The sequence below is a fragment of the Labrus mixtus genome, chromosome 2, assembly GCF_963584025.1.
Source record: "Labrus mixtus chromosome 2, fLabMix1.1, whole genome shotgun sequence".
NCBI classification, from domain to species: domain Eukaryota; kingdom Metazoa; phylum Chordata; class Actinopteri; order Labriformes; family Labridae; genus Labrus; species Labrus mixtus.
Genome location: NC_083613.1, coordinates 27267923 through 27556280, shown reverse-complemented (window position 1 = coordinate 27556280; position 288358 = coordinate 27267923). Strand labels below are relative to the sequence as shown.

Sequence of the window (288358 nt, the reverse complement as noted above, 5' to 3'; positions counted from 1 at the left end):
ACATGTCCGATGTGTCCTTGATTCTTAACCCTGCATTGCTTCAGTGGCGATGTATGATTGGATTAATGTTGTACTTACTCTCTGATGTATGTCGCTTTGGATAAAAGCATCTGCTAAGTGAATTGTAACATTCCCAGGCTTTTCTACGACGATGATGATGTTTGTGTGTCATCACATTCATAGAGACTGCATACTTGTCTTTCTTTCGGTACATTGATAACAAGCGGTACAATCTTCTGTGTTCAGTGCTTTTGGAAGCAAAACAAATATTTTTAGCTCAAAGAGCTAAGGTGCTGCACACACTGTGACATCTTGCTCTGCCCCAATACGACAAACTAAATCCCAAAAATACAGCTAGGAGTTTGGGGTTATTTTTATTCAAGAGAACAAGACTTGATTTCGTTTCATATCTACTCTTCTGTCTGGACACACCTCTGCTGAAAAGGAACATGCAGGCCCTTTTCCACTTTTCTTGAAAAATTGGCCACGAGAGGATACTTTACATTATATTTCCTGTTTGTTTGTTTTGTGTGTTTATTTGTTTTGTCAACCTACATCCTAATTACTACAAACAATGGAGCACCTTTAAGGGAACGTGTCTTTTAACATTTACATGAAAATTTTCATCCCCATTTGACTGCCAAAGAAGGCACTCTATCACATGTTTTATCTCTCACTATATTCATTTATTCTGAATGATACCGCCCTTGGAGGGTTTTTTTTAAGTCTTATTTTCAAATATTTGTAAACAACATGGGGCAACCATAGAAACCCTATAATTGGTGTAGGGTACTCTTTGCATAGCTGACCAGCCGAGAGAGCATAATGTTGCTTTCATGTACATTATAGAAGGCCCCTCTGAAGCTTTTTTCCCCTGACCAATGGGGCTTACCTACGCATCTATAAGTGCCTATGGGATGATCTATAGGTGGAATCCTGGGTATATATGGGCTATGACGAGCTAAATAAACTCTGCAGGTAAGCCATCATTATTTAAAGGTCATACTAGGTAAATCAGGTGTCTCAAAACTGGGATGGACCCTGAAGCGTGTCACTCACACACACACAACCCCTAACAAGATAAATCCAGCATCCTTAGAGAGGCGCACACTTGCAATCCCAACTTAATCCCCTCAGCCCTCACTCACATACAGACTGTGGATGTCAGTGTGCAGAAGATTAGAGCACACCCTCTTGTCAAACTATTGGCACATCCATCACTTAGCATCTTGCGCAAAGAGGGAGGACTGTGACTCCACGCAGTGAGTCCACTTAGTCCAACACAAAGTGCTTAATTGCTCCTGATGATTGTCCTTAGAGGTAGAGGTGGAGAGGAGAGGTAGGTAATAGGCACTTACAAGGTCTGAAGAGGGAGGGCCGGCTGAGAATGAATGGACGATGTCATGAATGATGCCCGCTGTGCTTTCTGCCATATCAGATTCCTCATCAGCAGACGCGGGCCCTCCATTTGCTTCCCCCCTTCCTGTCTCAGTTAACAGAGCGGGGCCCGATTTGGCCACCAGCGACAACAAAAGAAAAACAACTTCAGGAACGTGAATTAAACATACCTGCAGATGCTTCGGACTGTGTGTGTGTGTGAGGTCTGCAGGCCCCTGCAGGCGGCGTGAATTATTAACAGGGCCGGTGAGCGAGGCAGGGCACCAGGCCGGGTGTTTTGTTACGCCCGCCTCACTCAGCACGAGTATACAGCATTAGATAACACTATCCATCCACCCGAATTGTGTGCTTGTGTGTGCGTGCAGTTGGCTACTTTAGATGATTCTACCATTTGATACCTACAAGAGCTCTTGCTGCTTGGAAACTATTCCTGACAGAAAGCCTATACATCCCCTATCAAACAGTCTGGCAGCTTTAACTGCTGTAATGTCTCTATATATAACGTTCTGTAACATGCAACAACTCACTTAAAATAAGTTGACCTTAGATTTATTTTGGGGCATTTTGCCTTTATTCGACAGGACAGTGGATACAGTTGGAAATCATAATAGAGCGGGGAGTGACACAGCTTGGACTCAAACCCAGGCCGCCCACTTGGATGACTATAGCCCAACCTAACCACTAGGCCATCCCTCAACTACATCCTTTTTTTTTGGGGGGGGGGGGGGGGGGGGGCTTTTTATGCCTTTATTATAGAGATAGCTCAGTGGAGAAAGTTGGAAATCAGGGAGAAGATTAGTAGGTAATAACATGCGGGAAAGGAGCCACAGGTTGGATTCAAACCCGGGCTGCTCGCTTGGAGGACAATAGCCGCTGTTCATAGGGCACTAACCACTATGCTACCGGCACCCCCCCTAACTACATTCTTTTTAAGTAAATAAAAGTTTTCCTCCTCTTTGAGAGACTCTGTCGTCTGTCCTAAAAATAAAAAATAAAAATCTAAACTAACAAAAGATTTGCAATCCTCTGTGCAAACAAAATATGTCATTTTTATTCAGCATTAGTATTTTGTTTACATAGTTACAACGTGGACACTCATGACAGAAAAACTGAGGACTTAACGTCATTTTAAAATCAAAGTAAAGTGAAGTGTTCTTTAGAAAAGCAAGTTAAAAGGAGATCATATTCAGGGCGTGGACTCGAACAAACAAGACAAGCGTTACAAAGACAGCTGAAAACACCGGGAAGTCAGGAGTGAGACAAAGAGGTGGACAAGTGGAACAAGGGAGTGCGCTGTTATTGACGACAGTATAGAGAACGTCTTCAAGCTGAAGAATAACAAGAAAACGGAGACGTGTCAGACTTCAGATGAAGCACAGAAACATATTAGTGAAATAGAATATGGACATTGAACATTATTATGGGTTTTCGACATTAATACTGAAATAATAATGGAAAAAGTTACATGTTCAAAAAAAAAAAAGTATTCCTCACCAGACTCTGTTCATAGCTTGTTTAGCACCTGCAGGCCCGCCCAGCTCTCATAACAGCTGCAGTTGTTTCATGTGAAAATGATGATGATTCAAGTATAACAGTCGTGTGTGTTTTCAGCGGGGCTGGGTCAGGCTCTGCAGGTGTAATGGTAGCTCATAGAGAAAGGGAGATCACGAAGCTTTTCTTAATTATCAGACAGGATGTGTGAACATACTTGAAGCATGTAGATATGAGGTTAGGTCCTCAACAACTTTGACAAGTTACGTTCCTTTTACATTTACTTCGCTATATTCGCCATGTGAGTACATCGCTGATGATAATTCCAATTGAGGCTGCGACTTGAAACTTTATGAAGTAGATTTTCTGAGTGTGCTGCTGGAACAAAGGAGGGAAAAACAGTATCTGTATGGCCTGTTGGATTGACAAACTGTGCATCTTGAAATGTTTGAAAAGATTTGTGTGTCCCGTGTTCACAAGCACCTAGCATTCTAAGATGTCCACTATTGCGTTACACCAAATCCCTATAAACTCTACAGGAACCATGTCCAGTCCTTTCTGTACTTCAGTGTCACTTGGATACATGGATTACATGGAAGCCGTGTAGTTAACTTCTGTTGCAGAAACAAATTCACTCTTTTTTCCCCTTCATGTGAAATAAGGCGGAAAAACAAACGGAAAATAATGTGGATTGATAAACAAGACGGGAAAAAAAATAACTACAGAAGGCAACTTCAGTGCTCAAGCTGAAGAACCTTCGGACTTCAAAAACGTCTGCATGGGCTCACACTCAGTATGATGACATGACTTCACAGAATAGCCCCAAAAAGCCAGTGCTAGTTTAGCTCTCAGCGGGTGAAAAAAAAAAAAAACAAGGCTCTCATCCACAACACAAACTCAGTCTAAAGCTGTACAGTAAACTCTAACAAGCACACATTATCTGACTGAGCATTCTTCATACACAAATATCTGCGTTGCAAGGAATCATTCGCACACAGTGTTACTGTGATAAAACAGGGTCGACACAGTTTGGACATCAACCCTAAACATCTGAATCCATAAGACTTACAATATGTGAAAAGTGAATTAAATCACAGAGGAATGACGTGAGAAGCCATGTGTAGCACTAAACATGGCAATCAAGTGATGAATCCGTACTTATTAATAAATAAATAGAGGAGGGATGCAGACTTGAGATGTGGGACTAGCGAAGCGAGTTATCATGAATCAATAATGCTCTGACTCATCCCTGATCACCTGACTGGATGAGTCTGAGCACATGTCTGTTCTAGCTGGGGCTTATCCACAGTATCTTTGGTAGTTTAGCATTATTGTATCCTTAGATAATAACACAATCATCCTTTTCACGCTGATATGCCAAACAGCAGTCAATGGGGCTCTTCTCGACAAGAGCTAACTGTCAGGGAGGAGACAATTGGGCTTTTCACACTTAAGTGAAGTCACAGGTTGGCACTACCAGGTGCAAAGGGGGGGAAAAAAAATTGAGGAATATTGTCAGCACTATTGTGGATTTAAAAAAAAAAACAAAAAAAAAAAAACAGAGCCACCGTGAATACTGTGGATAACGCCACAGCAGAAAGCAGCATGCAGGCTCACAATGACTGTTTTTTCACCGACGTAAACAAGACAATGTTAGCCAAGAGCAGGGAGTGTACATTTACCATCATGCTATCACACTGCAGATACATGAAATAAATTAATGATAAGATTACGCGTAACAAGGTCCATCATTAAAACACATTCGTACAGTAATAAATAGATTTGTCTTCTATTTACAGTTTTTACCAGACTTCTTTTTTTTTTTTTTTTTTTGCAGTTTTTGACAGTAAAGTCCTAAATAATTCAACAGTTATCAGTCTCGTTTTGTTCCGGCGGTGAGGGGGGGGTTGGCGCTCAGGATTTCCCGTCTTTGTCATCCTTCCACTGGTGAGGAGGACAGAGAGCATGCAGGAAGGGGAAGACACGCGTGTAGAAACAATGTCCTGCACTGTGTCTGTCCTCTGCTTCTTCCTTAAGGACTTTCCCATTTGGTATAGTATCGCTGTAGCTACTGCTGTTAGGAGTTTGCGTTAAATTCGCCTCAGTGCACACATACACATACATCACACACACACACACACACACACACAGATTCGAGCACCCATTGCCATGCTCTGTGATCCTACAGCCTCTCGACGCAGACAAATGAAAACCTTTCCATCAAAGCTTATATAAAAACCACTAAATCAATCTCAGAGCTGAGTCCTTGGGGCAACTTCTTCTACTTCTTCTTCTAACGTCTTCTTCCCTCTTGGCCGTTCCAAACATTAATTTATCTTCTTCTCGTTTTTCAAGGAGCCATTGCGTTTGTGTTTCCCGTTAGCGACGCTCTCGCTATGACAATGTCCATTAGCCATGTTACTCTCATCCCTGACGACGGCAACTCCTCTGCCCTGGTCCTTGACGTTCCCCCTGAACAGTCCCACCAACCATCGCAAGGCAAAGATGGTCAGAGCCAGGGCGGACCCCACGGCGAGAACCACATCCACCAGGAAGTACTGGTAGGGGGACACCTCGTATACGGCGGAGCGCAGGTGGTTGGCACCGTGGTGACGGAGGATGTAGCATATCCAGTAGACGGCTCTGGTGACAGGGTGGCCCGGCTGGTCTTTGTGGATGTTGGAGAGGACGCGGGCTTGCTGGCGATACCTAGGCAGGGAGAGACAAAGGTATGACACAAGGACACAAGTAGTCAGAACGATCTCTCTCTCCTGTGCCTCCATATATGGTCATCAGGTGGCACTGATAAAAAAAAATACACTAATGGAGCGAATCGCTGTGTGTGATGTTTGTGAATCTAACCTGTTGTCTTTGATGACGCTGGTCAGGGCGGTGTACAGGTCTTCTTCGCTCATGTACTTCCAGTGTAGCATGATACCCATACCTTTGGCTGACACACGAGTCATGGTGTCATAGTGATCACCGAATAAAGGCACACCGACAACCGGCACGCCGTGGTACATGGCCTCGTAGATGCTGTTCAGGCCGCCGTGACTCAGGAAGGCTTTGGTGTTGGCGTGGCCTGTATAACAGGGGGGAGGAGCGATGTCGTTTAGCACCGTCTGTGCTGGTTTTTCTAATTTGGTAATACAGAAACTGACTTTGCTTACTAAACTTACTTTGATTCTAAATGATTTTATTGTCATCGCACTAGATCTCACAAACTAAGGAAGTAATACATGTTGTCTTTAGAGTTTTACTTTACCTTTGTTAACAATGTAAGAAAGAAAACAGTAAAACTATCACTCCCTCAGGGCCCTTCATTGTGCCACTATGATTTCTGAAGTTTGACAGTTTGGTGTCAGTTTTGGCATAGGCATATTGGACAACGACAGCAGATAAAGAAGTTCTATTGTCCCTTCAAAATGCCAGACAGGCATTATATTTCAGTATTTGAATAACTAACAACAAAGGTACCTTTAGCACGGCAGAAGACAATGCAGGAGGTCACATGAATATAGCTGTACGTTCTTCTTTACCGACTTGTGCAAATTTGCTTATGTTGTCTCACTCCACATCACATAATAGGAAGGTAAATAAACCCAACCACGCACAAGCTAGTTTGCAAAGCTAATGTTTATCTTTAAGGTGTAAACATTTTTGTATTATACATTTCACTGAGTATGGTGCAATGCATTTACTCCATATGTCAATATTGCTTTTCATCTTAGAAGTTGAAGTTGACTCTACATAGTGTCTCCTTCATTAACTCACCTAATAAGTCATTCTGAGGCATCCAATCCACAAGCTTGGTGTTGTTGCCAAGGTTACTGGGTGGAACTCCGGAGAATCTAAGAAAGGAAAGAGGAAAATAATGAAGGTAGGGAGCAGCTTAGTTTCTGTGAGTTCTGAAACTTTAGAGCAGATAATGCTGCCCCAGTGTGTGAGAAAACATATTTCATGTTGCTCATCAGAGCAGCTGGTCAGACATGATTATTTACATACTTTTCTAATGTATCAACACAGAGGATCTTGGCAGAACAGCTTATGAGTACTACTTGGCTTTGAAATGGATGGATTCACTTTTTCACATAGTGTGTACAGTGTTTGCTTTCAGGTGCCCTGAGGCGTACAGTTACACATGTGTAAACGTTTTACTGACACTGGAACAACCAGTCATCTGTCAGATCTGTATCAAGCAAAAAAGAAACAGTTTACTTCCTTGACTGGTGACTCTAAATTGTCCGTAGGTGTGAATGTGGCTGGTTGTCTGTCGCCCAATGACATCTCGGTTAGGCTCCCGCCCTCTCACGACTCCAAACGGGAAAAACGGTGAAGATAATGGATGGATGGATATTTGTTTGTAATTTCATGTATCAACAGTTTTTGACTCGAGTTCAAAGAGTGCTTTCAGTGTTTGGCACCCAAACATGCAAAGTGGGCAGAATATGCACTGTACTGTAGTGTGAACAAAGTTTTGTTGAGACTAAGTGAATCATCTTTGCATAATGTTTATATGATGCACAGAGTCGACAAAGGAAAATTCAATGTACATCGATTTACCCTAAACACAAAGCAGTCTAGTCCCAGACATTTAGGCTTCAAACATACGTCCTCTATATGCACGGCTGAATGTGTACAGCATTGTGTGTACGTTTGATTGCGTCTTAAGCTGTGCGTGTGGGGAAGCATTTTCCAACAAATGCTACACACAATGCATATGTATGCTACATTATACAAACCCCATCCGTTCATCTCTGTCTCCTTCCTCCGAAACTCAGAGCCTTTCATCTCTCTTTCTCTCTTCAACAAAGCACCAATTCACTGTGCTGCCAATCAAAGTCCACATTCATGCGGCCAATTATCAATGACACGATTCTTCTGGCCTGGTCCCTGTCCCTCACACGAGCCCTCTCCCTTTTCCATCCTCTTGGAGTGGAGGAGTCACGAAAAGCCAGAATACAATCTAATACTAGAGACAAAGTGTTGGAGCGTATCAGCTGGTCAGAAACCTTTTATATAAAACATCACCGTCTAATATCTCTGGAGATGTGAAAAAGAAGAGTGCTCTACAACAAAAGAATGTGTTTCATTTTCATTTTTACAGCTTTTTATTCAAAAGTATCTCACATTATTCCGCACACAACCTTGCATAAAAAGGTAAATCCAGTCTATCATTGTCATGACAACACATAATATCTTCAGTCCACAAGCTTTTTGACAACCACTTTAGCGTGAGCAGACATGGCGACCAAATTTGGATCATCTCTCATCACTCTTTTTGACTCTGCCCAGCGTCTTGCATGATCTCCATCCCCCCAAACCTTTTATGATAAAGTGTGTCTGTTGTTTAACCTTGCTCCTAGCATGCAGCAGCAGGCTTCTAGACCTCTTCCTCACCTTTCCACTCTATCCTAGAGAGATATGCAGTTACACAGTCAGTGTGACTAAAGGCTAGGAGGCTAAAATATTGGTACATTTAAAAAAAAAAAATGCATCTAAATATCACAGCAACAGTTCAATGGTTTGCCTGTACGATAGGGCTGTGCTCAAAAAATCGATATGGCAATATATCGTCATGGGCTCCTTGCAAAGCTGTCATGGCAGTTTTGAAAGATAATTGACATATGGTGCAGTTCACAATAACACCTTAGCCATAGCTCTGGAATTAAAACATTACAATGTGTTGCTAAGATCTGTGAGGACATGAACTGAAGTGTTTAAAGTTGTAGGATCATTTTGCCTCTGCTGTTATTCTCAACAATGAAGAAAACAGCTGTTGTAGTGAATTCTGTGTAGGACATAGTCATTATCCAAAATGAATGTATATCCAATAGGTATCGTATCGTGGCCTCTGTATCGTGATATATATCGTATCGTTGGGTTGTGGGAGAAATACCCAGCCCTACTGTACGAGGGGTCATATTTGATCCAAGCTTTACTTTTCCCCCTCTTACTCTCTGATGGTAGATTCATGTTCCTGTTTGCGTTACAGACTCCCTTCCTAACTGATTACACCTTTGTAATACGTGTTGTAAGTTAAAAGTCATACTAAGATTACCTCTCTGCTCATGGGTCAATATTCTTACACTTCTTCTCACCCTTATATGGTCCCTCAGCAGTCTTTTCCTCAGGTCAAAGTGGTTTATTATTAACATGTTCCTGTTACACTGTCACTCGCCGTTGGTTGCGTATCATGTGTGGTGTCTAGAGGTTAACCTCAACTCTTTAAAAGGCAACTTTAAGAGGCACATTTGCCAATCTATGGGCAATTAAAGAACAAACACAACCTTTTAACCTTTAAACATGATGCTTAAAATGAAGCTAAAAACTAGACCTAAAACTAACAGATGTGAAAATACTAAAAAAAAACTTCCACAAAAAGCCTGAAAAGTGACAAAAGCACAACTGAGTTTTTTTTTTTAACTGTCATTATGTGGCACAGAGATTACCTGATCAAAGGTTACCTGGCCATACTGTATATACAGGTATATGACATCATGATAAATAGTGTGGTTGTGCGTTTGTCACATTAAACCTTAGAGACCAGCCAGCGACCTATGCACAGACATATCACTGTATCAACCGGTTGCACCATATACGTGTAGGAGGGTCAGCTAACAGCCCTTAGTGTATGTGTGTCACAGTGCAAAGGCTTTGTTCCTGCAGGCTTTATTAATAATGCACTATTTGAACATACCAGAATGGATTTACATATTAAGGAATTCTATTGTGTTAATATAGACATAGGTTGGATAATAATTACAAAACTAGGAGCGTAAATGGGGACAGGTAAATCAAAAACTCTTGACTATATAGTGGTAAGAGTTAAGCATTAACAGGTGCAGGTTTGAATTTCAAAGCGCTGTGAAACTTGAGGTTTCTTTGTTTTCCTTCTATCAAGCCCACGTTCCTCCTCTTGGTTTTTAGCATCCTCTTGCTCAGGTCATGAACAATGGATCGTTGCTAGGTAAATAATTACAAGAGACAAGATTTTTTTTTTGGACACACCTATCTGTCTCTTACTTGGTCAACACAAACTATTTAGATAACTCTGTGGCGGCTGTCTCATTATTTATTCATCCGGAACACGTATAGCTGTGATTATAGTGTATAACATGCAGAGATAACGCTGCTGTTTATGTGTTTGTTTATCTATCACAAGCAGTTTGTCTTTGCCATGGCTTCATTAAATGGCCTACAAAGTCACAGACCACTGTGGGTAACGGCTATGCTACATTCATATACCTATATTTACTTGTTTGTGCCCCACTCCATCAAAATGTAAATAATGTTTCTGTTGAGGCTGTATGGGCTCTGCATTAGTGTTTTGGTGTTCTTTTCTTCTTCACTGATTTTGTTTTGTTTTTATGCCGATCTTGTGGAACACGGGGGTTGTGTGATAGACATGTTCTTGTTTATTGTTTCTACTGTGGAGGCAGCTTCATGTGTGCAGTACTGGAGTCAAATTGTCCTAAAGGAAAAATCAATTATTTTGTATCGTAATGTCTCCTATCTCAATTTTATTTTATTTATTTATTATATTTGTTTATTTGACAGGGATACATGCAGTAAACATTGCTTCATATGTCAAATACAACGTAGATGCTACTTTGCAACCCTTGTCCCTGTCTATAGGCTTTTAGGATTAAAACAGAGACTGAAAGACTGAAAGAAATACAGCAACAGTAATACTAGACATATATAGCCAATGAAACTCAATACAAATAAGAGTGTAAAATAAGACCAAACAGTAAAATGAGGATTGTAAGAGAAAACAGTCAATGCTAACAAACTGCTTCAGTCTCAGTCACTGTTTAACTTCTGTCTGTTTTTAGTTTCAGATGGTTAATGTGTTCCACAGGTGTGTTCCTCTTACTGAGAAGGACCTTATTAAATGTAGTTCTACATTTTGGTGCTCTACGGTTTCCATCTGATGTAGTCCTCGTTCGTTCTGATTTCACTGTCGGGTTAGCTTACTAGCTCACAGATTGTTTCTGAAGCGAGGTAGTTTAAACGTTTAAAAAGCCGCCAAAGCTCAGTATGTTGTGTTTTTTTAGAATGAGGCAATGGTGCCACATGAGTGATTTCTGATCCATTATTTCCAGTGCCTGCTGTTTATACTGTATACCTGACCTGGTGATATCATTGCCCGCGGGCAGCTCAGATGGTACCATATCCACTGCATGACCTTTAAGTCATAATAAGAAACAGCATGGATGCTAACTTAAAACGTTTAGTATTGTTCAGAGTGGACCAAGGTTACTTTATGTGAACAGCAGGGACCTTATACTTGTAATAAAATGTATGTGAGCGGAAGAAAAACATGCACTAAACACATTTTAAAAAAGAAGTCTTTCACTAACGAAAGATCTACTTCTGTCGCAATATTTCTGCATGAATAGGCATTTGAAAATGCATGTTCTGATTACCTCAACACAACATGAATACAGGTTGAAATGCAGCAAGGGCCCTAATAATTGAATCCAACGCATGTGTTAGGTCATTAACATCTCTGACATGACTTTGCTGGTTGTGTGAAGCCATCATTAGTCATTTCTGTCTCAAGTTTTCCAAAGATAAGAAGGACGAAGATCTAAGGTGATAATCTGTTCCTCCATGCTGTTTGATCATCTGGATGACCTCAGATAAAGAAAAAACGTTGTACCGATGGTGTACAGCAGATTATGGGAGTTAATCCTATAGCCAAAATGTGGCTCAAAGAAGAAGAAAGAAACGATTTACTTTATTGATCCCGAAAGGCATAAATAACCTGAAGTTTACACAGTTAGAGTAAAGGAAACAAACTTTACCTCCAGACGACACGCTGGGGCAGCCTGGCGAGGGCTCCGGCCAGCTTGTGAGCGATGTCATGGGAAAGGTACTTGACCCCAGCACCAAACGACACAACCACAAAGCCATGCTCCGCTGTGTCATTCACCCAGGCCTCAAAGTCCTGTGGAAACAGAAGAGAGGGACAATGAGCGCTACAAGCAAGCTTATTTCAAAAAGTGTTGTTTGTGCTGTAGTCTGGATGTTTTTTTCAAATTAGTATTGACATCTAGTCCTTTTATTTTAACCTTACCATTCTGTCCTTTTCACAATCAATTTATTTATGTCTATGAAAACAATCAAATATCCAAAACTTTAGTAATAATGAGATTATTGTAATGTAATAGCCATACTCGATCTTCAAACTCTGTGATTGCTTGTGTTGAAGATATCAGCAACCACCAAACAGAGCCGTCGTAGAAACGTTCAATAATGTTGTTGCTATCTTTATTGCTTTCCAGCCAGATATCTATGGGTCCAGTTTACTAATGATTCACAATGTGTTCTTCTTACTCACTTGTTCTGTGTGATTCAAAGTTTTTGATAATTCCACATGGTTTGAGAATTTTTTGTTATCACATGTTTTATAAAGATGCGACCTCTGTTATCTTATTGGTTGATTGTATCGAAAAGTACCAAACTACATCCATTTCATGTTCTTATAGGTGAGGAATTAATCTGTCAAAAAATTGCAAGCAAATCAATCAAAATTGTCAAAAAATGAAAATTTGATTATAGAAAATCAAGAAATGAGCAAATGTCGGGTGTCTAGGATTCTATTTTGGCTGCCATGGTGTTGAAGCCTCGTGAACATCCCAGTTCAGTTGTTCTTGTTTTACAAAAGTGTCAAATAATGCATGAAGCTGTTAAAAACAAGGTAATGACTCAGAACTGCGAGTAAGGATTATATGAGCCTGCTGTTTGTAACCTTGTAACCACTGTGGCATTTTACAAACAAAACAGTATTACGATACGTTCACTTTTTTTAAACGGATCGGTATCTTTTATCGGGAAGGATGGATATCCATCCTGTGCTGTATCTCAAAGACTACATCCTCGTCATGGCCCAATGGCAATCTCCAAGCTCAAATATTTTAAGGCATGTTGTTGGTAAGTGTGTGAGTGCTTAGAGCTGTGCAGTCAAATTCTCAAGTGTGTGAGGGCCCTGATGCAGACTCTATCTAATGATCATCAATCAGCATATCTGCTGACATTCCTGTGGGACTCACCCAGAGTAAAGTAACGCTCTTACAATGAAGTAGTTTACATTTTCAAACATGACAAGTAAACCACAGATAAGTTGAAGTGAATAACTCTAAGAGAGTCTGTAGGGGCAACATGTAGGCTAATGAATCACTGTTGGTGGCACTTATTCAACCGAGAAATATGTAACTCTGACACGTAGAGTTTAAAGAGTCGATGCACATGCAGGTTGCCATGTCACGGACAGGGAAGCTTCAGTGTTTAACCAGCTCTGCATAAGTCTTGAAACCTTTCTGCGTTCTTCTAACCTCTTCAAATTCTAAAAGTATCTCTAATTCTTATCCTAGTTTTACCACATTTCTGCTCGTGGAGCTTATTAGAAAAATGCTGAGGCTTTTTAAGTCAGGTAGAATTAGTCATATCTGAACCAGTTGGCTTGCCTGCCTCCATCGCTGCAACACCTGTTGGTTTGCCGTCATAACTGCTCTCGTATCTGGCAAACTTAGGGGCATCTAAAAACGGCTCTGTGGGGGTGCCTTAAAACTGCCTACCTTCTCTGGTCAAAACAAAAACAAACCATTATGGACCGGAATGGAAACTTAGAAGGAGGACATACTGGCTGTCGTGTTGTTGTCAGAGAAGCCAGCATTTCAACATAGCATGTTTCCTTGATGTCTGATGATAGAGTTAGGGAATTTTATGATTTAATTTAGTACAAATCTTACATATTGATCCTTTAACTTATTTACATTGTTTTGTTTTATCAGTTAAATTTGACAAAGGACTGACATTAGTGGCTTTTCTGACTTTTAAAGTTTGTTTCTATATATATATTTACATATATACACTGTAATGTAAGACCCACAAGAGTACATGGAGGTTGGCTTTGTTGTTGTTTAATGCCGCACCAGATAACGTGTGTATGTGATGTCATGATAATGTGACCTGTCCTCATTTTTATACCATCCTCAAGCCCTAACTGACTCATGCTCTGCCCACCTGACATCATTCAATCATTAAAGTCTGTGAGGGCTCGGTACTCTGTCTTTAAGGGGATGGGGGGTGTCCTGTCCATAGACTGAAAATATGGAACAAATTGTTCTTGTTTTTTTACTTACTTTATAATTTACTAAATTGGGACACTTTTGAGTGAAAAACACACCACTTAATATAAGGCTGGCAAGTAGTACCTTTTTTTAGTAAGACATCATCCATCATCTTACGCTCTACAAAGCACTGGTATTGTACAAAATGACACCTGTATGGATGATCTTCATTAACAAATAACTTGAAACTTGAAAAACAAACAAAGGCTGCTAAGGGAATGGTGAGGTGATAGATACACTTCATTATATGCGTGGGGACACTTGTCCTGGATTCTCAACCCAACTGATTAAGTATAATTTACAACACACCATAAAATGACATAAACCTCAACAGAGGAACCAACAATCCCACCGTTAACAGCCACGCCTTACTTTTAGTGTGTCACAGGCCTTACAGGCAATGTCTAATTTAAAGAAGAGAATAGTGTTTTGAATAATTGGGTTGTTACGCAGCCACATCACAACACTCGGAGATGAAACGTATGAACTGAACAGTGGCTGAAGAGGGATCAGGAAGCAACCATGTTGGAGGGAAAGAAGTGGAGGATGGGTGGAGGGAGGGAGGCAAACGCTCCAGCTGTGGTCGGCCCTGGCACGGAGCAACCTAAGGGGCACACTGGGCCCTACTGTCCCCACAACGCAGCCTCAGTGACCCCATAAAAGAGTCTCAGTGTCCCCGGAGCACTGCCTGGAACAATGGTCTCGTTCTCCCACCACTTCCATTATGACTCCCTCCACAAAACATGGCACAATGCTCGCTATTGGCTGGGCAGGCATTCCAAAACCCCACGCAGTAGATACCGATGGTCCTTGCTCGCCGCATCCAAACGTTAGCTGGACTAAGCCACCGTCATCACCCGCCTCTGCTCTCCATGACTCCCCTCCCTCTCTGCTTAAAAATCCAACACATCTATGCAACCCAAACCCATCCTCACCCAAGCATCGTCTAGGAAGGAGCACTTTATGGAAGCTAATAAGAGATACAAGTAAAGGGTAAAAGCAAGGGTAGATACAAAAAACACTGAATTGTAAAGAGAGGAGAGGTAAGGTAAGGATTTGAACATCCCGATTGTGATGTGCCAGTGCCAATCCTTGTGTACCAAATATAAAAAAAAGTCTTGTAATTCATGGCAGTTGCACACATGGTAAAGGTAAAGTCAGTAAAAGGTGGCTGTTTGAGACCTGTCGAAACACAAAAGAGTAACACCTAACACACTGGCTCGCCATCCTGCCAACGCAAACCACACAATTTACATGATCTCATAGTCAAACTTTCTCGTAGTTACCTTTATTTAACCACTAAGTAGTGCTGTGCCTTTGTCACCAAGGACACAGAGCCCTCATCTCATGTTCAGCACTCAGAGGGAGCACTTAAGCACCACATATGGACACAATTATGACCTTTTTTTTTTTTACATATATGGACAAAGACACATAGACCGTTTCTTATTGTGTGCGAACTGACCAGACACAAGCATTGAGACTCCATAGCGGTGCTGGATAGCATGATAATATACAGTATAAAAACATACAGTGAGATGACCTAAATTTGTCACACACAGATTTTTCCCATATGATTATACTGTAAACACTTATTTGTGTATAAGGCCATGGGGTGTATATTGAGTATCAATGATATAATAATAATAAGGATAACAGAGAATTCTATATGAAGTATGAATGAATGTGAGGACATGTGCCTTAAAGTGTCTCCATGTACTTCCACTAGGACGCACATATTTTAAAAAGTGAATCAGACAAGATCCCTCCAGTACAAACTCTTCATTTGCTTGTATTTTGTGTTTGTATGTAGTCGTTTGTGTACTGACCTGTGGCAGTGGGTTGGGGGGCTTGGTAAGGATGCCTCCTATGTACACCACATGAGGAAGGGTGGGCCTGGGGAACTCCAGAGCCATGTCAGTGCACAGCATCCAAAGCCTGCTGCCCTGCACGAGGTCCGCCATGGCCACCTGAGGCTTCACGCCATACTTCTTCATAATCCTGTCATACTTGGGTAGAGCTATATAATGGACTCCAAAGCGCTGCACCAGGTAAACTGCCGTGTTGCTGATCCTCTGGAGCAGAGTCATGCGGTCCGTCAGCAATGAGTTGAATTCGGGAACGTATGAAAGTGGGGCCGGGGCACCCGCCTCTGCAGGATACCATAGGCCTGTGCTGAACACTGCATACTTTACACCCAGGATATGAGCAATCACAAAGCCGCACATCTCATTGGGGTCCACCAGCAGCAGGTCAAACTTGGCTTCCTTGAGGCGAGTCATTACCTCGGTGTTACCGACCACAGCATCACAGTTCTGAGAGTAATGGTCAAGAATGTCAAACAGTTCTAGAAATGTCAGGCGGCCTGAGAAGATGTTAGACACTTTAGACTGGAGGAAATTGTCAGCTGTGGTGCTGTTAAAGATCCCAGCGTACCGCTGAAAATGATAGTGAGAAGAGGGGGGCACCTCACGGCCCTCTGATATTAGAAAATGGGTTTCATGACCCTCCTGGTGCAGGGCTGTGGCCAACGTTTTGAAGATGTAGAGGTGGGATTCAAACATGATGGGCGGGACCACAATCACTTTAGCAGCCCATGATGCACTGGGGCTCCAGGTGAGGAGGGCGAGGAGGAGGAGTAGTGATGAGGGTAGTAGCATGGCTGTAATGATAGAAAAAAAAAGAGCCATGTTATTGCCTGACAATACAATCAAAACATGTCATAAATAGTTGTAAATACATTATAAATAAATACAGTTTTCAGATAACGATACCTTTATCGTTATCAGATACCAATTTGATTACCAGCCTATACCTAGTTTGCCTCTGGTACTAGCAAAACACAAAATGTACATATGATTGGTGGAAAAAACTGATTGCTGACATATTTCTATCTTTAACCATCAAATGTAAAAATCATGGACATTGACTCAGTGATGTCACACATCAGTTTTTGAAGACACCGTGAGATGACAGTTTCTATAATGAAAATGCTAATTCCAACTAACTTACAGCTATCTGAGAAGCACACTGAGGGTGAGGTGGTCAAATGACCAGTATCTGGTCGTGTGGCTTGCGCATTCCAAACGATGAAAACAACACACACAAAGCCGACAGTTTCAAGGTCAGTTATCGGACTAAGCTAAAATAAAACCTAGCCTTCTGGCAGACAGATACAGCCATGTCCATTAATATGCCTTATCATGCTCAACTCTAAGCCTTAATGACAACAAACCAAACAAGCCACACATGAAAATGGACCTAAATGAGTTTTTTTTAGCCAGCTTGAAGTGGACACCTGAGGAACTGCAGTCTTTTGTACTTTTGCTTCATTTTTTTTAATGCCAGAGATTTGCTGCTGGCTTTGACCTACTTTGGACTTTCCACTGCACTGACAATGTTTTTCATTGTGGTGTGATCATTTACCTAAAACTGTTGGGAGGGGGGAGGGGGGGGGGGGGGGGGGGGTAGTAATAAATTATGCTGTTGGTTTGGTTCACTGAATGGCAAATCTGGTTTTGAAAATACTGCTATTAGAATCAGAATGACTCATTAAAATTATACCTAAACCTATAACAACAACAAAAAACATAGTTCCTAATAAGATGAGACAACATTTTCAAATATTATATATATATCAGGATGATGATTATAAACTCCACCTCTCCCCAGTTCTGTCAGTCAGACAGAGAATAGTAATAAGAGAACAAAACCTCTCAGTATCTGCATGGTTACATGTTTTAATCCTCCATTATTTACAATTCCCTATAATCAACTTTCTCTCTCCATATTTCGATTCCACACTCACAATGCACAGCCATCACTGACATGGTGTGGGTAGCACCAACGTCATTCTAAACCCCCAGGCGCTCTATTCACAAACACAAAGACAATGAGCCGTTATCATGCCACCAATGTCGTAGCCTGTGCCCTATATGCCTACACTCCCTGTGTCCCTCTCGCTGGGATTAATCATCTACACTGGAAACCTTTTTACGGAGGGCGATCAATTGTCCATCTTTTACATCTGCAATGAGTAACCCATTCTCTCCTTCCACAGGGTGTTACACCTTAAGAAAGGACCTGACCTCTGGAGGAAACTCTATAAATACAGCTCAAGAGTGATTGCAGCCCATTGGGTGTTCCCTGTTTGGACTTTAGATGTTCTTTTTTTTTTGTGCGTGGAATTCATTTCACAATCAAAACACCTTGAGATCAGAGGAGGCTGCAACAATGTGTAGGTGTGGATTTGAACAAGATACGTATCAAAGGGCTTGAAACACATGACAGGATCTTAACGTGGTCGTATACTGTAGTGCATCAGCCACCTGTTAATCCTCAATATGAAGTTTCTTTTGCAGACAGCTGGGGCCTGGTAGGAACTCAAGGTGGTGGCCATTTTGTTGAGCAATGTCCCGAGGATAGCGTTGCAAACGCTTCTCAGGCCAGACTGTTGATGGTAACTATAGAAACCAGCGTCTGTCTACTGGGGACTGTGATACGTCATGACTTAAATTACTGACAATGGAGTTTGGTTACGCAGTGCACAAGGTGAGCTGAGGGAATTATCTAGATTAAGAAAATTAAAGACTTTGAACAAGCGGCTAACTATCTTACTTTTTTTACCTGTTGGATGGATGCCTGGGTACAATGCCCAATCTTTATATATATCTATATATATATATATATATATATATATATATATATATTTTAATGGGCAATTTTGCCTTTATTGGATAGGACAGCTGAACAGAGACAGGAGATGCTGGGAGGAGAGAATGGAGGATGACATGCAGCAAAGGGCCAGGGTTGGATTCGAACCCACAACCGCTGCAATGAGGACTAGTGCCTCAGAACATGGGGAGTGACACATAACCACTAGGCTATCCGGCACCCCCAATGCTCAAGGTTTAACACCATTTTTGATGCAGTCTGAAAACGCTCAAACTATTTATCTGCTACTCACAGAGTAATTGGTACAAATTAAGTCCTGAAAAAAAAATATGGGATTTTTTTTTAGATTCAGGCAGGTCATATTGAAAACGCAGGTGTTGTGTAAATCACAAAGAACAGCAGATAGACATAGAAATTAGAGTTGTAGCTCATATGCACAAGGGCCCTATACCGATATGGGATTTTTGCGTCCGATACCGATATTAGGGAGAAAAAAAACGATACCATATATTGGCTGATATCTTTCTTAGATCTATGTTTCGATATGTAGCAATAGATAAATATAGATGTACACATTTCTTGCATTGATCCCTCAAATGCAGTAATCAAACACGCGTTGAAAGGTTATATGATGAAGAAAAGATGGGCACTCAACTTGAACTGCACGTGTTACATGCATCACTGCTCGACACTGTGGAGAGTGATAACGCTTGTTGTAATCCATATAAAACACTCTGCTAGTTTAATTCAATGAAACTCAAATGAAATGCTATTTACTGGTGGATTAATGTAGTTGTATCAGTGCATATCTGCGACAAAAGTAGCCGATACCAATAGTGACTTGATGCGCTAATATCGGCCTATATTATCGGCTGACCGATATGTTTATTTATCTCACTTTGTACCCTTTTTGCAATAACAAACAATGATATGGCACATTCATACTGTCTCTCATATCACGCAGGCTTAGTTACAAGTCATGTTTAATTAATGTTTCTCATGTACATTTTGTACCAAACTGGACTTTAAATTCATTAGCTTAAATTTCAACAACTGCATCTAAAGTTTCCCAATGCATCAGCTACTATTGTAGACAAACTAAGAATGATTTAGTTAAAGTGTTCTCATAGTAAACTGTGCAAAAAAGCATTTATTGGTTATTTTGTGTAACTGACTACCACTTGAATAAACCACATGTTGTGAATAATACTCATCACTGCCCATGTCTCTTCTCTGATTAATTGGCCTGTACTGCAGCTGTGGATTGTGTGTAAGAGAAAATCTAGCTGATAACAGCCTCCACAGGAAGAATGTTCAACCATTAACAGTAACACAAGCTGGTTATTATATAGTAATTACCCTTTTTAATACCATAATCTAGACTGACATTAGCTACATTTAGCACAGCAGGAGATGCAGCCCTGCTGCACACTCAGTGGGGGTTCATTATCTCAACGCTCCGTGCAGGGAGGGTGAAATTTGACTTCCAAGAGCTGATATTAAGTCAAATACAAGCTAGACCAAAACTGTTTATTCTTCCTCATATCTTTGAGAAGGAGTGTGACTAACTTATCTTGGGTTTGTTTGCTGCAAACGGAAGAAAAATGGGGTCCCTGGAAGGTCAAGAACGGCTGGGCGTCACGTCAGTGCGGCTTTAAGCAGGATGGTATTAATAGTATAACAGATACCGACCAATGGGCTGTGACACTCTGGTCACTTCAGCTTCTGCATCATAATTAAACGCTTGCTGAGAACCGGAAACCTATCAGACCGTTATTATTGCTGCTAAGATGCCAATAGCTTCACTTTAAATGTCTGCAACAAAGTATCTGTTAAGAATATGTTCATTAATTAGACTAATGATGTTATACTGGGGAAACAAAAGTACTCTGTCTTCTTTGATCTAAGTAGACAGGGGGATTATAGGGCATGCCACTTCATGGATAAATTAAGATTACGAGTTTTGAATTTAAGGGAAAACAAACAGAGAGTGGAAAACAGATATTGACTGTCAGATGCTGTTAAAAAAAAAAAAGTAAGAAAAGGATGTGAATGTTGCTGTAGGCCATATTCCACCCAGAGTCATAACTCATAGGAGGACATTTGCTATATTGACAATACTTAACACGTGTACACTTTTTTTTTTTTTTAAACATGCCAGCCAGTCTAAGTCCAGGTGTGGTTTATCCTTTAACCATTATAACAAGGGTAGGTTTTAAAGGCACACCTCAAAGCACACACAGGACTGTTTGAATGCTCAACCAACACCACAAAGAGTCTCTCGAGGACATATTAATCCCAGTCAAGCCATCGCAGTGTGACGTTGGCAAGCGAGGAAGTGCTGGTGCAAGGTTGCCGACAATTCTCCCCTGTAGATTCAAAGCAAAGGTTTGTCTCCCTCTCTTAAACATTGGGAGTTTTGCATAGCTTCAACAGGATTGGCACAGGTGTGTTTAGACAAGTTACTTCAGGCGCTTTTAAGAGTTTGAGATGAAGTTTTCACCTCCCAAAAGCTGCTAACTACAAAGGGATCATAAATTATTATGTGTACAATTAGGCTGCAGGCGTAATAGGCTAAGCCCTGTCTATAGTTTCAATGGTCCGTGTTCCATGGTTCTGCATATCTGTCGCTTTAACAGACAGCCAAACTATCCGAGTGCATGAAATGGGTTTAAAAAAAGAAACTAGTTTTTCAATGGACTAAACTGAGAAAAACTCGAATGAGCTTTTATTACAGGCTCTGAGACACAAAGACTAACTTCACATCAGATTAAAAACTGACAATATAAGTAGGACACATTTGTGTGAGAATCAACCCACTGCTGAGTCGAGGAGCCTTATCATGTTCACGTTTTCTTTGAGGATGATTCTCTAAGGACCTGAACGCAGCACAGCAACCTGCTACAGGTGAAACTCTAGAGGTTTCATATGACACCTGAGCTTTCAGTTAAAAAAAAAACAAAAAAAAAAAACAGCCAAATAGCACAGACCGGTGCCTAACTCTCACCTTCACCGGCAATAGCTGACACTTTGCTCTTATAAACATGTAAAAACAAAGTAAATATGGAGTTGTGTAGACTAAGTTTACTTTGCACCTGTTACTAAACGCGCAGGTATTAACCTGATGATCCGGCCTTACCTTGTCACTTGAATGTTGCCAAGGAGAGGCGGGGATAAAAAAAAAAACTGTTGTAGTCCAAATTTTCTTGAACGGATTTAGAAGTCTCGGGAAGATAAAACACAAAAATAAAAGTGGTGAGGGCTAAAGTAAAATGAGTCCCCTGGTATCGACGGCGTGCAGGGGGAACATTAAACTCGCAGTCCCTCTCCCAGGGGCGGTGACAGGCGGGACTAGCGCTGTTTATTGAGCTGGAGAGCAAAGAGGGCGCCGGAGGGAGGAAAAAAACTGAGAGTGTGGTTGGTTGAGAAAGCAAAACAAGGGTGGAGTATCGACTCATGCAGGTGCCCTGTGACAGGTGACTGTATGTTGATACTTTACATGAGTGTTAGTCCGGATTTAGTGGTGGCCACCTTTTTCAAATGTAGGCCTAACATTTCTGTTAGTAAAATGATAACAATAATGATTAAAATATAGGCCTAGTCCTTTTCCATAAAAGGGTAAAACAACTCTACAATGCACCACATATATTATTCTATCTAGGCTTTTAGTTATTAAGAGTTGATTTATTTAATTTATAAGAATGTCGAAATAAAATGCCCATTCAGTGCAAGGTGAACTTTTTAACCTTGTTTTTTTTCACGAGATATTCAGTGATGAATATGAAAGCAAAACCATACAACTTAGTGCAACTTCATTTATCTTAATGGGTTTTCTTGATAACTACTTTATAAAATGTTTTATTAAAGGGTAAATCATTCATTTACGGTTTGTTGACTGGCCATGTGCTACGAACAAGAACATTTTGACGTATAGAAGTTGTTGTTAGTCCTGCATTATTCTAAGTTTCTTTCTTCAATCGAAAGTCTAGGCAAATCTTGTCATTAAGAAGGCGTATGCAAGTTTTAAGTCCATGACCTGGGGAAATATGCAAATCTGATTCAAATGAACAGAAAAAAAAACAAAGGGGGGGGGGGGGGGGGGGGGAGTGTTTCTAGAACCTGGCAACCCGAATGTTTATCTCATTGTATCAATGAAACAAGCCTTTAGTAACAACTTAAAGACGCCCCCCCCCCCCCCCTTCCAGAAGAGGTGACAGTGTGTGTGTGTGTGTGTGTGTGTGTGTGTGTGTGTGTGTGTGTGTGTGTGTGTGTGTGTGTGTGTGTGTGTGTGTGTGTGTGTGTGTGTGTGAGAGTGAGTCTCCACGTATCAGAAACTGACTGTGTGAAGAAAAAGTTCCTCGTGCTGCTTGATCTCTGTATCAGCGATAAAATAATGCACGGCAAACTGTTTTGCTGAGCCACATTGTGACACTACCTGCAGCACCACACCTTTGTTTTCACATGCGTGTGTGTTTTGTGTTGTCATTTCTACATTGACAGAATACCTACGATAAACGACTCCCAACTGTTAAGATTGTGGTGTCTCGTAGAGCAATAAGACACGCTACTGACCATTTTAGGAAAAGCCGTCATGGTGTTGTAGTTCACCTGCAGGGGAGGGCGAGAAAGATGCTCTTTGTGTTATCTTACCTAATTGCAAACAGTCAAGAGAGAACAGATGTTTATCAGGCAGAAAAGAGGAGGGGGGAAAGGGATTTAGGGGTTGAGTTCATTGTAAATGTGCTGACACAGGGACCTGTCTGTCACACAAAGAGACCGGTCTGTTTACATGGTAAACACACACATGCACACACACACACACACACACACACACACACAAATAAACTGGAGGGAATGCAAAGTCATTTTGGAGGGGGTAAGGGGTTTGAGAGTAGAGCCATGATGTGTGTAGTTAAAAACAATAGGATGTTTATTCTCTAACAGTGAGCCATTTGTGTATGCATCTACAAACCCACACTGTTCAATTCCTTCCAATACATTCACAGCCCTCTGCATCCCATTTCCTCTGCAATGCCTTGACTCATCACAGCAAGGCCGTTTTGCCATTGGCCGCCAGGCCCCGAGCATCGACTCGGCCATCCAATCAAAAGAGCCGGTTTGTTGAACACATACTGATTACTCGCCATTCGTCTGACATGTTTGATTTTTTTCTCACAATTTCTTTCCATTTCACTCTCTCTTTTCTCCCCCTTCCCCCTGCTCTTCTTCTGTTCTATTCACTGTCTCTCTCCACCCCTCCTCAGCCCCCCTCCTTTCCTTTCTTCCTGCCTCCCCTACAGATATCAGGTGTGTCACCTGAGCTCTGTATCAATAGTTAATCACCCTGGGACACCCAATCTTCAGAGCATGACAGAACTCTCCCATGGAGAGTTGTGGTGGACATCGTGTGCGTGTGTGTGTGTCCCGTGTGTGTGCGCGCCGGTGTGCCTGTGCGAGGGGGAGAGTGGGGATGCTAAGACTTGCATATTTTCAGACAGGTCAAAAGCTGCTGAGGGAGCTGGGAGAGTGAATGGGCCAGAAGTCTGCAAACAAAAGGAAGAGAAAGCTGAAAAATGAGCAGAGATGAGGAAGCATATTTTGGATTCTGCAGGGCTATGCAGTAAAAACTAGTACACACAGAACAATGATCTGACGTAGGCCTATAGGGCAGCCTGCGGATTCATCAGAAACTATGTAAATAAACACATTGTAAGTGGTTATACTTGTTTTTTAGGTTGAAACATATAAATAGATCATGATAAACCTGAATTTGAAAAACTTAATTCATCAAGGCTCTTTAATTAAAGTCACTGGACAACCGTTGGAGGGACTCAATATGTAAACTTTTCTTTATTATTATTCATTGAATAGGCACTTATGTTGCAGACCCTGCCATCATAAATGTTCTGTCCTGCTCCCTAGTGGACAAACAGTGTTATTACAAGTAAAGCAACCAATAAGAGATATGTTTGTGAGATAAATCACTTTACCTTAATTACTGAAGAGATGCACAAACAGGTGATGTGATGCAACATTTAAACTCAATAAAGCTTTCACTCCTAGAAATGCTGTCGTGTAGAGATGGTAAGAGATATAACCTTGTGACAGAGAGGATGTGAAACCATAATGAAAATAATTTGGGGGAAATTTGGAGATATTGGGCTTCATAATCATATTAACTTGACTTGTATGCTTCTACTGCTAGATCAATCGTTGATTTGTTGGCCTCTATGAGAAGTAAAAAGGAGGAATTTCCCAAAATTGCTGATATTTTGTGACAAAGTTGTAACCTCTCCTCAAATAGAAACTTCTCCAAACAAACATTCATGATATATGATTTCAGTTTGAAGAGAGGGCCACATCAACCCCTTCCTTCAACCACCTCCACAACCTGGCTCCTCCCCCGTCTACTTATCTGAGCTCCTCCACCGGCAAACTCCCACCCGCACTCTCAGGTCTGCTGACACAAACCTTCTGCCCCCCCCCCCCCCCCCCCCCCCACGTACTTACATGCATGTACTGTAAATGGAGCTGATCTTGATCATGCTCATTATGATAGTAGGCCAGTAGCACGGTGTGTTTTCAGCAAAGTGTATATAGATGTTAAGTTGCACTGAAACTTGATCATCATGTCCACATTAGATAAAACACAGAAACTTTACATTTAGATTACAAGAATTTTAAAATATCCTACCTCTGCAGATTCTAAAAACTACACTATACCTGATTACTAATAACAAATACCAGATATATTGTGTGATTAATACATGCATGATTTTATAATAACCATTAGTTGAAGTTGACAAAGTTGTGTGTATGGTTGTCTTCTGTTTTGCCTGCTGGCTGCGAGGGTCAAAGTGTCCTCTATTGATATTTAGAGTTCAGCCAGGGGCCACAGGGGATGAGCAGATTGTTTCATGCCACACAAACATAGCTTACCTCAAAGAGTTAAAAGAGGACTATTTGGAATAGATGGTTTTGAAGCGGTATGTGGAATGAAAAATAAAGTGCTTCATATACTTTAAAGCTCATGTGAGGATTTTTTTGGCTGGTCACTAAACTGACTTAAATTTGAACAGATGCCTTTATGTGACCAAAATAAAAAAGGAAATAAGATTATCATTGACAATATTATGCGGTCATTTTGAATGCCTGTAGATGAAGCTGCAGCGTAGGATGATAAACAGCACCCTGCAGAAACAGCCTTAGATTACATTTTACATGGCAGATATTCTCAATGACTCACATGTTTGATAGTTAAAACAGGAAGCAGGATACAATTTTGCATCAGAAAAACACTACTTGCACATGTGTAAAGGACAAGATCAGGGAAAGTAAAAGTGCCACTCTCTCCACAGGGGTTGCCAAAATCTCCACAGTAACTGAAGTTCCTCACAGGCTTTAAATCACATTAACTCTATTCTGCATGACCCTGGCTCATTATATACAGTTAGCAGTGTATAATGGTGCAGCAAGGTTAAACTAACACAGATTAATAGAACAGTTCTGCAAGAATCCTTCCCTCTATTAATATTATTCCTGAACAGATAATGTGGAAACTGTATTAGGGAAGAAGTGATGCATACATTCAAGATAAAACCAAAGGCTTCATAATGTTTGACCCTTTATTTGTGAAACAAAAGACTAAAAACATGATAATAAATAATAACAAAGAACGACTCGAAAAATGACGCTGACGGTCAACCGATAATGTTCAAATCCTTCTGTCCTCTTTATCTGCCTTTGCCACACAACTGAGCATGCATGACTGACACCACAACTAGGTGCAAATGACCTGAAGTGATTGAACTCAAACAAGAAGTGCAATGTGACAAAATAATCCACAGGAGGTAAAATACACATGATTGCTCCTGCAGACATTTTGGAGGCTGCTGCATGACACTTGATTTGCTGAAAGTTGGACGATGTGTATTCAAAAGTGACCTGAAATTGTAAAAGCTAAGGACAGAGTGGAGATTTTTAAAGAGGACATTTTTGATGGGAGAGCATAGAGAGCGAATATAGAGGAGCAAACTGTTCGACGCAGTGTGAGTGATAAGATATGGATGATGAGTTTTTTTCTCACAGCAAGTAAGGATTGATTTTTGTTCCAGTTTCTCAGTTGGAAATGCAGGAGTCTGTGACTTTGTGAAGTGATGACCGCTAGCTCGTAGAAAAGGACTGCCAAGCATCTGGTTGTGGCAAAATATGAATTAACTGGCACATGTGAAGTTGCTGGAGAACAGCCTGCAGGCCTCAGGGCCAGATTCTCCTCCAACCTTGCTGTGTGAGCTCAAGGGCAGCATGCTCTGATAACCATTCCTGGACAGCTACAGGAGGACGACATGGGAGATTGTGGGCAGGTTTAGCATGAGGAGTTTGCAGATTTCTCAATAAAAGAGCTGGGTGACTTTTGATATAAGGGATCTAATCCACAAATAATTTGATCACAGTGGGACTAAATCCTCCATAAAGATGTGTCTGATCCCTTGGATGAATTTCATTAACATGCAGGATCAGTTTGGAGCTGCATTGTGGGAAATGGCAGGTAATCAGTTATCTAGACTCACATCAAAGGTTTATTTAAGCTGTGATTTATGTGTCTTGTAAAACAGGGGATAATGAAGCTCTGTCTTTTTACAACCCTTTATCTTTATTCAATGTGTCTTAGATCAGGATTAAATGACTGGAAGATAAGATTCTTATGTCCTAAGATGATTTAAGATAACTGAAACCACCATTAATAATCAGCATGTAATGCAACTAGTGTTAGGTGAATTAAACAAGTAAGTATGCAGGTGTTAAGTTCACATGGTTGTCTTCTGCTCAGGTGTGTGCAGACCTGGGTAATGCATTTTTTTTAAAAACTTGTTATTGAAAGCAGTTTAGCGATCTGAAATAGATTGCAGACATCTTTCATTATAAGATATCTGAGAACAACTTGTGAGGACATTGAAGGTCCAGTTGTTAGCTTGAGAACTGAAAAAAGGTGTTCTTTCACTGAATTTACCAATGGAAATGTTTCAACACGATCTGATGTATTGCACACGCTGTTGTCTTCAAATGTTTTAGTGTGTGAACATGTTGACTTTATTGAACACAGAATGTCATCTGTGCAAACGACTGAATGGTGTGAGCTTTAACAATATTATGGAGACAAGGACTTGGTGCATCCAGCTACCCCGAAACCATGGCGATAACCTTTCTGCTAAACATATTAGGAAAGTTAATTTACTTTTAGTTTATAAGTTAAGAGTTGTCTATACAGCTAATTCACATATGTGGTACCAGAGCAGGTAGAGCTGGAACAAAAAACATACATTACAATATATTACATGTGCCTGGGAAGTGAAAAACAAAATGACAAAGTGTGAAACACTTTTACAAAATGTGAGACAAATTTATATTTTGGAAAACATTTTTACATTTATAAAACAAAAGTACAAAACCAAAACACTTTCACCAATTACAAAAAAATTGTCCTTGGTAAATGTGTTTTGGGTTTTGTAATTTTGTTTTTCAAAATGTAAATTTGTCTCAAGCCTTGTAAAAGTGTTTCACACGTTGTCGTTTTGCTTTGCACTTCTCAGCCACCGTACAATATAAACAATTAAAGACAACACCCAATGAATCATGAATAATACAAAGTTCACAAACATTATATCGTTTAAAAACAAGATATTACAAAAGGTCATCATATATAACATTCCCACACACTGTTTAAGTGTTGATGGTGTTTGATCATCAATTGATTTATACATGAGACACGTGGCTGCAAAACAGAAAAGAAAACTGTCAAAGGTCAATAAATTGTACTTGTGAATGATGTTACTATGGTGATGGCTCCTTGGTTTCATATAGACTGTATGATGGTTTAAGTGTGGTCACTCCTGCACAGAACCAGCTCATGACACAGTCAGAGAAGTGTAAAAAAGAAAAAAACATAGAGTGCATAAAGAGCTTAGCAGTGGCTAAAGGTAATTGATGCCTGATGTGCATGAACTTCATGAGGCATGGCAGCATGTTTAAATGATGGGGAAAGCCAAGCGTATTCATAAAAAATGTCCCTGTCATGATTGCGAAAACTACGTGTGAGTGTGGAGCGAGCCATATGGAAGCTGACAGTGTACTGAGTAGGCAAAGTGTGTTGAAGTTAATTAAACAGAGTGGTACTGCAATCCATTACAACAGGCATGTTATAAATCCAACCTTACTCTGTTTTATTGCACTCTTTTTTTATCTTTGAATTTAACTCAGTGGTAATACTTTATTCACTCGTGTTAGTGGAGGCTAAAAAAAACTTTGGAAGTACACTGAACTTTAAATGACATATTTGTCTGTTCTGAGGTTGTCAAAATACGATTTTTACATATTGAAGTGAGTGATTAAGTTATCAATTCAAATTATTACAATTTATGTTAATTTTTGACAGCAATGTGTCACTATTTTTCCATGTGGGTTCTGGGGCAACTATGCTTTTCTTATAGATACAAGAAGGGGGGAGGTTGGGCACCTCCGATGCAGGCTATAGTTATGTATTTTAAGACAACAACTTTTTAAAACCACACTCTTCTTTCTACCACTGGAGTAAATCTGAGCAAGAAGAAATTTAAATAATGCTCATGATGAACTGAACAGCAGCTTACCTGTCACTGCCCAGAGAGAGGAAGCCAAGGATTTGTGTTTCCCTTTCTATGTTTTATAGTATGTGCATAATACAGATGAAATATAATATGATAAAACACCAATTATTTTGTTACAATGAAATATAATTTACATTCCTTATTTCAAAATGCACATTAAAAAAAAAGAAAATCATGTTTCGTTTGATTTTTTAATGTGCGCTTCATTTTTGCCCCTCTGCTCTTTGAGTGTAATGTATACTGATCACCACAAGAGGGAGAACAAACACCGTTCGCATAGTCTGCAGCATGTTACCCATTGGTTGATTCATGATACTCCAGTGACTCATTAATGCACATCTACTGATCAGCTGTTAGGTTAAGTTTACCTTTCACAACAAATTAAAGTTCTCTTCTCTTGCACAATCATGTAACTCTTAACAGTTCCTGTGAGAAAACAAATATTAGATGCATATTTCAATGCTAACTGACATAAACACCGCTATGCTTTCAGGAAGCATGCATGCAAAGTGTCATTTTTACACTGTAATAAATCTAAAAGTGAAGGATGCAGATTTTGGTGCTTTTTGGGTCACAGAAGGACTTACAGGTCAGACCCTCAATCCATCCTTTTTCCTCCACAGCCTATTCTACTCTGTTCTCCTCTCTCTTTCTCTCTCTCTTTCTTTCTCTCTCTCTCTCGCCCTCTTTCTAGCCTCTTTCCCTCCCTTGTGCTCGCTCCCCGGCTCTGTAATCAGCCCCCTTTCAGCGATGGCCATTTTGTTTCTGTCGGCCTTATCTCCTGTTTGCAGTTTCCCCCTCTGTCATTATTCCGCTATTAGCTTTTCATCCTGGGGCTAAAACACAGGACTCACACTGACCTTATAGTCACAGCTATGCTCAAAACGTCTGCTCTGCAAGATAACATACACACCCTCTCTTTCTCTCTTTCTCTCTTTCTCTCTCTCTCTCTCTCTCTCTCCATCTTGTCCATAAAACACAAACACACACATTCACACATCCAGAGCCGAGTCTGAAACGATTTCGCTCACACACGCCTACACGTGCATGTGTACACACCCACAACTAAAATGCTCTGGACACAAAAACGTGCAAACCGAACAAACAACATTGTTTTCATTCTGGTGAAGTGAAAATGTTAGTGTAGTTAAAGTGAAAGCAACACAACCCAGACAATTCATTTCTCTGAAGACAAGATACAAGAAATCCAATTTAAGATTTACACACACCAAATGTTCCTCTTGTTTGATTTCATTTTCCATTAGCTTTCTTTTGATGGACAGAGAAAGAGAGAGGGAGAAAGTATTTATTAAATGAAATACTCCAATGTGACAAAAACCAACCTCAGGGACCGATGTCAGTATCGGTCGATATTGGCCACGTTTACAGACACCAGCAAATAATGTGGCATGACCCGATGTCAATGGCCAATTTTTACCTGCTGTGCAAAATCAATTTAATGCTGGCGTCTAGTACACTTAACTACTGATTCAGAGAAGACGTTTTTGTTGGGGAAGATGAAGCCACCTGTTGAACATACTCTGGTTTGTTTTCATTGTCAAACACGAGAGGGAATGTCAGCATTGTAGGAGTCTGACACCAAAAGAAGTCATGAAACAAACATCTGTGTCGGAATCGGCCCTAAATGTAGAGATCTGTGCATCTCGAACCATCACATAACGTTAATGTTTATTAAATAGAGTCAGAGATAGGGAGACATATTCTACAAGTGTATAGAAACCTGTCATCAGGGACTTTTTGATTAAAAAGAGAGCCTTTCATTCATTTTAAAAGCCGCTGTAAATGCATGTAAAAATAAAAAGCAAACATTATAGAATAGAATTAATTATGGTTGAATTGCATTTAGTTCTTCTGGAAGTTAAATTTTCACTGCAGAGATTTTGACACACCAAAGCCTTTTCATGTAATGCTGGCTCCCTGAAGACTTCCTGATATACCCTCATGGCACTGATTAATTGTTATTATTTGTAGCGTTCCCTGTTCTTGCTATGTTTAAATGAGTGCTGGGGGGGGGAAATGTCTGTTTTAGTGCCCTTCTGGTATTTTGAATGCTGCATAGATTTCCTTCTGTTACAAGTCAAACTGTCTGCTGTGAAGAACATCTTCGCTTAAAACTCATCATCCGTCATCTGTCAATACTTTTTATGTCACACGTTCACCATAAACTAGTTGTCAATAAGCATGCATGCAAGCAGCATGTTGACTCTTAATTTAAGCATTATCACATGCTAGAGAGTGCTGTTGTTCTGATTTTGACCACAGCTTTAATTCTCTTATAGGCAGCAGGCTGCAGGCTGTGTAGAAAAAAATAATTTTTCCCGAGCACAGCATATCAACATTGTAATGTAAGCACAACAACATCTTTACATACAATCAATGAGCAGTAATAAGAAGGTTATTGAGGTAAACACTTGTATGTGTTACACTGACCTGACTCTGATGCTGTTTATATAACCCGCTGCTATTAATCATACTGTGTGACTTTAAAGCACCACTTGTCACTTTAACTCATCATTTACTGCAGCTTGTCTTCATAGTTCTGTATAGTTCACTTTTCTCCTTTGTATACCAGTTTCTTTTATTCACATTATCTATTCCTGTTTTTATTTACCTTTAGTTTATCTACTTGCTTATTTTTTTTTTTCTGGAGTTAATGCAAAACCTGAATTTCCCCTCTTCAGACCAATAATGGATGATCTATTGTTATCTTATCCATTTATGCTGATTAAGGCATTCATTTGTGCTTTATATTGACTTGTGAAGGGTAACATGTTACTTATATACATGCTTAAAAACAAAGTGTTGTTGCTGGATATGTGTACATTAATACAAATTGCTAAAGTCATCCTAGTTTTGGGGCCTTTAGTGTTCCAACATGACATTGCACCTGTGCACAAAGTTACTTAATAAAGAAGTCAGAGTGATTAACTTCCAGATTCACTTATGAGGCTCGCAGGTGAATGTTCAGCAAATCTCTGCATGCAGGTTCCAAAATCTTCCGAATGCAAAAAAAGCGATAAATCTGTTACATTGAAATAATTACAACCATAATATTGAACAACTGGGAGCCGGTAGCCTAGTGGTTAGTGTGCTAACTACATGTACTGTACAGGGGCCGGGCGGGCAGCCCAGGTTCATATCCAACCTGTGCCTCTGGTCCCACATGTCACACTCTCTCTCTCTCCCCATCTTCTGACTCTACTGATCTGTCTCTAAATAATAATGGCATAAAATGACCCCCCCCCCCCCCACCCCCCCACCAAAAAAAATAATAAAAAATAAAAATATAAATAAAATAAAATAAAATAGAGCAATCACATAAACGCTGCAATGTTTTGGCAATGTTTATCGAAGTTAAATACACAAAATGATTATAACATTTTATTTTCTTTAAATTCCTTTAAATAAATTCCTTTAAATAAATTCCTTTGGTACTCTCATCCCTAACTCCATCTTGATGGGTTTTGTACTCTCTGTTACCTCAAACCCTCTCACCTCTCCTCCTCTCTCCTCTCATTTCCTCCCTCCTACTGTCTCAGAGAGCAGGTGCACAGTGACAGAGTCACTGGGCTGTGAAATCTCAGCTCCTTGAGACGTTTCATGCCTCTATCCAAACACACACACACGCACACACACACACACACACACACACAGAGACACAGACACACACACACACACATGCACAAACACAATGCATTATTTTTCTCCCATTTCTTCATTTCATTCCTTTCTTCACCTCTCCTTTTTCTCATCTCTCTCTCTCTCTCTCTCAGCCTGTGCCGGGATTGAGTCAACAATGTGTGATGCTCATGAATTTTACTCAAAGGAGGAGAAAAAGAGAAAAATCAAACTACAGCAGAATGAAAAATCTATGTCGTTTCATTAGGCAACAACACACGTCTCTGTGCTCGTTTGTGTGGATACGTGTGTGTCTTTGTGTATGTGAGCAACCCGTGTGTCTCTCCTGCATATGTCTCTGACCACATCTACATCTTTAATGTCTGAGACTGAATAATGTATGAACCCCTGGGCTGGACGACCCACTCACACTCACACTCTCACACAAAACACCTCTTTTTACTGCTCTCATCTGCACAAATGTCATAAAGCTAAAGCTAACAGTAACTCGTAAAAGAATGGCAGCGTCATCCGCAGTCCTGCACACCTCCCTTTTCACAACTATCCTGTCATAACCGAGATGAGATCTCGTGTTGTTGATGTGAGAGAACAAAGCATGCTTCAAAGAAGACCAGCTCTTCCTGCTCCTTTAACCACAACCACTCCTTTACTACCAGCTTCCTGTTTACAAGCTGCACACTTCCTTATGGGGTGAGCACAAAACTCACATCAAACAGTCTTTTTACTCGTCTCTCCCTTAGAGTGCTCATGCAGTTGACCATCCATTTAGCATCTCAACAGTGCGCAGCACCAAGATACAACCTCCTGTGTCCCTCTGATGCAGTCATGCATGCTTCATAGTTCTAATTTGACTTTCAAATATCTGCACACTGTCATGTTTTCCACATGCCCACACACACACACGCGCACACACACGCACACACACACACACCCTCATCTCTTCCCTTTTCTTCTTCTGAAGATATGGAGTTGAGGTCAAGGTTGCTTTCTACAGTAGCTCTGCATAATAATGCTGTGACCCTCTTGACCATCAGGCCTCTCTGTGAAGAGAGTGAATTATAATATTAATACTCTCAAGCATGCTCTCCATCTTCCCAGGGATTTCTGGCTCTTTTATTTTCAAAACATTCTCTCGTTGTATATTCATGTCGCTCGGCTTCATACAGATTGGTTAAACAAATGGCATAAAGACACTGAATAAATGAGCAGTCAAACATCTCAATTAGAGCTTCCATCAAGGGCATGAGGAGGTCACTTAATTCACTGATGAGCAATTCGATAATATGATTCATACTCTTTGGCCTTTTGTGTAGTCAAGAGTCATTGGGCAATATTGACCTGATGTGTTTGACAGTGCTCTAGATTTAGAGAAATAAATGTTCATTTGGGGTTGAGATGTTTAGAAATCAAATCCAGGCGTAATTTAAGCGTTTTCCCGACAGCTTGAGTGTTTTCTCTTGAATTTTTCGCCCATCTGTATGTCTACCCGCAACAACTACATTCCCCCCCCCACCTCCAATAACACACACACAACTCGAAGGGAAGAATGTTTGGGGCTTTTACACGTCCCAGAAAGAACAGGGAAGCGGTTCCACCCACCTCTACAAATCATTCTTAGAGGGCCATTTAGGTGCATTTCTTATGGAAACCACCATGTTATTTTGTAGAATCAATTTACAGTCCTGAGCTCACCTCTGCCAGGAATGCTCTTCAAAGTCCCACATGAGTCACTATTGCCTAGACAAGCCTGAACAGCTCCCATGTGATGGACTTAACTAATCAGAAAGTGTGACAAATAAAACACACACACACACACACACACACACACACACACACACACACACACACACACACACACACACACAAACACATTCATTTTGACAAAGAAACTATATCTTTGAATTGGATTTGCAAGGTTGTGTGTTTTTGCCGTCATGTGACTCTATCAACCTTCATGGCAATGTATGTTATTTGTCATAAAAGGTAATCAGTGTGGGACACTTTGGCGGTGGCCTGATAGTCAGCTCACAGTGAGCCATCATGACTCTTTCCTCCGCACTGAGGAGAGAAGAGGAAGGCGCGCGCACGGTGCCATGCGCGTTCCCACTTTCTGCTGCGCATAGACAGCCGGTGCGGAGAGAGAGAGAGAGAGAGAGAGAGAGAGAGAGCGCTGCTATTACTAGTGACAGAAAACGGCAGAGAGCACAAACAGTCTGGAGAGCGGTTGATGCGACAAGGTAGGAGGGAGAGAAAAAAAAAAAACACCCCCGCGTGATAACACTCAGCGCTGTCGATTAGCATTCTTTATTAGCGTGAATTCCGATTAAACTGCCTGTTTTTTTTTTTAACACACATGCAGTGTCCTCCAGCCCGCTCTGATGTCCTCCTCTCTCCGTGCTGTTGTTGTGTGTCCGCAGATGCTGAGCGTCGCCTTGCTGTGTGTGTGCGCCGTCGCCTTTGGACACGTCTCCGCTCGCTCCGACAGCGGCAATTTTTTGGATGATAAGTGGCTCGCCGGAAGATGGGATAAATTCAGAGATGTAAGTCATATTATTAGCTCCCTTTCCCTCCTCATTATCTCATTTACAGCCCCCCCTTCCTTTGCTCTCCCCTATAGCCACCCCTCATTGGCTTGTGATCATGCGCTCCTCGTTTTCTCGCTGTGTCCAAGCGACGCGTCACGGGGCCCGTTGTGTTGTGGTGTTTGTCACAGGTTTGTCTCCAGATCCACAGAGACAGTAAATACACTAACGAGGCTGCGATGATCCTTTCCTGCGAGTGTGTTTTAGCGATAGCATGGAGAGAGCTACAAGGCCTCTGAGAAACACACGAACGCACATCGCCACAGAGGCAACACTGAGTACCCGAAAATGAGGCCTAATTATGGGCAGGTGTGAGGGAGGCAGTCCGCAGCAGGGAAACCTGGAGGATGTAGTTGTTGTTTTTTAAAGGAATAACAACCTTACACGGGGTGATGTTAGGAAACCAGAGGATGGTCATCACGTGGAAGTAATTTTACGCATTCTCTGATCTTGTGTGTGTGTTATAAAAAAGGAAACAGGCCTACAATCGTAATGTAAAAAAAAAAGCATCAGCATGTAACACAGATACAAAGGGCACAAAGTAGAGCACGGGCAGTGTAAACATCCTGTAAGGATATTAAAGGAACATTTTGTAGCATTGATTGTTGGTACTGATCTGCTTCATTAGGCTGCTGCTGAGTGTCTTGGTGCTGTCAGCCACCATTACCCTGACTGACATGTTTATATAAGGTGAGTAATGCTGCCGGCTCCTGGTGTTCATGGCACATAGACTACCGACCGTGCAAGGCCAGCCAGCTCACGAGGCTTAAGCCCTGAGTGGCTGCAGCAAAGCCTTCAATCTTGACTGATGATCACGCGTGGCAGGTTCCTGGAGACCAAAACCCTCGATCCAAGCTGATTGGGTGAGGAACCGAATGTGCTATAAATTGAATGGTTGGAGCCAAGTCCTGATGGACAGCACAGTCCCTCCCTTCCTCCTCCAGAGCACCTGCCACCTGTCCATGGAGCAGGAAAGTAAACATAACAACAGGGACAGTCGGCTCAGTTTGGTCAGGACTAGGTTTACAAAGCTTCAGTCTTAAAGTTCGTAACTTCACCATGGAAGTTTGAGCTGCATGAGTTGTGAATGTGAAACTTGTTGGTTAGATGGATTTGCAGCTTTGTCATTTATGACGGTAAATAAAATCTCTGTTTAAGCCAGTTTGCTAGGACAAAAAAAAAAAAGATTCAATAACAACACTTCAGACTGTGGATAATGACATTGAGCAAACCAATAGGTGCAGGCCTAAAGTTGTCATCTTTTTACAGTCAGCAGTGAGGCCATATGCACGCGCAGACAGATACAGAATAAGGTAGTAATGGATGTGATAATGAAACACTTGCACATTTTTCAAGTCTGATTTGAACCCGCAAAGACCATCTGACTCGACCCCTTTTCCCTGCATAACAAACCGTTCCTCCAGATGTGACACAGCCAAGCAGGTGCGCCCGAATACATTGAATTACTTTGTTTTTTTTTATTCGTTTTAGATTGTTCAGTGAGGCCAGCTGTTTCTTTGACAGTCAACTGTTTGTTTGGCTGTGTGGTCGCTATTGATAGATGCGTGAAATGATATGATATCAGGCTCCCCGCGAGATCTTCATAGAATGTTTTTATGCTCTTTACCTGCACACCCATCATTCGCTAGAAATTATCCATCAAAATATGTCAAGAAAAATGTTTATTTCTTCAGTAGTGTGGCCCTATTAATGACAGATAATAAGCAGCAGATATTGTCTGCAGATTGATTCCTTAAAATTCTACTCAATGTAAAAAGTATTTAAAAAAAAATATGTATCTTAGTTTCAGATGGATCGTGTGTGGTTGGATGATATCTTGCCTCGAAGCATAGTTTGCAGTAAATGGACCCACACAAGCAGAAGTGATTTGTACACACTACTGCTTGCACTCATTCACACGCACACAAGCAGACACACAACAAAAAGAAGCTTTTATGAACATATAAGGGCACACACATTAATTATGAGAAACAGGCTTTTTTTTTGCTTTGACCGCACTGCTAGAAGAACAACAACGCACCAGAGAAAATACACTTGGCTCTCACACACCAGCATTAATGAGCCGTACAACCCTTGTTGTATTTGGTGCCAGAGAGAACAGAAAGCAAGGAGTACCTTTCTCTCGAAGTTTATGGCAAGTGCCTCCTTCTTAATACTTTCTTTTTCATGTTTTTATATACGCAACAGCCTTTTCCTATCTCTTACTCCTCTCTGCCTTCCCCCGTCACATTTAGGCTGCGGGAACCTGCCGGCTCAGGTGGTCACATGTGATACACCTCAGGTTCAACTGTTGAGCAGGATTTGGATTATGCAAATAGAGTGTCAGGACCAAATGCCAGAGAGCAGATGTGATTGGCCATGTGCTGTTCTATTTAGAGAGAAAGAAAGAGGGAAAGGATAGATAGATAGATGAGGCACAGTGGAGTGAGTGGCAGTAAGCTGACGGCCCTGTGTGCGTTCATGTCTGAGTTTTAACCTTGAGGCTCAGGCATTAGAGATAGAGGTGCGTGCATTTCATTTCCTGTTTTGGTGCTGTGTGTCCCAGATTGTCTGTTTGTCTCTGTGAGATCTTATAGAGACTTGAGGGCACAATGTGCAAAGGTATTCTACAAAACAATAAAACAAAGCAGAGACAGAGGACAGTCTTGGTAACTTACTTACCATTCTGTTTTCATATTTTTTTCCCTATTGGACGTTTCCACTGCTATAGAAAGAATAAAAACACACACTTTTTGCCATAAAATATGGTACGTAAATGAAATTGGCATGAGCATTTAAAAAGTAGCTTGACATTATTGCAATTAAATTAGAAATTATTTGGTTGAAATAAGATTGTGTCTGCAGTCTTATCAAAGTAAATCAATATGTGTATCTATAATAAGAGCTCAATATTTATTGTACTGTAGTTAGAAGTGTACGCCAGACTGATTAATATGGTCACACCTAATGGCACACATGCATGCATCTCGATACTGTCACAGAGTCACACTGTGCATATAGAGGTCACAGCTGGAGGGGCCGGTTTGCATTAAATGGTGTCAGCAGTTTGAAACATGCTGCACTGCCTGTAAACATGTACAGTATATATCAGCTGGTCCAATGAGATACATAAAGACGATGGTTACAGGGATGTAGGACTGCAAGGTAACAGGCAGAAGTATACGTGACCCTTGTGAGAAGAAAAAGATCGGTCTGCTCTTTTACACCCTCAAAATGTATGTTTTGAGAAACTGGAGCTGCTTCCACCCCATCCCTCTAGAGTTTAAATGTATCCTACTTTTCAATAGAGGATGTTGCTAGAAGATACTAATATAGGCTACACATCATTTATTTAAACAGATTGTACCAGACAGCAAAGTTCCTGTTTAAAAATAAAAAAACGTTTTTAAAAGTGAAATTGCTTTTGCTCATGCTAACTCCAGGTGCTGCTTAGCTAACAGAATTAAAAGCCAAAGAAAGAAGTGCGATCGAAAGTTAAAGAGGAAGTGGACTACATGAGCATGTTATGACACTTGGGCAATGTTTTTGGACTTTGAAACTGGTTATACATTAAATAGCATTATTTTTTATTTTTTCTTACAGAAAGCAAAATAAAAAAGTTAAATTTACATTTAAACACAAAATGTTATTTGAGTAAGCTAAATCAGACTCCTAACCTTGAATGAAAAACATTTCCTGACGTATGCTTTAAAAAATAGTCCAATATTTTCTCCAGGAATTCATGGCTAAGTTAGCTTTTGAAAACCTGAGAACAGAAATGAACACCAGTGTTGGAGCGCTATAGGCTACTGGCACTTGGATGAGCATTGGTGTGGAGGAAAATAGTTTCATATAGCCATGATACAACACAACGGTTCTTCAAGAAAGTCTTTGTAGAGTGAGTTTAGCATATGGCCAACTAAAAATGTTTTTTTCACTAGTTCTGTTATAGGCTAGCTGATGCTAACTGTTTACATTGCTGGCAGCAGATTACAACAGTCTCCTTATACCATTATCTGTTGCTTCACAGCTTAAAACTAGCTGGTAGCTAACTAAGAAAGGCTTCACCACACACAGATTGTGACGATGGATTGATGAATTGATTGATTGGAATTGAAACTGATGATTAAACTTTGTTTTCATGCTGACGTTTGGGAATTAGACTATAGTATGAGACAAAAGTCTTGTCAAACACTTGAGTTATTTGTACCTCTTTTCATAACCTTTCTAATAAAAAGGGAAACAGCACAGTATGAGAATTTGACATTTTTTTCTTGCACGACTGCAGCAAAACCATCCATTAAACCAACTTTTTAGTCGTTTGTGCCGGGCCCTGCTTCTCTGTGATTTAAATTTTACATTTTAGGCATGTAGGCTACTGTCGCTTTCATCTTTCAGCAAGGCTCATAAGTGGGTCTCCTGTTAAGTGCACTAGATAGGATCTTGGCCACTGATTTACTGTACGTCCTGTAAGGATGGCTGGAGGGGCCTGGAGCGCTCTGAGCTGCGCTGGTGCCACCACCAGTTTTTTTTGGACATTCTGCTCCGTGTACTGGACCTTGGCTTGCTTTCAGCACTGCAAGGGAGTAAAGATGAAAGATGAGGAAGAAGAAGTACGGACAAACACGATGAATGATGCATGATGATGATGAGAGTGATGCGTAAATGCTAGGTATAGGAGAGAATCTTGTTTTGAGCGGCCTCATCAGAACAGATTACACCTTTCATCCTCTCCTCTCACCGCCGCTCTAACTGTGTGTGATTTTCAAACCCTGTATGTCCGTCCTGTGTTGCTTGAGCTGTGGAGGGTGAATGATGCAGGGGAGGTACAGAGCTGGAGGCCTTTTTTTCCACTTCAAAGCACCTCAGTGTGTATTTGTGTGTGTGTGTGTATGCTGGCGACAAGCTTGAGCAAGACAAGCAGAGCCAGTACAATGAAAACATGCACATATTTCTGCTGTAGGAAGTTAGAGAGAAAGGCGTCAAGGAGACGGGAAAGGGAAGGAAAGGTGAGAAAAGTGGTTGTCGGAGGCAGTTATTGACAGGTAAAACAACTCAAAACCAGTATGCACACTGTTGTCTTTGTTTGTGGTTTTAGCAAACGTGCGACAACACTGTAAGGGAAAAATAAAGGTGTAATGAGACAGAGAGATAAAAAACTGGAGAATTCTTATGTTCAGTGTTGACTCAGTAGGCCATTAGACGCACTTTCAATTTATTTTCATTTTGTGTGTGTGTGTGTGTGTGGTTTTTGGAAAGTGGGAAGCTGGTTGCATGCATGTGCAGTTGAGTGCATTCATCCAGTTATTTGATGTTTGGTAGTGCTGACAGATTCTGGCACTCCAGTATGTGTTGTGGTGATAAGTTTGTTTGGTTTTTTAGAGTTCTGCGTGTATGTGGATGTGCATGTGCATATGTGTGTGTGTGTGTGTGTATGTGGATGTGCGTATGTGTGTGTTGCAGAGTTCTTTTGTGTGTGCGTGCATTTTGCGTGCATCCGTTGATTCCATTATGAAATCACACCGCGAGCACTTTTGTTGTCTTGACTGGTCCGGAGGGCTCGGCCCCATAATGCAATGTTCTCATTATTCAGACTGAATGGTCTGCAGAGCTGGAGGGGAACCGTCTTGTACAGAAACAAAAAGTACCTCTCTCTTTGGCTCTATCTCTGCAAAGCTTTCAGCATGTGGATTCCCTTCATGTTACACATGTTTAAGTGAAGTGCAGTACTGTCCTTCAGAGCAGAAAGTAGAGAGGCATGATTCATGGTATAATGAGTTATTGAGAGCATGTAGTGGAAATACAGGAGGTAAGAAAGAGCCGGCAATAATAGAAATAATAAGAGCTGAGGAAAAAGGAAAGAGTGCATCTCATAGAGTGCACAAAGTGAGGCAGTTAAAGCTATATTTTTCGCAAAATAACAAGGACGTTGTAGCAAGAGATGTCTATAAGGACATGTGGCGCATACGTGAATGAATGTGCAATCAAACCATAAAGTGGAACCTATGGATATCTTAACATCATGCTGAAGATGATTAGGATGGAACCATTGACCGTATATAGCCATGGCTGATGAAAAGTGAAGCTCAAATAACCCTCACGATGGTCGCTGACATATTACGCTGGTGACGTCATTTGGAGCTATAGTTGCACATTAGACTCTGCAGTGGTTTTGATGTCCCGCCACTTTCACTAACCAAAAACACAAATCTAACTCAACAATCAAATGCTAAAGATCCCTGAGGTCCGCAGAGTCGGTTCCATTCAAAACAGAGCAGATTGTCATTTCGACGCAGACACCCACTGCGATGGAAAGCTAAATTACGTTTGTATTAGTGTTTGATATGTTATGCTCACAGAACAGCGCACTTCACCACTGTTTATAGCGCTCAAATCTTATTTATTGAAACTGAGTTCATGACTTGTACTGCAGCCAGTCAGCAGGGGGAGCTCTAAACTGTCTAAGTTTCACTTTTAAGAAGCTGTTATTTCACTCATCTATTTATACAGTCTATATACAGAACCAGTTCAGGCTGGTTGAGTTGTGGATATCCCGGCAAAGCAGGTCATATGCATCCTCTCTAATGAAGCATCCAGAGTATTGAAACAGGTGAAACACTCGGTGAGTTGCATTGATGTGTTGAGGATATGGCTGTAAAAATGTCAATACTTCAATACTTATCAATCTGTTGTTTTAATGATGCTGGTATTGAAAAGTACCAAACTTAAAAAAAAAAAAAAAAGATAGATAGATAGATAAATAGACATTGCCAATGTATTCACACAACTCATACAGTGTGCAGGAGTTTGCTTCATTGCTTGCAATTTTTGTTTATGAATAAAACAAGAAATGACCTTATATGGAGTGCCTATAGGGCCAGTATTTCTGTTGCAGCTGCATCAAAACAGGTATCAATATTAGGGATGCACAGATGCATCGATTTAACATCGGTAGCAGCTGATGTCAGCACTGCTGACAGACATCAGCCAATCTGCAAATGATGTGTTACAAGACAAAGTCAGAAGCTGATGTTTATCCGTTGTGTCATATCAGTTTAATGCTGGCACCTAGCTACTGATTCAGAGAATAGTTTTTTTGGCGGGAGGAAGAGGAAGTCACCTGTTGGCACACACAAACTCTGATATGTTTTCATGGTCAAAACTAAATAAATCAGCGTTCGGCTAAATTGTTGTTTTAAACATCGATATCCGCCCTGATTTTGACAATCAGTGAACCTCAATCAATCAATATCACTTGATCTTTACTAGAATCATATCTGTAAGATTCAAACTCTGGTATGAGTTCAGTAACAATTGAGTCAAACATAAACACGCATCAATGTGACGAAATACAGGTCAGCAATCTTGTCATTGTATTTGTTTCCTCTGCGGTTGACGATACAGGAAATGTTATTGAAACTGCAACTTAAAAACAAGAATGTCTGACAAACCAGACGAAGAGAAAATGACACATTTATCAAACTAAGCCAATCAGCTGAGGGGAACACTAAACAGGCAGAAAGGAAACAGCATATTTCATGTATTTATGTGATGTAACTATGTCCAAAATGACCAAAAATAAGATGTAAACATTGTCACTCACTAAATCTGATACATCCTGTACATGAACATTTGAACAGTATTATAGTGAACAATTATAAAAATTAAAGCTCTCACCGGGTGGTTCAGACGTTTTCCTCTGGAGAGATACACCGTGGGATTTTTGCTGATAACATTTTGTTTCTCTCTCTCTTTCCCCCCTCCTTCCTTTTTGTTCTGGCGCGTCACATCAAAAGACAGAGGGACAATATTTCCTGAGCTACATAATGAAGATGCTAAAGCCATGTGTGTGCACTTTGAATTAGTATTTTGACAACAAGGATCATCTTGTAAACTAGTAAATGAATGTTGATGTAACATAAATAAAGCAAGCTACTGCACAGTATCTAAATGAGAGAGTGTTGGGTTTGAAAGAACCAAACCGAGTCAGAACTAGTCAGAACACACGCACACACACACACGCTCGCTGTTTCTTAAGCTCCTTTTACGTTTGCATCACAGGCCAGCACCCTTGGGTGTGTCTCCCTCTTGGCCTTCTAATAAAAGCCAGCAAATCACTCACCTCTGTGCGCTCCTTATTTAGACGGTTGAAGCACATGAAGCTAGGCAACGGAGTCTTCAGTTTGACTGTCAAAACACTTTCTTGTTGTGGAAAAATAATTAACATTTGCATTTCTTTATTTTACGCTTTCTAAGGCGGTCTTTACATAACGCTTTAAAATATTCTCCTTAGCTCCTTGTTTTTTTATTCTACCATGAAGCCTCTCATTTCAGTGGTTGATGATTCAGCCTCTGATTAAGTTAGTTTGTTATCCGTCTGTATGTTTTATGTTTTGTGTGTGTGTGTGTGTGTGTGTGTGTGTGTGTGTGTCTGTAGAATTTTTACACTAAATTTAATCGCAACCTATCTTATATATATATTTTTTTTTTTGTTGAGTACTTAAATTAGCGCAAATATTTCCAACAGTTATCAAATCCAGATAAATCCAGAATTTTATAGTTTATAACAGCCCTGCTCTTTCGTGGATGCCACCATAACAGACATGTTTATTGTTGCCATGGAAACACCAGATATTTCGTCAAAGACCGCTGCCTAAGAAAGTGTGAACGTCTACTGAAAGCTGCCGTACTGTCGCTGTATGTGCTGCTGTGATAAAAAAAACGTCATGTAAATGAAACTTGGATACATCGTCGGTAAACATTTTCTCTTCTCCTCGGGTCGGTTTCGCCCGTTTGTCTTGACTACGGTTAACGCAGACTTCATTTTTATTGGGGCTGGGGGTCTCGACGTCAGATTTTGTTATTGTTTTGATTAAGAGCCCCCTGGTGGTGGATTAAGTCAATCAGATGCAGATTAAAGTTTCCACAAAAGCTTATTTATGTGTTTCTCCTCTGCTATGCACTGCAAAGAGGCTGTTCTCTAAATTCAGCAAAGAAGGGGTATTTTAGAACATAAGGCTGACATTAAACCCATCTTCACCTTCCTAAGAGTCTCCAGCTCACCCTCATTCAGAAAGCCTGATGTCTCTGATTACAGTTCATGTTTTTTTTTTTTTAGAGCGAAAAATAAACGTAAATATTCCTTTGATATCTTCGAGCTGTTCATGCTGATGTGTTTTTTTTCCGCTTACATGTTTCCATTAAGAGCTACAGTATATGGAGGTACAATGAGAAGAACGCAACACAGGGGGCCTTTTTTATGCACGCAGCGTAAATCAGTCATAACATCAACCCTATCTCATTCTTCATCTTCATTACTGCTTACTCCATGTTATTTGGATTTGATGGTGTATTGGTGCATGTTACCTTGATTTCCATCAGTTTATTTAATTCAGCAACGTTTCCAAAAAAGAGAAATGTAACCAAACTGAACTTTTCTCTCCTTACCATGCTTTCTCCTAAAGGAAGTGGAGGTTTGTACGACTGCTTCATCTGTCACGTATTACACTCTGGATGACATATGAATATTATTTTGTAATCTTTTTCATTGGTTTATCTTGTTTTCAGGAGCCTGGAACATGGACTCCATCCAAGCCCTTCGATCAAGGTGGGTGAGTGTGTGTGAGGAAGAAAGCCTCGAGTGTTTGTGCAGTTGGCTTTGTGATCAAATAAACAAAGAAGAAACACAAGACAGGAAACAGAAAAAAAACATACTGCTTCAAAAAAAAACACAACAAACCCGGAATTTGGTATTTTATTTATTGCAGCCATAAAAGGGATAAATGTTTGAACACTACCTCAACGCTACAAGAAAATGTATTAAACTACAAAATTCCATCCAGAGGTCTTCTTCAGGGGATAGTTTCTGAAAATTGTGGGCCACACCCCCAAGAAGAAAACATCTATATAAAGACATCATTCAAACACAAGCACATGGAACTCAAATAGATGTTAAAACCAATGCTCTCTTCTGGAAAAAAAAGTAAAAAGCCTTTATTAAATTGACTATTTCATCATGGAAATTTAAAAAACAAGGCAAGTCATCAAAAAGTTGGGTAACAACCCCACGCATGGCGCCCCAAACGGTCTCAGTCCTCAGCACACCATCAGCTCCTTAAATACAAACCAGATGATTAGTTAATCAGAATAGTAATAAGGGTGGAGACCAATTTTGTAAAAAAAAAAAGTAAAGAAAACAAACAGCAGGAAAAGTTCCCTTCATAACAGACTCCCATCAATCCAACAAACCAAAGATGAATATACATTTGAGGTAAAATAAACATGTTCCATTAGTTTGGTTGTGTTTTAAATGTCCTGCTAAAAACAAATAAACAAACCCCCTAAAAGCACTGTAGATAGTCTCATTCCCTGTGTGACGTGTGTTACATCCATTCACACCTGTACTTAGGGCTGTCTGCTTGTAATGTGATTACCCAAACTTATGCTCGTGCCAACACTGTTCATGTAAACGGGGCGGAACAGACAAACAATCAATCAAGGAGCAATCAAAAACCTCGCTGAGGTAACAGCTCTGTGCATAATTACATTAGATTAACCCTTCTTATACTGCCATGTTTAACTGATCAATTCAGTCTTTTCCACCAACTAAGACCGTTGAAACAATTTGTTGATCTAAACATTGGTAACCAATATACACCTGACTCGCTCATTAGCTAACAGGATTTGCAGCATTAAGGAAAGGCTGGTGGACATGTGAGGACTTTCTTAGGTCTGATTTAGACATTTTCAACACTATAACTGTTGATATGTCAGATGTGCATTTGTATAAATTGGGTTATTTCCAAGCAGTCCTTCAATGTTTTCACCACACAAACCAGTTCAAATCTACTTAAAGAAAAGTCATCAGGTTTTTCCATCGTGTCAGAGACAGTGATAAGCCCTTACACACGTCCAGGCACATAAGGACACGCACACATTCACTCTCACTGTATCCTCAAACACACACACATTACACACACAACTGCCCCCAAACACACACATGTCAATGAAACAATGGCATTAGACAGTGCGTTGGAGGATGGAGGCAGGATAATCTGCCAAAGCTGTTCACAGATTACGGTAAGGTTCTTTAGAGCAGAGGTCATTCGCAAACTGTTCCCAGATCAGCTGACGGCCTCAGACCCGGCGCACAGCTTCAACTCTTGACGGCTGACAAGCGGTCAGAAAGCGTCAGCTTGTCTCAACCGACAAAGATCTGAACCCTCAGATCTAAAGTCAGCACTGGTCTTTAAAGCCTAATACGGTCGTCAGCTGTGATATCTGATCCGGGATCAGTTTGAGGCTCTGGGTGAGAGAACACAGGATGATGTAAGGCCAGAAGTAGCCTTTAAAACCAGTTCCATCTGTTTTTAGCTGTAAGTGTACTTAACGGTATTACAGCTTTGAGTTCAGCGTGAGAGAGACATTGCCAGTTACTGAAGAGAGGGTTGCTGGATTTAACACACACACACACACACACACACACACACACACACACACAAAAATCTATCACAACTTTTATTGATCAAGGATTTCAAAGAACATCAGTGAAATGTAACCTTGGATGATTTCTCTGTGCTAAAGCGATTGTCCTTTCAAGTTAAAAATAGAGAGGCTGTGATGCGGTTGGACAAATACTAATCGCATATTTCTGACTTTTTATCTCTTTTGTGTGTGTGTGTGTGTGTGTGTGTGTGTGTGTGTGTGTGTGTGTGTGTGTGTGTGTGTGTGTGTGTGTGTGTTTTAGCCCTTGATCCGGCAAAAGACCCCTGTCTTAAGATCAAATGCAGCCGCCACAAGGTGTGTGTGGCTGAAGACTCGAGGACTGCCGCCTGTGTCAGCCAGAGGAGAGTTAGGTAACAACACACACACACTTGCTCCTTTAATTGGGCATTAGTTTCAAGGTTGGCCCTCAAACTTGCAATCAGTTGCATGTTTTTCATGACAAAGCCTGAAATCAAACATAAAATAAGAGTGGATTACCAGCAAATCAAAACTCTGTCTTTCCTTTCTAGTCTTGTTTTTTTTCTGCCCCCCCCCCCCCCCCCAGCCAGCTGGTGTACTTACTGGTTGCCCCGGCTCTCTTGTGACTGTTGTGTGACATTACTTTTTAGTCCAATTACCCCAGCATTGGCACTGCCTTACAACGGACACGAAAGTCCTGCCAAATGATATGAATGGGCTTTGTGTGAGTGTGTGTGTGTTTGTGTGTGTGTGTGTGTTGTGTGTGTGTGTGTTGTGTGCGTGTGTCTGTCTGGTAGACTGCAGACTGGACAGAGGACAGTAAAACGCCATACTGACCTCAATTCCCATTCTGACAGGAGCAACACAATTCCAGCAACAAAGAAAGAAAACAGAAAATAATCACACATAAATCCTAATCCTCTCGTTTCATGAAAATGATGTAAAAAAAAAAAAAAGGAGAGAGAGAGAGAAAACAGCGTTGAATCTAAATGCTTAGAAAACAATACTATGCAAAGTGCAGTGTATACCCCACCCCTCAAATTTGACTACAGACCGACAACCATTGCACAAAACCTTCCTTTTTCTTTTTCTTTGTTTTCTATCATTGTGTAGGATTTCGTTTAGGTTTTCATAACAAGGTTTTCATTTGAAATATTTTCCTCTGTTGTTTAAGTGTGTGCAAACTCAGTCTGTTGAATCTCCTCTCTAGTTTTAAAGATGCCAGTTTGTACCAGAGCCCGGGATCAAAGTGCAAACCCTGCCCTGTGGTTCACCCCTCTCCAGTTTGTGGCACAGATGGACACAGCTACTCCACCAAGGTACCAACACACACGCACACACACACACACACACACACACACACACACACACATCTCTCACCCATGATAATAATAATAGACACATCTGAGCACCTTACAGTCACATTTCCTCCTGATAAGACTCACATCCTGGTTTTACTTCCTCGTCTGTCTCTGTCGCTCAGTGTAAGTTGGACTACCAGGCGTGCATCACAGGAAAGAAGATCGCCGTGAAGTGTCCTGGCATGTGTCCTTGCCCCGCTCAGCCTGAACCAAGCTCTGCAGAGAAGAAAGGTACGCGGGGGCTGCACACATGGCTGCACACACTGCAAGCTGGGATACTTTCCAGAAGAAAACAGTAAATTCTGCTTAATTAAAAGGTCTTTCAGGGCGTCAGAGCCCTTGTTAAAGCCCCCCCCCCCTCCTGACAAAACTAAAGCCCCCCTGGTACTGGATTCCTGCAACTTTCAGGGCTGCTGAATCTGACTTTTGGTTTCCACAGGGGATAAGGGGGGGGGGGGGGGGGGGCAATAAAGCATCCTTTCATCATCATTAAGAGTTAATGTTATTGTTCCTCAGTGTGCAGTGAGTCTGACCTGAAGGAGGTGGTGAGTCGTCTGAGGGACTGGTTCAGAGTGCTGCACGAAAACGGCGACCACAAGAGAGTCAAGATCCAGAAGCCGGAGAAGAACAGTGAGTCACAGGGCATTAATAAATCACAAATGCATTTTGTCACGCATTATCTAACTCGTACCTGGCTGCACCTAACTTCTCAAACTTTTCAACAAAAAAAACAAAAAAAAAACGTTCTCCTCCTCGCAGAGTTCGAGGTCGGGGCTTCACCCATCTGTAAGGACCCTCTGGGCTGGATGTTCTCCCGTCTGGACACAAACTTTGACCTCCAGCTGGACCAATCAGAGATCAAGAGCCTCTACCTGGACAGGAACGAGCCATGCTCCGATGCTTTCTTTCAATCCTGCGATACGCACACAGACAAAGTTATCACCGGCTCCGAGTGGTGCACGTGCTTCCAGAGGTTCACAGGTACGCCGTCACCATGGACTCGCATGCAAATAAAAACACTTCACACCAAGTTATACATGCAAATACAGACATTATCAAGCGGTGGGCTCTATATCTTTTGATAAAACCCATACACACTTTATGATTTCAATATGATACTTAATTCATTTTGAATGTGGTGGCATTGCCCTGCTCACAATCAGTATGGCAATGTCTCTCATGCTGATAGTCGTGTGCAATAGTGTCATGGGGTCATACTCATCTCTTATTTATGTTGTGTTTTATGCAGCTCTTATGCAAAATCCCCAAGGGGACAATAAAGTGTATTGTATCGTATCATATCGTAGCGTGTCAAAGCATTGTGTACTGATTCGTATATCGTATTGTATCCTATCATATTAAATTCTTATATTAATGAGAAAGGCAACATTACACAGGAGACTGCCAAACCAAATCCCTAAGGACACCCGATGCATACAAACAAAATCACTTTTCATGACCTACTAGACATGTTTAGTAGTTTTGCCCTGACACAGCTTTTCTGTGTGACGAGAAACGGTAACTTGTGCAACGTTAACAAATCCCGAGTAAGATTTGGTGTGTACAGTTTTATTCAAAACCATCAGAAAAGATGGCTAACACTCAAAAATCAGGACTCTCATTGTAATAAACAAGAACCTTTTCTTGTGTTATGATCCAACTTCTGCAGAAAGAAATAAAAGTCACCTTTTGTTCAGTCGAAACAGCCCGTTTATCATATGCAGAATAGAAGATTATAGTTTTAAACAAACACAATAAAATACAGTATGTAGCAGTCGCAGCAGTTTTTGGTCATAAAGAAGCTGCATTGACAGATGAGACCTTTCTTTTTGTTATAGCATAGACAGCGGGATGACAAACATCACAAAGAAAAAAGAGGCAAAATGCAGAAATGAAGCAAAACGCACACAAACAGAAGCAAACATTCACAAGAAAGCAGACTTCTGCATTTTCTGACCACGGTCCCTTGTCTCTTCTTTTCAGACTCCCCATGTAAAGCAGAGCTCTCCGGTATCAGTAGAAAGCAAGCAGGGAAGAAACTGCTCGGTGAGACACACACACACACACACACGCTCACAACAAACACACACACATAAACACACCGTGTGTTTCCCTCCTTCACTGAATGTTTCTGTGTGTTTTTGTTTGTATCTATAGGTCAGTATCTGCCATCCTGTGATGAGGACGGTTACTACAGGTCCCATCAGTGTCACAGCAGCAGTGGCCAGTGCTGGTGTGTGGATCACTATGGCAACGAGGTGGCCGGCTCACGCACACACGGTCCTGCAAACTGTGGTAAGCAAAACTCTTGAGGAGAACAGGGTGTGTTTCTGTACAAGAGAACACATAGTTGATTTGCATCATAGAGGGTGTTATCCTTAGATATTAGCATCAACTCAGGAGGAAATAGGTGAATTTTCTTGCTTTTCAAGGCACATTCTTGATGCCACTTACCTTTTTTCCCCTCTTAATTTTAAGCTATGACCTGCAGCTAGTTAGCTTACCTTAATACAAGTCCTGGAAAAATAAAAGTTGACTTTCTGCAAAGGTTATATTTTTTTAACTTTAGAAGTCTGATTTACCTCCACCGGCACATTTATTGTTGTTTTAACTCCATCAAAAAATATTCCTAAAGGTACAGTATCATCCTGGATCAATGCCAGGTTGCTTTATGCTAAGCTAGGCTAACCGGCTGCTGGAAGAACGCTCATATGTCCTTTTAAAACATGAAAGCGGTGTCACTTATTATGTTAGCGTGCTGTTTTCTGAAACCTTTAATTTAATTGTTTGTTTTTCTTTCTCATGTTTCCAGGCGTCATTTTGGAATCTTCCGGAGACCTCGGCAGCGGGGACTCGCTGTTCACGGATGACGATGAAGATTCGTTTGTGCTCAACGACCAGGCAGGGATGGACGACGAGGACGACGAAGACGAGGACTACGATGCCGACAACGACGAATATCTGTCGTAATTTTGCAAGAGAAAAGAAAAAAAGAAAAAACTGTTTGTTTGGTCAAACTGCACGTTTCTAGGTGACTCCCCGGGCAGATACTTAATCGTACTAACAGCCTACGGACTACTCTCTGTGTATTGTTTGTTCATTAGTAAAAAAATAACTTTAAAAAAAAAAACGATATTCCAGGCAAATGTTTATGATTTCTCTTCCTCTCTAAGTATAAAATGTGATTGGTTAATGGCACTTGTTCACTTGTGTGTCAGCCAACCAGAGAACTTATAAGGACTTTTCAACAGCCAATCCAGTGCTTTGGATTTGGTCATGTGTGCGAAGACCTCTCCCCTCATTGGACAGTCCATGTTTTGGTGTGTCCTGTCCTTGTGCTGCACTCTGATGCCTGAGCGTGTTGATGCCTGAGGCGCCATGTTTAAAGAGATTTCCTCCTCCTTCTTCATTCCTTTATCCTTCATCCTCTTCCTCCAACACCCCCCCCCCCCCCCCCCGCCCTTCCTTTTTTTGCTCCTTATCAAATGTTCCTGTGTATAGGTGGGATGTTGAAGATGTAGATAAGAGAATATTGCACTCTTTAGGTTTCTTTTCATCTTGATTTGTAACTGTGACTGTAACTGTGTGGAAAAACAAGATAAGAGTTAGACATGCTTCATTAGGAGAATCAAGGCAACAACAACAAACAAAAAAAAAGCAGTGAGTTGGATAACAATCAGAACCGGCATGCTCGCTGTTTTCACTGGGATACAATTCAAGTTAAATTATCTCTAAGGCTTAGCAACAAAGGAAAGACAATTACTGCTTGGCCGGTGGTGTTGGGGGGGGGGGAATATGATCTATTTTTTTCTAATCCATTGTTGGATGAATAGAGAAGATGAAACAGATTTGTCGTAGCATTACTAATGCTACTTGATGTTGCTTCAGTCTGTAGAAACCAGAGGCTAAACCTTTCTGGAACTCAACATATAACAAAGCTGGAGGGTTAAAAAAAAAAAAAAAAGAAGTAACATTTCTTAAGAGGTTTTACAGATGAAACGTCGCTTGCATTGTGTTTTTGCTCTGCGTGAGCCACAAATCTGTGTGATGGAAATGTTTACCGGCCTTTTTTTCTTTTTTTTTTTTTAAGCGTTGTCACAGCTCACGTCGCAAACACCCACTCCAACAAAAGTTAGTTTGGGTGTGTTTTAGAAATGTCTGCATTGAGTCTTAGGCTCGCCATGTAACTGAATAAATCTCTTGCACAGTAATTAAAATCCACAGAGCCATGCAGACCTGTTGAAAATGTCTGACGGGGGGGGGATGATGGGTAAGGTGTGCCTTTTATTGGTAAGGAGAGATGGGCGGTGATAGTAGGAGAAGCATGCTAACTGGACCGACGTAAGCTAACACTGCATAAGAGCGGCTTTGCTGTTAAGCTAACATACCATTCGGGTTTTTGGTATGGCTTGTGTTTTTTCGGTCTTGTGACATAGGCCATGTTTCAGATATTTTGATTTGTGACATAGGATAGCTAGAATGTAGAGAAGCACAGTTATACTTAACAGTTAAGGCATAAACAACACTTATAACATTCTGCTGGATTCGAAAATGGTTTATATATTAGAGCACCGGCTAGAGGAAGCTTTGGTTTAGACAGCTTTATATATTGAAAAAAAAAAAAAAGGATCATCTTACAGTGTTTTGCTTTTTCTTTGTTTTTAAAAGCTTCATTTGTACTTGATCTGCTCTATCTACTTATAGTGTATATCTGTAAGAGTCCCAGATTTGTGTATTCCTGCTGAGCCCTGTGACTGTTTATGCAGACCTGGGATTTGCTGAGCAACTATGTTAATTTTTCAATAATCAATCTGCCGTCGGGCTTCATTTTTTTTTTTTTTTTTTTAAATCAAACATTAGTTGAAATTCCATTTTAAGACTTGCAAAGTGCCATCTAACTGTCCTGTAGGTTATTTTTCTCTTTTTTTGCTCACATCATTCCTTTTAACTTTGAGTTTCTTTTCACTTTTTAGAAACTGGGAAACATTTCAGTCTTTAAAGTGTGCTGTTTTCATGAGCGTGATGACATGCAAATCATTTGAAGACCTCAGACACTGTAGCCACTCTCAACCAATCACACTGTCATCACAGCTCTGATAGTGTTTTAAGGTTACGATACAGATGCATTTTTTTACAGTGTATGTATGATTTGCTGAAATAAAAGCTATATTGACCAAGGTTTTGCTTGACAGCGTATATGTCTCGAGTGTTCTTTAGACCACAGACGTGACTGTAAGGTGCAAACCTCGTGTTTCCTCGTGATGGGAGTTTCTGTTCCATGTTCGGCGTTTTCGCTTCTCGTTTGACGTGCTTATTTAGGTAAAAAGGCAGACGTGGGGCGGCGGTTTTGTGCTGTACATATTGCACATGTTTAATTTAATGTGAACACAGGAACTTAAAAACCCACGTTTCAGTCGGTACTTCATGATCTTTGTCCTATTTTAAAGTGTGCACCTGAGGGGTGTGGTGAGTTTAGGTGAAATGAAACATCTGTCATGAGTGGAAGCTGAAAGTTTTTATGCATCACTTGACGCCAAATTTAAAAGGAGAGAAAAGTTGACAGTGGTCAGAAGTGACGAACTCTGCAACGAGTTCTGTGTGCAGGGACATTGCTGCATTATGTAGGAGAAGAGCAGTTGAATATTTTATGAGCTGCTGTAACACCAGCATAGGTGCATGGATAGACACAGCACATACAAGCACATGTGCAAAAAGTATGTGTAGAGCAAAGCATACACTACATGAGAAAGCTGGAAAATAAAGAATCACTGACCTGGAAAAGTATTTAAACAACATTTTTCCACACAGTTTAGGCTGCAGGAATTCACAATGCACACACTATTATGTGTGTGTTGGCAGCATTTCCACATAAGGAAGTCACTGGGTAAATATGAAAGGTTCATTCTCACACACCTTTCCTCTGCCCCTTTTATGTGCTGACCATGGATATGTGGAAAAGATACAATCTGATTTCCTCACACTGTGTGTGTGAGCCTGTAGCTGGACACCTTCCAACAATAAAAAGTGATCGGCCTGCGTACAGGGAGACAGTATGACTGAGCGCTGATGGGAAATGCCTCAAATTGCAGGAAGCACTTATGATGTTCTGAAATCAGGTTTCTTGGATTAGCGGTGCTTTGTGACGCAGGTTCTTTTATCACTCCCGTAATGTGCTGCAGGATGAGGCGTTTTGTCTTTTTGCTTTATAAGGTGCAGTCACCACCCAGGATTGTGCGATTACATAAATCAGTCTGACAGAGACCAATTTGATCGCAGCTGCAGAAAATCTAACAACAGGAGTTATTAAGTAGCATTTGATCATAGTGTCAATGTCACAGTGTCAAATCTTGCAATTAGTGTTGAGCAACATATATTATTATTATCTTAAAAATATTTAACCCTATCTTACAAACAGCTACTATATGAAAGTATTGGCACATCACTCAAAGATATCTCAAATAACATTTCAACACTGGTTCAGGACCGGTCATACATGTGTGGCCTACACTTCTAATTAGACTTTGGACCAAAAAGTGCACTTAACAAATGGCACATGCTGTCAGCGGCATTATAGACAATGCCGCCTTTTCCTCACCGAGGCCATTTTTGGTTCCCATGTCATATGCCAGTGCAGACTGAATGCCAGCTGTGCCAGCTTGAAGCCAAATCAGGGACAAATGTCTCTGCTACTATTTTATGTTTTGTACGGAAGCCCTAATCTGACTATGCTAGGTTGAATTGTTTTTTTTTTCTCTGATAACAAATTATTTCCAGTTGCTTTCTTGCAATGTTGACTTTTTTATCTTGTTTAACAAGACTTGAAAATGCACAAAACAAACGTAGAAACTTACCTCATTAGTGTGGCGTGGCAGCATGGCATGTTGTGGTCTAGCCTATAACAATGACCAGCACATTGTTTTGTTTTTCGATCAATCAAACAATCAAGCTATGTCACCAAAGATAAGGAGATTAATCAATCTGTTAGAAAGGGGAAATCAGCTTTGTTAACCCAAATAACAAGAAAAAAACAATTCGAGCTCTCCAGAAAACAGCTGAAGTGAAGTCATGATCCAGGAAAAGCAGCATTGTGATCTCAAATTAACATGAAAAAAAAGTCAAAAGCTGAAGAAACCAACCGGACACTACGTGTTGTCGAAGGAGAGTGGGGAAAATACAGAGTATAGATGCATGACTCATTTGGGCTTCCGTAGATTCTGAAATGAATTATACTAAGATTCATTTTTTTAACAACGTCTATGCAAAATGCAATCCAATGTACTTGACAAATCAAGTACAGATACAAACCCTGAATCAACAGTATCACAATAGACTGCTTTATCTTTATAGTGAGACTACATAATTCACTAGGTGTTGACTTTTGTGGCTTGAGAGGATGAAAACTGAATTAAACATGACCTTTGAGTATAGGTGAGTTCTTCCCCTCTTTTTACAATAACTATGTTTACAGTCATTACCTCCTATTGTTTATTTAACAGTTTTTCTCTCCGTTTGCCGTCTGAAGCAGCTCTGTTCTTCACTGAAGTCTTGTTTCATTCTGTGCTAGATGTGCACAGCATTGGAAAAAAAAAACTGTGCCTTTCTGAGCTTCCAGGGCGAGCTGCTGAGGAGGCAGTAAAGCTCACTGTAATGGTTAAGTCACTGTTGGTCAATACACTCTCTAGCACACACACACACTCACACGCACACACACACACACACACACTCATCAGGCTCATGTTACTGCGCCTGAGTCAGCGCAAACAATAGCCATCCATATAGGAGCAGGACAGAAGAGGTTTAATGGTTGTGAGCTGTTTACCCGTAGCTTTAGAGCTTAAATTAAGAGGTAGAGAATAAGTAAATACAGAAAATATACTTCAAACTGTGTCAAAATAAAGGTTTAAAAACATGAAGAAGGACTCAGAATACATATATGTTGAATTCACTTCAAATTTAGAAAATACTGACATTTTGCAATAAGGAATGTGGCATTCAAACAGAGCAAAGAAACTGTTTATTTAGACCAATAAACTCAAACCAGTTACCCAGTTAGCACTTTGAACTGCAATTTAATTTGTCTGAAAGGTGCTATATAAATATAGTTTGATTGATTAATGTCCAGTTCTGCTTTCTTAACCTACTGTATGCAGAGCTGGGAGAGGAGCATTGTCTGTGCTGAATAACAACAAACTGGACTGTTTAACTACAGAGGGAGAAAATGTGCAGCATTCTTTACCTGACACACCGCATTATACTGAATCCAGCAAACAAGACCACAGCAGACCCAAAACACCCTCTTTGGTCCCAGTATGAACTCATGAGCTCAGGTTGCAGGTACAGGATGCACCTGGATGAGGACTAAAAGAGGCATCACATCCTTCGTAGCACGCAGCATTCAGCTGCGTCATACGCTCTGACTATACTGAACTTGGAACACTCTGCACTTTACTGAACTTATTACTTGACAACTCTTACATGTAATCATGAAATGCTTTAATTATGTATTTTTTTAAGGTTTATTTATGGGCTTTTATTTAGATTTTTTGGGGCACTTAATGCCCCTATTGAGAGAAGTGGACAGTGTTAGAGACCAAGGAGAGAGAGAGAGAGTGGGGAACGACATGCGGGAAAACCCGGGCCGCCCGCTTGGAAGTCTATGCCTGTGTACATGGGGTGTGAGGACCAACCACTACTCCACCGTCGCCCTTTAGTGATGTATTTGAATGATTTTTGTTCATGTTATTATGTGTGGTCCACTATGGTTGTTCTTTTGTCTCTTATATATTATCATGATGTTGATGCAAGAAAAAAATCCCTTAGGGGCAATAAAGGTTTCATTCATTCATTCAGTCTTGGTTCATTATAAAAAACAAACTTATCAGAATACTATTATTCCTTCCAGTTAACACATTAGAAATACTCCCCTCTCTGTTCTCAGGTCTTCCTCCTTAAGCAACCTCCGGCACAACATGCTTTCCTGTATTTCTGTCCTGTGACAAAAGGCTTCCAAGAATGGTTGTGTTCTGTAAGTACTACACAGAAATCACTTAGGTGTGACTCACTACAGGCCATCAAGCTTCTTTCCTCTGGTTTCCTGCGCTTTATGGAGGTGGACAGGAGCGTGCAGAGAGAGCTTTCCCATCAATAACCTCTAACTGCTTAGTGGCTTAAATCTTGTCTGGTCAATGCTGGTTTAGAAAGAAACCGGAGGGGATGAAGCAGTGATCTATACATCGGTGGACTGTGGATACTCTCAAGGGGGATCGGATTTATGGCGGTGTGACACTCCCTGGTGATCGGGAACATTTTTGTAGTTGAAATTGACTTGTAAGCTTTTAAAAAATGCAGGAAAACATGACATTGATTTAATTTGCATCAGAAAACACAATTTAAAAGAAATTCATTATCAACAGGGCTATGAAATACAATAAAGATTTAAGGATTTTACATGAATCTAAAATATTTTTGGTGAATTACATGTTCAACAGATCCCTCCAATAAACTAAATTGAACACATACTTTAGTGAATACATAAAGATGGTGAGAGTAGTCGTTTTTTATCGTTAACATTTTTCAGTGTTACATGACTTTCTAGCTTCTTCAATGATGTTTAATTTCAACATATCATAAATGGGTCACACTTTCTAGACTGACCATAACGTGATCAGACGTCAAAATGTCAAGAATTATTTATTTTCCCTGAAGAGGAAATAGAGAACTTGTTAGTCCAGGTGTTAAGTAAAATATGTTTTTGTTCTTATTGGCATAAAATCCCAAGTGAATACACTCTGGAAACCAATGTCATTTATTTTAAAGAATCTACCGCCCTCTGGTGGTTAAAGTTCAACCTTAAATGTAGCTTCACCAGTTACTATCAGAAGACAGTAGGTGGACAAAAATCAGTTTCACATTTTGTGGTAAAGATGAACTTACAGTCCTTCTTTAAAGAATTGAATTGAACAGTATTTATATTTTTTAACCGCGACATCAACTCTTCATGACCCTGAGCTTCAGTTTCATCTTGATTTAAACACAGCGACAGTTTTATCTAATGTTTCAAATGTGTTTCTTAACTTTCAAATGAACCTCTTGACTTTTTGTCTGTCCTCTGCACATTACCTTTCTAGTTTTTGTGCTCATGTATACTCAGAGCATGTAAAATACAGACTTGAAATTGTCACTAATTATTTTGTCTACCAGGTGTTACATGGCTTTCTTTTATTTTATTTTCTTTAATTCTGAAGCATATATGTTTTTTGCGCACTTCATATATGAAACTAAATGTAATTTATGCCCCCTGCTGATGAGAAGTGGGTGTTCTACTGCAGTGGTTCTCAACTCGTCTAGCCTCAGGACCCACCACCAACTCCTCTGTGAAAAATCGCGACACAAATATCTGACATTTTTCGACCAATCAAATTTATTTACTGAAAAACTTTTGGTAACCTCAGTCGGTACAAAACATGTGACAGAAGAAAGAAACTGAACACAGCAAACATGTTTAAAAAGCGCTTCAAGTACTTTTTTTACTCAAATTTTGTTCCAGGCACACATTCACGACCCACTGAAAATGGCTCCGCGACCCACCTCTGGGTCTCGACCCACCAGTTGAGAACCACTGTTCTACAGTATAACTAAATAGTCTTTAGCATGATTTTTATACATGTGGTTTTTTTATTTATTATAACTTGTAGATGATGAAAAAGGCCAAGAAATCAGAACTGTGGTTTCATGTTTTTTAGTATAAAACTTTAAGAAGTAATAAAACATTGTGAATAGACTTTTACAAAAACAGAGTTAGCTTTCTAGTACAAATGTACACCAAACAGTAGCTAACTAGTCCCTGACAAATACAACAGAACATGTTCAACTGTTCTTGTCATTAAAAACTAAATATTAGAGAACATTTGCAAAGGAAAAAAAGACATATCTGGCAGTCCATCTAATTAAAAAAACACAAGTCATTAGTGTTGAACTTCAAATTTGCAGTCCCTACAAATACAAAATTTCAATTTAACGCATCCTTTGTGAAAATATGTACACCGTCAGTACAAAGTTTGCTGTTATCTTACGGTTCTCCCTGGAGTGGCATGATGATAAACTCTGAGATAAGCTTTGGCTGGTTTTTAGTATTTTTGCAGTCTTATTGAAGCTTGATCAAGCTGAAGTGCCACCACGTGCCTGCAACACAAAGAAATCAATAAATAACGTTCTGAACAGAAACCAGATGTGAACTACTGCAGGCTTTCTTTCTACCTACAAGCATCACACTGGAAAGACTACAAAGATTTAACTACTCACCATCGACTTCAGCTCTCGTCCATCTCCATCTTCTGGCTTGTAACGACCCATTTTCTTACTGTTCTCCACATATTCCTAGCAATGAAAAGAGAGTAATTGATGAATTATTTAACTCACCGTATAATTTCAGATAAAAATGTGGTTTTGGTTAGATACCATTTGGTGTAATCTTAAGAGTAAAAGGGTTATGATAAGGTGTCAGAGAACATTGTTGTTGGATTCATAACAAACAATTCGTCCCACAGCCTGAAGCTTTAGGGCTGCAGGCACTTCACAACAGAAGAAAAGAAACTTGAGCACATCATAAATAAATCAATAATCTAACATAAAAAAGACAACTGAACCAATGGGCCTATTGCAGGAACATTTGTGTATAATTACTGTAAACCTCTCTACATGATTTCCTTGCTGTTGGTATAAACCAGTAATCAAAGTCAGAGTCTCCGACCTCTGTTAACTGGAATCCCTTCTCATGATCTCTTGCTCCGGCCTTGTGAATGATGGTGCTTGTTTATGAGGTGCGTGCTTGTCGGATTTTATAACAATTTGTTTAGTAAAGTCAAAATAAAATCGCCTCGCAGTGCTATCAGATCGGCTCTGTTTTGTTTACAAAATGTTACCCAAACAAGGGTTTCACACAGCAGAGGTCCAAGTCTGCTCTCTGTAATTGGCAGAAATATTTAGCAGTCTGAGAGACATAAAAATGAAAGTTTTCACATAAAGGTAGATGCTTAAAAATATATTTCTTCAGCAAAGCAATCCATCCATCCATGACACGTAGGAGTGAATCAGCTTGTGCGTAGTTTTTTTGCATGATGTCCAATACGCCCCTGAAAGCACAAACTGAGGTTCTCTCTATAAGCTCTTTCCTCTCACCATCAAAGCCTTGTCCATGTAGTACTCGCGTCCAGGACTGCCATCATTATACTTTGTGTCCACTGCGAAGCAGAGGAAAAGGACGTCGACCACATTCTCAAAGACGGAGAGGAAGCAGTGAGCCACCAGGAAGGCGAACATGCAGACGATGAGGAGAGGCAGGACCCACACGGTGTATTCCCTCTGGTAGTTCAGAGCCAGGATGCCGGCAAAGGCTGTGCAGGCGACTACGAGCACCTGGGAGTGGAGATATGGGACTAGTAAGAAAACATTGAGAGCAGTTTAGTGTGTGGACAATACAGCCTGATTGAGGTCAATGCGATATACCTTCCCGAGGAAGAGGACAAAGTCGCCCACGGTGTTGATGGCGGCCACTCGGAGGGCGTTCTCCACCAGGATGAGGAAAGCCTCGCGGGCAGAGGTGCAGAAACTGGTGCTGTTGATGGCTGTAGCAGTGTATGCGTTCTGAAATAATGCGACATGGGCACTGTGAATACTCAGGTTCCTCCATATGATGCACAACACAAGCGTTCTTTCCCATCCTGATGTTACTCACTTGATTCAAGTATGCAAGACATTTCTCCAGACACCACAAACAGCAGACACAAGCTTTCAGCATGCAACGAGCACAGGCGTTCTCCTGAGAGAGAGTGAGGAAAAGAAAGAAAGTTAACAAACCTTTAGAAAATATATGTATAAAAAAATGACAGAGTATTTCCAGTTTCTGAGTCAACATGAGGCCACAACAGTTTTTTTAAATTTTATTTGTTGTGTTTTAAGATAAACCTTGCACTATGTCGCTTTTATTTGTGTCCCCGCTTTTATGGTGGGAGCTCGACATCACTGTAAATGAGGGGAAACCTCAGTGTCTTTCGAGTTAAAATAAAGTTTGTGAATTGAATATCACAGCTCACCTTTCCTTTGAGCTGGCTGTGGATGTACGTCAGGATGAGGCGAGGGATCTTAACAAGCGTGATGATGAAGGAGCCTTTAGCCAAAGTCCCCAGATGGTAGCGGAGGGTGCGTGCCATGGAGGACAGGATGGGAGTAATTGGCATCTGAGACTTATTCCTGGAGTTAATCAGATGCCGGTAGAATGAATAATTCAAATGATAAATCCCCCCCCCCCCCCATCTGACTTGGGATTTCACACAGAAAACATAACAAGCTTTCATGTGACTGAAAGATAAATGATTTTCTGTTTCTTGTTTGCACCTTGTGAAGTAGTAGGTGACGACAGCTCCGGAGATGGTCATCTGCTGGAAGGCGAGAATGAACTCGCTGATCCAGATGAGACCCACGGCGTGATACCACACCATGTACTGAAGAGGCCCCTGAATCTGGTATTCAACCACGCCTGTCGAGTTGTTCTTTATTGCTGTTCCTGTCAGGGAAAAATAAGGAGCAGTTTGAGTCTCTTGTTTTACAATATATTCATTTTACATTAGAGCTCAAACGTTGCATCAACTGTACGTCTCTATTTTACCTATGCATTAAAATGTTCACCTTTGACTTCAAGGTGATATAAATACCTTGTAACTAGGGGACCAACAGGGTACCCCATGCACTGCCAACCTACATTTGCAGGTGCCGCTCGGTTGAAGGAACATACAATGAAAAATAAATCAATAATCTGAGCCAACCTGAGGAAGCGGCAGGCAAAATACGTTGTTTGCTCACAATAAAGTGACAGTAGAGTAATTTTCGGTGTGCCACGCATTATTGATTTATTTGACCTTGTAACTAGGGGTTTGTTGCAAACCACAATCTGTTGAGAGCATTATGTTATTATTATTAACTGCTGTATTGATAACTTGCACCAGAAGTTCCATAATTACATCACAGACGTCAGGGCTACCAAAATGTCATGTTGATATTTTGTCCCACCCCTACTTGTAACCTCTAATTCTCTTTCATTGGTTGAAGTTGAACACAATTCCCATTAGCTGGGGCCAAAGTGTCGGAGATGCACGTCATCATATTTTGTAAATGTAACTCTTCTTATCTGTGGCAGGTTTTTATAAAATGGATCGAATCAAGATATCAGTTAATCTTAAATCACTAAAATATTCACAGCATTCAAACGTAAATGTAACTGTAATTGCAGTATTTGTTATCATGGTTGCCTACAATTTTGATTGGTACCAAAATAGAACCAAACATTCGAGGCATACAGACGTAAAATGGGATGTTTGGGATGTATTTGGGTGTGCCTTTAGTCCTCAATCCTACTTAGCTGAAATGTAATCCTGGCTGCATAAAGAGGGAAGTGGGAGATGAAGAGAGAAGTTGTTCTTGCCTCCATCCTCCCACGTCACGAGACTGCACAAGATTCCAAATGTGGGAGGAAAGTCATGCCCCCAAATCGAGACAAAATGTCAAAATGACCTACTTAATATTCTACTTGTCTGTGAATCATGCCATGAGGCAGATGATGCTGGGAAAATAAAGTCTGTGTACTAGACAGTCTATAATCGAACTACTTGGAAATATGTGCGAACCGTCCGAGCTAGCCTTTGTCCTAACCTGCGGTCCCGAGGAAGAGGAGCACAGCGATCCAGTAGACCCAGAAGAGCATGAGGCAGAGGAAGGTCCAGAAAGGCTGCAGGGCCAGGAGGGGAAGGTGGATGAACACTTTACCGGCCACATGGAACAGGGAGATCGTAAGAGCCACCCGCTTCCTCATGATGAACATCACTATCAGGAGAACTACCTGGAGGGTTACACAGAGACCAGTTCTCCAAATCGTACATGCTTCTTAAAATTTAAGTACTCATTTTGAATACTTTGTGTTTTAGTGAAACTGTCAAAACAAGAGAAATGTACTCTGACATACTGTGAAAACTGTAGCACCAATTGCATACACAAGCAGGGCTTTAACATTGTCAGAGGCCACTTCTTTCCCAAACACTGATAAGGTGTTATTATTAGCCGCGGACCTGTGGTCCACATAGAGCCACCAGAGCACGCCGGTCCCACCTGCCAAACATCAGAGCAGAAAAGAGCTGAAAAGAAAACTCATGTGCTTGCATCCGCTCAAATGGGATTGAGAGAAAAATTATAACATGACACATGAATTGACACAATCAATGAGGTGGTTAGCTGTAAGAGTGTTGGAGCATTTACCTATAGAGCCAATGATTACCAGAATGGTTAAGATCCACACCAGGACTTTGGATATGTAACGGATGACGACCATCATGATCAGGGACAGAACTGAGGAGAAAAAAACATGAGGGGTTGCATTCATTTAACAGGCTGTAAATGAGGTTATGGGTTGTCTTTTAGGTGGACTCTGTGCTGCTATGAATCATGTTTCCTTCATACAAAGATAACCCAGAAAAGACTGATCATACAGCTAAAATCAATAAAAAGAAGACTAAAAGTGACATGGGACTAGTTCTGCCTTTCTTCCCCTGTGGGCAAACCTCCAGCGGATAAAATGCCGGAGACCGCACAGTCATTTCCTGTTATTAAATGACAAAAACAGCTTCCCTTTTGAATGTTGCATTCCTGTGGATTTCTCATGAACACTGATGTGCGCCGTGGGAGAAGCCATTAGTAAAGAACAAAGGAGCATTTTTTATTTATCACATTAAAACGATTTTCTATTGAACAATGATATCTGTTTGCATAATATTCAAGCCAGATGTCCACATGTGTTAGTTATACCTAAAGCCAGCACACAAAGGCCCATGATGATCTCCTTGCTGGCCATCACTCCCGCAGCGAGTCGGCGCAGCGTGTTGTTGTCACCGACGAATGCGATGAAGGCCTGGGCGAATTCAGCGTAGCAGCCGACGTCCACCGGGATACAGCGGTGGAATATTGGGACAGATTTGCTATAAAAGTAGAAGAGAGGGGGAAGTGTGAGCGGAGACGATTTACAGCACGCTGGAGAAAGAGGGTTTGTTTATATTTTACACAGCAAAGATTAACAATGAGTGACACATTTGACGGATAAAACACTACTACACATGACAGGACAGGATCGGCAAAGGCAAAGACATACTGCTTCCTCCACAGAAAGCGCCAGAATTGACACAAAAAGGAAGTTCCTCACAGGAGAGTTCAGCCCTGAGATCATTGAAGTTTCCTTTATTTAAAATAATGTTGTCAGAAGACAGAAAAAAAGCCAAATAACTACATACGTGAAAAAAAGACACCAATACTCAGTGAAACATCTGCCCGCTGAGAGGATGTCGGTTGATATCTTCATCTTGTGTTGTCTACAAGATGTGAGAGTATCGATCTAGAGAGTTTGCTGTATAATATTCCACGTCTATTTGATCCTGGAAGGAGTATGAGAAGTTCCAATGCAGGGAACCGCTGTGTAACATTTTGCTAAAGAATACAATTCCAGTCGTTAGTTCTAAAGCCAAATCTCACACAGCTAATCCCTCTCTTAAAAAAATCTAAATTATTCCAAAAATGATTTTAAAAAAAAGGGAAGTACATAAATGTTAGATAGTATCTCTATTGTCAGCATTAGGAAACCCATGACCAGCCCATTATTTGACGAACCATTTCCACAGATGTGCTGTTGAAACATAGTCTTGTCCAGTGACAAACATCTTTGGGTTGTTAAAAATGTCTAACAGTATCCTTAAAAGTATCCCTGATTACCTTGGTGGAACCGGGAGTTTGGGGCATTTCGTGAATCTTTCTGAATGGCCAGTGTATCTTGTAGGAGAAATATCATAAGAGCAGAGATCAGATCCTAGAGAAGAAGAAAAAAATAACATTACATTCCAGTTAAATTCAATTGTATAATCCTGCTTAAAAACCATTAATAAAGTTATTATATGTATATGCTTTTTTGTTGAACATTTGTCATAACAATTAGCTAATGTACACTTGACCATCTTTTCTTTAAGTCGTAGTCACCCGTGCTGTTTTCTCACCGTTATTCAGGGAAAACTGCTTTAGATCACTGTAGGTCTTCAATTCAGCAGAGGGACATTTGGAGACACACAGGGCGAGGGACTTTATCTTCCTGTTGATGAGGTCAAGGTTGCAGGGATCTAAAAAGAAAACGTACCTGCCGGGAACAACAATACATATTAGAAAAATTAAACTCTTTCATTTAAAGTTAGCAGTAAGAAACTCTTTCCCTTTGATGAAAACATCTGGCTTTTTTTGTTCCTGTTTTCCCAGTTTGAACTGTTCAGCCTGGGCACAAAATGAAAGATGTTGACATTTTGCTTCTCTGCCGTACAGATCCTTCTTTGTAGCTCAACGCCTTTTATTCAAAGCCTCCATGGGCAATCAGCCCATCAATAAAGCATGACCCATTGTTTCACTAAAACTGAGCCTGCAAGCGGCAATCTGATGGAACGATACGGCACAAACAGAGGGAGATAATCAAAGACTTTTCACATGTATTTTCACCAAAGGATAACACTAATTTCCATTTATATTAATGAACTCAATCACCTGAACACAGTACAAACACACATCAGTTAAGCTAAGTGTAGATGATATTAATCAACATAAAACCTTCTTTCTGATGACAGCTAACTATTTTCCCTTTGCACTTATGAAGTTCAGAGTTCAGATTGTACTGGACAGAGAATACACGTCTGGGCATTTTTACTCAGGATGTTAAGTCACTTGTCTGATTCATTTTCTGATGGCAACTTTTTTTGTATGAGCCAGTCATTGTATTGTGTTTGGAGTGAGCATTCTTAAATTGACTGTATGTGAGTCAAAGACTTAAATGCTCAAATATGTAAGACACAACAGGAGGCAACATGAAGTGTCTGTAAAGGCAGCAACTTGTTTTTAAGAAAAGATTAGGATTACATGATGAAATCGCTGCATGCACACATGTAATGTTTAATGCCTCTTTCTCTGACCCCAGCAGATCCCTGCATAGTGCATACAAAGTCTCAAAATCTGTGCATGTACCTGAACGTGCTGAGTCTATTAATAGATGATAAGACACAAATAAGATTCAACATGTAATCACAGAGAAAGATAAAACGGATTCCTGTGATTCCCTCTGTGACATGTTAGGTCTTGATTTGTGACAAATATGACTTGCCTGTTTTCTGTCATGTCCCGGCCACTGAGGGCCACGCCATCTATCGGGCTGTTCTTCTTGCCGCAGGTGTTGCCATAACTGTCATATCCTGAGATAAGCCTGGAGGCAGCTCCTGTGGCAACGGAGAAGCCACAGATACACACCTGGAGACCAGAACACCAGATCAAGCAGAGGAAGTTAACTATTTAAAGGATAATGTTACAATGTTACAATTCACTTAGCAGACGCTTTTATCCAAAGCGACGTACATCGGAGAGTAAGTACAACATCAATCCATTCATACACCGCCACCAAAGCAGTGGGAGCAGCTTGGAGTTGAGTGTCTTCCCCAAGGACACATCAGACATATTGCTCAGCTGGGGATTGAACCCTTCCGGTTGAGAGGCAACGACTCTACCAACTGAGCCACAGCCGCCCGATTAATGAATATCATTAAGAAATAAACAACAGATATATAACATCATCTATAAAAAAAAAAATATATAGGAATTTGGTACTTTAATTGGCAAATTCAACAATAGACCAACTTATCTTAAGAAAATTCTTTTGAGATTCTAACAGTAAAGTGGATTGATTTAATAAATATACCTTTAAGTACGACACAATTTCTTTTTAACATAACCACAGACTGCAATCCCCCAAAAAGCTTTAAAGTTTGAGGACACTTTTGTGAATCAGTTATAAAACAAATCTGAATTTAAAATGAGGCTATCATGCTGTTGGCATCATTATAGGACAGCTTTATCTTCAAGTTTTTGCCATGCATTCATTTACAAGTTAGTCCAGCACGTAATAAAAAAACATTTAATGTATGTTTTACTTTTTTTTTTTTTTTTTTTTTACAGGGTTCCACCATCTTCCGATCTGAATTAAATCCGAAAAGACCAAGGAGTTATGTCAACTCCTTATTGCTGACTGCACTTTGTATGAGCTGAAGTGACGTACTATACTAGAAACTGTGAGTGTGTGCATCTTAAATTACGCACATTTGAGTTGTAAACTTACCATCCCAATGCAAAACAAACTGAAAATGATGAGCCATGGGATGTCCGTGCAGCTGCGCTCCTCCAGTGGTTTCCAGTCACGCTTGCCCTGCCAAGGCATAAATAATAGATGGTGAAAAGATGCCACAGATCTCCTTAATTCCGCTTTGTGTGTGGACTGCTGCAGCGGGACAGTAGCCACCCTGCTGCTCCCAAAAACCAGCAGACAAATCACTCGGTTGTTGCTGCAAAACAAGAAGCTGCTGCTGCCGAGGACGTGACGTTGTGGTTACACACTCAAACACACTGTGTTAAACTCATTTGCAAACTGTCTTTTAAGTCTAATAACAGCCAGTATATTCCTATTTTAATATATTTTCTAACTTACCTCCGTGCTGCTACAACAGCCCATTGTAAAACGACGGCGGGGAAACTTCTGTTAACTTAACGACAACAAAAGTTTACGTGACTTTTCTTCGGTTAACGCTGAACTTTGTCCGCCTTTCGGCCAATTTCCCTTTCTGTTTTCTTTCTACAAATGACCCATTGCATGACATGAATATTCCGTTTTGTTTATGCCATGTTCAACCAGGCAGCACACACCCAAAAAAACGTAAAACTCCCCCTGCATTCAGGGCTTCAGGTAAACGCGGAAGAAGTTAAATTTCTTATGTTACCTTCACGGGCTAACGGAAATGTTAAAACTATCCCACGACAAGCAAACGCAATAGCACGGTATCACAGTGGTGGTTGGTGTTTACGAATATATATTTAGTTTATTCTAATGACTAGAAACAGTAGAAAGGGGAAATAGACTAGACGCTGTTCGTGCATTGATATGCTATTTGTTGTCAACTTGTATCATGTTGTAACTCGATTTTTGAACTAGTTTTCTCTTCCAAAACGCCGAAAGATAGCTTTAAGATAACCTTTTCCTATGAGAAGAATATTTGAAATTGTCTTTAGAGAACAATCAGACGACACACCCTGAATTATGGAGATTTAGGTCATTGCCTGTGGGTATTTCCCATAAACTGTATAAAAAAATATTATTGACAGTCTTTGGTATTTCCCCTAAGAGTTCTTTGACGTTTTCTAATTTTCTACATAGCAGTGAAATTACCCTTAGAGAGCTTTAGATCGGACTGAAACACGACAAACTCAGGAAAAACGACTGTTTATTTTATTATATTGAGACGGACTCAAAGTAATGTACACGCATGGTTGGTCTTTAGGAAATCACAAGGTACCGTGAATGCAGCACAGTGGCAGCTTTGCTGATAGACAGCAGACGCACGTGTAGATTTTGGCGCCGTTTGCTGGAGTAAAGAAGTAATGAACTGTAACGTGACTATTGTGGATAAACACAATTTACAGGGTGGAAGAAAACTTTTGTCGCCTTATGGCAGAAAATGATATTGTATAAGGTGAGTATGGACACTTGCCTTTCGTCATGTTATAAGACGTGTTTTTTGTACTTGTAACTTTTACCTCCAGCACTTCCTATGTTTTATGTTGCTGTGAAAATAAGCCAGCCTCGGGTAGTCAATATACTACATCCCTTATGATATTAGTAGCCGGTTGTATTCGTGAACAATAGCTAATTACTACGATAAGTTTGGGGTTTTGTCGCCATCAGCAGTCTGTGTCACGTTACTACAACCAGTTGTTTTTTATTAGATGCAAATGCATTGATTACTCACAGAGCCTGCATGGTACTCCTTCTGCTGGAGGAGGGACCACAGGACCTCATCCTGCTCAGAAACAGCTGACTGAGGATTCCTGGAGAAAAGAGACTGCTGCCGCCCCTCAAGCTGAAGCACAGTGCATCCTGTAACCTAGCAGAGGTGAGTGTTTGTAAATCACAGTTGAATCCGAGACTTAAAACTAAAGGTGACCGGGCCCTTTCAGTCAGGGCCCCTCGACGTTGGAACGACCTCCCTGAGGAGATAAGACTCGCAGATTCCCTCAATTCTTTTAAATCCCTTCTTAAAACATACTTTTACAGACTTGTCGTCTTCTTAATGTCTTTTCTTACTGGTTTTTACTATTTTTATCTTCTTTTACTTCTTACCGTTCTTTTATTTATGCTCTTATCTCGTATTTATGCTCATATCTTAACTCCTCTTATGTTTTAACTTGGTAATTTCTTATCTTACTTACTTTGTTTCATATTTATATTTTTTATTTTTATTAATATTATAGTTTTTTTTTTTTATCCTTTAACCACTTGTTTCTATTTCTTTTACTGCTCTTACCTTCTTATTGCTGTTATCTTTTTATTTTTTTCAGCTCTTTTAGTTTCTTACATCTTTTTAAATCTTTGGTTCCTCTTGGTCTCAGCTCGTGTTGTTGGGTTCTTATAATGGTTCTTGTGACGGTCGGGTTATATATGTCTGTTGGGTATTGTGCACTTTGGGTTCTTTTCTGTTGAATTGTATTTAATTATTTTTAGTGTTTTGTATTTGTTATGTTCTTGCTGTTGTTTATGTTCTTCTGTGGTTGGTTTAGTTTGCTATGTTCTTGTTTGTCAAAGCACTTTATAAACCTGTCTTTTTAAAAGGTGCTATATAAGTTATTATTATTATAATCCTGTTTCTGTTCGCTGTCTTTAAAAATCTATTCAATTCTAGAAAAGCTGCCTCATTAGGCACTATTTTTTTAGTCTCTGGAACGACAGTTTCTGGCCTGGTGCACTCGTTTTCCCCTCTTCTTGCAGTTTGTTGGACATGCTATTAAAATGAGTCAGATGTTCTAGGTAGCATCATTTTTGAGTTGACATTACAGCCTGCTTTTATTCAGGAGGTTTCTTCTCCTCCTGGCAAAGGTTTTCACTGACCTGGGCAGTTCCTGAGTGGGCTGTAATGTCGAAGTTATTACCCTTTTTCTCTTATTGCACCATAAATGTTTTTTTTCTGCTGCACAGCGTGGGAGAATGGAAGTGATGGTAAATATTTAACTCTGGCAGTCTTATCAGTTCCATCCCTGACTAATGCACGTTTCCTGCAGCCTTAGACGTTATACATAATCCCTTTTTAAAACATGATATTCTGGGCCAACACATACAGTATGCATCAACTACTCATGACTGATACTAGCTCCTATTGTATCCGTTTGGATTCAAGTGAAAAATCAGAGTACAGAGTTGGAGATATTGTAGGAAGCCTTTGGGAATGCTTTTTGAATGTATGCAGTGTATAGGGCAGCTGTTACATTTTGAAACAAAACTTCAAACTTCCAAGGGCGGAAACCAAACTATCCGTTTTCTCTCTCTCGTTATTTAATGAAACAGCTCCTTTTCCCCTGATTTCTTTTCTGACTCTCTGTCTCAAGTATTTCCTGCTGATGCTGCTGTGGCAACTGTGTCCAAGGACAACACGTTTTCCTGGATCTCCAGTGGAAGCGTCAATGCCAGCACAGCATATGTTCAGCAGAATCCTGGCTGGGTGGGGGTTGTTGTAGTACGTCACTGTGCTGGATCTCAAGAATCATTCCTCATAAACAGCAAGACAATAAGATAAATATTATGAGACCCTGTCCTTGGTTACTTTTGAGAATTAAGCTGTTATAATGTCAAACGTTGGAGCATGGGAGTAATTCCAAAGTAATAAGTACAATTACTCCAAGTAATTTGGAGTTTCTGAATTGCACCTATTTCTTTTTTTGCAAGAATGGAAAGAAGTAGGTGTGATAAGTTTCCCAATAGACTCTTTGTGATTCATTTGACCTTTGGTATAACAAACATCATCCTCGATAATCAAGTACTGACAGCTGCCCTCTCATTCATGTGGAACTCCTAAAACAATCAAAGTTTAACATCTGCCTGGAAAACAGTCTGTTCAGTGTTGTTTGCATAATGATTCACGATATCAGCGAGTGAAACATTTACCACATGTTATGCCAACGTACATGTGAGTATTCTGTATATTAGTTGGCCAGAGCATACTTGAAGGCTACAGAAGTGTGAGAGTGTGCTCAGCCACAGGTGGTTAAAGGGTTATGGGACATTTGTTTGAGTCAAGAGTAGAAAGATGAAATCCAGCTGCTGTTTCCTCCTAGTCCTGTCTGATCCATATGCAGGTTCTGTTTGATACAGAGAGATATTCTGAGTCGAAACTTCTTCATATAATTGCAAGATCTTTTATGTTTGCCCTTCTCAGCTGAAACAGGATGTTGTGATGTTACATTAACTACAAATCAATAGGATACGGTTTGTTTAGCGGAGATGAAGGATGTTTGTCGTCAGTCAAGTCAATGACAATCCTTAGACTCTGTGCAATGAGATAACTAGAAGGTCCTTGGACGTTAGACATGTTCTTTACCTTATAGAGGACGGAGAACAGGAACAGACTTTTGGACACCATTCATCCGAAGGGGAGGAGATGAGAGATCTATGATATCTGAAATAAGACAAGGTCAGAAAAAGGAGCAAGTAAGAGAAGGGAAGAGAGGCGATCCTTAGATCCTTTCAAGAAACAAAGGCTTTGTTTTTTGGCACCTTTGTTTATGCCTTCTTTCCAATTGGAAATCACATTTAAAGATAACTGGATCATTGAAATCTCATCTTACATTGTCGTCAATGAATGATTCCATCAATCAATCAAACTTTATTTATACGTCATCTTTCAGAATTCAATTGCAGTTCCAAGTGGTTTACAAAGGAGCTGAAAAGTGATGGACAAAAGGTAGAATGTTAAAAATGGGATTTAGGGACTTGGTTTCAGATATTAGTATCCCATTTTCCAATATGGCTGTATATAAAAAAGTGTCTACAAAGCAGCTCTGGCTCAGAGGTACAGTCGGTCTTCTTTCAGTCCAAAGGTCTGTGGTTCGATCTCAGTTCCTGGAGTCAAAGAGTCGTTGGGCACTGAACACCTAATTGTTTCCAGTACCATGAACCTCAGTGTGTGAATGTGTGTGTAGGGATTAGTAGAGACTGATGGATACTTCTCAGAGCATCCTCTGCAATCGGTGTATGAATGGGTGTGGACTGGGTGATTGTGACATAAAAGAAGAGCGAAATCAGTGCAAGTTTATTCACCAAAGCAGATGAAGTCATCATCAGAATCATTTTAATTTGGCATATCATGTTTACAAGCAGGAAAACAAAGTAGGATATTCATCCCAGACAAGTAATTAATGGAATGGATCATCATGCCTCTTGAGAGGGCTGGCAAAATGTGATTCATTACAGAGTGACTTTTATGCAGGATGTTTGTGTAATAAGAGCAGTCACTTCTTAAATGGCAACATCTTTTAATGTGAAACTGATGGTCAACACAACCTTTGAAAAAAGTACGAATAAACGAGGAATAAAAAGTTCAAAGGGAGCAGAATTAGGACTTTCTCTGTTTTTAATGCAGTATTTTCCACAGTTTTCAGAGATAAATTATAAGTCAGAAGACACGAGTCTGTAAAATTTGATTTGACAAACAAACATGTTACAGCACTGAACTTATATACTGAGCAACATTAATACACATATATAAGGTCCTCCGCTTGTCTCATGCACTCTCCCTCTCTCGCTCTCTCTCTCTCTCTCTTATACACACACACACACACACACACACACACACACACACACACACACACACACACACACACAAACCCACACATATCCTCTCATAAGAAGATTAGATAGATTATTTTAGCCTGGAGATTGTTATGGTCTGTATCCTCAATAACTTGTACTTCCTGTTCCCACGGTAACAGTCACACTACACTATAACCCATGTTCAGTGGCCAAGGCCCCCTCAGATTCTCCCACGACGACTTCTTGCATGTAGACCCACGGGAGCAAAGGGAGTTGAAATCCAGGGATGATTTAAGACTGTTTTTTTAATAAAGACAGCAATGTAGCCCTCAGTTGGCTTTGTAAGTTGCATCAGCTACATCAGGATGTTTCATTAAAGAATATTGCGATTGCTTAAGTTCCCAACCAGGCCTCAAACGTTGCTATTTCAACCAACACGACTCTGGTCTTTTCAAAAGAAGTCGTTAACCACAGAGCAAAGCAAGTGACAGGAAAGCATTGCAAGGATCTTGCTGTGGTTTGTTGGTATTATTTTTAGATCTCCAGATGAGATTCTGGCATTTTGTTTAGTTTTCTTTTCAGTGTAAATGGACCCAAAGTCTGTTTTTACAACTTCACATAACTACTGGGCATGTACAGTAGAAAGCGGTTATTTAAGGAAGCCTTAAAAAGGGGTGCAACTTAATCCTCTCAAAGCAGTCTTTGTATACGTAAGAACTCGGGAGTGACTCAGTGTTTTTTTTTCTCTACGAGCGTCACCTACATTTTCCTACATGGGCAAACACCCTGTGTTCTTCAATGCCCATGATTTAGACCGGCTTATTTTTCCAATAATAAACTATATCAGCGAGGAATGTGAGGCCGTTTCCTCTGGGCCCTCGCTGCTCCACTTAAGAAGGCGAGGGATTGAACAGTGGGGGATTATAGGGTGAATCGTGAATGGCTCTTTCTTAACCTTGTATGTGACGGCTGTAGACATATGACCAATGGTGCTGCATGCCTGCGACAACATTCATGCTCGTCTGCTGTGTGGCGGAACTTGGCCACAGTCTGGCCTGAAATGATGACTCTTAAAGGGCAAACAAATACAAACTTTTAAATGAACCCACATACATAATACATGATCATTGACACAGTTTCCAAAATAGATGATAAACACACACACTGAAACACACTCCAATTACCACAAAAATCCTGGGAATTTTTCTGTTCATATGGTTTCTTGAAGATGCTGTCAAAAGATGTGAAGATTTATACAAAAACTGAAAAGTGACTCATCCTTAGCTATGCTAGTGGCATGTCTCTAAACATGGTAATGTTGGTGTCTCTGTCTATCTGTCTGACACATAGACTGTATAAACAATGGACGCAACCACTGGCAACAGCCAATGTGTTGTCCCCTGCCTTTTTGAAGCCTCCATTTAAGTGTACCAGTTGCTGCCATGATGGTTTTCTTTCCATATTTGGCGAGAGTGTGACGCCTGAGAGGAGCGTAGGGTATGGAACCCATCAGTTACCTCCCAATGATGATATAACCTCTTGGACTGACGGTGAACTTATCGGGTATTACGGTATATCAAGCAGTTAATATAGTCATGGATGCTGAATTCAAGGTCTCTGTCCCCGCATTCTATATTTTTCAGTAGAATCTCTGATGGAGATTTGTCAATGTCAAGTTTTCATAAATAAAATGTCAACACCATGCTAATTTATTAGCTTGTGACGTGAGCTACCTAAACCTCATGTTTCCATAAGAAAGAAATTCTATTTGTGGCATTGCCGAGTGTCAGACATTGCAGACTCGATGCTTGCCCACCCTTTTTTCTTGTGGGAGAGCAACTGGTGTATGACTCAAACCAAGTATCGTCCTACCTCTGTCTTTTCAGTAGGGAAAAGTCAACAATAACCCTGACACCTTTGCACCAGCCACTACATAATGTTAGTATGACAAATATTAAATTATCTAACAAGCAAGGAATGGTAAGCATATCATACTTCCCAATTAGTGATAAAATATCAGTTAGTTCATGCAAGTTATACAAATATATCCTGCTTAAAGTTGCCATGAATATTGAAAGTATTAGTATTGGCAAGTATTAGCTATTATTAGTTGTTTTGTTTGTACCAGAAAATAAGCTGTGTTGTGCTGCTATTAAGTAGGTCATTTTAACATGGGGCCTGTGGGTAATATCACTTTTGGTACTTTCACTTGCAAAAATTGTTCACACCGACTTTACCCGAAACAAATTAATGCCAGCAACCTATTAAATTTCTCTCTGAAGTCAGGGTGAGCATATGTGACAAGGCAGCGTTATGTGTGTGTGAACAACCAACTCAGGAAGATTTCAGGGGCAGCCTGGAGTGCACTTTTGAAAACGACTTTTTAGAGCCAACGTCAAGTGGCTCCTGAGGAACTGCAGATTCTGGCGCTGATTTGTTGGCTTTTGTTGTCAGCCCTTAAGGTTGCCCCTTGGTCAACCACTGTGATCTGTACTGAAATAGAACAATAATGATTGCAATTAAATTTTGACTTGAGGACCAGACTTTTATGTAAACACACTTAACTTACGGTGTACGTGGTAAATATTGTTATCTGATAAACATAAGCGTGTTAGCATGCTTGCAGTTGACATCAAAGCGTTTGTGAGCGCAACAGAGCAGCGAGCCTGGACGAAGACGTTTTGTTCAGGATTACATTTTGCTTTAATGCTCCATTTAAATGCTCGGTTCTCTTGCAGCTCACATGCACGGACATTCTTGTTACACATGTTGTTGATTGAACATGTGTTTGCACAGTGTCACTAAAGGATCAGTTGTGACGTAGACCAGTTGTCCTGTGGCCGTGCAGGATGTTAGGACAGAAGGGGAAGGCTTTTCAAATTAGAGACCCGTGTTGGATGTCCACATGAAGTAATGAGTGGATAGCCCGAGTCATGCTCTGTGTCAGCCTCTCTTCTTCAATCACAAGCCATATTCACATGGAAGCTACTGTGACCGAAAAGATCTGCCTTTCGTTACACTGCACTCAGCGTAACCACAGAGCGCATCATGTGACATGCTACAGAGGAGTCTTGTTGAACTTGGATCTTTTCCCTTGAGTACAACCATCTGTGTCCCTGGAGAGCCAACATTGATGGCAGTGTACAGTTTCCCAGCGAGGCCCCTAAGAAAAGACTCATCCAGGGACTCACCTAACATCTGGATGACCCAAAGGTCAGAGACTGGGGTTACAGGGATCGTTGGAAGGGGCTTCATTCCATTTTGTCCCTGCTGCTTTGACACACTAGTCTTTGTACTACTGAGTTAGTTTAGGTGACATAGCTTGCTGTAGCACTTGTCTATGATTTTATACAGTGATTATTTTTTGCTAATTTAAATGTAAATTGTTTCAGTGACATTATATGTAAATACTGCTGCTTTTACTTTGTCTGGCTGCTGAGTGCTTCTGACAAATTACTATATTAGGAAATGAATTACTGGCATTTTGTTCCTTTTGTGGTTTTTTCTCCTTTCTGTCTACTATGTAGACTATATATACTATATAGATATTACGTCAGAAGCACTTCCAACATGTTACCTTTTGTCAGAAAACTTTTGTTGTTGGTTTACAATTGACAGATGTTTAAAAAATGTATTCCTCGTGCTTATCTGTAGAGATATCAAGCTTTGCTATTTTTTCGTCATTACCAGTGTGTTTGGATAAGAATGCTTGACCAGTTACAAGATGACAAATTTTTAGAAGAAAAGCATGCCCCAGGAGTAACTGCCAAAATATTAGAGCAATCTCTCTTGGATCACAGCCAGGAGGTCTTGCGAGGCAGCTTGTCTGTTACTAATCAAAACCAACTGGTGGTAGCCTTGTCCACCCTAAGTGAAACAGCACACTTAGGCAGAACTAGGGAAAACGTCCACTTAGAAAAGGAATGAGACCAGATTTGAAAGAAGACGCGGAGAGGAAGTTTTTGAAACAGCGAGGGGAGAAAGTACATTAGAGGAGGGAGGAGGGAATAAATGCGTATAGTGTGCTTGGTGAGTTGTGAGACGGGGGATGGGGCTCCAAGGATGTGACTCAGACTCCCTGTCAAAACCAGTGGGGAGGGGACCTGATGAGAAAAAGGATAGAACGGAGGAGAGCAGGGGTGGAGTGGGGGAAAGAAAACCCAGCCCCTCTTACACCACCCCGACCCTTCTGCTTTCAGCGTCAGCAAAAACCCTAATGTGATCAAGATGGAAGTTGTCTTTGGACGTCTCACTGTTCCCCGGCTTTCTGCTTGCCTTCCGAGGCTTCACTGCCTTTCGGACAGTTTCACAGCCAGGATATTGACTGGAGTCCAGAAAATGGCTTGAAGAAACCAAGACTATGGACTTCTTACAAAATAAAAACCTATATCAACTCGCATGGAAAAAGATGGATTCATATTTCATGGACGCATTCCTTTCAGTGGATGAATGAAAAGGCAACTTGTGACGTTTCTGGAGAACTGATCTTAAAGAAAATACTGGATCTACAACCTATTTTTTGGATTCTTGCCGGTTGACTTTTTTCTAAATATACAGCTACTGGATTATTATTTAAACCACTGAAGAATTTAAAAGAAGTAAACATTGATCAAACTCCTGCATAAAATATCTGAAATGCTTTGAGGTGTCAGTTATGCTGTTGGTTTAAGGGCGAGAAGACGGAACAACTACTTTGGTACAATATTTACAAACCTCCTTTGGATTTCTTGAAAAAACTGGATTTAGGCTCATGCCAGAGGGTGCAGATGACAGTTGGGACCCACCGGATCTTCTCTTGAGGAAATAAGAGGTGATGAAGTGAAAAGACAAACACCCATCTCAAATCTTGATAACATGTTTTAAAAAGTGTTAGGTCAGAAGCAGCTCAGTGACATAGTGTCCAGAAACTTCTTTTGTGATCCATGTAACATGTGAACAATGAGAGCGATTTTGTCATCATGTTAAAGCCTAATTTTCCATACACATCACGGCTTATCCAGGATGTCCTTTTAACCCTGCGCTTGCTTATATAGTTAAACTTCTGACATTTTTTTCTGTATTATATTATGGCAGATCTACAGCATGAATCAAGTACCTACTGCTGTTTGAATCTATGTGTTCTTTTGCTTCTGTACATTCTGACCTAGAACAACAGGGGGAAAAAAAACCACAGTATAGAGCTTGGTTTTGATTAATGTGATGCTGTTGGCCTGTGCAGACCCAGCTGTTCAGGGACCCTGACTGTCATTGGAAGTTTCAGTTTTTTGAGTGCATGGTGAGATACAGAAAGAAAGTGAACCAACACCCTGATTCTCCAAGACCAGTTTTAAATTTGCATCTGTAAAGTTAGTGTTTAGGGAACGTTTGCGGTGTAAATTTGTTGCAGTTCACTTCACAGATATGTTACAATGTAAACAAGGGACACCTTCATTTATCTTGATTATCTTGATGTTTTAGAAGCTTTGTTTACTCTACTCCTCAGAGCACCATTACACTGTAGGCAAAGACAGCTGTTTCAGAAGAAGGACATTCAATGTAGTTATCAGACTGTAAAGTAACATCTGGCACAGCTCTGCTATTAAGATATCATCTTTCCATGTAAGATTAGCAAATCTTGGATGCTGTCATCTCATACAGATCCAGCAGAGTTTAAACTGTGAACGCAACATAAATACACCCCTCTTGAAATACTCCTCAACTGTTTACTTTAAAAGTAAAACATTATGTATCATGCTGTCATCTGCTCATTTATTTTCTGTTAACTCATAATTTGAAAACACTGGTTTCTCATCCCATTTTTCCTCTCGCTTGCAGCAGATCCGGTTCTCCATTTTTCTCCCTGGCAACAAAACGAGCTCTATGGCATAAAACTGGCTGTCCACCATGCCAGTAGCCATACGGAAAAGAAGTTGGGAGGAGCATGTGACGCATCCTTCAGGATTGCAGTACAGTTATGATGATTTGGATCTGGTCTGCTGTCATGGGGTGGACAACGAGGGTCCCTGGATGGCAGCGGGGGCTTCCAAACAAGGTCGACGTATGAGGTGTGCTTCCATGCCAGAGGGCTGCCATCGACTGCCCCCAGAGGATGCGGCCCAGACTCTTGAGCTCACAAATGACGATAAAGACCCAGAACAGTCGATGGAAAGTCACGAAAAAGTTCCTCTGGATTTGCAGGACGAATCAGTTAATCACTTTCATGAGTTTGTGGAAGATGACATTCCTAAAAGGGCTTCTGAATCAGAGCATCTCAAAACCACAGTTGTTGGAAATTCTAGGGAATTTAAATTTAGCTGTAACAGTGGGATGTCCATAGCAGACCATTCTTTTTCAGTTTGTAGCAGTAGTCACGGCGAGAAAACTACTAATGGTGAAGGTAAAGATGGTACAGAGAGTGTCCAGAATTCTGACATTTGCAATAATGATAGTGTCTTTAAAAATCCACATTTTCTTCGTGAAGAGCAACAATGCATCTCTATCTCTTCTAACAATGGGCTTCCACTGTCTGAATCTGCTGGTGAGAAGCCTGGCAAACTTCCAAATCAACAGGAAACAAAGGAGAGCCATACACAGGGTGACTGCAGACCTCCTGAGATATCTGCTCTAAACCGGTCATCCACAGAACTGGATCCTAACACTGACCTCCCAGATGTAGATGTAGAGGAAGAGACCATTTCCACCTCTGGCCATTCGGATATAAATGTAACCTTACCTGTTGGTCTCCAACACTGTTCCGTTAATATGATGGAGAGTGGCGAAGTGATGTCACAAGCTAACAAAACAGTGGAACCAATTGTGACTTTTGTGGTAGAAGAAGTATCTGACGAAAGAGCAAATGAAAGCTGGAGTGCAGATTCTGCAGAAAAACTGGATGGATTAAACAACCAAGAACATCTGAATGGAAATACAGGACTTGATTATGACTCAAGAGACATTCAAGAAGGAGAGCTGGATCATCATGGCACCACTAGGGCATCGGATGTTGCTAATGATTGTGAAATATCCTCCCAGATATCATTGAAACAGCACAATGTTGAAATAACAGTGATGGACAGGCATCATGGAGAAGAAAGTGTACAAGCTGAAGGCAGTGAGATTGCATCTGAAGTCAAGAATGGACCAGTCACATCAACTGATATTATTGTCGATGGTCAGCATTGCTCTTTGACGGTTAACAACGCTATGTCATCTGCAAAACTAGACACGGAACAATATTCAGATGGAAACCCAGTACTGGCTAACAGTCAGTGTCCAAACATGGATGAACAAACAACGACCTCCATCAGTGAATCAACAGAAAACATCCATGAAATCTCAGTGTCCAAAGAGTCAGCTTGTTCTGAGGATCTAGTCACGGCTATGCAGTTGGAAAATTGCGCCTCAAAACTGGATACAATCCCAGAAGTTAGCCACGTTGAGCCAGATGACACCCCTGCACTGAATCCTGAAAAGATCTCATGTTTCACCCAAAGTCCAGATGTTCAGCACCTCTGTGTGAGCAATAAACATGCAGCCACTGAACAGCACCTAGAGAACCTGCTTCCATGCACTGCAGAGGTCAACGATGAGCTCTCGCCAGAGGAACTCCATGGCAACCTAGAGGACTGTGGGTGTTGCTTTGGTGAGTCACCTGCCTCCAAGGTGGCAGATGGTCAGGGAGAACACCACAGGATGGGAACTACTGGGTCTAGAATGGAGGAGACAGATGATGAGGCACAAGCTGTTATTTACAGTAACACACAACTTTCCAGTCCGGTTTTAGAAGCAACAAATGAACCTGGTGATCAGAGGGATGACAACGTGGTCAAAGTGCGCATGAGAAAGGTAAGGATGCATATAATATAGTTGTGGAAGATCATGATTGACGCAGGCTACAATACTTTCTGTCTTTGTCCTGCCATTTGTGTTTAGAACACACGACTCTTGCACCTCAGAAACTTGAAATTAAGTTATTTTCTTCTGAACTGACTGGGCATATTGGGCCTACAAATCATTTTTGTCCCACACTCTGGCAAGCACGTAGGAAAACAATGACTTCACTCTCACATGCTTGCAGTTGTGTGAGTGGGGGGATCTGTGAAATGTTTTACTCTTTCTCAACTGCTCATTGCAAAACAAGGTCCTATAAGGGCATGGAGACTATGAACACAGAGGGGCTTGGAGGCTCAAGTAATCTCTGGGGTGAAAGACTAGCTCTCCAGCAAATACTGTAGCAGAAGCCCTTCTGGTCTGTGCTGTTTAGGTATAAAGAGCAAAGTGCAATAACTGCATAAAAACAGTTCATATTTTTGACTCAATGAAACAAGAAAAGGCCTGAGAACAGAATTAATTCACTTTTTCAAGTTGCCATTTGCCTGTTTGGAATGAAAACAAGAAATCCATTATTTACACACACAGGCCCTATCAAGAAGGCATGAATGCACAAATCAAGAATGTTGTTTAGACAAGTACAATATTGTGGAAGGTTAAATTCTTGTGAAGCATACGTCTTGAAAAAGACCAGCCCTCCTTAAAAGTAACTCTAATAGTTTAGTAAAGCAGCAGCAGATATAACAACATTATCATGTGCTTATTGTGGTTGAATACGTGTATATGTGGCATTTCTTTAAAGCATTTATTAAACAAAAGAACTATGATTAAAGGAAATTATATCATGATAAAAAGAGCAGTAAACATTTCAGATACGCACTGTTAATATCTATGATTAGTTCTGTAAGCACTCAGCAGAGAATGAACAAGATTATCAACTACTGTTAACTTAGCTTATCATTTCCCACTTTTTTATCAGTTAACTCTACTATCCAACATGTCAGCTCAGCAGTGGCTTGGTGGTCTGAATGTGGGACATAGAGGGTTTGATTTGTATATAATGCTAGGTTTATTATATCATTTGATCTTATTCACTTGTATACTGCTTTTAAACACTTCCCTAAAATACACCAATGCATGCTAATGAAACCTTTCCGCTTTAAGCCCTACCGTCTTTTAGGTTATTATAATGTGTGTTGTTGTGTAATTCTAGAGATTTTAGTTTTCCTCACAGCATTAATAAAACAGTAATCTGTGATTGCAACCTTGAATCTTTTGTGGCCCTGTTTATCATGACCAAAGTTGATGTCACTCTTTCAGCTGCCAAAACTGAGACAACAACACAGACCAGAGTCGGGACATGGAAAACAAGTGCTGCATTTTATTAACACTGGCTCCAGTTTCACTTTAAGGATGACTTTAAACTAATGGATTAAGTATCCGAAAAAAACTGGCTCCTGGAAAAAAAACAAAAAAACAGTTCAGCCATAAAAGTGTAGGCCCCAAGGCAATCCATGCACCATATGGCGTTGGCTCGCCTCCTCTTTGACTGCACCATGTGGTTCTTACCCTGTGGTGTACATACTGTATGAAGGCAGTTTACCAAGAAAATGTGCTTTACAGAAGGTCAGGCAGTGCAACTTTACAATAAAACCCCCAAGGGAGGTAACATGCTGTAGTTAAAGGAAAGAGAAGAAGCTCTCGATTAATGTAAGGAAAATAACTGTTGTTTTTTTCTATACAAATGATGGACACAACAGCGTGGAATTATCTCTGACAAGATACCCTCTGTGAATCAAGCTGTTGTTGCAGGTTGAGTTTGTAAAATGAACCCATCTGGTTTGCATAATTTCTTCAGATTAGCCTGATATTGGGCTTTGTTAGTGTGTTTATTTGTTTTAGAAACAAGGTCGTATCCTGACCAGAGGGCCAAACTGGCTCAACTGTTGTTTATGTGACTGCAGACGACCTGGCAACATCATCTCAGTCTCAGTGCACCATTTCTTTTTGCCTCATGTAAAAATTCAATGCCTGTCTTTTGGTTACACCAATAACATACCCACAGTAAACATTATGTGCAGAGAATTCTGATATGTAATCATCTGCTCACTGTTGTTGCCTCACAGGAAAGGACAAAGTATCACTGACAGGTCTGAGAAATGGGATGCAGGGCACAGGGTGTAAGAGGGGGTTTGAAAAAGAAAGCTAGGAATGGGAAAGGAGGGGTCTCAGAGTTCAAACAGTGTGGGAACTGTCTCCCATCTATAAAAACAGGAAGTGGAGAGGAATGTAACAGAAACCTCAAAAGATGGGAGAGAAAGAAAAAGAAACCTTCTGAGAGCACCCAAACCACCAGAATGCCCCTTTAAAGCACGTTGCCTCGCTTAGGCGCCTGACATCTTGTGCACTTGTTTTTTGACTCTTCTGTTTTGTGGTTGTTGTTGCCATCCCGAGCCAGATGCTTTTGTTCATTCAGCGATGCCTCGTAAAGATGTCATTGTTTTACCACCGTACAATGTTTCATTGTGATACTTTTCCAAGCAGACAGAACGTAGCGATCTGCTCTTCTACCGGCTAGGAATGCCAATGAATGCATCAATGAGAGACACATTTCCATGACACACATGGCCCTCTGTGTCTTATGTGCTCTCTCAGCAAACCCAATAGGAACTGCTTTGGACAGGCTAATTGGGCCCTAACTGGAAAATAAATGTAAGCTCTCCAGTCATAAGATGTTATTAGGAGATGGAGCTACGAGCCAGGGGCCAGGATTGGAGCTGTAGCTTGTTTATCGTGATGTAGATCCTATCTAGGATCCGTAAACCTGTCAAACTGACACACATTAGCATCAGTCATCTTATAAAAAATCACGTTAACGTAGCACGCCCACTGTAAAGTAAACTAATAGAGGGTGTAGCCACATTAGCCACTTCACCAGATATGTTAATGATTTGTCTAAAGCGTCTAATTTATCCCACATCACTTTATGCATCACACCAAAGACAGGACAGAGCACATGTTAAGATGCCTCTAAGCGTTTTCACAAATGTATGATTACTGTTCGTCCCATGATATCACCCCCATAAAGTGTTTAACGGGGCCCGTTAGGGAAATTGTAACAAGGTTTGTTTGGGACTAATGAACGAGCTGTGTGATGTAATTTCTTGGGGTTCGTCTCAGGGGAGCTGCTCAGACAGAGAGCCACGCCCGGAACTTGGACGAAAGAAAGGAAGGAGGAAATGAAAACATGCACCATGTAAAGAACACCAGAAAGGGATTTTACAATAAACTTCAGATGGAGGTTTATGTTGCGTTTAACAACAGGACTGAGGGATGGCAAACAAGGACAGAGTGGTTGGTGGAGTTTTGAGCCGGCTGGATTGTATGTCATTTAGCTTGTCTTACTGGAGACACACCACCTGAGGTCAGTATGAGACTTGTTATCAAAGCGTCACACTGGATAATTGAGCACTGCAGATTAGAGGACTGAGAGGAATATATTGTCTTGAAGTAATATGATTAAAAAAAAAAGGTCCAGTGTCAATGAAAAAAAGACATGAAATGCACAGGGTGTGTGGAAAAAAAAGAGAGGAAACAGTTGTGACTATTTTAACTGTAGAAAGGATACAGAAGAGCAGAGGGTGAAAGTTTCAGGATAAGAGTTATCAGCCTGTGTTTAAAAGGAAGAGGGAAAGGAAGTAAGGAGCAGGGAAAGAAGAATCATTTTACTGTACAAAAGAGAGCCCTTCAATTATTTTTGCATGCAGTACTAAGAGGCAAAATTACCTGGACAAGGAGCAAAGTAACAAATAAGAAGTACAACTTAAATAGACACTAAATGGCACTGTCATTTTAAAACTGATTTGTTTAAGTGTGCAACACAGGACGTAGTCTCAGTGATGTCACACTTTGGTTTCTGAAGAGGCCCTATGAAGCTAAAAGATGGTTGTTGCCTTCTGGAAATGCTGTCTAAAACTAACTATTGCTCAATCTAGAGCCGGTAAAGAAGTAAAGCTGAGGAGGGCCAATAAGGGAATGAGCTGCCAAATTGTTGTTTTTTTTGTTTTTGTTTTTACAAGCCAAACTGAAATCATATTTGTTTTTGGTTTAAAAATGGTGATTTTAATATGGGACCTTATTGGAATTATTTGGCATTGGCTTCCTATAGTAACCAGTAGTTGTATATACTTGTATATATTTATTTGCTTTTTTGTGTCTTCCATTGCAACTCTTGAATTTCCCCTCTGGGGATCAATAAAGAATGATCTCATCCTTTGAACACCAGAAGTTGCCCCTGGCTGTACAATAAAGCCACAACAAGCTCATTATAGTTCTTCCAACTAAACAAGTCTGTATCTTAACCCATAATAGCCAGCTAAGTGGTTCAGTTAGCAAACTGATAGATGTGATAGAAATCATTTAGGCAAGCTGCTGCTCCAGATTTTACTTAACAAAATGTAGAAAGTTATAGTCTGAAGTACCTGTTCATCAAGTTCATCAGTGGATGGATAAGTGCACCATTCAACTGAAAACACAAAGAATGTCAGTATCAAACTTTTATTGTCATATGTTGAAGTGTGATGAACGCAAACATGAACAAAAGTTTAGAGTAAGCTATCCCAATATTACACTTAAGTAGATATGAAACCTGTCTACCTGGATGTCAGGAACATCTCAATACAAATCTTCTTTGGTTCCAGTCTTACATGATATTATCCCAATCGTCAAATATCTATTAGTGAGGCTAATGGAAAACTGGCTGCATGTCTATGGTACTATTCCACCTCTCAACACCTTCAGTGTCTTGCTCGAGGACACTGGGGCTCGAACCTGGATGACCTCCTGTGGCACAGTTGTTTACAAATGTAAATGTAAAAAGTTTTGGTCAGTTCAGTGATAATCCTTTTTTCCTCTGATTTGTCTCTTTATTCAGCGAGAGCATGCTCGCCTCGACTCGATGGTGTTGCTGCTGATGAAGCTGGACCAGTTGGACCAGGAAATAGACAATGCCCTCAGTGCCACCTCCTCTATGGACAGCACCCCGACCCTCCATCGACGACAACGCCAGGTACACTCTTGCATGTTACTGTTGGATTCAGCATTCAAAACAATGAAAACAAAAGTTATTTAACAAATTACATTTATTTTGTTTTTTCTTTCCTTTCCCTCCTCATCTTCATTAATCATATCGTTCCCTCTAGTGGCCATATTAGGCATAACAATGCCTATAGACACTGGACATCATTCCAGTGGTTATGAACTTTGTAGTGTGCTTTCCATTGATTAAAATATGCTCTTTATCATCAATTAATAATGACTTTTACAGCTTTGTGACCTTGCCTTTTACAGGAGTTTGATGAAAGATCTTTACCAGCAGAATCACAAAACCCACCACATCCGCACGCTGGTGCTGCCTCCAGCTCAGGACCCACAACAGCCCTCGGAGCAAAACCTAAGAGTGGGGTAAGTCACGAGCTCTAATCCACACATATATATATATATATGTACATCATAGCACAGTCGGCAAGTCCTCTAAATCTAAATCTTGGAGGTCAAGTTTGTATTTTTGGAAATTGAAATTGGAAGGGCTTTGGGTCTCCAATAGGGAATGTTAACCTTAAAATAATTTTAGTTTATTAAACTATAACAAAGTAAGATTCAGAGAGATTACAGAAACTATCAACTTTCATAACCTCCCAATCAATATTGATGATTCTAAGACCTAGAAACATTATGTGTACGTATAGTTGCTGCAGTTTTTTAAGAGTCTCTGGTTTCCCTTTTTTTGTCATTCAGTTTCAATGTGTTGAGATTTTTTAATTGAACATTTGCTGTTTAAATGGCTCACGTTTCCAATAAAACAAGCTCTTTTTCTCTTGGGACCATGTTGTAGAAAGTGCACACACACACACACACACACACACACACACACACACACACACACACACACACACACACACACACACACACTTGTAGTGAATCTCCCAATTGTAGGAATGTCCTCCAGCACTTAGGGCTTAGTCAAGCAGACGTTAAAACTCTATAATTAGCTGGGTCCAAAGATTCAGACCCCTTCTCCCCAACAAAAGGGGTCAGAAGGGGGGTATAAGGGTGAAAAGCCAGGGCAGGGGTGAGTAAGGGGGGGGGGACACGCTTCAAGTGAGACATGCGTCTTCAGACTCCTTTGCTTGCTCACTTAATGACTTTGTCAGCCTTGCTTAGCTATCGCCGTCAGAATGAGGTCAAAGTGAACGTGGCTTTTGTCCAGCAGACTGAGCTACTCTAACAAGTAACATGTGTTTTAAAAACTATTTGAACGTACTCTTTATCTCTGAAAAATGAAAAATGATTGAAAAGCGTGTTTCTATACCTGAAGATCACTTTACCAAGTTAGAAACACTGCAACCAGAAGAAAAGCCTGAATCCTAGATTTTTAGTCTCACATTCCTGAATTATCTCTCAGAATTCTTTGTAGATATTGCCCTGTCTTGATGCACGTCACAAGTCTTCACCATCTTAAAAGCTACCAATATGTCACTCTTGTGTAATAATTAACGTAGTGGTATACAGAGGCAACGTGCCGAGTATTATGTTTGTGGCCAACTGTTTCCACAACCTCCATTCTTGCAGTAACCCAAGGTAACTCACTAAGCTTGGGTAAACAGAGCTTTCACTGCGCCTAATAGGAGGCTTTTTTACAGTGGAGGCCCCGCAGAGTGATTGATTGAGGCCAGAGAGATGATGACTTCATGAAGGGGATGCTCACTGGGTAATAGTAGTAGGGGACTGATGGGTCCTTTCAGACACACAGAGTCGTGACGCCCCCTTAATCTTTTTAGCTAGACAATACAAATCCTTCAAATGATGTAAACACAGAGCAGATGTGAGGAAGAACAGGGCTGAGCTTAGAGCTTTCATTCAGTCAGAAATCACAGTTGTGTTTACGAGTCATGAATAGCATAATACAGCATTCAAGCACTAAAAAAATGATGAACATTTGGAACTTTGTTAACAATATTACTCACTTCTAAATTACAAATATAGGATGTAGGGTGATTCATTTACCAAATGATTTTCCCAGAGTGAATATCAAACTTGTTTCCCGTCAATATGAGGTTCATCTCATTTTATCATAGGGCGTAATCACAATCCTTTCTTCTAGTATCAACTATAAAGCTGTATCCTTGACAGTCTCTTTAGATTATGGGGTGAATGACTTTTCAAATCTGTTAATAATAAACAACACCACAAACCTCAAGCCTCAAACATTTCGATCAAGTTTAATCTAATACTTTTTTCTGACTTGGTGTTGAATAATCCTGGATGTTACAAGCTTCAGAAATATATACCAATATATTGGTCTTTTGGAATATATTCAGTCAGAACACTCCCTTGTATGTTATTCATCTCATATTAAATAGCCACATCAACACGATCAGGTCATACACTGAAAAAAAAAGAAAGTGTACCGAATACATTATGTTAAAAATTCCACTCTGATTTATTGATGAAAGGGACTCTTCTAAAGTAAGACGCATAACAGACTCTGTGCTTAAATGCTCTTTCATGTGTTGCCATGAACAAATCTTGACATTAAACCAATAAAGAAGGTATTCGCTAGTTTACCCATGACAGCAAACAACATATATCTTTTTTGGAAGGTGAATGGTGAGTGCAAACTGTGTTAAAGAAAACACAACATAGAAATAGCTACTGTACACACTACTGTGATTTACACAAAGGGGAGAAAAGGAGTATACGTACTATGTGGGTGATTTTACATCACAACCTTGGTTGTTTTTGCACATTTACATTTAATCTTTCATATTTAAGACTAGTAATTCTAAGTTAAATCCTGGTTGTGTATATTCCCATTCTTAGTTTTGATATTTTTAGTGCTTATTTACTTTGTATTTAATATTATATTATGTTTAGATTTGCTAACATTGTGTTTTTTACTCATATTGTGTGTTTGGATAACCTGCTGCTGTAACGCCACAATTTCCCAGTTTGGGATCAATAAAGTAATTCTATTATATTCTATTATTCTATTCAAATATAAAGTAAAGATTGATTATTCCATGATGAGGTCAGCAGGAGGATAAAACTTGACAATCTGGAAAGAAGTTAGAGCGCCGGATAGTGTAGCTTTAGGAGTGTGGGATCAGGGCACTTAAGGTCTCTGACTTTATTTAGATTTTACCCCAAAAATCCCTGAAGAATTTTTAAGACAATCTTTTTTTAAGAAAGTAAAACTTTTTGTACATTTAGCAAATTCAGGGGGAAACACATATTCCTGTCTCATCCCATGTCTTGTGGATTGTTGTAGAGCACATATTTGTGTGTGATAGTAAGTGTGTTTATCTCAGAATATTTTGATAGGGGTAAGGTTTGAAGAGGTGCGGATCATGGAGTGTTTACCATCATGCGCTCACATTCCTTCCATCTCATGCTGGATTATGCAAGAGGTACCTGGTGTTTGTGTTGTTCCTGTCCCCACTGACACCTCTCTGCACTCAGTGTATCACTTTGGTGTGATTGTACCTTGTACACACTCATGCTGTTCTGTCCTTTATGTAACAATGATAAATGTGAAGTGCTGGTATGTGTCTGTGTTCGCTGGTGATGAGTTGACATTCACTCAGCATATACAGCATCGCTCAGTCACAGTTGTGGATAAGGCATCGGGTTCAAGTGAATAGCTTAGCTGGTGGCTATTGTTAGCCTTCAGCAGGTGGCTGTTTTTCTTGCATCGATTGTGGGGCTAAAATGCCGCGGATGTTGTGCCACAGCAGGTGTTTTTTTCTCATAGTGTATAAGCTATTCTTTACCCAGTGTGTTTTTGTTGGCAGGTTTATATCCCTTCCTTAGTGGAGCAGGTGTCATGTAATGTTATTCGGTTTGCATTGTTGTGTTGCAACAGGTGGCTTTATTTGTTTTTTTTTTAAGACTGCAGAGCATCACTTATTTGTTGGATAACTATATTTTTAACTTCAACCTATGATCATTATTCCTATCAATTGGCATGTAAAAATGTTTTTATAAAATTTGTTAAATATCTACTTTTGTCCAAATAAGAATCTAACATCCAAACGTTTAGCTTGCATACATGTAGAGAAGAGCATAGGAAGGAAGAGAAACACATTCAGATCTGAGGCCAAAGCTGGCTATTTTACTGAATAGATTCATTCAAACTAAATATATTTTTTAATCGACTTATCCGAGGAATAGCTTCAGCTCTGATTGTATTCTCTCAAAGAAACATTTCCTACTCTGGTGTTTCCTATCTTGAGCATTGGCAGCGTAAGTCATTTTGTTATAATCAGCGCTGTTGTTAAAAGGGAATCTATATGCAGTGACAAACTTAAGTTATGCGTGGAGTGAGAGCCATTTGTTATTCGGTTCTATTTTTATCATCCCTGCGGCTACAGAGGATGTGCCAAGCTGCAGAGGTGGGTGGAGGCTGCTGACCCCTGACCACCTTCCTCTGAATGTTACAGTCGGAAACAACATATCAGTCAGCCTCAGTGCAGAGCATTCCCACAGGCATGACTTACTCTGAACCCCCTAAAGACTTAAGCCCCTGAACACGGCCCAGACCGTTGCTGTCTGTTAAATTTAGCACAGGAGTGATTAACATGTCATGCATATGGCGATAGGTAAGACGCTGCTCCATACCTGCCCTCATCCAGACTTTGGTAAACATTCCATAAGAGGGCAACCTCTAACCCTATGTTTGGATCTGTTTTTTGTCTCCACGGCAACAGCGCTCCAACCAAAACTTGCTTGTTTGAGATTGGCTCCTTTTTTAGGCTGATTCTGAAAGTACCAGATTTCCCCAATCTGGAGTTTTAATGTCCTTATTCAAAGGAGAGGATGGGTTTAGTGATATTTTTACTTTTTAAATCCCGGACAGATTTTACTCACTGCCAGTTTGATTTGTATGTACGTGGCTCTTTATCTGTATGAAGTTTGCTGGACAATAGAAGTGCAGTGGTTTGCGTGCTAAGGTCACCAGCAGATCTCTGCTCTGTCCTTCCTCCGTGTTCCGCTTTGGCAGCCTCACTGTCCCCAAACATCCTCTATCCAAACCACACCTTTTCAATATTACCCTCACATTCAATATTTTACTACTTTACTCACTTTTCTTTTCTATAGCTGCATTATTATCGCACTTCCAGCCCGTTTTGGATAGTCCACTCCAATTCCTGCAGGAATAAGTATGTTTAGCAACATATTTGGCTTAATGACTGTCGTAGGCCTAAATGAGTCAGCGAGCTGTAAAACTAACCGCCATTCAGTTTTGACAAGGGGTGCTCGCAGTGGTTCTGGTCACGGCCTCGGCTAGCTGCTTTGTGTGGTGTCATTGTCCCCAAGGTCAACCCTCTCTGCTGAGCACAGCTGTGACAAGGAGACAAACATGGGCCTGCTGCTGTGGTTTAAAAAAAAAAAAAAAAAAAAGAAAATGGACAAGAAAAAAGAAAAGCCTTGTGTTTGGAACAGGATGAGGAAAATGAACTTCTTCTCAACCCCCCCCCCCCCCCCCCCCCCCACCAGGAAATCTTGTTTTTCCTGCCAATTCAAGGCTAGAGCAGTTGCATAAAGCACTCCAAGAACAGAAGCGAGGACACGCTGAATTAAACATGTCGCTCTTATTTTGTAGTCGGCAGATAAATGTTAGAAACACAAGCAGGAACAATGAAGTGCACAAAGATGAAACATGCCATCATTGTGAAATTGGTTGAAATTTTCCTCATGTACCAGCCTGACTCATTGTGCATACTGTTTCTTTTGTCAATATAGATCTACTATATTTAATTGTTTCACAGAACGAGATTTCTGTTGTCGCTTCTTCTTGGAAATGTCACATAAATCAACATGTTTACACCGCTGTGCTACATGGCAGCTCTGTCTGTGTTTGTTTTGATGACAACACACTGTGGCTCGACGCCTGAAGCACACAAACTTAATCACAGGTATAATTCACTGGCTCCATATGGTTTTTCGTACTCTTTAAAAAAGCTTAAATCGATCCTAGTTTTTAATCCGATGTGAAATCAACCCTCCACTGTGATTGTTGCTAACGAGTAGTTATCAGTGTTTAGAGCACGCATTGAGTCAGTGAAGCGGAGCGTACATCTATTACGTGATGCAGACAGTAAAAAGCACGGGGAATAGTTTCAGGATGATGGTACTTGTTGACAGTAAATCTTGCGGATGACTGGAAAATGCAGGCATCTGGAAACACCCCTGCAGCCGGCTGATAATGAAACGCCATAAATCAGAGAACGAGCAAACAAACTGGATGCACCTTCACACACACACACACAGAAACACACATTCATAAATGCTAAGACATGCAAAGAGGAATTTATTGAAAACCAGGTGCAATTAAGCACAAAGTTATTCAAGGATAGGTGACTTAAATGTTGACGCTCAGTCTGAGCATTTGTGTTTAATCAGTTTCGCCTTAAAGTTGAATTACCTCAGCCAATATGCATCTGAAGTCCTTTTCATGCACGCACTGTTAGCCCTGCATTCCCTCTGCTCTCTTTTCCCTGCTCTCATTTTGAGTTGCTCTTTCACACGTGTCCCTCATAGCGGAAGATTTTCACTTATGGGACGCAGATCGCCTAGCAGTTAGGTCACGCCCCATGTACAGAGGCTATCATCTCCAAAGCGTGCGGCCCGGGTTCAAATCTGATCCGTGGCTCCTTTCCCAGACGTAATTCCCCACTCTCTCCCTGTTTTCCTACCCCACCCACTGTCCTATCACTGTAGGCATACAATAACAAAACTCAAGATGGCAGACAAAGTCACAGATTCTGAAGCTTCAAGGACAGTTTTTGCCTTCATGTCAATGCTAACTGTAAATACAGTTATTTACAGTATCAACGTAGAGTATGAAGCCGCGCCATTACTTGCACGACTATCGCACAGGTCGCACAGCAGTCGCAGGATTTAAACCTCATCAACCCTGCCTGCTTGCTCGTGGTGAGTCTTCCTGAATATTCCTGCTTCATTCACATATTGGCTCAGCCGAACTTCTTGCAAAGGTTTGACTAGGGGGCTTGCCGGAAATTTCGAGGTGAGCCATTCAGCAGTTTGCATTCATACAGGCGACCCACCCTGAACAATTTTCAGGAGTTTTGTGCATGTATGAAAAGGTTATTTCTTTCACCATAGCTCCCAGTTTAGTTACCCAGTAAACCTACTCATTAAAGTTTATTGTTGTCTTTGTAACTAAATATCATATCGTGACATTTCAAACTGTACCTGTACACAACATGTTTGTAATTAATAACCTGCTGCTAAGCCTCATGAGCTGCCCTCTACATTAAACAGTGCATTCTTTACTAAATGTTACGAAACTGTGGCCCAGCAAAGGTCTCGCCCACATGTCCTTCCAGTTAGTCAGTAAGCTGTGTGTCTGCAGCAGGGACTGCTCTGGGGCCACCAAGGTCTTCTACAGAGGACAGTCTAATCCCTCTGTGTTGTTAACCCACTCTCCCAAAAATGTCAGCAGCTAATCCACAGGCTAGCATTGTTGGTGCAGTCGGGATCGAAAGGCTTATCCACATTATCTCTGGTCCATAAGCTACAAAAGTCAACCTGATGGTGAGTGGGAACAGGTGACACATTTTGCCTCTCTATCAGTGTACTGAGACAGGGATAAAATAACGTTAGTTTTCCTTCCATTTCAGATTTATCATACCGCATTTTAAAATAACTTGCAAGGCAACTTCTTAAGAAGACAAAGAAAACCAAGGCTTCATTTTGTCAGAATAACCAACAATGGAAAAAGAATTGAATTGAGTTTTCCTCTGTTATGCTTTTTAGATGTTTTTCTATGATTTTTAAGTCTACTCCGCCTGTTCCAGAGAGCCCAAAAAAAGAGATTAAGGACCCTATTGTGTGTTAGATTTAATATCGGTGCATTTTATGATACATTCAAACTGAATTTGTAATGGGACAGAGGGCTGCGAGACAAAAAGCTTTTGTTTCTGTTTTTTTCCAAGTTCTTCTCTGTGCATGCTCACTCCAATGCGCAGCAGAACACACACTCAGACGCTCTCATGCTACAGAGAGTTGGATTTATAATCATTCTTATGGGTGCTGCTGATAGTCGAGCCCACAGATATTGAAACAGAATGTCCAATGTCCATTACGCGTGTATTAAGAGAATTCAGCTGAGGATTCCAGCAGAGAAAGTAAGTGAAATGTTTACAGCCTAGTATCCTTATTTGATGTTGAAAACACAGAACATTATTCAGCATAGATCCTCTTCGATCATGTGCTGGTGTGTCTGGGGATTTTTTTATTTAATGGTGGTCATGGTTCTGATCGTTTCTGATGTTGTGGGAGAAATTCAGTGAAATATAACTTCAATATGCCATCAACATATATCTCATACAGTGTCCTGTGTATGTTCTGTGTGTTCAGGGGCACAATGACAAGAGAAGTTAAATGAGCCGTTCTATTCAGGAATAAAGCCTGAAATCCGCCATGTTAATAGTTATGTGTTAGCCCGCAGGCGCACCTGATTCTTAAACACCCTCTGCATTTAGATTGTGTGTCGCCTAAATACCAAAATATAGTCGGACACGCGCCAATTTGCAGTACAAACGCGGTCGACAAAATAGGGCCCAAAGAGTGACTTCAATACCATAAATTATTGGGTTGTCAAACCATTTACCTTTGGTGTTTTTCTTTGTTTAGTGAAAACACTTTTATCCTACCTTTCTACTTTTAACAAATCAATCTTGAGAATTGTGCAAAAAAGACATGACAAATTTTGTACCAGCTAAAGTTACACCTCAAGTTACATACAACAGTTTCACATAGTAGCAGGGTGATTTATATGTAAGAATGACCTTAGAAGTGAAGTTTGGTGATGACCACTTCTTTGTCTTTAGGGAAGAAGAGTTTTTCAGTTAGACGGGTCAAGAGTTACGGTTGCATCCGTTGATGGATTCCCAGAACCAGTCAGCAGTTCATGGTTTATGCTGAAGGGGCCCAGCACTTAATCCGAGCAGACACTGTCTGAAACAAGAAGCCTGTTACTTTGGCTTACTCTTACAAAGGTCAATACGTGAATGTCTGCGTCTGTTTGTCCACTTTTCTCACTCTCGCTCAGTCAACATCAGCCCGTACACAACATATCTCATGACTCAAGGTTGAGCGAGAGTGTGGGCCTCAGTTAGCGGCCCATGTGTGTGTGTGTGGAAGAGCACATTGGGTAATGGTCAAATCATTAACTTCCTCACACAACTAAAGACTGAAAGTGGACCCATTCATGCTATAGATTTCACTCATGCTTTAAGCGTCATAAAAAATGTCAATATGCATTACCGAGACCTTTCCAAGAGCCCCAAATCCTCCTGAGGAGTTTTCTTTTCAAAATAGCTGTTAAGTCCAACATCTGGTCCCTAATACACATCTTCTGCAGGAAAACGTTCCAATGCATCATTACACCAAGTCATCGCACTTCCTGTTGACACACTTCAAGTGTGACATATGGAAACTGTTAAAATGTGGAAAGGGGATGTAGGGGGGGGGAAGTATTAGGGTTAGGGTTTTGGGGAGGAGGGGGAATGGGTTGAGAGTTTTCCTCAAGGATAAGGCGAAAATGAAATTGTTTCCCACGTTCCCCTGCACACGTGCACTCAGGGGTCGGCAGAGCGCTGAGAATAAATTCTTGTATAAGTGCAGGGCAGAAAGAGCACATTCATGCCAGTCAAAAAACAGAAATGAGCACCAGATAACATCTCCAAAGGCTCTGGACAAGTATGTGTGTGCACTCAGACTAACACACATACCTGCACCAAAGTCTCTCTGCCCTCCTTCCATCACAGTTACCTTATACGTCTGGTGCTGGAGCCGCCAGCTTACCTGACCATAAGCCATCGGCACCAATTTAGCCATTTGCGTTAAGTGGTGGAGAAAAAGGTTTGGGTTAGCCTGAGCCCCCTAATCCTTGGCCAGCAGAGACCATGGGTGGTCACACACACATACACACACATAGTGCAGCTGCAGTGCAGGAGGGGGGCTGGGGATGAGAGGTGGCGGTGGGGTTGAGAGAGGCATGGTGGACTGCTCAGATTTGTTGTGCAAGAGCCTCATGCCAGTCGCTTGCTTAAAAACTCTAAGTGAAGTTTTGTACATCTGTAAAACAAACAAAAAAAAAAAGCAAACGATCACAATGTTTGTTCTGAGGGCTGGATGTTCTTTGGTTACAAATAAAATGGAAGAGCAGCAGGTTATTTTAAATGTGTCAAACACCAAAAGCTGACAAATATTTGGTCATCTTCTTTGATTAGATCATTCCTGATATAAAACTCCTTGTCATTCTTTGAACATTATTCAGAAGGTTATTAAAAACTGTGGTTGATATCCAAAAACGTCTACAGATGCTCGCAAAATGTGTTTTTAAATGACAAAAACTTAGATTTAAACATTTCTGTTTGATTAACCTGTGGGGCTGTATGCATCATAGTCTTTTTTAGTTTGAGTCACAGAGTTTAAATGTCATATACCATCAGCAAGCTGCTTGATTAGCATAAAAAGGTAGAAGTGAGTGCTGCACTGGGTCAAAAAATAGAGGAATCAGGTATATATTTGAGGAAAGTCAAATATCTAATATAAAAGTTTGACTGTCCTGATGACAAACAAAGTGTGGAGAGGCAGTTTTTAAAGGAGTCTTCGAAGACTCAGTAGAGTCGAAACGCGTATACACATCCCTGTATAATATAAAACTGAAATGCCCTACTTCTTAGTTTCAAATCTAATCATGACATCAAACATTCTATTTCCACCTGGAAAAAACGACTTGTTCGTCCAAGATCTCAGAAACAAGTTAAAACATTTCTCTTGGCAATTCTTTAATCATTTCTCGAACTCTAATTATTTGTTTTAAGACCCTACTTTCCTCGGCTTCTTGCTGCAGTAATGACAATAATGACCCCACTGTGGTTAATCATGCAGGCACACATGCTTGCAACCCACTACACACACACACACACACACACACACACACACACACACACTCACATGTGTGAGTAAAGCAAACACATACCTTACCCCCCATGCCCCACACAACCCTCTTCCAGTAAATTAGTGGCAGTAAATGTGGCAGCTGACGCTTGTGTGCTGTTCAGCCTACAGCTCCCAGTGGACACCTGACACGGCCCGCACAACCCCACACTGAGTCAACCTGCACTGTGGCATGCCACGGGGAACGCAGGAAAACATGGGGAAATATGTGAGCGTGGTGCTATGAAAACACTGGTACTTACTGGCACCCATTCATTCACATTCCTGGTCGACTCTGGACTCACATTTATTCCACTGTAATTGCTATTATGAGGTAAAACAGAGCATTGTGTAAAGGTGAGATTTACACTGTGTCTAAGTGACTTCATGGGTCATTGACAGGAACCCGTGGTGTGCTGTTTACACAATAGGAAGGGCGCACTCTGGTCAACTGAAATGTCTTGTTAGTGTTAAGCAGAGAAGCTACACAGACCTCCCATACTTTTTCCATTAGTCAAGGCCGCTCTTTCTGTGAGATGTGGAGATGTAGCTTATCGCTATGAACGCCGGATGTTATAGAATTTAAAAAAATCATTATAATACCACTGTGCCTTAATATTGGGTAATAAATGATTGGTGCTGATGCACACATCAGTGCATGCTGAATGTAGAATAATATATATATTTCAATGTATACCAACAGAATTAAACATAAAGGCTGTAACTTTTCTTTATTCTGCTGATTGCAATCAATCCTACAAATATACGAAACCAATCTACATGTAGGCAATTCTGAAATGTCTGACACTCCCAGCAGTCAGTCCTAAGCTTAGTCATTACGACCTATCATTTACAGTTTTTTCCATTGTCTTTGTTTAATAAAGGCAGACAAACATTCCATTACCTTTTGCAAATAGTATTTATATCTTATAAAACAGGTATTTTAAAAGCTCCTGTGAGGAGTTTTCAGCTGGTCCACAGGACGTGCAAAAATCCAGTTTCTCACAGGAGCTTCAGGGACTACTTTCAGCTGTGGATTGATATGTGTGTGGAGAATACATGCTCATTTTCACTGCATACGGTATCTGAAAACAGTATAGGTGATTTTTCACTACATATAAACTGTTAAGGCCTTTGTACACTGAGTTCGATAAAAAAAAAAATCCTGTTTTTTGGATCTGTAATCCGAGAAAAAAAAACATAACGCACAGACACCTTGAAGACTGAGTCCGCTGAGTCTATTTCGAACGGGGGGAAAAAACTGACTCGGTGTGTAATGGCCTTTAGTCAGCAGAGATGGTTCATATACAACTGATTTTGTTTTTAAAAAGAGTCTTTGTGTTGTCTTGACTGAACCTCACAATATGTGCAGTGTGCACACAGGGGAATGCAGCATGGACTCTTTGGTGACTGAAAAAAGCAGAGCTAATGTTTCTGGAGTCCAACAGCTGAACCAGCAGTGAATATAAATCTATCTCTGATTTCACCTCTCTGTTGTTGTTCTGTTTGCGCCAGTGATTTAGTGACAGAGGTGTGAGTGGGAGTCTTTGGCCGGGCTTCTCCCTTGTGTCTTTTTAAGGTCATTAATCAGCAGTAAATCATAAAGCTATTTGTCCACAGGGAGAATTAAACCCACTTTTCGTCTGAAACGTGACCCCTGAAGTGATTGAATGCTGTTTTGGCCCACCCTTGATGCATAAGTGCATGTTCACACTATGTACACATATATACTTACACACCTGGACAGACGTACGAAGACGGATGGACTTGTTTGGATTTCAGATAAAGTTTGTATGCACAGACGGCTCACAATCTTCTAAACAATCTGAGAGAGACAGATTGGGACCGAGACAACTTTATCCGGCTTTAATCAGCCAACATGTTCAACAAACAAACTCATATATGAGAGCAGGCATTGTGCTTGCTCCTATCAGACTGTGTTGTGCTCGTGATGCTTCTTCATAAGAACTAAGGACCCCGTAATATGTGAAAGACCAAACACCTGTAGTCTCAAGTTTTCTGTCTTTTCTGTGGTTGCTTCTCCAAAGTCTGAGCGTGTTCAAGAGCTTCTTCATCAGAATTGTAGAGTTTCATGTTTGATCACAGTGAACTGATCTGAGAAGATAAAGAAATTCTACATTAACATATCGTTAGATAGGTAAATTATGTCGCCCAACATATTCTTGATCTCGCTAGATTGGTGTTGGTGTCAGCTGAGGCAGAGACAGAGCTGGCAGGAGAGGACAGCACAGTGAAGGTTTGGATGCATGTTATTTGTGCAAAGTCACCACTAGGGGAGATATAAAGCAGCAAGTAAACTGAACCGCGGCAACTTGAACAACTCTGCCTTTAGCCTTTTTAACATTGCGAGTCTACCTGTAATGGCGTCATAGTATTGATGTCCAAATGTGTGATTTCTCTCGAAGTGTTGCGGAAGCATGGGGCAAAACAAAACAAACAGCGGAGGCTTCTGTTACACACAAACACATTATCAGACATGTACTCACATAGCGCTTTCCTGCCCTGCTGGCCGTGATGTTTCATAAAACTTCCCCATTCCAGATTACTACCTCCAATAGAGACCTTACCCTTACCATTTCGCCTCCATGCATTTTACATCGTAGATGACGCATAACAGGGGCGTAAAAGTCCCGCCTTGAACTCACTATGTTAAAGGTTCTATTGTTTGCTTTACTTTGCCTGCGGTTAAAAAATGTGCTCTCCAAGCATGGGCATCTTAACTCCCACGTCACTTACCTTCATTACTGCTTCATGTGGTGGAATTTCTGTAGTTATTTAGATTATAATGTACAGACTTCATTAGGTTTATTCACTGTTCTCTAATGTCAGTCAGACCTGACAGAGTTCAGCTGTTATTAGAACACCACGGACAGCTTAGAGGGTGTCAACTGTTTTACCTGATATCTGCAAGGATGTTTGGTAGACTTATTGACTGCTCCAGTGTTATAGACGTCACAGATTAGTCTAGGTGGGTCAATGTGACACGACCCTGATGATGATAATGTCTTTTGGGATATATGCGATGCCTTTCGAAAAGTTCTGCAGATGTGATTGTGTAAGACACGAGAACAGAAGTGTGACGTTGAATCATGTCTCCTCGACGAGTATTCACCTGGTGTATAAACTTTCATCAACGTAAGCCATCTGAGTCAACTGAGTCTTATTGTATGGAGTCAAGTCTTAGTAATTTCCACAACACTTCAAGACAACACTGATGCCTATCATAAATATTTCTCCCTCCGATGCCGTCATGCCCTTTATGCCTGTTTTGCCTTAGGAATGCACGTCACCAGGGCAGCATTATATGCCCTCGTAATCAAACATCTTCTCCTCAGCAGCCAGTATAGGATCTCTTTAAAAAGATGGCCATCATGAGGTTGTCATGCTACCCAGAGAGAGTGAAAAAATGCCTCTCTACAAGACGAAAAGAAGTCTTTATACTTTATACTTAATAAACTTTTATGAGAGTTGAATGTGGAGTTTATTAAATGTGGACACTGCCCAGGCCCAGGCTAGCTGTTCACCCTATTTTTGATCTCTGTGCCTAAGCTAAGTGGCTGCTAATGAGTGGCTTCAGTCTGTTGGAAAACAAGTAAAAACAGAGCAATTTCCCCAAACGTCCGTTAAGATGATAATTGGTGTGCTTTTGGCTGTGCCGATTCTGCTGTCTAAGTAGGTGCCAAACAGTAAACAGGCTTATTAAGTATTCACAGCAGGACAGAGCTAAAGCACTTTAATTAGGCCTGAGGGGAGAAAATCACCACCGAAGAGGAGGCATCAAAATTCAATTAAAATATCAGGAGGAAAGGTTTTTACAAGTTCTGCACACTGAAAGCCAATGTGGACAAAGTGGGTGAATTGGCTCGCCCTGTCTGATCTGTTCCAGGGGGAGTGTGGATTAAAATGGGTCAGGGCGTGGAGGTCAACCAAGGAGCCAAAAGGTCAAATGTCAGTCGCAAAAAAAAAAAGATCTCTGCATTCCAACTAACTGCTGCCCACCACACTAACACAAACACAGAAAGCAGAAACACACTTTTCCAATGAAATGACACAATGCTCTTCTTTATCAGAAAGCCCAGCTGTCATATCATTCTCCTAAAAACCCACAACAGAGCCAAAGAAGGAAATATTTAATGCCCCGAAGAGGTTGAATCAGTTATGACTACAAAATGTGATTTTATCAGTGAAGTCTACATGAGGGTTGGATCAACACTGAGTCTGACGAGAATGTGCCGCATGCTCACATTTTGGATTCCTTTGAAGTAGATTAGAAAGAGTGTTTTGACCATCGTTTAAGACTCTTCTCTTCAGAATCAGAAAATCATGCACATGTTTTAGAATCCAAGTTCTTTGTGTGGATGATTGATGTTGGTCTAGTTTATGTGTGTGGCAACGCATGGCTGCGGCTTCTTTAGGCATTTTCATTTGACTGTTAAGTGATGTTTGGAGGAACAGAACAGAGTGTGTTTGTAATGCTGATGATTTATCTTTGTAGTCACACTCATGGCCATCTGCCTTGAACACCACTGTTACGTCCTGTTGTTTGGTCTTGAGTGGATTTTAGATTGTGAAGGTATTTGATTAAACAAAAAGAAGTGAAGACATGTAAAGAGATTAGATATGTTCACCGCATTGCTGAAGAGCTATGAAGGTATTTATTTAGACAGAGGATTTTATATTTGACTCATGTAAATGTATCATACGTGAAACTATTGGAACTATAATCTTTTTTCTCTTCTCTTTCCCAGAGCACCTCCTCCGTTCCTGACAACACAAAAGCTGGTGAGTCCTTGCTGTTTTTTTTATTTTCTTTTAATCTTTTTTTATCAATTCAAACATCTTTATTGGCATGAATGTGACAATACCAATATTTCCAAAGCATCATATAACAACACAGAACAAATATGATAACTATGGTTATACATCAATAGTAGAAAAATAATAATAATAATAATTAACAGTGTTATGATCTTTTTTTGTCTGTATGTGTTCACTTCACTCTTGGCTTGACGATCAAAAGGATAGCGGCGCGTTCTTTCTGTTTTGATCACGTTGTTATGTTTGTGTTTGGAAACAGTATGAGTGCCAGTGCAGTCTGTGTCTTCTGACTGATAGCCTCGTCTGGTGTTCACAACATGGGGCAACAGGGGAGGAAGGGAGGAAGGAGGGGGAGGGTTTGAGTGGAGGAGGACCAGCTCTTGTTCTGTGAGACACTGGATGAAAGTTGAGATAAGATCCCAGACTCATCTACAAAACCATCAAACCTTTGCCGCCTTCCAAGATAAGAGCCAGACTGGGTGTCGTGTTTGATGCCACAACTTTTTAATCAACATTTTGCCTACATTTTCTCCATGGTTGTTTAAGAATATTCTCCTTGCTCACATGAATTTATTTTTTGTTAAGGTTAATTTTATGGCCATTTTGCCTTTATTAGACAGGACAGCTGAAGAGAGAGAGGAAATGTTGGGTTTGAGAGAGTGGGGGATCTGATGACATGCAGCAAAGGGCCGAGGTCAGATTCGAACCCATGACCGCTGCGATGAGGACTATAGCCTCTTTACATGGGATGTGTGACATAACAGCCAGACTATCCGGTGCTCCTACATGAATTTCTTTGACTTGATTCATTTTAGCTCAACTGTAAGTTTACAATAACAGTCCTCATGACTTCCTAACAATGAATAGCCTTCTCAGTATTCAGATGTTATGTCATGCCTTTGCAAAGCTTGCTGTCACCCACTTAATTATCAATCGATCTTCAGAAGAAACCCAATCTCCAGTGACTGCCCCCTTCACTCTGGCTCCGACCTCTTTGTCAGCAGTCTGCTGGTTAATGCACGGGGTCATCAGGAAAACACCGAACGACAGACCCACTTTCAGACAGCCGGCAGGGGAGCAGTGTTCATTAAACACCCCCCTGTGTCGTCAGCCCGCCAGTAAACAATACCAGAGAGGTGGTTGGACGCAGGGACGAGGCTTTCATATTGCCCCCTGCTGTGTCCAAACCCGCTGGGAGTCCTCGCTCCGCTCTTGCTCTGTCTCTCCCTCTAATTACTGCCACTTGCTGAAACGTTTCATGGGAAATGTGGAAAAAAAAAAAAGATGTCCAGATATTTGTGTTGGCCCATGTGAGCACAACCTTTTGGCACACCACAAACATTTTTTTTTACAAGGAGGGTAATACTTGCAAAGGAACCCAACGCAAACTTCAAAGGAGTCACACACTCTGGGTCATTTTTCTTAATTGAATCAGTGCGACTTCCTGTGAGCAAGTTATGTAACCTCCATATCTGGGCCTGTGTGATGGAACACAGGACTCTGCAATAGGGGGAGGGGATATGATTGGGGTTGGCAGAGTTTTGGGGGACTTGATGGAGAACAAAGCCCAGTGTTCCCTGTGACACTTCAAAGCCCCCCTCTATATCTTCACTACTGAAGCCCCTGGGAATGACACATTTGTGACAGTGTTACATCACATCCCATGCCCTAAAGGCTCCTGTTGTGAAAGACGGCTCATTCATGGTTAATTTGACCATCTCTGTGACAACAGAAGCACAGCGCTCACTCTTTAAAGACTGTTGATGACCTCCCCTCAGTGCTGAGTGTACCTTACTGAGTGGCGTAGTGTCATGACTGGAAACCTGTTGTTTAGAAGTGTTCTTTAAGGAACTCCTGTCCCTCCTCAAGCATGAGCTTTATGTGGGCCTGCAATGGGCCACTGCACTGGAAAGGCTCACACCAAACTACCTGCCATCAGCAGATGATAAGAGCAGTCACTCATCATATTTGCATGACCGGCCTTATCTGTTGCTGGGCATGGTGCGGGAAATGATGCATGGGATGTGATGAAAGGCATACGTGAGTTATCTTTTTAAAATCAAAGTCAATAGGCACCAAACGGGATGTAAAGGAAGCCCAAAAGCGTATTATTTAATGTCCCATGCCAGCTTAGTACCATTATTTTAAAGCATAATGCATCACATTTTATATGTTAAGGGGAAAAATGCATTCTACAAGCTCCTTCACTGAAATGAAATTCATGAAACATTTCTTCTTAATAAAGAAGGGCATTGGCCTTTTGTAGAATTTGATGGTATATACTGATGTTCTCCTCAATATCTATCATGGCCATTGGTATTGAGTTGACAGATTTGTTCTGAGAAATCAATAAGACATAACCGTGAACTAAAGGAATCTTAATGTCTCAAAACAAAGAAATAGAACATTTGACTATAACTTTGATTTTGACAAGTATAAGCAATGAGGTTTATCAATACACCTCTGTGGAATATAGGTTGATTTTTCTCTGCTGCAAACTCTGTTTTACAGAAAAGATAAGACTCCTTATTCTTATCTTCAAATTAAGGTTGATTATGACCTATGACCTCACACCTCTTGTGAAAAACACTGGCCTGTTTAGGTTGCATGAGTGATAAAAAAAGGTAAAATAACCGTCATTAAGCAACAGATGAAGAATTCAATAACTGCGATGCAATTATAAATGCTCACAACTCTGTTGAATTAAATACAGTATAGGCTTTATGCTTGAAATGGCATCCAAACATTTCAAATCATTTAGCATTGGCTGAGTTGTCACAATAAACCCATTGGTTCTTCCTTACCCTCCTGATTGAGAAGGTGAAGGAGAGTGTGGTTGATTGTTGGAGTGGTTGAGTGTTTAGTAAAAGGAGCTTTTAGACTGAGTGAATGTGATGAAAGAAGCCACTGTGAAGTGTTCGACTGTCAACCTTGTAACCAAGATACTCGTCTTCTTGTTAAGTCTATGTCAACTGGATGCTACAGGTCATTACTGTTTCTGACTTTAAAATATAATTTACATCGAAATCAAAGTTCTAATGACAGCTGCCCTAAGCATGTCTTATGAACTGAAGGGGAGACTGAACAGATCAGGTGCATGTAGAGTATTTTCTTCACCTTTACATGTCTTGAGATGTCCACCTAACTACAATGCTTCATGACAAGACATTTTATGTCAAAACAGATAGCATTGACATACGGCAAAAAAAAAGCACAGTAGTGCTGGAATCTGATTTCCTGAAATGTTCTGTCTTTTGTCATGTCCTAACTCCTGAGACTTCTGCTCTCTCAGCCACAACAGTGAAAAGTTGCGGCTCTGACGGACATGTGTGAATAAGCAACTCAGTAAGATTTCAGGGGCAGACTGTCCAGAAATGTTCTGAACATATTAAGTAGGGCCCGACCGATATGGGATTTTTGGGGCCAGTATAAGGGAGAGAAAAAAGTTCTGATACCAATCCATGAATCGACATCTTTATTAGATCTATCTTCCATCCAACAAAATCTTTTATTAGCCAGAGTCACAACAGTGAACTGAAACACTAATTTAAAAATGAACAGTTAAGTTAAATAAATACATAATACACCTAAATTGAATAAATCAGTTATATCTGCCCTTATCGGAGATAAAATTAGCTGATTCCGATAGTCCATGTGATATGCTAATACTGGTCGATATTATCAGCCAGTCCATTGATCGGTCGGGCTCAAATTTTTAGGAGTGCATTTGTGAAAACAGCTTGTTTTTGTTTACTTCAAATCCAGTTACAGATTGTTGAACTCATCCAGCTGCACACAACTCTGCTTTTGCACAAGCTACATGCAGTGATTGACATGAACACCTCATCCTTCCTGCTTCTGAATGTTGACAGCTAAATGTGTAACATGTTCACTTCCTATTTGGTTCCCCAATCAGTGTCAGAGCTTGTCAACGCAGTACTACACACCCCACAACGCCACAGAGATTCCTGTGTCTAAGAATGGTCTATTTTCTCCCTGATTGTAGCTGAAGTTAGAGGCAACATGCTGTACCTTCCTGGCCTAAATATAAACCAGTGGGAATATATAAACAGTACACAATGATGGGCATTCAACCAATAACAGGGTTCAAGCCTGACCTTTTACCTGGATTTACAGCCTCGCAGTCGGCAACCTCGGCTGTAGGTGGAGGAAGGGAAAAAAAACTGAGGAAAGAGGAAACGTTTTAGCACCCTCAGTGGAGTCGTGGAAGGGGAGGGGCACCTGGACTTCAGGGACTTGGTAGTTCCTGTGAATGACTTGTCTCATCATTTCTGTCTGTCTGGCGCTCCTGTCGGTTTCCTTCTCTCTGTTATCTCTTGTTTCCCTTATACTCAAGTTCCTCCTTTCTCGGAACGCCAGTGACAAATCCATGTTTCTGGTATTTGGGGCTAATTTTAAAGGCAGCTTTGTTTTTACTGCTCTGTTACATAATAGTTACGCCTGACCTGTGTGTTGTCCTGTGGGGGATCCCAGTATTTCTCATCATTGTATGACACATCTGAACAGTCTTCTTTGTTGTTGCATTTGACAGTTTTATGTATTCTTTATATATTAGTTTCAGCCTGTGCGGCACCTTGTAACTCTGGTTTGAAAGATGCATTGTAAGTTATTATAGCGTCATCTGATTGATCATTTCTTGCCTTTCAAAAAACAGAAACAATATATAACCAAATAATTTTTTTTAATGAATTTACAATCACAGTTTTAAATCAATGATATATTAAGATTAACCCTTTACTCTTTAATGGTTCCTTTTTGGGGTTGCTTACATTTAGACATGCAAGATGCAAAATGCGTAAACACACACACACACACACACACACACACACACACACACACACACACACACACACACACACACACACACAGATTTTTAACGGCCATGATTGTTTGACAACAAACACAATGTTTGTCATGACGTCATACTATTCCTCAGCACTATAAAATCTCCTGATGTTGTTACAAATTTGAAGCCCCTTGAAATAAAAATGACACACTGTAAACCGTCTTCCACTTAACCGTTAAGTAACGATTTATTATTGTTTAGAATACCGTTTATTACCAAGTTATACATCTATAATCCTTTAGGGCAGTAGGAGAAGTTTAAGTAGAGATATAGATAAAAGTAAAAAGCAGTGTATAAGACAGTATTTGCCCACCTGCACTTCTTAGTTTGACTTAAAAATGCAAAACAGAAATGTAAAAGCTGTTATAGTGTAACCAGGCTAGCTTTTCCCCTGGCCTGCAGCTGATTGTCTGCTGACACTAAAACCACATTTAGTAGGACGATCATTTAAATATTCTCATCTAACTTTTACGTTAAGGAACACACATCATTTCTTGAATAACGTCCTCCTCAAACTTTTTTTTAATGTTTTTCTGCTATGTGACTTTATTCGTCTGGTAAACAACAAACAAAGTCCTTTTAGAACAGATGGTGACTGAGAATCCCCGATCATGCTCAGATCTTGTGATCCAGTTTTAAGGTTCGAACAGAGCACATGTCCAATCCTCAAAACAGGCCAATTTCCATGCTCAATTCCACTTATGTCAGAGAACATCAGGATAACAATAATTAGCATTTACATTGAATGATGTGCTCTTGTTATTTATGACCAGCGTTACAGTGTTTACACCCTGCAGACAAATCCCCCATTCAGGACATCTCTCACATCTGAGAAGGTGCTTTGACAAATGTAACCTGGAGCTAAGTTTAAAAAAAAAAAAAAAAAAAAAAAAAAGCTAATGACTGATGGCTCTGTTTCTGCTTCGTGTTCCGGCTCTTTTATTGAGTCTGCCTGATCCCACTTTGTCTGCTCCCCCCCCCCTTTCATACCCAGTACAGGAGCTGCTGTGTGAATGTGTGTGTGTGCAAGGTCACATTCTTGGCCTCCCCCGTCAGTCTACACGGACCTCGACCTCCCCCCAACAAGCAGCCCCTCCTCACCCCTCCCATTTGACACACTCTCTTCTCGGTTTCCTGGGTGGAGTCTGGTATCGTACTGTAACATGCTGGAGTTCATTCCATTTATATTTCACACTTCTTACTCAACTGTGTGTACATTCAAAGGTGCGATCTCTTCCCCTTTAAGGCAACTAATTCTACATTTCTAATAATTGACATAACTCATATTTCAAATGGAATAAGGCAATGTTTGTGAAAGGTAAATGTTGTATGCATTGTTTTGTTGAGGGCTTTCTACAGACTTTATTTTGAATCCTTTGAATAAACTTATTTCTCATCTTATCATAATGTCGTCATTTTACTGTAATCAGAAAGGTTTTGTGATAGTCTTAAGACTTTGTCTATGGAACTCCATCTGTGCTGGAAGTACTCTGAGCAGGAAACCATGGCATGAAGGGGAATTTACAACAGGAAGTCAGCTTGCTAAACTCCCAGAGTTACATCAACAGAAGTCTCCCCTATTCTAAAGAAAGAACATTTTACAGAGGTACAGTCATTTTTCCTATTTTAGCTCCAGTTTTTAGTAGACTGGTACGTGTTGCGTCACCTTTTGTGCATGAAAATATCTGGCATTCCTTTTTTTTTTTTTTTTTTTTTTTTTAAGAAAATAGGCCATTGTGCTTTTTCTATATGGTTTTTTCTATAAAGTGTTATATGTTATATGAATTCAGCTTCAGTGGAATATGGATTAGACAGAAGTTCAGTAGAAACAAACACAGAGGAATATTCTCATTTTCCTTTGAGATCATTTTAATAGCTGTCGGAGTCCTACTACTTCAATGCAGCAATCCAATAAATTCTTCTTTTTTACGAACCATTTTGTAATGCCACATTTTTACAAATTCTCTTTTTCTACTTTGTAAGTGCAGAAATGTAGAATGGTTTCGATCTGGATCAGGAAGACAAAGAAAGCATAACGATAACTTTGAAGGAAAATGCAGCTCAGAAGCTGATTGGGTTTTCACATGTGATGCGTTTGTTCAATTACGTACCAAACATTTTATACTTCTAACTTATACTAAATCATTTTCATACAAAAGAAAAATAAAGACGAAAGGGGACGATACAACTGACTGTCCACTGTCCACAGAAAACATTGGTGCCCTTATCACATAATCAATCAAACAAGTAAACAGTTAAAAATGTGAAAGCACACTCATTTTACCATCATGAGAGAGTTGGTTGTAAACTAAAAAAAAAGATAAGCTGAGGGAAATAATAACAGGCGTAATACATGTTTTAGCTCATGGTTTGGTAGAATCATCATTATGTTAATGTTAGGGAGGGTTCTGGTTAAAAATAAACTTAAACTGCACAACCGCTATAAGCTACATGTACATTCCTCACCCAGACCTCCACACATTGTTTTCTGTCTCTGCCTGTGAGGGACAAAGTTATTCATAGCTGCAGAAGTGAATGTTGGCACAGGAAGTATAATAAGTAAATTATGTTGTGGGGGTTCCCTAACTGTAGAATCCTAACAAGTATTCTGTAGAGTCGTCCTATATAGAAGAACTTGGGATGTTTGGCTGGAGAGCTTTGGAATGAAACATAGTGTTGTCCAAGAAAAATAGTGGAATGGTCCCTCTCGATGTGATTATCATGTAACGGGTTTATTAGTGACATGAAATCGTGCTTCATCTGAAATGATCCTGCAAGAACCTTCATCCTAAACCAGAGGATTGTAAATCTCCCAGTGTGGCTGGGGTGAGATGCCCATGTTGTCCCCAGGCTAATGAATCAGGCCTTGCTCAGCAGGCTCTGTCTCTCTCTGGCTGCTTTATTTCCCTCGTCTGGGTGTCAGGTGAGAGATCGTCTAGAACATGCAGGAGGCTGCGATGCAGACAGTCTGTATAAACTCTATATGGGTGTATATTACGTGTTTTGTTATCTTAAGGTGTCTGGTTTTCTGATATCTTTCTGTAAAGATTAGTTACAGGCCTTGAATGAACCGGTGTACTCACACACACACACACACACACACTCACACACATTGCCAAGTTATCAGATTGTCCAAATGGAGTTTTATAAAAGTAGGGCAGACATACATGGTGAGGGAATGAATGTTTGATATTAGAGTTAGACCCAGAGCAGATGGTCACATCAAAGGGACTCACACACAATTACAGTTGGGCACACCCCGACATACATGCTTTAACATACTGACACATTTTTGGCCATGCTATGAGGAATAGCATAGTGCATTGTTTTACGCAGACTATTTGATGATTGACTCTCACAAACTGTTTACATTCACTGTTTGAAGTCCTCCCAGAAACACCTCCTCCTGTCTCCATTTCTAGGTCAGTGTGTTGGCAGGTGACTCTCTCCCGACGTAGATGAAGGTGCACACCTCTGGCACGCTGCAAATCTGTTTTACAGAACAGGCATTTGGCAAGACTTTCTTTCCTGAAGAATGAGTACTCCATTGTTTCACCCAGTTTACACCATCCCCTCCACCCTTCGGGATATTTTCCATCATATCCAGGTTACAGTCTTCGTCTTGCCCCCTTATCACAGGTATACCAGAGACGGAGAGTACACTGACATGTATTTGTGATAAGAGTACTGACCTAGATGGTCTGCAGTTGTGTGTCTAATGGTACAGATCACAAGCATGCCTGAAAACCGTAATTTGATTCAGATGTCACGAGAGCTTAGCAGGTGTGAGAGGGAGGATAGTAAAAACGTGAAACTTTTATAGGGTGTTTGTTTTCCTGGAGCCCGTCCAAATCCTTGTTTACGACGCCGTTTAAGAGGGCATTTCACAATTGCAGAAGCGCAGACTAAAGGGGCGTGAAGAAAAAAAGCAAAAACGCGGGAATCCAGCCTTATCAGTAAACCACGGGAGACCATAAAGTCAATTGGGCGCGATGAGCACAATGCTATCAGCAGGCTGCAATAAGCAGATGTACACTACCTCCACATGCTGGAGCAATCGGCATGACTGACTGACTTTCTTAAGTGTGAAATGTAATGGAGGCGCTCTGGACAGCACTTACTGCACCCGGCTACAGGAACATACAAATAGCACACTCAGGTAAAGACTAACTTGCAGTTAAAACAAATCTATATAAGTATTAATTGTGTAAAAAGGGTTACAATCATACTGTATTGTACTATTCTAGAGTTTAAAACTGTGACATGGTTAGCCAGCAGTTACAAGTTTACACCAATGCTTACATTTATTTTACAACCAGTGAAACTTAAGTATAATGTTCATTTTTTCGTTTTGCTCTGATTGGGTGTGACAACTCTCCTAAGAAAAATGTAAACCTTCTTATAGCTTCAAAATGATTTACTTTGTTTGCTCGGTAGACACTGAATCTGAATTTGAGCAGGTTGGTGTTGAGAAGGTGGCATACATTGGTTATATGAGTGATGACTTATCTTAGCGCAACAACACTGAATCAAAACAGTAAAGAAGTCGGCCGTCACACCAAAACCATGTGCTTAAGGATTATTTAAAAAACAAAAAGTGTATAGCTGAGGAGAACTAGAGTGTAGTTATCTGTTTGGTTTATCACCTCAGGCTTCCTTTTCACATTACACACAGTAATTAGACCCTTTGCTGACATGAAAACATTGATAATTCAAGCTTGCAGAAAGTAGCACCATTAAGAATATGTATTGCTCAACATCAAGTATTCATGTTTCTTACTGTCTGTTGTTTGGACTTTCAAAAAATAGAAATAGTGGACACATCTATGATATCAAAGTTAAAATATATTAAGCCAAAAAATTGAGTTAAAATAAACCTGAATTACAAGTAGAAAACCCTTGCCTCATTTACTGGTATGGACCATTTCCAAACTGTATGGGTGTGGAAAATCACATTTTCATTGACATTGATCTGGCTTTGCATACTGTATAACAATGGCGCCTGTGACAGTAAGCCCTAAAAAGTATGTTTTAGCCATCTCAGTTAGCCCTGCCACTGGAAAAGATTCATTTAAATTGGTCACTGAATGGTGAGTTAAAAATGCTATGCTAATCATACCATAGCTAGCAGTTAGCATGCAATGTTCGCTATTATGCTTCTGCAATGCAAAATGATGAATCTAATTGATGACTTGTACAGTTATATTAGAGAGCCTGATTTAAATACTTTATAGATGTCTTCAATTATGTATATGAACCTTCATTTATGAGTTAGATGCCGATTGTATTTCTGAGTTCCCAGGGGCTCCAAAAGAAGAAGATAAAGAACACACTCCATTAGTTTTGCACTTTGAATACGACCGATCTGCTTAAACGTATTCCCTGTCGCTGATGACTAAGTTTCTTCACAGACCTCTTAAGAGTTCATGATGAATAAAATGTTAATTAGAGTTTGTTTTTTTAAGCAGCAGTTCAAGTAATGGATTCTTTTGACTTGTGTCTATCTCAGCTGTGTCCGTTTTTTTTTGTTTTTTTTTACACATTTAACAGAACATTCCTATTCCTCAATAGTTAATGGTATTTACTTGTGCTTGTGTGGGGGCATTTGAATGTGTGTACCTAGCATAATGCATTCACACTAAAGTGATGTAATGTGTTGGAGCGTTTCTCATGGCTGAATGGCTGATGAAAAGTTATTATTGGCTGTGGGGAACAACTGCAGGCTTTCTGTGGCGCAGGAGGACGGTAGTGGGAGCAGTTAACGCCTGCAATCGTCTTTTCACTCTCGTCATCTCAATGTCCTTTTGGGTGGCACATACTGCATGAGTCCTTAAGTACTTTCACTAGGAATAATGTCGTTCTCTTCAATCTGTCCCGGGTGACTTCATCATCTCACTTCCTATCGATTGGTTTCACTTCTGCAATGTCTTGTGCTGTGTTGACAAGGACAGGTGGATAGGTTGCTTTGGCATTGGGTTATATAACTGGCGTGTGATGCTCTCTGTGTCTAGACAGGGTGAGGCAGTGGGTAAACAGAGTGGAAGAGTGGAGGAAAGTGACAGAGAAGAGAGGCAAAAAAAGATGGAAGATGAAAAATAATAGCAAGAGAGAGATGGCAACTGATTCTTAACCACTCAGAAATTCACAGAGAGTGCAGGAGCTCGTGTTATAAAGCACTTACTCACACTTCTGCACATAAGTGCACACAGAGACACAAGCACACACATACAGTACATACACACACACACACACACACACACACACACACACACACACTGGCAGAATAGAATATGAGAGCATTGCAGCACTGGCTGGATGTGTCCCAGCAGTTACTGCACTGATGCTCGTTGCAGCAGATGGGAGTGTGCGGTCCAGGCAGGAACAGAGTGGGATAGAGAAGTAGGATGAAATAAATCAAGTACAGAGGATAGAAAAGGGAAACTAGTCACAGAGATATCGTGTATGCGTAACTGTAGAAGCAGTGGAAAGGAGTGGGACTGAAGACGCACGACAATCTATCAGATCAGGAACAGGTGTGGAGAGGACGTAGGAGTAGATTCTTGTCGGTGGATGCTTGTCAGCATGTCTCGCTCTATGAGGCTGCTGCTGCTGCAGAGGTCGTTCAGTGACCACATCAGGACCTCCACCACCAAAGCACGAGACATACTAAGCAAGACAGCACGGGAGAGTCACCTAGCAGGTGAGTGACGAAGGTTAAGACTGATACACTATAGTTGTGTGTGTGTGTGTGTGTGTACAGTTAGGGTACCTGTTTGTATGCCTGTGTGTGGTGTATGTTGTTTTGGAATAATTTCTTTTGCCTCTAGACTGAAATTTTAGATTTTTTAACAAGATATACGACATGATCCGAAACTGCGTATTCCTTTTCTCAGAGAGAATAAAGGATTCTCTGCAAGCTTCTGCCATGTGTCTGACAAACTGATGAATAGGCAGCATTTAATGGATGTGTGATGATGCTGCAGAAAAACTAGAGAAAAACAGGCACTGACTACTTCATGTTTGTAGCATGGTTTTTGATCTGGTTTTTGCATGGGTAGTGTTATATTTACAATTGTGTCTTTACTTGTTTTGGTGGATGTTAATGTATATTGATTAATTTCTCTGGACAGAAATCTGAGTGACACTATGTGTAGCGTTTTCCCCTCTAAGCTGCCACCCAAAGTTGCTTGAAAAATCGGGTTTGGCCCGCATGTATAACTAATGAGCTGGTTTTGCACACTCCTTGGACTGAGTGCGTTAGAATCCAACGCCCTGGCTAGCTTGCTTTTAAATAATACAGACTGTCCTCCATCATGTAAGAGCAGCTGCAAAGAGAATGGATTGAACGTGGCGGCTCGTGTAAATGTTAGCTGCAGATGGCTGATATCATCTACTGGCCCCTTCAAAGTGCTTTCAAAAGAGGTGCGCCATTGACACGATGTTTGGGGCGCATCATGTTTGAAAATCTCGACATATCCCAAGTCAGTGCAGGTGCTGGTGTGCTGCTTTTCAAAGGAGGTTACCACATTTTCCCACTGAACCCAGAGGTCAGTGCCCTGTGGCCTCACCTCTCTATTGAAGTAGAGAGCACCAGGTGATAAATATCAACCTACAAACAGTGTCCAGGATGTTTCAGGCTGTTGCCAAATAGCTCACTGTCCCAGATGAAAGAGTTGGAAAAAGTGGGTCAAGGAATTATGACAGGATCTAATTACAGCTTTGACATGGCACTAATTCCCCTTCCTTTCATTTGCTCTTCACTAGTCTTCAAGATGTATGCAGATTGTGCTAGCTCTGACAGGAAACGCATGTGTGATTGAACCATTATGACTGAGTGAATTTACGCATTTGTGTTTTTGACCTTACAGTGCAGAAGCGCATTACTTTGTTTAAGGAGAGGCAAATAAATCTTAAAAAGCTTTTAATATAGATGTTTCCTTGGAGTGTGAATCCAAATCAAATTGGCCTGATTCCATATTCTTTAACCTGTGATTATGATTATAACTTGCATTTTTTACACGATTTGAGATTCCTACATTACAAATAATTCCCATGGCAGACATCTTCTTCTGATGTCACGTTTGTGTTTAAAAGCTAAAGAGCTTGTTTCTACAGATGGCACTATTTGTGCTGCGCCCATTTTCAATGCAAAGTCAATGTAGTTCAGCGTTTTCAGCACTGAGCGTCCAGAGCAAAAAGACAACCTTAGAGTCAGCGTTTCTTTTTGTCGCTACGCTTACAGAGCTCTCAGTTGAAAGCTGTTCATGCTTTTGAACAATTTTGCGTTCATCAATGTCACTTCTCCCTCACCAGCCAATCAATATCAGGAAGGGGCGGAACTTCTGACATCGGTTTTGTCAACAACAATGGCGGAGGAAAAGCTATTCTGACTCGTCTTTCCAAGTGTACAATTTCAGGTCTAGAGCTGCTGCTCATGCCAGGACACGATTCCTTTACATTGTTTTCATGTTTTCTTGGCAATATTTCATTGGATGAAGGACAATATTAAACACATTGAGCTGTTAAAACCGACCTTAAAGTCATGACCGAGGGAAGCAGAAGTTACGTAGCTGATACTAGCTAGGAAATGGCTGAATGCTAATCTAAGCTGTTCTCTGTTGGTAGCTAATGGTGTGTCAAATATTGTTATAACTTCAAATATTGTCTGATGTACCTTTATATTTTTACCAACAACGGTCTTATAGTTCAATCAGTAAAATGATTATGATTGGTAGGTATGTTACATATTCATGACCTATAACATGGAACACAGCAGTTCAACATTTGAACAGCCTTTTCAATTGTCAGAGAAAAATGGCAGTCATGTGAATATGGTCAATCATTATCTGGCCCTCAGATATTCCAGACTGACTTTTCTGGTGCATAACTACCACGGAAAGATAAACCAGGACTTGATATTTATTGATTATAACATATGGAGATAATATTATTGCTGTATCTGACCCTCTATGACTCGAGTGCATTCACTAATATTACTAAGGGCATGCTCTCACGGACTGCGTGTCAGTTCTGTGCAGCATCACGCATCCTGAAACCCAATCACCTTGTTGACATTTCCCACCCTTGTCATGCCTATGATCACATCGCATTTTTAAGCATGTTTACAGCTGAAGGGGAAAGCATGTCCCCCGAGAACACTGAGTGTATCCACTGACAAAAACCAGCTGTCAAACACAATCTTTGTGCACTTTGGCAATGGGAGACATAATCAAAAAGATCCCTGCTGTGTCAGGCTTTTGTCCTTGTAGGCCCTTAAATCAACGCCCAGTTCAAAGCTCCTTTTGGTGTTTAAGGTGTATGAATGAAAACTTTAAGGGGCCAAGGCTTTAAGCATGTTTTTTTCTTAACACTTCCTTTAGGCTATAGATATGAAATTCCAACAAAACAGAAACAGATACTGTATGTTTGAGACCGCATTCAGGTACAGTTTGGACTTCCAGCCTATTCATCAGCATATGAATAATGATTTAGAGGAATTCAGATTACCCTACAAAAAAAAGTATCTCTCTTTCTAGCCTTTAGACTTGACTCGTTCTATGGTATTACCACTAAATTCAATAAATCACACGTTGGTTTTTATATGAGCCTGAAGAAAACAAAGTTTGGAATGAGTGGCATGCTTTCTGCCCCTGAAATGGTTTAAAGAGGTCAAAGGGCATCTAAAATCAGGGCTGATAGCAAGAAAGAAAGAGGGCAATGACACAGTCTGTCATCAGACCTGCCTGCAAAATATTTCCTTTAGTCCGTCCACTAAATCTCAGTTAAATTTATCAAGTTTACTGACAAACAGGTTTGAAATAAACCCTTTGACTAGAGTTGTCGATTTTAGGACGAAGATAAAGAGTTGCCTATCCCATAATTTTCTAGTTTTGGGTCAATTAAATACATGTATTATCTCTGCCATAAGTCTAAACTACCAAGACTGAACAGAGATTCAACTGAAAACATTTCTGTTTGTTGAGTGAACAAAATTGAGACAAAATAGTACAGTGCACTTCCGTTTCACTTCATTCTCTTATCCCCTAAACCTTGAGGTTAGAGGAACTTGTAGGTGCATATATGTTTGAAGTGAATTGATTATTATTATTTATTTATTTTTGATTTACCTTTAATAGACAAGACAGTTGATAGAGTAGGAAATGGGGATGAGAGAGTGGGGAATGAAGTGGGATTGGAGCCACAGGTCGGACTTGAACCCAGTTGGAGGATAATCTGTAGAAAGCAAGAGATTTGTGTTGATTACAGGAACAGCACTACGATGTGTTGGGTCACATTTCTAATGGCGTGCCTTTCCAGTAGGATGGTGTCATAATATAATCATGGATTGACAGATGGTGGATATTTCTTACACCACTTTAGAGTATTACCTACTCATTGTGCCTGTCATGACACTACAAGGCTAATAATATTGCATAATCATCACAGGTTGGTCAATAAACCAATGTCACTAAGAAATGTTCCCAGCTTTTGGATTTGTGCTTCACTCTGTTACGCTGTTATGCTCTGGTTTAATTTCAGGAATGTAAAATGGGTGTGAACATGCATTCAGCTGCTGCAATCATGTCATATTTCAACCAACATTCACATGAATTCAGATACTGTATTTTCAGTCGCTTCGCTTCCATAAAGAATTAACACAGCAACCATGACAATGATAAGTACAACTCCTGCTGACGTCAGCTTTTAATCCGATCACAGGTTTATCTAGAAATTCATCTTTTGATAGTTTGGCTGTTTATTTGTTAGTCTGGACTTTAACACAAACTTGAAGCAGTCCCTCCTTTAAAAAGCATTCTTTACCTGCCATGACATCCCAACCCTCCCCCTGACTAAAGTATAATGAGATAACTTAAGTTGTGATTGGGCGCTATATAAATAGTAATGTACTGCTTGATTGATTGAAGTTTGGCATCTACTGGACAAAACCATCAGCCCACTGAATAACCAACTGAAAACATCATCCACTAATTGTCTATTCGCAATCAAAGTGTTTTTGGTTTCTTCCAACATGTGTTTCAAGCTTTGATAGATCTTATAAGCTCTCACACATTATTTCGACACTTTCCACATTGTGATGTCAAAGTGAGCAATTAAGACCATAACTCTCCAGTAAATGTTTGAGGGATTAAAGTAGGCCGTTTGAATGTAACCCACTGGAAAATATCACCATCCCAACAAAGCCTTGTGTAGAGCCCTCTTTAATTCATCTACTGATCCAGTCAAATAAAATAAAAGGCCAGTGGATTGATTAATGGAAATATATTTGTCACCTTGAAGTTCTACTGTTTGAGGATTTTGGTCTTCGTGAACCCTCTTGTGCATGAATGTGTTATTGTTAAGAGGCAAACCAGGCTTTTGTACGGGGCTTAAGAGTGGGCCAGTGGGAGGTCCATGGACATGTTCCGGTCTGCTCAAGCCCTGCTTACTGTTAAACCACACAGATGTCCTGAGTTCTATTGTGGCCCTACAGGACTCTACAGGGTCCCTGCAGGGCCATTTCACGCCTCAAGGATGCCTAAAGAGGAAGTCAGAAAGGGCACACTGCTGTGACATCAGCAGAAGTCTCTTTGAATGGAAACGCGACAGGCAGCCATGTAACAAATTAGCTTCAATGAGATACTTTCGGGCTCAAGAGTGGACCGAGCAATTAAAGTTTCATCAGGGGTTTATTTTGGAAACATGCCAAACACAAATTTAAAATGTGTTTTTCTTCTGCATATCAACAAGATTAGAAACCTTTTAACTGCTGGGATCAAACTACATAATAAGAGACATAACTATCTTTGAACACACATTTGTGCCTTGCTGTTGTGTTGACCACAGCTTTAACACATTGTCTTCAGCTGGTTTTTGGTTTGACGCATATGCATTTGCGGTCTTAGCGACAATCAAAGTGTTTTTGGTTTCTTCTTACATTTGTTTCAAGCTTTGATAGATCTTGTAGGTTCTCACACAACATATCTGCTAATTAAAAACAGCCGTTTTGTATCTACATTGTGATGTCAAAGGGAGCACTTCAGACCACAACCCTCCAGTAATTGTTCAAATCTTTTCTTGGTGTCTCTCATTTCCCCACAACAGATCTGTTTACGATGACTTGTCATGTGGTCTTTCCAGTGGCGTTGTTTAACCGCTCATTCTGTAGAACAGCTTTTGATGTTTCTTCCTGGCAACAATTCCCCGGTTCGCACATCACGTTTCAGTATGCCTTCACATTTAGGTCAAGCTGTTCAATTTGTGCGACTATAAATAGTACCTCCTGATTATTTTATCAAGGCATACGAACCTCTCAACTGTCTTCTTCTGTGCCTTCATCCCATCGCAGTCATGAGGATGTGAAAAAGTAGGTCAAGAACAGTGTTTCCTGTCATCTCTTGTTTGTGCCTGTGATTTTATTCAAACCCATGTGAGTCCCATGAGAGAAGCGTGCCACGCTTGAACCACTGAAAGAGTCCTCAAAACAGTGTGTGAGTGTGAGTGCATACCTAAAAGCATGCACAGACTCTTATACTGTGGGACTCTTTGTACATGTTCACTGTAAGATTACATTCAAGCTCGACCAGACCTGACGATGGGAAACATGCCAAGGACATACTGTATGTACTCTCACTTCCCCAGCATCTGTCCTTTCCTCTCTGTTCTTTTTTCTTTTTTTTCAGCTCTTGACTACAAAAACAAATCAGTCCTACTGGAAGCAAGATTTTCAAATAGCTTGCGGCCAAATATAAGACTATTTACACATGTGAAATGTCAGATTCTCACATTATTACAGCTCATTTTTGACCTTGAGATTTTTTTTTTTACCTGTACCAACTTAAAGTGGACCTACTATCATTTTCCGGAGCTTACCCTTTTTGTTGTCTTTGACATTGAGCTTTGAACATTGAGCTAATACTATTCCACTGATAGTACAAGTGAAAGTGAATTATTGACTTAAGGAAAATAAGTTTGCCAGAAAAACTCCATTTCTAACTCCAGCTTTTCGTTTATATTAAGAATGTTTTACACCATTTATCCCGTATGTGGTATTTGGCCTTCAGTTTGTACTTTCATAAACTTAAAGATGGAGTTCCGAACACAGTCTGTGAATTGATGCTCTTTTAAGTTATGATGGCAGGCATGTTTTGTTCAATGACAAGAAGTCACTTTAACTACAAAAAACTAAATGTTTTATTGTTCCAGATTTTCAACAGTGTCACAGTCATGCAGTGTATATTCCCCTTAAATAACAAACTCTACCTACAGGTACAAATAGAGTTACCTTACCTTACCTTACCTTAAGTTATCACATGAATATGCATTGCCAGATGCAATTCTAAGACTTGTAGGTGTTAGAATTGCATCTGGCACAGAAACCCTTAAAAATCTATGTGGAAGTACAGGTCAGAAGATTCAACACAAATAATGTGATCACAGGTCTTCTGATTTACTAATCCATTAGATTATGTCCGTATGGATTCCCCAATCTGTTCCAAAAAAGATGTAATGTTGTCAAACACTATAAAACAAAAAACGGATAAGTTTTCTATAGTCTTACCAGAGCGAACACTGCCAACATGCAGGCCTGCAACTGTTAATTTAACAGTGAGATTCTGTGCTCAATGGAAAACTGGATTGTGTATCAGTCAGGTTATTGAGGTGTGAAATGTACCGACTGTATATCGCAGTGCATTCTCTTTTCTGTTGGGTTCATAACAGTGCACCACCTGTCTGACTCTCAGTAGATTTTGGATCTGTTTGTGTGTGACTTGAATCTTTTCTAATAGTCACATCAACTTTGATTCACCTGGTATCTGTTCATAAATGAACCAGTGGTAAGTAATATACATTGTTCTCACTGGACATGGTATAACCAAGACCTTCCACAACTTCTACTGTAATTAACTGTAAAGATTATTAAGCAGTCTTTTCATTGTTTGCTGTCTTTCTACCATGTTTTAGCAAAATAATACTATTTTTGGCTCAGTGATATTACATTTTTCTTTCATCTAAACCACTGTTCATGGTGTTGAATTACTTCAAGGCTGTAAATTATCATTATTCTTTCTTCTCTAGTTTTTCTTAATGTAGAAAACATAGTAAGGATATGGACTGTGATAACTTTTGCTCACGTCCGCACGTGTTAGTGAACCATAACATCTTCCTCTTCAATACTTTGTCTATTTAATTCTGACTGGTAGTCCTGCTGCTGCTGTTGTATAGCTGACTGGTAGTCACTTAAATTTGTGTGTAAGGGTGAACACTTTTGAGATATTTATGATTGAATTAGAGTCCTTCAACACTGTTCCTGTTCACTGATTTAAAGCCCCCTTGTTTCTGGCCCTGTGCACTCACAAGGCCGCTTGTTTGGAACACTCTGGAATGTTTTGCTAAACCCGGTGACTCCGACAAGCTCACACCAAACTTGTTTACTTTGCTTGTTCTACCTCGCGCTCCCTCGCCTTCGGTCTTTTCTCACTTTCTGTTTTTAACACTTTAACTCACTCGTAATGTTTGACTCAGAAAGCAGCTCTGTAGCTTGTAGCAATAAAGCGCTGTTGACCATCTTGTAGCTCCTGGTTCTAGCCTGAAACACATACCAATCAGTTATTATTATTTGAAAATATTTTTATCTTATTATAAACCATGAAAGACACCAAGAAGATCTGAGTCTTTATAAGCATCTATTTGCAGCCTTAGTCTGCTGATTCGTAGGCAAAATTCTAAAGAGCCTTTTCTCTGATTCTTGTTTTCTTTCGCTCTAATCATCTCTCGAGTGGGACGTCTGGCCCTTTTCAGTAAGACCACAAGTAGCCCACTTGATGCTCGCTCTTGACTTCGCATTGTCCCATTCGCTGCCCATGCTTTTACTCCTGCAGATGGAAGCCGATGTGATTGTTCAGCACAGAACTTTGGCAAACACTCGTCTACCTCACAGACGGGAACATCCAGATATAACTGACCTGGAACAACCAGCTTGCTGTTTTAAATGGCTGTTGACAATGTACAGAGATCGGGCGATTCTCCTATAGAACTCTTGATTTTGCTGAGCTTGGGAATCCCAAAGTGGTGTGCACAAATATTTGCACAGATTGTGGAATTCACTCCTGCCTCGGCACTCGAGAATGTCTGATTTCACACCGCAGACTTTCAGGCTGTTGCCCTCCTACACCTTCTCTCCCTCCGTCAGCAGAAGGGCTCTGAGTTCTGTTGTAAGCAGTGCGGCTTTGTTGGCAGAGACAGAGCTGTCTTCAATGGCTTGGCTTGTACCTGTGTGTTGTGCCTTCCCAGCTTTAAGTATTTTAGTATTAATACTAATAACAGAGGTTTGATTGGTGATGATGGCTTCAGAGGACAGTAATACATGTCAATTAGAAAACCAAGAAGGGAGAAAGTAGATGTAGCTAAAAATGAAGGAAATATGTACCAGAAGGTTGAATTGACCATACATGATTTAGAATATCAAAAATATAATGACAGCTTTTCTTCACTTGAGAGCATAAAGGTATGTTCAATCCAAAAGGGGCAGGACATTGTCAGTGATGTCAGGGCAGACAGATGGTGATGTGATGGTATCAATTCAAGGTGAGATGAATGGTAGCTGGATGCTGAAATAAATACAACTGCTTTAATATACTTGATCGAGGGTGGCCCCACCTGAAAATGGCACATGGCAGTTTCAAAAAATCAATAAAGAACTGGAATAATAAAGAATACTTGGCTTTCTGATCAACTATGCGCACATGATGGGAATGCATTCATGTGTATCATGTGTTTTTTTTACCAACTAATCACACTTAATTCAATGAAATTCCTCTATGTGAGAATTTTTTACGTTACAATTACGTTATTTTTAATGCTTGTCATTGCTGCCACCGGCTCCAGGACGACAACGTGTTTTACAGCATGTTAACCAGAACATTTCTTGTTTTCAGAATCTTCTGAAAGGATTCACAGTCATTGATACAATAAACGACAGCAGAAGGATTTTTTTTATCTGAGAGAACACACACTTACTTTGGTATTTGTGCACTAAATGAAGCTACCTCATATTGTCTGCTTGCCAGCTTGATCTATCCAATCTTTAGTTTATACTATCAATCCATCCAATTACACGTAGCATGGATATAAAGGCACAGCATCCAACTCCATTGCTTCATCCACCACTTTGGCTTTGTTGTTAACATTACACTGCGACTCCTGCACCCTCCTGTCTATGCCATGTCGCCTTGGCTCCTGAGCCAGAGACAGGCTGAATGGCCAAGCTTTCTATATATTAGAGTTGGTATGAAAGACAGTTTCTTAAAAGCCATGTTTAAGTACCTGCCGTTCCAGTGATGCAGGGTTCACCCAAAGTTATTATGTGAAACGAGAGGAGGAAGATGATGGCGTGACGACTCGGCACTGGTCATTAGTCGTAAAACAGTCACATTCCAGAAGAATCTATTCCAGATGGGCACTAACAACAAGTTTTAGTGCCCCATTAAAATAGTCTCATCACTGGTGCCTTAACTGCCCGTTGGGTTGCCTGATCTCATGGTATGTTGTTTGTTTACTCTCCGCTGGGCCTTCATTTCCTGTGTGCCTGCTGCTTTTTGCAACGCTAGCAGGTCCGAGAGGGTTAGCCATCTTTAATTCACTCAGCCAATCCACGGGAGGATTTGAGATAATCTCTTTGCTCTTGTTGATATTTTTAACCCTTTAAATGCCATCAATTGGGGAATCGGAAAGTAAAGGTTAAAGGGGGATGACACTAACATCTTAGAAAGTATTTCACATTTGTCCAACCTATTACAGAAAAGAAGGGATTTGGTCAAATAGAACATTAAAGAGATCCAAAAAGTAAGCAATAGATACAACTGTTATCCTGGATACCTGTCAGTTTTAAGTAACATGAGCTATTCATGCTTGCAGATGTCCCTCACTGTGTGTATGTATTCGTTAACAAGCTCTTCTTACAACAACCTAACAGATTCCAGGATGTTGTGCCAGTGTATTTTAAATACACAAACACATTGACCCATTTTCTCACGTGTCTCCCTGGTTGCCAAAACATGATACCCTGTGATTATTATCATTAGACTGTTTTTTTCAGCACCCCACTTGCCAGCTACATTTCTATCATTTGATGGGAGGATGTGCACACATACACTTTCTCCATGCACAGAAAAGTCATAAGCCAAACAAATGTCTTTCCTCATGATGGTCATCCATTTAACAGCCAAATCCCAAAAGTTTACAGAGATTTTTATCCTCAGCTCAGAACAGACGTCTTGTTATCCATGCCGGTCACAAGACTGCAAGAATCCAAGGACATTTTAAAAAATATAAAACTTACTTTGGGCTTGGGTAGGTGCTGTCTAATAAAGGGAATACAAAGGCAATACCATTATATGTTAAATCTTAACCCAAATGATAATGACTGATTACAACTTGGATAAAGGAAAGAGAGAATTAATCCTTTTCAAATGGGCAATCCATCATTCTGGGAAGGCTGGCACTATGTCTGCATCATTTAACCATCACACGTTTCACATCAATAAAATACCCCCATGTACTTCAGCAGTCAAAGTCATAGATATGTGTCTAGACCTATGTATATTGTTCTCAGCACTAAACTGGCCTTTTAGTTCAAGTTTTAGTCCAGTGACCAAAAACAGGATTTTTGTTGGAGACTCGTGATCTCCAGTAGTAGCTCTTTGAGGCTGTACTAGTTTCATGCAGATATCTACATAGCTAACCTGATCACAATGACAAGGTTAAAATGTGAAAATCTGATGCTTTGAAGGGATAATGTTAACTACGTCCACCGTATAATAACTGTAACTAACTATAATAACGTTGGCTGAATCCAAATGGATATTGGATAGAGGGTAGACAGTATGTTATGTTTAGTGAGTAAATTTGCCAAGAAATTTGGGAAAAATAGTGATCACAAATGTTCAACATGGCGTTTAATATGGTATTCAGCTTAACATGCCACTTCCAGCTCATGTTGATCTGGTTCTTGACTCCTCGCCTGCTGAAAGGGTCTGGTGCTTTTATTTATGAGGACGTTGACAGCCACCTTGGTACCTCGGGGCAAAGGCATTTCCCTTTTTCCATCTCATCATGCTTTCCAGTCTACATCTGTCATTGTGTTTGGGAGGAATTGAAGATTCCTGACTATTACAATCAAAAGCAACAAGGTTAAGAGGACCATCTCCAAAGTGAGCCCTTTAACCTACACAGTCCAAAGGACATTTGGTAGGTATGACAGAGATTTTTGCAAATCCTTGTTATGAGTAGCTTTTGGGTCATTTTCAGTAGTAGTTCTTGTACAAAACCATTTCTAACAATTAGATGGGATATTAAAAGAAATGTGAGTCTTTCTAAGACGAAATAAAGAGTTTGTTAGAGGTCTGAGGCTGCTGAAACTCAGCATGAGCTTCTGAGAAAGAGTTTATAAATGCCTGCAGGCCACTGTTGAAACATTGAACAGCATTGTCCTACAATCTTGGAAAAGTTTTCAGCAGGACAACAATGTGATACATCACAAGTATTGCACAGGACTACCACCTCTGAGGAGCTAGAAAATAATCTCTCTCTTTAGACTGAACGCTCACTTAATGTCCGTTTGTCTCCTGATGGAGAGGTGTTGCAGGAGACCTTTCACCTTGTAGTCACTCAGGGATCGTAACCTCTCTGCCACCATGAATGGGTGAACACAAGGCCACTGGCTGAGTGTTGTCACCCTCCGTGTCCAGACCGACCTCCACTTTAACTCCTTACAGCTGCTAATAATACAAGCACTGGAGCGCTTAGCATTAGCATGTGGGGTAAGTGACACTTTGACAACTTAATGTCTTTTGTGTGCGTGTGTGGTTGAGGTCAGGGTCAGTGAACACGATGTGTGTCCGGCATGTCTTGGACTAAACGCCCTGACAGATTTGCCATCAGTATTTTTCATTCATTGTTTTGCAGCAAAGCAGCAGGTTTGAGATGTCCTGAAAAAGGAATTTTGGGAATGTTACGAAAATGAGGTTTTGTTCGATTCTGCCTGAGGTGAAGTTGGTTCTATAGTGATGTTTCTAACAAATTCCTTTGTGTGCCTTCTGCCCTTTCCTTTCACTTCATCTGAAACATAATGAACAGTAAACATGTTAGGTTTTTCTTCCCCTTAGCCTATCTTTCAGCACTGTCAATACAACTGTCATGTGAACCACTTAAGTGGCTCTTACCAATATGCACGCACTGAAATGTGAGCTAGAAAAGCCCTGCTGCCCAAAGCCTCATGAGCATGACAGTTCTGAGGATCATGTTTAAAACCTGCAGGTGAATAAAGCCACAACAGAGTAACCCAACAGATTTCTTTGTCCTGTGCTTGTCTAATTGCCTTCAAGCCATTATCACTAAAAGAAAGGAAGTAAAGGGGTTTGTCTTGTTTTTTTGTTTTTTATGGCCTGATTTTTATTTTATTTTTACTTAGACAATGACGTTATTTGATCTCCCTGTGCTTAAACGATGTCTACACAAGTATCACAAGGCCTCTGTTGTTTCACTGAGAAAAGGATTCTTTGTTTGAAAGTAATTTATTTTGCATTGGCATCATGTGATTTGACTTTGCTTGAAAACAAACGCTTGTAACACTTTCCAATTTTCAGCAAGGAATTCATTTTTCCCCTTTTTTCCGTTACAGAGTTGACCACTTGACCTCATTTGTAAAATAATTGGAAATTAAAATAACCTAAACTCCAATCCATAATCTAATGGAGGATTGGGTGTATAACAATATGCAATTGCGAAAACCTTAGTCAGGCTGCTTCACCACAAAATGCTTGAACAACATTTTTACATTTTAATTCAAATTGCTCCAAAATGTTCTTGGTTCACAAAGAAATTCTCCATGTGACCTTGCTGACTCGCTGCTCTTACCTCTAACACCACAAAGGATATAATTTTTTTCATTCCTGTGAACTTTTATCACATTTATTTTTTCTGGATTTGTGTAGAATTTAAAAAAAAAGGAAAATTCAAGTTACTTAGTTTCTCCAGCACGATGTTGACATCCAGGTTTTATGCTTAATGTCTCAACATGATGTGACTACTGGATAAATTGTCATGAACATTGAAACAAACATCCATTTGGTACAGAAATAACAATAGATATGTTGATCTCTTAACATTTCATTCCCTGCCACCATCACATGACACAAATATGCATGGGCACAATTATTTGCAAAGATGTGGAAAAATCCATTTCTTTTGTTTTCAGAAAGATGAGCAGGGAAAACAGAGAAGGGTCAGCATGAGAGCTTGAGTCCAATCTGTCGGGCATATGGAGGTTCTGTCCCTGCTGCCCACCTCCAGCTGGACAGTATTAGTCTCCACTGATACTCGGGACTTGAGCTATCATCCCCCAGGGACAGATGAGGAGCAGAGGGACGAGGGGGGGAATCACATATCCTGTTCATCACCCTCAAACACATCAGTGCTCTCCATTAGCTGCTAAAGTAAATAAACCCAGAGAGTCTGAGTGTAGGGCAGAGAGTGAAAGAGTAGCTGAATGAAGGTTTGGGGCATCAGGGCTATACACATGAACCAGTTAAAGTTTATTTAAGTGATCAAATGACCAGACACTCAAATAAATGTACCATTATAACTATTTGAAAAGGAAACGAAGAATTATCAAAACTGATGATCAAAACTCATAATTACGTCAAATAGCAAGCTTGGGGTTTTATCTGGCCAGTCAAGCATTTTGGCAATATCTAGCTTCCATTTTGGAACGTATTCCTGAGTACATAAGGTTTAGGCAGGTTGGATGAAACATTGGGAGGGATTCAATTTAAGTGTTAAAAAGTTTTGGTTTAACTTTAAATGTAGGTGAGGCCCATATGGTGTATAATTACAGGAAAGCAGTCTCAAAGAGAAATAGGTGCACAGTGTTGCTCTGAATTTGGTCTAAAAGGTTAAAAAGGAGGTTTTTTATTTCCGCTCAACTTTAAATGAATAGAATCAGGTCATCAGCATATCAAAACAAGTCTCTGCCCGCTGAGTACCTACAGGGTTGGTGCCTTCTCCTGACACAGCTAAACATATACACCAACTTCCTCCTGTTTATTTGTATTTGGCTTAATACACAAGATTCCTCAGATTCCGGCTCAGTGGATTTGGGTCAGCAATTCATAAAGACAAACATTTAGATTTCCAGCTGCAGTGAGGCCCTTTATAATCTTATCAAAATACCTTCCTTGTTGGTCAATGCTTACAGAAGCTTACCTTAAAACATGTCAAGCATGTAAATAAATGTATACGTGCCCAAGCACGCATTGAAGTCTATTAAGGCTTGAATGTGTTTGACTCCTGCACGCGCACAGCATTTGTCTTGTTAGCCTCACGTCCGTCCCTGGTTTTAGTGGGTCATGGTTGTCACATGAGAAATGAGTTAATATCCACCGGCTGTCTGTCTTCCGTCTGCAGTTTGTCAGCCCAGAGCCGAAGGGCAGAAAATAACCTGCACACAAAGTATAAAGCAAAATTGCTTTGCCGTGTTTGACCTTGAGGGTGATAAGTCTTTTAATCACTGGAAGCACATCTGCACAAGTTATTTAGGTCAATGTGCAAATTTAAGCGACACTAGCATCTTTTTTTTTCAAAACGTGTTTTTACCATTTTACAAACAGATTTTGAGTGACAGAATTTTTTCATCTCGGCTCATGTAGCAGCAAAACTGGGGGGGGGATACTATGTCAGTGCTAGGAAACTTCAGTGAAAAAAATCTAAAAATGGATTTGAGGCACTTGAAATATCTTCATTTTTTGTCACAGGACCCATCATGGTGTGTCTGTTCTGCATCCCACCACTCTTTGATCTGCAGTAGCTCTCTTATCTGTCTTATCTTCTAAAATATGACACGAGACAACAGAAGCTGTTAGAAGTTGGGATTTGGAAGAAATGACTGAAATTCAAACCTGCTCTGAGCACTTTTTGCAAAGGAGCCTCGGGATCAGTGGTAATCTCCTGCCTGAACCTGGTTTGTGTTTTTCATGACAACCTACATGTCTGCATGATTTGTCACGTGGCGCGCTAAGAGGTCAGGGTTCAAAGGAGGTCACGGGTCAGGGCAGGGAAGACTAAAGCATCAACTTCCTGCGTTACTCACTGACTGATTCTGCACAGAGAGAGAGAGAGAGAGACAGAACAGACGTATGGTACTCTGGAATTTGGTCTTTGCTCCGCTTGTGTAGGACGGCATGACAAAAGTCAAAAACAGGAAAGAAAATCACAAAAGGGGCGAGAGTCCTGCACTTTCTATTGTCAGAAGGGTTATTGGACACCTTGGTGTGGGTGTGCACATGCAGAACACATAGCTATATATTTAAAAGATAATAACATACCAATCACACAAACAGGAATGCATTCACAAACACATGCACACATCCTTTATGCATCAGGTTTTTTCCCCCTATACCGTCCATAACCTCTGCACTTCCAACATCCATTGACTCCCACCCTTCTTTCTTCATACACACCTTACGTTCCACCAATTTCCCTTCAGGGCTCATAATCTCACTGCAGATCTTAAATCTTGCACCCAAGGTCCCATGATTCATTGCTGCTGAAAGGTAGCTGGCGGACCTTTCACACCCATTCCTACCAATGTGTGCCAACTCCATCTGCATCCAGAACAATTCATCACAATGCCCAATGATATCCAACGAGATTACATTCTTAAAGACTGATGCCGCTACATTTTATTCCAGGAATGATTACTTCAAATCCGCCATGACTGCCAAGAGTCAAAATCCACTCTACAGCCGATTGAGATGTAACATGTGGAAGCCATCAGAGCAGGGAAGATCTAGTTGACAAAACAATTTAACCTCAAAGTCTATTTAGTAGCTGTACTGGAACCTTTGATCATATCACCTGAACTTTTATCAACAAATGGAGTTGTAGATGTTCAGATTAGCCTAACCTTTGCAGTCACTCGTAAAGGCCAAGATGTCTTTTAGATTTATATAAGGGATCAAGAAAACCTGTCCTACTTAAATGAGACTCAGTGCTGAAAAAAGTGCCTTTTTCTGTTGGTGGAAATGTATGTAAAGGTTAAAGGCTGAAAGACATTCAGATATCGCCTGAAGTTGGGAGTGACAGAAAATTTCTCAGGCTTCTGGCAGGGGTTGACATTAAGCCCTCCGGGCCACTGGTTTTCAAAGATCACTGACCGACCATTGTAACCACTGGCCCAGGAACGTTACTTTTGATACTCTTGAACCATTCTGATATGATACGTTGATGCTGTAGCAGTTATGAGCACAACATTTAAAAAACAGTATTTTAACTGGCCCGAGTGGGCCAGCTGAACATGCAATCAGCTGGCCCGGACTCTATCAATCATTCATCCGGGCCAGCGGGCCAGTTATAATGTCGAGCCCTGCTTCTGGTGTAGCTAACATTTTAGGATAGGGATTTTTCTATGAAGAGTTTCCTTTCATGAACTCCATGGTTTACTGTCCGTCTAGCAACTTGAGAAGCAGGAATGGAGTTGGCAATGAGAGATGAAGTCCAGTAGAGAACTGTAAGCTGCAGTAGCATCCAGAGATGCCTCTTAAAAGACAGAAATTAAAATAATATTTTGAATACATGAACCCCAGTGGTTTATGGGATTGCATCACATTATTGCGTTTTCCTCCTTTTGCTCCACATACAAACTATTCTACTGCTTACAGCCAGTGTTGCTATGACGCTAGTGGATGATGCGAGGGGTGTAGGGAAAAAGCGACAGACTCACAATCAAGTGTCGATACTTGCTAGTCAGTTGTGCTGTTCACATTATCTAGCTCTTATCATTGATAATGTATGTCTGTGTCCGACGTACTAAAATACTGACTGTCTTTGGAGCATTAAGACATTCAGTACCATCTTCATTCTGTCGCACCTTGGATAAAATCTCCCCGGTAAGAAGAAGCTAGAGCCATTGTTTTCAATATGCGAGGTCTGCAAAATTAAAGTGAAGTACTTCAGGAACTATACAAATACCGGGTTTATATACCATCACCCAAAGCAGAAATAAGACGAACAATGGCTGTAGACTACTGAGCTGTGCACAAGGAATCACTTAATCCATCTGCCAGCCAATTTTCAACGGACAATAAAAAAGCAAGATCCATCGCTTGTTTTATTAGATTAATGATCCCCTAATTCTTTTACTGTCAATTTCTTTGTTATAGGTTTTTTTCCTCTGTGTTGACAGTATGGCAACCAGCCAATATACAATAAAAACATCAAATCTGCATGATTTTAAACACATTTGATTGTGCTTTTAACGGTCAAACACTAATTTGCAGCTTCTTAGCACACAGCAGACTGAAATAAATCCTTAAATAAGAACCCCTTTGTAACATATAGGCCAGGGAATGTATTGTTGATCAGGAAACTGTTTGAATCAGACGATCAGTTTTGAATCGAATTGTGACTCCAAGAATCATGATCGAAATTGGATTTAATCAAATCCAATCGTGAGATATTGAAACATTCACACCCCTAGATGATACTACCTGAACTGCAAACAAAAATCAGAACTTTATAGTCTTGTCTTATTTATAGGTTCTGTATTTTTATGCAGAATCTGTTAAATAAAGATTAGGTGGGTATGAAAACTAAGCCTAACAATCTCGAAAACTAAACTTACCAGCTTGGTTCTACTTTGGTAACCTTTGAACTCATATAAGATATGATTTTGAATGTATTATTTAATAAGTATTTTATGTGTTCAGTTTGGAAAATGAGGCACTGTTAAGCACAAAATTATTAAAAACAGTAATTATCATACCTCAGTAGGTTTGGAGAAAGGGAATTCTTCACATTTCCAGGCCTTGCACTCAGCACAAAATGTGCTTTGTGTCACAACCATATGGTTGGCATCATTAACCACTCCCCAAGTATTCAGCTGGTTTCCCATGAAGACCTCCACCACTTGTAATTCTTAGAAAATGTGGTCACACACACTCACAGCGACTCTTTTCCTTTTGTTCAAGCCTCTAAAAAATGAATTACACAAGCTTGGTTCATTCACTTCAGGCTGCTAACATCTGCATTTTGCCATAAAATGTTGTTTTGAGTTTGAGATTAACGACAATAATCAAGCAGCGTTTGCAGAGACACCGCTGCAGTTTTACATGGAGGTTTTCACTTTCTTAAAATGTGGCCTGAATCATTGAATGAGAAATGTCAGCTCTCATTGTTTGTTGTGTGTGTTTCCAGATCCCACTTCACCAACTCAATGGAAATGTATGACACATAGTACAAGTTTAACTCTTTTTTTTCTTTATGAATTTAAGTTTAATGATCTTTATTTGCAGAAATACCCCTCATGTCTTGTTCCCAAACCTCCAACCTTTGCCCTTTGGTTAGGCTCTTCCTCTGCCAACCGAAAGAAAACCATCACTAATCTGCATGACTAATGAGAAAAATATGAGCTGTAATCTGGAGTTGTTTGCTTATATGAGTTCGTTATCTTGATCAGAGGGCTTCTAATCAGCAGACTTACATGGGATCCAGTTTGCTTAAAAAAAAGTCTTTCATAAAAGTTATGATAATTTTAGTATTTTAAGAGCGCACACAGAAGGTGTGCATGTTATTATAAACTGTTAGCTTTAGCATTTACACATTTAAAAGTTGGCCGATGATTCTCTGGCATTGTGTGTAGGCCAAGGTTGAGCAGAAGTCACATATGGTTGTGTTTTAATGGAAAAATAGTGATTTAACTCCTTAAAGATGTCGGCCATGCTCAAAGATTTACAGTCGACTGAGTGAAAAGAATTTACCTTTTCAGCACAAACCTGCCCCCAATGGTTTAAATCAATCTGAGAATTTAATGTGAACATCCTGTTTCGGATGTGTAACATATTATTGGACGCGAATAACACGATTTTTTAGAACCTGATACCAAACTAGCATATGAAAAACCTTTCGGTTTCAACAGGTCTTTATGACAGTCTAACCTGGTCCAAGTAGAGAAGAAGCTCTTACAATACACAAACAAACCCCAAATTGATACCTAAACAGAAAGAACAACTAAAGGTTATCCAAGTAATCCCAATGACTAATAATCCAAGGAGACCCTCAAAGTGCTGCTGTAGCATGATTTGAAGTGAGTGAGCAGGCAAATATTTCCATAATATGTTTAATTTATCCTACTCATCACAGTTCCCATGCTCTGTTAAAACATTGAATAAAAACATTCCTCCATTTTTAGATGATGACATTTTACATGATCAGTCAAACTCTGTATTTGACATTATGTCTAGTTTTTGGCCACACAGTTTTTGTTGACTCCCTGAGAGGAAATGCTATCATAGAAGTTTGTCATGCATTCCATACTTGTTTGGTTTTTCTTTTTTTTTTGCACTCATAACACATACAGGAAGTAATACAATAACCAGGTGGTGGATGTCTCTGTCAGAGCTGCAGGTTTGTTGTGTGATGTAGGTTTTATAATAGTAACATACTAATAAAGAAGATGGGCGATTATAGTTTAAAGTCGTCAACATTTTGGATACTTAAATATTTTTCTATACCAGATTTTTTAATACAATACAATCTCATGTTTTTCTTTTAATGATGGATAGTAAGCAAGAGAGAGAGAGAGAGAGAGAGATAGAGAGAGAGGAATGCTGGTCCCTTTAAATTTACATGTCAATAATCTCATTACCATGGCATCTCATTAAGATCTGAAAGATACACTAACATCTCTTACAAACAGACAAAGAGAAGAGGGGGTTAGCACATTTTTGTGTTATGTAGACTGTGGAGGAGTTTGTTTCATATTTTGGTTATTGAAAAACAAAAAAAACTAAAATTGGGTGCCAAACACAAATATTGAATACTGTTCGATATTTACATCATATTGTTCTTGTTTCTATTCATTTTACCAAAACTAGATGCATATGTAGCATAATATGCTACATCTGTTTATGGTTTTTGATTCCTCTCATAAAGGATTTGTACTTACTGAGAAGACAAAGATTCTTAAAAAGTCAGTTTGAAAGTGGCGGGGACTCAAACCAATTTCTTAGAACTCTGTAAAAGTTCCTCTGAAAACGCCTGATGACACAAAGATGATAAACAAGGTACTAAGAAGACCTCTGAAAATGAAATATCCTTATAAATCTATATTTCAATGTATTCTCCATGTGCTCTACATGGATCTGCTCATCAGAATCCACATTAAGCAAACACTTTCCAAGAGAAACCTTAAGCCAGGACTTGAACCCCTTTGAATACGTCTCGTGTCGGACCTGATGTGTGTTCAACATTCTGACACTCTAATCGTGTAGTAAAAGGCTAATGAGCCGGTTTGGATTCAAACCACGTGTGTGTGTGTGTGAGTGAGATTATGTGTGTTTGATGTCGATGACATCACTTGTCATACCTTGCAGATTTGTACAAATACCACCTGTAGCATCTGTGCTATGCTCTTAGTCTTTTAGGTGTCTTTGAGAATGACACTTTTTATGATGTTCATTAGTGTTTTAGAAAACAAGTCTGCGGTGTAGAATCATTCATAATCACTCTGTTTTTAAGGGGACGGCCTTCATCCTTCAACCTTAATCCTATGATAGTGTTGTTGAAAACATGAAATCCTGTACAATATGTACAGCACATGTGTACATGAATACCAAACCACACTGAGCACACACGTATAAGCTCATTAACACTCTCTCCTTCAATGGTTTGTTTTCCTGTTTAAGCTGTTTGTGTAATCTAAGTAGTGAACAAGTAAAAAGTGAAATACTCGTATGATCCAGCATAATGATTTTATTTTTTTGCACCTGGTTGACAAAATATGTGGTCGTACAACACTGATCCATTGTTTGTGCAAGTGTGTGTGTCAGCCTCTATTGTGATCGTGGTCAGTCCATCAAAGCCCGGAGAGGGTGTCAGCGAGGCATTTGGCCCACTGTCTGCTTCACACTTCCTTTGTTTGTGTGTGTGTGTGTGTTTGTGTGTGTGTGCTGGACCAAGCCTCTTGTCTCCCCTGCACTTCCTCCCCACCATCTTGTGTGTGTGTGTGTGTGTGTGTGTGTGTGTGTGTGTGTGTGTGTGTGTGTGTGTGTGTGTGTGTCTCTCTCTCTCTCTCTCTCTCTCTCTCGCTCTCTCTCCTTCTCCCTTGCTCTCTTTTTCTATTTCTTCTCTATCTCTAATCAGTGTCTTATTGGGCTGAGCCCCCAGACCATTGATGAGCTATTTCTGGAGATTCCTGTTATGAAAAGATTATTTCCCCTATTCCCTGTCTCTTTCCCTCTCATACACACACACACACACACACACGCACACACACACACACACACACACACAAACACACACACAAAGCAGTAAAACGTATCTCATTCTGCATCAGTGAAAGACAGACGGCAAACAGTTGTCATCGGACTGATTTAGATTCGAGCTTCAAGGACAGCAGCAGAACCTTCCCTCTGAATAAATTCACACAGACACGGTTAGTTCACTTATTGTTTTAGTAAATACACATTTGCCCATTTCTTTCCTATTTTTAATCACTTTTTCACCTTTTCATTTTTATTGAGTCTCTTAAATTCCTTAGAAAAAAAAACACCAGACTGATCAAAGCCTTTTCAATTTAAGAATCTATCATGTTCATCTCAATTTGAGCAAGTCCTCCACGACCTCTGCAGACCCATCATGTGGTTATCTCTTTTGTGGGTCTTTGTTTACACGGCCTTGGGTGTGTGTGTGTGTGTGTGTGTGTTTTGGACTGACACGTCCGTCAGCTGACCCTCACCTGGCCTCGCTGTTTGGGGTTAGAAATGGAAGAAAAGGGGAGCGTAAACCCTCAAGGCGAGCCCGGAGAGATCCTGTAAAACATCCTTCTCCCAATTTTATGTCTTTGTCATTTTTTTCATCTCGTCTTTGTCTCTGAATTGTTTGTTTTACTCTATCTTGGTAAAGTCCTTTACAAAAGTATTTCTTTGGCCATTTTTTTCCCTTCTATTTTCCAGCCCCTCCCGTCCTCTGTGTGTCAGGGTCAGAGGTGACACTGTGAAGTTTACAACCTACAACAACAGTAGCTTCACCCAACAACCCAGCAGCAACAGGTTTACGGGGCATTCAGGGGCAATTTTATTATAATCAAATGTTTGTGGTGCATTTAGTTTTTACACCTGTGCATTTTTGCTGCAAAGTAAATGATAGTTCAGGACAGCCACTGGCATGAGTTACATTAGTGCTGAATTATGTGATAATCCGAGGAAACAGGCCTATATGAATTTCCATAAAGGTAAAAGTGTTTATTTATGTTCCTTTTCCAGGGAGAAGTTGCATTTAATTCACTCTAATCCCCCGTGTCTGCCTGCTGTAGCACTGATGCATCTTCTCGTTTCCTCTCTTTTGTCCAAAGCCCTCATTATTCTCGTGTGCATTTGATCCGTATCTGAATCATAAGCCAAACAAGCGCCTGACTCTGACGAGCTTTGATGAATGAAAATTGCAGACACTCTGAAGAGACACACTCATTTGCCCCCGAGCAAACTGGCAGCAGCGGCAGTCTGCTCGTCTGATCCCTCACACTTTACCACACGCATTCAGCAACAATCTCTGGCATTATTGTGTGTTTATCAACACAAAACAACGTTGAGAGTGTGTCGCCCTTCAGCTGTGTGCTGAGGTTGTTGACCCGTCTCAGCTTGAGGGTAGAGCTGGGTCGGGGTATTGGGCGCAGCGTCTGGGTGGTCGGGTTTTTGTGGCTCAGGGATTTGGCCTTGTTTGGTAATCTTTCTTCATCTGTTCTTCCTCTCTTTGCTTTTCTCTCTATGTATCCTTCTCTGTCTACCTCTCTCTCTCTCTCTCTCTCTCTCTCTCTCTCTTTCTCTCTCTAATTCATTCACACTAATAGACAATGAGTATCTTTTTTACTCCCTTCATTTACAAGCTTGGTGTAAATATTGCAACTTTCCTCACTTTATAAAGACAAGTTTTTCCATTTGCATGTACGGTAATAGAAATGCGCTCTCTAATATGTTGATGTATGCCAAAATGTGTCCTAAGAATCCACTTTTAAAGACTGATTTAAAGGATTTATTATTTGGTTACTATCTTTGAAAATATTCCATGATCTTAAGCTTTGCAGCTTTATTTTTGATTGCTGTATCTTTGTAAATCGGCTTCTGTGTTGTGGAAACTGACGTTACTGTTGGTTGGGTGAAGAAAGCACATGATTCTGATCGTGTAGAAATAATGAAATAATGATTTAGTTAATTATGTTTGGAGACAAATCAGCATATAAAATAAATGTGGTGGCTGATAGTCCTTTAATAAAAAAATACCATTATACTCCTTCAGGATGTGGGAGTTGTAGTTCTCTCAGTTAAAGTATTACTGATACATATTACAAATATAAAGTAAATATACAAAAATGTTGTTTCGCTAGGTTTTACAACATAACTTATGATACCCATAAAGAAGTTGACACATTGACTTCTGAATCATGTCATCAGATTCAAATCAAACGTTTTGTAAGAGTATAAGAACCATAATGAAGCATCTACCTGTATAATGCAATAATAATGATTAAGAGTTTAACGTTTTTATAAAAAGGCCTTAATAAATCAGGAATCTGAATCAGGACATGAAACACTGATTCTTTATTCATTCTTCAGAAAATGTTGTTTTTGTAGAATCATGCACATATCTTTTTAGGGCTTTGTAAAAAAATATATGCATAAATTTCAAAATATCCCCACTCCTCTACCGAGGGCCTGTGCTGTATATAAACTTGGATTTCTCTCCCTTTAACAGTTGGCAGGGTCTCTGTTGGGTGAATCACTTGTGACTCCTCTCTCTGTCAGCTGGGAGCGGTATAGCAGCCAACAACAGACTGCTCACTTAGCCAGCCAGGATTTTCTGCATCATCCTCTCCCCGCTTGGCAGACCGAGCTGTGGATTACATGTATTTCCCCTGCCACATGGCGACCCGTCTGGCTTTCCCTTTTCATGCACCATCTCAGTGCCTGTGTGTTGCCATAGCAATAACACTGAACACTGAACACTGAACCGTGCCAAGGCTGACGTTTTCAGAAAGTTCTTGGAAAACTGTGCTTGAAATGTCCAGGGAGAAAGGGGAGAAAACAGGAAAGCTTGGGCAGACTGTGCTGAAAAGAATGGACCAATTAAAAATGAGTAATGTGTGACCCTGCCTAAACAGGCACACGGATTCATTTACATTTAAAAAATATATATATATTCAGAATAAGGCTTGATTTGAGTTTCCAAAACCCTGATGTTTAATGTTATTGTAACTGGAGGAAAAGATGGATATATGGGTATAAATGATGTGTTTATGTAAACTATGTGTTGGGTTACCAAGAAATCAACCTCTTGATCCATCCTATTATTACAGTAATTACTGATTATAGTCATTACATTGTCTTTCTCTGTGGATGCTTACAAAGTGTAGTGCAATCGCAGTGTTTACATCATCAACACTTCCTAACATCTGCCCTGCATCCAGCACCAAATGTTGATATTGGCGTGAACGTGCGTCACGGGGCAGGAGCACAGGCATTACCATACCTGCAGTCTTCTTTTCAGTGGGCCACTTGCGCTTTCCAGACTAATCTCGTGTCACAAAAGAGCGTCCCCTCGGTTGTCTCTTGTATTTTCTAATGATATGCAAACTGGTTACCCACCTCTGAGTCATTTGTTCCCTATTAGCAAGGGCGAGGAGGGCAGGAGCTGAAATGGATTGCGAGGAATCCCACAGAGCTCATTTAATCACTTTCGTTTTTAATGAGGGTAACATCTGTAAAACATCTTTTTAAAGGACTAGTCTGCCTTAATTACACGACAATAAAAAGGAACAAATATTGGAATAAGTTCGTGAAAGATTAAAAGTTGAAGCTCACAGAAAGAATCCAAAAGCTGCGTTTGGTGCTCAGATATAAAACATATTGATTTAATATTTAAGCTTCTTTCATTTTGAGGTGCCGAGGGTGTCCCGAGTGGGTTTGTGTGTCTGCCTCCAGCTCCTTATCAGGTGGGGAGTAGCGGATTGGGTGGGGGTGGAGCCACGGGCAGAGTTGTCCATTCCTAAAGCTTGAATCACTCTACTCTCCATTCACATTCCTGCTGGGGACCGTTTCATTCAGGGACTCGCAGTGTCGGGAGGATTTGAACATTTTTTATTTTTTTTTTGGAATTGAGTTTATAATCGCAGCCAAATCAGATCTTAACCATGGATTTATTGCCTCGCGAAACGCCCAGAAACCACGTTCAGAAATCTGTGCAGTTCTGAGTTTTCCGTTCCCTCTGGATTTATCATGCGGGCTTCGCCTTAACAGTGGAGTAGACCTGGACTGGACAGTAACCGGGAGGTCGGGTTTTCTGCTGAGGCTGGTCGCGACAGAGACTTTAAATAATGATATTAACACGTAAGTCTGATCTATAATCGTTTCACCAAGTGTTTCAAACAATGATGATTGTTTCATGGTTTTCAATTCTAAGTTAAAATGTACCCAGACAAACGGCTTTCCTGTTCATCAAAAATAAAGAGACGACTTATAGGTGTAATAAGCAGCCTGCAATGGGATGAGTGATTTTTCAAATGTATTTATGTAACGCTGTATTTGGCTTTTTGCTGAAACTTTTTAAAGTCTTGTTTGAGGCGCAGCGCTGCGGGCTGTCAGATAAGAAACCCGCTTTACGCGCAGCCTAACTCCACGGCTCCGTTCTCCTCCTTGTGCAGAACTCGAAAGAAATGAAACTCCTGTTCAGGTGAATGTTATCATAACACACGCACTGCCAAATAACTATGCTTCTCTGACATTGACCAAATCGTCGTTTGACTGTCCCATCTTTACGCGGACTGTTAGCACACACACCCCAACACTTTTAATTGGATCCAACGTTGATCCGTGTTGTGGAAACAAGGTCGTGAACTGGAATGTTCAGGCTTAATCGTATTTAGTCTTTTGAGATTATCAGAGGGAACCAGTCCGCGACGTCTCTGCCATTACAGTGCCTCCAGTTTGTTCAAATGCCTGTGTGCCTTTTGCCTGCCTGCCTGCCGACCTTTTGCTATTGGGGTGGGTGGTGAGGGAGGGGGGGGGGGGGGGGGGGGGGGGTTGTGTTTTAGCTGTATTAAATCGCGTTTTCAGTTTTGTACTGGCAGGCTTCACTTGATTTGTGGGCTTTGGCCCTTTGTCTCAACAGTTTTTAACTGCCTGTTCCAACACATGGCTTCTTATCAGCCACCTCAGCTCTGGAACAGATATGAGTACATTGTGGTTCAGTTGTGCAATGTTACCACCCAGGACATGCTCAGAGACACACACACACACACACACACACACACACACACACACAAACGTCCAGCCATTGTTTTACAAGCTGAGTGATCTTTACCTACATTAACCATGATCACAGACAATGTTCTTTCTCACAAATCTGAATTGAGACTCATAACAATAGTCCACTTATACAGACGTGCTCTGAAAATGTGACTCCCTCCTTTTGCATCTGCACATCTCTTCCCCTCTTTCACTCATGGCTTGGCTGAATTGTTGGTACTTTAAAGTTGAGCCCGGAGACGAGCAAATGAAGGAAACACGCTTCATCTGCAGTCTTTTGTTGAACAGGAAGCGAGCTGGGGCCTTATCTGAAAGATTTACATCCAGTTGGCACTTTGTTCCTCCACGTCCTGTGAGAAGACACATGTGTTGTTTTTCAGTCTTGCCTTCACTGGTTTGAAGGTACCTGAGCTGTCCTGGGATCTGTCTATGAAAGGATAGTTATCAAGTGGGGGCCCACGCTGGCAGGCTGTCATCTGTCTCTGGAAAGCTTATCAGAGGGGTTTGGAGTATGCCAGGTCACCTGAACCACAACTGGGGACCCTCTGTGTGAGCATAAATCTTTCGTCAGAGAGCGACGGGGTTAGCTCTGCGATGATCCATGTGGACCAGCTGTGTGTTTGAATGCTTATATGTATGACCATTCAACGATTGTCCCAACTGGTGCTAGATAACTTAAATGGGCCATGGTAACCACATTATTCTTTCTTGTGTGTGTGTGTGTGTGTGTGTAAATTGGGCATAGCTTAAGGCCGGCCAGATGGTGATATTCCTGTCATCGTCTCACTTTGCTAACAGCCAGACCCTCTCAGGGAACACCAGCTGTCTCAGGCGTGGAATCAGAAAACCATATACCCATCAGAAAGAAAATCTGTTATCGCCCATCTTTGCATTCCAGGAGACTACTGGAGGGGTTATAAATTGGTCACATTAAGAAAAACAGTCCTCTTCAGTTGTTCCAATGACAAATTGGAACAAGCTCAAATTAAACAGAAATGTGTTTTTCAAGTTCATGGACACATGACAACATTGACAGCATCTAGGCTTTAGCTTCCCTTGGTGTAGATCAAGCCACAGAGTCTGGCTTGGTTTATCACATTACCTGTCTAGACCCACTTTGCAGCTCCTTCAGAATGACCCACTCAGACCTGAAGTTGATAAGAACCCCTTGCCTGCCTCTGGGTTGTCTTACAGTCGGTACTTTGAGACCCAGCGACAATCGGCTAATTCCAGATAAGCCACCTCAATTCACAACAGTTGTTAGTCAAGCATTCTTCTATGCCAACTTCAAAGACCTAGCTTTGGTGATAACTGTATTCAGAGTCTTGACCTCCAGTTTGCCATGTATATAGCAGAGCCTTTGAGGTGGGGAGCAGCATCCTTTGTTTGCTAGCTGCTGACGAACTCCCACTGGAGCTGAGCTTTCAGACTTGGCCAAGCCAGACCCCGCTGCCTCCTGCAAGGGAGGGACGTTTTGGTCGGCGATTGTGAGAATTTCCTGCCACAGGAAAGGAGAGAAGAGAGGGGCTGAGTGGAGCTGAAACAGCCACAGAGCAAAAGAGAGAACAGAGGAGAGGCGGGTGAGAGCAGGGAAAAGAAAAGACTATGATGGATAATTTTAGAAGTGGATACCCCAGAGCAGAAGGTGAAGCTTAACACTGACTGCCTGCTTACCAGTTCAGCTTTGGCCAGATTCCAAAAGAAAAGCCCCATGGGATTTATATGAAATCTCTATTAGCATCAGCTCAACTCTCATTAATGTTGTTATCTGCTGTTACTCGCTCTTATCTTTCTTTCCCACTGTGAAGTACTGTATCTCTGTTGTTTTTTTGCTCATTCCCTTTGGCCAGAACAAATGTAACTTATTTTTATTCCAACTGAGAGGATTTGTCTTGACCAAATACATTTAGTCTGTAAAACATGTCCTTATTGGAGGCTTGATTTTCAGTTTTAGCCACGAATACGTCTGTCATTCTGTCCAGCCTGGCGGACATGTTTCAGACATCCTGAGTGGCTCCCTCAGCAGGACCAGAAGTTCTGGTCTGGGCTGAGATTAGTGTATGAATCTGTCCACATTTGTTTTGTTTCCATGCCATCCAGGCCCATAACCAGTGATCCTAATGAGATCATTAAAAGTGAAGAAGATTTGATTCTGCAGAATATTACCTTTTGCAGTCATGGAATTGCATTCTGTCGATATCTTAGGTATGACAAAAGTCTTCCTGTGGAACTTTATATTGCTGCACTTGCCATTGTTCCTAATAGTTATTTCTTACAGTAAGTACGTCTGTACATGAAGAGAATAGAGATTTGTCCTGAAGGTGCTTCTATAAAAATTAAACTTCACATAATGAAATATGTGGTCATTTGTTGGATAATAAGTTTACTATGACAGTATCTTCAGCTCTGTAGTTGGCCTTGAAACTGTGGTGCTGGCCTGACTCCTTTCCCATTTATAATCTGTTGTATGTCTGCCAACTTGGCACATGGAGACCAAACATCAGCGTCATTATCAAGTTAGTGAAACCAAGCTTTCTATTTGAGAAGAATTTAGTGTTTAAATAGTTTTGCTGGCATTTTTAGGTGCTTAGTGCTTTCTATAACACATTTGTTGAGTGGGACTTTGTAGCTTTCTAAACCATGAGGACGTTTGGTTTGTACACACAATCACCGGAGCCAGTGTTTGTCTTGGCTTCCTCCTTGCCTATTATCTGGCCAGCAACAAACGAAGGCAGGGCCTTATAGCGGGGTGGTCAGCAGCCACCGCAGCGCCGCTCAGCTCTCTTCCTGTGTGGGAAGCAGGAAAAGGAAGTGAAGTAGTTCTCTGGCGAGGGCTAAGGAATTGGGTTGGACAGTCAGGGAAGACAAAAATGAAAAAAAGACAAACCATGGACCTGAAGTAAACAGAAATGCAGAAAAGGTTTGGGTGGGGTGTTGTAGGAAGACATTTTCAGTTTCAGTTCATTCCTATGAACCTATTTTATTGCTTGGTTGAGCCAACCTTTTATATCCCAGATACACAAGACGCTATGTGTGTGTGGTTCTATTGTTAGATTGTTTGTGCCAGATGCCCCTGTCCATTTCCTGCGGCCACACAAAAGATGTAAAAAATATTCCTACTCAACAAATGGTCCCAGAATGTGGTGCAGAAGCAAATATTATTCAGTTGTACCCATCTGCGTGTTGAATACTGTCATTATTTTTGTTTCTAAGGCATACCAAGTCTACATTATGTCACTGTAAAGTAGATTTGACACACATTCTAGCCCAATGGGGTGTGTCACTGGATAGCTTCGCTCCAAAGGCACTTAATGGATCCCATAGCCTTCTTTTTGGGGTTTGGGGGTGGAAAGCTAACCACGTGTTTGTATGTCTAATTTGCATTTCAATAGCTTTACTGTCTTTTGAGTGGGTTGTCTTTAAACATGAGGTTGGTCTTTGCAAACGCACACAGAACGGCTTGTGCACACACTGGTACACACAAAAAAAAAACATGAGCAAACACAAGAATCCCTGGCCCTATGCAGTGCTTGCTTTCGAGAATGTTGGTATAATTACCCTTGGTTTTTTTTACGTTCCTCCGGGTTCACTGTGCTCCAAAAATACTCAGCCCAACACACCCAACGAACACACAGCCTCTGACACATGCCATTCAGCATGAGAGTTGATTTGTCAAATAAAACTGGGCTAAAGCATAGATGTTAATGTGTCGTTTCACACTTGGGTGCATGCTAGTGTCGCAGTGGTTGCTTCAGGAGTGCAGGCCCCTGCAGTGGTAGAGGGTAGACCCTGTGTTGGTCGTGTCACACCTTGTTGTTAGTGGGTTTGTCTGCCGTCTAGGCTTGTTGTTGGTATGTAAATGCTCGTATATGGTTGAGAACAGACCCTTTGAAACAGAAGTCTTCTTCTGGCCTCAGTCTGCCTGTGTGACAGGACTTTATGGTTACCTTACTTTTGTGTCAAGTCAGTTCTGAGTTGGTAGAGTGTCATTTGTCTGACATTATTTATTGCAGGTTAACGTCCGCATAATCTCTGTTGTTTGCCAACAAAATGCAGAAAAGTATTTTGTCTCTCTTCACTCACAGTATACTTTCTTTTTATGCTCCTGGCTCTTTGTGTAATCTAGCCTTGAAATAAGGTAGAACTTTTAGATGTTTAAAAGATAATATATACTAATGGTGGTTACTATGTGTAGATCAGGTATGCTAAGCTCAACACATCAACCCTTCTAAAAGTGTAAAGTACATACTATTAAGTCTGTACATTTTTTTTAACTCAAAGGAAAACTTTTGACTATCCTCCCTGAATTTCAGACAAAAACACTTGAAGTATTGCTCACAGAATTAAGAGGTAACATGTTTAGCAGTAATTCCATATGTTGCTGCTTTCATCAATGGTTTCATTTTCTGCCTTTGTTGCTCTGGTCTGGTTTTTCTCAAGGTTGTGTTACATTTGTGCTCACTGTTATTTCACCAAAGCAGACATTGTAAAGTAAGCTCCTTTAGGCCTGGAGACATGTTTCTGTCTGTCCTCTCTATGCAGACTGCTGGCTGTGGGGGTGATTAGGAGAAACTGAGGAGGCCCGGGTGTTTGCAGCCATTTGGCATATGTCAACTAAAGGCTTTCACAGATAACTGGGAGACATTGCAATGGCTTCTGTGTCACAGTGGACGTCAACATTCAGTCGGTACTTAGCACAGCAAGCCCAAATGTTGCATCTTGTGTTTGATGGAGTTTGTCTGGCAGTGTTGGAGATGTGTTGTGCACATGTCCAACAGGAGTTATTGATGGACACAACACATGTACATACTTGTGTGTATGTTTAAAACATTTTTAAAAACATGTAAATGTCACAAATGACAATTCAATTCAAATGGTAAATATGTGTCATACGTTTTGGCTCAACTCAAACGTCTTGGGTTGGAGATCTCTGTGGGAACCCTCACCTTACCTGCATAAGGAGCTTAAGTGGCACACACTTGGGGTGTGATGGGGTTAACATAATTTGCAGAGTGATGCTTTGAGCTCTAGCTTTAAAAGCATGTGAGAGGAGAGTGACCTAGTGTGAGATAGCTAAAAGGGTCAAGGGGTTCACATTGATAAGCTGTTAGCATTAAGGTCTTTGTCTTACCTGAATATATTGACAGGGTTGCGTCTTTTTCAAATTAGGTTTTATTTGAACTTAAATGATAATTAAAGATCTTTGTGTCGAAGAAATACAACTCCTCATACGAGACGCTTGTTTTTAGAGGATATTTGGTGTGTTGCAATAATTGTACTCAGGTAATATTTTCTGCTAAAGCAGGTTAAAATGTCTCCCACAAAACCTTAACATGTCTTGGTTTTCTTCCATTGTTTTTTCTCTACAGAAATTGAAGCCAAAGAGGCCTGTACCTGGCTGCGAGCAGCAGGGTTTCCACAGTATGCCCAGCTTTATGAAGGTAAGGACCAAAAGACCGCCACACCCAAACCTAGGCTTTTCAATTTACTGTAATTAACATAGCAGGGACAAAGAAGGTGCACTCCTAGGCGATGCTATGAGAAAGATATAGTTAGACTTTGATAATCAAGTTTGAACTCACTAGTATTTTTCAAACGACTTTAAATCAGTTTTAGGCCAGCTTCTAATGTAGTGTAGCCAATTAGACAAATATTTTTCATGTACATAAGATACAAGTGGTCATTCTACCAAACTGTGAGTCATTTTAACAACTGATTATGTTTAGCTTCTGTAGAATTATGACCTCTTTGTCCTGTGTCCAACACACAAAACACCAACACACACATCTTCCCCCTTTGCATGGCAACAGGCCACATCCAGCGTAACATTCCTGAGAAGTAAAGGGTACTTTGCTTTGCCGTTAAAACCACACAAACCCTAACATAGTCAACTATATTCCAAACATTAACTATGATGTAACTTGTATAGTAACTCTATGAGGGTCAAAGGTCTTTTTACTTACTGTTCATGTTACGCAACACATGTTTTCTGTACCCTCTAAAATAACTCATTCAAAAGCAAATGTCTGGAAAATATTCTTTGGAGACCCTTCACATACCCTTCACACACCCATAAACACATCAAGCATTCTATACACTCCATATAGCTACTCCAGCTATCCTATGGGATACCATGGGCATACCAGTTGCACTTATGTAACTAGAGGGCGATGACAGATAGACCAAGACACCATTGTCAACAGGTCATTGCTTGTTGCCACTTAACCGTTAAGGCTTCCTATTTGAAGGGAAAGCTCATTGTGTTTGCGCCCAGGTGATGAGGCCGTTTCATACATACATGACGTAATACAAAAGTTCCAACCACAATCAATCACTGTGTAGATTGTTGACATGTCACTCACAGAGAAAAAATAATTTGTGCCGATGCAAGACATGTTTTTCTTTCTCTTGAGACAATCTATATTGTCTGAGCTGTCAAGACTATTGCCCCACTAAAGATAAGACAACTGATAGGCCTGTTTCAGCACATTTGGCTAAATGTGCTGCTCTCCCTGAATAGCCTTTTCTTATCATCATCACCCCCAAGGATTTAGACGCAATATTCCCATTTTGGGTTGGGTCAACGCATTCAAGAAACCTCAGAAAATCTGTCAATCCTTCAGTCATTCGATGTTCCAGACTAGTGCTTGAGATTTGATTTTAGGCACACTCCAGCTATGCTCCATTCTTAATCCTGTTACTGAGTAAGACTTGAGGAGAAAGACAGAGAAGGAGGAGAGGAAGTGGGACCTCTGAGGAGCGTTGGAGTACCTATTGTCATTCTTCAATCAATCCCCTGTTCTCTCCCTCTGTGCTCCGCATCCCCCCTGCCTGCCGGCTCTGAAAGCTGCAGCTGTGTTTGTTTGGTCGGCTAAGACGCTACTTCCTCTTTTAGCTTTTCATCGAGCCTTGTATGGGGGGGAGAAGGTGGGACGGAAGGGCCTTGGTGGGTGTTTGAGTGGGTGGGTGTTTTTTGAGGCCATTGGGGATGTATCTTTAGTTTTAATCTGAACACATTGATCCAATCAGCAGCAGGGAGATGCCCAAACTAATCTGACTCTCTCTCTCTCTCTCTCTCTGTTCAGACGCCCTGTTCCCCATCGACATCTTCTCAGTCACCAGAGACCATGACTTCCTCGATCGGGACGCTATCGAGGCTCTCTGCAGGTGAGATTACGAAACCATTCATACTGCTGTGCTATCTCAACCAAAGCATGAGGGCATGACTTCAAAAGAAGGCATGCTTTGGAGAGTTGCCGGCGAGATGAAAGAATGACACGATAAGCACCTTGGAGCCACGTTTCTACCTTTCCATCTTTCCATTTAGTTTTCTACGTCCATACCTCGCTCTCTCATTATGTTCTTCTTTCTCTAGGGCTGATAGTGTTTACCTCAGTCATCAGAGTCTTTTGTATCATCCTGGCAAGCACATATCTCACTCTGAAATTTCACTTCAAGTTGTCACGCAATGCTCTTTACTTTCAGTGTTTCCTTTCCTAGCTCATTTGCCTCCAAACGTGGGCCATGTATTGCGATAAAGTTTCAAAGATCTTAGTTACTTTCAATGACAAAGGCTAAATGCTAGTATATAGAGATGTTTCAATATAATTCCTCTGGTTCTGACACCAAGACTTGAGTATTGACTGATATAATTTATCCATTGGATACCAGTGCAATATACAAATAAATAAGAACATTGGTGGGAATACACTGATTACTTACATTCACCAGCTAAGGCCAATATTACATGCTCTACTAGCCCCACACTGTTGCAGTTAGTTACAATCTACTAGGCTGCGTCATTGTTGGCAGCACTGGTGGTAGATATCCGCAGAAAATCTCTATGGTATGTTTTGGACATCATATATATATCTTTTTTATATGAAATAAAATGGCAGTAAATAGCCAAAGTGTCACTGGAGAGGACTGTGTTTGCATTCTAGTAGATGCCCTGCCGTATTAATTAGCATCTGAGGAGGAGGTTAATGGCTCTTTAATGGAGTCGACTTCTTAATCAAATTCCGACTCTCAGTAATAAACCCCAGCAGGTGTCCCTCAACACATCTGGAAGCTATCATCTCAATGTCTCCTCTTTTGGCCGCCTTCAAGTCCCCCTCCCCACAACCCCGACTATCCCCAGGTCGCCATCCCTTCATCTCTCCATTGTTACGTGATCTGCTCTAAGAGCTCTCTAGAGAGGGTGGACCCCACCACCACCACCACCCACCCACTCGCTCCCCTTCACCAGGTGGCTGGGGGGATAAGCTTTCTGTCCCCCCCCTCCCCCCTCCCCGAATATGTCGTCGCCACTCCAGCAGATTTCATTCTCTTCGCTCTCTCCTTTTTCTGTCTCCCCTCTCATTCTCTTCCCGCTCAGATGGGGATTATCCTTCAGCAGCTCATTAGCCAGCCTGGGTGCACACAAGCTCCCCCTCCGTCCTTCTTTTCCCTTCTTCTTTTTCCAGACTTCATCCTTTTTTTCCATCATGTATCCTCTTGGTGATGAGCAGCTTGTCTTCTCGGAAAAAAACAAGGGGCTGGAATATTTTAATGCCTCTTTAAATGTAACCAAGTTTGCATGTGTGTGTTTGTGTTTGCAGGAGACTGAACACCCTCAACAAGTGTGCTCTTATGCGACTAGAGATCTCACCGCAAAGAAAAAGAGTAAGTACGCACACACACATATATTAACTCCACTCCTCCCGTTTAAAAAAGCCTGTTTGCTCTGCTCCTCGACCACAATTGGATTTAATCACCTCAGCCATCGGTTCACTCTTGCCCACAGGGCAAAGCTGTGTTTTCTCTCTCGTCTTGTTTAATGAGAAGGCACCTGTTGGGTTTATTTCTGAATCAAGTGGGCTGTAAGGACCCTAGGGGGAGGGAGGGTAGCTTTAATGTCTAAATGAAGGGGTTGCATTCAACAGGACCTCCCCTACTCAAGGCAGGCTCCCGTTCTTCCTCAAATACTTCCTCATACTTCTTCCTCACCTGAATTTTTTTTTTGTACACAACACTTTTACAATAGTGCTTTTTCATAGATTTTAAGAAAAAAAAAAAAAGACTGACACACTTCGGTCTTACTTTCAAGGAAACAAGCCTCTTGGAAATGTTCCTTTGCATGTAAACTAGAAAGTCTAAATCGACCCAGTTTCTCTCATGGCTTTAAGTGCTACATAGTAACATCCTTGTTCTGCGTGTGGTGGTATTCATTAGGATGACCCTCTCTGCGGCACCTTTCATTTAAGGAGTCAACGGAGAAGAGTCAAAGAGGTTATTTGCTATGTTTGTAGGATGACACCCCCCTCCCTCCCTTGCACAGCAAAGGAATGCATTGATCTCCTGATGTCTTCGCATTCCCCCTCTCTTAAATCCCCATCTGTCTGTTTCTCATTCTTTCTGGTTTGTTCTTTCTATCTGTCTAATTGTAATTATAAATAGTTTAAATTGTGCAGAAGCAGCCTTGTCACATTCAAAGCGGCCAACACTGCTCTGACTGCTTTGGTGGCTTGATGGTTTGAGGATAAGCTGTCTGCTAAATGCTGGGGAATGGTACCAGCTCTTTTGGCCAATAGCGTCTCTTTCTACACATTGATAAGCACAACTGTTATCTCACATTCCATAACTTGTGGAAAGAAAAAAAGGCTACAACAGAATGCAAAATTTCACAAACACTTCCTCCACTTCCTTGTCCTCTTGAGATGACTGTCTCCAGTAAAGCACTGTAAGAAACCCCGTTTGGTTGTGCTTTTGTCCACTTTTGTTAGAAATTACTTCATGTTCTGACTGAAAATATTGTATCAACTATGCCTGTATCTGATGCCCATTTGGAAATGAAACACTGACGCTCAAGTAATAGTCAGTAGACTCTTTGAATTGGATCACTTTCATAATGGAATATTATTTTTTTTTAAAAACAGATTTTCTGGCATTAGATCTCTTATTGTGGGGGTTCAGACGAGAGACATTAGAGACTTTAATAGGAGTTGATTCATGTGTAAATTGTCATTATTTTATGGAGTTGAAGTCCCTCTCTTTGATTGGAAAGTATGAAGAAGACTTTGGAAACTCTGATCTTAGCTTCTCTCTTAGTGGGTGGATATCTTTGGGATAGACAGAAGCAGTGTATCAGTGACACTGTCTCACACTCGCTGAGTGCATACGTACAGACGGAGGGGATAAAGACAGTAGGGGGGGGGGGGGGGGGGGTGATCCCAGTCTGGCCAGCTGCATTGGGAGCTTTGGGGGTCAAAATGGAATTTCCTGAGCTCCTCCCAGGGCCCGACACAGATTAGCCAAACTGGAGAGGTGTATGTTGTTAATGCGCTTGTGTTCTATGTGTAACTCAGTCTGGCTTTGTTTGTTTTGTCTTGTATCTATTGTCCAAGCAGTGTGTTGTGCAATAGCATTGTCTTTTTATGTCACTGAAACTAACCTATGTCAAGTCCAAATGGCAACTGGACTGAAGGTGAAATGGGACAACACTTAGAAAAATAATTACACCAGAAAGTTTCCTGGACATAGGTGAGGAATTTTGGAGACAAAAAGGGAACATAGCAGTGTATAATATCCTCTAACTGTTCTTCTCCTTTCCTCTCCTTTTTTTCCATCTCTCCCTTCTATTTCCTTCTCCCCCTCCCTTGTCCCCTCCCTCTCCGGGTTTCCAGAGCGAGGACTCGGATGAGGACGAGCCGTGTGCCATCAGTGGCCGCTGGACCTTCCAGAGAGACAGCAAGCGCTGGTCACGTATGGACGAGCTGGAGGTTTTCTCATCTCTGACGACAGATTCGGCGACGCCAACTTTTCCAAAGGACCAAGTATCCCAAAAGGGAAAGCTGGCTCTGCATGAAGGTAACAGCTCAGAGAGTGTGCTGACCGACCTCAGTGAGCAGCCTGAAGTGGGCTCCATCCACAGCAGTGGGAGTGCAGGAAGAGGAGAGGAGAAGAGCCATGGGCCGTCCCTGACAAGTGAAGCTGTCCTGGTTGGTGCTACTCGTGCTAGCTCTGTAGCTAGCATGTGTTCGTCTTCAGGTACAGGCGGGTCAGGATGCGCCAATGAGGACTCTCTCTCTGATGGGATGCCTCCATCACCCTTGGAGGCACTTGAACATTTTACCTTCGATGTGAAAACAGGGATGGGAGGACTGGGAGGACTGGGAGGTAGTCTGGACAGAGGGGGCGGCAGCGGAAAAAGCACACGCTCCAGAGCGAAAAGCTTCCTCAAGAGGATGGAGAGCCTACGACTGCGCAGTGGCACCACCTCGAAGAGAAAGAAGAAGGGGAGCACAGGTGGAGGGAAGATAGAAATCAGCGGCCCTGTCATCAAAGAGGGTCTGGATGATGACAAGCTGCGAAGTCTCAACTGCGTGGACATCTCCAGTATCAACCTCAACCAGAACCTCAATCACCACCGCAATCCCACTCAAACTATGACACTTAACCGGAATCGTTCTGTTTCCTACTCCACTCAGACCAGCAGCGGCAGCACTGGGAGCACTGGGAGCAGCCAGTCCGAAGCGAGCAGCGGGAGTGCAGTCAGCACGCCGAGCCCAGTGACCCGGGCTCGCAGCCACAGCACGGCCGCGGGGTCCGGAAAGAGAGGAGGGATGTATTTAGAGGGTTTCGACCCTTTCAGCATTCTCCAACAAGCTTCCGATCGACAGCCAACAACCCTGCCCAAATCCGCCCCTCCCATCACCTGCCAAGCCAGCAACGGGATGACAGTGGATGAGCAGAACCGCAGGAACAACTGCAGCGTTCAAGGCAACAGCAGACAAGCAGAAGAGGAAGAGGAGCAAGAGGATGGCGGGGTCTTCTTCTTCTTACCAGAAGGTCACAAACCGGGAACCTTCCCCAAAGCCCTGCAGGACGGGAGTTCACGCAACAACAACGGGAACGATAACGGGAACTCAGTGATCCTCAGGGGCAGGCAAAGCAGACGCCAGCGTCGAGTGTCCTCAGGCTCTGTCGACAGCCGGCTCAGTTTTTACGACAACGTCCCCTGCACTGAGAGAGAGGAGGAGGGGGAGGAGGAAGAGGGGGACGAACGCAAACTGGAGGAAGTGCTGCAACATGTCAGCGGCCTGCAGAGGTTCGTCAACGCCTGGTCGGAGGCTGTGGCAGGGGAAGAGGAGGAAGAGGAGGAGGATGAAGAGGAAGAAGGGGACTCAGATTCGGCCCTAGACTCCGCCTCCCCGTGCCCGTCATCTCCTCTGCAGAACCGGCTGGAGGAGACGGAGAACGGAAGTGACCAGGACAGCACAGGAAACCCTCTGGGCGAGGGAGAGGAGGGGATGAGAGAGAGAAGAGACTCTGGTGTCGGGGCATCTCTGACCAGATCCAGCAGGTCAGTAAAAGAAATCTCAATTGTCCTATTAGAAATGCATCATAAAACCTACACAATTAATTGAAATGGTTTTTGAACCCACTTTTTATCCCAATATGAAGAGGAGGAATTCATTTGGGTTTTTAGAAAGTAGTTCCAATACAAACACGTATCCCTAACTTTTTTTATCCTATCCATATAGTTCCCCCTCCAGCCTACTAACAGGATCATCATTTAGTCTCTTTGTGTGAAACCCCACTCCCAACACTAACTTAGTGCATGAGAAGCTCAACACAATAGAAAGACAAACAGTGGGGTAAAAGAAAGAGTTTTCCATTGAAAGTGACAGCAGAGGATAAACTGGGGGACACGCCGAGACTTTTCTCCTTACGTAATGCTGCTGAAAACGCTGGAATGCTGCTTGGTCTCCATGGCGATTGTTGCTGTTCCTTCAGGAATCCACAGGCAGAGTTACATTCGAGGGGCGTGGGGTTTCATAGTCTCTTGGCTAGTCTCTTGATTGATGTGTACATAAATCCTTCTAATCCCTGACCTGATCATTTAGCACAGAAAACTACAAATACTGAGTTTGTGTTTACACAAAAGTATGACACATAAATGAGGGCTTAGAGAGCTATATTTTTTTATCAACCCATTCTCTTCTTCTCAAAACTCAATCTGTGCTGTCTGTCCGTCTCTTTCCCTCCTTTACTCCAGACCGCAGAAGCTTCGCTGGCCAAGCTTCCAGAACTCCCATCGGCCAAGCTTGGCCTCGGCCCAGCTCCAGATTAGCAGCCAGTCAGTGCTACAGATGAATCTGCTGCAGAAGCTCTCCCTGCTGCAGCTCACTGCTCTGCTGGAGAGACACACCCCGACAAACAAACATGGCTTCAGCTGGTGAGTGGACAGAGATTACGTATTGAGAACAGGGCAGTTTTGTATGTGATCATGTGACATGCCCTCAGTTCTTCCAATTACTCCTCCTTCCATCCCAATCCGTCTCCCAGTGCCATCCATCTGCAGGTTGTTATGTAGCACGGTGACGGCTGTCCACAGAGGTTGGGTTTCACATTCTTTTCCCAGGCCCATAATTGCTGGGAAGGGGTGTACATTGTCTTTTTCTCAACGGGGCAATCATGGCGCTTCACACGCATGGTGTTACAGGAGCTGGAGGCTTGAAAGATCAGTCCCCAGCAATTATCCGTCCACCAATATACCCTCTCTACCACCATGAGGCTATTGATGTGACGTCACTTCATACGCTGTTTGTAGTCATCCAGTGGGATCTAATATCCTCCCTGTTACTGTATCTGTTCAGAGATTTTGAAATGATTCCAAGACTTAGCTTACATGACAGGAAAAAAAAACATACATAAAGATTCTTCCAATTTAAAATAAATAATGCAGACAGAATTAATGTGAACCAAACAAAATCAGCACATGCAAAGCATTGCCTGTGTTTTGGCATCTTTAGATATTTTTCTACTTTACAGTTTCCAATGACTGAAACTATCTGAAAATGGCACATCACATCATCTTCTTGTATTTTTCCACTTTCTCTGTTCATTCCTCCTTGGACAGGAATAGAAAGTGGTTTGACCCAGGCTTGTCTTATGACAGGCTGGCGCTCATTGAAAGACAGAGGTGGGAGACAGAGACCGCTGGAGGCCCACACATATTCAGAATTCCGTGCCGAGATCATAATGTGCTCCTTTTCCATCTTTTTTTCTTCCAAAGTGCGGTTCTGAGAAGCACTCTCTCAGTCTTTGGACTCGCTGTCACAAAGACGAGCTTGTCCCGAGTCACGCATAGCGTCTTTCTGCTAAACACACTCACACCCATGCAGAGAGATGCACGGCCATAAATCTGAGGGTGTATTCTTGGGAAATAGTCAGAGTTGCATGTTTCAACTCTGAGGTTGTGGTTGCACACTTGGTGTTCACTTGCATCCAAATACAGACATACACACACAACAAATAGTGACACAGACACTTTGCACGGATGTATAAAGCGGTGGGATCCTCCCCTTTTAACACCCAAGCATACAACCTCCTCCCCGTCTCCATTCTCCCCTCACCCTGTTTATCCTCCCCCCTCATAAACCTGGAGACAGGCTTCTGGTTTCCTCCTTCCAAACACAGAAAACAAACACATATACACAAATACTTTGGTATCCTGACTAACTGCTGAAATTTGATTTTGTCTTGTAGAGTTTTGCCATCGATTTTAATTTAACTGACAATTGTAAAAAAATAAAAAAATAAAAATAAAAAAACCTGTTTTAGATGGTGGTGAATCTGGATTTCTTGACATTTGAATTGCATGGCTTTTTCTTATTGTTTGTGTATTTTTGTGTGTGTTGCAGGGCTGTGCCAAAGTTTATGAAGCGCATCAAGGTGCGTGACTACAAAGACAGGAATGTGTTCGGTGTGCCACTACAAGTCATCGTCCAGCGGACGGGCCAGCCCCTCCCTCAGGGAATCCAGCAGGCCATGCGCTACTTACGCAGCCAATGCCTCGACCAGGTAACACAAAGCACACCAATAAACTCACATTTGTACATATATGTAAACCTGTGCATGTAATGTATTCGCTTGGACATATAGCACCAAATTCCCTGCCAGTCTGTCAGTTAGCTTGAAGCACTATTTGCAGTTTCCAAAGGTTAAAGGAAAACCTTTTCTTTAAGGTACTGGAGTTAACTAACATTCATTAGGACATCAGTCAGATATTCAGCTATGGATTTTCAAAGGACGTTATATAAGAACTAGCATTGGAAAAATAATCTGATACCCGCATTGTGAGCGTGATCCTGTCCACCTTTTTCTCTTCTCTGTCACACATCTGCTGAAGCGAGGAGGCCTGGAGACAGTCAAAGTGTGCAGCTGTCAGTGTCTGTTTGTTTTATAAGGAAACATTATGAAAGATTTATTTCAGAGAGCGTGTGCACATTCAGGATGGAAAAGAAAAAAGAGGGAAGACGGAGAAAATAGCTGTTAATGGTCGGCACAACAGTAAATGGAGTGATGTTTTTTCATGTCAAAGCGGGACAAGGCGCCTCTGTTTGAGAGTGGTGAAAGCTCATGGAAAATATTCAGGCCGGGCAAGCCAACGGACTTTTGCTCTTTTCCTCCCAAGCTTTGCCCTTTCATACAGCCTTACAAGGCCACTGATGAGGTCCTACACGCGCTGAAGTATTCAGCGAAATGCCTTCTGGGTGTTGCGTAGCCTCTTGTAAATACAGACAACAGGATCTGTAGTGATGTAACCATATTGACTGTAAGCTCTGGATTTGAGTATAAGTCAGGAGTATTTTCAATGAAAACAACCTGCTTCTTTAACAGACTTTTTTTTGGGCACATGAAACAAATTTTCAAACGGCTTAATAATAGGATCAAAACGAGACTAATAAGGGATTTATAGTTCAAAGCTGACTCGTCAGGTTTCTCTGACGGAACTCTTTCTCTGTTTGTCCTTCGCTCTTTTTCCAGGTGGGTCTTTTCAGGAAATCGGGAGTCAAATCTCGCATCCAAGCTCTCCGCCAAATGAACGAGGCCAGCGGCGCAGACGGGGGCGGGGTCAACTACGAGGGCCAGTCGGCGTACGACGTCGCAGACATGCTGAAGCAGTACTTCAGAGATTTGCCAGAACCCCTGCTCACCAGCAAACTGTCCGAGACCTTCCTCCAGATTTATCAGTGTAAGTACACAGGCTTATAAACAAGATCTTTTGGAGACAGACACATGCGGTCACACGTGCCTCGACTTCACAGCCACACATCTGTAAGAGGATTGCATTACGTGTATTGTTTTAGTGCTGCACATGCTTGCCTGCAATTAAGCAAGAACTTGTGAAACTGTGACAAGAACACAAAGAAAGATAAGTGCAGGAAATACCTGCGGAATGAGGGGATATATGTAATACAGTATTACTTAAGGAACTGTTTATATAAGGTGAAACCAAACCACTCATGTATGAAGGAGGAAGCGTACATGTACACACACATACAGGCTTATGTAACACACTTATCATTCCTGGCAGGTGAGGAAAGACGCATAACAAACCCCTTATTTTGTTATCCAGCAATGCAAAAACATCACATAGTGTAGCTGTACATTAGTTATTAGTGGTGGAAGTTTCATATGATATTAAAAGTTCCCTCCCTCTCTCTCTCTATTCAGACATGCCCAAAGAGCTCCGCTTGCAGGCTGTGCGCGCCGCCGTGCTGCTGCTGCCCGACGAGAACCGCGAGGCTCTGCGGACGCTGCTGTGTCTGCTGAGCGACGTGACAGCCAGCGTGGCCGAGAACCAGATGACTCCCACCAACCTGGCCGTTTGTCTGGCCCCCTCCCTGTTTCATCTCAACACTCTGCGCCGCAAGGAGAGCTCCTCCCCGAGGTTGGTCTCCGACACAGTTAATGCAGGAGCAGCTTACGTAATGTGTGATTTTTCTGTACATTCAGAAAACAGGAAACGGTCGCACAAATGAAACAAAAGAGCAGGATACCGTAGATGGAGGACAGAGAACAAAAAGGAAGAGAGCAAAGCTTGGAGGAGGAGGAGGAATGGAGAGAGATAGAGGAAATAGAAAGGTTACATTAACATCTTTAGCCAATTAGGAAAAGTCAATTTTGTTCCATTTTTTAAAGAAGGTTGAACTCGTTATTTCTTCTGACCCACAATCAACCCGTTTTCGTTCTTATGTCGACTGTCTATGGATCAATAATGGCTGCTGTTACTTATGGTGTCCTACTTTTGTCTCACAGGGTGATGAACAGGAAGACGACACTGGGAAAGCCGGACCAGAGGGACCTGAATGAGAACCTGGCTGCCACTCACGGCCTCGCACATATGATCCAGGAGTGCAGGAAGCTCTTCAGGGTCAGTACTGAAACATCAGTGTGTCGTCTCACTACGCTTACTTCACAAAGTTAGGACCCGCAAAGAGACACTCAGATCTATGTGGCAAAGTGCCAACTTAAGGGATGAAGCTGCTGAAACACTGAATGTCACCTCTGGCTGGCTGCAACAGGTCGCTGTCAAACACCTTGTTTCCACTTGTTTGTCCTGTAAACAAACACATCATCCTCGTTACGTAACTCTTTAATTCAATGTCATGTTGTCATCTGCTCACGCGATAACAACATCGAGAAAAGGCTCCACCTGTCCTTCTCTTGTGCTCAATCTGACTTTCCTTCATAAATCCAGTCTGGTTCTGTGTGCCCACATGGAGGGAACTTTACTGCATTACAGGAAATAATCAGCAAACTACACTTTTACTAATCCAATTCCAATCCCATTTATCCTAAAGTTATGCCGTTGTGCAGTACAAGCTAATAGGGTGCATACCGTGGGTCATTACTGTTCAAAGTTTGATTAGATTGTAGGGGAGCTTCCTGACTTCCTGTCGTGATCACATCACACACCACCCAAACTCAATAAGCTCCTGAATTATCTTCTCAAAATTAAATCTGTATTTGCTCGTAGGAGGTCATAAAAATAGGATGAGCTATGAAATATTTGACAATAATATACATGGAGTCCCTCTATGATCGAATGAAAATCCTTTTCTTAGATTGTAATGTAATTAAACCTGAAAGATTGCAGATAAAGAAGAGACGGAGAGAGAAAAAGGGGATATAATTAGCTGGGGAAACAGGAAGATTAGAATATTGTGATCTATGTTCCTGTTTTTAATTGTTGCGCAACCTTACTGATCGAAATCTAAATAGCAAAGTTAATTATCAAGTTCTCACTGAAGCTTTCACTCCCAGTCAGATAAACATTATTTGTCTATTATACATCCTGCCCACAATGAAAGGATTTAAAAAAAAAAAAAACCTCATCCTCTTCCTTCTACTCCTTCCCTTCAGATCCCAGAGGAGATGAATCGCTGCAGGAACTCTTACGTGGAGCAGGCGCTGCTGCCGAGACGCTTGGAGGAGCTGGCGGGTGAAAACGCGGCACAGGGAGGTTACAGGGCCTACCTCCGAGACAGCCTGGACGCCCTCCTTAAAGACGCCAAGGACAAGTTTAAAGGATATGACAGCTGCTCCACGCCCGAGCACGCCGAGCTGTCCTGTAGGAAGGTGAGAAAAGCTCTTTCTGTCTCAGGAGATTTTCTTTTTTTTCGACACATTATCTGCTCAGTCAGTGTTTGGTTGTGGCAGAGGCTGAATACAGTCTTACATCTGCAGCAGAAAGATTCATTAAGAAGGGAAAAAACAGACAGCCAATCCTTCTTTAACATGTAAACAAGCAACTACTCCTGAAGCGCACACTGTCCTTTTTAACTCCATGGGTTTCCTGTCTTCTAAACTCCTCTAAATATCTCATGGAAAACCAGCAGATTGGGTTTCCTGTATAGAAACGCATCCGTGTGAAACTGGCCTGGCCCTTAGCTTCTCCGTTCCCATCCTTGTTACGCTGGACTCTCTCCCAGAATGACATCAGCCTGACATAGACACACAAAAAACATACACAACCTCCAACGTTATCCCAGGCCTACATTTCCGGAGTCTGGTGTGCAAAGGGCCGAGCGTATGAGGTTATCTTTCCTCATGTTTGAGGAGTCACAAGGCGAGGAGTGTGTGTTCTTTATCGTCTGATGGCAGAACGGACGGAGCAGCTGACTTGGCTGAAGGGCACCGGGTGGTTTTCTGAAGTACAGACCGGCTGTTGTGAATTCAATCTGGATTTCTAATTTTCTGTAAATAAGACTAATACGATTAAATATCCTTGTGGAACACTTACACAAGACGCTCGAGGCGCTTGTATTTTTTCACCACTTGCTTCCCACTTGAACAACAAGAGGGAGAAATAATCAAACTAAAATAACGTCCGGGTCACCTTTCCTCACTTCATATTTTTCTCTGGTCCACCCTGAAGGGCTTAACGTATATTTAAATGTCACCTCTAAGTGCTTTCAGCAATCAAATAAAGACTTAAATCTGCCGAATCAAAACATTGATGACGCACCTTTTTGTTTCTTGATGTGTCCAAAAACATTTTTGCAACGTCTTCAGTCACTCAAAACTAAACTCTATGAGGCTTCAAGCGTAATGTTGGATATGCCAATCTATTAAATACAGATGTTTTGTGTTTTTGTTCATGTTTTTTTTAACAATTTTGTTGGAAAACAAAAATATACAATATCTCCCCACCTGTCCTTCTCTATATGCGACACCTGCGGTCAATCAGCACTACTTTAGATGCGTTTCTAAACAAAGGGCCCTCCTGTGATCAACAAAAAAAAACAATTATTTACATATTGAGAGTGAATAGTGTTTAATGTGATGGGCTTTTTTTTCCCATCTGTTTCTCCAGGTTCATGACGGTTTCCCTCTGCGACTATGGAAGGTGACGGTGGAGTTGCCTGCAGGCGCAGAGGAAGTCTTGACCAGGGTGCTGCGGGAGCAAGGCCACTGGGACGAGGACCTGCTCGAGAGCCGGGTGGTGGAGACCCTGGATGAGAGGACGGAGATCTACCAGTACGTCAGGAACACCATGGCTCCACATCCCACCAGAGACCACCTGGTGCTCAGGTAGGCAGCTCTGCTTTGCTTCTCTTCATCTCTATCCATCCTCCTCTTTTTTTTTTTTTTAATATATATCTTTTTCAATATTCTGCTCGGCTGAAACATTGTTTTGTAATCCATACCCTTTACTCTCCTCTTCAGAACATGGATGACAGACCTGCCAAAGGGAGCGTGTGCTCTGGTGTGTACATCCGTTGACCATGAAGGCGCACCTGTCGTAGGCGTCCGCTTAAACGTCCTCACCTCACGCTACTACATCGAGCCCTGTGGGACCAACAAATCCAGACTCACATATATTTCCAGGATCGACTGCAGGTGAGAACAAAGAGCAAAGTTCTGTTTTCAATCGATGCTTATTATCTGATCGTGCCATGAGCTGACACCACAACTCTTTTCTGTTTTTTTTTCCAGGGGTCGTTTCCCAGAGTGGTACAACAAACTGTATGGACACTTGTGTGCTGCAGAGGTGGCGAGGATACGTGACTCGTTCACTGTCTCCATGGACAAATAACATGGACAACAGAAACTGTCTGTCCCAAAACGGACTGTTGGATCCTACAGAGGACCGGAAATGAATCATTCAACCCATCCAGGTTGAACATGTTCCCATTTAGAGGACAAACCCCTGATCCTGGATTGAAGGACTGTTCTTGCAGACTGATTTTACCGTTTAAAAAAAAAAAAAAAAACACTCTGTTGGGGCTCTTAGTGCGCTGCTGCACGTCACACAAACAATTATCTGGGCCAAAGGATGTGACGTCGCCGATAACAGGATGTGAGGTTTCATCGAAAAGGGTGCTATTGCTTCTGAGAAGTAACGGAGGATTCAATAAGTGTGTGTGTGTGTGCGCGCGTGTGTGTGTGTATGCTTGTGTATGTGGTATAAGCAGCAAACAGTCAATACATAAATATTCCTCACGCTGGTTTCCAGTGGCAGCATAATGTGTACATACAGTATTCTGTTCACAGTAAGGCTCTGTGTCCGTATGGTGTTACCTCTTTTGGTTTCTGTTACAGTAAAGCACAGGAGGTTTATTATTATTATAGAAGATAATATTATGATCAGCTGATTGATGAATCCATTGGTGCAGAAAGATGTGAATGTGCTGACTGAATGGAGACAATAGACAGGATGTGGTGAGGTGACAGCTGATGGCACAGAAGGTTAGGGTGTTAGTAGAGAAAGGTAGAAACAGATGAGGACGGGTGGCTGGCTCACCAAAAAGAGAAAAAAAAAACATCCAGAACAGGAACCTAGACAGGAAGTCAAATCCAGTTAGCTTCAATGAGGTCATTAGTTTGATCCATTTTGTTGTTGAAGTTATAATATATAACAAAATATACATTCATTCATTAACATTAAAAACCAGAACAAGCTGTGTTAGAGAAAGAGGCACACCAACACAGCCGAAGTGAAAGACCAACAGATCTAAAGTAAAGGACCAAATGTGGATTTTGATTAAAGGAATCTCCTCCCCATATTGAGCTTTCCCTCACTAGTAGAAAGTTAGAGTTAGAGCACCGTCAGTTCACCTTCTTTTATCGTTTTAAGCTGTTAACACTTGTATACATGTAAAAAAAATAAAAATAAAATACTTATATGGAATTCACAAAGATAGAACAGAAAAAAAAAATGCACAGAAACCTCGGGCTAGTCCTATAGAAGATGAGAAGTAAGCAGAGAAACAATGGTCCTTTTATAAAGGTGGAGATTTTACAGGTTTTACTGTAAAGGAGAGGGCGGATTGAATGTTTGTGTGATTTCAAAAGAAGGAATTAAAAACAACTCTCTTCATGTAAGCTTCTTTCTCCGTGCTGTCGTATCAGTGTTTTTAAAAAAAGAAGTCAAGATGAAGGTCTTCATAACTCTCTGAAAGTCGACCTTTATTTAGTAACGCTCACGCTTTAATCTGAGGACTCGCATACGGCATGTGGAGCTGTATGATTAATACTCTAAGCCATCGTTCATTATTGTAAGCGTCTGTACCCTTTAACTGTGTTTCTGCCAAATAATAACGCATGACAGTGACAGTTAATTTAAACAAATATATTTATACCTCAGATATATGTTTGTTTTGTATCATACGATGTTGTGTTATTTTATTGTAAATGTTCAGCTTTGTGTTACTGAAATGAACAAATGTTTTATCTTTTTTATTAATATTATTTCTGTACAGGTTAATCAAAGTGCACTATTAAATGTATTAAAATAAAAAAACAAACGTGTGTGTGTGTGTTATGTGATAATGGGTCAACCACACCACAGAACAAATCCCTCGTCATCTCCTCAATCATTTCTTTTCTCAACAGTTTGTTGCTTTTAGAGAGAAACCAACTCTACATTTAACCCCGTGGTTGCCTGAACACCACATACACAACCCTTTCTGCCAATATCCCAACTAGTAGGTCCATGATTGAGCTGTAGAGGGAGGGCTGGGGCTGGGGGGGGGGGGGTTTGTGTCGCGTGCAGTGGGGGTGTCAACTGGCCCTGTGGATGGTGATGTCACTCTTTGTTTCTTACATAACAGTTTCATATAGCAGAACACAATGGGCTCTGTTGTACCACAGCTGGCCTGGTCTGGACTTGGCAACGAGAACGTGGGTAGGCACGAAGTAAAAGGGGGTCCAAGGGTCAAAGTGTGTGTGTGGGGTGGTTTGATCACATGAAAAAACAAGAAAATAGCTGCGCAGTACGACGGCTGTCACATGCTTTAAGTATTCTGTCCACACTCTGCTTCAGTTGAAAACACTGTAATTATCTATCAAATGTGTATTTACATAACTCGAGGACGGGTACTTTCCACATGCCTACATTGTGACAGCACAAACAAGTGATAACTTGACTGGGAGATGCCAAAGCACGGCATACATTAAGTTCCACTCTGGTGGAAAGAGAAATGAACCAGAGCATACATTGCCACAGTTGTATGAATGTTCCTGCCTTTGTACATTGCAAAGGCAGGAACAGATTTCTCTTCACCATTTGTTTAGATAATACAAACCCCTACAGAGCATTAATTTCTCTCTTATTCTATGTGTGTGTGTGTGTGTGTGTGTGTGTGTGTGTGTGTGTGTGTGTGTACTCTCTCCAAGCACTGGTATGTTTTGTGCACTGTACATGTGTACATGTTTTTGTTGGGAACCCAAACACCTCTAGGAGATTATGCAAGGCCAGATAAGGGAGCCTGAGAGTCAGCACCAGGGCTGCATTCCTGCACCGCTGTTTGAGAATCAGCCGTGGAAGGTTTCCCACATTGATAAATGAACATAAACGTGCGACTGCATGTTTTCATGTACGTGCAGAAGGATTTACACGAAATGCTCTCCTCATTGTGCAACATTAAAAAGTTAGAGGGTTGTTTCTGGATGCATACCAAGTGTGAATTTTCAGGGTTTTTTAAACATTTTGTGATTATAATTCAGCACCTCCTGCTTTGTTTTCCTCCACCACAAGTGCGCATTGTGAAAACAAATGATGGCCTAGGCTGTAAAGGACACCAAGCTTCAAGTGCATGGTTAAGAGCTAAAGGAGACTATAGGATATTATACCAGCTCATTGGTCTTCACTGCATCATACGTGACATCCCCAGCTCTAACCTGCCTGTTGCACATTGACAGACAGTGAGTGGTCGTGTTTGGTCAAAAGACCTCAGGCGTGAAAAATATCTGAAAGGAACTCAGGGACACATTCGTGGACTGGAATGCTCTGATGATGGATAACTGGTGGTATTGTTGTGGCAACAGGAACGGTATGTCATCACGATAACACGTGTTATCGACTCGGTTCAAGAGTCAACAACATGTCAGAGGAGGACACAGAATCTAGTCACATCATTTCTACATTTGACCTCATATCATCCCTCGTCCATTTTGATGTTCATGCCGATGGCTGGAAGTAGAGTATTGAAGTTTAGAAAATATAAAGATCCATTACTAAAGTGGTGCTGATAAAAAAAAACTGTTTAGTGAGGCATGGAAGGTGGCTTCAAAAAATGCATCCACACGCACTGCTCAGGTGATACAATCACTTGTAATTATGAAACAGGGCAGAGTCAAACACAAGGAGAAAGAGGAGGCATGAGCAATAATGTGGGGAAACACAAATTTGGAAAAGAACTATATCAAAAACATCATCCTGCTACTTCCTATAAAACTTCCTATGAGTTTTTCCATTTCTTCTATTGCACATGTTTTGTCATTTTTTGCTTTATATAATTGATCTTTTTCTGTTTATTGTATCTTATTTAACTTTCCTGACAACAGGAGTACTGCTGTTCACAAGCTTTTTACTTTTATATTCTATTTTCATGTTCTTGGTTTATTTTGTGTGTTTTTATGTGCACCAGAAGGGCAAGACAAACGCTGGGGTTTGTAAACCGACTTGGCAATACACATGATTCTGATACAAATAATATAGCAATAGAGCATTTTAAGAGAACTAGGTAACCAAAGGTAAAAATAAAAGAATTGTTCACATTTTCCTTATTGGGGGCGCCTGTAGCCTCGCAGTTAATGCCCCATGTACTGAGGCTTCAGCACTCGAGAGCGGGAGGCTCCTTTCCCATTGTGTCTGTCCCCAGATTCTGACTCTATCCACTGTATCTAAAATAAAGGCATAAAAAGGCCAAAAATAAATCTTTGATTTTTTGTTATAATAATAACAAAGTTCTTCATTTGACTTATTTATTTTTCAATCTCTGATTCCCCCCCCAAAGAACTACAGTTATTAAGCGTAACACCATCTTCATAATTTTCTGTCTGAGGGAAACTTTTAGCTGATGTCTTGTTGAAATGTCTTGATCACAACACCAGGGGTCGCTAAACTACCCAAGTCACAACTGATGACTGTGCTTTGGGTTTCACAGTACGACACTGCCATCTTGTGGTTGTATAGAATAAAATAAGTAGGCCCACATATTTTGCTTTCAAAGAATAGAATAGAGTAAATAAAGTAATTCTATTCTATTCTATTCTTTGAAAGCAAAATACGTGATCCTACTAAGCATGAAGTGGATATAGTGCTCACAGGCACCACACACGGTCATATTTCATAGTATGCTGAATTACATTATTGTGTCTTGTTGTGTTACCAAAACACTAAAAATTGTCATTAAACTTTATTTAAAATGTGAATTTCTAAATATTTTTTTAATCAGAATTTCTTCCGAACCATGTCTGTGTAGGTTCTCAATCATCCACGTCATGGTAAATTCGAAGTTTGATCCAAATGCAACTGGACTGGTTGAAGTTCTTGAAGACGTTTCAGCTCTCCTCCGAAAGGCTTCTTCAGTTCTAAACTCTCTGGTGGACGGAGCTAGAAGCCTCTGTGGACCATTAGCAAGCGAAGTCTGTGGGTCGTTGGAGTGCCATGTTCCAAGTTGGGACCGGGGCTTCAGTTGTTTTGAAAGACAATTCAAAACAGCATTGTAGGTTGGTGAAAGATGGTGTCTCTTGCGACCCATGTACAGAGGCTGTTGTCCTACAGGCGGTCAGCCCAGGTTCAAAACCTACCTGTGGCTCCTTTCCCGCATGTCGTCCCCCACTTTCTACCTTCGCACCGGAAGAGAGAGAACAGGATAAGAAAACAAAAAAATAACATTTGTTCAACTGAATTAACAAAATAGTACTCTGAGTTGCAGTGATGATTTTAGTTCCTGAAAGTCAGAAGAACTGGTCAGAAGAACCAGTGGGTTTTAAACCACAATGACTAGGATTTCCAAACCTGAGACATACGTTAACCCATAATGACCAGTGGGCGACCCTGAGTCTAACTCTTCAGCTTTTGGCAAAGTAGGCTATGTCACAACGATTTCTAGTTTTATTTTTTTCTATTTTGCTTTTGAATAATTTAAATTAACTAACTATTAATTTCATAAACTATCTTTTTCACAACAAACTCACTTTTTTTATGTCCCAGAGAATTGTCTTGTTGGTATAGTCACTGGCAGGCCATTCTTCTACTCTACTTTAGTGGAAGACTTTAACCACTAGAGGGCAGTATCAGTTAACACCACAAAGAGCTGCATCATCTTCACTTCCTGTGTGACCTTAAACAACCCTCGTGCCTCAAATATGAACTTGAGCCAATCGCATACACACCTCCCTATCCATGAAGCAGACTTCATGTATCTTTATTCAAGAGAATTTTGAACAAACGTAAAAACATATTGACATAAGCATATTGACGTATTGACACACGTTGATAATTCACGGATATAACAACATTTTTTTCACAATTTGGGAAAAATAAAATAAATTTTGTTAAGCACTTTTCAGAACAAGGGATTTTAAAGTGCTTCGTGTAGAAACATACATTAAAACAAAGCATGAGAACACAAACAGCAACGAAAAACACAGACAAAACAAAAATAGCTACAACAGAAACAACCAAACAACATCAATGATACCCCAATAGTAAAAGACCACAAACAAGAACAAACAATAGGATAGGACAGGCCTACATCAGGAAAACAAACACCATAAGTACCCAGGAAACACAGGGAGCTACATATATGAAGTGTATCGATGTGTTTTCAAACAGGCTTCACAAGAACACCCTTTTAAACTGTTCAGGATAATAAATAATCATTTTATATTTGTTGTAGCTTTTTCTGAATGTATGCATCAGTATTTTAACCATGCAGAAAGAACTGTGCAAACATGCAACCATAGTGCTCGGGTAGATTTTGAAATTGGAATAAAAAAAAGCCCATTTTTTGTTAAGGAGAATTTTTTTCCCAATAACCTTTTCAATTTGCTTTAGATATGTTACAAGTGAGTCAAAAGATTATTACGCTGTTTTCACTTCAGGGGCTCTATAGGCTACTGGGTTGGATATTCTAGTTTTGCAATAGCTTATAGGGTGACCTGAGGATTTTATTCAGTTATGAAAAATAACTGAAAAGAAGTTTATGTTCAATGAGAGCTGACATTTGATACATCAAACTATGTTTCTGCATGATCCGAATAAAAGGTTAAGATACATTTTATTCTTTATACTTGCATATATGCATTTAAAAATAAATGAGGCTGGGTGTTTATGTTAGGGTACATGTCTATGTCGTTGTGAGTAACAAAGTAACAAAAAACAAATACCAGACAAAGTTTTTGTGCTCACATACCTAGACTTAGACTTTCTTTATTGTCATTCAAACTTGTACTTTACAGTGCAGATAAGAACGAAATTTCGTTGCATTTGACTCGATGTAGTGCAGGATAAAAACAGCAGCAAGTATTCACATAGAAAAACAAGGTGCAGCTATAAATAGATATAAAAAGAAAAGCTATGTATAAAAATTACTATACAGATAAATATATTGCACGTTTGTGATGTATGTTATATTGTATTTTACAGTCCAGTGAGGTAGTCCTGTGTGGGGGTTTAAGGGGGAATGGGGGGATTATTTTTTGTATTCAAAAGTCTTGTGGCCTGTGGGAAGAAGCTGTTACAGAACCTGTAAGTTCTGGAGGCTGCGGAACCTCTTTCCAGAGTCCAGCAGCGGAAAACAGTCCTTGGTGGGTGGGTGGGTGGAAGGAGTCTCTGCTGATTTTCTGAGCAACATACGGTTACATGTTGCTATACTGCTATCTGAGTTCGTGTTAGTTTAATGCGGGCTGACTTGAATAAACAGCAGCGTTGTGTTACATGACGCTGTCGGTCATTCTCTACGTCGCCTCCGTAGTTATGAAACTTTCTAACGCAGGTTTTGTAACTCACACGTCCCGACCAATCACGGCGCGCCTTTGTTGTTCACGTGACAGTGTTTTTTTTTTTTTTTTTACGTAACGACCGGGTGTGTGTATGAAAAAGTCACTTTGCTATACTGTCAATGACTGTGGTAGCTATAGAAATGCATACACACGGCACCAGAAGACAGACTAAAATCACATGTTAAATTCTTTTTACACTACGGACGCTACAATGTCGCTCCAACAGGAAGCGGGTGACGCGCTGGAGGAGAGGAGCGCCTTCTTCATCGGTGCCGACTCGGACAATGTGTCGTTGGAAGAGGACCATCACCAGCTTATTCTACAGAAAGCTAACGCGCTGGCATCTGAAAACTGCCTAAAAGATGCCATTGACTGGTTTACGTTGGCTATGCGCTATGGCCCCATGGAACCGGAACAACTAAGCACTTTCGTGGACTGTATCGTCCGCAACTTTAAGAGAAAAGCGGCTCGGCCGGACGCACTGTCGGGTCAGAATCAGGACGCAGGGTCCGACTCCAGGGACGAGGTGTTCGACTGTCCCAGCTGTCGTAGCTTTTTAGGTGAACCCATCACCCTAGCCTGTGGACATTCGTATTGTAAAAGGTGTTTACAGCGACGGCTGCTCTCTAAGTGTAAGCTGTGCAGGGAGACTGTGCGGGGAGAGGAGAAGGCGAATGTAATTCTTTGCGGACTTCTAGAAAAATGGTTCCCTGACGAGCTGAGCAGGACGAAAACGATATGTGAAGTGGAAGGGCTTTGTAGAAAAAAGTGCTACAAAGAAGCTGTGTCGTTAGCAACCGATGTCATTCAGCGTGGTAAGTGTCCATGACATAACCTTACATGCATGCATCAAGAACAGGGGGTGTTTTCTGGTGCTGTATCTTCTGCGCATTCTTTCTACTAAATGATTTTATGTTATTTTTATTTTTTTTTTGTGAAAAGATGTATCATTGATGTATAATAAGTAGCTAAGTAGAGTAAAGTCTACTGACCAACATTTTAAAACCAGTACTCATGTGTTGTACTCCTGCCACTCTCCTCCCATTGGCTGTCTGGTACCATGGTACGTGCCGGTTACGAAATTTCACACCCTGCGCATGCGCACTCGGTGCAGCTTGCATAAGACAGGTTATGACATATTGGTGCAGGTTTTGTAACTTATATAGTGGGCGGGTGTATGTATTTTTTTAATTGTTACGGCGATGATGAGAAAGCACGTTTCATAAATGTTTGAAGTAGGGATTCATGCACTGTGTATGGGTACATTTGAAAGATAAAAAGGGCAAGCTGGTGGTCAAATAAGACACGGCCATACTTCAGGGTGGCTCTTGTAACACAGGTTTATGTTATGAAATGATAAAAAAAAATAGGCTGTGTCAAATGCTTTATCGTTCAAAGGCACCTACAAAGATAAGGATTTGGGCCTGGATCTTTCATAACACGTGCAATGGAATAAAATATGATCTTTTCTCTGTGGAACAAAATGGTTTGATGTGCCCATGAGCAAAGCATCGAAGGCCAAGTTTAAATGAAAGAAAAACCCATCTATTTTGGAAATTCGTTTTCTAAAAATACAATTATAGGCTACATACATGATTTTTTTTTTTATTTAGACCCCTAGCTTCAAACAAACTATGGTGTCTTTCTACCATTTGCTTTATTATTCTGCATGCGCCCTGAAAAACACCCCATCATTTATTAATGTTCGAAAGCAGGGATTGGGTGTCTGTGCAGCAGTTAGACACATTTCGATATCCTACACTCAAACGTCTCCACAGGCCTGGATGTGTGTTCTGGACCTCCACCTGATTTATGGGTGCTTATGAAAACGTCTTTGGTATTTGGGTCAAATGATATAACACACATAACCTCACTGTGTCTGTGCTGACTTTTGTATTGCCCGCAGGATATTTAGAGATACTGTTTTCCATGAACCTTGTCGCTAACGGAAGGCCTTTCTTTTCATACAGTTTGAACTTGACTTAATGGCCTTTATATTTTCACGGACAAATATTAAACATAATAACCCCTTGGAAAAAGTAGATGCACATTGTGTAACCTAGGCAGACTCACCATACCATTCAACACAAATTCCCCTGTTACTGAATGGCCAAATACCCTTTCCCCCATTTTAACTTCTGCCCCTTCAAATAAACTTCAAGACAATACATTGAGGTGGTTTAAAAAAGGCTTAATGAGCATACTGTATTTGGCATGGCACATTCTTGAAGATGCAGAACTCAGTGAGTTTGTGCCGCAGTGTGACCGCCTGCTTTGGACAGCACCGACCTTCAGTACTGCAGACAGCCTGAGAGGCAGAACAGACTGCTCTACGTATTCAGGGTCTCTTCCCTGGCTTTGTGATGTCTAGACTGCCCCCCCCCCCTGTTGTCCTGTTTACATTAAGATCTGCCATGCATCAGAAAAATGATTCTCATTTGTCTCAAATTGAGGTAACCCATCACTTGGATTAATGGTATGGCACGCACTGGCAAATCACAGCTCAGGCAATGATGGGGAAAAAACTTGAGGAACCTTTTGATGGAATGTCTGTAAAATTTAGCCCCTAACACAATTCATTAGTCAGTTAGTGCAGTAGCATGCCCGACTGCTTTAAATCTTTAGACTCGCTTTGAACAAGTTGGCATGGATGAGTAACTAAATGAAATCTGACATTTCTGAAGCTAACCACATCCACACCGGATGTAATGAAATGTCCATGTTAGAATCCAAACATGTTGTGCCTCATAAATGAGACATTTCTGAGAGCTTGGAGATTGTCTAATCTTTTCAACAATGGCAGTTTTTAGGTTTTAATTCTTTCTTTCTTTGTGCAAAAGGTAAAGTGTAACAGAAGTATTGACAGGCAATTTATTGTCTTTGGCATAACTTCCAGACGACTACGTTGCTCAGTTAAAACACTCTTTGTGTTTGTAATGGATTTGTGTAACATATGACTTGCAGGAAACAACAGATTGTTAAGTCTGTCTGTTAAGGTTAGCACAGCCCACCCATGCAAGTAGAAAAGAAAAGCATCGTGCTACTTGTGCTAATATTATAATAACTCACAACTGGAAGTTCATTCCAACTCAATTTGCTTTCTCAATTGAATAAAATCCACGTTTTGTTTTTGTGAATAAAGGGCTTAAACCTCTCTTCATTTTCCCTCAGATCCAGAGACGACAGCATTGGCACGGCTATCCCGAGCTGAGGCGTACATGGCTCTGAAACAGTACCGCCTGGCTTTGGAGGACACGGAATTCTGTCTCGAGTCCAGTTGTTCTACTGAAGTAGGTCACTCACTGATACCGCAGTCACTTTTATCCCACCACACAGAAATGCCACGGTCACTTTTAGCTTGGCATTATAATGTCAGGCTGTCTGATCACCGTGCTGTCAATGGAAGGAGGATGGTGGTAATGCCATGTTGCGTACAAGTGCTCACACTGATACCTTAACGCTCAAGAATCTGGCATGGGATCAATCTGGTATACCACTCAGCTGATCGTTTCTCAGAAAAAGAGTATTTTAAGACGGGGCTGCACCCAACGCCACAGATGCACATAAGCACCCAATGTGTCATGTCATTGGATTACGGTAGCAAGTGAATGTAGATCAGTTCACTCACGCCATTGATATGTAAACATGTTTACTCACTAATGCCTATTATAGTTCAGATACACGCAAAAGTGCATCGCTTGGCAGTTAATTCACAGAATCAAAAGAGATTAACTTCTTTCTGAGGAACTTGTTTGTATGTTGTTTACAAATCCTATTAATTAGTGTTCTACAAAAAAAACGTTCTCATATTGGTTAGGCTAAGTTACAAAAGAGTATCATGACTGAAGAAGATCAGATCACATCTGAGATTGGTTTGGGGCAAGGCCATTAAAAACTACAAGATCGGGAACAGAGGACGACATGTCTGGGTTGAAGCCTCCATGGATTTTCTTAATTTGTGAAATAAAATATATGATATTAAAGCACATTCATTGGTCATTTTGAATGACACTCACCATAATAGGTTTGAGAATGGACTGGTGATGTTTAGACAGTATGTTAAATGGATACAAAATTGTAGTGTGTACACATTAACAATTAAACAGAAGTACGATATATAATCCTGTTCTTCCATCTGCCCTTTCAGGCTATGTTTAGGAAAGCTATGGTTCTGCATGAAATGGGCCAAGTGGACGAGTCTCTTCAAGCCTTCCTCCAGTGCCTGGCTGTGGACGAGGACTTCCCCTGTGCGAAGAGACAAGTGGAAAAGGTGAGAGGAAGTAAAGACTCAGTTGTTCTCCAGTCTGGCACTTCACTGAGATGAGGTTCCACAGTGTTCTCACAGTATTTACTATTAGAGGAAGGGATATGGTGTGAAAAAGCATGTTGTGATTTTTCCTTTTTATGAAAGTATAGCTTGTTCTATTCCTTTGAGGAGTCAGGGCACAGTGCATGAACGTGCCAACATCATGACTGGATAGCAGTGGACATGAAGCTTTCCTGTTTGTATCTTTATTGCACTCATATGTATTTTTATGCTCTGATAGAGACAATCGGCTTTTATACTTCATTGACTTTATGGAGCCGTCCTTCTATAATAGCAGGGATATTTAAAATCCCACTAAGACTTAAACTAGAAACAAGAAATGCTGTGTTTTATAGGCATTTTGATGACAACTCCCTTTGAACTGCTGTGTTTCTAACCGCATTTGCATCATGCAATGTTCCCAATGCTTAGAATCACATTATTCTGAGCAACAATATTTGTCTAAGCAGCGGGTAGATCTAATCAGATGGACATTTGTCATTTAGAAAGTAGAAAGACAATTTCTAAGTTGGCCTGTGCTGAAATTAATGTTTCATGCTGAGCTACAGCCGTCTATTTTTGTAACATATTAGAAACGCCAAGTAAATGGAAAAACACAATAACGTTCTCAGCTAGATACAGAGATCTCCAACCATATCTGTTCCGATAATCAGTCATGGAATTGCATAATTGTTGGCAGGTCAGGTCTTGTGACTGCCTATAATGACATTAGTACTACATAACAGAAATAACACAGTTTTGCTGTTGCATAAGTGACACGCAGATGACTCATGTTAGCAGCCCTGCTTCAAATTCCATGAGAACCACAAAGTTTATTGCTGATGATGAAACTTCTTCAACTTACTTTCAGTTGATATTTTCTTGAAAGCTTTGTCTCATCATCACTGAGTCATCATTGTATAAGGAAGAGTACATAATCAGATTATTCAGCTTCCATTTTCACATGGTGTGTGTGTGTGTGTGTACTGTGCCTGTGTGTAAAACATTGATTCGACCTGTTGGTAAGGGTTACTGGTTATAATGGCATCATGTCAGAATCCTTTATCTTTCTGATCCTCAAGAGGGTCACTGCCAGGCTAGACATCAATCTCCAGCAGTGTGGGAGCCAGACAGCGTGCATCAATACACTGTCACATCAAGTTTGTGTATCCTCCAGTCACAACTACAGTCTCTAAGGCCCTCCCAATACACATCGAAGAAAACAGCAAATTATAATGGAATACAAACCGACAACATCCATCCTTGTCGCCCTCACTTAGAAATGGCAAGGCTTCAAACAATGCTTAGCATATGGTTACATATGTAAGAGTGTCTTAAGCCACAGTGTTTTCAGAACATTAGCAATAACTTAAGAGGGTTTCTTTGAGCAGAACTCTGGTATTAATAGTGCAGATCTAGAGGAGAAGGACAACGTTGTGTCAGTATGATAATCTGTAGGTCAGAGAGCAAACTTCATGTCTCTGTAAGATTGGTGGTCTTTGCTTCTAAGACAAGAACACTGAGTTCAAACTGAGGTCATGCCGATATCTACTTTGTAAATAGCACAAGGCAACCGTTTGAACAAAGTCATCTTACTGTTCTTACTTACATTCTCATGGACAGGTTTGTTCTCGCTGGTTATTTAAATGATTACACCATTGTTTAGTTTAATCTTTTTTGTCAATAAAACCTCAGAGAAGACAAACGGTCTCAATTTCTCTTCTCACAGAAAAAAAAAAAAACACATTTTTCACTGTATATTTTAAATGCATTTTTTCCCCCTACAAAATCCAGTGGAATTAAAATATCACACTCGCTTAGATAAAATATTACCACATACCATATGCTGCACAGAGTATGGATGCTTCCTCTTTGCATTAATGGACAATCCCATATCCTCTTTTACTCCTGTGGTGATACGTTGTTTTTAAATATAATTGTGTGAATTGTCTTCGATAAAACTGGCTTCAGCTGACAAACGGTCTCCTTTGTTACAGATCCTGTGTGACCTGCTCTGCCCTGATGACGAGAGCGTCAAAGTCGGCGTACGGGAAACGACTCAAAACACATCGCCTCGCTTGCGCAGTAAAACCCTTGTGTCCGATGCCCAAACTCAACCGCTGAGCCCAGTCAAAAGACGACACCAACAGCAGGCCCGAGCCGCCTCAGCACATCCTCCCCTGGACAACCAGGAGGTACTAGACCATAGAGTGATGGTATCATGATGACAATGAATTAATCAAATGCTTTTGTTGCCACATGTTGATTAGCAAGCCTCTTAATCTTTACTGTCCTGTTGTTATTCAGAAACGCTGGGAAAGTTTTGATCGACACGGCCTGAGCAGAGCTCATTCACTCAGAGTTCACGGCTCTGATTGTGGTGAGGAGGGACTGAAGAGAGTTTGTTCTGCTCCTCAACTGGGCGACCAGGAGAAGGGGAGCCTGCTGAAGAGGAAGTTATCAGCGTCAGACACAGAGCCCTGTTTAGTGGCTAGTGGAAGCAGCAAGCATAAAAAACAAGGTTAGTGACCAATCCTGCTATTGTAGGGCTTTCTCTTCTTCATGTATTTACATTTTGGTCATTTTGGTTCTGTTTTCAAACCAGTTGCATCAACTTGAGTCAAATACTATTAATGGTACTTTATAGGTGGATGTTATGATCCATAATCTTTGCATAAATAAATGGATTTGGTCTAATGGATTGCTTAACATTTATTTCCCAGATGCAAGATAATTTGTCTTAGCTGTTTGGGAAATATTTAGTAAAATGCTTTTTTTTTTTTTTTTTATCTTTTGTTGACTTCAGGTGTGGCACACGGTTCAAAACAACAAACTGCCAAAGCTAAAACCTGTAGAAGTGTTCCTGAGGAGCTGCTGGACCCCATTGACTTAGAGTGCTCGCTCTGCATGAGGTAAGCTCGCAAGCATATATTTCAACAAACGTGCAAACTCTGTACACTTTCGAATAGTTAAACATTTAGAATTCAAACTTAAATGTTGCATCTCTGTGATCTGCACAGGTTGTTTTATGAGCCTGTAACGACACCATGTGGCCACACATTCTGTAAAAACTGTCTGGAACGCTGCTTAGACCACACCCCTCAGTGTCCCCTCTGCAAAGAGAGCCTGAAAGAGGTGAGAGACAAATCTTTGCATGTGTCAATTCATGCATCATGCTAGCCAAATATGTGCTCCTTGTTTGACGTTTTAGTTCTCATCTTCTGTCCTACTCTCTCCAGTATCTCGCATGTAGGAAGTACAATGTGACGTCCATCTTGGACACACTGATCAAACAGTTTTGGAGTCAGCAGAGGGCAGAGAGGACTAAATCGCATCTGGAGGAGACAAAGGAGCTCTCAGAGTAAGCATTACCGTTACTCATCTGGTCGATTCAAATGTTCGATCATCTGAACGCGGAATGTTGAAAGGGTCTAACGTGTTTTCCTCTCCTTTCCTCCCTCTGTGCAGTCTTACGAAAAATGTGCCTATCTTTGTGTGTACCATGGCTTACCCCACCGTGCCTTGCCCCCTGCATGTCTTCGAGCCACGTTACCGCCTCATGATTCGCCGCTGCATGGAAACAGGCACGCGGCAGTTTGGAATGTGCATAAATGATCCCCAGAAAGGGTAAGCACGCAACAATGTGGGTTACTGAACCATCAAGGACATGTGTTGGATTTTCTCTTTCTCATTTTGAACCCATTGTTCTCTTTTATTCCCAAAAAAAAAAAAAATCTCAAAAGGGATTACTGGCAGACACTGCAAAAACTCAGCTAAGATTAGAAAAATAAATTGTCGTTTCCTTCTGTGCAGGTTTGTAGATTATGGCTGCATTCTGACCATCAGGAGCGTTCATTTCCTCCCCGATGGACGCTCGGTCGTAGACACCATCGGAGGAAAACGATTTCGGGTCCTGTCGAGAGGAATGAAGGATGGTTACAGTACCGCTGACATCGAGCATTTAGAGGATACAAGGGTAAGAATTATAATGGATAGTGTTTGAATAAGATTATATACACTGTCTTATGCTTTAAATATCATACTAGAGTCTGTATTTTAAATAGAAACTCAATAGGGGACGATTATGGGTGGGGTATCATTTTATTTGACATTGAGTCAACCTTTATTGCCAGAAATGTTTACACAATACAAAATGACTGACGGGTAAATTCTTCATTTTCTCAAAGGTGGAGGACGGCGATGAGCTCGAGAGTCTTCAAGAGCTGCACGATGAAGTGTATGAACAAGCCCGTGTGTGGTTCCAGAACCTCAAGATCCACTTCCACAACCAGATCCTGCAGCACTTTGGACCAATGCCTGAACGAGAGGCTGACATCCAGGTACATACCCAGCAACATGTAGACGTTTCCCTCTTTGTGCCCACGTCAGATTATGTTGGGATTACATTGTAAATAAATAATATTTTTGGGATCATAAGGCCATTTTATCAATCAGAAAACCTGCTGAAATAGTAAACTGTGAATACGGTCCTTGTTTAATAATCAGAGTGTGAAGTCATGTCGGTTAAATGGATCAGAAAGGGATGCCTTGTCCCATGTTTTGGATATATATATATATAAGACTTATTTGTAAACAAAAATAAATGAAATCATCAAAACCTTTATCAGCTGAGTTCCTCATAAGCATTAATATTCTCCACAACACTCAAGGCTTTGTTGATCTGTTTAACTTCATCTGACACAGACTGCAGATTCTTCTTCTAAAGTTAGATTATCTCAGGACACACTAGACTTTCAGGGGAAGCTACAACACCGTGCATTCACATGACTCTCCCGTTGTCTGTGCTCAGCTCTGGCTCGCAGCCTGCGGCGCTCAGAGGGATTACAGCTCCAATGTAAGGACAACCACGGGGCGGAGTCTATCGACAATATAGGCTAAAGAGCTTTATGGGTGCCTCATACCTAATCCCAGCAGCAGCCCTGTTACGTCACAAGAGTGTCACGAAGGGAATACCTAACTGTACCATGTGCTCACAGACTAGGACAGTAAATCACTGACTGGATTTTTTGGTGGTATCTTGTTTTTTTTTTTAGGAATCAGTGATATTTTCGCCAATGGCTATCGCGCAAAATGTAAATCATACCCAGGGAACATTATTTACTTCAAATCCTCGTGGTGTTAAGCACGTTTTGTAACTGGCTCAGCTTTTCAAGGAAATGTTTTTGATTTTTTTTTTTCCAGCTCTGACGCAGCCATGTACTGCATGAGCAGATTGCATTACATATTTTTTTTTGAACTCATTCCTGGGTTGTGATGTATAGATGTTATGAAAGTGGCTTTATCAACCATCAATACAAAACAAATACTTTACTCATGTGATCGGACTTCCTGGAGTTTGTATATACATAATGGGAATTTCATGTTTCGTGTCAACAAATCTTTTAAAAAACTATCAAAGGAGTCGATAAATGTGATAACAGATTCAAATGTTGATATATAATGAGGGCTGAAGAGGCTTCCAACAGTTAAATTAATTCAACAACAAACCAAAATCTAACAGCTCAAACCTCTGAAAGTCAGTTGAACTGGAGATGTGAGGGTATTGTTTTTTGGTGAGTTATGTTGAAGATTGGCACAAGGTTTAACTGTGAGAAAGCCAAAACCCAGTGCTTGAACACCAGAATATTTCAAAGGTTAAACCTTGATGTAAACCTTTCTAATGTGGAGTTTTTTTGGTGACAACAAAGGTTTTATACTATTTCCTTCCATCTTTTTCCAGGCGACTCCTAATGGTCCAGCCTGCTGCTGGTGGCTGTTGGCCGTCCTACCGATCGACCCGCGATACCAGCTCTCTGTCCTCTCCATGACCAGCCTCAAAGAACGCCTGGTGAAGATCCAGCACATCCTCACATATCTGCAAAGCATCCCAAGCAACTAGAGCTTCCTTCTCCTCATCGAACACAGACACCATATGGACTTAAAAAGAACTCACACTGAATCAGCATCTCAACAACCTTTTTCTTTGTTTTTATTTTTTCTCATCCTTTGACATTTCTTATGACTTACTACAAGACTCCTCGTTTAACAGGCTCCTTGTATTAAGTCACAAGTCCAAGCAAAAACCCCCCTTGAGCTGTGGATCAATCCAGAGATACTCCCTCTGACACACATTGTTTTTGTTTTCTGACTGTTAACAATTATTTAAAAAAAAAAAACAAGACCAATGTGACAGCATCTTTTTTTCAACCACACTCGTTCATAATGCAGTACATTTTCACAAGAACTTCCCTGAACAATCCCGTTCAAGCGAGAGGAGCGGTGGAGGAGGACGACAGAGAGTAGAACATGTAACAATCACCTTTGAGTGTTCCTTATTTATAGAACTTTTCCGAGCTCAACTGAAAAGAAGATAAGTCGTAAGATATCTTCTGATAATGCAGAGGGCAGAGACGAAATCCGAAATGCTGAAAGTCTAAAACGTGATAGCCAGAAGTGGTTCAAAGGTACCATAGGAGAAAAACTCAAGTGCAACTACAGGCTGGTTAAAGTATTAATTTATCTCTTCCAAGCAACCAGTTTTTTTTCTTCTGACTTTTCCATCATGCTTTTCACGCACAACTTCCATCGCTGCCTCAAAGTAGAGGCGAAGAACCTTCCTGCTGAAAGAATGAGACCATGTGTGCTTATCCTCAGCGATTTTTCGCCTGCTGCCATTTCTTTCCCCTCTTAACATCTGACCAGAGGAACTCTCATGTCCATGAAATCACACACAGTTAACCTTAAGTTGGCTTCACAGGCTTCCAGACTTTTAGTTTGTTAAAAACTTTGGGGATTTTGCAAAGAAGTATTACGTGTGTCCTCTTTAAACCAAAAGATTCAGCCTACCCATTTATTTAACTTAAAATTAATTTGTAAGTTAACGTTTTATTTATGCTTTTTAGACCATGTGATGTATGAACAATTCTAAAGGGGTCTTGCAATATTATAACAATTTGAAAGAAGTCAAAAACAGCATGTTTTCCTCCAGTGAGTTGGCATTCTTCTTCACTCAAAGCTGCTCAATCTTCTCGGAGGAGAGGACGGTACCTGCAACTGCCTTATAGCATTTTGTATGGAGATTTGAAAAAAAAAAAACACAATGCGTTGGTGTGGCTACCATTCCTTTTTTGCCATAGTATGAAGTATATATTTTTAATGTGTGTGATTTTTTTTTTTCTCTTAGTTTGAGACACCATGTGTTCATCCATGTGTATATACCATTTCTTTAAGGAAAGTCGAGTCAAAGCTCTTTTGTGTAAATCATCTGTAAAAAGGCTTTTCGGACAGATGTTTTAAGTTATCAATTTATCAATAAATGCACTCTTTTTTTTCAATCTGAGCCTCAGCGTCAAGTATTTTACAAATGAATAAGAAGACATGCAGCTTTTCTGTGATGGCGTGCTGGAGCTTTATTGTGTAAGTGTTAGTTTCAAATTAAATCAAATTAAATATCTCTGTATAACACTGAACAAATTTAAATATAAGCAACACCAATGTAAAAAAAAGCTTGTTTTATTTATAAAAGAGTTTAAGAGATTTACTTTTAAATGTTATTTCCACTTTAAATCAGTCAGAAGAATTTACTAGAAGAAAAAAATAAATTCACCAATCAAAAATGCAAAATAACAACAAATGTTCCGACTATGGCAGAGAGATTTGTGTTCATAAAAACAATGAAAACACATTAAATGAGTTTAGATTATAAACCTCTCTTAAACCTTTGCTGATAAATCTTCAATTTGTAGAGCTAGAGCGTTTATACATATATATTCTTTAGCACTAGGGGGCGACAGTGGTGCATTATTGTTATTCACTATATTCTGTTTTATAACTCACCCTCTGCACTTACACTCAACCCATCTCAACTGTCGTTAGAAAACATGAACAGATCTCTTCATGTTATATTTAGACACCTGCAACACAGAGTGCTGATAGCCAGCAGGAAGAACGCCGTGTTCACGAGCTGCTGTGTTGTGTGCTCCAGTCTTCAGCACCATCAGAGGTCACAGCGCAGACAGCATCATAACAAACTCTGCAGAGGGAGACAGAGACAGCGGCAGATCCTCTGATAACAACTAATGACAGTCTAATATTATAAAAGGACAGCTCTTGGATACAGCCGCGTCATCGGCAGCACACACACACTGGAAACTAACACTGCTCAGGACAAAACAGTTCTATTATTGCCAAGTTAATGAAAAAAACGGAAGCTACTGGGTTGATACATCAAACAAGGAAGGAAACAATTCCTATCGTTTAATCAAAAAAAGAGAGCTGATTGGTTTTCTGGGAAGGTATCAGATCAGGTCCTAGATTCAAAACCTCAAATGTGGCCAAGTTTCCAGACTCATCAGCTTGATTACCACTTGTTTCAGCTGGCTGTATCCATTATAGCAGATTCACTTGTCAATCAAGACAGCTATTGACGTTTGCTGTGTATGAAACCCAGCTCCTTGATCGCTCGTGGCAGCTTTCACAAAATCCATCCAATCAATCATGTGTTCCATTGACTTCCTGAAGCGCTTTGCTTTGAAAGGCGTCTGATTGTAGGTGAGAATCTATTGATTGACTGAGTGAGTACGAAAGCTTAATTCCAGATTAACCCACTAACATTATCTCCCGAGGTACTCTTTTAACCATTTTCTATAAAAAGAAGTAAACCGAGCGGAACAGCGGCTCAGTCTGAGTCTTCCTAACACCTGAGATTGACCTGTCACCTGGATATTCACAACTATATCCTCGCTCTGCTGCGGTTTGCTTCTTTTCTGCCCGTGTGGCTTAACCAGACACATGCACACTAACCTTGCCCTGGGGGCTAATTGGTGATAATGACAAGGACCAGCTTATTGATTCCGCCTGAGACTGACACGCCTGTTCATATATTTCCAATAATTGTAATTGATCAGAACGCTGAGACAAGATAAACAGGATCACAACTCTAAGCCCTCCCTGCTCTGCAGCCTGTAATGACACTAACATGCATGGGGTGTTTATAGGGCCTGCACATTGTCCTGTGTGTGTGTGTGTGTGTGTGTGTGTGTGTGTGTGTGTGTGTGTGTGTGTGTGTGTGTGTGTGTGTGTGTGTGTGTGTGTGTGTGTGTGTGTGTGTGTGTGTGTGTGTGTGTGTGTGTGCGCGCGTGTGTGTGTGAGTTCATGTGTGCCCTATTGTATGGCTTGGGAGGTAACACGTGGTAATGACATTTCTCCAAAAGTCCTTGAGCCGTCCACCAGAGTGTGTGTTCCCTTGTGTGACATGTGACAGCTGTCCAGGCATGTGTATTGATTGTCTTAATGCACTTCTGATTCGATTGGATTGGCCCTTTCAACCAACCCACCTTCACTTAACCATCCCTGCTTTTCTATTTCACCCCTTTCCCCGCCTGATTCCTTACTCGTTTTCTCCCCCAGTCCCCTTCAACCTGCTTGCTTTTACAAAACCCAACAAACTCACTCAGACTCAGGATGGACTGGTTACCTGTACCTGGTTAAACTTTGTAAAGATAATCATCTCATTTGTAATTTACTCGAATTTCTCTTCTAGGGTAATTATTTTAATGAATTATCTCTTTCGGTTTAAACTCTTAAAACGGCAGCAGTCCTTGCCCCCTCTTATTTTTTTGTCTTATTTCTTGTTTGCACACGTTGCCTTGAGTCAGGAATCAACTCCCCCTTTCCTACACTTTCATCCCCCAAAGACCCCAAAATGCTCACCATCAAAGTCGATGTTGCCATCTTTGTTGAGGTCAATGTCGGCGAGGATTTCCTCAAGCTCACCTTTCTTCAGCTTCTCCCCCAGGAGGGTCTTCGTGCCCTCTTTCAGCTCATCCAACGTGATCTTTCCATCGCCGTCGCAGTCAAACTTCAATGTGAGCAGTTAGTGGAGAGCAAGGAGGTGGAGACATGAGCATGTGGTACATCAGAGAAGGAAGGAAAAACGTTACATGTTTCTGGGCTAATGAGGAGGGTAATGAGAAGAGACTGAATACAGAGTGATGTAATGAGCACTGGAGAAATACAGCCAGAAAAATGAGGGAGTGAGGGTCCATGGATATAAACAGGTACAGAGACTGAGATATCATGCCATACAAAATCATTTGAACACAGCTGTTAAAATTTAGTTTATAGCTACAGCATGGCTGCATGAGGCCACTTGAAGTCTGAGAAAACAGATTGAGAGTGCAGATGGGGCCCTGCTGACTCATGAGGTGTTAGAATTGAAGTGAGAATGACTTAAGAAGTGACTATAAGGTTGAGATAACATGCATTATTTGTTCAGAGAGAAGCCCCTTTAGAGTTGCAGAAGACGTGGCGTTAAATTACATCATTCTTCATAAATTAATTCCAACGTAAGAAAATAAAGATTTCTAGCCTATGACATCATCACTCGGGACTTGACAATGACTCATGGACGATTAATAAACTCAACATACAATGGAGGATGACTATACAACCTACAGTCTTTAGCACTTCTTATAAGTGAACACAGAAGCTTTCACTTTAAAGACTTTTTATGCAAAAGAATGATTCATTTTTGTATTTACATAAAAACAATCTAGGAACTAGACGGTTCAGGGGGAGGTTGTTACACAGCTCACTGTAATAGTGCATCTCAAGTAGAGTTAAGGATGGGTAATTTAATTGACACAATTAACTTTATAGCTTCTAACAGTGTTGTATTTTGAGCTGCCCAACTGGGTGCATTTCTATTTAAAAACATTGCATGCTGTAAATGCAAGATTTAAATGTTGCTTAACTGTCATTAAAATGCCGTAAAAAACTCAATTCAATTTCCCCTTTTATTCATCGGACTGCACGTGTTAACTCTAACGTAGAGAACCTAATCCAAGCTGAATATTGTGCACTGAGGTTGTAGTTATATTCATGAAGAGCATGTTATCAGTGTGCCTGTTTTGCAGCAACCTTTAGATATATTGCTGTGACGTGCTTTACAGAGGAACCCAGGTGTGTGAAGCTGTGATTTTCAATAACCTGATCATCTCATTAATTTTGCTTGGTCAGAGAATACATCACACTGAGGCTTTGTTCTGGGGACAGATCAATTCAGAACTTGTGTACCCGCCACTGTGTCGATGTCAGAGAGAGCAGCTCAATACCTGGATACTTCCTCTGGACTGATGAGGCACAACAAACAATTAAATAGACTACTCATTTTGCTCATATTAACAAGCGAGACAAATATAGAATCATTTTGTGATGTCCGCATTGAATCACCATCAAAATAGATATTTCACTCTGCCTTCGAACCCTTTTTTTCTGCACTCTCAACCAGTATTCCCCCTCCCTATTTCCTCAGACTTGTTTACAAGTAAGAGCCATACACTCTTGGTACTCTCCAGGGAGCGGTCCTGGTGCACACTTCAAAGTACTGTCATAGTACTAGGCTCCCTTTTCAATTGCTTGAAGTCACACTTCTTAAGAATTTCTAGCTGGGGACCTCTTACCTGTTTGAAGGCACAGCGGAGCTCCTTCAGGCCGACCATGTTAGCCGTCTCAGCCAGCATCCTCGGCCCCATTAACTGGCAGAAATCGTCGAAGTCTACGTGACCACCCCCTGCACAAACACACACACATAAATACAGACACATAAACATCCACAGGATAGCTAATATGTTCATTACTACTACTTTTTTTTTTTTTTAAAGATTTATTTTTGGGCTTTTGTGCCTTTTAGTGGAGAGATAGGAAGGTGGACAGAGATGGAAATCAGGGAGAGAGAGTGGGGATTGACATGCGGGAAAGGAGCCACAGGTTGGATTCAAACCCGGGCCGCCCGCGTTGAGGACTACAGCCTCCATACATGGGACGCGTGCACTAACCACTGCGCCACCAGCGCCCATTACTACTACCTTTAGTGTAGATTAATCCCTAAATTTAAATAGTTGATAGCAGTAAATCACATTTTTAAATCGCATGTTTAAATCCCATTATTCACATTTAAAAATAAAAATGATTCTGCTTTTATTTTTGAAATTTTGTACTGTCTTTAGCTGAGTGTACTATACAAAAGTGCAGCTTAAAGCATTCCCCACACAGAAGAAGAAGAGATGAGCATGCAGATGTGCATTCATGTCGGCTGTGCATCTCTGACTACAAGACAGAAAGACCCCTGGGTGTCGATGTAATTGATTGATGCCTGACTGGAATAAGAGTTAGAAAGACCTTCGTTGCTGAAGGTGGTGAGCTGTGGACTTGCATGTAGATACGTAGCTGTGAGATCAAATCAAAATTGAGTGGTGACATTTTTGGATGGTGACTTTGATGCACTGCTCAGTAATGTAATTATATTATTGCGACATGAAAATCAGTGTTTATATGTAAGTGGATTTGTGAAACAGATTATGACACAAGCAGGTCTAAAGAAAGCAGTTAAATCAAGAACATCACACGTTTTTTTTTAAGTATTCTGATCTGACACAGAAACATATCAGTAGATTTTATATCAGACATAAGGCAACTTAAGTATTGATTCCCAAATTCCTTGTCGTTGTCCCTCTGTATTGGTCTCCATCACCTCCTAGGAGCAATATCCAGCTCTTCAATGCTCAATTATGCATCAGCTAGTTGTTTCTTTTAGAGTCTCTCATCTGGAAGGTCGGGGTTTGATCCCCGAGCTACCTGCAGCCACATGTCGAGGATTTTTTGGGCAACCCACTGAACCCGGAATTGCTCCTAAGTGGCATAGCCAGTTCTCTTCATACAGTTGGCTTTACACTCTGACCTTGACTGTGATTATTTGAAAAAAGAAAGCAAACACTTTTACCATCTACAAGGTCAGCAGGCAACGTGTTTCAAATATTTGTTCAAATTATTGACAGTGGACTCTGCACAGTGTCATCTCGAAAGGTTTTATTTGGAACCGATGTATTGGCCAATATTTTCAGAGCTTAACTTGATTCAAATGTATACATATATACTTCCAGGTAACAAAGACTGGCAAGTAAATCTATTTCAGTAAGTGTCTTAACTTTCCCTTAGAGAAATAGTTGTTCAAGTACTTTCCATCTCAATGGTACTTAAATGCAGCACTTGAGTGGTAGCATTGCAAAAGGCTTTTCCTGCCTTAATACCAAGCTTGAGAAGTTTTCTGAAAGTCCCCCGGGCATTGAGACTGTAACAATGCCAACAGATAAGCGCTGGTAATGCTTCCTGAAACCCACTCAGAACCAGCTTTTTTAGTTTGATCCCCATGGTAATTATCAAAACAGAGCGCTACAACGGGGCGGCCCGTGTTATTAGTCGAACAAAAGACAGGCTTATTTGATAATGTGGACAAATACGCTCGGCCTGTTTTCATTATCTGGGCCTTGGTGGATGTGAAAGGGGACTATAAAAAACCTATGTGGTCATTTTGTGGTTCAAACAATCGAGTCAGTGCTCAGATACTCTGCAATGTGGAGGATTAAAATCAAACCACAGGAAACTCTGCTTGTATGAAAAGCCCTGTTAGTGGTGCTGGATCATATAACTTATGTTCAAACTGTGACGTTTTAGTTACAACAGCAGCTGCAGGATTCTGACAGAAAAGGCCATTCATTTTAGGAGTTTGACAACTTTCATACTTCCCTGAAGGTACAGTATATTTTTTGGATGACTGGCTGTACCCTTGTGGAGCTGCAGTCTGTGGGGGATTCCTGTCATTGCCTTGAATAATTTCTATGCCTTAACTGGGTCAGTCTATAATCATGGAGTAGAGAAATTCTCCCAAAAGTCTGAGGAGATTATTATTATTTTTTAATTGATAGTGCAATGCCAGTTATATAAAAAGAGACTGAATTTCATGGTATTAATGGCTCTGTAGGGATTATCCTACAGAGATTAAGCTGTAAATGTCTGAAGCCTATTCTACCTTACGGGTCAAATTAAAACATCAATGAACAGATGAAATATTCATAGGACAGAGTATGAAACACAGCATAAAGTATAACATTTAATATTCCCTACAAAATGTCTTATGTTCTGAATAATTCTAACACTTTACACAGGCACAAAATATTTCTGGAAATATTCCTGAAATCTGCAGGGTGGACAGCATGTGTGAACACAAACAGCCAAATTATCCACCTTGATATATTTCAACATTTTCCTGCCAGCTCAGAGGTATAGTTTCGAGAAGAAGTTGAGGTGAGCTGATGCATGAATGCAGCAGGAAATATTCAGGAAAATGAATATTGCCATCTGACCCGCCCTCTCACTTTGAGAGACGTGTGTATGACCAACTCAGGAAGATTTCAGGGGCAGCCTGTCCCGAAAATTAAGAATAGAATAGAATAGATGTTTATTGCCATTTGCACAGGTACAGGACAGTACAGGTTTTGAATTGGAATTCTTGTGCGTTTCTCCCTGATTCAGCTTCTACAAAAAAGTTAAAATTATATATAAAATAGACTAGCATTGTAAAAAGAGAGTACAAAAAAGTAAAAATAAACAAGTTGTATTAACAGCTAAATAAATAAAATAAACTGTACAGAAGTTATACACTGTATAATACAAAAACAGCATTACATAATGTGTATTAGCTTGTCCCAGCTTTTGTTTTAAAAGCTCAATTCATATATGAGAAGCCATTTTTTTTGTTGAAATGTAATTGGATCATTTGTAATGAATTTAGTCATTTTATGACTATTTGGTACTTTTGGAAGATCCGTACAAATGTTATTTTATGTTTGGTGTGAGATCCGAATATTTACAGGATGTTTATGAGGTCAATGCAACAGTGCCTCTCTCTCATTCCTGGTTTTCAAGCTCCATGTTGTTGTCCTTCTCACCATCTCATTAGGAAATTATCCCCATCTGGGACTCCAGGTGAATCTAATTAATGAGCAGGTAGGACAGAAGGCAGATGCACCCTGCTCCCAGAAGAATACTGCTGAGAAACACTTCCTCACTGTATTCAACATGATCTGTACAATATTTTGTTCCACTTTCCTGGGGGCATAATGCTATGTCATTTCTGTGTAAACTGACCCTGATTTGATCCTTTTCTCAGACCACACACATATGGAGGGCTGTAGATAAAAGAAATAGCCCACAATACTAAAACAGAGAAAAATAAATGAATAAAATAAATTACTTTGATCTTTAATCATCATTTCCTGTTACCTAAAGTTTTACAAATATTTTTTTTAAATAAAACATTTTATAGAAATATATGGAGACATATCCAATGCCTTCTTTTTAAAAACATATTTCAGTTTACGTGATGACGTCCCATCGACGTGGGTGATGATGACTGTTGGCTTTTCACCTTTGACTGTAAAGCGCGACAACTGAAACCCGAGTTACTCTCGCAGTTTCTTGTTACAAAGTTACCACAAGTGACGACTTGTGTCGGATGAATACTGTAAAATTCACGATAATTATAATGTTCAGTTTCATATTTTGTTCGACACGGTAAGACAGACACGACGAGTGAGAGTGGAAGATGTTGAATAAGGAAGGCAACGTCGTGGAGACATTCAGATGGATTTTAATGAGGACGACGAGGAGGCCTATGAAAAAGAGGACGTCTGAACGAACTGCATCATTGTAAGTTTACTTTTGTGAGCTGAACGTGTTTCTAGCAAGCAGGAATTATGGTGATATTATGTTGGAAGTATGCTGTTTCCATAAGTAGGTTAGTGCTAAAGACTTTTTGCTCTCGGCTAAAGCATTCTGTAAATCCATATATAGTTTTGTGAGGACTTTGATTTGGAGTTGGGCCAGAGTTAACATTAAAGATCATTTACATATGTGGTCCCTGAGCAGGAAGACCTAAAAAATACAACTACTTAAATTTTACATGGGTGTTAAAAAATGTTTCGGTAACTTTTGAAAATAATTAGTTCATTTGGTGCTCTTGAGTGCAGGGATCAAACTTAGGGAAGGGCAGCCCTCACCTGCCCTGATGAAGGCCTGCTGTATGGCTGAAACATGCTGGCATGTTTTTATTAATCTGTAGCCCTGATGAATTTAAATAGCCTCTAATTTTGTTATTATTTGTTTAAAATATGTTCAGCAGCAATTGATCTCTCTAAAAAAATGTGTCTTAAACAAAAACAGTATCTATGGCTATAGAATCCTTAGAGATGAATAAGAAAATATTTAAGTGGAATATTCCTTTAAAGCACTTATTTGTCAAGCTGAATATATATTTTTCAAGTAGGCCTAGTTGTCTCTTTTGCAGACAGATATCTTTAAGAAAGGGAGAAAATAATGTCATGGGTTGATTATTACAAATGCTTCTTTTGTTCTCGTGTGGCTGGATATGCTTGTCTTTGATTGATTGACAACTGCTGACAACAAGCTTAGCTTCAGGTCTTAACATCAGCAGAGTTGTGCTGTAGGATACATGTCGCATGCATGACAGGTGAAATGGAAACGGAAGGTGCACACGAGCGATACCCTCTAGGGTGATGAAAATGAAGCCAATGCAGAAGTGCAAACAAAACCCCTTCAGTACCTTGACTGTCCACTTGAGGCTTGCCGTAAAAGCCAATCATGAATCAACATTAGGTCACAAGTTAAAATGCCTACTTTGACAGCAGAAAAGATCATGTTTACAGCCTGGTTCAAAAGACAAATATGATATCAAAAGCTAATATCTGTATCCGTTCACACTGTGCAGGTTTAGATTTTGTTAAAGCTGTCTGTTGTGGCTGTATTACGCCTGAGAGTTACTTGTGCATTTGCATCATTAGGGGCCTTGGTGAGTTGAGTGACAGGTGGAGGCACTGTAGCTGTTGCCAGGAGGTTAAGGCCTTTCTTAGCTCTTTCTAGACTGATTGAAGGTTAGGTTGAAATAGCACTTTCAATATGGCAACCACTGATGAGCCGCTGTTTGCTTCTAGCAGTTCTTTTAATAATAATTTTGTCTTTTTAAATATAATGGACATTTACACATCTAAAACATAGTTGTGAGGCAGTGTTGGTGAATTCTGGCATCATTTGTGTGTTGTTGTTTTTATGCAGCTTGATTGATATAAACCTGTTTTTTTTTTTTATTAGGATTTTATAGAAAATAGCATTCTCCAGGTGTACAAATCCTGCTGTGTGGCCATTAAAGGTTAATGTCTTGGCAAACATTTACAAAGGTTTTATCAGATTTTCAGGCCTTGCTCTGACACTCAGTATAGTTCAGCAGGAACTGCTTCTCCAGGCTTAATGGCAGAAGTCCAGAAATCAATGCAAAGATGATACACCTTAAACTTCAAACACTGACCACACACAGATCTATACACGATCATTCAGAGAAGACGGACGCCTCTGCATTAAGCATGGAGGGAGGAAAGTTGGATCTGAGCTAAACACACAGTTCTAGATGCAGACTCACTCCTGCACCTGCAGCATGTGGGCCATTAATCAGTTTGCTAAAATGCCTCCAATGTCCTCAAATTCAAAGACAAACAACAGTTCCTCATGGACCTGTGCACATATAGCACACATTTGTGCAAACCACATTGACCGATTACTCAAACATTCACACCTCACTTCAGAAAGTCCCATCAATCATGCACATGTTTCAACCACAGGGGGAAGAAAAGAAACTATACACACAAACACATAACCAGATGGATAAATACACACATCTCATCTTGATTTGCTGGATGATCTCGATCAGCTCCATCTCTGTAGGCATGTAGCCCATGGTCCTCATGCAGTCTGCGATGTCTTTGTAATGGATGAAACCATCCGCGTCGTAGTCAAATTCCTTAAAGGCCTCCTGCAGCTCTGACAAGACACACAAACAAATTACAGAAATCCCAGCAAACCGTTAAGTAGGGTACAATATTTTCCCCCAAGAGTCAAACACATAAACATACACAGTGTGCACAGATACTGATAGTAACACTTTGAACAAAGTTTGTTTAATCCAGCAGAGAGAACCAAAGCCAGCTCATAGGAGCAGCAAGTGGTGCAGTTTAATTGATTTTATAGCGGTGAGTCATTGGCAAACAACATTTGAATGCAGTCTGAGAAAACATCAATGTCTAACATGAATCATGAAGAGGAGCAAGCTTAATGAGAGCAAATATCAATGCTATTGATGAAGCCGTGCAATCCACTTTTTGTTTATCATATTTTTTTGCAATTTAGTCGAAGAGAAAGATAACGTCTTACCATCCAACTCCCCTGGCATCAAATCTCGCTCCTGTTGAGCAGAGAGAACAACAAAGGGAAAAGTAGAAATAATTACGAGACAGCATCGGAGGACAGAATGTAAAATCAGTGTGGCTTTTTAAAAAAGCAAATTCTCTTGAGAAATACCTCCGTGATTATCTGCTTTTTGACTCCAGAATTAGAATAACATGCATATCATGTCAACACTGCTGCATGCTGACAGTCAACCCTAATGGGATTTTTGCCCCGGCGACATGTCTTTCTAGTTTGCAAAATGACACACTGTAGCAGCACACACTCCTTAGTGCACGCATACGCTCTACATCTGCAGCATCCTGAGGGAGATGCAGCATTTGCTCGGTCTGTGTGCGACGTGCACCCACCCGCCTCCATTTGACAGGGAGTTGCACAACCTTGCACTGTTAGAAACACAGATGCATGTAAACCAAGACACAGATACGCACAGGAGACTGCAAAGACACACAAGCATGATTTGCATATAGCTTTTCTGTGTGAAACACTTGGTATTCTCTGCCTTGTTTTGACATTTGCACAGGGTGATCTCCTCCGTTGTCTCTGTTCCCTGTTCTCTCCCCCTTTTCAAGTATTGTCAAGGAAGTAGAGGCAAAGACAGAAGCTTGGAACAAACTCTCTACACTGACTGACATGAGAAGTAATTGAGCTTATGGAAATTTAGGTTTGCACTTTGCAGGGAGTGAAAGTATCAAAATGTCAACTGAATTGATCTGCTGTAGACAGAAAATGATGATTAAAGGATAAAACTCGGTAATCATTTACAAAACTGATCTAAAGCATATCCTCAGGAAAAATATACACTTCAAACTCAGTTTTTAAAAGATAAAAAACAGAATAAGAACAGGGTGGCAAATCAGTCCTTTAACAATGTTTTAACCATACATCACATACTGTATAGATTGAAAGGTTATGAAATAAAATCAGCGAGTCTGAGGCTAAATGCCGCTTAAAAAAACCTTCTTATGCCAACTGCATCTTGACTCAAGGGCTTGCTGTTAACAATGTGCAACTCGTCCAGAAACATCCTCACATCCTCAAGGGGAACAAGAAACATGCAAACTCAGTCAGCTTCCTATGGAGCAGCTAAGACCCTGACATATGGAGATATCGCTTAGTACAAAGAAGCCCAAAGCCTGAGGAAATCTATAAGTTCAAAGAAGAAACAAGAGTGACACACAGCCCTATGAAAGCTCTCATTATTGCCAACAAGAAGTATGCACATATTTGCTAGAGGCTTGTATTTTTTCTCCTTAATTTCGTGCAGTAATGAAAAATACTGGAAAGGAGGGATAAAAAATAATATCCGTCTGTGTGCAGAAAAAGCGTTTTACTCTGTTATTTATATTGTGTTTGCCTCGCCACATTTGACTGAATTCTGCTTATTTTTTACATCATAATACTTCCGGAATTTATTTATTTTGCACTGTTTGAGTATCTTTTGGAAGATATAGAAAATCTAAAATGTTAAAGGCACAGTATGTAAATAATTAATTTAGATATTTTAATGTAAACCTTGTCATGAATTCTACATGTTGTACGTTTAAAATAGTTTGCAAACACAACTTCCACATTCAAAAAGGGTTTTTCTGTTGATATCTTGAGCCTATGAAATGCAAATTTTCATCTTTCTCTTTTGCTTATACATTTTTTATGTAACGCTTTTCATCAAGTGTCTTTTCTAATCACTTTTTCGATACATTATAGAAAAGTCTTTTTCATCTTCAGCATTTTCTTTTAACTCCAAAAAAGTGGGACACAAGTTGAAAAGCAGATTAGCAGTAGAACTGAAATGCAAGGCAAAGTATACAATTTTCCTCTTAATACATGTTGGCACTCAGGGTGGTTAATACATAAATCATACAAGGTCATCCTGCTCAAGTGCACAATAGCTTGAGGAAACAGGAGAGGCCCTGTGGTTTTTTGGAAGCCGCTCGGCGTGGCAGGCGCTCAAATGATTATTCACTGTATGATATTGCCAACAGAGTCGCAACACAGATTCAATGCCAGAATGCAATTGCATCAAGAGTAATCTCATTTTATGTGTAGTCTGCCCCAACATCTAAAACACTTTTACACTGATTGATATAATGCTCTAAAAAGTTAAAATTTGCTTTTGTTAATGCTTGAGCATAACAAAACTAACTGTGTTGCTAAGAGTCTGGAGCTAGTGTTTACCCTGCACAGGATCCTGCAGCCTACAAGGCCATATTTATGAAACAAGGTCAACACATTAATTGGATTTTTTTTTCATCTAGAAAGGATTAGAAAGCATATATACTCTCATTTCATCAGTTCCAACGAGCCCATTAACAGTTAATTTCATTCTGTCTGCCTTCACATGGCCCATTGAGCAGCCTGCTGCTACGTAAGCATGATGCATGATCATATGTGTGAGGAGGAGTCATCAAGAACATGTCAAAGGAAAGACACCCTAAATATACAGTTACAGTATATGTTTATTTCCCATCGATGAGTTCAGGCTATTTTGCTTCATATCCATCTGTCTTCTACTCCGACATGTAAATGCATCAATTGTTTTTCTCCGGCTATTCGTCTCTCGCGGCTTCTTCTTCAGATGGATCTAATGAGGGCTGACAGTGAACCTTGCTGAGGGGGTTATTAATACTTGTGTCGAGGCAGGGATTAGGACGGCTGCAGGATGGATGGTCTCCCTGCCTCAGTGTCAGGGCAGCAACCAAAACAGCGTGTTGTCTATCCCGTGGTTACTATGCAAACGTGTACACCTAGATAGTGGATACTAGTCAATTTAAAGCAGGGAGTGTGACAGTTAAACAGGGCCGATCGGTCATGACAGGTGTGGCAGTAACTCAGGGACACATGTAGAGGTGGAGTCCATTGAAGCCCAAGGTCACTGAGAAACGCTTTTCAAGTCTCATAAATTACTCTAAAACAATGAAACGGCCCCATTTAGTTATTAAAAATCCATTCATGAAATATCATTAAAACGTTCAGACCCACACATCTCCCCCTCGTGTAGATTTCTCTGTTATCTTTTACAGTGGGCCTCTCTCCTGTAATAAAGGCATTAATGGCAAAGCCTCAGGCTCTGCTTTGTAATTAGGTCTAACAGGGTCCTGTATCGGTTCAGTGATTAAAAGGATCTTTTCATACAATATAATAACAAAAAGATTAGGGCTGCAAGCACCATTCTGAAAGGGCCCAAGCAGGTAGAGAGCATAATAACGTCAATTGTGTGTTATTTATTTAAAAAAACAACTCTAAATTTTCTTGTTATAATCATATATGAGCAGCGATTTTTTTTTTTTGTGCGATTATAGGTCTGATGGTTTTTCAGCAGTGGAAAATATTACTGTACAAATGTTCAATGGCTCACCACAAGGCAATTAGTAACAATAGGCAGGCAATACCCATGAGCGCTTGAAAACACACCACTTTAGTGCAGTGATACAGATGCTGCTGATTAAGATAAGGACGTTTGCAGAGGAAGCTGACAAAGATTGGAGACTATTGGCTCTAACACACTGAGAGGAGTACAAACAATATCATTCTGAGAAAAATCAAGAACAAATAAAATGTCCAAAATGTGACATCGTAGATGAAATGTAAATTGGTTGAGAAATTAAAATTATGGAAGAGCTAAGCCTCTCAGCCAAGTTGTTTGGTTTTAATTTATATTTGAACGTTATTGTTTCAAAGCCAATGAGTGTCATTTTATGTGCCTGAGTAGAAAGTTGAAATTAGGCCTGGGCAAAAAATGGTATCACGATGAAAATGTTGTTACAGTATCAGACGATATCCGTGATTATCACAAATCAATATTTCTTTCAATTGAAAGGCTGATTTTTGTTTCTAAATGCAAGTTGAAGAAATTGTTAATTGAGGTTTAACCGTTCTTTATTGTCAGAACATGATAAACTATACTTGAACAGAGTAACATTTCAGTATCATAGGCGCAGTACACGGTGCTGGAAAACGCTGGTATGACAGTTTGCGGTGCTTGCTGAGGGACCACTAACACTCGTTTGGGATGTTTGGTCATTTCCTGTTTTTGTTGTCTTCTGACGGCTGATATCGTTTGAAATGGTGGAAAAGGTTTGTGGTGTTGCCTGTTTTAGCCTCACACGTCTTCTGATGTAATTATCACGATGTAATCTATCCTACCTTTTTTTATTATATTGAGAACAATTATTTTGCAAGAATTTATTTTATATTTTGATCATTATCATCTTATCGCGCAGGCCTAGCTGAAATTGCAATTAAAGGACGCTTGATATTGTATTCCATTAATATCATGAGAAATTGCAGCAATGATCCTGTTTGGTATTGATGGTCGATTTTGGAAACATTATTCTGGTGCACCAACCAAGTAATAAATGAATGAATGTGACCTCGTACTTTCAGCTTTTAAATTTAAGTGAAACAGAAAATATCCATATTGTTACTGAGCATTTACCACAAATTACTTTAAAAGCATTTTGCCATTCAGGGTTTCTCACAGTTCGTTGGTCTCAGTCATTAACATCTTGGATCTGATCCACAGCCATTTTCTCCAAACAATACATAAAGCCTTCAATTCTCTGTGTCCCACACAAGCCCCTAAAAACCCACTCGTCAGAAACTTTGGTGAAGTACGACACTGGTCTGTGCTTGTGTGGTTCACTACAACAAATCGTTGTACGGCTTGTTAAACAGTTATTGTAAATTGTGCTCCCCATAAAATTCTACTAAAAGGCTGTATAGGTGCTATTTACCTTCTTGGTTGTAAACAGAGCTGAGGCTTTTTAAAACCAGAAAGAGCATTCATAGAGGCAAGCCGTGTGTTTAGGCTTCTTTGGACTGTTGCTTTTCTTTTTAAAATTTTGAGGATAAGGTACAGACTCACGGTCCTGATCAGATGGTTTCATGTTGGAATGAATAGAGCTTGGTAATGATAATCGACTTTCCTTGCTAATTTGTCCAATTGTGTACCAGTAATAGCCAATATGCAAACAGTGCACACATTTTCAGATATTCATCGTTCACTGTAAACGGCTACAACCAGTGTTTTGAGTTTTCAATCGATAGTTACCACTTAGAGTTTACTGAACAAATAGATCAATTTTCCAACTCCATCCAGTGTAACCTTAAAGTCAATGTAATGCATTTCCTTTCAGCTGTGACTCAGTCTATAAACCTGCTCTTTATTGAACTATCTTAGCCAGGACAGTCCCTTCCCATGAGACCCATCCTAAGAATTAGGTCTATAATTAAACATAATTTGGTAAGTTATTCTTTTTTCAAAGCCTTTTACATAACTGGTTTTACTTTGTTTTTATGGATTGAAAGGAAACGAAAAGCATTATTTGACTGGAACAATTCTGGGGATGGATAAAAGTAGGGCTTGGGGGATAAATCTTTTTTTTCCAATTAAGATTGTTGCAGCCAATCGTAGTGAACATGAGATAATCAAGATAAAATCCCAAACACTCCAAAAGCCCAAACACATTCACATAGATTCAGGCAGATGGCAGACAGATGACACATTTTGGATGGCACAGAATAAGCAAACAAACAGCATGACAGCAAAATAATTTGCTTCGTGAAGGACCTACGTATGTAACACAAAATTGTCAGACAGTCACAAAGCAAAGCAAAAAGTTCAACAATACAACAATAACTTTGGACAGCTGTCTAAATCAGTGGCGTTGTTTCTCTACCAACCTTCTTGCTCTCGTCCAAAAAAAAAAAATGATATCCCTGTCTATGATCTGCGTGAAGTGATTTAATTGCATCATCGGTCTCAGCAAGCCCGTGGCATGGTTTGTTCAGCTTCAGCCAAGATAACAGGATAAACTTGTTTACCATGTTTTCTGCCAGAGATGAGCACTTCTATGTACCACTGTTGATTCTAAGTTTGAAATGCAAAATGATTAATGACCCTCAAGTCTAAACAAGACCCTTATTGACCCATCTATCCACCCTGACCTCCTGTGTCTGTGGCCTTCTTCCCCTCTTTAGCTCCTTTCACAAATGCACTGCATTCCTGAAAATGTCCTGAACTCATCTTGATGTGCTGCTTGTGAGAATGTAAATGGCCAAATGTTCATCCTAACTTTATTAAGACTTTTCTTCTGCCACTCTCCTAGTAAAATGCTGAAAGAAAGTTTTGGTGAGCCAATGTGTGAATGCAGAATGCACAATTAACACCAGCTAGTAGGCAGGGTGCATGTGGAAATCATTCATGTTAAGCGAAGTTTTGCAGTTTTATACGCTTTCCCGTTCCCCTTAATTATGGGATTTTTCACTGTTGTGTTTTGTAATATTAACCCAGAAATGGTCTCAGTTCCTAAGACTCCTTCCCCTTCTGCAAGCACTCCCCAGCCGCCTTCCCTCACTTAAACCACAGGAAGTATTTTGAGGTGTAAGAGCGAGTCTGTCAGATAATCTCCAGTTGTGAGGTAGTGTGAAAGGCAAGTTCCTGAAAACGCAGAGGCTGAATGTTGTGGAATTATTGCGAAATGTCAGGAGTGCACGTGTAAAATTGGCTTTTGATAACAACTGATTCCCTCCTTTTCCTCTATATAGAGTCAAACTGCATCTACAACACACTCTCTCAGCACAAAGGCTTCTCATTTAAATGCAAACACGTCAATTTATGGCACCAAAACAGCTGATACTTTTCTTTAGAGGAAAGTCATGGAGCTATTATTGTGGCAAAACTATTTGAATATGTGTACACAGATCCACAAATGTGTAAAAAGATCCACAAATGTGTACACTAATCTGCAAATATGTAGACCAATTTCGAAATATTTACTTATTTATTAATGGCAGTGAACTTTTTCAGCTGTAAATCCTGAAAATAGACACAAATGATCGCTTGCAACTGAGGCGGGCCGCTCCATTGGCTGTCATTTTACACGTGACTTTTGCAACACTCCTGAAGTGCAAGATCCACAAATGCGTACACATACCTTCAAATGTGTGTCTGACGATCTGCAAACACATTAGTGGGGTTTGTTGCCCTGAGCCCAGCCATCTTTTTACACATTTGTGGATCTGTGTGTGCATTTGTGGATCTAGTCACGCATTTGTGGATCTGTGTACGCATATTCAAATATTTTTGCCACAATAATAGCTCTATAGAAAGTCCCTCAGGAATAGACACTTGAGTCAGTCACAATTAACATGATGTTGAGATCATTTGGTGTTTGTGTTGATCTTACAAGCAGTTTAAGCATGTGCCATCATCTGCCTAATAGATGTAATAAGCTTGCACACCTGCTATTCATCAGGTGCCGTTTCTGACACCTGCTTCCTAGAAGAGGAAGCTTAAAGGTCACATATTATGCAAAATACACTTTATCATGGTTTTCAAACACTAATATGTGGCCCTAGCTTGTCTACAAAATCCCCAATTACAAGAAAAGTCCACCCTCTCCTTCTTTTGCCTGCTCCACTTTTCAGAAAATGTTTGCTCAAACAGGCTGTCTTCAGATTTTCCCTTCCCTTTCCCACACCACAAAGGTCAGTATCCCCTGCCCTAGTCGGTGACACCCCCACAGCTAGGTGTTTGTTTTATTCTGCACTTTGAGTCTGCCCTCTCACTGTAAACAATAGGGCATGGTGCAAGCAAGTCCGAGCCTCCCAAGCCCTTCCACAGAGGAGCGTGGTCAAACACAGTTTACCTGAATTTAAAGCTATAGACTCAGAAACAGCCTGTTCTGAGCTGGGCTGAAATAGAGGGGTTTATACAGGCGTGATAAAACACAGGATAGGAGTGGATTTTTAACACAAACTTTACGGAGACTTATTTTAACTGGTAGAAAAGGAGGACCATTTTTTATTTTTTATTTCAAACACTAAACAGGTAACTTTGAGAAATTCCTTAAAAAAGTTGTAATGTCAAGATTTGAATAGTTGATACTAAGATGGCATTTACAGTCATTTCAATATTCGAGTACTCATTACCTTATGAAAGAGTATGCAATTACTTTCAAATTAGATTTATTTTGTCTGTTAATAATAAGGTCCTCTCGATCATCCGCTTTGTTTCTGCCTTGGGCCCTCATCAGTACTATGTCTGTATCACAGCGGTTTTAAAATCCCAGTTCTGAATGAAATGACAAGTGATGGTAAAGGGCTGTGGAGAGAGCTGTCCTCGAGTCTGTAGTGACATAGCACTTTGTTGACACGTTACAAACATCCCTCAATTCTGCTGCTCTTTCCTCATCTTTTCATCTCTGAGGCCCCCGTCTCCTAATGGTTTTATACTGGCATTGAAGCATAAACAAAGAGTAGAGCAACGTAATAAATTACCCTGAATCTCAATGTTACTTCAATGTATCAATGTTCTCTGCTCTTAAAGCTTTAAAAATTGTGTAAATGCTGTTTTGACTGATTTGGTGTCTATTTTGGTAAAGATAGAGAAAGACAATAACAACTGTTGTTTTGCTCTTTTCGTGCATTTCAGCAAAACACAACATTCATCACAGAAAGTCTGTAAATCCATAAGGGATGGTCTAATTTCCAAAAGAAAAACCTGTTGAGGGAGTCGTGAATGATTTTTCACAGCCTGCTTTTTTTATTTTTTTTGAGTAACTTTTGTAACAAGTGTGTCAAGGCCGTGACAACTTCAGCATATGAAAATGTCCAGTTACTGGTTTACTGACCTGTCCAAAGAGTTTATTGAGGTAGGAGATGTAGGCAGCGGCCACCGCTGAGCTGTGGCTGCTCCTCTTGCTGTTCCGGCGAGCCTCGACCTCTTCAGAGCCCTTCGCCTGGGCCGCGGGGGACTTTGACTTAGAGCTGTGAAGTGTGCATTTACGTGCAAATCATTGAGAGCTGTTGTCAGCCAAGCCTTTTACTTAACTGCTACCCCTCACAAAGTACTCAACAAAAAGAACACGTAAGAGCCTTTTGGAGGATTACTCAATGCTGCCTTCCTACAAATAATTGCTAGGCTTGAGTGAAATGATTGAAAAACGTCAGCGGTGCTTTCAGTGGACCTCCAGATTTACATCAGTCATCAGAGTAAAAAAAAGAAAGACGTTCTGGAAGAGTTTCTTACAGGACTATTTTGAAATTCTAGGGGGCTTGTTTTGTAGCAGATGAACCAATCAGTGACACTAATTGGGTGAACAAACGTACACAACCATCTCCCCCTTGTCCTAATCAATGTTGATGAGAAACAGGGAATAATAATAACCAGAATTTCTTGGAGAGGCTGAGCTGAAGGGCCTTGTTTTTGAATCTCCCAGAAGCTGGTGACCTGCCAGCTACCGCACCCCTCCCGCCTCGTGGAGATGAGCTGGAGATGAAAAAAAAAAAAAAGGTTTGATCAATTTAAAATTCACTTGATGCCTTTTGATTGATTTTCATATTTTTCCAATAAACAGCCACACAACTCAAAATTGGTAAACTTTTTTTGGCTTTACTCATTGAGTTAATCTCTCCTGTTGAGGAAGTTTACATGGATTCAGACTGCTGATGGACAGCAGCAGCAATGGAAGAAAATGGTTTGAATTTCTGAAAGTTTTATGGGCAGTAAGGACTAACTTCGGAAAAATGTATTTCAGCTGACTAGAAACTCTTTCTCTTCAGCTGGCTACACACTAGATGATTTTTGAATCTTAACCGTTTTTAAGGTATATAAGGAATGTATATGTAGGGACAGTTTCAACCGATTTTTAATATTACAATCCTCCGAACGCACACAGTGGACAACTCGGCCAGAGTGAGAGACCACACACCTGCAGTTTTTTGGTTAGATTTCACAGACACAAGATCTCACAGAAACTCGTTTGATCAAACAGGACTTCAGAAGAAAAACAAATAGGGAGGATGATCAGTGTCTTGCTGTGTGTTCTGTTTCGCAGTGAAAAACATAGAAAGAGAAAAGCAACATGGCAAAAGTCCTGGCTGAGAAGACGGATTGTTTGCGTTTTCATACAATTTGCAGGGCGAGCTGAGGGTGAGCTGTCAGAGTACGCAGCATCCGGTTTGCGATGCTTTCAAGTCTGTTCGCTCTCATTGGCTGCTGCGGGTATTCCGTTGGAGGCGGTCCGACTGGATATCGATATATTTGATATTTTGTAATGTAGATCAGACAGGCTCCGACTCTACGGCTAAATATTTGTAGTGACACTACACACTGGAGGATTATTTGGAGAAATACGTTGTGACAAGCTGCAAATCGGACCATGCACCCCCCCCCCCCCCCCCCGATCATCATCAGGGGCAAATCAGGCCTAAAATTGTCTACTGTCTAGCCAGCTTTAAAAAAAGTTCTCACTTAATAATGCATAAGACTGAATTTGAGGATGTCATTTTGCCGCCGTTTGAGCCCCACCATAGTGATTCAGACTGGCTCATGTACAGTTTCAAAGCTCATAACCTCACCTCTTGATTGAACGTTTAATTAAATTCTTAATTTGACTATATAAGTGTATTCATTCACAATTAATTTTCTTCAACACTTTAGTTGAATCTCACTGACCTGGTAGCAGAGGACGGTCTACTTTCTGCTCCTCCTTTATTGCTTTTCAGAGACATCCTGGAAGAAAGAGATAAATGTGGACAGGGACTTGAACTTTGGGGAAAAGACAGAAAATCTCCTAATGGAAAAGTAAAAATGGACAAAGAGGAGAGTTAGATTCCCAAGTGCATACACATTTATGACCATAATCCCTGATGTTAAAATTAAAACAGCCACATTAATAATTTAAAACATATAGAGCGATTGTAGTGTTAGCAAACACTTTCTTATTCTGACCTCGAATCCATCAGACAAGGAGCATATGTAGCTCAAACAGTTTGCATTCTTACTTGTTTTGGGCAATTTGATGAATTTGAGCATTCACTCTCCACTTAGCTTAGTATTGCTAACATCTTGCTTTTGAGTTTGCGTAATCCATCCTTATGTTCACAAGCAAGATGCAAATGTAGAAAAAAGGGACTTTATGGAACTATTTTTGCTGAAAGGATAAATACATTTCAGTCAGACCGCTCACATTTGCATTGTTTGAAACGTGTATTGCAGAAGCAGAACGTATTTTCTGTGTTTGGCGTTTAGGCTCAGAGCTCATCACTCCTCGCAGATTTATCTTTCATGCAGAAATTGAGGAGTGATGACATTAAATCTTAAACCCCCTCAGAGCCTGCAGGTCGATGCTGGGGTTGGGGGATTTAAGTACTGTACTTATACAAAACAGCAAAGCAATGACAGAGCAGAGGGACGGACCGTAAATCTTGAAGCCTGTAGACCCTGTGTGATTGGAGATTGTGAGAAAGATGCACGTCAGTGTGAAATCAGTGCAGCTCGAGTTGTCTGCCTGAACTAGCTCGTGCAGGTGTCGCCTCATTTGTAGGCACTCAAACAAAACAAAAAGCTGAAAGACACTACATGCTTTTCAGAGATTTTTATTAGAATTGGCTTAAAACAAAATGATGAATAAGGGATCAATAAAAACTGTGTAGATCTGTTTAAAGCAGCTTTGAACATTTTTTCCTGATTTGTTGTAAAAAGGAAAAAAAAGACCTTGACACAGGATGGTGTTTATATAGTGACTACTTCATCTTGAGGAAGGTGGAGTATGAACCTCTTGAATCCAGTTTAGAGACACATTAGTTTATACAAGAAAATACCCACACAATCACTCACATTAAAATGACACGAAAAGAGTAATATATGAAATGGAACGTTTTTAAATGTATCAAATGTGAGGAATGATGTTGCTTTCCATCATTAACCGGAACGTGACATAGAGAAAGATGGATAGGAGATAGATGGAGATGGATGAAGAAAGAGGGAGTGAATGACACGTGTTTCTGGACCTGCAGAGGAGGAGGAGGTGGAGGAGGAGAGTTATGGCTGACTGTTTGAGAGGCACATTCATGTTCTGTCATGGCCCTCTGTGGTTCTGCTTATCAGCTCCGAGTGATGAACGGCTGTATTTGGCACTAATGCATAATAAACATATCGCCTCACTCCACCATCCAACATTCAACGAAGGCGGCACAAAGGCAGATACCGAAGATCGACAGAGGCAGAGGCTATGCTTTGGGCCGTCTAGACCACGAGGGCCGTAATGAGAAGAGACATGAAGACCAGGCAGTCCTCTAAATTACACTCGACCGTTTAATGTGCCTCCGCCCAACACATGCCGCATTCCCAACCCCCACTGGGCTGAACAATACGTGCCATGACTGAGTAGCAATTGCCTGTCTGTCATGATTTCATGCAATCAGTGTGCATGTGATATGTGCTGATTGCAACACGCCTAACGCATGTTAAGCTTTGCCGCTAGAAAGATTGGGAAGTCCACATATGATTACATCCATGGAATTCCTTAAGAAGAGGAAAGTATTAAACATCTATCTATGCTGACGCGCAACTCTCATAATACACTAGTTGTTTAGATATTTTTGATATAGATGTACAGAACATAGAGCAGATTTTTTTATTCTGCTTTGCTGAATCCGCAGTTTCCAAGAGCTAATGTGGAAGTATCAGCTGCAGTGACCACTTGAATCTTGCTCGAAAAGAAATAGTCAGCATAAGGCCCTATCTTGAAATGTCCAACTTTACAGCAGAATTTAAAATATTAAGCGCCTGGTGCAAAAAGGGGTTTTGTCTTTTATAGTTATTTTCTCTATTTATGACAACTGTACAGGGACTAAATTATATACAACTCAATCGTTTACGTGATATGAGTTTTGTAATCCTTTATTATGGAGCACTTTGTGACATCTGCTCTTGAAAGGTGCTATATAAATAAACTGTACTTACGTACTAAAGTATGGATTAACAGCCTTAGGTCACATGAGTGACCGGTGGATGGTGCTAGCGGTCTGCTAGGAGTTGCATGGCTCTAGATGTTCTGTGTTCCTTTTTAGGTGATTTTTTTTTTCATGTAGTTTCAAAAAATGACTTTTTGTGCGGTTTCACATTTGTTAGCGCTGATTAACATTTATGCTTTGTTTGCTATGCCTAGCTTCACAAGTGTTTATCATGAGATATTAGTTGTGGCCAATCCATGTATGTTAGGACTGTATTTAGCTTTCTCTGAAAAGATGGAGGGCTGTTGTGAACATGTTACCTCGTACTTGTTGTTCACTGTCTGCTCTTGTTGGAGACTTCAAAAGGGAGCAGAGACTTCACTGAGTTGCACAAGATTCTGCAGCTTTTTCTGTCTAATGAATAATCAACTCCTGTCAGCTTCCACTACAAATACAATCTCATTCTGTGTGAAATGTGATGAAAAACAAGCTGGATTAGTATTAGCTGTAGAGTGTTAAGCTTTGATAAGTTGACATTTTACAACCCCTGGCTCCTCTCCAGCACCACCCTCTCCTCCCAATTTGGTCACTTCTGGCTCCAGAAAAGCATCATGGAGATGGCTGGTTTTCCAAACGTGTCCATTATCTTTTTAAGATAAGTTCGTAATGTTTACAAAATATTGCTGATATGCAAGCATAAACACACAAAACCTCCCTCACACACACACACACACACACACACACACATCTGTTTGCCAAACACTCACACACACAGCCATGTGGGTAAAGCGAGATATCTGGACTTTCTATAGTGTTTCGGTCTCGCATTGTTTGCCTGAAGAATTGCTCTCATCTTCAGTGAGCACAACTCCCATCAGGGTAAACAAACACATGCCTCCACCCCACACCACCACCATCCCCTCACACACACACACACACACACACAGACCGTTCACATGGGCCTTTCCCTGCACAAGCCATTGAGCAGCACTGTGCGTGTCTGCAGCTCTCCTCCCTAAGTGGCCAATTGCTGTCAATCACGGTGCCGACACAAGCAATTTTAGATCGTAATCAGGCTAATTGAAGTAATGAAAAGGAGGGCCAGGTAGACCGGGGCTAAAACAAACACGACTAGCACAGCTGGTGATGAAGAGGGGGGCTGCACATGAGAGCTGCAGGAGTAAAGCGGGCCTGGCTGGAGTGTAAAGGGTTAAACACTAAATGGATATTCTAAATATATTTCACAAGAGCCTCTGGAGTGAAGGGCGCGGAGATTCATCGTACATGTCACATAAACAAGAGCCACATATACACACAGGGAAACACAAAGCAGACAGAAAAAGAAAGCACTCAAGGAGCCCATTTACTCCGCCGAGGCTGCACCATCCTTTTCTGCATCTGGATGTTAATCTTTAGCCACAGAATTCATGCTGATTGGCTTAAAGTGGGCAGGACTGGCTGATGATACTTAAATCATATTTGGGTCTATTGGGAATACTAGGGCTTTGTTAAAAGACTTACTTTAAAATTACAAGGGAGGAATTTATAATGAGGAATTTCTGTTACTATTATAACTTGTTTTTCCCTGCAGAAAGTATCTCAGTCACTTCAGGATTTCATGGGCTTTCTTTGTGGAGTCTTTTGCTACCTTTTTTAAGGAAAAGTTGCAAACCGGGTAAATTTCTATTTCAAGATGTGAAATAAAATGGAAAAATAATTGAATGGAACCAAAGTACCAAACTAAACGTATTTGATGAAGTACATGTCTATGCCGATGGGAGGAGAATGGCGATCGGTCAAATAAATGTTTCCTAGTGAGAGCCTTATAATCTGAATGTTTTTAAAGACTCTTTCTACTTAAGGATTGGGAAAGGTTGGAACTTTTGCTGCTGCCAACGTGTGACAGACAAGAGCCATGATCAACATTACCAGTAAACGTACTTAGCTTAAAGTTTAGCAGAAAATGTTGAGGAGCTATGCTTTTTTTTTTCTCACAAGAGAAATGCCCATGATATGGCAACGAGTGGGAAGTTGGACATTTTTTTGAGGAATATCTAAAAAGATTAGAATCCAAATCTGCTGTAAAAACTTGAAGGAAACAAATGCCAGACTATCTGTGTGGAAAAAAAGTCTCACTGATCAACCACTATGACACCATCAGACCCCGCATGGTCAGTAATGAAAAAAAAAGTTCCCTTGAAGGGAATGTACCTGACTTTTTGGAGCTCCCTCTGGAGCCACCACTCAGGGCTTTATACATTTTTCAACTGTTAAGTAGTGGTAGCTGACAGACACATGTAAAACACTTAGGTAAGGTAACATCTCCTATATGTTATTGTTTTTGAAAATAAATGCTTATAGCAAAAATCAGATTACCTAAATTGGCATATTGACTGTATATACACCAATTGTCATTAAAATGTAATGAATGTTTGTGGTCCAATTAACTGTAAACAGGCAGCCAAAAGAAAACAATATTGAACTCCACTGTGATTGGCTGTGAGCTCAGGTGAGGCTTCCCCTGTCTTTGTACTCCCCCTCTATTTTCTCTGTGTTTTAGGTTTTATCTTTTCCATTCGCCTGCTGTCCAGTCAGAAAACAATCAATCCCAGTGGGGCCAAACTGGCCTGTGTCTGATCCATAAACAACCCATAGTAATGCAATCTGGTCTGGCACTCCATCTTATCTTCACCTATCTCAACACTTCTCCACCACTTCCTCCACCCCACCCCACTCCTCTTCATCCAACCCCCTCCCCAGCACTGATTTCATCATGTCACGGCTCTGAAATGAGACTGTCGCCTTCAGTAGGAGGGCAAATAGGAGAGGGCCAGAATGAGATATTTTTTCTTGTTTTCGCACACATCTTTTACAGTCTCTTCATCTTGGACAATTACCGTAATATTGCTTTGTGTAATTGTTGTCTCATTACCGCTTCTTCCTGCTTATATTTCTGGAGACTGACCTAATAATCACACAGAGAGGCTGCATGGTTTTAATAAGTCTGTTGATACGATTGCATTGTGGCAAGTAACAGGGGCACAAATATTGTACAAAAATCGTGGGTTGGCCATCTGTTGGCTTGGGCTGCGAAATATAGTGGAGAACCAGAAAATCAAATACTATGAAGCAGAGAAGCAGATGTCTGTCAGAATGTGAAAACGCTCTGTTCAAGGGGTTTTCACTACAATTGAACCAAAACTGAATCCACTTTGTTTTAAATATCAAACTTTGCAGAGGAGCAACAAACAAGCAAGCACTTCTCTATATATAATGAGTACAACACAATGTACCTGGCTTACCTTCTCTGGACCCAGAAAGAAAATAAATAAAAGATTTGTATCAAATGTTTATCCTCTTTAATCTGTTTGTCCTCCCTGTTTGCCCTGTTTGATAAATGGGAATGAGGTGTATCTCTGTTGTATGAAGCCTTACCTCACAGGAGGATTATATCATGCAAGGTGATTATCCAGCTAAATATGTCGGATTAGAGTTGTAGCAGGCCGACTCTGTCCTCAAGAACAAAAAGGGCAAACATGTTAGAGACACAGATGAGCCATTATATGAATCTAGATTAACTTTTGTTTCAATTCAAGCTTTTGTGGTTTGACTGGGTATGATAACATTTATTTGTATTCCTGATTGACCAACCCTTGGGTCAATCAGGGAGGGAGTACGTGAGGTAAAAAGAATGACCCAGAAGTGGCGGATTAAGCTATAGAACAGAATCAGCTATAATACGCTATAATGAGAAATGTTGCCTTTACATGAATGCTCCCTCTAGTTTGACACATTCACTATGTCAACAAAAGAGCAGAAAAGAACATACTTGCATGACAGTGAAGCAGTTTCATTACGTGCATGAAGATTGCAGCGGTCAAGTGCAATGTACGGTCGTCAGCCGAACGGTAGATATACAGTAAACGTTACCAACACCTCTCACTGGTTGCACTGAATTTTCCTGAGTAGTTTCAGCTGTGTTCACACACCAGATCACCTCGAGTTCACTCACAATATTTACTATGTGTTTGCGTTTACACATGCAGCACCAAAGGAAAACGTAAATACACAAAACTGCGGATAAAGAAACATGTATAACATTTATATGTTGATTCCATTTATTACTTTCATTAAGTCACTATGCAAAGGTTACGAGAAACTATAACTTCCAAGGTCGTCCAGGAATACTTAATGTGCTGAACAAAAATTGAAACTAACCTTGGAACGGATCCCTTTCTCAAAACCTATTGTGCGATCAGATTGGTGCCCATTGAAGACAGAGGTTTACATTTTTCTTAATAATCTGTCAATTGGCTCATCTAAAATGCATAGATTAGGACGATTTTTTTTTTTTTTTCAAAACATAAAATGCCGTTGATAATGCTCAAAATTGCTGGTTCTCCACAGTCTTCAAGGAATAACATTTCCCATAAGCCCTGGACCTTTGCAGATAAAATGTCACGGCTTAACAAAAGAAGCCAGTCCATGAGTGGGACGAGGGGTTGTGGTTAACTCAGACATGCCTGCTTTATATAACAACAGCACAAAGGAAGGAGGACTTTATTTTAAAGTAGAGAATACCTCTCAAAGTTGAAATGTTTTCTTAAAGGAAGCATGTACGACATTTAACACATGAATATAGCAGACATCAAGTAAATCCTATGTAAATGTCTCTCTGAGTCATGACTGTCGACAATGAGTGAGAAGCAGGGCTGTGTTGTTGTCGGAGCTGTGTTTACATGAGGTTTACATGGACGGGACGGCCGACTCCTCTACTTGCTAGAAGTAAGTGCTTTTAGATCACAGGCCCTTTGTGCCAATTTATACGCAATGTGAAGCTACAGCTAAACTAAAGTGGACTAACATTGGCATGCTAACACGACAATGCAAGCCAAAGGCAATTGCAGCCTGAGTCATGGACAATTTTGCCTGACGCCTGCGCATAACTAGATAACATCTACTGGATCAAAAAGTTGCTAATTTTTGTCTTTAAAGTGCATGTTATTGAGTCTTGTAGATGAGGGAGGGAGATGATGCTATTTCTTAAAGCTGACCTGTAGTGCTTGGTTTGCTCACAGAGTAAACACTACTTAACTTGAAATTCTGCTTCTGTCTTTGAATACTTGGAGATAAAAAAAAAACTACAGGAACATGCTGCATTTTTCATATAGACATAAAAGAAAGGCCAAGTAGGGACACAGACAGAAATAAAAGCCGCCAAGACTCCCCTCATAAATAATGTCAATATGATAAAACAATGTGTCACCGAAGGAGGAAGCAAAACTCAACCTCTGGTCATGTACAGAAATGTTTGAGATCATTTCCTTCAGAGTTTGGTGAAAATCTTTTTGGGCTGTACAGTTAATAACAATTTTATTGTAATAAACATCACAACAGCCTGGATTTATCGCGTGACATATGAATGTTTCACTCCACCATGTGTACATTTTACCCATTTAATGCAAGGCTTAGTATAATGGCCATGCTTTCATACCACTGTGATGCAGTCGTTTGAAGTTCAAGCCAGCTATATCAGCTACCATGAGATGAATTGGTGCCAATTCAGAGTTCAAACAAAAACAGCTTTCTGGATTTATTTTTGAATTGGAAAAGCATTTTGCCAACACAGGTTAAACACGAAGAACAGCAGACATAGAAGCTCTGAGTAAAAGACAATATCCATCCATTATCTTAACTGCTTTTGTTTATTTATCACACTTCGTGTTACCTCCTTATTGAACACAGTTATCACACATCCCACCTTTTCTTGTATTTTTCAGGCCTCAAATCTATGTACAATAATGCCTCTGATGGTAAGAAAACTTGTATCTATCAATCAATCAATCAATCAACTTTTATTTGTATAGCGTCAACTCATAACAAGTGTTATCTCGAGACACTTTACAAGAAGCAGGTAAAATACCTTACTCATTGTCTGTTAACATTACAAAAGAGCAGGTAAAAGACCTTACTCATTGTTATGTTACAAAAAGCAGGTAAAGGACCTTACTTATTGCTATGTTACAAAGATCCGGCCTATCCATCATGAGCACTTTAGCAAAGCAGCAAAAGTTACAGTGGTAAGAAAAAACTGCCTTATTAAAAGGCAGAAATCTTCGGCCGGATCCCCGGCTCATGACGAAACAGTCTTCACAGGCCTAGACTGCGCCGGGCTTGGAAAGGGATAGGGGGAGAGATGGGATAAGATGCAGGAAGAGGGATAGAGAGCAAGGGGGTGGGGGGAGGTAGACCGTCCATCAGCAATCCGGTGGGGAGGGGAGGGGGTGTGGGGGGTTGTTCTGGCAGGCCGCCAACCCACGATCCGGTGGGGAGGGGGTAGTGGTGGGGTGGGGGTTGTTCTGGCAAGCCGTCAACCGATGATCTTGAGGAGCCTAGGGGAGCTCAAGAGCTCCCAGGAAAGTAGGTGGTTAGTGACTGAGATTTATAGATAGATACATGCAGTAATATGATGTACTGTATATGCAGAGAGAGAGAGAGAGAGAGAGAGAGAGAGAGAGGAGCTCAAGGTGCCAGTTCCCCCGGTAGTCTAAGCCTATAGCAGCATAACTAAGAGCTGGTCTACACCAGCACCAGCCCTAACTATAAGATTTATCTATCTATCTAATGAACAATAACATTAAAGATATTCAACTGTTGTATGAATATATGCTCATTGGATATTAATTGAGGTTTCAGGACAGGCAGAAGAAGACTGTTTACTGTATAAATGGCTGTAAGTGTAAGATCATGAGAGAGAGGAATTTCAAGTTCAAGAGGTTAATTAACTAATAGCTGAACAAAATGGCATCTATTTAAGCCTGAGGTGACAAGTGTACACACTGACGCATGGTTCGTTAAGTGTTGCCAGTGTAGCCACACTTACTGAAGTTGAAGATAAAGCTTTTTTTTTTGAGTGAATGTGTGTTTTGTGCTAAACAAATACCTTATATAGCTCGGCTGACAATCATCTCCTCTTTGTACAGTCCATCTTTTCACCACAACGAACGATTTCTTCACTCTTCACCGATTGCCTGCCGTTGGTTAGTGAAGTCAGTCAATGCATGCAGAGGGTTTTCATGCCTCGTAGGCCTTTTTCCCTTTTTTCCTATTGAACGCCACACTGCTCATCAACGGCAGACCTGTCCAAAACATGCACGCTATTCTTTCTGGAGGGACACCTCAAGTTTAGCCTGTGAATAAGGTCAGCATTGACTTCTTAGCTCAGTGTGAATATCAGGTCCATTTTTCTTCCCCCGTGAACATAAATGACACATTTTCCGTCCCTGTGGCCATCAAAGAGGTCTAACTGTCCATACAAATTCTGTTGTTTGTCTCCATGGCATTTTGCTCCGCTCTTGCTGTGGTCAGTGTTTGAACTTTGTCTCACTTCGATGGACAAACTAGCAGCGTGACCCATGACTCTTCCAAATGTCACACCTCACTTTGAAATGTAAAAAAAAAAATGCAAAATCATTAAATCGCCTCTGCCTTACCGTTCTATTAAAAAAAAGTATGCTCCAATTTTACAGGTGCATGACTTCTTGTTTTTTTTTTTTACTGACGCAACTCTATTTTAAATAGGTGGATGAAAGTCCGACAAGTAGGAAAAAAAATAACTTTGTTGTGCTCATGAGAAAACAAAAACTGCAGGGAAGGCACAATCTAATTTTTATGCCTTCTCCCCCGCTTCTTTTTTCCTCTCCCTCTCTCTGCCCAGCGAGGCACAGCTGCGGTGGAAAACTGTTGAGGAACCTATTCCCCTGCGCGATCAAACCCTCGCTACGCTCAAATATGCTTAACGCGTCCAACCAAAGCCCTTATTTAGCGCTTTGGCTTTTTGTGAAGAACTGGAAACTTATTTCACTCCTTACCTTGACAAAAAAAGACAAGAGTGCAATAATGTCACAGTCATTGCACCACTCAGCTCCCAATGGAGTGCAGACCTTTGAATCGTTTGCTTAAGTGGAAATCAACTTCTGTATTTTTTTTGCATAGCTCGGATTGGCTGAGAGAGCAATGATGCTGTTTTCAGCAGCATGGAACTGAAATCTGCAGCCATAATCTACACATAAGCTGTGATTCAAGAGGCATTTTGTCACTTCCAACTCCTTGAAATAACATTCTCATACTTCTTTGAATCATATATTGATGGAAGCATACTGGTACGAGGAACTTTGACACTTCCGCATGTTAAGCCCCGGTTCCCTGATTAGTTCATGATTTCCATGTTTTCAAGATGCAGTTATTTCCTGCCCTATTTTGGCATACTTGCTTTTCCTTTTCAGAAATCTTCAGTTCATGCCCTTGTGTGTTTCCTGTCTGTTTGATTGTCTGCGCCACTCTGATCAGTTTCACCTGTCTTATTAGTTTCACGTGTCCCTCATCACCCATTCTCCCCTGTGTATTTAGTCCTTGTGCTCTCCTTGTCCACTGTCAGTTTGTCTTAGCTCTTTGTGGTTAGCCTTCCAGCATTCTTGTCTTTCCACCGATGTACCTTGACCGAGCCTTCGACTAGAAATTGGGTACTGATCCCCATTCGGTACGGAGTATCCATTTATCGAGCCCTGCTTCAAGTAAAGGATATTTGGTCTAAACTAATTTGTCCTCAGTCTGTTATTGAGTCTGCTGTCTGTTGGCCTCGTTCTGATGATTCCCATCCCAAGTCCAGCATGTGGAAAAAGCTACTGTGAGGATTTTTTTTAGTTGGATAAGGAACAGATTGAGATTAATACGAATGCCTATTTTTTTAGCTACAAAAGCAAACCAGAGTTAATTTTGAAGTCTCTCCTGGGGAGGCAGACGGTAGACAAAGTGAGTTCCAGCACATTGCAGACACAGACATTGTTTTCAGTTCCAAGGCAAAGACTCACAGAGAGTGATGAAAGACTCATAAAAGACAGCAGGATGACATTTTAGTCCGTAAACACTTCTTACACATGTGCAGGACAAGATTGGCAAAAAAATCAACTCAAACCAAATGTTCCTTAGGGGAGCTTTAACCTTAAAGCCAATGATATGATTTGATTGACGTTTTTGGTTACATGAAAGTAAACACAAAATACGTCCTTGTGCTTAAGTCACCAAGATGATTATCTTTCCCTATTGCCGCTCAAGTGCTGTACTTGGTACCTTAGTTTGAAGTTCTTGGGAAACTAATTTTCTACAGAAAACAAGTACAATGCATTACTCAGGATGAGCATTTTTTTTCTGAGTATTTCACTGATCCGTTGTGTTCTACTCAATTCCAGACTTAAGTAGTTGTACAGAGAAGGAATCTGCTGCATTGACTTACTAATTATTTCATGACCCTGATCAGAAGACTTTACACATAGGTGAGACTGTTTTATCCGTCACATATACACATGCCCTTCTGTACGCTCTTGGAAGCTAAATGGGATAGAATTAATTTACTAAACTGATTTCTCTTATAGCCCATGTGAGACTCTTTTGAGCTCCTCATTACATTTGACATCAGAGGTTCTTGGCTGCTTCACAGATGATTCAGTCTGCTTCAGCATTCAATGTCCAGACACACTATGGAGAATTTATTGCGCCAGAGCAACACATTGCATGAGTCATCAGCTGCTTCTGCAGTTTGAAGCAAGCTAACACACCACTTCTAGGGTACTCTATATGAGCTTTTATCGTAGTATTGGTTAAATGTTAAAGGCACTTTAGACTATATACACCTGACTTCTCAGTTGCTGCGATAAGACAGCTACACCAGAATGCCCCCTTTTAATATTGAACATAATAAACTTCTTGCAAAATGCCTTAATTGCACAAACTTATTAAAATAATTAAGCTTGAAATAACCCAAAAGCCAGGATTATCTCTGAGCAGATTCATTTGGAAAAAAACAGATGTATTAAGTATTATATAAAGTCTACTTTTTTTTTTAAAGTACATGCATATGTTCTGCTTATATGTGAGCGTAAGGCAGAGGGAAAGAGGCTATGGTTAATGATGCGTTCAGTTATTGGTGACGGATAATGTCATATCAAGAACTAATTGCCTGCACTGTTGCCTCATTAAGCACAGCATGACGTCCTGCCACAGGGCACACCTCGCTGCAATCACTGCTCCTTCACATCCTCTTTTTTTTCCACTCCTTTATCTCCTGGTCTGCTGTTCATCCTCCTGTCATGTTCTGCATTAAAGCTTCTTTCATAGAGCGAAAGTCGAAGGCCATTTTTTCCCCGAACTATAAAAGGATGGAGGAACTAGAGTTTGGTTTGTGCATTTCATTTCATACTGGGGGAATTGTTCTGACATCTTGACACAATCCACCTTTTTATTCATCTGTCCTGTCAATTTATCAGTTTCTTTCATTTTGAGTGTATGTCTCTTCCCTCCCCTAATCTATCCATCCTTATCTTCAAGCTGATTTTATTTTTTAAGCAGTACTTTCCGTGTTCAGAAGTCAATTTCCTGCTCTTTAACATTTGCATTTCTATTTCATCTCTATCTCTCCCTGTCTTACTCTCTGCAGTAACCTTCACACCCCTGATCTGGAGCAGTTGGCTCGTCTCCCCCGTTCTCTCTCCATCTATTCACCCCTCCGTTTCGCACATGCCCACTGCCCTGCCTCTGGGCCACACTTCCCTCCATTTCCCCTCCTCTCCGTTTCCACCTCCACCTCTCCCCCTCTTTTATTTATGGGAATATGCTGATGGGGCAAACCCAGCGAAGGAGAATTTCTCTTGTTACGCAGGTTGTGAAAGAGAAATAAGATGGAAAAATGGAAGCGAGGTGGCCGGAAGAGTGAAAGAGCACACACAATTAATCACAGAGCTGTCATTTGTCCTAAAAAGCAAAGCTATTCATCAAAAAGGGGCAGAAGGAAAAAAAATAAGGAAAGGGTGAACAAGACATGGAGAGCAGAGCAAGCGAAATATGTATCACATGATCTATGTAGGATGTAATTGGGTCAATGGCGAATAATGTGGCTCTGTTAGTGCTGAGCTTTGCTTCAGAGTTGGAACAGCAGGCTAGTTGGAAATCATTGTCAACGGGAGAGTGATTCAATCTCAAACCTTGAAATGCAATTGTAGGTTTTTAACACAAGGCAGAGTCCTGCAAAAGCGCACTAGAAAGTTGCATAGTCATATTTATCTCCATGTGATGAATAGAATTTACAAAGTGCTTATTGGTTGTCGCATTGACATCAAAGGTGCGTTTGTCGCTACACGTTGTCAATTGGTGATCACCACAGGGCGCCAAAGCAACCTCTATTTAAACTGCAACTTTACATTGCTGCTGACTGAGGTTTCTTTTAAATGCATTCATTTCCTTTCTAATGCAGAGCAAATGGGTTTGCATTCAAAACAGCTATTTCAAGGAGAAGTATAGAGTCCCATACTGCGGAGGAAATTGCAAATCCAAGCAAGAGCTTGCAGAAGAGGTCCTGACAGGAAACATGTTCAGAGGTCGTGTTTGGTTTCTCTCTTGTCAATCTTCAAGTTAAATTCATGTGGATTTTTTCAATCCCTTTTTTAAATTGCCTTATCATCTTTGCTATGAATGGGGATTTGACACAAACAAGCATGGGAATAAACGGGTTAACAATTCATTTCATCAACTCATATCTGTTCCATAGTGGACCGGATAGGAACAGGCAAGTTTGAGGAAAACAACTAATTTTACAGAATGACTAATCCCTCAGGCTGCTAGGCAGCTGAGCTACTGCTACGTGACAGCTCTGTTTTAATTTCAGCGGCATGTAAGCAAGTTGGAGCTTTCAGACATCTGTTTTGATTATGTCAAGGCTAAGAGCCGTGCATAATAAGGGGTGTGGTTGATTTCTATGACAGGTGGGTGGTTTTTAGCTGTTTGCCAGGATGCTAGGCTTCAATTGAACTCCTTAGACCTTAAACTGTAGGCTTTGTTTGTGCTGTTTTTAATGTTTGGAATATACTAGCTATAGATGACAAGCTAGAGCTGGGCGTATTTCAGCAACCATTATTTCAATCTGACTGCCATAACTCCAGCTCAATGCATTCTTCTACATTATCCGGAAGTTAATCGGAGTCAGCATTCCAACATGCTTACCACCATTTTTTTTGCCTTCATGATGCCTCTTCAGAAACCAAAATGTGACGTCACTAATGTTGTATTAAACATGGTTTCATCTAATATGTTGTGGGACCCATAGTGTATTTTCTGAAGATCACAAAAAAACATTAAAGGAACAAATATACAAAGAATAAAATAAAGCATTTATTTTTTAGGGAAAATCGTTATGCTTATCTGTCATTTTATTATACAGTGGGTCACCTTTTTGTTCTCATTGCTGGCTGAGTCTGTAACGCGACATTAGATGCATCAGAGTGTGTTCAGTGTCATTCTGTACAAGTATACGTTACAAATAAACTCACACGCGTTTGCTCTTTTTGAAATACCCCTGCATGTAAGAGTTGAGGACAAATCACAGTTAGGGTTAATGGGATATGTCGGTGTTAGAACAGCCCTCAGGCAGAGCGAGGACTGATAAAACATGGGAGAGGTGAAAGTGGAAGGTGATGTTGGTGGTGGGTGATAGCAGCGATGGGAGGAGCTGAGAGAAAAAGGACCGAGGGAGCCGAGGCCAGGAGCCGTGCAGAGCTGAAGTTCGGGACGTGACGCTCGGTGAAAAGAATAATGCACCTTGACAGAACAGCACTCTCTGCCAACACGACCAATGATTCCCCCCCGAAGCACAGTGATGCGGAGAGAAGCAGCACCTGTGACACCAACTGCCACCCTGGGGAAACATCAACAACTAGCCACCTGTTAAAAAATGCACTTGCCAACATAATACTGCCTATTAAATTCATTCAATTTCTTCTGATTGATGTCACATTGAGAAGAAAATGAATATCTTCTGAATTAAAATGTGACTCAGACACTCCAGGAACATTAGCGTCATTCACATATGTCTTGCTCGTGTCAGGAAAGATCCTATAGCTGCTGCTGGTTGAGATGCAAAAACTTATTCGAAAGGAAGTAACTTTTGAAAAGAAATGACACTTTTCTTCCTCTTATAAATGAAAAGCTGAATTCATAATGAATGCATCTTTGCTTATGTAACTACACTCAGGACTCTTGTTGAGTCTTGAGGTGCAAACATTAGCTTATGGCTACCATCGGCAAACTTTTGAAAAATTCAAAATGCCGTTATCATGAAGATTTGTTGCCACAACGGCTTTTCAGTGTGGAAGTTAATGTTGTAATCAAGACCACACTAACCGAGACCAAGTTATACCTGAGACCAGAGTGCTCCATGACAGGTACAAGACCAAGACATTTAGGGATCGGGACCGGGACAAGACCATGACCATGAATATCACTGAAAAATCATCAACTTGTGTGCAACGGGAAGGATGCTGTTGTAACTGGGGGATGAAAATCAAACTACAAATGAATTGAAGTTATTTGTTCTTTTAAAAAGAGGCGTTTTGCCCCCTCGGGAGTCAGCACACTTTACTTTATGCCCTGTCGTTGGGCCTGTCGTCGTCGAGCACTGTGTGCACTTAAGTTGTCTATTTTCTTTTTTGTTGTTGTAATGTTTCAGTTGATAGCTTTTTCTTCATCTTTTATTTTTTCATTCGGAGTCTTTATTTTGTTAGATTGTCCCAATTAATGTTTTGTTGTTCTTTACCTTTATGTACGAGTACTAATATGATTATTTGTCACCAATATGTCTGTATGTACTTGATAATTGGAAAATTCAATTAAATGGTAATCATAAAAAAAGAAAGAGGTGTTTTCCCTCTAATCCGAGTAATGAGGATTTTGAGTACTACAACGCTAATGGAAGTATTCTCAAACAGATGATAGAGACTGTTCGGTGCTAGGGGGCATGTTGATTGTAGGGCATCATGGTGTATTTTCTAACAACATTTTTATACATGAGGTTGTCTTTATTTAGTTTGTGATATCATTTACCTTTTACAGTATTGAACATTTGGGAGTTTTGGTCAATAAATCAGTTAAATCAAGTTCTATAGATGCCAACAAATTCCACCAAGAACGTGGATATGGTGAAGGTTACAACTTGAAAATCATTGTTCCTCACTGAATACATTTGGACAATATAAATCTGTATTTTTTTGCACACAGCTCTAATGCCTAAACTAAGTCTTCCTATATTGGAATCACATGAGAAATAATTAAAAATGTGATTTTCACAAGAAACAGCAGAGAGGCATTAAATCAGTGATGTGTCTGAGGAGAGTTGTCTGTTACATCACAGGGTCGTTGCTTTGGATACGGGGAGTATGTTATTTTTCATTGAGAGGAATTTACTCCCGACTCAATGCAGCGTCAAAGGGTGATGAATATAACAGTTGCATGCATTCCGACCTGGCTGTTAAGATTGAAGTCGCATTGTCAAAGATCCAACCTGTCTGGGATTTATCAAAGTGGCCCAAATCTGATGTGATGAAAACAAATTCAGTGCATCTCCGGCTGTAAAAATGTTCATAAAAAATCTGATCCGAGTTGCATATAAGCAAGATTTGACCTTCCATGTTTAATCAGCTCTTCATCGGTCTTGAAATCTTTCTGCGTTCTAACCTCTCTTCATTTTTCAAAAGCATCTCCAATATTTATCCTAGTTTTACCACATTTCTGCTCGTGGAGCTGATTAGAAAAATGCCACGGCTGTTTAGATCAGGCAGAATCAGTTATAACTGAACCAGTGCCCTTGCCCGCCTTATTGCTGCCCCTCGGTTTGCAGTTTGGCTGGCAAACCGAGGGGCATTACAGCCGTGTCGGGGTGCCGCCTACTTCTCTAGTCAAAACAAAAACAAACCATTCCGCACCGGAATTGAAACTTAGCAGGAGGATTGTGGCTGCTGTGTCGTTAACAGAGAAGTTAGCACTTCAGCATAGCATGTTTCCTTAATGTCTGATGATACAGTAAGGTCATGTTTTGATTTAATTCACCAAGTAACTTACTTTGGACCTTTACAAGGTAAATTCAGCATCTTCAGTTCTGCGTATGTCCCACATTGAAAGGTTCAAAATTGGACCACAACTTGATAAAATCAGCTCTGTATCTTTAATAACTCTAGTTATGTGATTGCTGAAGGTAAGACTGCTGTAACTCACACCAAAGGGAAATCCCCTCATTTTTTCACTGTGTACATTCCTTTTAACATATACAGGCTCTTCCAGCACACACTCTGCTCCACATTATGTTAAAAAGGCAGAGAAGTAACTCAGAAATTCAAGATCTGTCTGCACCCTGTTTCAAGGACGAGTGTAGGAAATGGGTGAGGGGATCCTTTGATCGTTATCAGGAAATGTATGCGGTTCCCCATCTTGTGCGGTGCCAAATGTTGAAAAATTCATCGCGGAGTAGAGCTACAGTATGTAAATGGAGGTTTACTTAATCTCACAGCTAATGGCTGGCTGAGAGACTGGGGAGGCTGTGTTCGGACACTTAATGGAAAACCTGCACTGCTTTGTGCTGTAGTAATGGCAAGAGATTATCGCTGCATGCAGAGGGACTGGATGAATGCTCCTCCACAAATTGGTCGTACCCTGTCCCTCCTGCCAACCAATCTCTCTCTCTCATTCCCGATGTTTATTATTTATATTGAACTCATAAGCCACATGAATGCTTATTCATGCTGACACCGAGGCTGAGAGAGGTATGGCAACTGAGTGAATAATGTTTGTTTATGCATTTTAATATTCTTTAACACTCGCTGTTAATTGAATTGAGATAGGTTTTATGGCTTTATAACCTTGTGGCTAAAACCTTTCCGTTTGAATGTAACGGCTCCCATCTGCATTTCTTCATTAGCACACTTCACTTTTCTGCTCTGATTCTTCCATCATGTTTTTTTTTTTTTAATGTTCCTGACTATTATTTACTTTTGTGAGCTCATGGGCAAAGCCACTGTGTTAAATATCTATCTGACAGACTACCTAATGTTTACCCCTGAGAGAGATCAATACTGCAGCGCCATCGTCCAGACTTCATTTTTCAAGCACAATTGATTGTGTTTCTTCCTCAGAACCTGCCCGGACACGCTAGACCAGACAAATCCATGTGGTTTGGTGTCACAGTGAATCGTGTCAATTAAGCCTGTGCCTGTCCAATGTACTGATTACTTGGCTCACAGCACAGTCAGTCCGTTGTTATGATGTTGCCACCTTCCCATTTAGGTATAAAAGTCATCATTCAGTAATAAGCATATTTCTTTCTTGCCTATGTGCTACCACCTTTCTCGACTAACAGCATTTTTCGAATTTTAGACGTTTTCAATTTGATACTTGTGTTTATGTTTCAGCATATTTAAATAATTATTTTAGAAATTAAACATCTTCATCAAAGTTCATGTGGCTGGGCTGTAGATAATAACTGTCTCAGAACTGCACAGCGGTGTTTTCACACATGCACAAATCTCCTACAATCGGGGTGAGCTGCGTGTGTGAATACAAACGGACAAATTCACCCCATCTTCACCCCTCGAGCCTGCCAGACCAAGAGTAGCATTCCAAGTAAAGTTGGACTGATGAAGCAGAAAATATTCAGGACAATTTTTACGCAAGGCAGCCAGCAGAGTTGATCATGCCATCCATTATACCGTCCGTTAAATTTAACATTGAGACAAAGCCAAAAAACTGACTGCCATAATTTTTTAAGATGTGGCTTGTCAGCCCAACCCCAACCTCCATCCCCCAGTACGACAGGGATATCTTCAAGCTGTCAGGAACGTACTGTATGTATATAAGCAAATCAGATTTAATGGTCCTGAAATTTGCTAGACATTTTAAGTGGTGCATGTGTGAAAACAGCAAAGTTTCTCATTGAGGTCCCAAAATACAGTAGTCTCTCCTCCCGTTTATTTCCAAAGAAAAGGTACACATTCTGTTTATGAATGGTCTTTTGCTGCCAGGAATAAATCTCCAGCAGAGACTAATTTAATTTGTTGGCTCAGTCTAAAAGATATCATCATCAGCCTAAAAATACCAAGCATAGCTTCCCAAGGTTCGCCAAAACCTATACTATCCCAGGAATAATACCGAGGACATGACCTCGGCGTCCTCAATGTTACCTGGCTACAACCTTGGAATGATACAGCTAAAGGTTGACATATGTTTTTCTAAGTGATGGTTAACCAACGCTGCAAATGTACAGATCAGAACTCTTCAGTCTTCTGTAAATCAGCCATGACCTAAACATGTTGAGACTGCAGTATAAGAGCCCTTCTGGTGGAGTACAGCGTGTCCTTTGGGTGCCCACTGGTGTATGGAGAGCGTCTGAGAGTTTTTGGTGGTCAGCATGTCGGCTGTGAGAGCTCTGCAGCTGTCTGATAGCTGCTGCTGTGGGTGGGGAAACCTTTGCACAGTTGCACATGTTTTTTTTTTTTTTTTTTTCCAGTTATCACCCAAAAGATGTGCAGCTCCGTTGAAACCAACAGCATGAAGCCCATTAAAAAGGACTATGTCATCTTCCGAAAAGGACAGGGGTGCACTTTAGCAGCACTTCTGCATCAATTTGAAGCCACTTAAAGCATGTAGCCCTGCATGTCTAAAGCACCTATTTCTAGATGGATAGTTTGGCATTGGTAGACTGAGCATTCATTTATCTCATTTCAACTCATTAAGCACTCATGTTCTCTTTTCAAATTAATGAATATACAGTGTAATGGTCTGTTAACGCAATATTGAAGATGAGATGCTGATAGTTAAGAGACGCCCAAAGTAAATCAAAGCGGCCACAGACGGACGGGCACATGCGTCTACACGTACAAGGTCCCCTTCCTCCTGCGGCTCACGATTAATTTAGTAGACTGGGGTTGTTGTTGTTCATCTGTTACTTTTCAACCGTGGAAAATTATATTGTCACCAATTAGTGCTCTGATGGTTTTCCAGACAGTAATATGTCATTCAAAGGTTTTTAGATCATCCTCTGCCATCACGAGCTGTAAACAAAGGAGCCCTCCTGCTGCTTTTAGCTACAGGAATTTCTTCATAAGCTTCTTTTCTCAATGACATGTTTTTTATATTTCAGGTCCACTTCAAACCCTCTGAGGTTTTTTTTGAAGCTATGTTGAACACATTTTCCTTTTGTTTCCTCTACCCTTATTTTTAGGTTACAAAATATTTTAGATATGGGAAAAAAAGAGAAATACGATATTCTGCAAAATTTAGACGTTAAAAAACTAAATTGGGGCGCCGATGGCCTAGTGGTTAGCTCGCACACCCCATGCACAGAGGCTGATGTCCTGAAATGGGAAGCCTGGTTTCAAATCCCACCTCTGGCTCCTTTCCCTCATGTCATTCCCCACACTCTCTCCCCCAGTTTCCGACTCTATCCAATACTGTCTACTCAGTAATCTGCTTTTTCCATCTACTAATGTTGTTTGGCTCTGAAGTCTGAACACAGACTCTCCTACTACACTTGGTCTTACCTAAACTGAAATGGATTCTGTAACGATCCAAAGAATGTCTCCCTAAGTCTTTAGGCTCAAACTTTGCTCAATTTAAAATTCATTTATGTAACTCATTAAAAAAATAAAAATAAAGTGCAGACCAGAGACAGATAGTTCAAAAGAATCTAATAAATAAATAATAATGAGAATGATTCAAATTGAGTTTAAAGCTAGCGTGGAGTCATTCAAGGGTAGAGTAGGCAGTGTGAAAATGAATGTTTGCAGCTTGGACTTAATGGAGGTCAGAGTGTGGGCTGGTCTTACATCAACTTGAAGATTATTCCAGGTCTGTGCTGCATGATAACAAAACGCAGCTTCCCCTTGTTTTCTTCAAACTCTTGGGAGTGGCCAGTGGGCCAGCCTCAGATGTCCTCAGGGTCCTACATTGTTCACAAGCACGTCAGGGTCAAGGATTTACAGTATTAGGGCTGTGAAGCCCCAAAGAGACTTCTGCACAAGAAGAGACAGAAAAGAGAAAACACTTCTTTGACTAAGCAGTATTTATTCTTTTGAGATTACAGAGACCCAATTTGAAAAAAAAACAACAAAAAAAAAACATTTATTTAGATATTTGTTTTTCTCTGTATGTGACTGTAGGTGTAATCCTTCCTTTGGCTGGAAACATTTGTTGAAGGTGACAAATACAGCATGTATTGTATTGACTATTTATCACTAAAATGAGACATTTACACACTAAGACATCTACATAATCTATCCTTCATAATGGTGCTACTAATGCTTTGGAGTTTGGATAAATTAGACCCCAAGCAGGTAGAAATCCCTCTTAAACCTCTTAGGAGAAATCTAAATGGAGTTATTTGGGATTAGCTTGCTTTGTAAAAAAAAAAAAAAAAGTACAGTAAGCATTAATTATGGATATATATGCATTTCGTCCTTAGTGTGTATATATACCCTTCTTATGTCCTGCGTCCACCTGTAGTTTATTGCAGTGTGACTTTCTCTGTTTTTTTTTTCATTCTATTTCTCATGAAGCCGTTACTATCAAGGCTGCCAAAGTTGGATACATACACACACACACACCAACACACATATGCTTGGCTGATATTGGCCATAGTCATAGCCAACACAAAGTAATCTGGCTATGTGATTGTATGGCTGGCTGTGTATTCTGTTCAGCTCAGTCAACACGTTGAATTTAATTTCCTCTCTCTGCCCTTCAGCTGCTGGATTTTTGTTTTCATCCCAGAGTGATATTTCTTTTTGTGTGTTCGTTCCCCCCCTCTCTGTTTTTCTCTCTCGACTGAATAAATATATATATAATGATGTCCTCCTTTTTTACGTTTGTTTAGCTGCTGTCTTTGTGATTGTGATTGTCTGTCTCTATATGATGTCAGTTTTTTCTCCTCATCTCTCACTTTCTCTTTTTGTGCACCCCCCCCCCCTCTCCTCTCCTCACCCACCACATAAACCATCAGAGCACATACACGCACGTCCCTTTTTCGCGGGTTTCCTTAAATCTCCCCACCGTATGAGAGAAAGTGAGTGACAGGGCTATATGCATAGTCTGCAAAGGACTGACGTGGATTTTTTAACCAGATACGTCACAAGTAAAGGGGAAGGGGAAGAGGGAGGAGAGGAGGAGAGCAAACGAAGAGAGAGAGAGAGGGAGAGAGGGAGAGGGAGAGTGTACGGAGGGATATATTGACTCAAAGCTGGTCTGCATGCTCCTCAGTGTGTGAGTAACAGAGGACGTGAGAGCAGGCAAGATGGAGTGCTGGCACAGATGAAGACTGTCCCTGGGTACGTTTTTGTCCCTGTCTATATTTGTGCATGTGTGCACATGTGGCAGCATGTGTCAGTCTGTGTGTGTGTGTGTGTGTGTGTGTCAGACCGGTGTGAGTGATTTGAGTTTGGGAGCAACATGCTTCAAGTGATGATCATTTTTGGCGCAGGGACAAATGTGTTGATATTTGGGTTTTCTTATGTAAGAGCAGTATCGTGTGAATGAGTGGCGGTATTGTCATTGGAACAAGCTGATTGATCTTCATCTGTGTGGAAAGTCTTCACGCACATGTGTGTGTGTAAAGGAGAGTCTGCATGAGTACTGTAACTCAGTGTAGTGAAGGAGGAATGTGCTCTATAATGCAAGTTTGCAACTGTGTTCAGTCTGGTTCTGTTCGAGTGTGTCAATCAGATTTTTTCACAAGAGCTATGTAGTGATCAACATTTATATAATCCATATTAAAAAAAGCAAACTGTCGATACGGTTTACAATGTAGTCGAGGCTCCAATACTGCTGGAAAAAAGTTGTGCATTCCATCAAATTTAGAGCATTAGGGTGTACATTTGAACACTCATCTATTATGCATATTTAAACAGACATGCCTTTTATTAGGACACACAAAGAAAAATACCTTTTATGTACATTTCTTCAATACAAAAGGATCACACTGGTTTAAAATGCATTAAATGTCTGCTGAATAGGATTCAGGCACAGCTAAAACACTGGAAGTTATTTATTAGTTGAGTTTAAAAAAAAAAATCACCAGCATTTTGACATCATATGACTAAGCATTGATCAGTTAATCCATTTTAGAGCAAATACTTAATGTTCCAAGATGCAAAAATGTGAAGTTGTTTGAAGTCAATGCTTCATGTTTTTGTACATGTCAGACAAAACAAAGCATTTTAAAGCTGCAACTCTTGGAAGTAACAGAAATTCTTCACTATTTTGTGACATTTTGACAAACAAATTAATGATTTAAATGACTGGGAAAAAAAAAACAGCAGATTGACTGATAATGAAAACATCAATCTCATTAGTGCAGCCCGAGAGTTAGGACTTTGATTTATGAGTTTTCAAACAACAAGAAACAAATGAAAGGGGACCAACCAGGCTATTTATTTGTGTCTGCTTAACAGATGCATCAATCAATCACTAAAAGAGCAAATCATTCTCCTATCGGGTAAATAATAGTCCTGAAAGCCTTCTGAACTAAATAAGGCTCCTAGAACAAGTTAGCACTGAATAGTGACATGAACATATGCAATGTTGTAGAATGGGGTGATGACAAGTGACTTGCATCCTCAATTGACCTGCCAGTGTAGCCTGTGTAGCTGTGTTTGCATTGGTGATGTAGCTTTGTCTTATAGTGAAAGGCAGAATGAGTAGGATTTAAGCCCACTCCGTCTGGGTCAACAACAACAGAGACTTTCACTTGAATGTGTCCCCACAGTCTGTCACCTGTTCAAGATGAAAGGTATAATGCACATTTAGCTGGTTGTTATAGCATTGGGTTTTATTCCCCTGTAACAACCCGCTCACTCTACGATATCCTGCTAATCGAACTGACATTAAAAACTATTTTGTTTAAAAAAAGATTTTGTTTCTACTTCTGAAAAATAGTTGGTAGCTTGTACACGCATTTCTTGGAATGACGCTAATAGAAAAAGAAAAGTCTTAAAAATTGACCCACTTTGCCGGTATAACCATATTAAACCAATATTTTCCTGATGAAGTGAGACAAGGTGAACAAGAGTGTATGAATCGGTGCAGCACCTGATTACCCCACAACTGTCAGAATCTCTTACCTTTTCATTTTTCATTAACCTGACTTTGAAGACTGCTAGAGTCCACGTTTCTGTTTAGAGTTCTTTATGCCTGAATGATTTTGTTTGTTTTTCTGTGTGGTCTAGTTCTGTTTGCTTTTCTTTTTTTTGACACAGTGCCAACAGACACATTGACATACTGCAGTACACAGGCTGACATTAAAAGTGCTGGTATTCTTTCTGTGGGTTAATTTATGATGAAATGTGGCTCTGAGAACATGTTTGATCACAGCTGCTTACCTTGCAAAGGTCTGTTCTGCTTTAAAGAAATATCAGACCTTAGAATGCTGTGATTATCCAATCTGAATCAAGTATTCAACAAAGCTGTGCATGAAGTTTTTATAGCATGTGGTCCTCAAAACCTGCATGCTGGTGTTGATTTAGGGGGCAAACGACCAATTCCAAAGCGTCGATGCCCAGAAATGTCCTGAAATGTTTTGGCCTTTTTACCGCTATTGGACAGGACAGATGAAGAGAGACAGGACATGTTGGGAGCAGAGAGTAGTGGAAGGTAGCAGCAAAGCAAGCCGAGGCTTGGATTCGAACCAAGCAGTAACCTCTGGTCACGGAAAATGAAGCGCAAAGGAAGTGCAAAATCCTGCAGTTCACTGAGTGTCCACTCACCCATCCCAGGAAGTCGCATACACACCACAGCCATAGAAACGTGTTTTTTTCAGCTTAAATTGACATGTTTACACCCAGGTACAAAAAGCCAGATAGGTCTGGTTAGTTATTATCATGATTGGCACACACTCTACTGGGGTTGATTTTTTTTTTTTTTTTTTTTTTTAAATGGCTCTGTTTTGATTTAATGAACAAAACATGTTATCCAATTAAGTGCATAGCTGACATGATTGAAAAGTGGGCGCGATGTAACGGTTTGTCAGAAGACATAAAACCCGCCTCAGCTCCAGCTCTCAGCCTGTTGTTAGGTTGACTGAAAGTTAGGCTGAGACAGCATTTCCATCATGGCGGCTGATGCCGATGAGCCTCTGGAACCCCCTGCTGTAACAGATGGCGGACGTGACTCAGGCTTCATCCATTAATATTTACAGTCTATGATTCGAACCCGCGGCCGCTGCAATGAAGACGACAGCCTCTGTATATGGGGCGCATGAAATAACCGCTAGGCTATCAGCGCCCCGCGTCTCTCCTCCTTGTTCTGCCTTTTAAAGTGGAGCTGCGACAGTCTCTTCTTGACTGGCTGAATGTTTTATGTAAAAATCCTTCGGTTTAACAGTTAAATCTGGGACAACACCAGCAGATAAAGGCAAACATTGTCATGTCCTAGTTTGAAGTTTTTGCCTGTGATCACTGAAATCAAAGTAGATCTTATAAAAAAAAAAAAAAGAAAAACAGACACAGTGGCAGTGTGGGAGTGCATACAAGAAAATCTGTTTACCGTCTCTGTTAATCACTGCAGGGAAAACGGGAAATGATAGCATATGGCTTAACGTGGTTAGAGTTTGGTAACAGTTATTACACTTCATTTGACAAATATGGTAAAGGCTGAGGGAGGCTTCGAGTAGTATTATGTAAATATCGCTCAGGGGGCTTGCAGATGCAAGAGGGAAGAGTGAAAGCGAGAGATAAGGGAAGGATTAGAGGGAAGTGCAGATACACAAGTGACATCACTTGTTCATACTTTACTGCACTACATTTGAATATTAATTCAAACCGCAGACTTGGTGTGCTGACACAATGTGTGAGTCACACTTGAAGTGCCAAGGGTTCTGGCAAATGCTATTTTGGCTTTTGAGAAGTCAGGTTTGCATCAGCTGATGGGAGCAGACGCATATTTCAGTTTTCTCCAGGAGGATTTAGATGTGCTGTGAATTTCAACTTATTGCCAACATTTACTCGCCTTCAATACAGTTGACCCCTGCTGCTGCTGCTGCTGCTGCTGCTGTAGAAACTCAAGAGAGAGGAGAACGTTGGACAGTCAGGATGTGACTGTTGTTTTGTTTTGTTTTTCTTTTCTAGTTTTGAGCCTCTTGTTTCTCCCCTTGCTATGATCCCAGCTCTTCTCTTTATCCTCCTCGGTCATTTCTTTCTTTCCGTCTCACCTCTACTTTTTTATCCCACAGCCCTGTTCGACAGTCCACATGAGCGTCTCCAAACCCCCTCCGCCCCCCTCCAACTCCCACCTCGCCATCCCTCCCTCCTCCAACTCCACTCCTTCCTCGTCCGCCACCTCCCCCTCGGCGACGCCCCACTCCACCGCCCTCCCCCCTCCCTCGCCAGTCAAGATCTCTATGCAGGAGCACTTTGCCATCAACGTGTGCCCGGGCCCCATCCTCCCCATCCCGCAGATCTCAGACTTCTTTCCACGTTTCCACGACTACCCCTGCACGCCGCCGCCTCCGAGGGAGAAGAAGATCCTAAAAGAGGAGACATTCAACGGGGAGACAGTTGGAGGGTACAAAGATGGGGAGAGGAGGGAGAGCCACGATGGAGACAGGGAGGAGACTGTCGACTCTGATGACGAAGACAGTGAGTGAAGGAAGGAGAGGGAACAAAGTTGTTAGAAAGTTGTGATCAGTGTTATTTAGTTTGATTTTTGTTCTTCCTTATAGAAATACATGGCAATGCGGCAGAAAAACAACATACCCAATTTAAAAAAAAAAAAAACAACCTTTCCCCTTCATCTTTTTTTCTTTAACTCAAAATGAGATTCTGCAGTTTCCCCAGAAACACGACATATGCTTGCAGAGTAAATGTGGTGTCAAGCATTTTGCCAAAAGTGTTTGTCACTCCCACTTTGTGTGACAGGGCGCTTTCGATGATTTATTAGACATTGTTGCAAAAAGCGGGACTCGGCCAGCGAGTTTCTGCTCATTCCCAAACAGTAATCAAACAAGACAGATCAATTCATATCAGGCACCGGCATGTTTTTAAAAGGCCATCTGCTACAAACATGACTCAGAGCTTTTTGAGCGTGTGTACATGCATATACGAGGATGTTTTGTCCCTTCAATTGCGGTTATTTCTGTGTTTCATTCCAGCCTACCTTGGAACGTTGGAGTTCAATCTGCTCTTTGATCAGGACAACAACTGTCTTCATTGTACCATTCACAAAGCAAAGGTATGCATCAATTCAATATCTTTTTTTATATTAATGGAACTCTGTGTGTGTGTGTGTGTGTGTGTGTGTGTGCGTGCGTGCTTTTGTCTGTATGTATCCAACTTTGGCAGCCTCTATGTGTGTGTGGTTGTGTAATCCCCCTCGAAGGCCCAATCAAGACAGTTCTCTTGTAATGCTTTTAAGTCGGCACAAGACGTCAGACGGCTTTTTCCTGAAGTAACGTGTTCACCACACACCCTCAGCAGCTTGTTAATTCAACACAAAATCATCTCATTGCTCCATGAAATGTTGGAGATGTTACTTCCCGCTGCTGCAGACACATTTGGTATGGCCATTGTACAAGGACACCAGCCTTGCATTACTCGTTGTGTACTGCCACATGATGTTAATTATGTAAAGCTCGCCGAATGGTTCCCCTGAGGACAACACAAAGGAGAAAACAGCAGTATGGAAAGAAACACCCAGAGGAAATGTAACTAGTACCATATAAGAAGTCTGCCATACTCACTGTCTTCTTCAAACCCTGTCAGATGTGTGAAGTGTTTGAGGGCCATGATGACGTCAACTTTGACGCGATGTGTTATTGTGTATCTGTGTGTTTCTGCTTGTGTCCACAGGGACTGAAAGCCATGGACTCCAATGGGCTGGCAGATCCATACGTCAAGCTTCATCTTCTCCCGGGGGCTAGCAAGGTCATTACTCCAACCTTACCTCAGTGGCAATTAATGTAACATGCAACCACACTGGGCTGTCCCACACACTAGCGTTGCCTCAAGAAAGTCCCACAGCACACAGAAACAGCTGGAAACAAAGCAGATTATAGGAAACATTTCATACATTATTTAACGTAAGAAAACATACAAAATATATCACTATTCTTTGTAGAAGTAGGCTCAGATTCTTGTTTTTTTTTTGTCTATTGAACACAAAGAAAGTCACAAAGTATTGCAGAAACCGCATTGATTTAAGCTGTTGAGCAGGATTGCGGTTGCTTACTGCTCAGTGTTGTCCGTCCTTTGCTCTGCTTTATCGAGCACAAACATGTTCTGCTCTGCTGCTCCTCTCTTGTCTTGTTTTCAGCTCAAGCAGCAGGGAAGATAAGTCTCGCCACAATAGCGAACCCTATGTCAGAATGCAACCTGTTGTCGGCCATTTTGGCTCAAGGTTGACAAGAAATGAGGTTATGATCGAGCCAAGACGGGTTGAGTGAGGCAACTGTCTGAGGTCTAAGGTGCTAACAATAAAAACGTCTGGGGTATTTTTTTTTTTTATCCTCCAGCCTTCCTCTGTCTGTCTTCCCTCCTGTTGTTATCGCTCTCCTTTACCCATATCTCTGTCTATATCTCACTATCCGGCTGTGACCCTCGTTGACCTTGAAATACCAACAGTGTGGGGAGAGAGAGAGAGAAGGGAGACAACCGAGAGGGAGGAAAAGGGGGAAAAGGGAGAGAGTGTAGAGAAAGAGAGGGAGGGAGAGACAGATGAGGGGAGGACAGCAGCAGGTGGTTGTCATGGAAACAGGGAGGATTGTTACACGGCTCACGTCAACAGGCAAGTGTTGATGGGGGGGGGGGAAGAGGGGTGGTAGAGGTGGTGGTGGTGGGGGCGCAGAGAAAGCGTCAATGAGTAGGTAAGTGCCCATGAACAGCCGTGTGTTAAATACCCACCAGACGGGGGGGCCACGTCACTTGAAAAGTGGGACCGTACACATGTAGAAGTGAGGATGACAGATGAACACTCGCACACCTTCTCTTGTCCGCATTCAGACTCAGCATGCAAGCATTACAATGAATAATCCAAAGCACAAAAGGTTTCAGTTTCTGCAAGATTGAGTTGTCAAAATACAGAGAGCAAAGGCACACAATGAGGTCCCACTCATTTCCCTTCTCTCTCAGCCTCACATCCTATTGCACACCAGATTCCACCAAGTATACAGTCAGGCATCCTCTCTTGTGATGTCAAACACACACTGTAACACATGCAGCACATGACCTTGCAGACACATGCTAAGGCTTTAGTCACAGTCACACAGAGAGATGCTCTCGTCATCTGTCTCTCCCTCTCGACCCCCCCCCCCCCCCCCCCCTCATTCTCACACACAAACATGCATTGCACACAGTAGTTGCCAGCGCTTTTTTATGTTCATTGTTGTTGTTTTTTTTTAATCCTAATCGAGGTCCATGGCAAATTCACTCACAGCCTGAATCCTCAGCGACATCTCTGGGAAAAAAAGAGATCAAGAGAAAGGGAGTGTGAAATACATAAGATCCATGAAGACAGATGGAGAAAAAGAAGGAGAGCGTGATGGACAGATGGAGGGCTCAAGATAAAACATTTAGAAACAGATGCAAAAGCACAAGTGTGGAGGGAAAATAGAGGCAGGGAGGGACAGAGGGCAATGAAGAGGGAACTGGTGTTTAAAGTGTAGATGTAGCAGTAAGAAAGACTTGTGCTTAGAAAGCCAACCCAATTCAGTCAATGAGGGCTTTTGATTTGTTGTGAAATAGTTGTTTTGTCAAGTTGTGCTGGCACACATGAAGCTGTGAAACCCCTCAAGTCGTGACTGTGCCTGTACACAGCTCCACCTGCACATTAATGAATCAAACAAATGACATGAATCGAAAACATTTGTTCCCTTCACAGAGCAAGCTCTTGAGGGCTGACTCATGAAGATAAGCCAAAAGTTTCGAGCGGAAAATAGAGATTTAAAAGAGGACAGTTAAGGGAGAAAAGGGAGGAAGATGAAAGGCAGCAAAGGCAGAACAATGGGATGTGGGGACAAAAACAGACCAAGTAAAAGAAGATGGAAGGGACGGTTCAGCATCAGGCCCTCAGGCACAAGCAAGAGGCTGACTTCGGCAGAAAAAAAAATAGAGGGAGAGAGAGAGATGAGGTGTTTATCTGCAAAGCTTCAGACACCAGCAGGACTATTTGGAAAGGACAACATATACACTTTCTTTTCAAGCTGGAAATACACAGTCTCTGAATAAGATAATACATACACACTAGTATTAGAAGAACCAAATAAAAGTACCAATACCATTCGGTCAAATGTAAATCTGCCATTACATTTGGTATGCCTACCAAATGTACTTCCTGAAAATATCAAATAAAAATGATTAGTATGCAGGGAGAATGGCTCTGTGTCAGCTTTATAAACTTTGTAACTAATGCATTACATTTTCCTGTTGCTGAAGAGAGAGGGATGTCTGCACTACCTTGCGCCAGCTGCCCAGACAAATGGATGGATGGGTTGATGCATGAAAATGTGTGCAGCATTTCAATGTTACTGGTAGAGCTGGAGAAATTCTTAAACGTTATATATGCTGTTGGATATTTCCATTGGTAAGGCTGCCAAAGCCCTGCATTTTCTCACCGTCAAAGAACCCCATGAAAAGACCAAAATAAACAATATGCTAGTCCTTTTCTCAATCCTTTCGCACTTCTCAGTGCCAATCTGTGGCACACATCCATGAGCCGATTTATTCCTACAAAAGATGTAAATCTTTAAAAATGGGTCAGTCCTTAAAAAGAAGATAGAGAAGTCCCTTAAGAACAAGTGTTAGGATTTAGGGAGATCTATTGGTAGCAACAAAATATTTTTTGGGTAGGAATATCTTTAATAGTGTAAAACCACCTAAAAAAGGAATTGTTAAGGTTTTTTCTTTTACCTTAGAATAAGCCCCTATTAAGACAGTCCAGAGAAATTTCCATGTTGCACCACTAAGTCTCTTCAGTTGCCCGTATCCAAACACTGGCTTTTTTTTTTTCTGGCCACCATTGGTTCTCCTACACACATGGAAGAAAAAGTTTCCAATTGCATCCCTATTGCTTTGTTGCAAACTGCAACCACACCACTGGATGCCCCTAAATCCTACAAGCTAGTCCTGTAAAGATGTAGTTTTTATCCAAGCTCATAATGCATTATCATTTCCTTAAGACATGGATTCTGGGCATATGTTTTCCAGACTTCAGGCGTAGCCAGCAGTTATTTAGATTTCTGTTTGGGATGATTTTTTGTTAGCCAAATGTTAGCCAAATATTTTGGCCCTCTGTGTAGTTTTTGGCACTTACTGGCTATCAGAGAGGTCTGTTGTCAAGCTTTTCCTGTAAGTGAGATCCTTGTATTTCTTTTATATTTTTGCACTTAGTGGATATACTGATTTTATCATACCTGGCTTGTTAGCATGACCATTGTTTTGAGATTGTGGCAGTCCAGAGTGACCTCAAGGTTATCTTAACTTATCTTTGATATGTATTTTACTCGGCAAGTAAGCTGCAAGTCTACTCATTCACAAAGCTGTCTTGGTTTCTTTAGTCTGATATATTATCAACTACAGTCCAACTCTGTGGGAAACACAAGGGTAAACTATGCGATTCACCTGCAAAGGAAATAGCCACGGGTATTGACTGTTAACCTTTAATAACTTGGCGTACGCTAAACTCTTGCTAGTTACTTTTGGCTCCATAAAACTAACATTTTTGCTGATCTTCTTTTCTTTTGGTAGTTGTCTCTGTGGCCTGTTGTTTCTCGGATGTCCCCTGTGATTCCTTTGTCTCTGATTTTTCCAGATATGTTGGGAAGTCCTTGTGTATATCTGGATTTAAACTAGCTCTTTAATTAAGCTAAACCATCCTTTTGCCTCTCTGCCCTGCAACCGAGCGAGCATTAAGGATCTGCGGATCCTAAATGACAGTATCTGTTTGAGGTTTATGCATCTGTGTGTAGGCTTGGGGGCTTGTCTCCCCTCCAGAACCGGACATTTCACTCCTGTGCAACCTTCTCTCACAACTAACCCAACAGAGAAAACTCACCTTAGTGACAATGAACTGATAACTTTTTCATATTGAGGCACTGGTTAGAGATGACAGGGCTGCAGTATATGATATGAATGGACCCATACAATCTGGAATACATGTGCACAGCTTAACATCTAAATCCTGCCATGGGGGATTCAACATCTGAGTTTCCTACCAGCCATAATTTAGGAACAATACACAAGATGCCCTGTCCCGCAAGTTCTGTTCCAAGGACACATTTTATAAGCCAGTGATATTCAGAAACTTCTTGCAACACAAATTAAGCAGTTACTTACTAAAGACGCAGCTTGCAGTGGTGATCCTGTTAATCCCTTTTTTGTCCCAGCTCAGATTGGCAGCACTCAGCGGAGGCAGTCCTCAAAGCCTGTCCTCTCATCCAGGTTGAATCTACACTGGTTGTCCTTTAATGTTTTCCGGTTGGCTTTGATTAAACAAGCCAACTTTGAGTGTATTGCCCAGTCTGCTCTCAGCACAAGAATTCCTGCCAGGCCAGAATTGATGGGGAAAGGGCAGCTGCCCAGCCAGATTTAATGCTTTTTTCATAGCTGTCTTGGGTAATGATCATATACATGAGCTCACCGCATCTGAGGTGATTCTGTATCATTACCCACCAATGTGTACAAGTGAGAATCAATGTTTATATTTATACATCAGCCTAATTACAATTTAGAGATCTGCACTGCAACACAGCATACACTGGCGGGGGACTGGGTTTAGGTATTGCAAGTGTAAATGTTACTGTTTGTTGTACCACTAGTGTTTTATCAGGCACAGGATGGTTTAGGAAAACGGTCTGTGTGGAGAACATGCAAGTACAGCTAATAATCCCCTCTAAGGTGTTGTTTCTCAACACACCAACTGCGTTCTCGCTTCTCATGTTTCTAGTCAGACCGTAAACAAAAGCAACACAGGGAAACGGAAGTCTTGGCAAGAACTTCCTCATTGCTAAACGATGGTTAGACTAGAAGCAACGTAAAGTTGGCAGTCACTCCCATAAGCTTAATCGTCACCTGCTGATAAGTTCCCACATTGATATCTGTCTTAACCATACATTTTAAATTAATTAATATAATATTATTTCTTAGAAATATAATTTCAGGTTCACATCAGTTTTTATTCTTTACAGTCAGTTCAATAATACACCTTTTTTTCTCATACCATGAAGATTCATCAGATGTTTTTTTCTTATAGCACGCTAACTCTGGAAAGTTCAGTTGTGAGCATGATCAAGATAGTTTCGGACTTATAATTGGATTTGGTCTTTAAAAAGGTTTTTTTTTTACATTTAAGGAGATTTATTGACATAGACGTTCTTTGTATATTTTATATATTGATTGTTTGAAGTGAACTCAAGTACAAAGCCCCTCAAAAATGACATTAGTTAAGTTAAAATTATCCACTACTAGTAGCCCCTTCCACAGTACAGAGCAGCCAATTAGCTTTAACTTTGGCTCCAGGGGGCTTTCTTGACTCATATTATTGTAAGAAAATGTACATAACTTCAGCTTTTAAACCAGAAGTTTGGCTTCAAAAGTGTTTAGTGCAGTAATTCAAATTCTACGGAGTCAGTAAAATGCAACTTAATAGGACACGAGCCCTATACCTTTAAGGGTTTTTATCCACATTACAATACAAACACAAGAAACTCCAAATGAAAACCCAAACAAGATGAACACATCCTTAAGGCAACATTTGGAAATGAGACAGCAAGTGGCTGCAATCTTTATTTATGGATGGGGAAGCTTTTAAGGGCTCATGGGCATTTCCTCTCTTAGAAAGCTTTAATTTTTCATGCCCAGTGTGTTGAGCAATTTAATTGGCTGCTGTGTTGTGTTGTGTTTGAGCCACAGTGCTTGTTTTTGAGGTCTGGCTAGTGCTAATGTGCTGTCTTATCAAGTTGAGGAGCAGACAGACGGACAGGTGAGGCGAGGGAAGCCTGGCGTCCTCGCTCTCTCCTCTACAAAGTATGCAGCAGATGTCTGCTATTTCCTGAGGGACAGAGATAAATGATGTTTCTTCACTCCTTCTCTCTCTCCGCTTCTTTTTTGATCTTTTAGTATCACTCGTTTTGCTTCTTTTTTCATGATCTTTCATTCTCTTCCTCTCATTCTGATCTGACGAGTTTGCTCCTTCACCCTTAAGACATTGCTCATTCCTCTTTTCTTCTTTTGATCCATCCCTTACCATAATTTTCATATTTTTCTGTCTTTTTTTTTTTTTTTATCTCCTCAGGCAAACAAGCTACGCACAAAAACCTTGAAGAATACACTGAACCCAGTGTGGAACGAAACACTGGTGTATCATGGAATCACGGCAGCCGATATGACCACCAAAACACTCAGGTAGGTGTTCAGCTTGGAATGTGGCCAGCAATTTTAGCACTAAACAACCAAAATGACCCGGGGTCTTATCTATGAAACTGGTGTATGAAACTGGAGTACGACACTTCCCACACAAAGTTTGCGATACATAAAAACAAACCTGATGTGTCATGTGTGCACTAGTAAGCAAACTCTGAACCATACATACATACATTTTGGAGGCAGAGGAAACTGGCGAGACAGATGATGAGGTGGTGAATTAAAGCCAGAATGACTATTGATGCCTCTTCGATTTCACTAAACTATCATAGTCAGTCAAACCAGCAATTTCATTTATAGACGTGCATGTGGTAAGCTGTTTTCTTAACTTTCAAACATTCCACCACATTTTTCATCAGCATTGTCTTACCTTCATTAAAGCGGAGTGTAGAGGACTGGACTGGACTGTATAACTGTAGAAAGTAGGCTAACACACAATAGTTTTGATTAAAATCTTTGATGTGATTCTTAGTTTTAATAGATACTGCTCTGCTGTAAGACACAGACTTGGAGGTGGCTGTTAAACACGTTTTGACTTCTCGTCACGCAGCACATCCTGCACCAAATTTTTCTGTAAATGAAGTGTGGAAGATATGTCAGGGCATCACTCACACAATCATTTGAGTTTACCACGTTGCAAACAATTAAACGCTTTGATATAACATGAATGTATCAGTGTGGGTCCTGCACACATATTAACACTGTAGTGATTGTGCGTAATGATAAACAGTTGATGTGTTGGCACTGTATGAATGCAGCAGCAACGTGGTGTTCTCTGATTTTTCTGGTGGTGTTCTCTGAAGTTTGTAAATTCTAAATGGACTTGAGCTTGTAAAGCGCTTTTCTAGTCTTCTGACTATTCAAAGTGCTTTTACACCTACCCATTCACACACTGATTGCAGAGGCTGGACTTTCAAAAGTAATAAATCCCATTCATATGCCGACGCCTAAGCAGCAGGAGCAACTAGGTGTTAAGTGCCTTGCCTAAGGACACATCGGACATTTAGCTGCAGGAGCTGGGGATCAAACCCCCAACCTTCATGTTGAGACAATGGACTCCACCAACTGAGCCACAGCTTTTTGGGTCGAGGTCGGATTCAAACCCGTGGCTGCTGTGATAAGGTCTGTCGCCTCTGCTAATGGGATGGGTGACAGAACCGCTAGGCTATCTGATGCCCCACGCACGTTTAAAAAAAAAAAAATCAGAATTCCCTTTTTTGTGCCGCCGATTTTCGGGTATTTTTTTTTTTTTTTTTACCTATAGATGACGATCGCTGCTTCGAGTTCTCCAGTGAACATACCAGCAGCAGTCTTTGCCTCCTAGTGGGCTTCCCAGGTCATTGTTGCAGCCAGACAACTGTTCCACTCGCTATTGCTGCAGTAACTGCTCAGGTGCTGGCTGTGCGGTGAGTCTCCACCCCCCCCCCTCCTGCTGTGTTCTCCATACGGACTGATTGAGGTCAAGCGTAGCCATCTTGGCCCAAAAAACTGTGACACACTCGTGTCGTCCTGCATGTGTGAGTGGAATCAGAGACAGGGCTTACATGTGTTTTGTTTGTGAACGTGTGCGCTGCATACTATCAGTGTCAGTTTGCTCAGCGGATTCATAATAGGGTTGGATGTTATTGTTTATCTTCAGGAAACAAAAGCACATAGACACTCTCATATACACACCCACATACACAAACATACACATGAATCTCATCTTCCCAAAATGCAGCCAGTCAGGTGTGTGCTTATTCTCTTGTGTGTATGTCAAGGACAATAACTGGCAAGAAAGATCATGCATGGCCCCTCCTCTGCATGAAGAGGAAACACCAACATACACATGTGCAAACAACACACGTCCTTGAGCTTTTGAAAACACACTCATTAAGAGGAAAACATTTACTCTCCTTCCCTAAACACACACACACACATACGTTCACAAACAGCAGCTTGAGGAGAGTCCCCTCAAACTAGAGGAAACCCACCTGACCTCTGTTCAAGGACATAGCCAACAGACACACACCAGCACGGGGGCTCTGGGAAGCCGAAAACGAGGAGGAGGAGTGTGACCAGTGTCGAGCTAGAGATGAAGAGAGGGAGAGAAAGAGAGAAGTGACTGCCAAGATCAACAAAGAGAGCAAGAGAGAGAGCGTGAATGATGTCAAGTGACAGATAAGGCAGTGTGGAAGAGGAAAATAGGGAGTGCAAGATTGAGGAAGACGACAGAACGGAGGGATCGAGAGGATCCAAGGGTCAAGTGAAGGAGAGAGAGTGTAGTGAAATGGATAAAATGATGAATGAGGAAATTCACTTAGCTGAGAAAAACAGGGCGAGGGATGGGGAGGAGTTTATCCGAAAGGGGAGCCAAAAAAAAAAAAAAAAAACATATTGAGGGGAGTGGAAAAAAAACGTGTGACAGCAAGTGAATGAAACACTATGTGACAGAAAAGAAAGGGTAGAAAGCATAAACTCAGACAGGGGAAGAAAATCTGCTCTAGCTCTCTCTGGATGTGTCCAGGCAGCAGCGAGATACCTCAGCCAATAGACAGACTTTGTTCTCATTACTCAACAGAAAGCGGTGAACAGTCAGAGAACGGAGGAAACACGGAGGGATCCCTTGAGAGATGTTTACTCACTTGGTTGTGCCCTGCTGCACGCTGCTCTACTGCTCCCAGTGTGGTGCAAAAGAGGAGATGCTGTGTACACTCATAGCACTGGAAGGCAGGAGGACTTAGTCCAGATTTAGCCTCCCTTTCGCCCCGCCTTAAGACATGGACTCTTAGAGCTTATAGTTAAACTGGACAATACTGCTGTCAGAGCAACTCATTCCTGATTGGAGGAATATGTATTAAATGTGAACAATGGTTATTTAGACATATTTCAATCCTGGTGGCTCTTGCAACACTGGATCATTTTAACTGCAAGTGCCATGTAATAATACGATGGCAACAGTAACCCTTGACAGCAGCAGAAGTGCAATTGGTTGATCCGTTTACAGCACAGCCAAAAATCGCCTCTTATTTCATTTTTAAAGAAGTCAATCAAAAATTGCATTCTGGTTTCATGCGGACCCAGTTACTTGAGTTATCTTACAAAAGAAGTCCGAGGTAGGGGAGGGACAAAATATGGATGAAGCTTAATGTCATCATCCTGATGTTCTTTTTTTTTTTTTTTTTTTTTTAAAGCTGGTGCCAAATATCGCTGTCTTAATTCTAAAATGTATGGCTGTAAACAGAATTCAATTTTTCTCACAGCGTCATCACCACTTCATGACTCCCCATGGCGGTGCTTATGACATAATTGAGGGTTACTTGAACAGAAGTTAATGATCCAGAGAAGAAGACAGCAGGATGATGGGGAACAGAGTTGGAATGACGTTAAGAGATGGAGCATGATAGGAGACCAAATATCAGTGAATCAATACACTCACCCTGCACGTTACCTTTTTAGGGGCATTTCATATTCTTTAGTTTATCAATTATTTGGATGAATTGTTATTGAAATGAACAATAATAATAATATTGCAATGCAGCAATATTATTATTATAATTGTTATGTTATTGTATCAGCGCATTTTGACTTCATCTAACAGCTCAGGTGGTCCACTTCTGGAAGAATGCATAAAATTCCCATAGTTGTTTCGTATATAATTTTTTGTTATTGTACTGTAGCTTGGATTTCTATGCTTTCAGTTTGAAGAAGCTCCAGTTTGAGGTGTTTGTACTCCATACAACTCTGAAATAGTGTTGAGAGAGTGAAAACTTAACCATGAGGCTGTAAGCTATGGATCTATTTGAATTCTTTTTTTTGTGATCAACTTTTTAATTTCCTTTTATAACAGACAGAGTTACAACAATCATAAGACAAAAAGTAAGAAGACAAAAAAGTGAAACATAAACCCTGTGGCGTTCCCTCCCTCCCCACCCCATAGGTCTCTATTATAAATAAATACTGTGTGCAGGGAAAACAGATTCCAGAACATAGATAAAAAATAAAATAATAATATCGCGCTTACAGCAGTTTGTTAATTCTTTCTAGCATCGATTGCCATGCTGAGATGGTGACCAAATGATCAGATCTCAAATGATCTATTTGAATTCTTAACAGAGATGTGTCTCCGTCTCCTACCTAGGGACTGAAGATGTAAATTAGCTCAGAGCTAACTCTGGTACAGCTAAGTGGCTGAACACTGTACCTGTCAATATAAACAAACAAATAAATAATAAATAAAACTGTGCTGGCTGACATTACTCCATGATCTCATGTACAGTAATTTCCAAATGCTTCTGTAGGCATGCTAGTGTCGGTATGACGGATTCCACGACAACCATAACAAACTACTACTGTTCATAAAGCTCTATTGCTCTATTGATTAAAAATGGTGCTGGATTTCATGACTGTCTTAAATACTACATCTTTAGGCATTTTATCTAAGTTTGATATTTGAGCCAACATCTTACGAAGGGATAAAAGTGCAGTCAAAACCTTTTAAAAACTGAAAAACAAAAAATTCTAGGGGCAACATATGCCGTAATAGAAGACTCATGCAGTACAGAATGACATGATTGGTGTTGTATAATTATACATTAATTTGTTTGCTATGTAATTGCTCATTTGCAGCTACAATGATTATATAAAGCCATTAAACCGTGACAAAATGCACTTAAAGGGAAAAGGACTGCTAAACAGAAGCTGGTTATGAAACAGCCTGGAGGGCAAAAATATCTCAACATTGTAACCACTTTTACAATTAAAAGTTAAATTATGTTTATAACAAACTGTTATATTAAAAATGGGTCTAATGAAGGTAATAAAGTTGATCTTCATACTACAAGTGTTGCTGGAGCATTTTGACCTTTACAACAAACTATCCGTCAGTTGATTTCATGATAACGTATCCTTCAACTGGTGCAGCGAGGTGTGGAAAAAAAAAAAAAGGTTTCTTTCTGGTCCGATTCAGTGGCTGGTTCAGATGAGTTTTATTTCACTGCGCAGGAGAGAGAGATGGTCACAGGGAGAACCACTGTGGCTCAAGTGAGCTCAGGTCAAAGTATATCCAGGTTTACAGAAACAAAGGCTGATCATCAGGACACTACGTGGAAGAAGACACATTGTCTTTCTCTGAGGGGGGGGGGGGGGGGCAAAGTCACAAGAAGGTTAAAGTTAGGTCTTCTACCCTTTCTTTTCTGTCAGACAGTGTTTTAAGTCTATTCAGTCATTTACAATGGGTATGTAAATCTCATGATTGATTTCATTAGTGAATGAAAGGAAATGGGTTACTTGGGAAATCATCAATACCTTGATTAACACTTCAAATGGGAGAACAAAAGAGTAGGATATACAGCCTGCTGTGGCTACGTAACTCAAAATTTAGGTATTACAGTTAAATCACAAGAGAATTAAACAAAAGTTATTAAACAAATACAGAATTACAGCTTTAATTACTCCATTACTACAGCAAATAAACTCCATCTTCGCAGGTTATTTAGTCTGTTATTGTATCTTATTTTATTTATATTGCTTAAAAAATAACATTTGACCTTCCTCTAGTTTGCTTGTTTAATTAGTGTTGATTCGAGCTGCCTCTGATTTCTATAAAACACAAGAAAAAGCAAGAAAACTGCACTGGGAACCAGTAGATGTTTCGATCTTATTTGAAGACTGAATATGAGACCAGTTGACTTGGCTGAAGATTTTTTGTTTTTTCAAGATTTATTTGGCCATTTTTGCCTTTATTGGATAGTAAAGCTGAAGAGAGACAGAGAAAGCTTTGGAGGAGAGATTGGGGGATGACATGCAGTAAAAAGCCCAGGTCGGATTCAAACCCAAGGATTATAGCCTCTTTTACAGTACATGGGGTGCGCGACATAACCACTCGGCTACCAGTTCCCCCTGAAGAGTGTTTTTTACTGCAGTGAGGTCGACATGGTTTTGATATTAAGCCCACATTCATCAACAGTGTCTAACGTTCTTTCACTGCCTTTTGGCAAATGTATAATTATTTATTCAGTGATAATGTGGTGCCTCAATCCTTCTCTTTATTCAGATGACAGAGCATATTTAAGTGCTTAATAAACCAAAAAAAAAAAAGATGAAGGGAATTGTTTTTCATTAACTTTTGGAAGAAACTCATCTCTAAGACTCCTTGTGGCTTTTATGACCAAAACAAATATTAAGCAGCAATTTAACAGAGGAGGGATGGAGCGTTGCGGAGGTGTTGTGATATGAGGTGGCATCGAGATGTGCTGTGTGTGTGTGTGTGTGTGTGTGTGTGTGTGTGTGTGTGTGTGTGTGTGTGTGTGTGTGTGTGTGTGTGTGTGTGTTAAAGGACTACCAACATGATGTCAGTGCCAGGTCTAGTCACACTCAATTTCTCTCCTCTATCTCTCCGTCCCTCTGTCAGCCTTTGTAATAGACTGTCCTGTGCTGTGGGGAGATGGGGACAAATCTAGAACTTGATTCTGTATTGGATGGATGGGCGAGGATGAGATTGGCTACAGGATGCCTCAGGTGCGATGTATGGTCAGTAACTGATATGGTCAGGTGTGAAAAAATAATCTTTCATTATGAGTTAGATGTCAGGGTGAGATGGATATTTTTGATTGGGTTTGCTTGATTTTTTTTTTTTTTTCCCTGCATGCTAGAAGTATTTTTGTGCGGATGGCGATTGTCGCTCAGATGGTAGTTTCACCAGTTTCCCAGAATAAAGAAAGCTAAAATGTTAATGTATATTGAATGGATTTCTTTTCATTCCAATCCGTACAGACCTTCATGTTCCCCAGAGGAGGAATCCCTCTGACTTCTGTGATCCTCTCACTTTTTTTTCTTATGCCGCCATGAGGTTGACAATCGTGTCTTCAGCCATATTCAGACTGCCGTTTCAAGCCGCGTTTTTAATGTTTCCCCTTCAATCTGAATGCCGTGGAGGTGTAATGGGGGGACGAAGTGATCCCCACTCTGTACCATCTTCGGAGGTAGTAACATTGGCATTACAGAGGCCAGACGGTTTCAGTGTAGAATGCAGCGCTATGAGTGTGACTGTGTGCTCCTGCTGCCGTGCTTCTGCAACACCGTAACACAATATGGATTTATAGACCGGGACACCAATATTACGTTGTTGCGGAATCAATATGAATGTACAAAGAAAGTTTGACGGCTGAGCCTTTTAAAAAAATTTTTTTATCAAAGGCTTGATCATAAAACAAAAACTGTAATCATCAGGTGAAAATTGAAATTTATCCGACGATAAATACCTTGAAATCTAATCAAATTCCCTTCAGTCTCAGCTGTACTTAGCTTTCTAATGATGATAATAAAGATAGTTAGTATGGAATCTGCCTTATGTTACTATTGTTTCACACAGTCTCATAAAGTTGCTAGCATGATCGTAGAGTAATCAGCAATTACTAAGTGTTCAACAAAGTACTTTGTATTGTAAGTTGCCACGCACTCTATATAATATATACACAGTAATATTCAAACCTACATTTATGATCTGGTACTTTATGTGTACTATAGATAGTAACTTTTCATTTTGATTATTACTTTTCATACTTTAATTTAATTCTGGGCAACACAGAGTTTTCCCCAAATCTGAGAAAATGCCTTTTATCATATCAATCCCTTCAGCATTGGAATGAACTGCAACAGGGTTTAAGAGTCAAAGCATGCTGGAGTGAGGATTAATCAAAGGTATAATATCCTTACTGCAATGCAATGTCTCAGAAGGACTTCACCTTTCTGGAGTATTTTGTTGAGCTGGGTACCTTAACCTCCCAAATGTGTCCAACAATACTCAAAAATCTTTAAACCTTATTCAAGCTAATCTTACATTTACTTTAATCATCCGTCTTATGTTTGTACAAAATATTGAACACACAAGAGCAAACATCAGAGGAGACAGAAATAATCGAATAATACATTTTAAAGTGTGGCTGGAAGTGAAAAAATGTAACATGAATAAAACTTTGAATACTTAAGCTTGTAGTGACCAGGATTTATGACTGAGTGATGCCAGATTTTAATCTGCATAGTTTTTCACCAACGGGTCCCATCATCATCACTCTTTTAAAGGAAGAACGTGCGCCTTTTTGACCAGTAGATGTCACCCTTGAGCACCAGCATTAAACCGCTATTCTGAAGCCTCGGCTCTCCTTCAACTCCTCTCCACTCGCATTCGCACGATGTTATCAATTACAATGCACCATAATTAATTAGGCACCATTAAGTGCAAGCGGCGGACAAAATTGTCCTTTGCTCGAGCTGCAATTGCCTGTGGCCTGCATTGTTGTGTTAGCAGGCTAATGTTAGCACACCTTGGTTAGCACTCATAGCTTCACGTTGCACATAAATTGACACAGAACAACCGAGATCTAAACACACTTACATGACATCCAAACAAGCAGTGAGTAGGCTGTGTTCTTCTTTTCTCTTTTCTCTAGTTATTGACTCAAACAGCTTTATACACAAGGCCGTCCCGTCCATGTAAACATGATATAAGCACACTCCGACAACAGTCCAGCTGGCGAAATCACTCTTCTCACTCATTGTCGATAGTTATGACTCAGAGATATTTTCAGAGGACATACTTGATTTCTACTGTATTGATGTGTAAAATTCTTCTTTTAAATTGGGTTAATTGAGGGATGTGTAGAGCTAGTTCTTACATTCCCTGCATTAAGTTTGATACACAATGATCTCTGACTCAATGTAGACGCAATGAGTGCTAAAAAAGACCTGGCAATCTGATGTGACTCACAAGACAGATTCTGTTAATGACTCCACACCTAAATTAGCACCTCAGTTTTAACAGATACCACAAGGCTCTGCTTCTGCTTGCTTTAGAGGGTGAATCTAAAGCAGGAAAACTGTCGGATAGGGTGCAAGGAAACATATGGACCACTTGCACTGAAGAAGAGGAAGAAGCCAAAAGTTTGGGCGGAGCTGGTGTCACATTTCACAGCAACCTACATCCCACCAGAGACACCCCTACATGTATGACAGAGCAAAGGCACATAAATCATCTGACAGCCGTGGTCATGAGTCAGAGTTATTCTGAAGCCTCTGCTACAGATACTCATCCGTTCTGACTAAAAGGCTGCAACCAGCATGTCAAATGTCCAAATGTCAAAGGGACGGAAAGAGAACAGGAAGACAGGGAAGGTGTGTCTGTGTGTGCGCGTGTGTGTGTGTGTGTGTGTGAGTGTGTGTGTGTGTGTGTGTGTGTTGAAAGCCAAAGAGAGAGGTTGAGAGTACAGAGTGAAGAGCGGGGAAGAAATCAAGAGCAGTGACAGCCCATGTGGGAATTTTCGAGCACAGAGGGAATATTGTAGCAGGTGACGGGCTGTGAAGCCTGTACTGCAGCTGATGGAATATTCACTCTCCATCAAGCATCCCCATCAGCTTAAATAAGTGGGCCCCGTGGAGGAAATGATTTTACACAACCGGAGGAACAAAGAAGACAATAGTACTTTTACAGTGCGGGCTTCACGCTCAATAACATTTTATGTATGTAGAGCATTTTGCTTTAGAACTTGGAACATCTTGAACATTTCCGCACATAACACAACCTAAGGAACAGCATCTTTTCAATGCCATTCACCGACACTGTCAAAATGTACATCTATTTTATTTAATCAGGTCTTTGTCATACCCATGCTCTGCTTCGCGACTCAAATGAATCTTTTTGATTCGTCCTCTCGAGCCGACGTGAGGTTGACATTTTTGGGTTTTCCTTAAATGTCAACAACAACTTCCACTATTCAGCCAATGATGTCCAGCTTCAATAAAAAGCGTAACCACTGCAACCTTTTCAACTCTGCACAATGACTCGCTAAAGTTAATTCCGAGGTTGCGATCCAACTTCTTCCTCAGACTAAACTGTGAAAGATTGGACATCATCTTCATCATCAGCCCCACAGTCTGTCGATAACTTCAATCTCCCTCCCCACACATCTGAGTCATTTTTTTTCCACGGCAGATTCTCCTTTGAACATCACATCAATCAATTCACCAGAACTGACTTTTCTTTTTTTAATCTAAAGAACACAGCTTGTCTGTCGTCCATCACTCTTCTTCTCTGCTGCCAAAACTTTGATCCATACCTTCTTCACATCAAGAACCCACAGCTGCGTTACCCGCAACTGATTTAATTCACAGTCCTTCCCCTTCCTCATAAAGTTTTGACATCCACGCTCCCTCTTATCATACTAACATACTTATTAGGGGTGGGGTTCATATCTTCCCCCCCCCCCCCTCTGCCTCATCTGTACTTTTGCTGTACCCTGAAACTGCGTAGTGCACTTTGAAATACAAGTTTAGAGCTTACATTTAAACCCCAAAAGAGAATCTCAGGTTACTATATTAATCCTTGAAGGGAAATTCACTTTGCTTTGTTGAATTTTATTGATTAAATAAAAGCATAATTTGTTTTTAGCAGAGTTTGGTGTGAAAAAGCTAATGAAATGTAATGTTTAGTCCAGCCCTAATACTTATCATACTGGACTTTTCCCAAAAACAGCAGACACAGAACAAACAAGGCCACGTTGAACCTACTAATCATACTCACCTCTTCAGAAACCATTCATAATGTGCTGCTGTTACTCGTCATGTGTACATGGGTCAGTGTGTTGTAATCCATAACTTTGGGAGAATTTTCACTTTGTAATGTGTCTTTGATTAAAGGCGGCTGTGGCTCAGTTGGTAGAGTTAGTTGTCTCTCAACCAGGACGTGGAGGGTTCGATCCCCTGCCCCTGCAGCCACATGTCCAATGTGTCCTTGGGCAAGACACTTAACCCCAAATTGCTCCTGCTGCTTTGTCGTAGGCGAATAAATTATTTTATATACAGATTAGTTAAAACTGATGGACTCTGCCTAGCAGCCTCTGCCATTTACCCTTTAATTACATTTTTATTATAAATACATGATTATAATTTTTTGGTGGTAATAAGCGAACATTTTCATAACATTCACAATTCAGATTTCACTAATAGCGTGTTGCTTAAAGGATAGGGCAAAATATCGATACAGCAATGTATCGTGGCGCTGACTCTTAATAATATTATCAATTATACAACAGCTTTGCGATACATTCCACTTTTGTGTTGGTTTTCAAGCTTTTCTTGTCACTGATGTGATTGATCCTCTTCATGTTGTATAGTAGTAGATAGAGGTGTACTGAAGTGTGTCACAGTGTAAGAGGTGTGTTCTTCACTTCATGTGTGTAAACTTGATGACAGTATTAGTAATACTAACCAACATAATGCAGGCCAGTACAACACCAAAAGAAGAACACAAAAGTCACTTTTTTTTACAGGTACAACCTTAACTGAACAGCTGTTTGCTCTTGAATGCAGAATCCATTGCAGATTTGTTTTAAAGGATCACAGTAGATTGTACAAGTAACCTCATGAAGAGGCTGATTAGCGTATATAGTACATAATGTATGCACATGAATGCAAGTCCTTTTAATTCATTTTATACTTGTAAAACACATAATTAGGATCATTTCAAATCAGCCATATACAGATGGAAACTGATTACCTGCTTTAAGCAATGACTCTGCTTCTGCATGTTTTAATTAGGACAAATGAGTGGCTGATTTAGCAACAGCCAAGAAAGGAAATGATTGAAATCCTTTATGAACTCTTTTCCTCCTTCAGCAGTCACTCAACATGCTCAACATTCACGAGGCTGCTCCTGTGAAGCTGCAGAGAACTCGTCATGTGTTGCAGATGGAGGAGCCGATTGATTGTGCGGATGCACTTTGGATATATTTGGCAGCGTCGACGCCTGCCTTTAAATAATGAGCGGCGACAAAGCAGCAGCAGGGTTCAAGTTATCACTGACTCACCTGCTTCTTTTCTACTCCCCTGCTGCATGCGTGCCTCTGTGTGTTTGTGTGTGTGTGTGTATGTGTGTGTGTTAAGGCTTTGTGTGTGTGACATGGACAGACTCGGACGAAATGAATTCATCGGAGAGGTGAGGGTGGCTCTGAAGAAAGTGAGAGAGGGAGAGAACAAGCGCTACAATATGGGCCTGGAGAGAATTGCACAGGTACATACATTGTGTGTGTGTGTGTGTGTGTGTGTGTGTGTGTGCGTGCGCGCGTGCATGTGTGCGTGCGCATGTGTGCGTAGACTGCTCACATAAATACCAAATTGGTTTCTGTAGACGTATATCAAATAGTGTCCTATTTCCATTGTGCATGTTTGCCTGAGGACTATCACACATCAATTTCAAAAGCTGCGTTATAAAGTGTAATAGATATTCACCTGCAGGCTCTGTAGGCTATAACCATCATCTCTCTCTCTCTCTCTCTCTCTCTCTCTCTCTCTCTCTCATTTCAGAATAAAGAGGCTAACAATCAAATGGTGGAGCAGGGAGCGCCCGTTGCAGAGGAGGAGGTAAAACTATCATCAGTTTTATCATCAACAATCTTATCATCACCATTTTCAACCAAAACACGGCTCTGTAATTTCCTATTACTCTTTTTTTTTATTTGATACATGTTCTTATCTTTTTAGAAATACTTATCTCTCCTCCTTTTTTTTTTTTTTTTTTTTTTTTTCGCAAACCTCCAAAGGCAAAAGAAAGTTTAATTAGATGTTTTTAATCAGTATATGCACTGATCCATAAACTCTTTGGGGACCAGAGTGAAAGGAAACTCCTCACAGGACTCCTTGTAGCAACATGGTGTTAATGTCACCAGAGCTGCAGGTGTTTTTCTCCTCAGGTGCTCTTTATCTAAGGCCTCTTCATGGTTGTAGAGACAGGGGCTAATAGCTTTTGGTCTCTGATTAGACTCAGTTTATGGTTCAAACCTGCAGATTAAAAGACAAAGCGAGCTGTGTAGTTTTGCCAGGCTCAGATAAGGCCTTTAATTACAAGCTTTAATTTGAATATTCCTGCTGCCAAATAAGACACAAAAACATATCTCAGCTCCTACAAATGTTGCAGAAATCCCAACTAATTTATTCCAGAGCATGTTGTCAGTCTCTCCTTCATTTTTAATGGAGTTATGTATTAGAGAGACAACAAACTAAGAGACAAGTTTTTTTTTTTCCGAACTGTATTGACCCTGGCTCAGGATATCCCGTTGTGTACTCACTGAAGGAGGAAATGTCAGGTTGAAAGCAGGTGCTGCCTCCGACAGACTGTTTTTCTCTGTGTCCCCAGCGTGGTCGCATCCTGGTGTCATTGTGTTACAATACAGAGAAAGGCTGCCTACTGGTGGGGATCATACGCTGCGCCCATCTGGCAGCCATGGACTCCAACGGCTACTCTGACCCCTTCGTCAAAATGTAAGTCACGTCAGTTATTCATGAAAAAACCTGCTATACTACAAATTATGCTCATATGCAGGTATTCCACATCTGACATATCAGAGCAAAAACTGAGGTTGAATAGGTTGGCCTGATGGGTCAACCCTAGTTTATAGTAATTGAGAGTTAAAGCTACAGTAAGGATCTTTGAGCTGGTCGTGAAACACATTGGAATTAATACTGATGCTTTAATGCAGATGCCTTCAGTGACGATTATTATATGGTTATTTTAAATGCCTGTAAACGCTGTCAGAGGGTAGGAGTCAAACATTCTCGTTGAGTAATACATTTGAAAGAAGGCAGGATGTGATTTTTTTTTCTTAAAGATCAGCAGAGAAATATGAGGCACTGCTTTGTCCACAGGGGGCGCCAAAATCAACTCAAACTGAGAGTTTCTCACAGGACTGAAGCCATACAGTCGGCACCTGGAATTTCAGTGTTGTATAACTATAAAGGGATCTATGTCATTTGGCAGCGTCCCTCTGTTCCTTAAATCTACTAAAAGACTGCAGAGTTTGAAGTAATCATGACCAAAAGAGCCTCTATGATGAATAGTATGCATGATTAACTTTGTGGCCATGATCTTTTCTGACCTTTACTAATAATCTACATGTTCACAGGGGCCTGCCACTATTGAATATTGAAGGAACATGAAGTTTAAAAACTGTACCTAAAGCAGCTAACACGTTGCGGAAAGCCACAGGTGTCAATCAGATTTTGGAACAGTCATAATTTAAATATTTTAAGTGTATTCAAGGGTATGAGCTGTGCTGGTATCACTTTGCAGATTCTTTTTTCATCCACAAAAAAATGGGAAAAAAGCACTAAGTAGCATCTCACAAATTATTTAAACGATGAACCATAATACGGAATGAAATTAAAGGTTTGATCAAATATGGACAGATGACCTATGACCTTATATTGTTAGCTTGTTTTGTTAGCCATGATGGAGAAGGTTACTTAAATCTCAGAGAAGGGGATTTCCTGTACTCCCCCTTCTCATACTCCCCCCCCACTCTGTATTTGGCCAGTCAGTATTGACCCAACATCCCAATCCAATACAGACTGAATGTTTTTTTATACCCAAAGGTATTGTTAAATCATAGACAGATTAAAACTATAGCCAAGATGTGTTTGTGAAATTTGGATCTGCAACTTGTATTGTCTATGAGTACACATCAAAAGTCATTGGTTTGTACTAACAGGAATCCATCTATCATCTCAAATCGATTACATCAAATGCTAGTTTAATTTCCTTTCTCCCACCCTGATCAGTTCCTACTGTTTTTTTTTATTGGACAAGACATGCACAAACACTTCCAAACCAAGCATCTTTTAGTCTGCATACAGAGTGTATAACATTTGTCAATTCTCAAACTCTGCTTAGAGTAAGTGTTCAGCATGGACCCAAACAAGGTTAGAGGGCTCTGACAGCACTCATAGAACCCGGAGTTACAGAGAGTAACATTTGTTCTGTTTCACACAACACTTCACCCCTCGACCAGCTTGACAGGACTGAGGGGGCGGAGCCACCAGATGCCCTGCTCCGACACAAGCATGACACAACACCCACAGACCCAGGATATACAAGCGCGGGGGCGACCTAAATGTGAAGCCTCTATAAGACTGATGGAGATGGAGATGCACAACCATTAAACTCCCTCAGACACATGAGGATGTCTGATAGAGCAGCCGCCTGTAAATGGCCTGACACTTAAAATGTGAAAATGTAAAATGTCACTGCCATTGAGCAGAAACACAGTCTGACCAGTGAGCATCTCACACCTATCATGTAGCAGGGGGAAAAGGGAAAGTAGTTAAAAGCTGAATGAATTCACCCCTTATCAATTTGAAGGAAGGAAATGTACATTATATATATCTTGTGATCTTTTATCAACTAACCTTAAGTTGTTCCAGCTTCTCCTTTGCTGATGTTCTACGTTTTACATCATTGTAAACTGAATATCCTTGTTTCATTTATTTGTTTTATGAGTGGTTGAACAAATCAAAAGTTTAAAAAGATCTCACTTTTGTCTTGGATTAACTGAGATATGCATTCATCTTGTCCTCTAACCAATTCATCTGAAAGTCAGTAGATTAATAACTGATTCAGACAATTGTTTGTAGCTGCCCTAGACTGTTCTCACCGTCACTTAACTTCTATTCCAAAAGACTGGGCGCTTCTCTCTGTGATGCAGGTTTTTGTCCAACGTGTGAAACATAGAGCCGATGGAAAGCAAAGTGTCTGACACAGTGCACCTGAGCCAACCTGCCCGTAAGGCATGGATGGTGACAGATAAAACCCACACAGCTCCATCTCTGATCTGCCTGCTGCACTTAAATGCAGGGGTGAGAGAGCTCCCACACACACACACACACACACACACACACACACACACACCCACACACACACAAACAGGACAAAAAATCGTGTGTCTAACGTAGCATCCACCAGTGGGAGGATTCAGGGCAGAGAGAGCAGCAGGTTGCTGAAACTGCTTCATAAAGGAAGCTTAAATGGCTTTAAAGTAGCTTTAATGTCTTAAGGTGATTAGACAGTAGAGTTATATAATGTTATAAAGATATATACCGTATGACCTTAAATGACCTTAAAAATGTGAGAAAAGAGATGCTACATGCTTCTGCTCAATGTTTTCAAATGTGCAGAGGTTTCACTCAAAGACGTTAGGAGACTGATTATTTTCAGTTCAGACTGGGGATTGTATCTACTGATTATGTGGTGCACCTTGTTTTAGATCTCTAAGGTGATGACTTTGTTATCTCTGCTCACCTCAGCCTACAGTGAACTATTACACACTTCTCTGTGAAAACTAAAGAAGAAGTGTAAATGCATCTTTACAGAACAAGTCCTGTTTACAAGATGAACTTGCAGACTTAATGCAAAGTGAATCAAGAGAATTTCTGCAAACTTTTCTTGGGATCTGAAAGCACATTATGCCCTCCTGAAAATATCTAGATCATGACTGCTCTGGATATTCTCCTGACCTGGCTGTTCACATACGCACCTCACAGAGGGAGACTATCCCTGTCAGTCAGGAGGGGGGTGGGGGCGGGCGGGGGGCGTCTCCTGAGGTAAGACGTGATGTAAAATAAAGACTCTGAAGTACAGAGTCCGTTATAGGATGCTGTAATGACAATATTTGCCTTTATATCAATGCTATGTGTAGTTAAAGAGAAACACAATAATAACAAAAGAGCACAGAACAACATACTGAAGCAGTGTAATTACATGCCCTTATATCGTAGTGGTCGAGTACATACATTCAATGCACCGTGCAGCAGTCACAGTATAGAAACATCACTCCCCCCTCCCCATCCGCTTGAGGTGAATTCTCCGGAGAATATCCTGCTGTGTCCTCACATCAGCTCACTCGGACTTGCTGTGGAAAAGAATACAAGGGGTCTGGCAGGAGAAACTCCGGGTGAAGTCCGAGCGGAAAAATTCAGCTGTTTGCGTTCACACGTATAACTTCCCTGGCAGATATCAGGAGTTTTTCAAGAAGTGTGAAATCCCTATATGTGTTCTTCTGGGGAGCATGGACCAAAACGTTTATCTAGCAGCTCCTTATCAAGGGCGACATTGAAAAGTCCTGTACTGAAAAAGATTCTTCTCACATGTTTTTTCATGCATCATACTGCATCAGTTTTTTTCTCTTTCTCACAGAAAACAAAAGCCCAGTGGATGTTCTCGTTATGTAAAAAAATAAGCTTTCCTTCTCAGACACAGAGGAGAATATCTTTCTTTTTTCCCTGCTAGGTATTGATTTGTTCCGCTACTTTTAAAGTGTCACATTGTGCTTTATTGGTCTATTTCGCTGCACAGTGTTTTTGAGTACACCAGAAAATAACACATCCACCCCGAGTAAGCGTCCTCCTTTTTTTCCTTTATAGTTTTCTCCTCACTGACTTTGTTGGGTTTTAATCTTCTTTTTTTTTTTATTGTGTCTTGCTCTTTTTGTTCTCGGCTTCAAGTCCTTTTTTTTTCTCGGGAAAACTAGTTGACATGATTTGTTTAAGCCAGCGTCTGAGCTGATTCTTTATTCTGGCGGTTGCGTTGTTAGAAATTATCCTTTGTCTTTCTGCCAGAGTTTTCCCTTTGTTCTCGTTAACCTGCTTCACTTCAGTGTAGTGGTCGGTCTGCAGAGTAAACACTTTTTGTTAAACTCCCCCTTTAGTGATTCCCAACGTAATTAAAACAGTGAGGTTTTTCTGAGAATGACTCTTAACTTGAAAAAAAAAAAAAAACGTTTGAGGGAAAAGAGGATTGGGTGCAATGTTTTGCTGACATAGGTGAATTGCATCCCTAGAGTCTACAACATAGGAGTTAGGAATTAATTTGCTTAGCTAGCTTTCTGACTTACTTCACTGTCAGAGCGGTGATGTCCTGCAGCTGTAACACCGGCAATCCTCTCAAGGATGCTTTAACTAAAGCTGATCTTGATGCCAGTCTTTCTTCATCCATACTGTGTGTGTGTATATGTGTGTATGTATGTGTGCGTGTCCGTGCATTGTGCCAGAGGGCTTTTCCAATCGCTTCCTTCACTCTCTGTGACTCTCAATCCGCTTTCTGAAGCCGTTCAAGTGAGACAAGGTCAGAATTATCACAGAACTAATTTGTCTTCCAATTGAAAGGACAAATTAGCATTTACAGACTAAATGAGTTTACATCCTCCAGAAGGACCCACACTCCTCTCCCTGTCTCTCTGCACATTACCTGGAAGATTGTGAGAATAAATTATTGAGAGAAAAGACACGTGAAGGCAGAAAAAAAGTGCAAAACATGTCAAGTATTTCCTGCTGACTTAGCACACACGCTATGCTTCACAGTTTTGTTCTGTATTTCTCCCTCTCTTTGCCCCTGAATGTGTGTGTGTGTGTGAGGGGTAAATCATGAATCCTCTCTGCAGCAGACATACATTTAGCTCCTCTCACATTGTCATAGATTTTTTTCTCACACAATTTCTGTTTCTTGCATCTCTCTGTGACAACTTTGCAACTTGTTTTTAACACCGCCATCCTTTCCCTCATTTACCCCGCATCACTTGTGTATTTCTGTTCTTTCTTTCTCTCATCCTCGTGCATCTGTCTTTCCCTCTGTAACCTAAACTTGCTGTCAGGATGGTTTGAGGCACCAATTTCTCATGACCCCGGCAGTTAGAGTGTGTTTAAAGCTGCCATGTGACTGAGTCATGAGGGCCCAATGACATAAAGGGCAAAGGCAGACAAGAGAAGCAATAATGTAAATGAATACTCGGCTAACATGATGTATAGTTTGGCTTATATCAGCTTGTGCTTAACCCAGGCCTCATATACAGCAGCATATAGAAGCCAAATTAATCAAACAAGTCAGCAGGATGCAATTCAGAAAGGTTTTTTTTTTTTTTTTGCGATTAAAGAGAGGAACATAAAACGACACAATGCCCTTTACTTTCATTGGATTTTGTAGAGTAACTTTTGCTTTGCCTAAACTAAAACCAAAAAATGATTCATAATACACCCACATTTACAACAATGCATAAATGCATGCACAAGATATAAATAGATAGATGTAAAAGTAGCAACAAAAGCAAGTGCATTTAATAAAGATACATTGCCTCACAGTAATATTGCACACTATTGCCCACCATGACAACTTTGATACAAGAAAAGACTTAAATTTGAAAATGCTTCATGTCTTTTTCAAACTGAGACTGTGAAACCTTCAGATTTGCTTTGCCTTAAAGCTACAGTGAGGAGTTTTTAACTGGTAAAGAAACAGACTGAAATGAATAGTGATAACCAATAATGAGTTCCAAAAGAAACCGAAAGCATCAGGAACAAGATAATCTACTTCTGTAATGTCATTATTATGATACTGCTGCTTCGGGGAAGGTGTAGGATGATGAGAAGCAAAGAAGCCTGGTGTGCGGTTTGCTTCTCTTTACCTATTTGTGTTTTTGGATCCAGCACTTAGGGATGTGCATATCTTTTTTTGATTTTTTTTATAGTGCCAGACGACACTGTTAACTGCATATTGCAAAAAAAAACAACATTTCCAACAGAAACGAGTATCTTATCAGTGCAACATTTGACTGTTAAAATAATGTTTTTCACTACCCACACCAGTGTTTCCCTTAGGTTTACAGGTTTTTTTTTTTTTTTGGTGGGGTGGGGTGGGGTGGGGTGGGGGGTGGGTGGGGGGGGGGGGAGTGCGGTCAGACGGACGCCAACACAAACACTTGAAGGAATCTTGGTGTTCATGCGTTACTTTTAATGACAGCTGTCCTGTTCTTTCGGAAAGGTATCCTTAAATGACTTCTTTCCCTGATTTCCAACTCTATCCACTATCCTATTTTCTAAAATAAAGGCCCAAAAATAAATCTAAAAAAATAATAATGCATACACATAGGCCTACAGAACAGGATCAACAAAGATGCAAGAGATACCGCTTTGTCCACAGGGGCAGCCAAAACCGAATCAGACCCAAGGACTTTAAAGTGTTTCACAAAGAACAGATAATTTGGACTTTTCTCTATGAGTTGTATTTGCACAACTTGAAGACCAAAAGAGAAACAGAAAAATAAATAATTTGTAGTGTGATTGCCTGCTGAAGGAGAATAGCACCAAAGATGAATGAACATACAGCACAAACAAGCATTCAGTCTCTTTCTCATCATGTTCGTGCTCGACTTGCGTGTTTGTGGAGCGTACTGTGAATAAGCAGAGGACAAATAGTATGTCAGATGGACCCTGGTGGCCATGTGAATGTGGCAGTCATGATTTGGGGTTTTGCTCTGAAGTCACACTATGATTACATCTGTGCAGCCACTTTTTGTGATGTATGAACGATAACGGTGACTTAACAGCTCTTTCAAGCTCAATATATCACAGTTATAGTTACATGGAGTGACAAAAAAGTTGTTAACACACACATATATAACACCTAGCCTGCAGTATGCCCTGCCTTTTTAAATCAAGTAAGTGTGAAGTTTTGCTGAGACTCATGTTAAAAGCTGTTAAAAATAATGCTGCATCACCGTCATAATAAAGAAGAACAGCTGCCAGTCCCTGTTAGTCTTATCAGTCAGTGGAGGTTTGTGATACATCGTGGAAGTAGTTAAAGTGTTCAGCACAGAAATCTGTTAGTTCTTTGTATTTAGCAGTGAACAACCTACTTTTTTGCCAAAACAGCTAACAAAAACAGAAGGGATAATCCTTCCTATCTCTCTGGACCAGCCTCCCATGGTATGAATAATTCCTCACATTGAATTTTCCACGGGTAATTCCAGCATAGTTTGGTTTCAGCTGTACAGAATACTTTTAGTTATGCTATCATTATTATGAATGTTGCTGTCAAATGGTGTTTTTGTCACTCTGGAAATTGGAATCCCCCTGTCTTAACTTCCTCCGAGCGGTATGTAAAATGTGATTTTACAAAGCTCACACAGAGATCTCCACCACCCCCCCCTTGGCTTTCACCTCAGCCTCTCACACGGCACCGGTCAAATAGAGGCTTTGTTTGGCTGTCTCTTTCAATCCATTTCTTTCTTCTTCTTCTTTCATGAAGGTAGTCAGACCTTTGTATGTGCAGAATGTAAGAGAAATGCTGAAAGGTCTTCAGAATCAGAAATACCTTCATAATCTCCAAAAGGGGCTGGAGTAAAATGACCCTTTAAACTAAAATGAACACGTATGGAGCCTGTGAAAAGCCTGTGGTTTGGTGACATATCATCACATGATCGGCTTAAACTAGAAAAACCAAATCGGGTGCGGATAGGTATGAAACAAGGTTTTTTAACTTGAGTATTAATAAATGAATACTTGAAGTTTACAAAGTTTAATTCAGAAAAAGGAGGAGAGCAGAGACACCTGTTTCATCCACAAATGTAACTGTTGAACCATTTGTTTATTTGGACCAAAAATCAACTGTACAGATAATAATTGTATAAGCTCGCTAGCAGATAGATTAACCATGATTGTAGCATTTTTTTTCCCACTCAATTTGAAACATATAAATTCCTACAGATGCATCACTGTGTCAATTTGTGACACTTCAGGTGAATTTGTGTTTTTGTTTCATTCCTTTGACTTTACATTTTAGCTAACCGTAAAAATCGCGCTGTGCTCTCTGAGTAAACACTTACACTGTGTAAAGTTTTGCAAATTAAAACTTCAAACCATTCAATTAGAGACAGGATCATCGGCACAAATGTGATTAAGAATAAACCAAACTCATTATTTTATTTTTGCTGAGCTAAGCTAGCTTTTTTTTTTTTTTTGCAAACTGACAGTTAGCACGTTTGTTAGCTTTATTTATTTCTTCGGTAAGTTTCTTTTTTTCTTTTGTTTTAAATGGTGTGCAAAGGGGGCGGTGCAGTGGTCAGTGCTGTTTCCTCACAACAAGAAGGTTCTTGGTTTGAATCTCCCTGTGCAGTTTGCATGTTCTTCCTATACATGTGTGGGTTCGCTCCTGATACTCCGGCTTCTTCAAACAGTCATAGACATGTTCCTCGGGTTAACTGGTAACTCTTAATTGACCATAGGTATAGGTGTGAGTGTGACTGGTTGTTAAGCTAACAGTTAGCTCAGCATCTATAGTAGTTAACTACTACTCCAGCTTCCAAGCACGTCCCCCCTGTATGCCTCGTGGATGTCGCTTTGTGGCAATGGCAAATTTTAACAGCCATGAATTTTTAATTTATTTCCTCAAATGTAATGTGTCCCATCCTCAGAAAGCCTAGAGGAGGCCAAATACCGTTTTCCAACACTATTTTTTAAATGAATTTACCCTTTTCTACGTAACAATAGATATGTGTTTGGAAACTGAAGGAAAAGACATCCCGGTCTGTAAAACTGGACCGTAGTCTCTCTTAAAACTATAATTTTTTTTAGTTTTTTTAGATTGGAGACTAGGAGTAGGTTAGCATTCAGGCTTCACAACCACTGTAGATTGTGAACTCTTGAAATAAAGTGGAGCCTTCGTGAGGAGCTTTTTAATTTCAGAGATTTTCATAATACAATGAAGTTACCATGTGTGTCAGAATTTTTAGTTATTTCAAGTCGAAGGACTAAACTTTCTCTCAAAACTGCTTTTTTTTACATGAATGCCAACAGTGGCTAAAGTTCATGTGCCACCACCTTGCTTTCTATCAATTCCTCCTCCACCTTTCCCTCCTCCATCACTCCATCCTTAACTCGCTCTGATTCCGGGCTCGGCACTGACAACCTCAAGCCCATCTCATGCATCAGCTGTCAGGCCAGGATTCGTCACCAGCGGGGAGGAGGCTGAAAGAGTGAGATATCTCACCGCCTGAACATCTTGACTTGGAATTTATGCTGATGATGACTCCCATTGCCCTCTGGCACTCCTTCTGTCGCCTCTTCGCCGGAGCGTACAGTCCTCCAACGTCGGCGTGATTATGATCTTGCTACGCTCTCTTTCTTTCCCATTCTGTTTCTACTCGCGCTCTCTCACTGTCCCTGCTTTTGTACAAAAGACTTCTGGGTCACAATTATCTCCGAAAGAATTTAGCAAACTTCCTTGTCTTCCTTTGTTTCCGCCATTCAACAAAGTTTTCTGTCACATCAGGGCATGGATAAAAAAGTAATGGAGTCAATATTTGATCTCAGAAATAATTTGTTCTGGCTTTGTTTGAAAGGTGAAATGCATTTGACCATCTTCTTTGTTCAACCGTCTTTTATCCACATATTACAGTTTGAGATTTCACTTTTTTATTCAAATTATAGTTCATACAAGGCTCTAATCTGCAGGTTATAGTCTACAGTCCATTAGTTAAGATAACCAAAATAAGTGGAAAAAGGGTGAAAAGCTAGCTTGTGGCAGTTTTAAAGTTACTTAATAGAACCTATAACTAACACAGTAACATGTACAGTATATCCTGTTTAAGACAAGCTGTTTCACCAGCTTCTCAGTTTGTATGCTTGGCTCACCAGCTTCAGGTTGAAAGTGGTGGCAAAATAACACACAATCATTTTACCTGGAGTTACGGCTGTGTCTGAAAGCAGAGAAACAATTAGGACAACACACAAAATTGCATTTTAATTGCCACACTAGCAACGTCGAGCAGACGCTCTGCTTCTTGCCTGTTACACGCTGAAGAAGAGCGCCTGCTGGAAACGTTGGTGTGGTAATTGAAATAGAATTTTGGAGTGCTTGTCCTAATTGTTTTTCTTGTTTGAACATTTTTCAGGATTCAGCATTGTTTTACGTTGAAAGGGAGTTGAGCATGTTTTCTCTATCATTGTGTCTGAAATCACCCTCTACTGACTTTATAGTGCACCAATTAGGCATTTTGTCTCGCTATGTGAATTTGAGCGAGCATTATTATACCATATCTAATGGACTCATGGTATTCCACATTGTTTTGTGAAAAGTAGAGGACAACCAATTGTCACTAACCAATCAATGTATGCCATCATGCATTGCAGTGCAGAGCTTTGACAGGCGTAAAGTGACCTTTGACTGTTCTCATGAGACGGAAGAGAGGAGCGCAACTAGCATGAGCAAAGAAACAGAAAAATAAATCATATTTGGTGGCATTTAATACCAAAATGGAAATTAGATTTTTCCTTCTGATGATGACACGTATGAGACCGTAGTCTGTATGCACAAATAAAGGTGTGGCACAAAATGATGCATCATTATTGTAATTAAAATATGATGTTTTATTTGTTCTTTGATTTTTCTGATTATTTTGTAAAAAAAAACAAAACAAAAAAAAAAAAAACACTAATTCTTACTAGTTATCACAGAAATACCTACCTCTATCTATGATTAATCCCGGCGTAGCTGAACATGTAATTGTGCGACAGCAGTGATGTCGTTGTCAGCATCCAGCCAGACAGTGAGTAATGTCTGACAGCGTTTATTTCTTATTGTGCCATTGAGCTCACTATATGGTCCACTACAGGCCGCTCCGTATGTATGGAGTAGGAAGAAGTGAATGAATGTGTGATTTGAGACGAGGCTGAAGTCATCCCCTGAGGTTTCACTGTGGAGAGTACAAGGTCTCAAGAATTGATGTCCTCATTAGCTTTCACTTGCTTTTTTTTTTTTCTCCTCTTTCCCAGAATCCTGCAGCCAGATATGGGGAAAAAGTCCAAGAACAAGACTACAGTGAAGAAAAAGACTCTCAACCCTGAATTCAATGAGGTATGACTGGTTTCCTGCTGTAGAAATAACCCTGGTTGTTCAGATGCGCATTAAGCATTTCTCCTTTTAAATACTCCAATTTGGAAATGTTCTTCAGTATGTTTCAAGCATCAATCAGCTTGCAAGAATTAATTTCATTTCGATTGAAATTGCTTTCAACTCTGGTGTCAATGAGTCATTGAATTAAATGTGCTCCTGTGTGCTGCACCTGCACAGGAGTTTTCATATGAAGTAACCTTGGACCAGCTGGCAAAGAAAACCCTGGAGATCTCTGTGTGGGACTACGACCTGGGAATGAGCAACGACTTCATAGGTAGGCTACCAAAAGAAAACGTAGGTACGGGAGGGGAGGAGTAGAGAAGAAAGCAGCAGCAGCAAAGTCGATGACGGGAGCACAAGTGTTTGAATGAAAGTGACGCAATTGCAGGAAGAATAAAAATCAGGCCGAGCGTGGGCGGAAAGAGGAGTACAGAAAAAAAAACTCGGGGAGATGAGGGGTAATTATGAGGATAGAGGAGAACGATTGAACGAGAGAAGGAGAGTTTGAGTGGAAAGGAAATGGAGGGGCTTAAGAAATAAAAAGGAGGACTCTCACTCTGGATCCCCATCCTTTGCAGACTTGGCACATCAGATGGCTGCTGCTTCGTCAGACTGCTAAACAGCTTTTGCATGGCGTGGTGCGTACATCGCGGCAAAGTGCACGTGGGAGCTTAGGGAGTGATGGGGAAGTATGGGGAGGAACGTTGAGAATGGATTACCACCCTGTGAGCTTGAAGGCCCTCAGATCAAAGCGTTTTACTCTAATGTGTGTGTGCACATGTGTGAGGCAGTGGGTGGGAGGCACCCAGTGTTTAGATAAGCCCAGTGAGTTATTAGGCCTGCTGGGAGAAAAGGCCATCAGTCTAACGTACAGCCCCAGATAACAGCCACTCTACAGACCATTATCATTACAGGTTAAGCTATGTCGGCCTGTCAATTATGCTAATTGGTGGTGGAAGAAAAATGACTCAGAGACCAAGAAGAATAGAGAAAACGAGTTGAGAAAGAGGCAGAGCGAACAGAATCCCGCTGCACTGTAGTAAGAGTGAGCGCAATAACAATCGGGCTAATAGGCTTAGCAGGAGATAGAAAGGATGTCACACGGTAAAAGGTGAGATATTGCAGATACGCGGGGGAGAAAGCTGGACCATGAGGGGAAAAATGTGAAGGCCAAAGTAGAGCGAGAAATGACAGGCAATAAATCAAGTGGGTGACTTGTTGCAAAGATCGATACGTTAGGAGTGATGGGAAATTTTGTCTTCATCTAGAACTAAATGTACACAACAGGTTTAAAGATCTTGCTTTAAACATTCGACAGTGTCTGCATTTCTTTACAAGGAAAAGTTTAGAAATGTTATGAAAAAACTTTTTTTATTAACAAATCAAATAGGAGGTGCCTGTTTATCCCAGACATGAATCAGTACCAATATTGACAAACTAAGATATGAGCCAATATTTGACTGACTGGATTTTGATTGTAAAAAGATAATTCAGTGTCAAAATCTCAGTAATTAAATGTATTTATCTTTATTTGGTCATATTTGGCCACCAACAGAGTTTTCAAATTCACAGCAAACCCTGAGCCTTGTGTTACCTTTATTCAGATGTTTCCTTCAGATGAAAAAATTAGTTTTTTAAATGCCATACTGGCCCTCTATGTACCCAATCAGTTAAGTCTGTAACTAAAACAAGCCATTTCAAATCATGTCTCTTTAAATGAACTAAAAATCTCTCTTAATTCTGATTGGCCAGATGTCAGGCAGCCTGCTGAAGGGAATCAGTGATATCCCCCGGCAGTGATTTAAACCCCCGTGAGCACTGCTTGAAATAGTCCTGAGCAACAGATTTTAAAACACCGTAGACAAACTGAGCACTTTGCTGTGTCTGTACGAAGACTCTCACATGTAGCTCGACTAGCTAGTTAGCTAGCTGCAAAAGTATAAATGTTGACAACTGTATCCAGAGCAGCCTGAAGTCTTTTGATGGCCTGATGGAAAAAGTATGAGTTGCCTTGTTTTGTTGAAGTAACGTATACTTTTTGGTTCATTGTTCAGCATAATGGAATGCTTATTGTTACACACTGTCCATGTTACTGCTGCTTGGGATGAATAAGACAGATGAGCATCAGAGGACTATTTTGTAAGGAGTAAAAATAAGCAGGGCCACCCTTAAGAACAGTGGTTGCCTTCTGGCCAGGATGCTTGTAAGGTTTTTTTTCTTACCTGTGTTGTTTCCCTACCTTTCTCTGGATGTCTGGCTGTTTGTCTGTCACCTACAACTCGCAGGCACACGCCATCGATCTCTGTTCAAAGGTGATGAGGTTTTTCATGGGGGCGTGATGGAGGTGACAATGTGCTGTGTGTGATTAGCCTATCGAAACTCTGCCAACAGGTTTTGACCTGCACTTCCGTCTGTGTTGGTCTGTGTGTGTGAAAAGAAAGGGGAAGAAGGATACAGGATAGGAAACGCTCACTGGCAGCTCCTCCCCTCCCTGCAGCAGCAACTCAGGCAGTGTTCAATGCCGCGCGCTGATGAGACGCAGATCAACAATCGTGCCTTGTTTTCCTCGCGGCTGTCATTTTGCAAGGCGCTGTTATAAGGCGGCATTGCCAAAATACCGTGTTTAAAACTTCACGCTCCATTGACTGTGCAATCACAGCCGAGGGAATGGCTCTGTAATAACCTCGGTATGACAACTGCCTGCATCTCTCTATCTTACAGCCTGCCTTCTCCACCGAAGCCTCCGTCACCTCAGCTCACTTTCACCTGAGTCATTTCCTGCTTCTCTGCATATTTATTCCCTCCATGCCCTTTCAATAAATCTTCCCTTATCTTAATCTCTCTTTCTTGTAATTCCCCCGCTGCCTGTCTATTTCTCTTTCTCTCTGCCTGGAGGAATTTGTCTCAAATGTCTGCTGGCTTCCTTCTCTGCTCCCTGTCTATCTGCCAGTCAAAAAATAATCATCTTTAATGGCATGAACGGTGACGTACGTTATCGCTTAAGCTCAATTACATTTTTATTGAATATTAGATTTAGGCAAACAATGTCTGTGCCAGCCTATCTACCTATTTTCATTTATTACACCACTATAAGAGGAAGGTTACTGATTATATTGAATCAAGTACAATTTAGACTCAATTTACAAAATCATTTACATCGTATGACCTTTTGGACATCAGTTAGACTACATATCTGATGGAAATTTAGTATTTCAATACTTATGTCTGACAGCGATAGTAGCTGGTTTAATTTCAGGATAACATTTCATTCATAAGATTGTAAAAATGGAATTAATAGAGGAAACTTTTTTTTTTTAGAAAAAACCCATGTGCACTGCCTGTTCAGCACCAAACAGCAGACAGACACAACAACTGACGACAGCTGAGAAAATTAGTGAAGCATTCAGCTGCTAAAGAGCCGGATATTTCCCAAGAGAGTTTGTAGCAATCAAGAACAGAGCTAAAAGAGAGTGACTAATGGACTTGCATTCATCAGGTGTACAGCTACTTGGCTTCTTTGAGAAACAGTGTTGCTCTTTAAAAGCAGGATATGTAAACAAGCTGCGAACCAGTTTAATAGCGCTTTTTTGATGCCCCAAGTGACCAGAGATAAAATTATTCCTTTTTAGAACCAAAAAGGTACAAGTATCCCTTTAAAATATTAAAATCTATCAGTCACAGAGGCCACTTTTCTTTAATGTTTCCCTGTAATCAAGGGATTTTTGATATAGTAGGATTAGCACTCGTACTAAAGTTAAGGATCAGAGTACTTCCTTCACTATTGCTCCACCTTCTTACTGCTTTCCTTGATTCTCCCAGATCCCTGTCTCCTTTACTTCTCCCTATCACCTCCTCATTGTCCTCTCTTTCTGCCTCTCCCTCTCTGTCTGCAGGCGGAGTGGAGCTGGGCATCAATGCGAGCGGACAGAGACTCAAACACTGGTTCGAATGTCTCAAAAACAAAGGGAAGAAAGTGGAGCACTGGCATACGCTCACACAGCAAGGAGCCCCGAGCAGTGACAAACCGGACTAGATTACACCAGACATTCATGCATAGAAACACACACGCACACACACACACACAATAACACACACACACACATTAGTCTCACTGAAAGATGGTTGACAACAGAGACTAAGTAAAGCCAGAGCAAATGAGAATTAAATGCAATAATAATGATGTTAAAATAAAGATCTGTCATATAACGCAAACAATTACAGCACCAAGTATTAGTATATGATATTCATACTAATATTAGTGATGGTAATAATGTGTTATCCAAATACATTTTTTTTTAAATGTATTTTTTTCTAAGGTGAACCAAATTGTGGCAATGTCCTCATTAAAGTGTTGACGTAACAAAAACAAGTACTCACAAAATTTCGCTCTAGACCTCACTGTATTGTGGAAGTGGCTCATATTCTGTCATTTAAATGAACATCTGATGAAGACATTTGAGATTAATGTACTCAAATTCATTCAGTGAAAGGGGCCAAAGGTGTGTGTGCATACGTACAAGTGACTCATACTGTGGTGTATAGTTACAGGAACAAGGGTGATTCTGTTGTAAGAAGTCTCTAACTTAGTGGTTGTTGATCTGATGCAAAACAACACACAGTCTTATAAAGCACAAAAATGATCCATTTGGTGGATTTGTACCTTTACCGTTTCAGTGGTCTTGTTCTTATGTCTTTTCATTGTCGTTCAGTGACGGTGGCTTTCTATACACCTTCATACCAGACATTGACATGTTAGTGTGTGTGTTTGTGTGTGCATGAGGGCTATGAGAATATGAGTGCCTACATTTTCTGTCTGTGTAGTGCTTAGTGTGAGTCTGCATTCACACCGATGCGCCCCATTCAAAATGTGTCCATCCAACTGTAGAAGAGAGGTGTAAAGAAATGATAAGAAAGGAGAAGAAGGATCCATACGGGAGAGAAATCCTCCTGCCACCTCCACCGCAGAAAACCACCACAGACCTCAGTGGGTGTGAGTGTCCCCGGCTGCAGGACTCTGAGAAGCTCCCAATTGTGTGTCCCAGACCTTTGTCATCTCTTTCCCCCAATGCCAGAAACTTCAAGAATTGAATACATCTCGCTTAATAACCTCTGACCGCTCTTTTTTGACTCTCCTGATGAAAAAGTTTAGTCGGCAGCAGGCAGAACGGATATTACTTTTGGTGGTCCCGCTTGTACCTTTACTTTATACGCAGGCTTTTCTTCTGTGGATCCAATTCTGCTCCTATAGATTTATCAATGATGCAACATTTTCTCCCTGTAGAGCAACACCTGAGCAGTTTTTTTTTTTTTTGTGTGTGAAAATGCAGGCATTTGATCGATCCTGCTATATGATTTCAAAAACCTTGGCATGTTATTCTTCATTAGTGCTCACGTTTACTTGCTCAACACTTTTCAATCCAAAGAAAGGAAGAAAATGTGGACAGACTCTACATGAGTGTGGGTGGGAGCCATTGCTGTGATCACTTTTCCATTCATCCAATTACACTGAACCTATTAAATATCAGGTCTATAGAGCCATGTAGTATAACTTCTGAAAAGGAAATGAGACCACTGCATGACCAGTACCGAGTTTATGTCTGTGGCGTAGCATAAGATGTGTGCAGTTGGTAGAAACATAGACTCAATTGATCATATTCACACAGCAGCCGTGTCTATCTGACTACATATTCAGGGTGAAACGCTCAAATGCTGTAATAATATTTTGACGTGTTATTAAGTTGGTTTGATCATTTACAGGAAGAGTGTGCGACTTTTTTGCGACCAGTAGATGTCGACCTTGAGCACTAGCATGAAACCAAAACTAACTGCTGTTTGGAGACAACTCCGCTATCCTGAAGCCTCCGCTCTCCTCCAGCGACACATCTCCAACCCTCCTCCCCTCGCGTTCACACTAAGTAGTAAAATGGAACGCACCATAATTTAGTGCAATCAGCAGACAAAATTGTCCTTGGCTTGAGCTGCAATTGCCTGTGGCTTGCAATGCTGTGTTAGCGGGCTAATGTCAGCACATTTTAGTTAGCTAGTAGCTTCACGTTGCATGTGAATTTACATGGAATGACTTTGCTCTAAACACACTTAAATGACATCCAAATAAGCAGTGAGAAGGCTATGGTATAATTCTCTTCTCTGGCCCTTGACTAAAACAGCTTTTATATGCACGGAGAGGAGTGGACCATCCCGTCCATGTAAACACTCCTCCGACAACAACACAGCCAGAGGGACTCGCGCTTCTTTTTTATTGTACACAGTCATGACTGAGAGACAATGTACTGGATTTCTGCTATATTTATGTCTAAAATGTTGCACATTCTGACTTTAATAAATGATAAGAAACAGAAAAGACAATTGATAATAAAAAAAAGAGCAATTGGGCCGTACTTTTTAAATTCCCCTAATGACAACTCTGGGACGAGTAATAGAAAAAGAGTAATATTGACCTTCATCTATATCTTAGCTAATGGTAGTATTAGCCTGATATGGGATAACTGCTAACGTTAGCTGTGGTCTGATCATAGCTAAATATTATCAGATATGTTGTTTTGAGTTGAAATATGGCTTATCTAAATTATAGTAATCTGTCAATTACCCGATTTTGTTTAAAAACTTAAAAACTGAGACAGCATCAAGGCATTTGAATAGAAATAAACTTACCATCCTGATTGTGACATCATAGAAAAATGGCTGCTGTGTGAATATGGTGAATTAATCTTTGACCCCCCCCCCCACTTGACTCCAACCTCAGGAGATAAGGAGTGATTCCACCCTGCATGTGAACACATTTGGCAGCAGGGGGACAGTGAATAATCACAAGCCAGGATCCAGGGAACTGGAAAACTCCATTAGTTCGTGAACTTAATCTACATGTGTCATGATGCATTCCTCTCCATGTTGATGGTGTACATGGTCTAGACTTTCGCTGAGTTGTCCAAATGCCTGCCATGGTATCAAATGTACTCCCTCGGGTCATTTCTCACTGTTTCCGAACGTCCACTGGTACACGAGAGCACACCCACAGTCGGTCAGTGGCCTCCGGGAGGTTTCTAACTGTTGAATCGATACGACTGCTCATATTCTTGGTGTCCTTCAACAACCTTGTGTCTCATCGTTGACTGCAAAAAAAAAAAATGCATCCGTCAGTGGTGAATTGGGTTTGGAATAATATGGGTTTGGGTTATACCAGAGTTGGGACTAAACAACGCGTTATGACGTCGACCTGAAACATATTTTCAGTTAGATCTATTAGGAGTGTTGGGCAAGGATGCTGGGTCAATTCTGTACTTTTCTATGCACATAAAAAAAAAAAAAAAAAAAAAACGCCGAGCACGTCAGCAGCCAGATAATCAAACCACAACAAAAACTTTATTGTGTTATCCCAGCAGGAAAGATGCATTTCTGGGAATACTCTGTACTTTGATTAGGGCTGTGCTGGGTGACAGTGATCTAATAGAGTTCACATTCCTGGCTCGATGGTTGCTCATTCCCGTCTCTGGATCTGTTGGTTCTGTTTACAGTCACCACATTTTCTGACTATTGTCTAATGACCCTGCTTTGCTAATGTAATCATTTTGTCTGCAATACAGCTGCATGTTTAGCAATCACTATGAGCTTGTAAAATAGAGCGTGATCTTAGCTGATTGTTCTGAACGTGGATGTGTTTACAGTCAATGCCATCCATTCAGCCTCAGTGTATATTTGTATGTGAATACAAAGATTCAGGGTACTTTTTTGCTTAGTTGCCTGGCTTAACCAAGCATGCTATCGATTACAACAAGCAAAACCTTTACTGTCACAAATTTTGACACTCGTCTTCCTTAAATTGATATGAGTGGTAATAACGCAAGGAGGCAGGGGCGAATGAGATTGGAGTTCACGACTGCAGTTCCTGTGTATTCACTGTCAATGTCAATCACACAGTGTGGCTGCCATCCTGTGGTGGGTTTGTGTAACTACTTCAAAAAATAAATTGAAGTTGTTTCAGAGGTTTTCTGTCTTTCTTTGCATTCCGATACACATTTTTGCTTGATCCCTAAAAAGAAATGACAGGCAGAATATGTGTTGGTTTAATGTGTTTATTCATCATCATCATCATCCTGGAGCTAATCCACATCCAGTCCTGTATATTTGTTTTTGAGAGGCTAACTAAATGCGCTATCTCGCTTTCTTTCCTTGCTCATTTGCCTCCTATACTTTTTTCTCTCCTCTGCGTCTACTGTGGGTCAGTCACTCTCCCGATGAAGAGTGGCACATTGGCCTGGTCGCTCCACAGCAGCATGATGAAAGGCCGCATGGCCGAGAAGGAAGGGAAGGAGCGAGAGAAGGAGATGCTAGTGACAGCTCCGGCCTCTACCCCATGTTCGGTCAGAGCGAGGAAGGCTCTGTGTCTGGCATCGTCAAGGACCAACCTCTCTTCGGGGTTCAGTCCGCAGAGCTTGGCATCCTCAAACAGTGTGGACAGGCCTGTTTGAGGGGAGAGAGGGGGTGATGGTGGAGGAGAGCAGGAAGAAAAGTTAATGTGGATCACTAGCAGAGAGATCAAAGAGTAGATGGGTATACTCAACAATTTGGTGTCTTCTTGTTTTGCTTTAAAGTTACAAACAGTCTAAAAGCGTGTGATGTGTTTTTGTACTATTAAAGTCTGACTGACTCAAAAGAACATGAAGATTAACAAACCTAATTTTTTGATCAGTATAATCAGGTCTGGCTGGACATCAAGCTTGATCTGCGGCAGAGTGACCTCGACATGTTGAGGAGATGCTGTGTTCAATTGTTCCATCATTTGACGCACAGCTGTGTCCGTCATCCTCTCCTCCAACTGCAGCAGGCTCTCCGCTGTGTTGGTGCGAGGCAGCAGGATATAAAGACTGTTTTCACCGGTGAGCGCAAACCTCGCCACCTGTTGGCCACATTTAAAAAAAATAATAAAGTTTCACTGTGAAGGAAGAGGCTTATGTAAAACAATCTTAACGTGATGAGCCTAGTCACAAAAAGGTGACCAAATTGAGACTTCCTAAATGACTCCAAAAAAATCGAGTTGGTAAGATTGCCTTGTTCATATTATGACACATTTAAAAGTATGCTGACTTTAATAGTCGTAGTTTCTGTATGTACAGGTCATTTTTTGCAAATTAATCTTCACACAACTATCACTGGAATCCGAGTCCCAGACTGGCCATACAAAGAAAACATACATTGCAGCCAGTGTCACTACATCCGGTATTGAAAATTGTTGCACACCACTAACAATTCATTCCCCTGTTTTTGGTTATCTGAGGGCACTTGATGTTATAAGTTCCCTTTATATTTTGGTCCAAAAGAAAAAGAGGTGTATACACAGAGCTAACACAAATGCCCAGTCTCTACTCCCAAAGCATGAAAAATGTAGAGTGTTAATAAGAAGTTATCAAGAATGGAAATACTAACCATCATCTGCGTTAAGGTAAATCATTAATAGCAATGCATATAGCAAAATGTATGTTGGTACACATTATTTCCGGTTTGACTGTAGGCTTTAGCTCTCAAAGCAGATTTGGTTCGGCAAAAGAAAAATCTCACTCATCGTCGCCACTAAAGAAACTATATATCCTTTTTTTTTTTTTTTTATCATGCAGAAGAGTGAAAGGCTGGACTATTGTGTGCGCTAATACACTCATCCTTTAGACATTAATGAACCAATTAGGTTGGAGTACACACTGTCCCCTGGTAGAACAAGGTTATCTTGTACCCCTGAATAGCATTTGAAGTCTTTGTAATAAAAAAGGCTTTTTAAAAATGCAATTAGGCACTAAGGATTATAAAAACAAAACAACTAAATGTTGTTTCTCCTCACAAGTATCTTTGCCTTACAACATCTCCCACTTGGCTGTGTATTATGCGAATATATGGGTAAACTATCTGTTTTGTATTTACCTGTGCACCCAGCTCAAGGTTGTATGACACAGCCAACATGTACTTCTGGTGGTAGAGGAGAGGCACCTTGACCAGATCACCATCCAGTTTAGTGAAAAGTCCTTTCTTGGGTTCGGACTCAAACTTGACTTTCCATTGACCTGAGGCAGATACACACACACACACACACACACCTCATTCAGATTCTAACAATTTCCTTTGCACATACACACTTGTGCGCATACACTTTACTGACCACTAAAGGAGACGGCATTGAGCAGCATCAGCTGTGTGTTGGGAGGCACAGAGTCAACCAGATGTGTGATTTTATTGTTGGTCTTATTTGCCACCCAGCTGTTGATCATCTGTGAGTTTTCCTGGCTGGTTTCTAGCAGTCTTGTTGGCTCCGCCTCATAAAACTCAATGGACTGGTTAGTGAAGAACTCACTCAGATTCATCTCTGAGAAAGAGAACAGAGAAACCATCATGAGCTGCAGAGATGGATTCTTTTAGCATGGCTGAGAAGCTCTACATCTATCTCTTTCACTGCATTTCTTCATACAGAAAAACTTTGTGAGAAATACCTGAGTTGTAGTAGATTTGAGATGCCATTTTTAAGGAGTCAACCAACTTCTCTCTCAGCTTTCTCATCTGGAAGTGAACACAGTGGAAGTCATGGGGCACAAAGAGAGCCCTCTCAATGGCTTTGCGGGTGTCACTCCTGGCACCTGAAGGTAACAGGAGAGAAAAAGGGCATAACGCATAAAAAGTGATACTGACAGCCACAGAGAATGTCCAAGATTTAGTATATAAAGAGGAGAACTTTATTATGTAACTTGTAATTTACACTTACAGTCAACAGAGCAATACTTATTGCTTGTTATTATTATTTATAAGCAATTTTCATTATTTGTTAGTTTTCTTATCAACAAATCCCATGAAAATTACTAAATGAAAATTCAAAATTGGGCAAGAATAGACAACGTTTGAAGCGGCTGACATGAAGAAGCATACTGCCTGGTGTGCACCCACGTGGTGTTTAGTTATTGGACTTTTACGGTAATCATGGACTGCCAAAACAAACGCACAAACATGGTGGTTCAATAATGGCAACTGGTTCCAGAGGACCGTAGGCAAAAAAAAAAAAAAAACATCAATTGCAGCAATCTACAGTGGACCAGCTCTATTGCGCAGTTACTGGGGCTACGTGGGATGTTGCTCATCCAGTCAGCATGCATTTTCTGGTCTTCTGGTGGCAAAAGACAGTGTCTCCTAAGGAGTACAGTTTGGTGTACATTTTGGTGTAAGGGCGTATGGGGTACTAAGGCAAGTGCTACAAGCCCCCCTGTCTTGTAAATTAAGAGTTAGTCCATGTCCTCATCACACAGTTAAACCCATTCCCTGTAGGTGTTGGCCTCTGTTGGTTATCCCTTTTCACAGATTTAGCTTGTTTTTTTTCATAGACAGCATCACAAAGCAAAGGGAGAACGTCTGGTTTTTAGGCACCTCAGAACTGCATCTGTGCTCTATGCAGATGATGTTGTACTGTTGGTTTCTATGCATTTGTATGGATGTTGCCAAAAAGTATTTGTTGTCATGAACTAATAATCAATCATAAAATGTATATAAAAAATGAGGAACTTCCATTTTCATACCTAGCAACAGATGGGACAGTGCCCCAGCAATACTAATCGGAGAGAAGAGCAAGTTGCTTGATGGTTGTGACTGTCTGAGGTAAGAGTACAGCGTGAAGGAAAACTCTGCCATGGATTCCTGCAACACGGGCTCCCCTGTGCGACTGTTTACATCCAGGCAAGGCTCCCATGGTGTGTTGAAATCCCTGCATGAGTAAGGAGCATCGGTAGGAGCAACTAAAAGAAAGTTGAATTGCATGTTAGAGATGTACATAAATGCTGTGCCTACATTTTTATATCAATATTTCGACATAGTTTGGAAATGTGCTCTTTATTACCCGTTTGAAGCTTATCGGTCTCTCATTTAATTAAATTAATCAATGGTCATCGTTTAAACAGACAGCAGTTAAAAAAGGTTTACAAACCTACCTTCAATATAAGTGTGTACAGTGCTCAGTGTCTCCCCCTCAGCAGATACACAATAGTAAGTACCAGTATCCCCCATGATAGTGTTCCTGAGTATGATGGTCTGATCATGATCAAGTGGATAGAGCTGTTCTATTCTCTTTTCATCGTCTGTTGAATTGTCCTCAAGATCCAGCTGGGTCCTCTGGCCCTCTCCCGTCTTTTTGAACCACAGTGCATTAGCCGTGACCTGGCTTGAAGTCGGCAAATGGCACGGGAGGTGACCACTCTGGCCTCCCATTATCTTAATGGTATAGACATTTGCAACTGTGCAAAGAGACACAAACACACTTTTGATTCAAGTGTTTTGGATCTTCCATAAACACACATTTTAAATGAACCCAGACTGAAAATGCTTGTCTATGCTTGTAAACAACACAAACACTACATGTACTCATCATAAAAGAGAAACGCGTAACTATGTTTCTTACCGACGACTACAATGTTGTACGTCAAACTTATCTCCATGTTGTTCTCCTTCACTGAACACTGGTATGTGCCACTGTGGGCAGCAGTTACAGGGGATATAGAGAGAATCGAGCCATCCTTTTTAACTCTAGTCCAGCCAGGGGACTGAGACGTCGGGTGACTTATGATTTCACCTGCATTCAGAGAAAGATCAAACTAAAGATGTATACGTGTTTCTTTATGGAAAACAGTAAAAAAAAAAAATAGCAGTGGTAGAGAAATATAACCATTGAATGTCCAGGTGACAGGCTCTCCAGTGAAACCAGTTGGATGTGAGAAACAGGGCAGCTCCAGAGCTGAACCAGGTGTCACCTGGAGTTTTGTGCATGAAGAAAGCTAAAACATAATTTAAAAAAAATGTTGAAAAGGAAGGGAAATCTGCTCATTTTAACAGTCAAGAAAGATCAAGTTTAAGCCATTTCGTAGACCAGCTAATGGTGATGTAATATTCAGGTAAAAAATGAGAGTTGTAACAAATTCATTCTTTATCTCAGGTAAACTTACCTCAAAAATGAGCAACAGGAAGAGGCAAAGCATGGCCGGTAGTCGCATCTAAAGCAGAGCACAGAGCAAAAGTTAGAAATTTACATGTGGACTTTGTAGTTCTGCAAGAAAGGATTTCGAAATAAATATGGCTTCAATAAGCCAGAAGAAAGATCAATATGAGAGGCAATCTGTAAAACAATCATGTGCCCCAGAACACTTCATTTAAATGTGATAATCTAGTCAAATCTTTCACCTTGTCAAAAATTGCTTCTATAAAAACTTCAGGAGGTTAGTATTGTTGTTCACAAAGCAAAAGCACCTGAACATAAATATAAAGCAAAATAATATTGCTTCAATTCAGTGTTTGATCCACAAAAAGTGTTAAAATATTAAATAGCTTACATTTCTTCGATTTCCAGTCGAATCCAGAATCAGTCACCCGTTTTGTTTGTTTGATTTGATTTAATGTTTCTACCACATTCAGCTCGTCTTCAGTCCTAAAACCTGTCTGCTCCCCTGAAATGAAACCAACAATGGCTAATCTATGATTGTTAGTTTAGAGATGTTTGTTTGCATAGAGCAGGTCTTCTGACTTTCAGGAAATCACATGATTTCCCATGTTGGCAAAAGATGCAAAGTGGGAGGATTTATATTGCTTTTTTTTATCATAGCATTTTTTTAAACTGCAAACATATAATAATCAGATGGTAAAATGCAGCACTAGATAATTCTTGACAGGTGGCATATGAGTGGTTGCGGGTGGGCAAATAATTTCACAAATATTTTAATTTACTCACTAAATTGTTTTTGCCAAAGGATTCCATGCTACACACACTGAAGGACATAGTTGAACACAAACAAAACTGAGTGTGTGCTTTTAAAAAAAAGTATATTGCAACGTTTGTGAACAACACTCCTATCTTATAAAGTACCAAAATGATTGTGGAAATGTGCCATGGGTTATATTAAACACTTAAAAAAAGATGATTTACAAGAATGTTCTTTTGTTTGCAGGCCCTGGTCCAATCATGGTGGTTTATATAATCCAGTTATATAAACCAGCATGGCATTGGCAATTTGTAAGCATAGATGCAATTGGTCGATTAATCGTGGTTGACAAAAAAATGTTGAATTTTATTTTTAGCATTTGACATTCAGACTATCAAACAAAATGATTGAAAAAGAACATAAGATTTTTATCTCAAGAAATACGAGGTGCAGTCCTGCTCTATATTTGAATAGGTTACTTTCACCGTCCTTCAACAACAGAAAAATGTTTGTAATGCATCAGGCATACTTTACACTTACAGGCTATTTTTAAAATGAATACACTCTTTGATTGAGTCTCTTTAAAAGCAGAGATGTCATGTTACTTGTAAGAGGGCTTAAATAACAGCTTGGTTAAAAAAAAAAAAAAAAATAGGCCACTTTGACTGAAATAGAGGATCTGAATAATTCATGTTGTGCAAGGTTAGTGCGTCGATCGGCAAACCGGCACTCGATTAACTGGGCCTGTTTCCCGAGGAGATCTTTGGGCGTAATCAGTCGAGTGCAATCGAGGTCCGGGTGTTAACAAAAAGGATTGGAAACTTTTCGAAACCTTTCTTCGGACTCGTTTCAACATACATCGAATATTTTTTCGGAAGTCTTTTCTTTTTTTTGACAGAGCTGCCATGAATTGTAAAAGAATATGACACATGTTTGATCGACGTCAAGTCGACATCGGGCCCTCCCTGGAGAAAAAGAGTAAACTTTTTGAAGACAGTAAGTTTTCATCCTGGTCATCTGATCGACTAGCGGAAAGAGCACAAACAATGGCAGGGACTCAAGGCACAGCCACATTTGTCTAGTGGTTTAATTCAAATAAAGTTTAGATCCACCAGCTAACATTGTTTGTGTTACTTGTTTTGTGCTCCTTGACGTGCATCACTTTAGACAAAAGCGTCAGATAAATGAATTGTAGAATCAAATAATTTAACCAGTGCTGTAGCTGTTTTTGTTACTTTGTGGCTATAATAGACGTTTCGGCTTTGTTCTTAGTTTTTATGCATGTATTTATATATTATGTGTAGGTTAAAGTGTATACTGGTTCCTAACATGTTTATGTGGGAATAAAATAAACACAACACAACCCAAGAAAGTCCATGAATTTTAACTTTTAGCTCCACAAGTTTTGCAGAAATGAACATTACCACTGCTGGTTAACCTAACATGTTTTCATAGCTGAGTTCATGTACTTGAAATTGATTTTTTTTTTTCTTCTTCTTCCGATTTGGACCAACAGTGTGCATCCAGCTACAGGACCTGAGGGCGTAAGAGGCGATCACCATGGCAACACAGTTTAGTATCGACGATGCCTTTGTGTTGGAGGGCGACGAGGAGGGAGCGGCGTCTAACGGAGAGCCGCAGGGATGGAAGGACAGGGAAGGAGGAGAGATGACATTTGGTCCTCTTTCTTTCTCCAAACCTCAAACTCACCCCTCGCCCGCCGCCGCCGCCGGCTCCCTCGAGCACAGCAACTTAAAGTATCAGGTACACTGACTTACCTGTGTGTACACAACCATAAGGGATATACATGTTTGTGTTTAAGTTATAACTCATTGATCATCTGCTGCTCCTCTAGAATCTGGAAAATGAAGACGCCCTGGGCAGTAACGGCAACTCCTCTTTCAATAACTTCTTCAAAATCAGGTTTGATCTTCATGTGGAGTTACTGATATTTTCACATCCGTCGCATGTGCATTCTCAAAAGTGTGAGATAAAATCTGTTTCCGCTTTCTCCATAGTGACCCTGCCAATCTGTCGTACTGCAGCTCCCAGTGGTCCTTCAGCACCTTGAGTTCTGTCACGCAGCTTTCTGCACACTGCTGTGGGTAAGTTCAAACAACACACACACACACACACACACGCACGCATGCTGTCACTCATACATACTCACACAGGAATAACAACAAACCCAGCTCCTTTTAAAACCAACGTTTTGTTGTGCAGGTGCGTGTCTCATCCGCTGGTAAAGAAAAACAGAAAGGTTGTTCTTGCTTCTTTCCTTCTCCTCATCACTGGAGTCGGTAAGTCTGAGTCAGATTATTATCCAATAGATGTAAAGTGTTCAACGAGATGTTTTCTGTGATACATTTCAGTACAAGTAGAAACAATGTAATGAAATGTCTGACTTCAGCTCCTGTTTTTTCACATGTTGTCCTGGCTGTCTTCTACTTTTCTATACTTTTGTCTGTTCATATTTAAGGGTTTCAGGGTTATTTGGATAACAACATATCTTCTTAAATGGTTTTGGGAGATAACACCGGTTAGTTTGTTCAGAGTGGTGTCATTCCAGGACATGCTGGACTTTGTCCCCTTGTTGATCCCCTCTGTGTAACAGGTGTTGTCCAGAGTTACTCAAGTAAATGTGATATTCACTCACATGTCCCTCCAGTCTCTGATGTAGCTTTGTGCTGTGTCTTTTTAGCTCTTATTTTCACAGGTATTGTCATACAGCTCAATCCAAATGCAGGTACGTTCTTCAAAACATTCCCATCCATTAGACTGTTAGAAGTCTCGTTCATTCAGACTTAGGGAAATACCCGTTGTGCTCTTTTGAAGCATTCATTCATGTGGGTTAAATTCAAGATGTCAGACAATAAGATAGATACACAACCAAGGCAGAATGAGTCTAACCCCACAGGAAACCTCAGTAATTGTTTTTGTACTTTTTTTCTACCACTGTTTTTATACATGTATTCATCAAACACAACATAATATTAAACAAATGAATGGAAACTGATATGCCCACTGTGTGTAGAGCAATAGTCGGTCACTTCAACTTCAAATAACTTTATTTATTTATCCGTCAGGGACTTCAGGTGCACTTTAGTTGGAAGAAATTGCAGGAAAAAAAAGCCAAGTAGGAGTGGTCTATGAAGCGGTTAAAGTCAATCTTGTGTGGGAGAGGTTAAAGTGGGAAAGTGTTGTTTATTAGTGTGCCTCAAACAGATCAAATCAGGTGTGGACCCCTTTGTTTCCAGTCTGTCTTCTCCTGGTGGTAGCTACATATTTTCAGTGTAGACATGAAAGATGTGGCGCTGTCACTACTCTTTGAACTACTGACAGGAGGGCCAATACTTTTGTTGTAATATTCCTTTAAGTTGTGGATACTCTAATAACCATTGTGTGACTGTGTCTGTATGTACGTTGTAACTGATGGAAGTGTTCTTATAGGTGTTTCAAGTGCTATTTTCTTTGTACCTGGATTTCTTCTCTTCATCCCTGGAGGTAAACTTGATGATTTGGTCCATAGAACTTTTGTTTTTCTTTTCCTCAGCCAGTAAATGTTGACATTAACAAAGTCATCCTCTTATTCTCCACAGTGTACCACGTGATTTACATCAGCTGTGCTGTCCGCGGGAGAAGAGGCTTCAAATTATTCTACCTACCTTATTTTGAAAAATGACCCTGAGACACTACACTCTCACTACATTTCTGTGTCAAAATGAATTGTATTATTTAGGTTTTTTTTTCCACTTGTATTGTCATACGCTTGTCATTGTAATGACCACTATTAACTCAACCACTCAGTACCATGACTATGTTTCTGCCACATGAACTGACATAACTGTATGTGTGTTCTCTCAAAAGAAGGAGATTGGTCCTGCCTGTGTTTTCTATGTGTGAATAATGACTGTGAAATAACAATAAAATGTTTTTATAGTAAAATGTGTCCGTTGAGGGTTTAAAAAAAAAGAGGCGACATTACAGCTGTTCAGGGTTGTAGGTTCATGTTTCAGGAATCACCTATAGTACCAGGTGTGTGTGTGTGTGTGTGTGTGTGTGTGTGTGTGGTGTGTGGTGTGTGGTGTGTGGTGTGTGTGTGTGTGTGTGTGTGTGTGTGTGTGTGTGTGTGTGTGTGTATTTAAGGGCCGGATGTTCACAGAAGGCAGAGTTGCCTCCTTAAGCACACTCCAGGCCTGTTTATTCCGTTGCCAGACTGATCTGATCTGCCAGGTTTTTTTTTTGACTGACTGCGCTCCAAGTGTTGGTTTGACTTTATGAAACAGGAGCTACGTTTTGTTTTCTTCGCTTGCTACTGTTGAAGCATGTTGCCATGGTTACATAGGTTATTTATGATAATCAGGGGCCACTTTGCAACATAAATACAAATCCAGTGCGTTTTTAGTTTTCACCCTTCAGCCACTCAGACAAGAACATGTAGCCAGGTTATCTTTTGTCGTTGTTTATTGCCCTCTGCTGGTTTTCAGTGACCACAAGAACATTTTACCAGCAGCATGTAACTTTTCCTGCACTATCAATACTTAAAGTTGGCTACTTTAATGTCATATTGATGAACATGATGGCATACATCAACTTACTTAGTTTACGATTGTCACTTGCTACACAGCGCAAGGATATGGATATAGTATACAATGGATTTATGGATATAGTTGTTAAACAGGTTACAGTTGTGTAGGATCTAATATTTAAACTCTGGTCAGTGAAAACTCACCTTATCAGAAACAAAGCTAGAAACTGTTTATACTTTGTCAGATCAACAGAAAAATCCACTTGACTCACAAAAGGATACATTTCCTGCAGAAAGAGTTTATATTTTAAAAACACAGAAAGCAACAACAGTCAGGGTAACAGTTTGATTTGTAAACTTCATCAAAGATCAATAACAAGGCTGCAGGCAAACTAGGAAACCATGACAACGTGAGCATTAAATGAATTTATTGAATTGCTCAATAAGAATCACTCCCTAAATAGTTTGATACTGATTTCAGAGAATCTTTTAAACATAACAAATAAATATCACTTTTATTTGTACCAAGAAAAACGAAATGATGTTATTAACCCTCCCCTCGTCGTCTTCTGCCTCTCTCTCTCTCTCTCTCTCTCTCTCTCTCTCTCTCTCTCTCTCTCTCTCTCTCTCTCTCTCTCTCTCTCTTCTTCTTCTTCTTTTTCACGGTTGGCATCGATCACGTTGGTGCATTACCGCCACCGTCTGTTGCGGAGTTTTGGCTCTGACAAAGGACTCTAATATTTAAAAAATAATTAGAATTATGATTCAAAATAATATCATTAAATAATGTAAAAAGGGAAAAATAAAAAACCCTACCCTGTCCAACCTCCTACATTCACTACCACTCCCTATCCTGTTTATACATTTTCCTAGCACCCTACCCCGACTATAATACCGGTACTATCATAGAAAAACCCCTGTGGCCCCCTGACTTTATGGTGTCACAGCTTGATTGTTTATTTTAAAGCCTTTCAGTGGAGCTTATGACAAGTCAACCACGGGAACATGACTCACAACGACACACGGGTTGCATTGATCACGTCTGCAAAGGCTCCAGCAGAGGGCGCTCACGTTGCACACATAATGACTGCAAACTACATACCAAGATCAAATATTTTAAAATCACTGACTTGACTTTTATTAGGCTTAAATGCACATAAAGTTTGAACTTTATCATACAAAACATGTGGGATGTGTTATGTTGAGAAAAGGCCATACATATTTAATGTAATTAAAACCCTGACTTTGTTTCAGAAAGGTTTGTTAGAACATGCAGCTTATTCATCAATTTTTATTTTTGAAGTTTTGCTGCAAGTTCTCCACATATTTATTAACCCTGTAAGGCCTAAACCTTTAATTAATTGAAAGGTTTAGGTATAGGAGTTGTGTTTTGTATCATATTTGAGTCAAACATTAAGTTATAAAAACATTCAAACACATTTCCTTTACCCCTGGTTCAAACGCTTGACCACTTGAACAGCCCTGTTGTTTATTAAGGCGTGTCTACTGCCCCCTGGTGGATTATCTGTGAACTGCATGTATCTGATTGTATTCATGAGAAAATGATCTCACTGAGATAGTGGTCCCAAAACAGTTTGTATCAAATACTATTGACGTGGTTACTTAGGATTTTGAATACAGCTCAGCTAAAAGCTGTAAAATGATTAAAGGGTTTTTTAAATGTAGTTTTGACAAAGTGCTTAATAAAGTGTAATGGCTGGATAAGATTAAAGATTAAAGTTGATATTCAATTTTTTTGTCTTTACAAATGTATCATTCTTCATCATCCGCTCCATGTATGTCGCTCGTAACCTTAATGTATTTCCAAAATCTCATTCCTTGGCAGGTATGAGTCTTAACTTTCGTTAGGCTAAAAGCCTGCACTGTTGAAATTTGTCAGAAGTGTTCCTACTTTTGCTTCTGCGACTTTATAACCAGACTTTCAAAAGCATGCAGGGCAAGACACATTTTGTGTAAAATGCTGACATGGATTAGCATTAAGTTCAAGTCAGTAGCCATCCTAGCCCCAGGCTCACTGTGACAGAGCTCAGGGTTGTGTTTCATGATTTAATCTCCTTTAGTATGTTTGCTCCTCGTTGTTGTGGCTTAGTAGTGATTTCCGCTTTTATTTTGTAATTTGTATCTTTGTGTTTCTCTGTTTCCTGAGTATTTTACTTTTCAGTGTTTCCTGTTTTATTTTGTAGTTCTTGTCCCTGTGTATCATGTCTAGTCTTACTTCCTCCCTTTGTGTGTTTTTGATTGCCTTCATCAGTCTCACCTGTGTCTTGTCTGTCACACCTGTTTCATCGCTCCCTGTATTTAGTCTGTTTCTTCCCATCTGTGTTAGTGTTTGTCAGACTTTTCCTGTTGTCCCCTGTATTGTATTGTTGAATTTCCTTGTGGCTTCTTGTGTTTTTCCACCTGTTTCATGGACCTTTACATTTGGACATTGTTGTTTCTTTTGGAATTTGAAAGTAAGTTTTAGTTTTACCTGTTTGGCCTTTTTGTTCAAAATACATTCTTTGGGGTTTTTCTGTGATGGATCCTCATACATTTGTGTTTAAATGCCTACATGACATTGTGCTTCCATTTTAACACACCAACCATGGCTGCTGTGAATTTAACGGAAAGAAAGAAGAGAGCAGCCTGTTGTTAGCTTAAATACTAATATGGTTAAACTAGCATCAAAGGTACACAATTAGGAGTCAAGGCAGTGCCTGTCTCATGGCAGAATGTTTGCTGTGAAGGTCCATCAACTCACTGACAAAGGAACCAGGGACTTTTAGGGCACCAGTCAGAAAATAGCTGAACACATGAATGCTCTTTGTAGTTTCTTATTCAGAGACAGACATGTCAGGGAGAATTATTTTTTCAAAGTCTTGTTTTTAAGACCACAACAGAGAACATTCACAGCATGTTTTATAGTCTGTGTTGGATTTGCAAATGAATAAAATCCTACCATTCATGCCTTCCTTTGTGAACTGAATACAAAATATACTTGCAGTAATTGGTTTCTTTTTTTTTTTTTCCCATGTCATGTAGAAGCTGCGCTTTATGGGATGTAAACGGACAAAGACAGTTTTTATTCTAATATCTTTGTCTCTTCTTAAACATTTCCTGTCATGTTTTGGTTTCGGTCATCATCCCAAATGGGGAAGAAAAAGAATGTCGAAACTCAACTCCGAGACTTTCCCAAGAAGAAAACAGTTGCGTGAACTCTTAATTGTAATGAGGCTAACAACAGGAAGCAATTGAGATTTACTCGCCCTGATAGTTGATTTTTTTTTTCTCTGTTTTCTGTTTTTGCCACTCTCTTTAAAACCCAAATCTGTTTTGCTTGCCAGCAACTTCTCCCTCCCTTGTTACTTAACACATGCAGATACTGATCTGTTTCCATTGACTTCATTGCTACCAAGCTTTTGCCCAAATGCTCTCCAAAAGCATGAGCTTAAAGGAGGTAACAAAAACAAAACAATAGTGACATCTGCTGGACATTTCCTTTTTAATCATGAATCAAATCACAGTGATGGTGACTGGTTAACTTCATCATTAGCTCAACATTGTTTCTCTCCATGTTTTTTTTTTTTTTTTTTTTTGGTCAGACATGAAGAAACATCAGAAAATACAAAAAAAACAATGTTCATTTCACATCACCACTCAATAAGAGCAAAAAATTACAGAAAGGTAGACTAATGGATTTGAATTCATACAAACATATATCAATGTCAAGTTGAATCATACATCCAACAGTTTGAATAAATAATATGCAGCATCTTTATTCTTAGCTTGCCTCTGATCCACACAATGCCTTGTCAAAACAGAAAAAAAAATTGCAGACAAATCGAATTCTGAAAATTCATATTTGATCAAATCAAAAATGTAGCTTTGACCCTAAAGGCTTTGTTATAGCTTTACTTTGTTTTATTTCAGCTGTATATTCTGTTTAAAATAAGATGAACATCAAAATAACAGCATTCTCCAATAATAGTCCCCTAGGTCAAATTTAAAGACATGGCGACTTGTGTAAAGTAAAAAAAAAATGACAATCAAATTGACACTTTGACTGCAGAAAGTGTGAACATCTGTCAGTTGTTGGCCGTGTTTTGTCCGTACACAATCTTTCAAGTGACAGTGCTCTGATGAAGTCTGAGACCTTGTTTGCTTTTGAGTCCGTGCCCAAGATGTGGCTATCAGCAGCTCGTCAGAGGTTAGATCTGAATAAACATGATGGGAGTATCAGTTTGAGATCAAGTTTGTCTGTTTCGTCTTGTTTGTGTTGGGATCCAGCCATCATTCCTAGATCTGCGGCTTTTATCCCACTTTGATTCTCAGACATTTCGTGCAGACAGAATTATGCCCTATCGGAGTCTTTCTTGCATGTTGTTCCAATGTGACCCTTTGAAAATAAATAAAAGATTCTCTTGCGCCTCTCTAAATGTCAGTCTCTTTCAGGCCGTAGCAGTCCGCCAGATCATAGAACTGATAAGTGCTCTGCTCACAGGAGTTGTAAATCCCCATGGACACTGTGTCTACTATATCAATCCGACCCACTGCAGGTGTGTTGCTTTTCCCCGTACTCCCTTTGATTTTGTTTGACAGATTGTTCACTTTCTCTTTAAACTGGAAGGAGGATTTTTGCAGGGGCGGAAAAAGGCTCCATCTTTTGAAACGGAGCGAGCGCCCTTTCCCCTTTTGAAACAAAGAGCTGCCAAAGGTTTCGTTCACAGTGTAGCCAGCATTGTAGTCCCCACTCTGATCCCTTGTCATTCCCTTGACAGCTGTCCGCCACCTCTGGTCATAGAAGCGACGCAGGACTCTCTGTCTTCTGTGGCACTTGCACCTGAGGAGCCGGGTGAAGGCGCGCTTGAACTCTTTGCTGGAGCAGGGGTAGATGACGGGGTTGATGCAGCTGTTGAAGTAGCCCAGCCAGAAGATCACCTTGAAGACGGTTTCGGATGGCTTCAGTGCTGGGAAGAAGGAACCTAGATGGGAGATGGAGCTATCAGTAGGTGATCTTTCAGTATATGCACAATACAAGATAAGCTTTTTATCACAGAAAAAGTCTCATAAGGTATATAAACATGAAGACAATTTGGAAAATAATGTAGCTAGAAAGGGATATGTATTCATTTTACCATTAACACATATTTTCATGAATACTCAGGTCTAATGATCAGATAATAAACTTTAGCACTAAGATGTTGCATTTAGTTCTTCAATCTGGATTAACTCATGGAAACCACAAGGAAGTAACAAAATGAAAACAGTGAAACAGTGATTCTTTTTTTTGTCCATGCTGTCGGATCAATACATTACAAACAATGCTGTTTCTAAAGCTGTGTTGTGTTATTTTTGGCTACAGTCATTTTTCATCTCTGACAGCAGAACATTCAGTAATCATTTTTGTTATGATGCATTGTGCAGCAGAAGCTCTTTTGCCGTGTTTATTAATAAGAGCGGGGTTTCTTTTTTTTGACATTGTGTTGACTTTCTGAGTTATGTTGGTTGAATTCTTATGATTTTTGGATTCTGATATTGGTCAGGTTTTTGTTTGGGTTCTTTTTACTGATGAGGGTTTTGTTGCTGCTGCGTGTCTCTTCCATGGGTTGCGTATTATGTTTTTTTTTGTTGTTATTTTGGTTCTGATGCTTTGTTGTTATGTGTTCTTCTGCTTGGGTCAAAGCACTCCCATGGACAAAACTCTTTGTTTTATTCGAGTAGGATGTGAAAAAGTTGTTTCATCAGTGCTTAGTACTGAAATGATTTCTTTAGTGGTTAGACTTGAAGCACAAAGGTAGCTAGAGGCTTACTATGGGACTCTCAGAGCAGATTTTCAGACCAAAACTCTCTCTCATCATCCATCATCCCCCCCCCCCCCCCCCTCACCTGATAGTTCCTTGTGAGGCAAAGAGAGCAGTACACGACTTCTTGACTATGGATGAGGGGCTGGGGGGGGAGACAGCTCTCTCCAGTGTTTTGAATTATACTGCAGTACCCATTTTTAACACTTGTCAGAGTTACATATTGCTTCTTTAACACTGACTGTACAGTGTAGCGCTCCCCACTTCTATATGTGAGGCATGCACACTGCTTTGATGTGTGCTTTATACAAAGCCTGTCTTTAGTCATTAGCATTGATAAGATGGAAAACCCATCCTTGGACAACTTTGAATACTTCTCCAGCTTTCTTTAGGATGATGGAACATTAATATTGATCAGTTAAGACTTTTACAGGACATAAATCGCCTGAAGCCATTCATAAAGTCAAACCAAACTTAGTGAGGATTTTGGTATTCTCTGTAGACAAAGCAGTGCATCTTTATCTGATGGTTGATCTTGTCCTGTGCATGTGTAAGTTGTTTTAAAAAAAAAAACAGTATAATGTTTCTCTCCCTTTAAGTCTTTGCTGTGGATGATGTTTAAAACAACGTTGTTTCTAAGACTGCAGTTAATCACTTCATCTGACGCCTACGCCCCATGGCGACGATTTTAGACATTTAGAATAACATTTTCTAAAAAGAATCAGTCTCGTCTCTGATGGTCTTCTTTGGATTTGTAGCTCATAAAAAGGCATCAGTATTTATTCACGCCTGATTCATAACCAGCTTGAAACTCCTCACGAGAGCTTTAAATTCTGTAAACTTCCATACGACATTACAGAATGCTTACTTACCATCAATCATTTTTAGGTTTTCTTTCTGATTTCACTCAAGATTAGGCATTAAATGTTATTTTTCATGGGACATTGCCTCACTGCCTTATATTTATTCTTGTCTCCCCAGGCTTGGATTAAACACAGTGTTGACCCTGGACACAGAGGCAACATATCACAGTGCTAATGTCAAAGTCGGCACTCCCTGGGGGAAAAGTCCGTTTTCAATTTGAGCCTGGTTGTACAATGTAGAAATATAAAATGGCTTGTCTTTGACTTTCAGATAAACGGTTCGTATGGTTTTGACATTAGAATATTAACAATATAATTCTCTTAAAGTTGTATATCTTTATTTCTGCAGCATGCGTATTTCCTTATCTGATACTATACTCACATCTTAAATGTATTTTTATCTTTCAGTATCTGTATCTTTCAGTAAAATGACATCATTTTATAGGCAGACAGAAAGTGATTCACTCTGACGCACAAACACAAAACCATGACAACAAGTCATATCTTTCAGGCTTTCTTTTCTGTTTGTTTGTGTACAGCCTTTAGATAACTGTGTATTTTAAAGCCTGAAGTCTGAAAGATGAATGTCATTTGATTTACTTCTGAGGAAGTGATTCTCTTTAAACTTAACATTGGCTCATGTACAAATCCTAAAGCCAAGATTCTGGGGACCTTTCCAATTTCTCAGACAATATTTAGTGACTGCTCTTTGGTGAGAGCAGACACAACCCTGACCAGCCCTTACTTACAGAGCCTGGGGATTTATCTCCTCATCATTTAACTTTACATGTGAAGGTAGCCAATTGATACCTGCCTTTTATAACACCTTTAATATAGTGCCACAAAGGTCCAAACTGTAGCTCTGTATATATTTGCTATAGTAAGTGTATGCATGTTTAGGGAACCACATTGAAATGTCATAATGATGATGCACGACAGAAATCGATATCCTTATTCAAGCAGTGATATTTCTTTAAAGCATTTTTTCCCACTGTTAATAAATTCCACGTTAGACCAAAACCAAAGATGAAGTAGTATACTGTTGGCTTTGGTCCCCAGTTATGGGATTGGTTTACAAAAATAGTATAATAGTGTATTATATCTGAAGACCTATCATTTTGAGAGACAAAGCCTTGGGTTGTTCATTACTAACTAATATAATACACCTAATCGCGTCTTTGTAAATGTCCCCATAAATTAATTGATTGTTCATTAAAAACAGCCTTCCTGCCCGATCCTTTCTGTACCATATGGCTGCACTTGAGGTTTTATCCATCACTCTGAAAGACAGACAGCATTCAAACTAATTCTGAAAAGTGACTTGTCTTCATTACATTTTCTGGCAATTGAAAAAAATGTATTCATGAGTCTGGCGCACTAATTTCAATAAATTGTGCTAGGGCGCTCTCCCTCTCTGGAGCCTGGCATGAGTCAGACTACTCTGTCTAAATTTGCATCATCACACATAAATGGCCTGAATGGCACAAAAGGTGCTGAAAGAGTACGTCTGTGTCCGGACAAAAGGTTACTCATTAATGATGTCTCTGCAACGTACCAACATCTATCTGTCTGACTGAGCAGGAATGGCTAAGCAGGGCGAAGAACTGGCGAGTTGAGGTGGCTCTAAACTCTGTAATCAAACATAACCACCAATAGTAGCTAAAATTCCTTGGATTTTTAAAATTTTTGATAGGCTTTAAATGTATAATTTTATTAGAGAGGCATCAAATGCTCTTAGTATTCGAGTGAAGTCAATGGCAGGGGGGCGTGTTTAGACTTTTTGGACTTCAGCTGCCCAACTGGGAAAAAAACATATGCATTGTTGGTATAAGTGTGCAGACAAATGTTTGCAAATGTTTTTTTATGTACAGTTCCATTTCTACCTCCAGTAATCGACTTGAACAAATAATATTATGGCATTGAACAGATGTAACAATGTGATCGATTTTCGAAAGAATGCAACATATTTATCCTCAATGATTAATTCTTGGAGAAATCCCTCATGACTCAAAAATAACATGTGTCTCCAATAGTCATTGATCATTATGTACTAACAAAATAAATGCGTTCCATTAAAATGCCCATAAAGGTACAAGCTTCGTCTGCTCATGCTCAGTAAGATAGTGTGGATAGAAGTCCTGCCTTTAACTGGGCAGAAAGCCAAACAGAAATTGTTGAATGGCACCAGGGGTGGCCAATCACACATGGACCATTGGCACCCCATACCCCAATCTGGATACACCCCTGTGCATTGCTGTATTGATTTGTTCTAATGATTAAAACACCTTAATATATAATCATTGTCTTCGACAGCAGACCCAAAATATCTATCTATCTTAGACTAGAGGCTACAAATAAACGTGCCCTTTCCTCTCCCATTGAGCATACAAAATGATCAGCAGCCATCATTTCATCTTCCTTGAACTTCTACTCTCTCCCCGAAGGCTTAGCTCTAACAATTTGATTGACTACATTTGGAGGTGCCGAAGGATGAGAGTGCCATGAGTGCTCTACCTGATAGACCATAGACTATAGTCATTTATCCATGGTGGCTGTTCCATTAAATTATGTGAAATATATGCAAATTAAAATGCACGAGGCCACCATTAGCGTGTGCATGTGTGTTGGGAATACAGTTGCTTTCTGTGAGTGCAGTTTTATATGCAAGTAGCAATACTCAGTTTGATTTATGTACAGCCATTATGTCTTTTATTGGTCATCCCTCCTGGAAGGTCTTTTCAACCATCTGCTCAGACTATTTCCTTATCCATTAATCACCATAACTCCTCTATCCAATCCTTTCAATGCTGGGGTCAGTTTAAAAGCAGTTCTCGACTTAGATTATAGATTTTTATTTCACTTCATTATTTATTTTACAAGACACACATGTAGAACGCTGTGTTACATTTCATCTGTGTTTCTGACTGCTACAAATATAGACAAAGTCGAGGCCTTAAAACAGTTGATACTCTGAGAGACCAAAAACTGGTAGCCCATAAACTGAAGCTCATATTTGTAATTGGCAGCAGTTTCAGAGAGCTCATTAGGGAAGAATGTCAGAGTATTATGACTGCTCCTTGAAAAATCTGATATAAGCCATCTGAACAAATAGTCTCCCAGGAAAAATGACTGGTATGAAAGCAAACCATGTTTGTGGTCACGTTGCAGATTTGACCTTTTCTGGCCAAACATTTGTTTTAATTAAATGCTCACATCCTTAGTTTGGATGAATTCCCGGTTTGTTCCTTAGAATAAACAATTAATCAAAATCAGCTTGGTTAATTTCACCAATTTCCTGTCATCTCAACACTGTAGCCTACAGGCATTTGTCTAGTTATCTTAAACTTTATCTGTAAAAACAAAGGGTCAAGGGTTGCTTCAGGCTTTCACCGTTGGGGCATTCCTAGTGACGCACTAAATTCTGATTCTAAACGATACACTTACTTATTCATTTTAATCACAGGCCACATCTAAGTAACTTAAAGACATTAAATGCAATCACGTTTTTAAGAAATAGAACTTTGGCATGCAGCATTTACGCTGGACCACAGTGGAAAGAAATGTAAGACCTACCCATGGGCAGAAAGAAGAAAAAAGGCAGCCAACACAGTATGAACATCCCAACAACGATGGCGAGGGTTTTTGCAGCCTTTTTCTCTTTGGAGAACTTCATCAGCCGCACAGAGAGCGAACTTCTAAACGGGTGGTTTTTGCTACTTTTTGCGCTCGGCGTGCGCACGTCCTCCAGCACGCTGCGGCAGTGAATCCGGAGCACCACCTCCATCGACTTATCTCTCTCCCTTTTGACGCCCGCTTCGAGGCTCTTAGTA

The 288358-nt window shown here is 40.6% G+C and overlaps 10 protein-coding genes and 2 long non-coding RNA genes across 18 annotated transcripts in view; 6 read left to right on the top strand and 6 right to left on the bottom strand.

Annotated features, from left to right (window-relative positions):
* Positions 1–2125: 2125 nt before the first annotated feature.
* ugt8 (UDP glycosyltransferase 8) lies at positions 2126–22064 on the bottom strand. Its single transcript, XM_061059700.1, has 6 exons — positions 21844–22064; positions 15860–16692; positions 11703–11845; positions 6664–6740; positions 5752–5971; positions 2126–5598 (listed from the first exon to the last, which is right to left on the bottom strand). Exons 2-6 carry the CDS (start codon positions 16688–16690, stop codon positions 5217–5219), a joined length of 1653 nt encoding a protein of 550 aa, XP_060915683.1. The 5' UTR covers positions 16691–16692; positions 21844–22064; the 3' UTR covers positions 2126–5216.
* A 13023-nt stretch (positions 22065–35087) lies between these two features.
* spock3 (SPARC (osteonectin), cwcv and kazal like domains proteoglycan 3) lies at positions 35088–53591 on the top strand. Of its 3 annotated transcripts, none has more exons than XM_061059689.1 (11): positions 35088–35244; positions 35425–35547; positions 45157–45196; positions 47336–47444; positions 48263–48371; positions 48536–48644; positions 48930–49043; positions 49173–49394; positions 50397–50459; positions 50571–50708; positions 51226–53591. In XM_061059689.1, the coding sequence occupies exons 2-11, from the start codon at positions 35425–35427 to the stop codon at positions 51381–51383; spliced, it is 1185 nt and encodes a 394-aa protein (XP_060915672.1). In that variant the 5' UTR covers positions 35088–35244; the 3' UTR covers positions 51384–53591. The 3 variants fall into 3 exon arrangements, with proteins under 3 accessions (XP_060915672.1, XP_060915653.1, XP_060915663.1); XM_061059670.1 differs by having other exon boundaries at positions 35153–35244; positions 35367–35547; XM_061059680.1 differs by lacking the exon at positions 35088–35244 and having other exon boundaries at positions 35269–35547.
* A 5219-nt stretch (positions 53592–58810) lies between these two features.
* Positions 58811–68197, bottom strand: LOC132991066 (choline transporter-like protein 1). The gene is made up of 16 exons (XM_061059657.1): positions 68008–68197; positions 67642–67728; positions 66637–66779; positions 65495–65631; positions 65217–65310; positions 64263–64432; positions 63717–63806; positions 63427–63569; positions 63117–63303; positions 61806–61974; positions 61505–61661; positions 61147–61230; positions 60918–61055; positions 60591–60827; positions 59715–59789; positions 58811–59594 (listed from the first exon to the last, which is right to left on the bottom strand). Exons 1-16 carry the CDS (start codon positions 68029–68031, stop codon positions 59571–59573), a joined length of 1959 nt encoding a protein of 652 aa, XP_060915640.1. The 5' UTR covers positions 68032–68197; the 3' UTR covers positions 58811–59570.
* Positions 68198–77420: 9223 nt separating this feature from the next.
* Positions 77421–162131, top strand: dlc1 (DLC1 Rho GTPase activating protein). 3 transcript variants are annotated; one of them, XM_061059616.1, is made up of 18 exons: positions 77421–77962; positions 78967–80976; positions 85895–86029; positions 86311–86424; positions 101763–101796; positions 145419–145490; positions 147135–147216; positions 148650–148713; positions 150714–152392; positions 153089–153268; positions 154737–154896; positions 155863–156070; positions 156553–156769; positions 157138–157252; positions 158245–158460; positions 159698–159915; positions 160051–160224; positions 160321–162131. In XM_061059616.1, exons 2-18 carry the CDS (start codon positions 79036–79038, stop codon positions 160418–160420), a joined length of 5709 nt encoding a protein of 1902 aa, XP_060915599.1. In that variant the 5' UTR covers positions 77421–77962; positions 78967–79035; the 3' UTR covers positions 160421–162131. The 3 variants fall into 3 exon arrangements, with proteins under 3 accessions (XP_060915599.1, XP_060915609.1, XP_060915618.1); XM_061059626.1 differs by lacking the exons at positions 77421–77962; positions 78967–80976; positions 85895–86029; positions 86311–86424; positions 101763–101796 and adding an exon at positions 113080–113399; XM_061059635.1 differs by lacking the exons at positions 77421–77962; positions 78967–80976; positions 85895–86029; positions 86311–86424; positions 101763–101796 and adding an exon at positions 138814–139131.
* On the bottom strand, positions 85916–91859 carry LOC132991060 (uncharacterized). Its single transcript, XR_009676136.1, has 3 exons — positions 91253–91859; positions 91093–91169; positions 85916–86034 (listed from the first exon to the last, which is right to left on the bottom strand). It is a non-coding gene; the product is annotated as an uncharacterized LOC132991060 (long non-coding RNA).
* A 5559-nt stretch (positions 162132–167690) lies between the features above and the next one.
* Positions 167691–179259, top strand: lonrf1l (LON peptidase N-terminal domain and ring finger 1, like). The gene is made up of 12 exons (XM_061059609.1): positions 167691–168434; positions 170791–170909; positions 171767–171889; positions 173923–174120; positions 174233–174446; positions 174732–174837; positions 174946–175060; positions 175165–175286; positions 175394–175552; positions 175739–175901; positions 176113–176265; positions 177666–179259. The coding sequence occupies exons 1-12, from the start codon at positions 167798–167800 to the stop codon at positions 177822–177824; spliced, it is 2268 nt and encodes a 755-aa protein (XP_060915592.1). The 5' UTR covers positions 167691–167797; the 3' UTR covers positions 177825–179259.
* A 357-nt stretch (positions 179260–179616) lies between these two features.
* Positions 179617–200593, bottom strand: cabp4 (calcium binding protein 4). The gene is made up of 8 exons (XM_061059597.1): positions 200538–200593; positions 199248–199349; positions 198712–198847; positions 190043–190073; positions 189509–189652; positions 183388–183497; positions 181637–181784; positions 179617–179957 (listed from the first exon to the last, which is right to left on the bottom strand). Exons 1-8 carry the CDS (start codon positions 200591–200593, stop codon positions 179929–179931), a joined length of 756 nt encoding a protein of 251 aa, XP_060915580.1. The 3' UTR covers positions 179617–179928.
* Positions 187273–263824, top strand: doc2d (double C2-like domains, delta). 2 transcript variants are annotated; one of them, XM_061059585.1, is made up of 11 exons: positions 187273–187471; positions 226908–227313; positions 227826–227905; positions 228523–228597; positions 234959–235068; positions 247003–247129; positions 247423–247479; positions 248252–248376; positions 259489–259570; positions 259787–259883; positions 263503–263824. In XM_061059585.1, the coding sequence occupies exons 2-11, from the start codon at positions 226926–226928 to the stop codon at positions 263640–263642; spliced, it is 1281 nt and encodes a 426-aa protein (XP_060915568.1). In that variant the 5' UTR covers positions 187273–187471; positions 226908–226925; the 3' UTR covers positions 263643–263824. The 2 variants fall into 2 exon arrangements, with proteins under 2 accessions (XP_060915568.1, XP_060915560.1); XM_061059577.1 differs by lacking the exon at positions 187273–187471 and adding an exon at positions 222761–223011.
* Positions 263825–267674: 3850 nt separating this feature from the next.
* Positions 267675–273144, bottom strand: serping1 (serpin peptidase inhibitor, clade G (C1 inhibitor), member 1). Its single transcript, XM_061059565.1, has 11 exons — positions 272971–273144; positions 272587–272634; positions 272310–272418; positions 272046–272216; positions 271579–271881; positions 271171–271386; positions 270100–270243; positions 269772–269975; positions 269537–269676; positions 268301–268523; positions 267675–268087 (listed from the first exon to the last, which is right to left on the bottom strand). The coding sequence occupies exons 2-11, from the start codon at positions 272632–272634 to the stop codon at positions 267837–267839; spliced, it is 1809 nt and encodes a 602-aa protein (XP_060915548.1). The 5' UTR covers positions 272971–273144; the 3' UTR covers positions 267675–267836.
* A 979-nt stretch (positions 273145–274123) lies between these two features.
* Positions 274124–277281, top strand: tmem134 (transmembrane protein 134). 2 transcript variants are annotated; one of them, XM_061059555.1, is made up of 8 exons: positions 274124–274417; positions 274853–275100; positions 275192–275259; positions 275355–275441; positions 275560–275636; positions 276038–276082; positions 276787–276840; positions 276936–277281. In XM_061059555.1, the coding sequence occupies exons 2-8, from the start codon at positions 274897–274899 to the stop codon at positions 277016–277018; spliced, it is 618 nt and encodes a 205-aa protein (XP_060915538.1). In that variant the 5' UTR covers positions 274124–274417; positions 274853–274896; the 3' UTR covers positions 277019–277281. The 2 variants fall into 2 exon arrangements, with proteins under 2 accessions (XP_060915538.1, XP_060915531.1); XM_061059548.1 differs by having other exon boundaries at positions 274127–274332.
* Positions 277282–280123: 2842 nt separating this feature from the next.
* Positions 280124–284923, top strand: LOC132990988 (uncharacterized). The gene is made up of 3 exons (XR_009676132.1): positions 280124–280338; positions 282643–282869; positions 284647–284923. It is a non-coding gene; the product is annotated as an uncharacterized LOC132990988 (long non-coding RNA).
* Positions 281350–288358, bottom strand: part of adra1d (adrenoceptor alpha 1D) — an 8001-nt gene continuing 992 nt past the window's right edge. Inside the window, exons 1-2 of the mRNA XM_061059532.1 lie at positions 288102–288358; positions 281350–282846 (exon numbers count right to left, since the gene is read on the bottom strand). The exon at positions 288102–288358 is cut by the window's right edge and continues 992 nt beyond it. Of these exons, the coding sequence (XP_060915515.1) occupies positions 282296–282846; positions 288102–288358 (808 nt within the window). The 3' untranslated portion in view covers positions 281350–282295. The remainder of the gene's footprint in view (positions 282847–288101) is intronic.

What these genes read in the sequence shown, in the direction of transcription:
- dlc1 (XM_061059616.1), top strand. Translation starts at nt 79,036, where the DNA reads ATGCCAGTAGCCATACGGAAAAGAAGTTGGGAGGAGCATGTGACGCAT. An exon ending in GCAGCCAATGCCTCGACCAG is followed by an intron (nt 154,897 to 155,862) that starts GTAACACAAAGC and finishes CTCTTTTTCCAG; the next exon opens with GTGGGTCTTTTCAGGAAATC. An exon ending in CCGAGCTGTCCTGTAGGAAG is followed by an intron (nt 158,461 to 159,697) that starts GTGAGAAAAGCT and finishes CTGTTTCTCCAG; the next exon opens with GTTCATGACGGTTTCCCTCT.
- LOC132991066 (XM_061059657.1), bottom strand. Translation starts at nt 68,031, where the DNA reads ATGGGCTGTTGTAGCAGCACGGAG. An exon ending in GGTAATCATTGGCTCTATAG is followed by an intron (nt 63,570 to 63,716) that starts GTAAATGCTCCA and finishes GATGTTTGGCAG; the next exon opens with GTGGGACCGGCGTGCTCTGG. An exon ending in GTCTTGCATACTTGAATCAA is followed by an intron (nt 61,056 to 61,146) that starts GTGAGTAACATC and finishes GCATTATTTCAG; the next exon opens with AACGCATACACTGCTACAGC.
- lonrf1l (XM_061059609.1), top strand. Translation starts at nt 167,798, where the DNA reads ATGTTAAATTCTTTTTACACTACGGACGCTACAATGTCGCTCCAACAG. An exon ending in AACCGATGTCATTCAGCGTG is followed by an intron (nt 168,435 to 170,790) that starts GTAAGTGTCCAT and finishes ATTTTCCCTCAG; the next exon opens with ATCCAGAGACGACAGCATTG. An exon ending in CGAAGAGACAAGTGGAAAAG is followed by an intron (nt 171,890 to 173,922) that starts GTGAGAGGAAGT and finishes CCTTTGTTACAG; the next exon opens with ATCCTGTGTGACCTGCTCTG.
- serping1 (XM_061059565.1), bottom strand. Translation starts at nt 272,634, where the DNA reads ATGCGACTACCGGCCATGCTTTGCCTCTTCCTGTTGCTCATTTTTGAG. An exon ending in ACTGTCCCATCTGTTGCTAG is followed by an intron (nt 270,244 to 271,170) that starts GTATGAAAATGG and finishes TGTTACCTTCAG; the next exon opens with GTGCCAGGAGTGACACCCGC. An exon ending in CAATGCCGTCTCCTTTAGTG is followed by an intron (nt 269,677 to 269,771) that starts GTCAGTAAAGTG and finishes TATCTGCCTCAG; the next exon opens with GTCAATGGAAAGTCAAGTTT.
- ugt8 (XM_061059700.1), bottom strand. Translation starts at nt 16,690, where the DNA reads ATGCTACTACCCTCATCACTACTCCTCCTCCTCGCCCTCCTCACCTGG. An exon ending in CCCCAGCGTGTCGTCTGGAG is followed by an intron (nt 6,741 to 11,702) that starts GTAAAGTTTGTT and finishes TTCCTTTCTTAG; the next exon opens with ATTCTCCGGAGTTCCACCCA. An exon ending in AGCGTCATCAAAGACAACAG is followed by an intron (nt 5,599 to 5,751) that starts GTTAGATTCACA and finishes CTCCCTGCCTAG; the next exon opens with GTATCGCCAGCAAGCCCGCG.
- doc2d (XM_061059585.1), top strand. Translation starts at nt 226,926, where the DNA reads ATGAGCGTCTCCAAACCCCCTCCGCCCCCCTCCAACTCCCACCTCGCC. An exon ending in ATGACCACCAAAACACTCAG is followed by an intron (nt 235,069 to 247,002) that starts GTAGGTGTTCAG and finishes GTGTGTGTTAAG; the next exon opens with GCTTTGTGTGTGTGACATGG. An exon ending in AATGAGCAACGACTTCATAG is followed by an intron (nt 259,884 to 263,502) that starts GTAGGCTACCAA and finishes CTCTGTCTGCAG; the next exon opens with GCGGAGTGGAGCTGGGCATC.
- cabp4 (XM_061059597.1), bottom strand. Translation starts at nt 200,593, where the DNA reads ATGTCTCTGAAAAGCAATAAAGGAGGAGCAGAAAGTAGACCGTCCTCT. An exon ending in TCAATAAACTCTTTGGACAG is followed by an intron (nt 190,074 to 198,711) that starts GTCAGTAAACCA and finishes TCTGCTCAACAG; the next exon opens with GAGCGAGATTTGATGCCAGG. An exon ending in TGGCAACATCGACTTTGATG is followed by an intron (nt 179,958 to 181,636) that starts GTGAGCATTTTG and finishes CTCCCTCTGCAG; the next exon opens with AGTTTGTTATGATGCTGTCT.
- tmem134 (XM_061059555.1), top strand. Translation starts at nt 274,897, where the DNA reads ATGGCAACACAGTTTAGTATCGACGATGCCTTTGTGTTGGAGGGCGAC. An exon ending in AATAACTTCTTCAAAATCAG is followed by an intron (nt 275,260 to 275,354) that starts GTTTGATCTTCA and finishes CTTTCTCCATAG; the next exon opens with TGACCCTGCCAATCTGTCGT. An exon ending in TCTTCTCTTCATCCCTGGAG is followed by an intron (nt 276,841 to 276,935) that starts GTAAACTTGATG and finishes TATTCTCCACAG; the next exon opens with TGTACCACGTGATTTACATC.
- spock3 (XM_061059670.1), top strand. Translation starts at nt 35,386, where the DNA reads ATGTCCTCCTCTCTCCGTGCTGTTGTTGTGTGTCCGCAGATGCTGAGC. An exon ending in GTCAGCCAGAGGAGAGTTAG is followed by an intron (nt 47,445 to 48,262) that starts GTAACAACACAC and finishes TCTCCTCTCTAG; the next exon opens with TTTTAAAGATGCCAGTTTGT. An exon ending in AAGCTCTGCAGAGAAGAAAG is followed by an intron (nt 48,645 to 48,929) that starts GTACGCGGGGGC and finishes ATTGTTCCTCAG; the next exon opens with TGTGCAGTGAGTCTGACCTG.